The 276852-nt window shown below is 39.8% G+C and overlaps 13 protein-coding genes and 3 long non-coding RNA genes across 32 annotated transcripts in view; 8 read left to right on the top strand and 8 right to left on the bottom strand.

The window, feature by feature from the left end:
* Positions 1-3845: 3845 nt before the first annotated feature.
* LOC113019236 (cell surface A33 antigen-like) lies at positions 3846-5877 on the bottom strand. Its single transcript, XM_026162835.1, has 5 exons — positions 5682-5877; positions 5367-5583; positions 5009-5173; positions 4627-4743; positions 3846-4530 (listed from the first exon to the last, which is right to left on the bottom strand). The coding sequence occupies exons 1-5, from the start codon at positions 5865-5867 to the stop codon at positions 4424-4426; spliced, it is 792 nt and encodes a 263-aa protein (XP_026018620.1). The 5' UTR covers positions 5868-5877; the 3' UTR covers positions 3846-4423.
* A 4813-nt stretch (positions 5878-10690) lies between these two features.
* On the bottom strand, positions 10691-17159 carry LOC113020450 (cell surface A33 antigen-like). The gene is made up of 7 exons (XM_026164436.1): positions 16927-17159; positions 16283-16455; positions 15967-16183; positions 15610-15774; positions 12617-12733; positions 12334-12466; positions 10691-11858 (listed from the first exon to the last, which is right to left on the bottom strand). Exons 1-7 carry the CDS (start codon positions 16964-16966, stop codon positions 11420-11422), a joined length of 1284 nt encoding a protein of 427 aa, XP_026020221.1. The 5' UTR covers positions 16967-17159; the 3' UTR covers positions 10691-11419.
* A 22725-nt stretch (positions 17160-39884) lies between these two features.
* Positions 39885-43191, top strand: grpr (gastrin-releasing peptide receptor). The gene is made up of 4 exons (XM_026162724.1): positions 39885-40255; positions 41245-41596; positions 41910-42023; positions 42697-43191. The coding sequence occupies exons 1-4, from the start codon at positions 39885-39887 to the stop codon at positions 42964-42966; spliced, it is 1107 nt and encodes a 368-aa protein (XP_026018509.1). The 3' UTR covers positions 42967-43191.
* Positions 43192-51741: 8550 nt separating this feature from the next.
* vegfd (vascular endothelial growth factor D) lies at positions 51742-60026 on the bottom strand. The gene is made up of 8 exons (XM_026164423.1): positions 59000-60026; positions 55888-56092; positions 55688-55808; positions 54178-54247; positions 53918-54045; positions 53717-53829; positions 52691-52856; positions 51742-51962 (listed from the first exon to the last, which is right to left on the bottom strand). The coding sequence occupies exons 1-8, from the start codon at positions 59111-59113 to the stop codon at positions 51944-51946; spliced, it is 936 nt and encodes a 311-aa protein (XP_026020208.1). The 5' UTR covers positions 59114-60026; the 3' UTR covers positions 51742-51943.
* A 397-nt stretch (positions 60027-60423) lies between these two features.
* pir (pirin) lies at positions 60424-76338 on the bottom strand. 3 transcript variants are annotated; one of them, XM_026164395.1, is made up of 10 exons: positions 76135-76338; positions 74983-75101; positions 74807-74899; positions 73244-73324; positions 67683-67889; positions 64769-64853; positions 63996-64040; positions 62536-62618; positions 62029-62095; positions 60424-61895 (listed from the first exon to the last, which is right to left on the bottom strand). In XM_026164395.1, exons 1-10 carry the CDS (start codon positions 76253-76255, stop codon positions 61777-61779), a joined length of 1020 nt encoding a protein of 339 aa, XP_026020180.1. In that variant the 5' UTR covers positions 76256-76338; the 3' UTR covers positions 60424-61776. The 3 variants fall into 3 exon arrangements, with proteins under 3 accessions (XP_026020180.1, XP_026020186.1, XP_026020195.1); XM_026164401.1 differs by having other exon boundaries at positions 74983-75079; positions 76135-76198; XM_026164410.1 differs by lacking the exon at positions 76135-76338 and adding an exon at positions 75749-75944 and having other exon boundaries at positions 74983-75079.
* A 1523-nt stretch (positions 76339-77861) lies between these two features.
* LOC113019080 (uncharacterized) lies at positions 77862-83263 on the bottom strand. The gene is made up of 10 exons (XM_026162623.1): positions 83156-83263; positions 82612-82822; positions 81805-81989; positions 81506-81721; positions 79935-80349; positions 79570-79691; positions 79235-79474; positions 78838-78999; positions 78560-78649; positions 77862-78470 (listed from the first exon to the last, which is right to left on the bottom strand). Exons 1-10 carry the CDS (start codon positions 83171-83173, stop codon positions 78300-78302), a joined length of 1830 nt encoding a protein of 609 aa, XP_026018408.1. The 5' UTR covers positions 83174-83263; the 3' UTR covers positions 77862-78299.
* A 4099-nt stretch (positions 83264-87362) lies between these two features.
* Positions 87363-93224, top strand: LOC113019000 (uncharacterized). Its single transcript, XM_026162513.1, has 7 exons — positions 87363-87431; positions 87562-87680; positions 88627-88723; positions 88979-89321; positions 89802-89927; positions 90095-90234; positions 91859-93224. The coding sequence occupies exons 1-7, from the start codon at positions 87420-87422 to the stop codon at positions 92075-92077; spliced, it is 1056 nt and encodes a 351-aa protein (XP_026018298.1). The 5' UTR covers positions 87363-87419; the 3' UTR covers positions 92078-93224.
* A 117-nt stretch (positions 93225-93341) lies between these two features.
* ace2 (angiotensin I converting enzyme 2) lies at positions 93342-104562 on the bottom strand. The gene is made up of 18 exons (XM_026164370.1): positions 104307-104562; positions 104069-104227; positions 103848-103941; positions 103074-103217; positions 102613-102728; positions 102344-102449; positions 101487-101584; positions 101150-101322; positions 98765-98991; positions 97930-98074; positions 96703-96801; positions 96351-96473; positions 96028-96200; positions 95385-95443; positions 95171-95268; positions 94973-95089; positions 94279-94473; positions 93342-93820 (listed from the first exon to the last, which is right to left on the bottom strand). The coding sequence occupies exons 1-18, from the start codon at positions 104493-104495 to the stop codon at positions 93724-93726; spliced, it is 2412 nt and encodes an 803-aa protein (XP_026020155.1). The 5' UTR covers positions 104496-104562; the 3' UTR covers positions 93342-93723.
* A 6757-nt stretch (positions 104563-111319) lies between these two features.
* On the top strand, positions 111320-114476 carry LOC113020418 (uncharacterized). 2 transcript variants are annotated; one of them, XR_003272196.1, is made up of 5 exons: positions 111320-111636; positions 113060-113211; positions 113461-113569; positions 113675-113796; positions 113939-114476. It is a non-coding gene; the product is annotated as an uncharacterized LOC113020418 (long non-coding RNA). The 2 variants fall into 2 exon arrangements; XR_003272195.1 differs by having other exon boundaries at positions 113055-113211.
* Positions 114477-120680: 6204 nt separating this feature from the next.
* On the top strand, positions 120681-177388 carry nhsb (Nance-Horan syndrome b (congenital cataracts and dental anomalies)). Of its 5 annotated transcripts, XM_026164349.1 has the most exons (14): positions 120681-121295; positions 166584-166736; positions 166822-166958; positions 168888-168935; positions 169166-169210; positions 169335-169376; positions 169738-169800; positions 170618-170810; positions 171872-172003; positions 172356-172508; positions 172788-174437; positions 174531-175976; positions 176190-176331; positions 176489-177388. In XM_026164349.1, exons 1-14 carry the CDS (start codon positions 121016-121018, stop codon positions 177120-177122), a joined length of 5118 nt encoding a protein of 1705 aa, XP_026020134.1. In that variant the 5' UTR covers positions 120681-121015; the 3' UTR covers positions 177123-177388. The 5 variants fall into 5 exon arrangements, with proteins under 5 accessions (XP_026020134.1, XP_026020116.1, XP_026020108.1 ...); XM_026164331.1 differs by having other exon boundaries at positions 172788-175976; positions 176208-176331; XM_026164323.1 differs by having other exon boundaries at positions 172788-175976.
* A 6209-nt stretch (positions 177389-183597) lies between these two features.
* Positions 183598-210574, bottom strand: scml2 (Scm polycomb group protein like 2). Of its 3 annotated transcripts, none has more exons than XM_026164292.1 (14): positions 210495-210574; positions 206809-206882; positions 206475-206543; positions 205982-206052; positions 203830-204064; positions 203193-203281; positions 202655-202898; positions 189443-189747; positions 189041-189173; positions 187768-187974; positions 186823-186996; positions 186333-186548; positions 185910-186064; positions 183598-185632 (listed from the first exon to the last, which is right to left on the bottom strand). In XM_026164292.1, exons 2-14 carry the CDS (start codon positions 206828-206830, stop codon positions 185507-185509), a joined length of 2046 nt encoding a protein of 681 aa, XP_026020077.1. In that variant the 5' UTR covers positions 206831-206882; positions 210495-210574; the 3' UTR covers positions 183598-185506. The 3 variants fall into 3 exon arrangements, with proteins under 3 accessions (XP_026020077.1, XP_026020066.1, XP_026020086.1); XM_026164281.1 differs by having other exon boundaries at positions 210499-210574; XM_026164301.1 differs by having other exon boundaries at positions 185910-186061; positions 210499-210574.
* Positions 185600-185991, top strand: LOC113020385 (uncharacterized). Its single transcript, XR_003272191.1, has 3 exons — positions 185600-185662; positions 185771-185809; positions 185925-185991. It is a non-coding gene; the product is annotated as an uncharacterized LOC113020385 (long non-coding RNA).
* A 2364-nt stretch (positions 210575-212938) lies between the features above and the next one.
* cdkl5 (cyclin dependent kinase like 5) lies at positions 212939-257144 on the top strand. Of its 6 annotated transcripts, none has more exons than XM_026164203.1 (21): positions 212939-213475; positions 216197-216566; positions 221315-221349; positions 232556-232601; positions 232680-232816; positions 233203-233323; positions 233605-233664; positions 234566-234656; positions 237053-237155; positions 241100-241186; positions 241651-241731; positions 241869-242044; positions 244421-245277; positions 245500-245840; positions 247134-247235; positions 247562-247667; positions 247817-247949; positions 249624-249729; positions 250120-250242; positions 251714-251971; positions 253418-257144. In XM_026164203.1, exons 2-21 carry the CDS (start codon positions 216530-216532, stop codon positions 253826-253828), a joined length of 3411 nt encoding a protein of 1136 aa, XP_026019988.1. In that variant the 5' UTR covers positions 212939-213475; positions 216197-216529; the 3' UTR covers positions 253829-257144. The 6 variants fall into 6 exon arrangements, with proteins under 6 accessions (XP_026019988.1, XP_026019979.1, XP_026019961.1 ...); XM_026164194.1 differs by having other exon boundaries at positions 212940-213295; positions 250120-250281; XM_026164176.1 differs by having other exon boundaries at positions 212940-213475; positions 250120-250281.
* A 1010-nt stretch (positions 257145-258154) lies between these two features.
* Positions 258155-262614, bottom strand: rs1a (retinoschisin 1a). The gene is made up of 6 exons (XM_026164260.1): positions 262487-262614; positions 262241-262266; positions 261896-262016; positions 259730-259871; positions 259055-259250; positions 258155-258347 (listed from the first exon to the last, which is right to left on the bottom strand). The coding sequence occupies exons 1-6, from the start codon at positions 262575-262577 to the stop codon at positions 258195-258197; spliced, it is 729 nt and encodes a 242-aa protein (XP_026020045.1). The 5' UTR covers positions 262578-262614; the 3' UTR covers positions 258155-258194.
* An 899-nt stretch (positions 262615-263513) lies between these two features.
* Positions 263514-264104, top strand: LOC113020368 (uncharacterized). Its single transcript, XR_003272189.1, has 2 exons — positions 263514-263757; positions 263853-264104. It is a non-coding gene; the product is annotated as an uncharacterized LOC113020368 (long non-coding RNA).
* Positions 264105-264916: 812 nt separating this feature from the next.
* ppef1 (protein phosphatase, EF-hand calcium binding domain 1) overlaps positions 264917-276852 on the top strand; it is a 15700-nt gene continuing 3764 nt past the window's right edge. Inside the window, exons 1-12 of one of the 3 annotated variants that reach the window (XM_026164233.1) lie at positions 264917-265219; positions 265483-265637; positions 266957-266989; positions 271410-271537; positions 271620-271680; positions 273074-273237; positions 273328-273442; positions 273883-273929; positions 274253-274419; positions 274530-274566; positions 274687-274836; positions 276764-276852. The exon at positions 276764-276852 is cut by the window's right edge and continues 63 nt beyond it. In XM_026164233.1, the coding sequence (XP_026020018.1) occupies positions 265583-265637; positions 266957-266989; positions 271410-271537; positions 271620-271680; positions 273074-273237; positions 273328-273442; positions 273883-273929; positions 274253-274419; positions 274530-274566; positions 274687-274836; positions 276764-276852 (1046 nt within the window). In that variant the 5' untranslated portion in view covers positions 264917-265219; positions 265483-265582. The remainder of the gene's footprint in view (positions 265220-265482; positions 265638-266956; positions 266990-271409; positions 271538-271619; positions 271681-273073; positions 273238-273327; positions 273443-273882; positions 273930-274252; positions 274420-274529; positions 274567-274686; positions 274837-276763) is intronic. The other 2 variants (XM_026164241.1, XM_026164248.1) reach the window with 2 other exon arrangements.

The following is a 276852-nucleotide window of genomic DNA, read 5'->3' as shown; positions in this document are numbered from 1 at the left end:
TGAGATTTTGAAGTAAAACGTGTTGAGATAAAAAAGCAGATCACCTCCATGGCTTCTCAGATGTTACTGAGGGAAGATTTTCACCACTGACCGATTGTAATTTTATTCTGAAGTTCAAATGTTGCCATATTCACTATCAGCTGTGCAGCTTTACACAGGCTCCCAGTTCCTTCCAGCGTCTGCAACAATGGATGGCGGCAGTGAAGTCTTAACCACGGTGAGTAAAATAAAATTAAAGTTGCTGTTGAAAATATGTCACCCTTTCCCACCCTTAGTTAAAAGCTCAGTAATCACTTTAATGATAACAACGGAAGTGCAGGTTATTTTGGTTATCAGCTGATGAACACAGCTTTTTGGGAGGTTCTACGTTGCCATCTAGTGTTTAGAAATCAAAGGTATTGTTTTATTCATTAATGTATTCATTCTACTACAGCGCTCCATGTGTGTTTCTCTCGGCCATGATTCCTTAATCAACCCCCTTTCACCCTTCAAACTCCCCAACTTTGTTATCGCTGATATATTTTAATTATTGTTAGCACTACATAGGGAGATAAACTACTTAGCTGGTTTATATTGTACTTTTAAATCCCTTAATTAATTAACAGATTAATTAAAATGAATTAAAAACAAGAAATTCATTAACGCCTCCCTTGGTACAGGTGTGTCCTGTCATGTTTTAAGTAGGCTGTATTTCTCTTCTTAAAAACACAGCCTGGACCCAACTGTTCTGGCTAATTACAGGCCAGTTTCGAAACCCCCCTTTCTCTCAAAAGTTCTGGAGAAAGTGATCGATTTACAGTTGCAGGCACCTTGATCTTAATCAAGATTGATTAATCACCTTCTTGCATCTTCAAAAAATAAAAATAAAATAACTGAGCCTTACAATGGAGTATGGTTGCAACTTGTTTACTGAACCGTCTTGTCAGTACATGTTCAGAACATCAGTGTCCATTTTTACTGCCTCCTACACGCTCTTCTCCCACTTTCTTACAACATAAATGTAACACAGAACTTCTACTGCCTCTCCTGGCATTACCATTGTAACGACACACTCTTTCTCTCTGTTTCTTTCAGATGAATAACAGGAACTTAGGATGTAGGTATCTATGAATAATAACTATTATGCATACTCATATATTTATATAACCAACTAATTTCTTGCGATACCACACACCTTGATCTCTGAAAAGCTTCAGTCTGGTTTTAAATCACTACACAGCACTGAGACAGCACTTTTAAGGGTTTTCAATTATTTTCTCTTAACTCTGGATTCTGGCAGCTCTGCTGCCCTCTTGTTGTTGGACCTGACAGCAGCCTCTGTCATGGTCGACCATGATATGCTGCTATCATGGCTGGAGTATGCTAGGCTAAAAGGGTCTGCTCTCCAGGGGTTTCGGCCCTACTTATCTGGAAGGACTTTTTATGACAGCATGGGCCTCCACAGCTCCAAAATAACCCCTCTTAATCATGGTCCTGCCCTGTTTGCACTGTATATGTTGCCTCTGGGCTCTATTTTTTTATGGTACAACCTTTCATTTCACTGTTTTGCAGATGACTTGCAGATCTATCTGACTTTAAAAGCAGGGACAGACCCACTTTAGCTGTCATTACGTTGCCTTGATGACTTTAAACATTGGATGGCTTTACATTTTTTTAAATGAATTAAAAACAAAACAGAAGTTGTCATTTTTGGCAACATTGTTAATAAACACAGTGACAGTGCCCTGGGCCCCTTATCTTCCTACTGTAAGTCAAATGTAAAAAACCTCAGTGCGTACCTCGAAGGTTCCTTTAAACTGTGTAGGCAGCTGAACGTAGTAATCCAATCCAGCTTTTTTCATGTGAGATAGCTAGCCAAGGTTAAGCCATACCTTCCAGCAAATGTCTTTGAACATGTTATTCATCTTTTTATTACTTGCAGACTGGACTACTGCAATTCTCTATATTTTTGGTTTGAACCAGGCTTCTATCTATCGTCTCCAGTTGGTCCAAAATGCAACTGTTTATCTGCTAGCTGGTACAAAACAGAAGGAGCATATTATCCCAGTTTTGGCCTGTCTACACTGGCTGCCTGTTTCTTACGGGATCCTATTTAAAAATTTTCATTTTGTTTTTAAATCACTAAACAGTCTGAGCTCCTTTTTATTTACGCTCCAGATAGAACCACGAGGTTCTGGTTAAAACTAACCTTATCTATTCCACAGACTAAACTTAAATCTCGTGGCGACAGAGCCTTCTCTGTGGCAAGTCCCAGATTCTGGAATAGTCTGCCTCTTAATATTAGATCTGCACAAATGCTCGAACATTTTAAATTGTTACTAAAGACACATTTTTATGGTGTGCCTTTTAGCACACATCAACCTAAATATTTCGGTATTAACAACCTTAGTTTTTGTTGCTGTTTTAATACTTGTTTCTTGACTTGTTGTATTTTTTCTTTTATATTTTACTACAACATTGTTGTGCATTTTATTTGTTAAGCACATCACTCCATGTGCTCACAGTGGGACGTCTTCATGTCAAACACAGGATCACCAGCAGATTGTGCTACGAGTGCACCAGGCATAGGTCACTGCTCTGTCACCAAGGGAAAGTTAGCTTACTGTATTTATAAGTGATCAGTAGATGCTGAAGTGCATGCTTATCTTTTATGAGTCCGTATATAGTTTTATATAAGATACAGCCATGTGTTTTTATTCATGTGTGATTAGAAATGTATTTCAGTTCAGTTTCACTTTTATTTGTCATATGCAAGTTAGGGTCAACACTGCAATGAAGACAGTCACTCAGCAGTATAGTGCAGTAAAAAGAAAAGTAAAAGAGCAAAATATTTATAAAATATAGTACAACCCCCCCCCCCCCCCCCAAAAAAAAAAACTAAACTAAAAAACATACAGTAACAGTAACATACAGATTAAGCATAACTGCAAAACAGGATTTTGATGCCTTAGTGCTGACCATAATCAGATTCTTAAATCAATGCGATTGCACAAATTTACATGGACTTACAGATAATGTGCAAATGTGTGTTAGAAAAGCATAATTAGAAACCCAGGAGCTCTGGACAGACAGGAGGAAAAAGAGGAGACACTATCAGGGACTTCAATAGCCATTGGCTGCTGCAACATGTCTATCCAGCAGTTACACAGCTGCAGATGTGAAGACCTGCATATAGAAGGTGGGTACCGCTAACAGTCACTTCTTACAGTGCAAAGTACTATAACAAGAGTGTGATACTCCAGAGTAAAAATGTCACACAGGAGATCTCAATCACTTGATTTTACATTTTAAAGCCATATTAGTCCCACACTGTGGTATTAAAGCAGTAAACAAGTAAGTAAAGGAATAAATGTAAATAAAAAAGCTAGCTCAGCATCAGCAAGTAGACCAGCTTCTCACCAGCATGCAAACACACCGATTTGAAATGCATAAGTCTAGGTGAGGTCCATCTGTCAATCGATCCATCTTCCTTTTGAACAGCCACCCTCACACTTTCCAATTCTTTAAATTTATTTCATAAAAAACGAAAACCACACAGATGTTGCAAACACTTCACTGGAAAGCATAATGCAATTGCAGTCAGACAGTTGTTTTACTACTATACACTGCTTCCCCAACTTGTGCATAAATAATTCAGGGGATAAATTGTTAGTGAGAGTACTTTGGCTGACAGTAATAACCATTTTGTGTATCTGGTCACTCTCCTGATGCTCTTGGGATTAAGTAATCGGAAAACGAAATCCATGCAGTTAGCAGCAGCTAACCGCGACTGAGTCCTGAAATTCATACAGTCAAAGAAAAGTGGAAGTTCTAATTTTTGTTTCCCTAATACTGTGGTTTTTAAAAAATACAGAAACAGAAAGCACTTGATAGAAAACTGAAGGTAGTCGATGTTTCTGCCTTTACGCAATCGAGCAATGACTCACATCAGAATGTGACCAACCCAGAGTGAACGGCAGCGAAGTCACAGTTGTACACAGTTCACAAATAAACCTAATGCATGTACAGAAAGATCACACAGAAAGAATTAAATAGGCTAGTGGTAAAATTGTGTGATAGTAATAAATTCCTTAATTACAAGAAAAGAACAAACCTCATATATAGAGAAATGACACAGTGTTGGTCGCATTGTCCTCTTTCTGTACAGCTTGGAAAAGAAATATTCATCAAATATGTGTGTAGACTCTGGTCTGGTTGCAGTAAAGGCATCATAAGACAAATACGTGACTTTTTAAAAAATATATATATTTTTTGGGGGTGGGGGTAAGAAAGAACAGGGGGGAGAAATGCACCGAATGTCCCTGCTCCTCTGAAAAGGATCCTGAAGTGTCTTCTTTCTCCCAGTCATCTCATAAAAAATGATTTAATAAATGCTTGAATCTTCCAGAACGAGGAACATTACCCGACGGTGTAATTCTCATTGCTATTTATTTTGGCAAAAGAAGAAGATGATGATGATGATAATGAGAAAGATCAGGTAAGCAAGAACTCTGCCTATTATTCCTCCAGTGGTAATAGCATTCACGGATGCTGCAAGACAGACAAGTTAACAGGGGGAACAACAGGGGTATGTATCATAATAATTTTCTGTAGAATTTTCTCTATGAAAAAAAATGTTTCTCTTACGTGGCATGAGCGAGAGGGTGAGGTTGCAGGTAGCAGCGCGGAGCTTGTTCTGTGAGGTGCAGATGTAGAATCCTGATGTATCTTTGGAGATATTATACAGTGACAGGATGCCGTCCTCTGAAACACAAAAAATGTGGTTTGATATACAACAAATTTGATACAATAAATTAATACAGGCTGTGATAGAGAAGAGTGACATTGCACATCTGACTGCTCACTTTCTTTCACTTTCATCATGTTTAATATGTTTTGATATTAAATACCAAACAGTGGCTGTGAAACAAAAGTAAAGCTCACTTTTACACCAAGCGTAGCGTCGCTCTGATCATGTCCACATTTGTTCTTGTTAGCAAAGATTTTAAAGGATCAAAGTGTCACTTACTGTCAGTGATTTGGGGGTCTTGAGGAACAGGCTGATTATGCTCACAATAACGTTTCCAGCTATAAGTGGGCATTGGAGATCCTCCTGCAGATGCACAGGTTAAGGTGATATCCTGGCCGTACTGTGCTGTTCTCTGGATCTTACAGACGGGCGTAGAGGGAGCCACTAAAAAAAAGAGAAATATAAATATAGTGTGATTTCTCTTTGACTGAATTGCTATAAAACTCCTAAGTAGTAATGGATAAAAAGGCAAGTCACACCCTGCGCAGGGCTGACATGTAGCAGATAGACTTTCCAGTTAACTTAACAGTCATATCTCTGAACAGTAGGGGGAAGCCCACAACATGTGATATATTACCTAGAACCACCAAGCGTGCGGAGGCAGCTTGGTTGCCGTCTTCGTCATCTGGGATCTGCACATGACACTCAAACTCTTTGTTGTCAGCTAGTGAGATGGAGGAAAGCTTTAGGTTAGCCTTTCCATTCAGGACATCCACGTCCAGGGACACCCGACCTTTATAGGGGGGTGTGATGCTAGTTTTCTTTATAGGATAGTAGTAAGTGATGATCGGGGTCTGTTAGAAAATTACAGGATTAGAAGAGTAATAAAAACACAAAGACATGTTCTTATGATTTTTGATCACAAATACAAAGATTAAAGGTAGATACCAACATCTTTGACATTTGCTTCCAGAGCCAAAGCCGTCCATGTGATGACAACTGCTTCGGCAGTGTTTATGTTAATTGCAGATTTAAAGGAGCAGGGCAGTGTGATGTTGTCACCTCTGGCAAACTCATACTGACTTTGGGGCATGGTAACGTCAATGGCACCGACACCTGTCAGCACTGTCATGGACATAAAAACAAAATCAAAGAGATCAGTATTATTCATGAATAAAATAAAATAAAAATTCAGAATGACTTCTGAAGTCTTGATTCTGAAGTCTTGATTCAGCTCAAGACGCTGTAGATTCCCGTCAGTAACACTTTCGGTCCGCTAGTAAAACGTAGTTCTATTAATCTGCGCTTGAACCGGAACCGGATGTAAGTTCCAAAAAACTGAATTTTGGAACTGAAATTGAATTGTAGAACTGAAACTGAATGGTGAGAAGTGAAACTGAAATTATTCGAGAGCTGAATTTTTAAAGGATAAAATGCAGTTTCAAAGCAAATCAATTCATTTTCATAATATAAAATTCAATTTCAATTTAGTGATGATCATTTTCAAACCATAAATTCAATTTCAAATTAGACTAATTCAAATTCAGTTTTCAAAAGCATTTATTCAAGTTACAATTCAGATTCAATCTGAGCAATTCAAATTCAAATTGAACTTATTCAAATTCAGTTTCTGGTGGCACAGATTTCTGCCCATAAATACCAAACACCTTAACTATTTTGACCAACAGGCTGACACTGGTGTTAATCTACAGCCTGATGTGGCAGTTAAAGAAGTTAGAACTACAGGGGAGGTGATGTCAACTAATGTAGAAGAAACACCCACAACATCTGAAAAGGTCAAATACTGTAAGAGCACTTTGGATATGGTAAATGGCCTGTATTTATATAGCGCTTTTCCTAGTCCCTAAGGACCCCAAAGCGCTTTACATATCCAGTCATCCACCCATTCACACACACATTCACACACTGGTGATGGCAAGCTACATTGTGTACATATGTGTGCCTCTGCTGTTGCACAGCTCAGGGCAGCTGGATTACGCCAATCTACTGTGAACAGTTTTGTCTCCTCAATGGAGGAAGTGTTTTTTGAGATTCATCCTCAGGCTAAAGATGCAGCCTTAAAGAGCGTACCTTTACAGGACACCACAAGTAAAAATAAATATAAATATAATAGTAATAAAATAAAGCATTGGGAGTACTTTAGCCTTGAAAGATTAGCTTTAGGACCAGGAAAGATGGTGACACTTGGAGAGCTGGAAGAAGGTCCAGAAATTGCTTGGAGCTGTGTTGTCTACCAGTTTGTTTTCAGCTAAGTGGATAATAACACATGGTGCAGAGTACCGCCCTGACTTTATCATCTGTACAGATGTAGTGTCTGAGATTCCGTTTTTTTGTAAGATCAAAAGTATTGTTGTGAAAGATGGCATTGTATTGCTCTGTGGAAAACTGATGGAAACCCTGTGTTTTCATGACCATCATCATACATTTAGGAACAGACTGCATCCCAATATGGTGCTGAAGGTGTTGAAGATAAATGAGCTGTGTTGCTTCTTCAAATCAAGTATGGCATTTCAGATTCCTCCCTGTATGTCGTTCCATATTGCCGTTTTATGCCAAACTAAATTCATTGTTTTAAAGTGTTTTATACACTGCATGAGATGTTTTTATATTTTGAGCCTGACATGAAAATAAAGCTGTTAAATGTATTATCTAGTTGTGGTTTTTGCTTACTTGTTTTATATGTAAAAGCATTATTAAAAACCAGGTTTTCGTGCTGCAAAACAGTGAATTGTGTGTAAAGTAGACTTGTAGTCAAGACCGCCTAATCCAAGACCAAGACAAGACCAAGACCAGAGGGTATCGAGACCAAGACAAGACCAAGACCAAGTTGAGACGAGACCAAGACCGAGACCGAGACTGAGACAAAAAAAAGTCTTTAAACTGCAGCCAGATGCTATTCTATATACATATGCAGGACACCTTAAACTAGTTTTTTAATTAAGCAGCAAGGCAGAACAAAGTCGGGCCTGTATCAAGACACAGGGACTAAACCCCAATTCAACCAGACCCAGAACTGATCCGGAATTAAAACAGGACTACAACAGTAACCAAGACAGAACCAGAATCAGAACTAGATGATAGTAGCACTAAAAATCATCATAGACCTGCACTACACTTATTTTTTAATTCTACCAAAGTACAATATTTAGATTGAGAAAAGTTTATATAATTATTTAGCCTTGTTGTGCAAACAAGCCTGCATAACTTAATAAATATAGAATTTGAAAAGTAACAAATGGTATCTAAAAAGAAACACTAGGTACTAGATACATGTTCTGATGAGTTTTGGCAAACAACCATTTGACTAACATGTGTGTCTCACCTGCTCTTGTTCCATCTCTGTTCTGTTGTCAGTCTCTCTCTCCCTCTCTGTTCCTCTCTCTCCCTCTTTGTGCTGACAATCAAGCCAAACACCAACATCATCAAATATACAGTTGAAACCAGATATTTATGTACTCTTCAGATAAAAACACAAACACTTTTTTAATTGTAACATCAAATCAGACTAAATGTTTATTTTTTTAGATTGATAAATATTAAAAAAAACATATTTTTAACTTTAAGAGTAAAGAGAGAAACTATCTGTATTTCTTAATTGCAAATGGCACCAAATTGTATTCAAAATTGAGCCACACTTATGGAGCTCGACAATTCTTTTCCTGGTGTTTTGGTTGACATCTCTTGATTTTTCCCATGTCAAAGAAACAGGCTCTGTGTTTTGCCTTATATGCATCCACAGCTGTGCCACCAATTTACTCACATGGACTCTACTAACCTATCAGAAGCTTCTTCAGCTCAGAATGGAATCGTCTGTAGTTTTCTTATTAATTAACAATAAACTTAGTGTATATGTAGTCCTAAATTTGATGAAAGTGATTAAAATAGACAGCTCCCTCTTTTTATTCTGACATTTAACTAATTCAAAAGATATTTCAACATTTATTTATCTAAAACAAAAGTTTACTCTAAATTCATGTTTAACGGTAAAAAAAAGTTTTTATGTTTTCTCCATAAAGTGTATGTAAATATCTGGTTTCAACTGTGAATATACTGCTGTGTATTGAAATTTCTCTTGTTTTGCATAGATATACTGAACAACATCCAAAGCATAATATATAAAATAACATCTACCTGAGTTTTTTCTTTGAAAGAAGCTCCTTATGTCCATTGTTGTGTTCATCGGTACACAACTGAAACCGATTTAGAGAGTTTGTTTAGCCGTGGAGGGTAACAACTGAAAATATGAAATGTAAGCTAAGACTCTCTAAAAAATCAGCATTGCTGTTCGGCTTTTTATTTATCCATTTGTTGATTCACTCGAAGAGCAAGTAACGCAACCAAGTGATCAGTTTGATATCAATCTTTTGTGATACACCGTCATATTTACATTATTAGTTCAGTACGAATGATTTGCTTTGGTACCTGGTCAAACTTAAGCTCTCCTCTGTCTGCAGCAAACTCGCAGGCAGCAGCTTCTCCCCCCTCGCTCACATGGGTGCTGCGCTCAGTCGCCTAGTGCCTGAGCTCGGATCATACCAAAATTAGGGGGAATTTACGACGGTGCGCTCTGTGCTTCGTGTGTTGTTTTTGTTTTATACAGTTGTCAGTCAGGCCTCTAACTAACAAATTACACTCCAAAAGACCCCATGCTTCTGAAAAGATGACCCGGGCTTAAGCCCAGTAAGCCACCCCCCGCTCCGCTGATGGTTGACTCCAAATCTCCCGAACACTATGTCGATTTGAGAACGTAGGACCGAAACAGCGAGACCAAGACCGAGACCAAGACAAGTCCGTCGAGACCAAGACAAGACCAAGACCACGTAAAAGTGGTCTCGAGACATCCAACTCTAGTGTAAAGGTAACACTACAGGAAGAGTTTTAGTAACACTACTTGGTGTAAAATTAATTACAAATTTTACTCTATGAGAGCTAATTTTTCACTAGAGATTAGTGTATGAATAACACAGTATAGAGTAACATCAACTCCCATCAGAGTTCTTTGAACCCCCAGTGTTAATTTCAAATAACTCAATTCAGTGTTAAAAATCAGTGGGATTTTACTCAAAGAGTTAATTTATCACTATGATAGAGTAAATAATATGACACTACCACTACTAGTAGTGTTAAGTTGATTTAACACTATGCGGTGTTACTCAGTGTTAAATATTTACTCTATTTAGAGTTAAATTTACTCTAAAGTTTTAACACTCTAGAAAGAGTTGATTTAACACCAATTCCGAATGGGACCAAATAGACTCGGAAGCAGTGTTAAATTTAACTCTTTAAGTGTTAGTTTGACACTGCAAATTTTACTGTGTACTTCAAGCGTGCAGACCCTGAATTGGGACACAGCCATAGACTGCCACTCAGCCATACTTGTTTTACACCGCTGCCTTATGAATACTCCACCTTTTATGTTTCTGTGTCCTGCTTTCTAAGTTATCATCTTATGTTTTCTCCCAATCCTTGCCACTGTATTTGATCCGGGCTGTGACACTGTCTTAACTATGTGTTGAAAAGCACCATTTATATATGCTATTAAAAGAGTCATCAAACAATCAAAAACTATAAACTTCTGTAAAATGTAACGCACTAAAAATTCAACCTACAAAAGCAATGTGGCCACGTCATTGGAAAACCTGCTCAGCAATGCAGTTTCCTAATCAACTGATTATGTAATGACCACACAGACATATTAAGAGGTTTAGTTGTTGAGAGCAAATATGGAACTGAACATAAAGCAACAGAGCTCTGGTGTCACATGCCGAAAACTAAGCCCAGTCAACTTCATCTTTTTTAAGAGCATTTTTCACACAACAGGTTTAAAAAGATTTTGATGATTCTCATTTATAGTCATAACATTGCCAATGCAAAATATGTACCAAACAGCATGTAATTATACAGCATAACAAAAAGAATGTTTGAATTTGATAAAAAGTAGAAGTTCCACATTTTGTGATTTTATTTTATTTTTTTAAAGATACAGAAACTGAAAGCACTCAATAGAAAATTAAAAGTAAATGTTTGGAGTCTCTACAACTGTATACAAAAACATTTGAGTAATTGCTAATAACTCTTTGGGTTGGAAAAAGAAAACTACCCCCAGCGATGCTAATAAAGAAGTTACATTAAATTGTATTGTGAACAGCAAGAGAGACAAAATGTATTTGATTAACTGAAAACTTAAGCAACAATAACACTTTTGACAGCATGTTTTGCCTGTGTTTGTGTGTCAAGCCATGACACATCAGTATATTACCAGACCATTCAAACTCCCACAATTCACAGGAAACATGACGCATGCACGGAAATATTACAGACAAAAACTTAAAACATGTCACACAGTAGAAATAAATTCTTTATTTACACATAAAACTGGCAGTACACAGAGAGACAAGCGTTTCACTGTTCCCTGACTGTACGACACACAAAAAGTAACATAGGACAAATATATCAGATATATAAAATCTGAAAAATTACTTTAAAAGACCTAAAAATCTAAGACATAAAACTATTCCTCCCAAACAAATTATTACATATTATTCTTTCAGCTCTAATTTTGAAGTTTCCTGGCGATCCATTATGTAACAGCTAGGCCACCATTTGATAATCTGGTTGTATGTAAGAAAAAACCAACAACAACAGAAACTGGTTTACAGGTTGGAGGCTTTAGTCATGGTAGTCCCTCCTTGTGGGCTTACTGTTGGGCACCGGTGGTCTATCACGGTCCCGATCATCGTAGCGGTTGTCATCACGACGACGGTCTTGGTAGCGGCGATCATCATCGTAGCGCTCACGACGGTCGTCGTAGTCGCTGCGGCGGTCGTCGTAGTCGCGGCGGCGGTCATCGTAGTCGCTACGGCGGTCATCGTAGTCGCTGCGGCGGTCGTCGTAGTCGCGGCGGCGGTCGTCGTAGTCGCTGCGGCGGTCGTCGTAGTCGCTGCGGCGACCGTCGTAGTCGCGGCGATCCGGATCACTTCTTTCCTCATTGCGTTCAGTCCTCTTTACACTCGAGTCCTCATAACTGTCCTTCCCCTGGACTTCAACACGTCGACCCTCACCGTTTCTATCCGGCTCCTTGTCGTGGTACTCCTCCCCCTCATGAACTCTAGAAAGTGGAAACAACACCCGCACACAATCAGTGCAGTCAAAAGCATCCAATGAACAGAAAATACTCACTCACAGAAAAAATAGAATAAAAATCACAAAAGTTCTGTGAATGTGCTTGCCTAACGAACGGAAGTTGTTTTTTTCTGACGCTCAGATGAAGAAATCATATGGACGTTGAATTCAAAATTCATATGGCACAGTGCAAAAAAAAAAATCATCATTAATTTACTATGAAGTTAATTTAAAAACACAACGGGAGTTTTTTGTCCCTTGCATGCTCAGGAATAATGGCAACTTCCTTTGATTACAGCCATACGAATAGGTCCCTTTACACCACAGACATGGTATGTGCAAATTTTGTTTTTTATTCATGAAAAAAGATTCTATTCTTAAAATCCCACAAAATATTCAGTTCTGTCAGCATGAGTGCCTCTGTGTTGATTGCTTGTATTAATAAGAGGATGGAACCTTACCCCATTTCATATTCCTCATCTTTGTTCTTCTTCCTGCAACAGCAGCAACAGATGATGATGATGAGGATGAGTAGAACCAAGCCACCGACAACTCCACCAATTAGTGCTGGAGTGGAAGCAATGTTCATGGATGCTGCAGGGTTGAAGACAGACATGTTAGGAGGGGGAACAACACCGAGGTGTGCGTCATAATTTGAGTAAAGATTTATTTACTTAAAAAAGACAAATAACAAGAACAACAACAAAAAAGAAAAGCCTTTTCTCTATTAAATGTTTCTCTTACGTGGCATGACCGCAAGGGTGAGGTTGCAGGTAGCAAAGCGGATCTTGTTCCGTGAAGTGCAGATGTAGTATCCTGATGTATCTTTGGAGATATTATAGAGAGAAAGGATGCCGTCCTCTGAAACACAAAGAATTAGTCACATATACTGAAGGTACATATAACCGCTCCATGCTTCTTCTTTTTTTTTTTAAATTTCATATGCAGAAAAAATTAAATCCTGAGTTTTCTGAATAGTATGTTCAACTAGAAAGCGAAAATTTCTGAAGAAATTTTAAGTATGCCTATGCCGCCGCTAATCGGTGTAGTTTGCCATTCAAACGGCTACAGAGAGCAAAACTCAGCAGAGCAGCCATTCTCCACCATGAACTATGGTTAAACCAAACACCGCTCGCGCCTCACAGATGACAGCTTACAGTTTTGTGTAAAGATGGGGTGACTTCTTACAGCCCCGATTTGCAGACGCTGTGCGCAGAGGTTCATAAGCAGACCCGACAATGTTTGCATGAACACGCTTTGAAGCATTACGTTATGGACCACTTTTCACACATAGTTGCTGTACCCACACAGCCGGCTGTAGCTTTTCATCTTACAGCCCGACACATACCCAAAAAAACAAAAACAAAACAAACAAAAAAAACGGAAGAGAGAGCACAGACTTTACGCCTGAGAGGCGTGATTGCAGATGCCGCTGAGGTGGGTCCACCTCCCCTGCAGCTGCACTGCAGACCACGCCCTGCCACACACATCAAACACGTAAAATAAATATTTATGCACTTTTGCATTCACTTTTTGTTTTTTGTTATTTTTACACAGCGTTCTGAATAAATCCAGCTTTGTGTCTTCTTCCATTCTACCTGAAGTACGGGACAAACTGCGTTCCTTTTCAGCTCAATACGAAACGTGTAATATTTTCTCTGAATGCGGGACGATTCCGTTTGCACGGGGCGGTTGGCAACCCAATAACTAACCTTATGAATACAATAAAGTTCACCATCAGTAACACAGCACCCACCCAGCTGTACGACTTATTGGTCATGTCCAAATTCATGGGCTGCATCCTCCTGAGGCCACATTTGTAGACCGATTACGTCACAGCAACGCGCCGAAGGCTGTTCAAATTCGTAGACTGCTCCGAATGCAGCCGACAAATGCGTCCTCCTTTTCCCCGAATTTGAAGGATGGGTCGGGTGTGTCCTTCGTGGCCCACCATATCCCAGAACTCATAGCGCGGCCCAGCCAAATCAGAATCAGAAAGGGTTTTATTGCCAAATGTTGGGCAGGTTTACAACATAAGGAAATTGCTGCGGTGCTTCAGTGCAGACATACTGTCATAAATTATGCTTAAATAGACATGAAAACAAGAATAAGAATTAAAAGTTAAAAATTAAAAGTGCTAAATAGATAGGTATATACATGATATATACACATGAGTGCAGGTGGTGATCAGTGCCAAACATGGAATGATGCAGTCAACACAGCGTAGGGTCATGTGTTAGGGGTGGGAACAGTCATAAGGTTATTGTTCATGTGTCCAACAGCAGAGGGGAAGAAACTGTTCTTATGGCGAGAGGTTCTGGTGCAAATGGACCGGAGCCTCCTGCCTCCAGTTTCAAACTCCAGTTTCCAGCAATGGCGGCCGCTACTAAGTTTTAAAATTACTCATACTAATATTTCTGGGTCACAAAATAAACTTTTAACATATTTTCAGGCGAGAAAGTAGCTGTGTAAACATCAAATATCTGCTCGGTTTATCAAGATATCGCATATTTGCCAAAGTGCTTCGATGTTTTCGGAGACGTCTGCTACCAACCAGCTCGACAGCTAGCCGGGAGCTCGAGGGTTACTGATGCGGCCGAGAACGGCACAACTCCCGGCACATCATTTTCAGATCATCGCGGACTTTCGCTACTCGGGTTAAATGTAATATATAATTCACTTAGACAACCTACAAATGTTATTGTTGGGCTTTTTTCAGTGTTTTGTTTGTTCGTGAGTAAATCGGTTTGGCTGAGATTAAAGCTATTAGATTAGATTAGATAAAATAAAACTTTATTAATCCCCCTCCTCCTTGGTTTTTACACAGCTGACTAAACGTCAAACAGAACGCGCAACCTTAAGAATTCCAATGGTTCCTGAAAGCACCGACGCTGTGCGCGCCGTTGATATTGTCATCATTATGGTAATCCAAATACAGGGACATACCAGAGTGAGCCAACACACCACAAATTAAGTTTCACTTACATTTGAAGTTAAGTTTCACTTTGCTTCCCATTCATTTCAATGGGCAAAAACTTGCATTAAAATATTCATATTTAAAAAACTATAGAAGTAATAAACACCAAAAGTCATAGCAACTCATTCCAGCTCAAAACTGTGGGGCGAGTTACGGTCCAAAAATTTCAGGCGGAAAAAGGAAAATAATAATAATAATAATAATAATAATAATAAATCCGAGCAATAGTAATAAGTGTGCCTTTTGGCATAGGCACACTTAATAATCAATAATTGCAGGGTGTGACATCAGATGTGCAGTTTGTCTGCTAGTATCATTGTGTAACTGCCTTTCCTCTCTGTCACTTCCTAAAAACAAAAATAGTCCCTAGCAAGTCTTGCTTTATAAATGAGACCAGACTGCGGCAGAGAGTAAATATTTATGAAACAATTCTGAAACTGTGGTGGCTTGTGCTGCTATTGCAAAAAGAAAGAAAGAAAACTTAAAAAGTTACAATGAATGAAAATATTCAAATGTTCTACTATGAAACACAGCTGCCACTGTTGTTGTAGTTCAAGTAAAAGTCCTGATTTGGGAGCATCAAACAGCACCATGTGGTTCAATATTAAACCCCTAGCAGTGGCTATGTGACACAAGGTAAGGCCACTTGCACCGTTAAGTGTGGAGCATCACTATGATAGCCACAGTGGTTCTTGCAATGATTAGTAAAACTTTATGTACTCATGTGACATTAATTTTCCAGGATCAATGTGTCGCTTACTGTCAGTGGTTTTGGGGGGTTGAGGAACAGGCTGATTTTGCACGTTACGACGTTCCCAGCTATAGGTAGGTGGTGGAGATCCTTCTGCTGACAAACAGCTTAGGGTGATATCCTGGCCGTACTGTGCTGTTCCCTGGATCTTACAGACGGGCGTAGAGGGAGCCACTAAAAAAAGAGAAATATAAATATAGTGTGATTTCTCTTTGACTGAATTGCTATAAAACTCCTAAGTAGTAATGGATAAAAAGGCAAGTCACACCCTGCGCAGGGCTGACATGTAGCAGATAGACTTTCCAGTTAATTTAACAGTCATATCTCTGAACAGTAGGGGGAAGCCCACAACATGTGATATATTACCTAGAACCACCAAGCGTGCGGAGGCAGCTTGGTTGCCGTCTTCGTCATCTGGGATCTGCACATGACACTCAAAATCTTTGTTGTCAGCTAGTGAGATGGAGGAAAGCTTTAGGTTAGCCTTTCCATTCAGGACATCCACGTCCAGGGACACCCGACCTTTATAGGGGGGTGTGATGCCAGTTTTCTTTATAGGATAGTAGTAAGTGAGGATCGTAGCCTGTTAGAAAATTACAGGATTAGAAGAGTAATAAAAACACAAAGACATGTTCTTATGATTTTTGATCACAAATACAAAGATTAAAAGGTAGATACCGACATCTTTGACATTTGCTTCCAGAGCCAAAGCCGTCCATGTGATGACAACTGCTTCGGCAGTGTTTATGTTAATTGCAGATTTAAAGGAGCAGGGCAGTGTGATGTTGTCACCTCTGGCAAACTCATACTGACTTTGGGGCATGGTAACGTCAATGGCACCGACACCTGTCAGCACTGTCATGGACATAAAAACAAAATCAAAGAGATCAGTATTATTCACTTGCAGTTATAAACACAGTAAGTTCTGATATTTAACCATTTGTATTCTTTGGGTCCAACCCACTCCCCTGCTGACTGTAGGAAATTGTCTTGAGCATTTGTGTTTAAAAAAAAAAAACATAGGATATGTTACAACTACTTCCTGAGTGTCAGCTCAACTTTGGAGCCAGTTTCATATGCAAATGAGAAACGAAAAAGACAGAGAAAGAGATATATTCTGTGTGGTTTCCGAATCCCATTTCTACTTTATTTGCTCGCACTGAAATATAGTACTTTAAAAAACATTCAGCAATAATAATGGTGACTCCGGGCTTCTTGGGCCCGCTCCTCTTTTTTAATACGCGACCCTGACGGTGCACAAACAGGTGTGGCAGGTCGGTGAGGCCCAGAGGAAAGAAATGTTTATTAAAAGAAAAACATACTCACCCATACACAGAATCGTCCAGTACAAAATCCTCTTCTCCATGGCAAACACTTAGTGTTCAAACTAACCCCCACCGACGGCTCAGTATCTACTTATTTCCTTTATAAGAAAAATGAGAAACCAACACACACGCATCGAAACCCGACAGCCCCGTAAAGAATGATCCGCCAGCTGCCCAACCTTGACTGGTAGCGCTCCCTGCCAATCGCGTCGCCTTTGGAGGTTCAGGTGACGTTTCTGTTCCGCCCACCTAACGAGTTTTAGCTTGTCCTTTGCTCCAGCATACCTGCCTTTTCGGGGATACTTCATTAATTAGATTCGGCTTTTCAGGATTTGAGTTTATTCCCACCACAGGTCTCATTTTAAAATTAAACATGCCAAATTTTGACATTTGGACCTCGAAATCTTTAGTTCATCTTGTGGAGAGCACAAAAAATGAAAAGAATCACATTTTACTTAAGTATTTAAGTATCGCTTTTATTTATCTTGGTTTCTTTTGGAACATTCGGTTTTATTTTATAAGAATGAGAAGAACGAGGTACGTTTAAAACGACAGAGAATAGCAAACACAAGACAGTCTGACTAGGCGGGGTGGGTGTGTGTTCCCAAGGAAAAAGCCACCATCAACACCACCAGTGGTTGTTTCCTTGTCAGACTGGTTTGACGAGGTACTATCACCTAAACACACACGCAAAGGCGCAACGCAGAAACTGAAGCAAAGGGTGTTGTCATCTTAAAATGTCCAATTTTGAGATATTAATGCCCATACGGTAAAAAAAAACAAAAAAAACAAAACATTTTTCCTGGCCAAAATATATTTCAAATATATGGTAAATATATGTTGTATTTGTGATGGTCAAAAAATATTTTGGAATTTGAAAATATATTTTTTTCAAACCAAAATGCATTTCAAAAGATATTTCAGAGTGAAGAAAATACATTTCCAACCTTACAGAAGAATGTATATCAAAGTATCCTTTATTTAAAATGTATTTAGTGCAATAATGATAATAATAATAATAATAATAAAAGTAACAACATGTTTTATGTACATCTGCAAAAAACAGTTGGATTCAAACAAAACAGAGTCAAAGGTTTAGCAAAAATTAAGCTGTTTATTCATTTGCTTACAGTATTTCATATTACACCATAATGTAGCGTTCATTGACTTTGAAATTATCTGTCAGTGATACAGTAAACAAGATACAACAACTGCTATGTACACTTTAGTTTTTGACAATATATACAATATAGTACTTAAAGGAACACACTCCATTTTTTTTGAAATAGGCTCATTCTCCATCTCCCTCAGAGTTAAAAATGCAACGTCTTCTTTCTAGATCTGTACGATAATAAGGCTCTGGAGCGTGATCTTACTGGATGGGGTGTAGCCATGATTTTTCATTGAGGCGCCATATTAGCAGGCCAAACAAATGCTTGCTGTGTGGTCGGTTGTAATGTTAGATTGCACTACCGGCAAAGGAATAAGATTGAAAATGGGCTCTCTTTTCATCGTTTCCTCACCTGGAAGCATCATGAGGGAGCTTATGGATGTTACCAAAAGAAGCCTGGGTAGCAGCTGTGAGACGAGCTGATATTCAGTTCTCTACCATCCACAGATATCTGTTGGTGTGCTGCTGTTTCCTAAGGAGGTATAGCCATTGGTGGCACCTCCTGAGAATCTCCTCCGTGTTGGCAGAGAATTTCAGGAGGTTGTCAAAGATAGTTCCCAGGTATTTGTACTCCTCACTGGATTCCTGTGGATGGTGGTGATGACTGAAGCAGCCAGATCCCTCTGCCTACTGGAGAAGGTCACCACCATCTCTTTGGTTTTGCTCATGTTCAGTTGGAGCTGTCACACCACTCTACAAACTCCTGAAGAGTGGGCCCGTGGTGTTGTGAGGGGCCTGACAGCAGTGACAGGAGAACTCTGTCGTCAGCATATTTCACCAGGTGACAGTTGGGCTGTGTGGATCTGCAGTCATCCATGTAGAGGATGAAGAGCAGGGGGGAGAGCACACAGCCCTGGGGGGAGCCAGTGGAGGTGGAACGGAGACCGGAAAGAGAGTTGTTGACCAAAACTTTCTGAGTCCTGTTGGTCAAAAAGTCCAATATCCACAGGATTAGCTGATCATCCAGGTGAAATCAGGTGGAAAGTTTAGTGGCCAGGATATGAGGCTGCAGAGTGTTGAACGCTGATGAGAAATTAGCAAACAGAAGTCTGGCAGAGGAGTCAGGGAGTTGGATGACTTTTTGTCAGCCTGGCTACAGTGCTGAAGAGAAACCTGGGGTTTTTCTTGTTTTCTTCAATCAGTGATGAACAGTAAGATATTCTGGCTTTGCGGAGGGCTTTCTCACAAAGCAGCAAAATGTTTCTCCAGGCTAAATTATGATCTTCTAAATTTGTGACATGCCATTTCCAGCTTACGAGTTATCTGCTTTAGGCTGCGTGTTTGAGAATTATACCACAGAGTCAGGTACTTCTGATTTGAGGCCTTATTTTTCACAGGAGCTACAGTATCCAGTGTCATATGTGGTGAAGAGGCTAAATCAATTCACCTATATATTGTGTATTGTGCCTTAATTAAGTGTTCCCTGGTGTTTCCCAGTTGCAGTGTGTGTTACTATCAGTAAGTTTGGTAGTTCATGAAATAGAAGAGCTTCTGTTCCTGTAATATTGAATGTTGTTTTAAAAGGTGTCCAAAACAGAAAATAAAGTATTTCAAAAGACAAGGAATATATCACAATGAATACATAATTTGAATTTATACAATTTAATTAATTCCAGTGTTAGCAGTTAAATGTTATGTATTTAGTACCAAATCACAACAGCAGTCGCCTAAAGACACTTCATGTTGCTGGGTAAAAACACAACAATAATACAAAGAAAACCCCAACAATTTAATTACCCCATATGAGCTAACAATTAGTGAGAGTGGGAAGGAAAAACTCCATTTGAAAAAGTAGAAACATCTGGCAGAAACAGGCTCAAGGAGAGACAGCCATCTACTGTGACTGGCTGAGGTTGATGAAAAGGAGACAGGACAACATATACACTGTGCAAGAGATACATACTAACTAATGATTAAATGCAGAGAGATGTATAAACACAGAACGAGCAAAGAAGGAAATAATTCATACATCATGGGAAGCCCGCAAGAGCCTAGGCTTATTGCAGCACAAATAAGGGAAGATTCAGGGTCACCTGATCCACTATAACTGTATTATTTGTCAAAACTGAGGGTTTTAAGGCTAATCTCAAAAGCTGAGATGTGAGCTGCATCCACAGAAGAGAGGCCTGAGAGATGAAGACTCTGATTCCCGTTCAACCTTAAAATTCTGTAGGAACCACATACACCTAATATTCTAAAATTAAAATCTGGATTTCAAAGCAAGTCAGTGAAGACAAGCAAATATGGCTGAAATATGCTGTCTCTTTATAGTCCCTGTCATGACTTTCTCAGCAGCACTTTTGATCCATTATTATTAAACAATTATTGATGCAGCAGATTGAGATGAAACTTAGCCCAGAGGTACAGTAGGTGTCCCAGAGGAGGAATGTGTTGAAAGTTGGACCTCAACTATTCAAGATGATCTTTAATGAATTTTTGAAAATGTCATAATTCTATTGACTGTATTACATTGAATACAAGTTTCCTGTAATTTCATAGGAATATTACAGTGAATCTGGATGAAACTTGGCCCAGAGGCACAGTAGGTGTCCCAGAGTAAGAATGTGTTGAAAGTTGGACCTCAACTATTCAGGATGATTTTTAATGAATTTTTGAATATGCGACCAGACTTTGGGCTGTCCCAAAGCAGTGTATGCGTGCATGTCTGAGTCCGCGCGCGTGAATATGTGAGTGCGTGTGCGCGTGTACTTGTGCGCGGGTCTATGCTTTCGATCGGGAAAGAAGGAGAAAAGGTGCTGCCGTAAATGCCGGTGTAGAAGCGCAAGAAAATTAATGCGACTGAAAAGAGGCGGATGGCTTGACTGCGGCTCACAACTGACGGCTCACTTGACCGCGGTGACAACAGGGGATGAACTTGCTACGTTGTCTTTTGTCTTCCCCATACCACCAGACGGTTGCAGCAGATGCCTGAGCCTGGAACTTCCAGCGGTTTTCCTTTCTGCTGTCACTAAATGCTTACTCACAAGGAATCATCTGACCTGATCTCTATATTATAGGGTCTTTACATTGCAACATAAAGCATCTCGAGGTGACTGTTTTTGTATTTTGGTGCTATATAAAGAAAACTGAATTGAACTGAATTGACTTTGATAACTACAAATGCATAGTAGTCGAAAAAGGAGGTGTTTGCCACTCAGTGTAATGTAGCAAAACCAAACCTGAAGGAGCTCAAGAGGTAACTGGGAAAGAAAATATTGAGGGTCCAGACTAAGGGTGAAACCTGCAGGCTGTGGAAATAAAGGGGTGGAGAAGGCCTCAGATGAACATTCAGATAGAACCCCCCACCCCACCCCAAAACAAACAAACAAACAAACAAAAAACCCAAAGAACAAAACAAAAAACACTCCCTACAGCAAGCAAGCACTCTGGGAAGCAAAGGAATTAAGGAGCCAGATAGGGGTGCAAAACATTAGGCAAGGTGTTCAACGACTTAAGTAAATCAGAGTGTAGAAAAGAAAGGTTCTTGCACATTAGTGATGGGGTCATTTTCTTCACTCTTAAAATATTGGTGTTCTTTATTTACTATTCCATTAAACTCAGTGTCAGTGCTCACATGCCAATCACATATATTACAGAATTAAAACTCAGCATTTTGATTTGACATTTTATTTCTTTCACAGTATCATTTCTGAGATTTTCTAAGTCGTATTTAAAAATGTTCACGGTATTTGTTATTCCTTCCCTGGTACTTGGTGACTTCCTGCCTTTCACTTGTGCTTGACTTTTTTTTTTTTTTTTGCTGCCCGACCATCTACTATCCTAAAAATTGCAATTAAGAGTCGGTAAATAAAAACAAGCCTCAGTCAGCAACACTGCACAGAAAACCTGCACAGCTGATAAATACAGAAAATCTAAACACGACTGAGGAAGTAGAGCAGATAAAAGTGTATGCCTATGTTTAACTGATGTGTAACACATAGTGTGAGAATACTTTCATTATTATCGTCTGCATGTGGTAAAACCAAAGGCACCGTTGCCACTTCCTCTTGATGATGAGTGTCTTTTTTTAACCTTGGTAGGGAGCAACAACAGTTAGGTCAGCACATTAAAAAAGACAAACATTTTTCTCACACTGCTCAGCAAAATACATATTTTTAACTTTCAAAAAGACTGGGAATGTCAGATTGAATTTCTGTAAATATTGTAGAATTATTTCCTGAAGTTTTCATAAAGTTGGCATTTTATGCTGTATCACATAACAGGCAAGGAGGTGTGGTAAAGAGCAGTGTGTATTTTCACTACACTGAATGTCTGCAAAAGCATCACCACATTGTATACTTGCTACTCTGTGGTATCGCAAGAAATAAGTGGTTATATAAATATGAGTATACATAATAGTTATTATTCATAGATACCTACATCCTAAGTTCCTGTTAATCTTCTGAAAGAAACAGAATGAATGTGTTGTTACAATGGTAATGCCAGGAGAGGCAGTATTAGTTCTGTGTTACATTAATGTGTAAGGAAGTGGAAGAAGAGTGTGTCCTGTAGGAGGCAGTAGAAAATGGATGCTCATGTTCTGTACATGCCCTGAAAGTAAGGTTCAGTGAACCAGTGCAACGATACCCCGGTGTAAGGCTCAGTTATTGTATTTTTATTTTTTGAAGATGCAACATACTCTATTCCCCAAACTTTTCCCTTCTCTGGCTTCACACACATGTAAACTTGAGTGACTTCCCATTCTTAATTTGTAGGGTTTCATTACAGAAATTCAATCTGCACATTTCACGAGTCACAGAAAACCTAACTGGCATACAACGACATGGGTGACTTAACAAAACCTTCAAACCGACAACACTGACTGTACCCGGATTCAGTGTTTCATCTTCATAACCACACAGTGAGTGACAGCGCATAAAGAAGCTGATACAGAAACACTCACGGCATTCCCAGTCTTTTTAAAAGTTTTTTAAATTTCATCTGGGAATGTCATGAGTGTAAGAGTTATTTTGCTGTTTGTCTGTTTTAATGTGCTGAGACCTGACTGTTGTTGCTCCCTAGCAAAGTAAAAAAAAGACAAAGACACTCCTCATCAAGAGGAAGTGGCAACAGTATCTGTGTTTTTACCACATGCAGATGATAATCATGAAAGTATTCTCACATGATGTTTTACAAATCAGTTAAATATGGACATACACTTTTATCTCACACAGTTTCACCTACAGTTTCACCAGTAGTCAGCCTGAAAATCCAGAGCCACACCATTGTGTCTCCTTCTTTCTCCACATAACACTCCACATAGCCACCTATCACTTTCACTCATGACTAGGTTCAGAGGCAAATGAGAAGACTCTACTCATGTAAGTCTGCTGGATCAGATAGGCTGAGTCCCTGCGTCCTCGAGGCCTGTGCCCCCCAGCTTTGTGGAGTCTTTCATAAACTGTTCATGCTGAGTCTGTGTCTCCAGAGGGTCCCAGTGCTGTGGAAGACATCATGCCTTGTCCCTGTACCAAAGATGCCACGTCTCAGTGGCCCCCAGGATTCCCGGTCATCACGAAGACTCTGTAAAGACTCATCCTGGACCAGCTCTGACCCATAGTCAGACCACATCAGGATCCCCTTCAGTTTGCTTATCAGCAACAGCTCAACATGGCAAAGACTAACAAATTGATTGTGGACTTTAGGAAGACCAGGAAAACCTTGACCCCTGTTTCAATCCAGGAGGTTTAATGTGGAAACTGTGGAGGACTATAAATACCTTGGAGTACACATAGACAATAAACTGGACTGGGTTAAAACCACCACTGCACATTACAGGAGGAGCCAGAGTCGTCTCTATTTTCTGAGGCGGCTGAGGTCCTTTAACATCTGTTGGGCAATGCTCAGGATTTTCTATGAGTCTGTTGTGGCCAGTGCTATCCTCTATGCTGTTGCATGCTGGGGCAGCAGGTTGAGGGTCGCAGATGCCAACAGGCTAAATAAATTGATCTGCAAGGCCACTAATGTTGGGGGGATGGAGCTGGACTCCCTTAGAGTCGTGTCGGAGGGGCAGATGTTGTCCAAGATAAAGACAATGTTAGATAACACCTCCCACTCACTCCATGACATGCTGGCTAGCCACAGGAGCACATTTAGTGAGAGACTGAGATTCCCAAAAAGCACCACTGAACAACACAGGAAATCATTCCTGCCTGTGGCCATCTCCCCATATAACTCATCCATCTAATACATTGTAAACACTGCAATAGATACACCCTTTTTCACACTCTCTTTTCTACTCAGTAATATTCCTGTCAATATTCTCGATATTTATTTATAATCACCTCTGTCAGTCCTTGATATTTATTATTGAGTGATTTGTATACATTGTGCTATTTCTTAACTTTGTAAATCTGTAACGTATTGTATCGGATGATTCATATGATGTCGGTCCACACTTTGCAGCTATAACAGCTTCAATTCTTCTGGGAAGTTGTTCCACAAGGTTTAGAAGTGTTTATGGGAATTTTTGACCATTCTTCCTGAACTGGACATGTGTGTGCTTAATAAACTGGCAAATTACAGCAGGATTTTCCTATCCTTGGTCAGAAGGCACAGGTGACTTATATGATGAAAGAGAGGGTCCACAGCAATGATAATTAGGGTTCCTTTAATCCAAAACATCTCCAGAAGTGAACTCACACGGACAGAACCACACACATACATATATGTAGGGGAGACCGGGGATAGTTGTAACATTTTTGACATTTCTGTCTGTAAATTGGAGCTCGTTGAAGGTAGTGGATTCAAAATGTAATGCAAAGTATTTACATGTCTCTGTTATTAAATAGTGCAGCTATTTTCTCTGCAGCACAATTACCCATTGCATGGTATGGTCTCAAACACGAAGAGTGAAATGTTACAATTAACCCCATAGTCTGGGTTAGTTGTAACATATCCTGGGGTAAAATGTAACACAATGAAATAAGGGTACTAACAAAATATTAACATGTAATCTTTTTTATTCAACACATGAATGCACTTAGAGCCATTTATGTAGCTGTGTGTGTGTGACAGAATGCAGAAATCTAGCTTTTGAACATATTCCAACCCCCCAAAAAAGACAAATTATGGAATTTTCTGCAACTGAATATTTCATTAATTTTGGTTGGTCTTCCTTGAGTTTGGCCTCATTGGCTCAGTGGGCATTATAACCTACAACTCTTGCACCAATTTTAAACATAACAATGAAGCTGAAAAAATGTAGTTGTTCACCAGCATCGCAATTCCATTACTTTTTATCATGGCTTACCTTGGTGTGGTTTGCAAAGTGCTTCAGAAAGATGAGGAAATCTGTTTCTTGCACCCATCCTGATTTAGTTCCACTACCAGTACTTCCTACTGGTCCATCTCTGACACAGTGGTCTGCATAATGTATGTGTGGGAACACAAACAGTGGAGGAATTGTGTTGCCAATGGCATTAACCGCATATACAAAAGCGACCAGTGAACCTCTCTCTGCTGATGTCGTTGCCCCAACTTGTTTAATATAAGTTAAAGTAATACTGTGGTAAGTTGTAACATCTGCATTATTGTTACAACTGACCCAGACTGTTGCTGTTACAACTGACCCAGACTCCTATAGCCATGAACTAGCTAACATTACAGCCAATGGCTAAAACATTAGCACTAAAGACCTACACAGAATATATCCCCATAGACATACAAATAACATAATTTAAGTTTGATGAGTTTAACTGCAAAGCAGATAATGCTATTAGAAATTGAAATAAAGTAGAAAAACTTACTTTTTGGCATACAAATTACTTTTTTTCATGTTAAATTGTCTGTGTTTGACGAAATGTGCTGATTTTTCACATGTGATAGCAGAACTGAATTGGGCATGCACAGGATGAGTCACATCATTTGAAACTTAGCCCTGATTGGAGAAATTGGAAGTGTTACAACTGACCCACGTTACAACTATCCCCGGTCTCCCCTATGTGTGTGGTTCTGTAAAATAACAGAAATTACAATTAGCAAACATTTAAAGTCAACCAAACTGGTCTAAATAATACAGAAAGGGTTGAACAGAAAGTCTAATTCGAAAATGACTAAACCCCACCCCCTGGTGGACACAAATGGGCTGCTGCACAGGGATAGAGTCCATCTTTACTTTGGGCAGGTCAGTTCACAAGGGTAGCGCCATTTTGGTCAAATCAGCGTGAATATACAGTGTCTCGTGGCTACACAAACCGCTGGAAAACTCTATAAAAGCATCACACAATGTACATAGGCAAGTATATGATACGTTACAACCACAGAACAAACAAATACAAGGCACTTACTTATCATTCACACTCACGCACACACACGACACATGTTCAGTACAACAGCCCAGCTCCACCAGCGCTATCACGGTGAACCAGCGTAAACACAAACAAAGGATGGGAGGAATGTACCATCTTAGCAGTGGTTAGAGGGGGTCCGTGGAACAGTCTATATACGCAAATCACAGGGGTTTTATACACTTCCAGAAGCACATTTGTGAGGTTAGACACAGTTGTTACACTGAAAGGCCTGACTTGGAGTCTCCACTCTAATTCATCAGGACTCTGTGACCAATCACGTTCTTCCACACCAATTTCACTCATCTATGTCTTTATGGACCTTGCTTTGTGCACTGGTGCAAGGCACTGATGTAAGGCTGTGATGCAGCTGCTCGGCCATGGAAACCCTTTCCTTGGAGCTCTCCGTGCACTGTTCTTGAGCCAATCTGAAGGCCAGTTTGGAGATCGGATTCTGCTGGTTGGCGAACTCTGTGATTTTACATGGTCTTTTGGAATATTTAGCAGTGAGAAAATTTCACAACTGTATCTGTTGCACAGGTTACGTCTATACCGTTCCAGAGTTCACTGTGCTCCTGAGAGTAACCTACTCTTTCAGAAATGTTTGTAGAAGCGTCATGACTACATGCTTCATTTTATACACGTGTGGGCATGGCAGTGACATGCAGAGATGGGCAGTAACGCGTTACTTGTAACACGTTACTGTAATCTGATTACTTTTCCAGGTAACGAGTAAAGTAAGGGATTACTATTGCAAAAACGGTAATTAGATTACAGTTACTTTCTCGTAGGAACCCTGCGTTACTAAAACCGTGATTTTTTTGCGAGAATGTCTCATGACAGTGACGTAAGCGAGTGCGACGTTCGTGACAACAGCTGTGTGCAGATCAACAGTGGATAATATATGGAGTGCGGGAGAGAGTATGAGCGTGCAGCGTTTAAAGTGTGGAAGTACTGACCTTACTTTGAGTTTGATTCCATAAAAAGTGACAAAAACATTAGCGTCCGTTGTGCGTGGGAAGAAAACATCTTTTTACAGCGAAAAACCCCCCCCACCCCCTAAACTTCCAAGCAAGCACCGAGTGCGCTACGACGTAATGGGAAATTCACAGAGAAACTCGCGGATTCTTCCACTGACCGCTGCCGCACACCTGCACCAGGGTAAACCTCCGCCTACCCTGCTCCTGCTTTACAGGTGAAAATAGAGCGACAGGACCGCTAGTCTTTGATGTTATTTATTTTCTGCTGTGTTTCACTTGCATCTATTTGAAAGACTGAGTGTAAACACAAAAAAAATATTTTATTTTATGTGCTGGAATGTGCAGAAAATGAGTTTAAATGATAAACAAATTTCTTCCAGTAAGAGAATGTTGCATATAATTAAATTTTTGCATGATGCATAAAGTTAAAAGATTAAAACTAATAAAACAAGTTTTAAAAAGAGACTTTTCCATTTGATTACATTTTGTATGATGGATTGTAGAAAAAGTAGAATTAGGCTGAAAGATCTATCGCTTTATCACCTCTTCAGGTTGTAAATCGTGTTTTTAAAAAGTAACTAAGTAACTAAGTAATTAATTACTTTTGAAAATAAGTAATAAGTAAAGTAACGGGATTACTTTTTGGGGGAAGTAATCGGTTCATTAGTTACTGATTACTTTTTTCAAGTAACTTGACCAACACTGGTGACATGAGCACCTGAATTCAATGATTTGGATGGGTGCGTGAATACTTTTGGCAATGTTGTGTATTTGCATGACATTTGAGATTTAATAAGTAACATTTTCCTTATAAAATGCTTGGCACAAGAACAGAGGTTTTATAAAGGATAAAAAAAATAGTGAAAATATGAGCTTTTGTTTGCATGAAGTCTGCTTTTTGCACTTGTGCATACGTGTATATGTGTGTTTTTGAAATTTGGCTAGTGCATGCCCTCAGCTCCTTCTCCTAATATCCATTTTTCTTGTTTTCTTGACTTTTTTTTCTCACCTCCACATAATGGCTTCAGACCTCGCTGACATCATTTGCTATGTGAGACAATTACAGCATATTGCAGGAATGAGATTAGAAATGTTCATTATCCATGACACATCCAACCTTGCTGGTGTTTTGGTTGCTTTTTTGGGGGGGTGGGGGGTGGTGTTAGTGTTTTTACCTGTGAAATCTGTGTAGAACAAATGTTACTGTGGATCAACCATAATTGGTCTCTCACAGCTAAACTTTCTGGCTGACTGCTTGCATCCATTGGCTCTTTTTTCTCCCTGATGTCCGTGAACTTCCTTTATGGTGTGGCAGCTCAGAGTTCATTGAGACATCACTTTCTGCAGGAACCTGCTGGGAAACTGGCAGATTTGAGGCCTCAGGGAAAATCATCTGGTTAGTCGATGAGTGCACAAGATCTCATGTACTTCACAGGAGCATAACGTGGCTCACTCTGATTGTTGTATCTCAACAACTTCTGGACCACACTGGTCATGGTTTAAAATAACTGACTGAAATTTTCTGCAGGTTTAAAAGACATTAGACCGCAGTCTGCAGTGACAAAGGTAATCACCCACACAGCCACTCGGTAGTGCAGATTTAATGACTTTATTAATTATTAATTTTGCATTGCAACATTTGGCACAGTATATGCATTCCTATCACCCTCTGAATGAACCTTAGAAATGTTCCTTATCCATTATGTTTCTGCTATCATCTGCTCTTCACTTACCACTGGAACTGTTCCTGCTTCCCTCAAAATTGCCGCCATCACCCCAATATTGAAAAAAAACTGGTCTAGATCCTGATAATTCTGAGAATTTTTGGCCTATTTCCAATCTACCATTCCTTTCAAAAATTCTTGAGAAAATAGTTGCCACACAACTCCACTCACATTTAACTAATAATAATCTGTATGAAAAGTTCCAGTCTGGTTTTCGCCCCTCCCATAGCACTGAAACAGCACTTATAAAAATAACCAAAGATCTTCTTATGGCAGCTGACTCCGGTTTACTTTCCATTCTTATTCTCCTCGATCTGAGTGCTGCTTTCGACACTATTTCTCACTCTATACTTCTCAGTAGGCTAGCCTCTATCGGTCTCTCCCATACTCCACTAGCCTGGTTTAAATCATATCTGTCTGATCGCACTCAGTTCATTCAACTCAATCCTTTACTTCTCAGCCCTTCCCTCTGACCACTGGTGTGCCCCAGGGATCTGTCCTGGGGCCCCTTCTTTTCATTATCTACCTTCTACCGCTTGGACATATTTTCCGTCCATCCATCCATCTTCATCCGCTTTATCCGGGGCCGGGTCGCGGGGGCAGCAGCCTAAGCAAAGAGGCCCAGACCTCCCTCTCCCCAGCCACCTCCTCCAGCTTATCCGGGGGAATACCAAGGCGTTCCCAGGCCAGCCGAGAGATATAATCTCTCCAGCGTGTCCTGGGTCTGCCCCGGGGCCTCCTCCCGGTGGGACATGCCTGGAACACCTCACCCAGGAGGCGCCCAGGGGGCATCCTTGTCAGATGCCCGAACCACCTCAGCTGGCTCCTTTCGATGTGGAGCAGCAGCTGCTCTACTCTGAGCCCCTCCCGGATGGCCGAACTTCTCACCCTATCTCTAAGGGAGAGGCCAGCCACCCTTCGGAGGAAGCTCATTTCCGCCGCTTGTATCCGCGATCTCGTTCTTTCGGTCACTACCCACAGCTCGTGGCCATAGGTGAGGGTAGGGACGTAGATCAACCGGTAAATTGAGAGCTTCGCTTTTACACTCAGCTCCCTCTTCACCACGACGGACCGGTGCAGCGTCCGCATTACTGCAGCTGCAGCCCCAATCCGTCTGTCGATCTCCGGCTCCCTTCTCCCATCACTCGCGAACAAGACCCCGAGATACTTGAACTCCTCCACTTGGGGCAGGAACTCATCCCCGACCCGGAGTGGGCACTCCACCCTTTTCCGGCTGAGAACCATGGCCTCAGATTTGGAGGTGCTGATCCTCATTCCCGCTGCTTCACACTCGGCTGCGAACCGTTCCAGTGCGAGCTGGAGGCCCTCACCCGATGAAGCCAACAGAACCACATCATCTGCAAAAATCAGAGATGAGATTCTGAGGCCACCAAAGCGAAAGCCCTCCGCCACTTGGCTGCGCCTAGAAATTCTGTCCGTAAAAATTATGAACAGAACCGGAGACAAAGGGCAGCCCTGGCGGAGCCCATCACCCACCGGGAACGAGTCCGACTTATTGCCGGCAATGCGAACCAAGCTCTTGCAACGGTTGTATAGGGATCGAATGGCCCGTAGCAATGGGCCAGACACCCCATATTCCCGCAACACCTCCCACAGGACACCCCGAGGGACACGGTCCAATGCCTTCTCCAAGTCCACAAAACACATGTAGACTGGTTGGGCAAACTCCCATGCACCCTCAAGTATCCTGGAGAGGATAAAGAGCTGGTCCAGTGTTCCGCGACCAGGACGAAAACCGCATTGTTCCTCCTGTATCCGAGGTTCGACTAACGGACGAACTCTCCTTTCCAGCCCCCTGGCATAGACTTTCCCAGGGAGGCTGAGGAGTGTGATCCCCCTGTAGTTGGAACACACCCTCCGGTCCCCCTTCTTAAAGATGGGGACCACCACCCCGGTCTGCCAGTCCACAGGTACTGCCCCTGATCTCCACGCAACATTGCAGAGGCGTGTCAACCAGGACAGCCCTACAACGTCCAGAGCCTTCAGGAACTCGGGACGGACCTCATCAACACCAGGGGCTCTGCCACCAAGGAGTTGTTTAACTGCCTCAGTGACCTCGCCCCTGGAAATTGGCGGGTCATTCCCCTCATCCCCAGACTCTGCTTCCTCCTCGGAAGACGTGTCAGTGGGATTAAGGAGGTCCTCGAAGTATTCCTTCCACCGCCTGACAATTTTCTCAGTCGACGTCAGCAGCGCTCCGCCAGCACTATACACAGTGCAGGTAGAGCACCGCTTTCCCTTCCTGAGACGTCTGACGGTTTGCCAGAATCTCTTCGAGGCAGTCCGAAAGTCTTTTTCCATGGCCTCTCCGAACTCCTCCCACACCCGAGTTTTTGCTTCAGCCACTGCCCGAGCCGCATTCCGCTTGGCCTGTTGATACCTGTCGGCTGCCTCCGGAGTCCCACAGGCTAACCAAGCCCGATAGGACTCCTTCTTCAGCCTGGTGGCTCCCTTCACCTCTGGTGTCCACCATTTGGTTCGGGGATTACCACCACGGCAGGCACCAACCACCTTGCGGCCGCAGCTCAATGCAGCAGCTTCGGCAATGGAGACGCTGAACATGGTCCATTCGGACTCAATGTCCCCAGTCTCCCTCGGAATGCTGTTGAAGCTCTGCCGGAGGTGTGCGTTGAAGATCTCGCGGACTGGGGCCTCTGCTAGACGTTCCCAGCACACCCTCACTACGCGTTTAGGTGCACCAGGTCTGTCCAGCGTCCTCCCCCGCCACCTGATCCAACTCACCACCAGGTGGTGATCAGTTGACAGCTCAGCCCCTCTCTTTACCCGAGTGTCCAGAACATATGGTCGCAGGTCTGCTGATACGATTACAAAATCGATCATCGACCTACGGCCTAGAGCGTCCTGGTGCCACGTGCACTTATGGACACTCTTATGTTCGAATAGGGTGTTCATTATGGCCAAACTGTGATTAGCACAGAAGTCCAATAACAAAGCACCACTCGGGTTCAGATCAGGGAGGCCGTTCATCCCAATCACGCCCCTCCAGGTCTCGCTGTCGTTACCCACGTGAGCATTGAAGTCTCCCAGCAGGACAACAGAGTCTCCAGGTGGAGCACCCTCCAGCACCCCCCCCCCCCCCCCCCCCCCCCCCCCCCCCCAGGGACTCTAAGAAGGCTGGGTACTCTGAACTGCCACTCGGCGCATAAGCGCAGATGACAGTCAGGACCCGTTACCCGACCCTAAGGCGCAGGGAACAAACCCTCTCGTCCACCGGGCAAGCCGAGGGGATATTAGGATACCCACCCCAGCCCGCCGCCTCTCACCAGGGGCAACTCCAGACTGAGACAGAGTCCAGCCCCTCTCCAGGAGACTGGTTCCAGAGCCCAAGCCATGCGTAGAGGTGAGCCCGACTATATCTAGCCGGTACCTCTCAACCTCACGCACTAACTCAGGCTCCTTCCCCACCAGAGAGGTGACATTCCATGTCCCTATTGCCAGTCTTGGCAGCCGGGGGTCAGTCCGCCAGGGCCTCCGCTCCTGGCCGCCACCCGGCACACAATGCACCCGACCCCTATGGCGCCTCCTGTGGGTGGTGGGCCTGCGGGAGGATGGGCCCATGTCTCCTCTTCAGGCTGTGCCCGGCCGGGCCCCATGGACTAAGGCCCGGCCACCAGACGCTCGCCCTCGGGCACCCTCCCCGGGCCTGGCTCCAGGGCGGGGCCCCGGTAACCCTATCCCGGGCAGGGTAAACTGTTCCCTCGGTGTCCTTTTCATAAGGGTCTTATGAATCGCTCTTTGTCTGGTCCCTCGCCCAGGGCCAGTTTGCCATGGGAGACCCTACCAGGGGGCAAAAGCCCCCAGACAACATAGCCCCTGGGATCCCTGGGACACACAAACCCCTCCACCACGATAAGGTAGCGATTCAAGGAGGGGCATATTTTCCGTAAATACAATATCCATTTTCACTGTTATGCCGATGACACCCAGCTTTATCTGCCCACTAAACCTGATTCTGCTCTTCCCCCATCCTCCCTTACCCTCTGTTTAGCTGAACTAAATTCATGGGTCTAATTTTCTAAAACTCAATAGTAATAAATCCGAGCTCCTCTTGGTAGGCACTAAATCAACATTATCCGGAACCAACAGTTTCTCTATTACTATCGATAACTCACCAGTCTTCATTTCTTCCTCTGTGAAAAGTTTGGGTGTCATCCTCGACAGTACTCTATCTTTCAATTCACACAATAATGTTACTCGGTGTGCATATTTTCAATTGCTCAACATTAATCGTCTCTGTCCTTTTCTCACCCCACATTATGCCACTGCCATTCTTGTCCATAGCCTTGTTACTTCCCGACTATTGTAATTCACTTCTTTTTGGTCTTACTCAAAAATCCATCCACAAGCTCCAACGCATCCAGAACTCTGCTACCCGTATCATCACCAGGACCCCTTCCGTCCACCACATCACTCCTGCCTTGCAGCAGCTTAATTGGCTCCCTGTCAAATATCGCATCAATTTCAAAATACTCTTGTACACATTTAAGGCTATTCATCATCTCTCTCCTCCATATCTCTCTGATCTGGTTAAGATCACTGCCCCATCTCGTTGTCTCAGATCTTCTTCTTCCCTTTCACTCTCCGTCCCTTCCCCTCGTCTTGCAACCAAGGGGAGCAGGGCTTTCAGCTGCTCCTGATTTAAGAAATATCTCTTCCTTCTCACTCTTTACAGGGAGTGCAGAATTATTAGGCAAGTTGTATTTTTGAGGAATAATTTTATTATTGAACAACAACCATGTTCTCAATGAACCCAAAAAACTCATTAATATCAAAGCTGAATGTTTTTGGAAGTAGTTTTCAGTTTGTTTTTAGTTTGTTTTTAGTTTTAGCTATTTTAGGGGGATATCTGTGTGTGCAGGTGACTATTACTGTGCATGATTATTAGGCAACTTAACAAAAAACAAATATATACCCATTTCAATTATTTATTTTTACCAGTGAAACCAATATAACATCTCCACATTCACAAATATACATTTCTGACATTCAAAAACAAAACAAAAACAAATCAGCGACCAATATAGCCACCTTTCTTTGCAAGGACACTCAAAAGCCTGCCATCCATGGATTCTGTCAGTGTTTTGATCTGTTCACCATCAACATTGCGTGCAGCAGCAACCACAGCCTCCCAGACACTGTTCAGAGAGGTGTACTGTTTTCCCTCCTTGTAAATCTCACATTTGATGATGGACCACAGGTTCTCAATGGGGTTCAGATCAGGTGAACAAGGAGGCCATGTCATTGGTTTTTCTTCTTTTATACCCTTTCTTGCCAGCCATGCTGTGGAGTACTTGGACGCGTGTGATGGAGCATTGTCCTGCATGAAAATCATGTTTTTCTTGAAGGATGCAGACTTCTTCCTGTACCACTGCTTGAAGAAGGTGTCTTCCAGAAACTGGCAGTAGGACTGGGAGTTGAGCTTGACTCCATCCTCAACCCGAAAAGGCCCCACAAGCTCATCTTTGATGATACCAGCCCAAACCAGTACTCCACCTCCACCTTGCTGGCGTCTGAGTCGGACTGGAGCTCTCTGCCCTTTACCAATCCAGCCACGGGCCCATCCATCTGGCCCATCAAGACTCACTCTCATTTCATCAGTCCATAAAACCTTAGAAAAATCAGTCTTGAGATATTTCTTGGCCCAGTCTTGACGTTTCAGCTTGTGTGTCTTGTTCAGTGGTGGTCGTCTTTCAGCCTTTCTTACCTTGGCCATGTCTCTGAGTATTGCACACCTTGTGCTTTTGGGCACTCCAGTGATGTTGCAGCTCTGAAATATGGCCAAACTGGTGGCAAGTGGCATCTTGGCAGCTGCACGCTTGACTTTTCTCAGTTCATGGGCAGTTATTTTGCGCCTTGGTTTTTCCACACGCTTCTTGTGACCCTGTTGACTATTTTGAATGAAACGCTTGATTGTTCGATCACGCTTCAGAAGCTTTGCAATTTTGAGACTGCTGCATCCCTCTGCAAGATATCTCACTATTTTTGACTTTTTTGAGCCTGTCAAGTCCTTCTTTTGACCCATTTTGCCAAAGGAAAGGACGTTGCCTAATAATTATGCACACCTGATATAGGGTGTTGATGTCATTAGACCACACCCCTTCTCATTACAGAGATGCACATCACCTAATATGCTTAATTGGTAGTAGGCTTTCGAGCCTATACAGCTTGGAGTAAGACAACATGCATGGAGAGGATGATGTGGACAAAATACTCATTTGCCTAATAATTCTGCACTCCCTGTAAGTCCAAACTCAAAACCCACTTCTACAAAATAGTTTATCCCACATAACCTCTCCACTCTGCTATTTTATTTGTTTATGTCTTATGCTTTTATGATTCTGTAAACTGCTTGCTTTTATGTTGCTTTTATTCTACTATGTAGAGTGACCTTGAGTGTTTTGAAAGGCGCTTTTAAATAAAATGTATTATTATGTTGTCATGTAACGCCACCTTCTGACTGAAATTAAAATTTATGACTAATATCCCACAGGGTCATTCCATCTTAAATCAACACCGGTCTTCTGTCTGAATGTATACAGCTGCATTTTATGAAAATGCAGAAATAAAACACGTGGATTACTTTTAAATCAAGAAAATGCCATATTTTCATCCAACTTCTATGCACATCACAAGTAACGCCATCCATCCATTCGCTTCCACTTCCACTTACAACCGCCACACCACCATGCTGACCAAGTAGCACCAGAAAAACAAAAACATCAGTAGATAGTGTAATCCGAATAGAACAAAACTCTGGAGCGTCCAGATGGTCCGATTATATCTGTGTATTGTGATCCATCATAGATCACAATACACGCATGCAGTTTGAAATACACAAGTGCAAATAGTTTTGCTACATTAATAGTCCCATATACTGTAGGCCAAAAGCACAGCATTTGAAGAACCTCCTCACTTTGTGTTTTTAGTGACTGTTATTAATGTAGCCTTCCATTTGGTGTCGCATTACTATCAAGACATACACAATAAGGTGGAACTGCAAATCAGGCAACACTTAAAAACTTGCACAATATTTTCAAAATAAACTCAGCAAATGACTACATGTGTTCAGTAGAAGATATATGGAGATGAAACAGAGAAGAGATAGAAGAGATAAATTAATTTCTGTAATTCTGACTGATTTTCAAGATTTCCACTTATATGAAAACAACAAGACCAAATGTTTAATTTTTATATAGTGCCCTCTTGAAATGGATGAATCTTGTAATGTAAGAGTACCTTCCATATAAAGCATCAGTATCTGTATGTGTCATCACTCAATGAGGGGTTTTGATTTCAGTCTGATAGATAGACACAGACTTCATAAATCCCACACTGGGGAAATTCATTTCCCAAGTAAATAAGAAAAACATTTTGTAAATACTATACAGATACTATACACACTGTTGTGGTTTTAAAGGTTTTTGTCCGTCAGTTAGATTTCCCATGACTCTTGTGAAACCTGTAGACCAAATTTCTGTAAATCCTGCAGAATTATGTGCAGTTTCATAAAGTTCAGCACAGCGTTTCATGCTGTATCACATAACTGGCAGGCAGCTGTGGTAAAAGGTTATTGAACTGTCTACCTCCACTGTAAAATTACACACAGTAAATGTCTGTAAGAGCATCACAATATTGCTTCCTTGATATTTACATGACATTTAAGGCTTTGTGTAACCTTTTCCTCGTGAAATGATTAATGATTTTACAAGGTCAGAGTCATTTTTATAAAGAGTGAAAAGTAATCAAACCGTTTTGGGTTGCATAAATGTGTTTTCTGTTGTGAAGTGTAAATGTCTCTGTGCTTTCAAATGTGGACCAGATCATCCTTTCAGCTCCAGGTTTTCTCTCCAGGTTCTAATCCCCCTTTGTCCTTGTTCTCTTGACTTTATCTCGCCTTCACATAATGGCTTAAGACCTCACTACCATCATTTGCTATTACAGTTGAACCATATTAACTTACACTTCTCGACACACACACACACACACACACACACACACACACACACACACACACACACACACACACACACACACAAAGATTAGATATGTTCTTTATCAGTGACACATCGGATGCTGGCTGGGTTCTTTGTTATTGTTCTGTGAAATCGGTGTTGAATAAATGTTTCAGTGGATCAGCAGTAATCAGTCTCTCACAGACCATTTTTTCTACTTGAGTGTGTGCCTTGGTTTTTCTCTCTGATGCCCGTGAAGTTCCATTATGTTGTGGCAGCTGAGAGTCCATTGAGATATCACTTTCTACAGAAACCTGCTGGGTAATTGTCAGATTTAAGGCCTCCAGGAGATCAGGAAAAATCACCCAAGCAGCTAATCTGTGAGCACACGGCATCTGCTTAAAGAAGCAGAAGAAAGCCTGCCTAATAGAGTTCAGGCTACAATGAAGGATAGTGGTGGTCATACCATACATTGACTTTCAAGCTTGTTAGAACTGTACAAACTCTATTTTTGCCTTATTTCTATGTATGTATGCATATGATTCAACTGATTTTCAGTCCCTCCCTTAAGGTTCTGATTTCCAAGCTCCTTAGATTACCATGACCTGAATGACTGAGAGATTTCTGATGAGGCTTCCGTGAACAGTGGATGAATCAACTGAACAGCCTGATGCAGCTCGATGCTGGATTTTCTTTTTTTAGACCTGCCACCTTTCTCCTCCACTTGTCCAGTTTCTTCATTCTTTTTAAGCACAGACTGCACACCATGTCAAGTTGTCAGATTTTTCAGCCGATCTTTTGTTGGTACCAAAATACATTTTTATGCCTGTCAAACAGTTTGGCTGTATGACATTTCTCCCTCTCTCCCGATCTATATGCACACAGTGGTGGGAAAATGTGTTTGCCCACTTCCTGATTTCCTTTTTTTCTATATTTGTCACACTTAAATGTTTCTGATTATCAAGAAACATGTAAATATTAGACAAAGATAACACAAGTAAACACAATATGCAGTTTCTAAATGAAAATGTTTAGGGAGAAAAAAAATCCAAACCTAAATATCCCTGTGTGAAAAAATGATTTCCCCATAAACCTAATAAATGGTTGAGCCACCTTTGGCAGCAAGACCTGCAATCAAGTGTTTGCAATATCTGGCAGTGTTCTGGCAGTGTTTTATAGTGCTGTGGAGGAATTTTGGCCCACTCATCTTTATAGAATTGTTGTAATTCAGCCACATTGGAGGGTTTTCAAGCATGAGCCACCTTTTTAAGGCGGTGCTAAAGCATCTTAATCTGATTCAGTGCAGGACTTTAGCTAGGCCACTCCAACATCTTCATTTTGTTTTTCTTAAGCTATTCAGAGGTGGCCTTGCTGGTGTGTTTGGGATCATTGTCCCTCTGCAGAACCCAAGTGCGCTTCAGCTTGAGGTCAAAAACCTCTTGGATGAGTAGTTGATGGAGCAATTTTGGTTGGCCATCCAGTCATGGGAAGGTCCACCGCTGTTCCAGGTTTTCTCCATGTGTGGATAATGGCCCTCACTGTGGTTCGCTGGAGTCCCAGCTTTAGAAATGGCTTTATAACCTTTTCAAGAGGGAAAGATCTGAGTTACTTTGTTTCTCACTTGTTCCTGACAAGTGTCTGGCTTTTGAGGATCTTTTGGTCAACTCTACTTTCCAGGCAGGTCCTATTTAATGTTTTCTTGTTTGAACAGGTGTGGCAGTTATCAGGCCTGGGTGTGGCTAAAGAAATTAAACTCAGCTTTCCAAAGATGTGATACACAAAAGTTAATTCATGTCGTAATAAGGGAGGAGGTGGGGTGTGGGTGGGATAGCATTTTGGTTGATCTGATATCCTCCTGTTGGTGTTGTTCCCAGATCATCATACTAAATGTTGTTCCAGGATCAACATTGCAAGTGACCAATCAGAATGTTGTGACGTCATACTTTTGCGACTTCGGGGAAAACCGGCGTAAAACAAAAAACTGTACTTAAACTGCGTGAAACCGCCTCTGTCCGCCGATCAACGGACCCTGACCCTAACCGTAACCCTTTAATAAACAGTAAGCAGAATTGATATTGTCCTTGCAACATTGGAATTTCATAAATGCACGAATGGCAAAGGAATAACGTCACAACAATGTGATTGGTCACTTGCAACGTTGAACCTGGAACAACATTTTCATGATGGTCTGGGAACAACACCAATTTTGTGTCTACTTGTGTTTTCTTTGTTAATATCAAAATGTAATTGAAGATCATTTTAGTGTGACAAACATACAAAAACATTTTCTATCTATCTATCTATCTATCTATCTATCTATCTATCTATCTATCTATAGTGTAAAAACAGACTTAATATGACCCTTGTTTACATGTTTTCTACAGTACATACCCTCCGTGCTTCATAAAGTAAATACATAGACAAGACTATTTTAGTGATACTTAAAGTTATACAATTATAAAACGTCTTTCTAGTTTGATCCACCTTTAGAGAAAAATGTAACTGTGAAATAATAGATTTTTTTTTTTTTTGCTTCTTTTGTGTGTTTCATTTTCAGGCTTTCTCTCTAAAATCAAATACCACTGACACACTTATTGATTGCTCTTTATTGGTGCACTTTGAGTTCCGCTAAGCGCACCGGGTGGCCGCTTGAGACCTGCACACGTCATCAAAATATCACGATAACTTCTCCAGTTGTTTTATTTTTTGGAAACCCTGAAAGGACGTGTTGTCATATCTCAGAGTTTAAACATTTATCCCAAATTATCTCTGGAACAGTCCGTTGGCTTGACGGTGGGGGAGATGGAGCATCAGCATACAAACGCGTCGCGCAGCCTCATTTCTCCTCCAACCCCGGCGCAGACGATGTTGTACACCGGTGTAGCCATCGCTTCTGTTTACGGTGTAATCATTGTGTTGGGGCTAATCGGCAACATCACACTCATCAAGACGTTTTGCTCTGCCAAATCCGTCCGAAATGTGCCGAATCTCTTCATGTCGAGTCTTGCGCTCGGGGATGTTTTACTGCTGGTGACCTGCGCTCCGGTGGATGCCAGCCGCTACCTGTCAGAGGAGTGGCTGTTCGGCAGACTGGGCTGTAAAGTCATCCCCTTCATCCAGCTCACCTCGGTTGGGGTTTCTGTGTTCACTCTCACAGCCCTGTCCGCTGACAGGTAGGTTTTTACCAGTGTAACTCATCATAACTAAGGATAACTTAAAGCAGCATCCATAAAGAAGTTAAACGACTGTATGTCTTCTATTGAAACCACAGGACGTAAAAACTTAATGTCTAAGTAGATATTTACCTGTGTATCGATCCTCGGAAAATTACGCATGACAGAGCTTCTGCTCTGGTCTGTTGCCACGTGTAAGGCTATAAATGCAATCAATAGCTACACAATCATAATTATTTGTTATAAATGTATTAGTTAGAATTAGGAAACTATTGCTATTATATATAACAGTCACTGGTACAGCTTCGTAAAGCAATTAAAAGATGTTCTAAGTTTCGGCTTTTGGTGAAAAACATAAATGCTGCACCTATAATGTTCCTGTGCATCCTGTGCTTCAAGAGTTTGTTATCTGAATAGCCTATAATGCAATCCTAAACCTGATAGAGGAAAAAAATACCTTAAACATATCTTTGACAAGAAACACGATTGTTTACATGTTTGAATGTAAGTATGCGAGGACAATCAATTCATTTTGCTGCACATTTCCTAGACCTCTTTTCTCCACTCCTCTCTAAATAAACAATGTTAAAGGATTTTACATAGAAAGTTTGTTCACAAAAAGCTGCTGACCTCTGAGTTTTCCCAGCTCCAGACTGTTAATGGGACAGGAACACACCTTTGAAAACAACAGAAGCTGTAGATTCCAAACTGGTCTGAGTCAGTCACTATTAAGGAACACTGGTCAATAAGATGGAAATAACGTGAAACGTACTTTGATGGAAACAGGCAATGGGAGATCCTTTATGGGACAAAACCCTGTTTTAGATGCAAGGATGTGGTAGGTTTAATTAATGTCTACTTTTAGATTTCACTTAGAAAGCACTGACTGCCTTGCATGCCTCTACAGAACACACAAGGTCTCTTTGTCTCCTTGTCTAACTGCGCATGCATGTGTGTGTGTTTAATTTACCTCTGTCTGTGTCTTTTAGGTACAGGGCCATTGTAAGACCCTTGGATGTTCAAACATCAACCTCCACTACCAGCATTGTCCTGCAAGCATTGCTTATCTGGGTCTTGTCCCTGATCCTGGCAATACCTGAGGCTGTGTTCTCTGACCTCCACACCTTCAACATCACCTCCACTAATGAGAGTTTTGTTACCTGTGCTCCTTATCCCCATGGAGTTGAACTGCACCCTCAGATTCACTCCATGGCCTCTTTCCTCATTTTCTACATAATACCACTGCTGGTCATATCTGTGTACTACAGTTTCATCGCTCAGAGCCTGATGAGGAGCACCTGCAACCTGCCAGTGGAGGGAAATGTGCATGCAAGACGACAGGCTAGTGTTAAATTTGTTACTTGGCAAGCTATAGATCAGTTTAGGTTATTCTTATGACATGAATCCCCACTAGAAATTTACTGTCAACTTAAAAATGATCGTTGCTTGTCTCTTGTCTTTATTATGCTACCAAGGAAACAAAAACAGTCAAAACAAAAAATTAGGGGAATAATTCTCCATACTGGAAAAAAATGTATTTCCACCATGTTTGTAGTCTTTTAAAATGTACCATATATTTCCCCTGTAAATGTTTGTTATGGTCCTCAAAATCTGAATTAATCTAAACATTTTGTTTTTTGTATGTGAACAGCAGATTGAATCAAGAAAACGCTTGGCCAAGACAGTGCTGGTGTTTGTTGGTCTGTTTGCACTATGCTGGCTACCCAGTCACGTTATATACTTATACCGCTCCTATCACTACTCCCAGGTAGGCAAATATTATTATTATTATTTTTTTATCAGAATCAGAATACTTTATTGATCCCTAGGAGAAATATTGTTGGTTACAGTGCTCCAGTACAAACAGTAACAAAAATAGACAATACAAGAAGTAAGATCTATCTATCTATCTATCTATCTATCTATCTATCTATCTATCTATCTATCTATCTATCTATCTATCTATCTATCTATCTATCTATCTATCTATCTATCTATCTATCTATCTATCTATCGTGCAAAACGAGTGTAGCTATTGCAGTATTTGCACTGTTACAACTCATCCATCTAACACACAGTGTGTTAGATGGATGAGTTGTAACAGTGCAAATCAGTTTATTTGTTTCTGTCTTTTTGTGTATTGTAAGTGGAACATATCTCAACTTTAAAAAAAATCTATTCTGCACAAAGTTATCTGATATATCCATTGATTTATTAATTTTGGTTCCATCCCTGATCTGAAAATGCCGTCAGCGCTTTTTGATTTAAAATATGCTATTTAAATAGAAATTGTTGTTTTGGGGTGTATGAGAAATCTGTTCCTGTTGGCTCACATAAAGTAGATCTTTTTAAAAAGAGTCAAGTCAGATGAATTTAGGTTTTTAAAAAAATATTTTTAGATACCTCAAATCTAATCTTTTAATCTCTTTCTCGCCTGCCAGGTGGACACCTCGTTGCTTCATTTCGTCTGCAGCGTTGTAGCTCGTATCCTGGCCTTCACCAACTCCTGCCTGAACCCCTTTGCCCTCTATCTGCTGAGCAAGTCCTTCAAGAAGCAGTTCAACCAGCACCTGTGCTGTTGCTGTCGCATCATCATCAAACACTCACAGAGCCCGATACATTACAGTACACGTGTGACTTCTGTCCGCAGCTCAAATCACTCTATGACTGTCATTAATGGTAGGCAGCTCGGACAGGAGGACTGTGTGTGAGCGTGAAAGTGAACTGCATCATGCATGTAGCATATGTTTGTGTGGTTTTCTTGTGGTTTCAGTTCTCCACATGATACAATAAGCCCAAAGAGTGATGTCTTCTCGAAAAACATTACACATCTACACAGTCAATTCAATCAATCTTTTGTTGATGTCCTTGAATCTTTTGCGGTGTGTAATATTTGTCTTTGTTAACTGTTAACTGTCACAAAAAACACAACAGAAATAGAAAAAAACACAAGGAAAGTGTTTCTGGGGAGACAATAAACCGACGGACCAGTTGCAGGAACCCAAAACATGGTAGGTGTGTTTTATCATGATTCATATAATACTGATGACGGATTTTTAGGCTAATAGTTAGGCTAACACACTTACCTCTCATATTTTCTTTCCTCACAAAACTGATAAATCCTTCACTTCTTTTAAGTGTCTCCCAGTGCAATTCTTAGCATATTTTGGTTCCTGCAACTGGTCTGTTGGGTTATTGTCTCCCCAGAAACACTTCCCTTGTGCTTTTGGAAATCTGTTTTTTTCCTATTTCCGTTGTGTTTTGTGTGCTTTTGCAGCGTTTTTCTTATTGCTGGTGTTTTCGTAAGTTGCAGTCCGTTTGGCCTCTCAGGGCCACCGTAGGATAATAATTTTCCTTAAATAAGAAATTTACACAATATATTAATGTTTTCTATAACTGTTATAGGAAGCGAACAGTTATTCAGTGCAAGTCAGTTTGAATTTTACAGGGCCAATTCACAACAGTACAACATCTCAAAGCGGTTTGCATTGCTGGGTAACGACCCTGCAATACTAGAAGGAAAACCCCAACAATCAGTTTAGCTCCTGTGAGCAAACACTTGGTGACAGTGGAAATGAAAACCTGAAAAGGAGAATACGTGGGCAAATTTAGCTTAAAGACACCAGAATTCAACAAAAGCAAATCTTGAACTAATAATTCAAAATGTGACCTTTTCATTTCCTACAGACTTAGTGGACTTGCTTTTTTATATAGAGGAGAGGAACAAAAGAGTTTTTTCCTCTCTCTCTTATTTCCCTTGTTTCATGTTGCTGTGTCATCAGCAACATGACTGATTAGTTGGCCAATCATTTTAATTAATATGATGAATTAGAAACAACACCAGCACTGTGTAATTGGATATATCTGGTACTTTTGTCTTCTGCCTTATTTCCCAAAGGAAACAAGAAGGTGAGAAAAACCTCAAGCCTGGATAAATGTTCTGCTTCTTGAGAAATATCTCAAGCTTTAATTCCCAAAGGGAATGAAGCAGACCATTTATCCAGGCTTGAGTCTGGTAGTAGAAGTATACTAGCTTGTGACTCCCCGAGGTTGTTTGCGTCTCCTCCTGGTTTGAACCGGGGATCTTTTGTGTGTTAGCTACCGTACATGTTTTAACCACTGTACCACAAACGGGAAAACAGCTATTGAAACGTTGACACATTCAACAGTATTGTATGCATTTGCTATTATTTTGTTTTTAAAAATAAGCTTATCCTATGTAATCCGTATGCAGCCCCACTGATTTATATGTAAAACTTTGACCAAAACCAAATACAGCTGTGATGCTCACCCTCAGAAATGTATTTTAAATATTAACTGCCTCAGTTGGCATCGTGAGTAGTAAACAGTGAATGTAAATCCACACCTGTGGTATTTGGCAGCACAATCCACAGCGATATTTTTGTTATGTAATTTTGCATTTAAATGCATTTCTTGGGCAAGTTAAATTTCGAAAACTTCATATAATTTGTCAGACTATCATGTATTGATCACTTTTCTCTTACAACAGGATAAAACTCATTCAAAACCAGAGCCCTTAGTCCTGTTGACCCTGTATATGCTACATATTTTCTACGCCAGCATGCTCACTGGCCATGATTATTCTGTACTGTCACATAACTAGATTTACCATCAGCATGTCACATCCCAATGTCCTAATTTGGTGTTTCACAGTGGGAGAAGATGTTGCCTGTAGTTGTAATACGTGTGTGCATAATTCAGTTTGGGTAGTGTTTGTTTAGTTGTGGTTTGAGCACTTTGCCAAATTTCTGTCCTGCATGGTCTTAACCCCCTACTTAACATGTCATCTGTACAGACAGGCTCATTCGATGAAGAGTCTCAAATGTAAATAGGTTATTAACTTTAACAGTTAAATAAAGTCAGATACAGACCAAATCCGGACACACACTTTCATTTACGATCTGGAGGCTCCCCTAAAAAGCTCTCGGGTTATTTGTCGTATGTTAAATGTTCTGCCAAATGGTGAGATGTCTTCCCAGCATCTCCTCCTGTTCCTCTGTTGCTGTTTGACTTGCTGCTTCTGTAAGCAGTGAAATTATCAATAAATTCCAGCGTGTCTGTTCCATTTGCAGCTGTATACAATGTGTCCAAAGTGTAAATAGACCACCATGTTTGGCAGATAAGGAGGCATGGTCTGGGCCATGAGCTGTTCCTGTTCCTGTTTTTTTCCCTGCGGTTTTTACTCTGTTAGCTTTGTTTCTGTTGATTGTTCATCTGGAAATGTACATCTAAATCCTGCAGAACAGCCTGCATCTTAATGAGCTGTGCAGTCTTACAAGGGGTTTTCTTCACCATCAAAATGATTTCTGTTCATTTTTTAGTTACTGCTGCGCTCTGGTTAAGTTTAAGTAATGCAATTCAATTAACTTGGTACAAATTTTAACTGTAATTCAACCACTGGCTCTCACTCCTGTTCTCACTGAATGTAGAAAAACTGGGTTTACAAGCTTAAAAAAAATCTAACTGCAGTTAAATTTTCACATGGTTTTTTCAAGCCTGAAAATATGAATCTTGGTGTTTTAGTGTGCATGGCTCTCCCAAGATGCTGACCACATCGAGACATGCTTTAATAAACAGTTTATAATAGTTTAGTGAAAAGTTTATTTTGGCAAATGAACCACCTCTGAAAGCTCTTTTCGTCATCTGCACGGTCACGTCTGTCCTCCTCATACATGCCTGTGCAAAAAGTATGTCTCATTGCCTTATATTTTGCTTTCAAAGAGTCACACTTTCTTGCAGCTTTTTAAAAAATGATCTCGAGCAATCGTTCTCTAGGCTTTCGGAAAGTCTTTCAAAGTTTTGGCTGATTTTTCACTCATTTTAATTCTCGTCCTTGTATATGACCGAAGGTTTTGTTGTTTGTTTCTTAAGCCACTTAACACCGACCTATGAATTATTCAAGCATAAAAAGGCATCAAAGTGCTATTATCTGAAGACTTGGCATATCCCATCATAGCTTGCAGCATGTTCATAAAAACTTTAAGGAAATAGGCAAATGGAGGGGAAAAGAAGAATGGTAAGGCCTGAAAAACTATCTGCAGCAGATGAACAGTATCTGAAAGTCATGTCCTTAAGAAATAGGAAGAGACAAAGGAGAGATGCATCTGCTTATTCATCTACTCTTTACTGAAGTCTCATCACAGTATCAGTGGTAACAGGTCTGATGTAGTGTTTGCGCACTACTACTGTGATCTAGTGACAACTCATTCTCAAGCTAACTTATATTTTTTCTTTTCATTTTTCCATCTTTCTCTTCTTCTTTTGTTTTAAGAGTGTCGATTTATGAACAGAGCCTGAAGAACACTTTGAGTTCTCCTGAACTCGTCACACTTTTCACTCAGCTTGAAGGTCTGCGTTTGTGTAGGTGTGACATCCGTTTACTGAAATCTGTATCGATCTATGTGGCTGGCCACCTTGTTATAGTTAAGTGTTAGAAGACAAGCATTTGACATGTGAAAACTGTCAAATGTCATCATGTTTCCTTTTTGTCTGACTTGATGTCAGTATCCTTTAACATGAACTGTGTCTGATGAACTCACTCCTTTAGTCCTCCTGTAACAAAAGAGTGACACATTTTCAAATTCCATGTACATTTTTACCTGATAGTTGACTGATCGATCAGTGACACAAATCCAGTAACCAATCTTTAAAATGTGACTTAACTTTTAAAATATCACAATGTCTACTGCTCACCTCTGTACTGTATCGGACCCAGTAAATTAATGAAAAGGTTAAAGAAATGAAGAAATACTGTGAAGCTCCGACTCTCTGAAAGAAAGATCATTCATGCAGAAGCAAAAACCTTTCTCTGTTCAACAATGTGCTACACTGTAACAAAATTACAGATTATTTCCACTTAATGCACCATATCTTGAATCTTTTAAACAACAGCGCTTTATTTAGTCATTTTCACTTTGTTCACCTCAGGGAGTCAATGATGTAGCACCAATCCCTTCTTTTGGCCGGTGATGTGAGTCTTATATATGGCTGAACACCTTGAGCTTCAGGTAAGATAAGAGATTGAATAAACTGACATCCCTAAAATGAATAAATTGATCTAACTTAGTCACCTTAGGCAAATTGTACTTAGTTTTTCAAATAGATTTTGCAGTGCACCTGTTTCTGACCAGCTAACTCGTTTTTTTCTCCTTAGACCCTAAATGTAGTTTTTTTTTTTTAAAATAAATTTTATTTGAGTTTAAAAGTTAATTTTAGGTATAATTGAAATGAGTATGTTTAAAGAATACTGTAGTTCAGCATTGCTACAATGAATACTTACACATTCAATCTTTTACATAAGTGGTTGTTGTGCCCAAAATGTTGGACAGGATTGGAAGAACAGAAGATAGAAGTTTGAATTAGTTCAAGAAATCTGCTCAAATTTCAGATAAAATAATGCATAATAATGTCACACAAAATATTCACATCATTTTAGTCAAAATGAAATCATCACTGTCATTTTTTCAGTGTTGTAGCTTTAAGTTCTTCATGATATGAAATTTCTACACTTCTCTCATATCCATTTAATATTTTCGAGAAGTAAGAATTAATGGATTTTAATGGATTCAGTTAGCAGAAAATTGGTGAATTAATGCTTGCTTGTAAAAGTGCAAAAATAGCTGTTTCCAATTATGTTTCTCTGCAATTCAAACAGATGAGTGAGGAAAAAGTCATCGCTCAAATTCTGCAGCAAGGGGGAGACAAAACTCTGTGTAGCTGAACTGACCTTTATGAATTTGTTTCCCTGAACTGTGAGACGCGATGACATTCAAACATCGTGGCATTTTGACTCTTTGTGATGAGTGCAAAATCAATTCTGAGGCTGCCTAAAACATGTAGGAGACAAAACTGGTGTGCACGACTGAAAATCAATACATCCGCTGAACAACAACAGTAACACATAAATAACCACATTTACAAATGAGAAGTTGTGTTTGTTTTCTGTCTGATTAATTTAAACACTGTTAGAGATGATGGAGGTTATCTGGATGCACATATATAGGACGTCAGATAACAGACAGTATGTCAAATATCACACAAATGGAGATGTTTATTTATATGACAGTCATCAACAATGGAAAAATGGATGTCACGGGTAAATTTCTACAAGGTTATCTAAATTAAAGACACAAATACAATACACAATTATTATTATTTTTTGCAGTTAAATTCACTTTCCCCAAACCAGCATTCAGTAGATGCAGCAGTTTCAGTCTCGAGTGAGGACAGGCCTCTAACACATAGCACATGAGCAATCACCTCATTCTTTGCAAAATTGATTAAGCTGTCAGTTTGCATTGGGGTTGTGAATGAACAACCTTTTTTCAAGTGCAGTTATTGAGCTGTTGTCTCAGCAGCTGCTCAAGGACACAAAAAAGCTGTTTTGAAGTGAAGTTCTTGTTCTTGCTTCGTTAGAAAACAAGCTTCAGGTTTCCTGGAGACAGCATTGGGTTTTCTTTCCAGAAACGCCCTTTAATACATTCATTTTATCCTCTAAGTCAGTGTATCCCAACTACTGTGCCCTGGAACATAGGTGCGCTGTGGAAGATTATCTGGATCCACCTGGTTAGTACTCTAAGCAATCAGCGTAACGGGTAGAACAATTACATTCTTTTCCACTAGAGGGCAGTACAACTACCTGCTTTAATTAAATGGGTTGCCAGCTTCCAGTAAAAAAAAAGAAGATAAAGAAGAAATTACATAATAGTCATACTGTGTTACAAAACCTATTAGCAATAGATAAACATTTGAAAAGAAAGAGTAGTCAGTCTGAGCTGGATCCTGGAGAAAACTCAGACCCATATGAAGGCCCTAGCATAGTGGTCAGAAGAAAGCAAAAAAGGTATACTGGGGACAAACCGAGCCAACTCCACTATGTCTGGTGCGTGGGGAAAAATTATCAATTCGTTTTTTGTGACATTTTGGTTTGGTGGTGTGCTGTGTGATTTTTCTTATGTGAAATATGTGCTGTGGCTCCAAATGGTCTTACTGCTCTAAGCAGTGGCACAGCATGTCAGCAGGGTAAGAGTGCCTTGGCAGTCTCTACTTATAAGCAAAGATTCCAAGGCTTGCTTTTGAATCAATCTTCCACTGATATGCAGATTCTGATTATGTCATGTTTCATCCGTGCAAATGCTTCCGATGTACGCTGTAGAGCAGGGGTGTCAAACTCAAATACACAGTGGGCCAAAATTCAAAACTGGAACAAAGTCGCGGGCTAACAGTAATATTTATTGAAAAACTTCTCCAGATATAAGAATGAATCTTTTCTTATGGACTCAAATAAGTTTTGCTGGAAAACTGAATATGGAACAAGCAAAGCTTAATACTAAACAATATATAGTAGGCCAGCTGCGGGCCAAATTTGGCCCGCGGGCCAGAGTTTGACACCTATGCTGTAGAGTAATTTAACATGTTCGCCAGGTACCAAGAAGAACCAGGACCAGGAAGTCTTCATTCAGTGGGTATTATCATGTTAAATTCTCCTGCTTGGGACATTTTTATGCTGAAGTCAAATATTTTGTTCATCACTTCATGCAGATAGGGTACTTTCTCACCTTTTGCCCACAGCTCAGCTTATTGAAATCTCCATAGCTGACAATGCAAGAGTACTCTTTCCAGTAGAAAAGGGGAGATCTTATCTTTAAAATCAGTATGACTCACTTACCTCCTTAAAACATGCCGCATCTTTCACAGTTAATCGCACTAATTAAAGAATAAATTCACCATCAATGGCTCTGTGCACCAAAGTGTTCCTTGAATTTTCTCTATCTGATGGGATTAAATACAATGTAATATGAGCAGCAGATCATAAAACCTCAAAAGATCTGCAAACAGCCAAACAGGGCACAGCACTGCTTAAATGAAATGACTACTGGATTACACGCTGTTGCTCTGTGCTTGACAGAATCTGCAGATTTTAATAAGGAGGGAAACACCTGCTTTTTATCAGGGCTGGGTGAAGCACAGCTCCCAGTTTTAGCACTAGCAGGTGTCTTTGAATCTGTACGTCTGCTGCCACTGACGTTCCTGGGAATATTGCTTTCTTTTTTTCAGTTGCAGTTTTCTTTTTTAAGCCTGACCTTTGTGTTTATATTCAACTACTGCTCAGAAGCTTGTCTTTCTTATGAATGTGCATTTTGCTGTTGGTGGCAGGTCCATATACATCCAGCATTCTGCTTTGATGTCTTGAATTTAATCGATATATTTACACGAGTTATTGGCAAATGAATAGCATCAAGGACTTGAACTCATGGAGCAGCAGACTTGGCTGTCAGAGGAGTATAACCAAGGGCTCATTCAAAAATGCATTTGCAAAAACATAAACTCCTGATATAATCCTCACTGTATGATGTCAAACTGGCAAGCTATGTTATAGCAGTAGTTCCCAAACCTTTTTTGCTAGGCCCCCCACGTCCTCCAACCACACACACCCATATTTTGTTTTCAAACTCCATTGCAGTTCATTCCACGCCTCAGATCCTCAGACCTTTTGTAAACAGTTAAACAAATAAAAGTTAACTGTAATAGATTACAGGTTGTAATTAAATAAATCACTGCCTCTTTTGAAAAAGCAGAAAAACAAACATCTTTAATTATTTTACATATAGTTGTTTTTGTTTTGTTTTGACTGTGTAAGAATATTCAACATTGTTATCAATATATTTTTCAAAAAATGTCTCTCTGTGCAAAATGGGTTTAAAAACAACTGTGGGATACAGTTTGTCTGTGATTTGAACCGAGCGAACAAATATTGGCAGGATCAGTGTTTTGCCAAGGTGGATCCGGTTTACTCCACCTCCATTACAGACAATTAGACGTGGAAGTAGTGATGCTTTTGGGAACCACTGTGTTATAGCAGTTAAGAGAAGGGCTTTTGAACTCACAGGCCAAACATATTCATGTGCGTTTAAGTTTGAAACTTCTTGGGTCATCATGCAGGGGCCCTGCATTTCACTAATTACAGGGTTCAGCAGTCACAATTTACATTTCCCACACTATATGACAAATGCTTTCTGTTTTATTTTACAGATTAATACATGGCTATGCTGACATTAAAACAAAAAATTAACACAAAATATTTTTTTAATTAATTATTTTTGACTGAATATTTAAAAATATTTAAAAACATGAACTAAAGTCAAAGGAACAAGATAGTCGGGATTTAAACATGCATCTGAAATAACAACCCTTGACTCAGTGGGTGTTGCTGACTGTATGACTGCATTTTTTAAGAGTGACATGTTTAAAAAACATTTCAAATAGATATCTAAGACAAGCTGAGGTTGTCTTATTTCGCTGGGGCAACTTGTAATTCCTGGTTATATCAGTCTTTATTTTCAATAGGGAAAATTAACCAGTACCTAAAAGGAACAAAACACTTTTTAGTTACTTATGAAACAGTCCAAACATTAAGTTCAAATTATAAAAATAGTCTTTTAATATAAACTATTCAGTGCATAAAACAAATGTACAAATCTTCAATTTTACACATTGATTAAAACAAAATTAAGCATGTTAAACATCAATTAACATGGTCATGTGAGCTAATATAATTAGTTAAAGTGATCTGCATAAATAGGACTGTAAATAAATTATAAGTCTTTTTTCTCTGCCTCCAAACATCCTTGGAGGGAAGGTCGTTGTAGTTTATTCCACAGTGGACGTCTACTTGGGCCATCTGCATCTGTGAAGACAAGAGGAGTCGTTTAGTTCACGCCTCCTTCACCCTGCATGAACCTGCACTCAGCAGGAGTGGATGTTGACATTCATCCTGCATAAATAGCTGCTAGGAATAACATTTTACTTTATACAGCATCTCTCTTGTGTTTTAGTCATCTTCATCTCAAAATTTCTGTATTTTCTGTTTGGAGACTGGCTTGTTATATGTGTAATGATACTTTCCATTGCAGATTAGTATATCTGAAAAACCCATCATTAGTCAGACAAGCCTTGGAGACATGTGCCATTTGCTGTGGCACATCATTTCAGCTCAAACAAACTCTCACCCATCTTTGCCCATACTGGGCTAATCACTGTGGCAGTGATAAAGATGGCTGCTGCCGATGTGAATCTGCTCGCTTGCTGGAAAATGGGGGGATACTTTTTGCTGAACAGAAGCATTTTGGTTAGCGGTAAGTACATTCGCCCTCAAGGTTTTCTGTAAGCAATTCCCAATAAGATCTAATCAAACGGGCCATTTTAAACCAAACCATAATCATTCCCCAAACCAATTATTTTTATTGCCTGAACCCAAGGAAACTGTGACTGAAATGTAAAATTATTATCCAATGAAGCTTTCTGGGAGGCTAAATTCTCCCATGAGTGCCTGTTGATAACTTCCCTTATAGATAAAACCTGAACAGAGATGTCCCAGACTAATTTGCATACTGTTAAGGTCCCTCCCTGGTCTACCTGCATGATGCCTCGTCAAAGCGTTGATGCTTGTGGGCACAGATAGAGGAGTTCACTTGACAGCGATGGGAGGTTCTTGACTGGAGTGTTGGCTCAGTTCTAGGAAGACAGTCACAGCGTTCCACGTCTATCTCACAATCTGGCATCCACGAACTGAGCGGAAGCTCTAAGAAAGACAAAATAATGAGGTAATTTTAGAGCACAAGCAAAGTACGACACAATTAGCTGAATCACTGTATTGTCACAGGGTTATACTTTGATAATCACCTTGCTGAAAAATGAATTTACAACTTTGATTTAAAAAACTGGAATTATGTGTAAAATGTAAATAAAATCTTAATAATAAATAACCCAGATTTTACTCACAAAAGAGCACAGAAAATATATCAAATATTTAAACTGAGTTTAAAAATGAGTTATTTTAAGAAAATATTAGCTAATCCATCCGGATTGTTATCAGTGCTCATTTCAAAAGCCTCCATCTCTGCTGGTGTATCTGTGCATTAGTGCCTCAGGAATTGTCAGTTTGCACATCTGAAATGTACTTTTAAGATCCACATATGCTCCCATTGACATCATTCCTCTCCCAAATATCCATCAGCTGAACTCATCACTTTAATGACCTTTGCAGATTGTTGTTAAAAGAAGAGTGGACGCTAAACAGACATGGTTGCGTTCCCATTTTTTTGTGATGTGCTACTGCATCAATTTCAAAATAATTTAAACTTTTTATGTATTTATGTATTTTATGTATGTTTAAAAGTTGTTCTCAGTTTAAACATTTGATAGGTTGTCTGTGCTGTGAAAATATGGGTTTGGAAAATTTGCAAATCATCACATTCTGCCTTTATTTGCATTTTACAGTGTCCCAAGTTTTTTAGATTCGATGTTGAAGTACTAGTTCACACAAACAGAGAATCAGACCTTGTAAGGTGGGATCTCATGCCAGTCCCGTCTGTTGCTCACAGCCACACATTTGATCCTAACAATGGAACTATTTGAAACGACAGGAACATGTTTGCATACCCGGTGTACTGGAAGGGTAAGGTATGCATCTTTCAGACGAACAGTCCCAAATGAATCCACTGGCACACAGTCTCTTGGAGTCCTCTGCCTGTGACAGCTGGCCCAAAGCACAGCTGCAAACAAACAAAATCACTTGAAAAAGAGGAAAACAAAAGATCAAACAGATTCAGCTGAGAGACACGAGTGGGGTTTGAGACTCACCCATTGCCCCTGTGAGGTTGAGCGTTCCGTCGTATTATTGCAGGCTCCAAACACTTGCACTCTGTATGGTTCGCAACTTTTACTAGCACAGGTTCTGGTACAAACTTGAATGGGATTACACTGAGGACCTAATAATATAAAAATACACACACATAATCACAAATATGCAGGTTTCACTGACTGACTGATGACAAATCGTGGTGTAATTAAAGGATAACTGAAAAGAAAATCTCTTAGTCTTCTGAGATGTGATCACTTACAGTTTTATTGACATATTCAGTAGTTGTGTTTCTGCAGGTGACGCCCTCTTGATTGCAGCAGCCACTACATCTGTCAGCAGCAGCAAAACAAGTAAAGTGAAATGTATGCACCTCCAAGTACGCGGACTGAGCACCTATCATTTTTCTTGTTTGAAGATAGTTCTTCATGTCTAAATGATCATAAAATATAACAGGTATGGAGGACCAAAACTGCCAAAATGAAATGGATGTGCTAGTAAATGCATCAGAACATCAGCAATGTTCTTGGAGAAACAACTGTTGGTGTCCATCAGTCTGGGAAAGTTTATATAGCCATTTCCAAACAATCTGACGTCTGCCATTCTACAGCTAGAAAGATTATTCGCAAGTGGAAAACATTCAAGATTGTTGCCAATCCTTCCAGGAGTGGATGTCTCAGGACACTGAGTCCGAGGTCAGTTACTGTAAGGCACGGAGGCATTTTTGCAGAACTGGAGTCTAATTAACTCCTCTCTATACAGTGTTGGGGAGTAACAGAATACGTATTTAAAATACAAAATATGTACAAAAAAATACAAAATAAAAACTGTATTCCTTTACAGTTACCATTTAAAAAGGTGGTATTCAGAATACAGTTAATTGTTGAAATAAATGGATTACATGGTGGTCTTTTCCTGTTTCATAAGGCTATGCTGTTGAGGTAGGTTAGCAGGGCATAGCCTTATGAATTGTTTTTCCTCCAAAACAATAAGTTCAGTTAGAGCAGTCTTTCAACGCCTCTCTCTCTGTCTCTTGCTAGCAAAGCTGACCCAGATAACAAAGTAAAGCTAGTTGTCAGCTACGAGCCCGACACAGTACCCAACGTATTAGCCAGAGGTGCCTTTACTATGGTTCGGAGCCGCGGACCTGTTTTATATACGCGCGGAATAGTTTTCTATACGAGATCGCTGCAAACAGTGCAGGCTTACCTAATGTCCACCTACTGTTACTCATTTTATATTAAGATTTAAAAATGTAGTTGGTATTGTTAAGGCGAATAACCTTCAGTAATAGTAATAAATCACACAGCAAGAGTACATTCATGTAGTTGTAAAATACTAATATAATGATAATATATTAAGTAATCCAAAGTATTCAGAATACGTTACTCTCATTAAGTAACGTACCAGAATACGTTACAAAATACATTTTGGGCCATGTATTCTGTAATCTGTAGTGGAATACATTTTAAAAGTAACTTTCCCAACACTGTCTCTGTATAGAGATTTGAATGTGAAGCGATCTGTCCAACATCTAAAAGTTGGATCAAAAAGGGTTATGCAACAGGACAATGATCGCAAGCACAACTCTATAACAGAAAGGATGAAAAAGAAAAGTGTTGCAGTCAAAGACCTGGCCTTAACCTGATTGAAATGCTATGATGAGAACTACACAAGTCCTGTGAAAACCTTTCAGTTTTTTCAGTGTATACGGTGATGATCCCTTTTGTTATTGGTGTCATTTCTGGATTCATGCTCCATCTTAAACAAACCTGTGGACAGACACACAAGGTGGCTTGAAGAACACTGAGTGGTCGGTGCCCAGCTCCTTAGCCACGTCAACACAGGTTTCCCTGGGCATGCACTGTGTACGCTGCCACTCTTCGTCTATGGCTTAATAGGAAAAATGCAATGTTTCAATGCAAATAAAACATAAAGCCTTGCACATTACACGAAATATGTAGATATCAACCTGTAAGAATCTCCAAGCTGTAGGATTCAGCAGCAAAGCGCGTGGAACGGTGTGACCCCACTGAGAGAGGAGAAGTGAGGGTCTCTGGCTGCTGTAGTCTAAGTCGACACTTCCACAGTTTCCAGTCAGGAAAGTCTGCGAGTCGTAGCAGCTCATCCAGGCTCGAGGACGACCGCACCTTCCTTTCCCACTGTTGGATTACTTGCTGCAATGACAGACATTCTATTTGAGATCTTTGGTTGTTTTGGGATGGAGGTTTTAAATCGATCCAATACTGGGCATTTATATAGCTTAAATAGGTACACTAGATCTATTAGGAGGAGCGCACAAGTATGATTAGAGCCACCTCAGTGATAAATGGAATTTCTTATTCAGCAAGTTTAATTAAGACACCATGCTTTAAAAGATAAAATACAGGTAGCTCCTTAATTTTGTTTTTATTTATTTATTTATTTAATTTTTCTCATTTTTGCCTCACTAGTGTTTGAAGTGCAGACCTGGAGCATCAGTTTAAGGGGTTTGACAAAAGTTTTGGAGTAACTGCTTGAGGCTTACAACCATTTTTAGAGGCTCAAAACGAAAGTACTAGAATTTAAGGATTGAGTTTAATACTTGGATGAAAATCCTTTGCAGTCAATGAATGCTTTAAGACTGGACCCTGTGAACATCATCATGTGCTGCATTAGGTCTTTACTGAAGCCACCTTCAGTTTCTCCCTGTTTTGGGGTCTTTCTGCCTTCAGTTTTGACTTTCCTAACTGCCAACCAGATGGTTGACTAGGCCACTGAAGAAAATCCAATTTTCCCATTATCCTTAGTTAATCTTGGTTTCATCTGTCTAAAGAATTTTGTTTCTACCAGAACTGATCAGGCTCTTGTAGATGTTTTAAGGCAAATTGTGTATTTAATGTTCTTGAATGTGACCAGTGGTTTGCATCACATTGTATTCACACTGCAGTTACATTTATGAGTCTATTGATTGTGGACTTTTTTCCTATTCAAGTAACTTCAAGGTAAACTTCAAGGTTAACCTTGGGTTTTTTGTACTACAAAGGTAGCTCAGTGTTAGACACCATGGTAATGTATGCTGCAAATCTAGATTAGAGATCAACAGGTATGGATTATTCAGTCACCAGATACTGATTCGGTTTTTCAGAGAATGCTGATACTACAGCTGATCTCTGTGCATGAATAGTAGGAGGGTCTACAGTAATTCATTAGTGTCAAATGTCTGTGTTTCCCTGGTGATCGGTAAGAAACATATATTAGATGAAAGTTACCAACTTGGTTTTTTCCCTCTGTTTGCAAACAATTTTACAACAACTAATGTTGTTCTACTAGAAGAAATCTATTATCTTAAACAGAGCACCTATTTGCAACCTACTTGCTGAATTTATACGAAATGCATATGTAGACTAAGCCGACATTTGAATTTTATTTTTATAATTTATTCTGTACTCCAACACTAAGCCTGCCGCGGAAAAAAAATGGATCTGTCTTTCAATTTCATTTAATGAAATACTTTCTTTTAATCCACTAGACAAAGTCAGTCAATTATTCAGTTATGTTTTAGCCTCTTAAAATTGGGAACTATTCATAAAAATGTCTGTTAATTAGGAAAGTTTTGTAAAATTCCTTGAATTAAAGGTGACAGTCTGCACATCTTGATTCTTTGATGTAAAATCCCCTGTAGTGGTATACGGGTGCAAAACTGCAACAAAAATGAATCTTTGCCAATAAATTATAGGAGTAACTTAATTCTTTTCACTTCATGTTTGGCAAAGTTTCATACTTTCAACTTCCGACATCTTGACAGTCACATGGGGGTATAAGCAACTTTTAGTGAACAATGAAGGATTTCCTGGGAAAATCCCATATGCTGATCATTAGCATGTTAGCCGTTTCACCTTTAGCATTCTACAAAAACACTGCCTATCCTGTATGCACATCCTTCGAGAGCTGCTAGTGTGGCGTCAGACGCACTGGGTTAAAAAACAACCAAATGGAGCATAAAACTAAATTCAGTAACAGCTGCCACAGAATACTTGCTTGTTACATTTTCCTGCCTCTGAAGACTGCTTAAAGTTTCCTAACTGTGCTTCCTGTAAGCGGTTTCCTTGTTAACCATTTAAGCCCATGTTGGCCAACATGCATATGCCAGACTTACATTAACACTTTTTTTGTTTGGAACTCCATAAACAGCTGTGACTCAAAACCAAAACGCTGTACGTCATGCCACCGCAGAAGTGATGATGTTGACAGAATAAATTGAAAATACAATGAATAAGACATGTGAGTAACCTTTTATGAAACACAACCAAGTTTTTTTCTCACTCCTCGTAAATCCTGTAAAGGATTACAATTTTTAGCGCTCTGTTGTTGTGTTGACATGCTAAAATAGAGTAAAACACTAAAGAGCAGAGGATGTGAACTACCCAAGCAGGAGAAAGGAGAGAGTTGAGTTAAAATTTTGGAATTCCCCAGTCCCATTTTTTGTGGGGTGTAAGTCAAAGTGTGACACCAGATGGTAGGTCTATAACAGGGGTGGCGGCACGGCAGGATGGATGGTCACGGGCTCCACAGTGCTCGGTTTATTTCCTCTGGACGGCTATATGGATCGAAACCCTCTGATGGGATCAGAGTGTTACAAAAGAGGAGGGTGGGGCAGGTTTGCTTCTACTTAAATGTGAAAGACGTCAACAAAAAAACGGGAAGGGACAGAGAAGGAAGATGGGAACCTAAAAGAGGCTGAATTTTTTGGTGTGGAAATGACTAGTGATGAAGGAAATTATGTAAAAAAAAGAAAGAGTTAAATTATTTTTAAAAAATCCCTCAAATGTAACTACCATGTTAGCTGCACATTTACAATTGTGGTTTCAGCTGCAAATAAACATGTTCACATGTGAATTTAATGGGATCGCAGTAACTGTGGCAGTATAAGTTTGTAAGGCAAAAACAAGGACGAAAGAAGGAAAGAAGCAGCAAAAAAAAAAAATGAAATGGCTCACTTCAATCAGCTGAAGTTACAGATCAACTTGCACCTTTTCTCACAGACGTTTTACATGTTTTCATAGTTTAGACAGAACATAAACGTACAAACGAGCCGCACTCACCCTGTTTGCTTCCTCCCTGTGTGCGCTGTGGCCCACATGTATCCAGCTGAGCTCCACCACTAGAGTCACCAAGCAAGAAATTCTCCACAGAGTCCGTTTCATCTTCATCATCATCCTTTGACGTTCTTTCTGAGGAAGCAATATGATCTTGGTTCCTTATGCTGCTGGCAGAGAGCACTTAGAGCTGGCTGCCTCTCTGACTCGGTTTCCCAGACCAGCTGAGTCCTTCAGACCACACACAAACACAAAGTCCTCTCAGACCAGGTATGTCCAAAACAAACTCTTGGTCTTACAGACAAAAACTAGTGTGCGTGAGCCAGGCGTAACCTGTCACGGCCACCCAGACACCCTCAAGCCAAATGGAGAAAGGGGGTGTTTAAAACAAGCACCTCTTCCTGTTGAAGCTTTAATAAGAAGTTGAGACGTCCAGTTAAGTGCTGAGGCTATTACAAGTTAAACCTTGCAAATTACCTCAGACAAAAAGAAAATGAAGGTTATCCTGAAGACTTCTTATCAACACACTCTGTTTTAGATTCAAGGCCGATGATATGCTTAAAGGCCTGTGGCTGGATAAACTAAACAAAAACCTCTGTGTTCAGACTTCTAGGTTCCTTGTAACTGCTATGTTACAGTATCCGTATTGAAAATTCTCCACTATCTGTCTTCATTTCTTCCTGCTGTGGTGTTTCGATGCCTCTTGAGTTCCAGTAGGCTTGAATGCCTGTCTTTCCTTCACTGCTGCTGGTCTTGCAGCCTCAAAGTGCAGCTTTTTATGTTCCTCGTGTTCCCGTTTTCCCTTTTTTAATGTCCGTCTGTCAAGTGATCAAGTCCCCTGCCTGTTAAATCCCCCTACCAATGTCCTTTCTTCTGAAGCTGCCAAACCACACACAGCCAAAGAGCAACACCATGTGTTTTAAATGTGATCCAGACCACTATAACATGTAAGGGGAAACAAGATGCCGGCACCACCCCTGTCTCACAGACACCACACCCACACACCCCTCCAAGCCCATTTGTCTTTGAATGTAATCCACTAGCAACATGTGTGCTGTGAGGACATATAAATAAAATCAATTATTTGTATGACTATGGATTGCTTTGAAGACTTTCATGTGGTTTATTAGGTTTTAACTGGGCACAAACCAGTACATTTAAAGAATCTCACTTTACTTTTGTTAAATTATTCCCTTATAAAAGCAGTGATCCTAAGACAAGAGCACATGCTAAGCGTCCCCCAAATTATCATGTTATATTATGCTAAAACTTTTATTTGTGATGTTGAGAGAGATGAGAAGGCAGAGCAAACTGGGAATTGAAATTGTGTTTAGATGTTTGTGGAAAATGAACCTCAGACGCTGGCTGAGAAGAGACAGCAAGAAGGGGAGAGAAGTAGGAGCACAAGGCTTGCAATAATGTACATTTTATTTAGCATAGAAACTTTTATTGTGGTTAAATTTGGACAGAAATGCTGACAAACCAGTAAAATAACACGGATGATTCTTATAGTGGTCATTGATCAAACCTTAAATCTTTCACTTTCATTTCCGGCACCAAAGAAAGCACGAGTACATCTGAGAAGAGCATTTACACATGGCATCTAGTCTATTAATCTGCTATGACTATGCAGAAGTCACCACTCATGTCTTTATATTTTGCCAGGAAAATGGGAAATAGGTGCAACAATTTACTGAAACATATTTATACATACATGGAAATACAGTATAAGGCAAATCTAACAAGTTTGAAGGTCAATTTGTGCTTTAAAGCTTTCCAAAGATGGATCAAATGAAAGGTCAGATACATCTCTAAGCTCCTGTGTCAGGTTTTTCTCCTATTTCTTAAGAACATGACTTTCTGATACCACTCATTTCCTGTAGATAATTTGCCCAGTTTCTGCAGTTTGTTTCAAGGACACACTGCACATCATGCTGATACCTCTTCGGAAATCACCTTGCTGGTACATAATTACTAATTTCTGTCTGTCAAACTATGTTTTCTTTGGCATTTTTCAGAGATTCAGCTACAAAAATGGGAATAAATTGTGTGTTTTTGTGAGAGGCTGCTAGTAACAAAGTGCCAATTTAAAATAGGTTCTTTGTTAAGTTGCCTGTTATGTGTAACAACAACACTGGCTTATCTCTTGAATGATTAATTGGTCAGTATTAAATGGCTTTACAAAAAATAAAACAGTCAAGGAAGTCTGGAGAATTGTTGGTTCAGACTTTGGAAGCAAAATATAAAGAAATGAGGTGTGGCTCAAGACTTTTGCACAGTGCTGTAACTCTCACATAAATGATAATGATTGCCCCCCGATTGAAACAGCTCCACAGGTTGTTTGTGCAAACAGCAACCCTTTGAAACACTTGACAGTGACCTGTAGTGGCCATAATAACTCTGGGAGTGTTATAGAGTTACTCTCAGTTGAGTGAGGAGGTCAGGGTAGTCTATCCATTTCCTGTTTCAAACTGATAGCCAGTGTCTCTTCTTACCATGGCCACTGCATTACTGTAACCTTAACTTCATGTTAAATGATTCAAACCCTGCTACTTTGTACCAAAACACAACGAAGTTCTTACAAGCATATTTCCTGCTGTGGTCATTTCATGTAACAAGTTTAATTTAATCACACATAAATCAAAGATTAATAAATAAAAACAAGTTCTCAAAAACTAAACTTTTCCCATCTTTATATGATTATCCCAAACTAAAACCACCTTATGTTTTTTCTGTAGTAACAAATGTTTTCTGAGGGGTAAAAGAGTGTCAGGATATGGTGGTCAAACAGAATCCCTGATCTTGGATCTCCAGTTTGGAGCCCTCTCAAAGCCATTTCTGCCATTCTGGTAGTCTCTGAAAGCTTCTCTGATCTCGTCCTCTGTGGTCATGACAAATGGACCTGAACAGCAGACACAACACGAGTGTTATATCACAGCTGTGTTACATCAACTATACCCTAAAAACACAAAGCATCTTTTTTTGTCTGTCAGTGACTTTGTGCCGGCATGGAGGAAAGGACACCAATGACTAACCGTGTTGTACCACAGGCTCGTTGATTGGTTGTCCAGCGATCAGCACAAAATGGGAAACCTCGGAGCCCTAAGGAAAAAAACACAAGAAGAAATGAAGTAATATTTGTTTGAATTTAAAGTGGACAGACTAACGTTTTTCACAATTCAAAGTCAGTAGCTCCCCGCTTAGAGATAGGGACTAAAGACATGTTCACCATTTGGTAAATGGACTGGTGCTTTAATAGCACTTTTACTACAAGTCTCATTTACAAGGCACTTTATTCTAAAGCTTTAAGTGCTTTCTACCAATCACACTGCATGAGGAAAGATCTAGGGTTCAGCACCTTGCATCTTGACAGTTCACACTAAAAACACCTCACAAAGGCAGAAAAATCACCACTAGAGCTTCTTCGCAAGCTCCTTTGACTACGATGACCTGGATGACTGAGAACCTTCACAGACACCACTAGATGACATGGGGGTGGAAAATTCCCATAGCATACTACTGGTGAAAGACATTTTTCTAACCTTGTTTTCAAATTTGACACAGTCTCCATCCCCAAACACCACAGTGTGATGAGGCTCCACCTGCTGCTGCTCCTCATCTGGGCCTTGAAAAGAAAGGGAAGTCCAATATTCCAGGCATGATATTTGTGAGCGAGTAAAAGCAAAGCACAAGTTCAGCTGCGTGATATTTGTATCTTTTACCGTGCTGCAAAACAATTCAATGTGATGATCTCACGTTTTATACTGACATCAGTTTATATATTTTTGCTTTGAGTAAAGGTATTCATACTTGTTTTAAGATGCCATAAATGATCTCAAACATATTATAAGTTTGACATATTGATAATGATAATAATAATATTTGTTAAATTCTTCATTTATATTTCTAAATGTGACAGTTTCCCAGCATTTTGCCACATTAATCCCATTTTTTCTTATGACGAATGAAACTGAGTACACATTTCATCCATAGAATTGTACTTCGCCATAAATCATGTACAGAGCAACACAAAATACAAATATAAGTGATTAAGTTTGTGGCTTGTGAGTCGAAATAAGCATCATTAGCAACAAAGAGTAAATTTGCCACCTCCATGTTTCAGCCATTTACACTTTCAACCTGCTTGAGCAGTTTGTTCGCAACACCAACACTAAATGCTGAGAAACACAGCCAATCCCACTTGTGTTGGATTCATTCATCAAAGCCAGCTGGTGCTGATTTGGGAGGACTGCCTGTAGAGTTAGAGACTTTAAAATCAAATAACTTCTTTAATCTTAGAACTCATTTTCATCCTCTCGTGTCATCAAACATCTGCTCGAAATTACAGCCAGTCTGAGAGACCCTGCAGTGTAACAATGGAGCAACTGAATCATAATGAAGGATATTAAAAGGGAAATTCTGACAGAACACAACAGGTTTCAACAAACTAACAAAGCCTCTGAAAATGAGTTCATTCTCTGAGAGAGTTTGTTCGCATGTGAGGGGAATTCCCTGATCACACCATGCTGTTCAATAAGCATGAAACAATATAGTTCACAGACCAAACAGGAATACTGACGCAGCATAAGAAGCCAAGCAGTGAGATGGTGGTATTTTACACACAGGTGCACTATTATATTTCCAGAGATGCTGGATCACCTGCAGTGATCTAGTCTAAAGAGATCATAGCTGAGTGACAGTCGATATCCATCAAGCTGAAAGGAAGATGCAGCTGGACTGAGATCACACACATTTTTGTAACGTTGATAAGGCCCCAGGACGAGCGAGGAGGGAAACCAGTGCACAAATCCAAACAGAGCACTACCCTCGAAAGGCTGTCTGCCTGCCAGCAAGCTCACACAAAAATGACCAGATCAACTTTCAGAAGAATTCAGGTGGAGCACAACCAATCTCCTTACATTAATCTGAGCTGTTAAACAATAAGAAACAATAAAATAGGTATTAGGAAAGTAATAATTAGTCAAATAAAGAAGAAACTTACCAACATGAGTGGATCCTGATAGTGTGTAGATGAACGTGGTCCAACCTGTCAAGCACAGAAACATCATATCTTAAGTACAGGCGTAATAACAAAATAGGTCAATTGTTTTAAAAGACAATTCACCTCCACCTGAATTTATTGTGTTTTTGGACATTTGTAGGCATCGGAAAAAAGGTTGTTGACACTGACATAAATTTAATTTAATTCACAACTTCTCAGTTTTAACATTTGACAGGTCATTTATGTTTTAATGAAATAAAGCCTTATAATTATTTGCAGATGCATTTTGCCATTTACATTTTGTGCTGTGATCTAGGATTTGTATTTATTTATTTATTGGAAAAAGGAACATATGAAAATTTGAAGATTATAGAATACCAAGTCTCAAAGTGGTATCATGGATAGAAACAAGAGGCTTTATTAATCATGGATTCAACCTAATTTTTATTCTAAAAAGTCTTATTTTAAAAGCCAAACATTTGTTTGGAGTTTGTTTTACTGTTGCTTTAGAAAAAAGTAGTTTGAAACACTTCTTATATCCAGAAGCATTAGTCATTGTTCTGTCTCTTTTACAAATATGCCAATATTCAACACAGCCTGTGGAGAACACAGTCCCCTCCTGGCAACAACACTGGAGAACCAATAGTTCAGTAACAGACGGCGTCATTCCCAGAGTGACCACAAGATGTTTATGTAAGCATCATCAAAGACATGATTAAGAATTTTATTATTATCAACTCATGTTAGAGAAACTAGTTTCTAATTTTTCCTACCTTGAGGGACAGGCTGCACATGCGTGGCCTCTGCCTGCAATTTGAAGTCCAGGTATAACGTCGGAGTTCTCGTGTAGATCTTGGACTAAACAAAAGAAAAAGGAAACAGAAAAAGAAAACAAGAGAGAGCAAGACAGCAACAAGGAGAGTTACACAGTTATTCTTTTGTTTGAAGATATAAAATATTTGAGTATATTTGAGTAATTGTTAAACAGTTATTATATTTGAATAGAATAGAATAGAATAGAATAGCCTTTATTGTCATTGTACAGAGTACAACGAAATTGGAGTGCCACTCCCTTGGTGCAAGTTTCAATAATAAATATAAATGTCAAATATAAAAAGTACAAAAAAAACAATCGTAAGTACTCAAACAGTAGTATGTACAATATATACAGGATAGCAGCATTAATATAATGACAGTATGAATAGCAGCATAATATAATGACAGTGACGGTATGGAATAGGTTCAATTGTTTTTGTGCTTATTTACTACGGTGATAGCTCTGGGAAAGAAGCTATCCCTGAATCTGTTTGTCCTGGTTTTATGTGACCTGTACCGTCGGCCTGACGGTAATAGTTCAAACAGTTGGTTGCTGGGGTGAGAGTGGTCCTTGATGATATTGCCAGCTCTGCTGAGGTACCGAGAGTTTGCAGTGACCTCCAGGCTGGGCAGAGAGCAGCCAGTGATCTTCTGGGCTGTGTTGATGACCCTCTGCAGTACTTTCCTGTCTGCAGCTGAGCACCCTGCATACCATGTTGTTATGCCGTACATTAGGATGCTCTCTATGGTGGCTCTGTAAAATGTCACCAGCAGCCTCTCCTCCAGGTTGTTCCTCCTGAGCACTCTCAGAAAGTGGAGACGCTGCTGGGCCTTTTTAACCACCGCTGTAGTATTTGCAGTCCAGGAGAGGTCATCAGATATCTGCACGCCCAGAAACCTCATGGAGTGTACCCTCTCCACACAGCTCCCGTGAATGTAAAGTGGGGCCGGGTCTGCTCTGCCCTTCCTGAAGTCCAAGATAAGTTCTTTAGTTTTCGTGGTGTTCAGTTGGAGGTTGTTAACTGAACACCACTCAGTCAGTCTGTTGACCTCATCTCTGTAGTCCGACTCATCCCCCCTTGAGATGAGTCCAACCACTGTGGTGGTGTGGTGTAGTGCGATGTGGAGTCAGCTATGGTAAATTAAGACTAGTCTTAGTCTTAATTTACCATAGCTGACTCCACATCGCACTCCACCAGGCACCTATGTAACACGTACCGGTGCAATACTCGCAAATACAATTTCTTACAGCACATGACTGAAAACACAGTTTTTATGAGTTTTGTATTGCAGTTTATCAGCTGCATAGCTAACTGCTGCATATTCTCTTTCTCCATTGTTGTTATCTGTAACAGGCAGTTGTTTTCAACAGAAAAGAGCGCTACACCTCCTGCTCAACATCAAACAGCAAGCAGACATTTTTAACAAATAGCTGGTGAAGCATGTGAGGATATAAGATTCACGCATTTCCCTCAGACGTTAGTAGAGACCCAGAATATTGCCAAAAGCAAGCAAATACTGGTCAGTTAACCAGAAAAACAATTCCACTGTAATAATTATGTTAGTCTATAGTTCAGACACATGATTAGTGCTTTGACATAAATGCATTAAGATAAGGAAAAAGTCTCCTTCAAATGTGAATGTCATCACATTCATGTAGTACTTTGTTTATTTATGTCTTACTTTGAGGGACTCAGTAACAGTCATAGGCTACATTTTTTCCACTTTGGTCTCTTTATTTTTGTTCCAGATGTGTATTGTGACATGGTTGCTGTCCCAAGAAGGCTGTACTGTAAACAGCTATTAAAAGTGTATTGTGAAAACATTTACAAAGTGTGGGAATAAAACTGGGCACAATTAAATTTAAACTAACTTGCCGGTTTAAAAAAATAGATACGATGGCAGGAGACCAAAGTGATGAGCTTAACCAATAAATGTAATGTTGGTGTCATCTGAGGCTTTTAATGCTTTCTTTGAACTGTTCTTTTTACACAGCACACATCAGAGGATTTAATGTTACCAGCAGTAACCTTGTTCATCACACACACACACACACACACACACACACACACACACACACACACACACACACACACACACACACACTCACACACACACACACACACACACACACACACACACACACACACACACACACACACAGTTTCCAAGTCCTTTTACTATGGCCTTGGGAACTTTGATCATTTCTCACTATACAATCCCTCACTGTACAAGTGTGTAATATATTGTATTATTTAATTTCGTTTGTTTAGTTACTTTTCTTACTGTCGTGAGGAACACTGACAACATAATGTCTTCTGGTATTAATAAAACATTCTGATTGTCGGTATATTAGAGTCCACATACATGAATGAACACAAACACATACTTCAAACAACTAGTTGGATCAATTTCCTTCACTTTCAGTCTTACATTTAACCTAAAATGTGTCAATAGTGCCCACTTCCTTAAACAACCTCCACATCAACTTCCACCGATGTTCACAAAAGTATTAGAACAAGCACAAAGGCAAACCACAACTAACTAACAAGTCAACCCTCACAGCGCCGAACAATCTGCTTCTTATTTGTAGTTTCCTCTTTTCAGACACTCACTCTGGTCAAACAGTGCAGTAACAGGCTCCTTCCCCTATCCTAGATGCACACACACACCCACATACTGTTTGTAGGCTTTTCCTTTTTGCCTCAAGCATCCAGCAAATGAGCAATAATCATGAGATCAGCAGCTAACAGGAAACTAAACACCATGCCCAGTTTTAGGGTGGTAGTCTGATAGACTTGGTAGGACAAAGGTTTTAGTGACATCAGATCCCTGCAGATGAATTACAAAAACAAACACACATGCACACACCTTTGCTCCTAAAGCTTCTCCAGATATCACAGTGACTGCAACTCCTCCCTGGCTGGGTTTGGGGATATCTGAGCCTTTAAGCTCCTGGTACGCAGGTTCCACCATCTTTTCTTGCCTTGACAGGTTAACCCACAACTGTAAGCCCACTACCGGCTCCTCTGACATGGGCATCTCAGCATGGACCACCCCCCGTCCTGCAGTCATCCACTGGTGGACAAGGAGAAATAATTCACATGTACAAAAGACACACTCACAAATGATGTGCAAGCATGTGTATGATAGGACTAATGAAAAGAATTACAGTTTATTATTGTCTGTTTGAATTTTGTGTTTGGATTAGAGGTGGGCTGGATACTATTTGCATTTCAATGGTTTGGTGTAGGGCCTAACACGTGTGGATGGTGGTGATCAGCGACTGATTCATCACTTTGGAAAAAACAGCTTTGAAAAGCTGACAGTGGATGTTGAAATTTTGTACAGACATAAATCTCCCTGAGAGGATGTGTTGAAACCTTGGTGATCCCCTCATTTTTGGTCTGGTGTCACCAGTATGCCAATGTGTGTTTTTTAGATAGAAGAGTGTGTATGTACACAAATAATGAAATATAACTTAAACTAAGTGCAACTATATTTATTGGGTTCTTCTAGGCGGGTGTCCTGTAATACTGTTTGACAGCCACCTAAACAAAAAAAAAACCCCAAAAAAACACCCACACAGCACAGCCCAGAAGGAACTAGAACCACTGATAGACTTTGAAAAAAATTGCAAATTTAGATTGGGAGTCTCTCCTCATCTCCTTTAGAAATTTGAGCTCACAACCTTGTTTAACTATATCTGCCCACTTATCATTTATCTAAGAGTGTTCATCATGCAGGTTTTTATTTATCAGTTACTTGATGTAAACTGGAAAATTAAAAATGTATAAATGTAGCAGAAAATTAGTACAAACCCTTAGGAAATCCCAGAGAATAAAATTTGAAAATTAATAATAATAATATCTGTTATCATTAAATAGGTATGAAATATCTGTAACTTAGAACAAAGCTTCTGGTTTGGATTTAAAAAATGAGTCACCATCTAAAATCATTACGACGCTCCATCGTATCTGAACTTAACCCAAGAACATTCTCAAACATTTTCTTTGCTGATCGCTTCTTCACCTCTTCCTCTAATGAAAACCTGCTTTCATCTACATAGTCTAGATTTTCAGTTAGGACAGGCAGGCGTCTGTTTGAGCATCTGCAGCTCCCACAAGAGCCAACTGAGGGTGCACGGGGTGGGTTAGAACAAATCCAGCTGAACGGACTAAACCTCTGCTGCACACTGAAGCTGAGTCAGTGGGCTGTGTTTGTGTGAATATTGCTTTACTACTTTAAAACAGAGGAAACATCCCAGAGGCCACAATATCCAATTAGTGTGAGTGCACAACATTGTAATGCATATGTAATGAGTTTTGTGAGGATTCATATGCTCTCATAAACTTAAGTCTTGTTCTACTGTTGAAGCCTTACTGCATAGGTGTCAAACTCTGGCCCGCGGGCCAAATTTGGCCCGCAGCCTAATTACATTTGGCCCGCGAAGCCATACCAAATTACTATTAGAGCTGGCCTACTGGTATTATACAGCTAATATATATATTGTTTAGTATTAAGCTTTGCTTGTTCCATATTCAGTTTTACAGCAAAACTTATTTGAGTCCATAAGAAAAGAGTCATTCTTATATCTGGAGGAAGTTTTTTTTTCAATAAATATTATTGTTAGCCCGCGACTTTGTTCCAGTTTTGAATTTTGGCCCACTGTGTATTTGAGTTTGACACCCCTGCCTTACTGAATCCAAATATGAGGCTATAGTCAATAGAGGCTTAGCGCAAACACTGGATATACTGGGAAACAGCTGTGCTTGGTTCAAAATCCACATATCAGTGCCAACTGGCAGCCTCTGGGACTGGAAAATTAAGCCACTGTGGGAGTGAAAAAAAAAAGAACAGCTACCTGAATGACCACTTGAGGCTGTCTTGAAGAGTGAATGAATCCATAAAATCTCCAGATTTATAAGGGCTATATCCAAGTTTGGTTTTGGTCTCTAAAACTAATTTCCCTTTTTATGACAACTATAGAGTGTTGATTTGTTAGCACTCTTGTTTAAATTGTGATAAAAATATTGAACTTACCAAATGGAGTCAGCTAAAGTCTTAGTTGTCTCTCAAAACTTCGGCATTGCTAATTCAAATGGCTGAAATATACCACGTTTGGCATTGGTGGAACATTTTAGTTGAATCATCGGAATTTTAGTATTTTCTTTGACTGTTGCACTAATTAGCTGGTATGTACGGTGGCTGGGAAGTGCAAAGCGCAAGAAATTAAAAATCCGTAACAAATTAAAAATCCACAACAAATTTAAAAAAAACGCAACAAATTAAAAAACGGCAACAAATTAAAAAACCGCAACAAATTAAAAATCCACAACAAATTAAAAAACCACAACAAATTAAAAATCCTTGACGGAAAGGGATTGTCTGAAATACCGGAAGTGACACAACGATTAGCCTAATAGGGCTTTTGGAGAGTGATGTCACGAGAGGGGGTGTGGCCAGGATTTTTGGTTGAGGCGCCATGTTTCTGGGCCGAACAAAGCGCTAGTGAAAGAGGAGCAAAAGTACACGGATAACCCCAGCTATGGTTCGTACTTGCTGTGCGGTCGGTTGTAAAGTTAGATCGCACGACCGGCAAGGGAATAAGGTTGAAAATGGTTTATCTTTTCATTCTTTCCCCACCTGGAAGCAACATGAGGCAGCTCATGTATCGGATGTTACCAAAAGAAGGCGTCTAGTCTGGATAGCAGCTGTGAGACGAGCTGATATCCAGTTCTCTTCCATCTCCAAATATCTGTTGGTGTGCTCCAGACATTTTCATTCCGGTAAGTTATGGATATGTTCATATCACTCTTTATCCGGTCTTTTAAGTCTGACATCACTAGCCGTGTCTTGGTCAAACTCCGCTGCAGGTCCATAAATCACACGATCACTGTGGCATCACTGAGTGTTGAAAAACTGTCTAAAGTCTTTCATCTGTAATAAAATGATCAGCGTTCTGCTCTACCATGTGTAACAATTGAGTTTATCACCCAGGCATCCATGAAAACGAAATTAGCAGGAAGTTAGCTCGCTAGATTCCATCTAAATACAATATAGCATGTCCTAACTGAGGGATTTTGGAAACAAATTCTATACAGCACAAGACTTAAGAATATTTAACAGGAGCAAGTTTCATTTTTCCCTGGTTTTACTACCACACTGTTCACCAAAACGGCAGCAAACCTTTACTGTCTTATCCAGAAGGGTCACCTCTTCACCCTCACATGGAAGAAGTAATCTGATTGGCATGGTGGTATGTTTGAAGCAGGTCCCTTGTGTAGCGCTGGAACCCAGTCACGATGTTTCATCTATTTCATTGGCTGGTTTGCTGCAATAATGCCAAATTAGCAAGTCTATAAATAGAACGTAGTTCTGCAAAATCACTCATTAGGATGTTTTTTTTTTCTAATTTGCTATGACCTCAGAGTGCATCGAAAAGAAAACTAATAGGCTATCTGGTCTTTAAGTGATGGTGTGACAAATCCTGCTTCCAGGCCTAAAGTAGTCTGCGTTTAATATGGGTTTTGTGTTGTTAACATGTTTAAAGTTTTGTATTGTCTTCTATTTAATCTCAAAAAACTCCTAAAAACAGTAAGTGATCACTGTTGGCCTCCCTCTGCTTCTATCACCACTAATCATTTGAAAGCTCAGTTTTTAAAACCTTACGATGTAGCTACAGCCCAGCCCATGCAGCAGTATATGAATGACTAATCCTATTCATCCTTGTGGATGGATTATCTCAGTTGTTCTCCTGGCTGAAGTTTGGTCCGTTTACAGCATCCTGCCATGAGATTACATTTGTTCCTGACCACCGAGAATCCTCACGATAACTTTTATCAAGTGGAAAAAGTTAGAGTGTTTATATATTGCTCACATAGCTGTGTCGCTAGCCGTCACGTAGCACATCATTATACGCCAGCTAGCCAAACTTCAGTAACCCTACAAACGTCACTGCTGTTTAGTTTTCTGTCTTCATTTATGTTGGAAGTGATAACAGAGCTGTACGTTTGAATTTGTTTCCAAAATCCCTCAGTTAGGACATGCTATATTGTATTTAGATGGAATCTAGCGAGCTAACTTCCAGCTAATTTCGTTTTCATGGATGCCTGGATGATAAACTCAATTGTTACACATGGTAGAGCAGAACGCTGATCATTTTATTACAGATGAAAGACTTTAGACAGTTTTTCAACACTCAGTGATGCCACAGTGATCGTGTGATTTATGGACCTGCAGCGGAGTTTGACCAAGACACGGCTAGTGATGTCAGACTTAAAAGACCGGATAAAGAGTGATATGAACATATCCATAACTTACCGGAATGAAAATGTCTGGAGCACACCAACAGATATTTGGAGATGGAAGAGAACTGGATATCAGCTCGTCTCACAGCTGCTATCCAGACTAGACGCCTTCTTTTGGTAACATCCGATACATGAGCTGCCTCATGTTGCTTCCAGGTGGGGAAAGAATGAAAAGATAAACCATTTTCAACCTTATTCCCTTGCCGGTCGTGCGATCTAACTTTACAACCGACCGCACAGCAAGTACGAACCATAGCTGGGGTTATCCGTGTACTTTCGCTCCTCTTTCGCTAGCGCTTTGTTCGGCCCAGAAACATGGCGCCTCAACCAAAAATCCTGGCCACACCCCCTCTCGCGACATCACTCTCCAAAAGCCCTATTAGGCTAATCGTTGTGTCGCTTCCGGTATTTCAGACAATCCCTTTCCGTCAAGGATTTTTAATTTGTTGCGGATTTTTAATTTGTTGCGTTTTTTTAATTTGTTGCGGTTTTTTAAGTTGTTGTGGATTTTTAATTTGTTGCGTTTTTTTAATTTGTTGCGTTTTTTTTAAATTTTTTGTGGATTTTTAATTTGTTGCGGATTTTTAATTTGTTGCGTTTTTTTTAATTTGTTGTGGATTTTTAATTTGTTGTGGATTTTTATTTGTTGTGGATTTTTAATTTGTTGCCGTTTTTTAAATTTGTTGTGGATTTTTAATTTGTTGTGGTTTTTTAATTTGTTGCGGATTTTTAATTTGTTGCCGTTTTTTAATTTGTTGCCGTTTTTTAATTTGTTGCGCTTTGCACTTCCCAGCCACCGTAGGTATGTCATATATGGAGGTACCTTGCTAGCCAAGCTTAGCTGGTAACTTATGAACTCTGGCTAACTTTCTAGTCGAAGTCAGTTACAAAAACGCGGCATAAAAATTAAAGGGTGACATCATGATGGCTCTTTCCATCTTTTATGTACAGTGTATGATTTGTTGAACAAGGTCTGAGTTTTTAGCTCACAGGGAATACTCCTGCCAGTGCAGAACTCCTTATTTGAAACTTTGACCTTGTTTAATATGAGCATCCACCACTTTAACAGTATACTGTATACATATGAAAAATCATTAGAGGTCCCCTTGTAGAAAGCCATACTTGCAGATCTCCAGATTTCAGTCGTCCTGAATGGCCGCAAAAGTCTTCATGCGCTATGCTCCCCTCTAAAAGATATGTTACCTGAAAGACACATATAAACAGCATAATCACCCATTATCAGTATTTAGTCACAGTTAAAATTGAAAAAAGGCATGATTAGAGTTTTTCCCTTTTATGGCACCTTTACTAAACAGGTTTTGGCAAAATCCTTTATAAAACATAAAAAAATTTTTCATTAACTCTACCATTGTTTTATTTGCTTCATTAACACAAAAAGGCTTGTTTTCACTTATTTTTAAGCAGGAACTTTTAAAAATATGGACTTTTTTTCAGAGTGGTCAGAGTAGACAGGAAGAGAAGTACTGACAGTAAGGTCAAAAGCTCAAAGGTGAACATCTGTGTAAGAGAGGAACGCTTGGGCTCCCGCAGTGAACTGCATGCGATCTGTCTCCACAGCTGTGTGATTTCAAAAGTCATGTAAGTGTGTACAAACACACCTGCTGAAAGGCATGCTGGGAGTGAAGCCTAGTCCTGTCCACCCACACCAGGAGATTTAAGTCGCATCTGCCAAATCAAATAAAGTTGGGGGAAGTCCGGCAATCTAAGGACAACGTCTGGGTTTTCAAGACTATGAAGACACAAGTCAAGCCTGCCACACTTCATTGATTCATAGCTATGGTAGCAGCTTTGCTGATGTTTTGTGTAAATTGTGATATCCATTCTAGAAAGAGCTTTGGCTACTTCATATTTAATTTGTGTGATCCATAAAACGATTAATGAGTAAAATGCAAAAGGTGAAGACAACATCACCTTTTAGAAAATAATTTGCTTTAAAAAAAATCACATTTAGACCTTCAAGCTTCTAAATGTGGATCACAAATTCAGTAAAAAAATATGCACAAATATTTGGCATTTATTTTAAAATAACCTCTCCCACAAAAGTAAAGTTGCTCCACTAATAGCTGGGGCATTTGGTCATTTCAAAATAGGGGATTTTTTTTTTCTTCATTTGATTCTTTGCACGTTTCCTTGCAAAGCATTCTGGGTAAAAGGTGAGTTTATGCAAACTTTACAGTGGCATGAAATATTAGTGTTTTTTCTACCTTGGACTTTATCTATGTTTTAAAAAGGTCAATCAACCTGAAATAATGTTTGTATAAATGAAGGTGGTACATTTATCTCCTGGGCCTTGTCCTAATGTCACCATCTAGTGACAAAAAGGAGGAATTTCACCTGCTGGTGATGTACTAGTTAAACTGTGTGACAACGTTTAGTTGAAAGGTTGACAACTGCAGTACTTTCACGTTGTACATTCATACGCTGCTTTGCAACCTGTTGCAGATTTTGATTTTAAAAATGCAAATTTTAAATCTTTTCTTTTTTTGTCTATTAAGTGTTGTAAAACACTGAAAGAATTCTCATAATTTTCTAAAGGAAAAATACAAAACTGATTGCTCCCCCCCCCAAACAGAAAGACCAAACGCAGGAAGGAAGAGCAGCAAATTCCCAAACTTGAGAATCTGGAACTTGTAAATCTTTGGTCACACACTCACACAGCCTCACCGTCTCAAATCCTCTGTGAGGATGGTCTGGAAATCCCGCTGGCTTGCTCACTCTAAACTCATCCAGCATCAAAAAAGGATCCAGGTTCCTCAGCTGGAAATAAAATATGCAGCATATGTTTGAGGAGTGCTGTTGAGTGCATTTTCAGCAAGCAGCATGACAGCTGAAGAGCGTACCTCCTTTCTCCCAATGCTCCTGCGGACCCGAGCGCCGAGCCCCTCTTCCTGTTCCACACTCAGAACTGTCTTTTGCACTCTCCTCACATTCATCGTTCTGGGGAAGATTTCGGTAGTCACTACAACGTATACAACATATACATAAACATTCAAAACAATGATATAAAACAATACATAACATACCTCAGCATTCACTAAAAAAAGGATAATAATAAGAAGAAAATCTTTATTTTACCCGTGACATGCCTTTTTTATTTGTTGATTTGCTACTTGTAATAACTTTTGTGAATAATTTTCATTTTATATCTATTACTCAGATTTCAACTCTCCATCTTTATTAAAGCACTTCCTTACTCTTAAAATGCACCAGTGTAAGTTTCAGTTCACCTTTCTTTTCTAAAAAAAAAATATCTGTATTTATTGACTGTAGTGTCTCAAATGACTTAGAAGTCTCAAAGTAAAAAAACGTTTTTAATAGATTATTAATTATTTCATCCTGAAGAAAAAACCTCAACTCTGCTGTAGGCGACTATTCTGAAATAAAATACTGTAAAATAGCAAGATATGACAAAATAGCCCCTATTTCATTCCCCGATTTTTAAACACTTGATTGGGCGAACTGGAGGATCTCAGCTGATCTGGCGCCACTGCGAAAAGCTCATAGAGTCTGACGGCAGTGATCAGCTGATCGGTCAGCTGATCATCAGTTCTCGCTGTCGGCTCGGTCCTGTAACTTTCGCTGTATTCATTTGATACTTCTTCAGACCTTGTTAGGCCTACGCCGTCTCTTTTCGCTCCCGGCTCTGTTGTGTGATCACTTCCTGAAACGATGTCCGTTGATGATTTGAAGCCGATTTGCAGGCTGGTCTGGTGATCACGTGACCAGCAGTCCCTTGTTTTCTGTTCAGTGAACAACTTTAACAACACTGCGTCATTTTCTAGGAAATAAAGGCGCACCGTACTGCATTACCTGCCATGAAAACCCCTTTCGGCAATGTTTAAATGCGACTGGAGAATGACGTTTACAGAAAAAAAGCATACCACGGTAAAGAACAAGCCCGTTCTCACTCTGTGTAGAAGCACTAGCCGTCTACTTCTTTTTAGAGGCTATATCCAGCTCATACAAGCTTGTTAGCTTGTAGTTACACTCACCTGCCGGACAGGAGCGAGTTTTTTTCTGGAACTTCACCTGCTCAGATTGCAGCCTACTATAACAAGCCAGGGGCGGAAGCGGGTGTATGTTTGTGTTTTGGGCGGAGGGATGACTAATCATTTTTCAGCCTTATGATTAAATGCCGCAACGGTTGTGTCCCTAGGCGCAGGTATTTGCCCACTGCGGGCACACGGGGCGCGGTTTTCAACCTCTTTAAACCGTTTCTATCGCCCCCTGCCATCTGGCTGCAGTATAGGTCACAAGCCACAATCATTGCTTCAAACCTGCTCTCCTGCAGTCCTCAAAAATCCCAACAGCAGGTGGTTGAGCAGTTTCGTGAAATATACTGAAGTATCGACTCCTCCCATAGCAGATATTTATGTTCAAGAATCGATTCTCATATTAACATATCAATATTTTAGTAATCTGGGCAAATTTGGATTTTATCAGTAACGTGAACAAAATAGAAAGTAATTAGGAATGGTAGGAACTACTTCTTTCCCCCCCTGTCGTCGTGATACGCAAAATACGGCTGTATAAATGGAGCCGTATAAATTTATACAGACTCACGCGTGTTCGCTTATTTAGTTAGTCTTAAGTGGAGTCGTGTAAACAGCCAATATACAGTCTGTGACATGTGCGGCAACACCACAAACCTTATCAAACACAAAAAAGTAAATTATAATACAGAATATGATGATAAATTTATGATGGACAGGCGCTGCTAGCGCGAGACAGACATCGCTCGCGCTCGCTTTGTTGCAGGCAGGCACGAGTACAGAGCTGTTGGCGGACGTGTAGCAGGTGACGATTTGTCACCTAGTGTAAAATGTTACGCTTTGGGAGTGAGAACGGGTTGGCTCTGCCACCTGGGCTACAGCCAGGGAGCATTTTGAGTTGGTTTTTGGTCAGTTGGGTGGGTTTGCCAGCTTTCAGTTCTTGTTTGTTTTTGTTTTGTGTGTTTATTTTTTTATCTTAAAATGTGAAAAACTTAAAATGTCAGAAATCTGCTTTTCATAATATAAATATCCTTATATAACTTAAGAAACACTTCCATTTGACTTTAATTTAATATTAAAAAAATATGCATTTTTAAAATAATCTTAAAATGTTATTCTACAAAATGCGCAACAATTTAATTTTTTTTTTTTAATCGTTTTAGCTGTCTGTGGGACCCAGGAAGACGGTATACCTGTATATCTACACTTTCTGCACTCCAGCGTCTTCTGTTCCATGTGAGAGGATTTTCTCTGAGGCAGGAGAAACTATCTCCAAGAAAAGAAACTCGGCCATCACACAGTGGAACAAATTCTCGTCTTAAATAAAAACCAAACGGGATGACCTTAAATGCATCCATCCATCCATCCATTCGCTTCCGCTTATCGTTTTCAGGGTCGCGGGGGGCGCTGGAGCCTATCCCAGCTGTCATAGGGCGAATGCATCACGTTTTTAATTTGCAAGTTCATAAGCATTTTCTCTTTCCGGTTCACAATCAATTCTACCCTCAGGTCAAAAAGTATGGATAAGAAAATTGGCCTAATTTAATATTATTTATAAACACACCTGTCCAGCTGTCCTGTGATTAATTGCATAAGTACATGGAGGCAGGACCTCAGAGCAGAAGCATAATGTGTTGAACATTATTATGTATATTATATATATTTTTTCCACTTACTGTATTTATCAACATCAAGAAGTCACAAGTAAAGAAAGACCACACCGTGGGGCATGATTAGACAAGGAAAGTTTGTTGATCAAAATTTATTAAACAAATAAACAACAATTTTTTCACTCAGTGCTGGTGAAATTTTTTAGGTCTTCCACTTGACGTTTTTGTTCCATGATCCTCAGGATCATTTAAGAAATTCCAAATGACTATCTTACTGCGCCCCATCTCAGTAGTGATGGCGTGCTGCGAGAGACCCTGTTTATGCAGTTCAACATCAGGACTGTATGTCTGACAGCCCATAAATAAAGTACCCATAAAAATCAACGTTTTATTAAAACCACATTTGTTGAAGTTCCCAAACTTGATCATATATTCAGTCATCCACATTTATTATTCTCCAAGTACACCTTGACCAAGATAAACAGGAAGAGATGACTTCTATTTTTGAGCAATGGCTAGCAGCTATTTTTGACTTTCTCAGGCTAAGTGGTCATTTTACAGCCAAAACAGACCTCGCATCTGTTGAATGTATTCTTCAGTTTTTGGTTTTTGTCCACTTAGTTCAACAGCCTGCCCACCCTTCTGCTGATGACGGCCTATAATGTCCTTGGCAATCCTCATGCTGGCAGCCTGTCCTCCAGCGAGGTTTACTGCATGAGGTCCAACCTATGTGAGAAATTGGGGGGAAAGGCACGGCCAGCCTGTAATATAACTAAAAAAAAAACATCACTACAAATACAATTTGTAAAACTTACCTGAAGAGCTGCGTACTGCCCCATCAGGTAGAGTGGGCATTCTTCTGTCCACTGTAAGCTTTCCGTTATGCACGGCCATCCGTCTATCACCTAAAGAACACAAAACACATGTCATCAATAATTTATTTTTATATCCTGAGACTGATTGCAGAAAAAAACTACATGAAAACATAAAAAAATTCCTCATCATCCAAGTAATTTCCAAAACCTTTGTGCATGTACAATACACTTCTGTGTTGTACATGCACAAACACTACACATTTCTCTACATAACACACCTGAATTGGGAATTCCTTCATCACTTCAGAAAGTAATGGGTCCTGTTTCACATCAAGTTTGCAGCCAGTGGCAATCCAAATCTTATCTCCAGTCCAGTGCTCCCCGGTGGTGAGGGAAAGGCTCCAGACCTGGTTTCTGTAGCACCAGCTGGCTTCACTCACCTAGACGGTGTGAGATTCTTTATCTCCCTGTTCATTATAGGCCTTATTTGACATACAATGCACACAATGCAGTTATCACACTGTCAAGCCAGTGAGGTAACTGCATTGTGCAACTCCAACATGGGTGACTTGTCCACATTAGGATGCTGGAAAGGTAGTAGAACTCGGAAGTTTGTCATTACTTGGTGGGTCATATCTCATTTTACTCTTGGGACCTTCTACACTGAATACAAACCTGACAGTACGTCTTCACATCCACCTGTCCGTTCACTATGAATGGCTGCAGATGGATGTAGGCCTCCGGGGTGACGGCCCCTCCCTTCCTTGCCTGATGAATCATTGCAAGGCGTTTGTGGAGACTCCTCTCATTGTAGAACTGCCGTAGGTAGGCTTGGCCATCCATCTTGATGCCGTGCTCCACATGAGAGTAACGACCCACCAAACTCTCAACGTCACCCACGTCAAACTGTTTCAGCTGTGGAAGAAAACAACACGAGCTAAAATGTGTACTCGAGTTGGACAGAATTATTATAAATTTTTGGTTCATGTGCCGTTTTACAGTCTCTAAACCTGGAGGTGTTTTCTCATAACCCATGTCACATGGCTGGCACCTTGTTGCAGTGCAACTGAGATGACGTGAGCGCTGGTCAGACCTCCACCAATGACCATTACTCTCTGGCCGGGCTCACAGACTACATACAATGACAGAAACACACAAGCACACAGTATTTGCACAGGGAGGAGCAGGTGTGAGGATAGGTGCCAAATGGCCAACGAAGTCTGCAGAAGCAAAGACATTTATCAGAAAGCAAAGGTTATAACATTCTAGGAAACGTGCAAACAACTCACAAAGCGGAGTTTTACTTTATGATACTGGGTCACTAAAGCTTTAATGTTTATGTAATCAAATTATTTCTAAAAGAAATCTCACATACCTTGAGGAGCGAAAGTATCTTTGTCTCTCACACAATTTGTTTCTCGAGGTTTTTGCTTAGAATTCGGCAGATGATGCATGAGATGAACTGTATGCAGTAAACGCTCCTCTGGGTAGCTTTCACCAATGCTTTTCACCCACGATGGGATGTTTGCCATCTGGGCACGGGTTGGACCTGTTGCCATGACGACCTGGTAGGCTCTTAGGATGGTGCCATCTTCAAGTTGGACTTGAAAATATTTAGCTGGCTTCCCCGCCCCATTTCTCTTTGCATCAGACACCTTGAAGACGTCACTCTGATTTTCCTCCTCCTGTTTCAAGTTCTCGTCTTTCATCTCTGTCTCGTCTTCCTTCACAGGGGTGATGTGCTCCACTGTTCCCTTCAGCAGCACTTTGTCCAACTTGTATCTCTCCACCTGTGTTTTAACTGAAATAGCTAAGGAAACAGCAATTCTCAAATTTTGGTGCTCATGCTGCTTAAATTTGGTAGGATAAGTGGTAGCAATTAGCAATTTATTGTTGCCGTTGGTGTTTTGGTGAGTTTCTCGAAGCAGCACAAGATGTCATCCAACATTAGTTACATTATTGCAAAGTTTTTTTTAATAGTGAACTAAACTCAAACCTAAAAGTAGGTGTGAAAAAAATATTTGAGTTGACCAAAATAAAAGATAAAAACTACAACTGTTAAAAACAAATTTAACATTGAAACTAACTAAACTAATTTTGTGAAGTTGTAAAACCAACTAAAATAAAATATGGAGGATATAAAATTAGTTGGGTTATTTCTTAAATTATAAGAATAAGGTTTGATGAGTCTTTGATGGATGTCTATAAGACCACGAGTCAGTTGTTTTCAAATATTGATGTTCTTATTGTATTAGCTTCAAGTCAAGTCAAGTTGGCTTTATTGTCATTTCAACCATATACAGTTTAACAGTACACAGTGAGACGAAACAATGTTCCTCCAGGAACCAAGGTGCTACATGCAACATAAATTTACAACATAAATTAACAGAAAACACTAAACTAGCTAACTAAGAGGCCTAGTTAGCTGGCTAGCAGAGACAAGACAGACTGACCTAACATAAATTACAACATAAATTAACAAAAAAAAAAAAAAAGCTTGCTGGTTTTCTTACATTCTTAAATGTTGCCTCTGGCATATGTCCTCCATACATTAAAAATTAAAAAGACTTAACTATGAAGCTAATAAAAACTAAACTAAAACTAGACATCTTCAAAATAATAAAAGCTGACAAGAAATCCCACTGTTTGAACAAGCTGAATCTAAAAACAAAATAAAATCCTAAAGCACAGCTCTGTTCCAAACTTTGATGCTCCCCCAACAGCAACAGGTAGAGAAGAAATCACATTGTCTAAAAGAAATGTCTCATTTTAGGATTCAAAGTTTCAAAGTTTATATTCTGTTTTGCATGCAAACTTCTCTTATTCAGTAACACAAATGTGGTGTTAAAAGAGCAGCAATCAAAGCTTACAAAGTGTACCAATCAATGCAGTGTAACTTCAAACAAGACAAGCACACATGCTATTTACACGCACAGCTGCTCTCACCTGCTCCTTGAAGAAATCCACACTTAGTTTTGTTCCTGGCAGACTGAAGGACAAACTCTTCTTTAGCCCAGAGCTGATGTTTAGACGTTTCCTCTCTTTCTTGCCGAGCCTCATGTCGTTAAAGAACGCATTTTCATCCAGAATATAAACCTGCTCTGGGAGGCTATGAAGCTCTGCCGAGCGCTCGCACCTTAAAGCAAATTCCTGCAGCGCTTTCTGTCAGGACAAATATTCACACGTTAACACCGTTCTTATTCGTACCTCATTTCCACAGTAGGGGAAGTCGATTGTGCTTCTACCTTATTAAGAGGGTCTGTGTGCACCAGCGAGTGTGAGCGCAGATGAGGGATGTTCAGAGCTGTGAACTGGCTCTCCCACAGAGCAGTCCACTCTCCATAGGTGTCCACCACTCTGAGACTGAGTGGGGAACAAACTGTCCTCTCCGATGTGGTTAACTTTGCATGTTGCACCTCCATCGCCTGGCCTGCAGAATATTTAATTTGTCAACAAAGAGAACAGAGAGAACTGTTCATTCTTATTTACAGCATCAGTGGATATCAAAATAAGTGCGTCTTCAGTCTCATTATCATGTTCACATAAAACTCAGTTATGTCTGAAAAATTGGCGAATTACAAAAGCCGGCTTTTTTTTTTTAAACAGTCAATTTAAAAACTATCCAGAAAAAGTCTAAATGACTAAAAAAAATCAAAATTATCTGGTTCAGTTTGTGTGGATACTTGAATTTTATTTTTTTGTAATAAGATACTTTCGATTTTTATCATTTGTAGTTTAGTTAACAAAATATTACAAAACTATGAAAAACTCCCAGTTTCTCATCACTCATGTTCTTCAATCTACTTGTTTTGTCTGACCAACAGCCCAATAATATTCTCTGCTTTTTAAAATAAAGTGCAAACCCTTTATAAACAGATCTACATTACGTCTGGTATTTCTGCTTAAAACGGTTCAAACAATCTGTCTTCAGTTCATTTTGCCTGGACGGTTTGGTTAATTGCCTGAAAATGTTTCCCTGTGAACACTCAGATTCTCAGTAACAATCCTAACATCTTCCCAGTTTTGAGAAAGTAAAGATAAGCACACCATACCATCTGTTACCCTCTTCTTCCTCTTCATCTTGCTAGTATTGGGCTTGTTGCTGGATGTTTCTGTGCTTGGCTGAGACTTGGTGGTGGAGGTGGAGAACAGCGAGTCATGTCTAACATCTGATTTTGGGTCCCAGTCATTGCTACATAGCAAGCTAGCCAGGGTTAGGGCATGAGGGCCACTTCCTATTATTAACACATCGTGTATCACCATCTGAAACACACATACAGTAATGATGTCAAACAGTACAACTCTTATATTGCTGATTTTATTAAAGACAACACCGAGAAAGTTGGTATGAGTTTCTGAAAAGCAATTTAGGAAACTTCAAACAACACAGTTTGTCAAAGTTCACTCGTACATGCAAATACAGACTTAAGCTGTCTTGTTTTCTTGCCAAGATTTAAGCAGATAAAATGCTACATACTTATCAATACTGTAAGAGTCTTTAAAACTCTCCCAGGTAGAGTTTTAAAAAACTTCTCAGGAGGCAGACACACACTTTCATGCACAATTTCTCATTGTATGTTTAGTATGTCACAGTACCTGTTTGGATTTATTCATCAGCTTATTTTGGCTTCTGAGATGGTGAAAAACTGGCCAGTACACTGGATTGAGGGTCCACCGTGTGCCGCTGTTACCAATGTTGCAACAGTGGAGTGGGCTTCTCATGTAATTCAATCCACCTGAACATCTACGGATTTAGCTGGATGTCAGTGGCTCCACAGGGCACGCTGGAAATAACTGCAGAATGTGTGGTTGCTTGTTTGTGTGTGCGCCCTTGTATAAATTTAGTAACAACTCATCATAGCAGCAAAGCATCAAAGTCCCTGCATAACAGATATGTTTGCAGTCATACAGTTATGTGAAAAAGAAAGTTTTTACAGGCTTCTAGCTGTGGACAGCGCTGATATTCTCTGGAGGCTTTAAAACAGGTGTGTCAAACATAAAGCCCAGGGGCCAGAATTGTCCCAACAAAGACTAATAATAAGTGAAGGAGGGTATACATTTTCATGAGTTTTACAGACTGTCTTATTGATGAAGACCTCCCCCAAGGCTATTTATACAGCACTAAAGTAATTAAGTAACAGATAAATAACTAAATGAGAAAAAAAATTCTTTTTTCACTGCCTAAGGAAATTTGTTTGTGTGGGGTTTTTTTTTTTTCTTTGGAGAAAAACAATAAATGAAGACAAAAAGAAGGACATTTTCTGTGAATTAACAAAACATTCTGTTTCATAATTACAGGACAGTCTGCACAATGAGCCGCCATGACCTTCTTGTCACAAACTGTCTCACTGACCATTATTTTTGTTGAATTACTAGGTTTGGGTCCAGGTGACCTTCATCTTTACAATAAAGCAATGTTCACACAGTCGCTTACAGACAGTAATATATATTTACTCCCATCCGCACAATGAAATCAACCAGTTAGAAAATACTAACTCACTCCTGGTGGCCGATTGGCGGGACCTGGTGCCTGTGGCCCGGCTGGGCCCCTTCCGGGGGGTGGGGTGCCCTCAAGCCTCTGGCCTCTGGGCCTGAGGCCTGGTCCTCTCTGGCACAGATGGCTGCCGGAAGAGCCCGCGGGCACGTCACAGCAACCCCCTCTGGCCTCTGCTCCGCGGCTGCTGGGTGACCTCTCGTTTGGGGCTCTCCTCAGCTCTTCCCAGGAGGGTGGCACAGTTGCCCCTGTGGTGGTCCTCCTTGGGTCCTCGTACTCTGGGGCCTCTGGATGTCTGGGGCCTGGATCTCCTCAATACCTGCTTCATGCCCTGGGGCACGGGGCTATGGCTCCCCACACTCCCTAGCAGATCGTTACATGGAGAAACCTTTTGAATAGAAGTCAAAGGAGCTTGCAAAGAAAAGCGTCTGGACTTCTTTAAGTTGTTTGAAGACGTTTCACCTCTCATCCGAGAAGCTTCTTCAGTTCTGAATAGAAGCGTGCTGATCCACACAGGTGTGCACACGGGTGTTCACAGACACAAACTACACCTTTCTTGGGTGCTACCTCAAAGCACATTGTGCGCTGTCGATCTTGTGTACTGCACAATAACATTTAGTATTTAGTATCTACTGTTATCTACTGTTAGCTAGTTTATTGTGATGGTGTTGTATTTATTATGTTACTCTTTTTGGTTTGTTTTCTCTTCTGTTTTTTCTTATACAGTTGATCCAGGTGTTGTATTTGTTTTTTCTTTTTTTTCTTCCCCCCTTTCTCACCGTCTCTTCTCCCCTCTATTTTTCTTTCTCTCCCTCTCTTTCTTTCATTCTTTCTCCCTGTCCTATCCCCCAGTCATGTCTGTCCCGTCTGTAACAACCGAAAATCAAAGCAAATAAATAGATAATTATAATTAAATACATAATTAAATGGACCAATATGGCAAGGCCATGATGATCCAATTGGTAAAGTAAATTCGCTTGGCATCTTTCTTGGCCTTCAGACAACAATTCTGATGGCTAAAGATCCAAAAGGGACAGGCAAATCAAATAAATAAATAAAAATAAAAACAAAAAAATGCCCAAAAAAAAGAAAAAAAGAGAGAAAAGAAAACTAACTCTTACAGACACATCACACATGTGTGACTGGATAATTAGATTCAAAAACAACATTGGTTTTGTTATTGGGTCTCTAGAAGGCAAAAGGAAAGACAAGCAAACTGCCATTTATCAATAACATCAAGATCCAAAGAGGGATAAAAAAAAATCTATTAAATATTCTAAAACCATCATTTAAAATGAGTTCATATCAATTGTTAATACTTTCTTTCATCCATTTGGTGATGATGTGCAGTGTTAAAAGAATGAAAAACAGCTTTATGATTTATTCAAATAATAAATCAAACAATGATCCACATAAACAGGCTCTTGTGGAAAATTTCAAAATTACTTTAAATAGGAGTTCAGCATTCAATGCTGTAAAGTAAATATCCAGAAACCCTCTCTTCTCTTCTCTAATAAATCATGGTGTCCTCCACTAGGTGGTGCTGAGGACAAAAATTGTGAGGACACTGAGCTTGTTCTCACTCCCGAGGCGGAACATCCCAACGTTTTTGTTGCGACACTATATCACGTTTCATGTCATTAAAGTGGGCTAAAACACTGTAATTCAACACAAATAATGATAAGCAATACACTGTGTGGAGGTCAAATTATAAACATGTATATACATTATAAGCTCAGAGATTTGTGCTGACTTCTTTTTTTTTATAATAAGATAGTAATTAAATGTGTATTAAAATGACAACCCTGCTTTAAATCCATCTCTCTCAGTTGGGTAGCCATGGCTGCTGGTAGCATGGAGGCATCACCAAAATTTCCTTCTTAAAATAAACTTAAGAAAAATTGTTTTTCTGAACTCATGATAGGTTGACCTTTTTTGAGCAAGAATATGAAATATGTACTGTACAGCAAGGGGTGCATCCAGAATTTTTTCATAGGGGTGGCCTTATAGGGGCCACTAAAAATATGGGGGGGGGCACACCAAAAACTGAATTTCCAGTTTTAATATGCTGTCATCAAATATAGGTTACTTGAAAAACATGCCCTATATGAGACTGAAGAAGTTACTTGGATGAGTGACATAATGTTTCTCCCACTGAAAAAAGTCCAGATGAACAGAATCCACTTTTTGGGAGTTGTATGCCTGGTTAATTTCCCGCTATTAAAGTTGATGTGACATAAAATAGGTACATATGAAAATCAAAAAACATTTGGAAATCCATGTTAATCTGTTTTAATTGACTGGAAGTCCCAACCATCACTTTAATGATTGTCAGCAGAAGCAGCTTAAGATTCACTTTCTCAGAGTGGAGTTAACTTTAAGAGCAAACTTGTTCAGGAAAGAAAAATAAGCATTCGATCATGTTGCCTGTCTCTGTGTTGTCCCTGAGATGCACCAGCGATCTGTCCAGGGATTGGCACCAACTTTTCTGCAACATTTTTACATTATTAGGACAGTTTTGCCAGGGGGTTGGCCAGGGCCCCCCGGCCCCCCGTTGGTAGCGTCTCTGTTTAAAGCAGTGAAATGTACAAATTAAGAAGTGGCATCTTTTTACTTTTTAAGCGTTAAATTAATAGTGAACGTTGTACTTACGGTTTTGAATGGAGGAATTTTACTTGCATTAGACGTTCACAATCTGGTACTGTGTTTTTTCTAATGTACCGGCAGACACGGGTAAAAATGAACTGATATTTAGTTACATTATATATTTCCATCATAACTGTCACAGGGGAAGAGATTTTTTTTTCCAACAGCTTACATGTGATCTGTGATACACTGTAAATCTGACTGTTGGGATTTATATTTGAAGCTTTTCAGGTTTTCATGCTAATTTTTTAATCCTTATTATTGGTGTTTTTAAGGAAGTTTAAACGCAGTGAAAGAAAAAAAGGGATGTTATATGAGTAATATTATATAGTAATACTATGTGATAATATTTTAGTCTCTATCAGTTTTGAAAAGGGGAAGTGTGTGACTTATCAAAGCACTGTATTTGTTGCTATTGAAAAGATATTTTACAGTTAAATCATAACCTTCTTCTTCCACATGCTTCACAAGTTCTGCTTTCAAACAAACCATATACTGTGTCCACTTTTCATCAAAAATGTTCTAATCTTCTCTTACTTCCTTTTTTGACAGCAGTTCCCCATCCACGACAGTGTCAGTGTTTTCTCACTCACAGTTCCCCTTTTTGTTCTATAATAAGTTGAAGCACAGACACACTGGAAGACTTATAAACTGCCACTTTCACCGGAGTCTGTTTCAGTCAGTGGTATAACGCTATCTAGAGCGGACATTGGTGCCACCATGGACATGAAGGTAGGTGACAACGCTTAACTGTCCCCTAACAATAAGTACAACATGTAGTGAGATACACTTAAAAGATAATCCTGGCATGATTGTCTTTGTTGAGAAAAGTTAAAGTTTGTGTTCTTTTTGTACATTTTAGGATTCTCTGGTTAAGGGCGGTGTGCTGATTGCACACAAGATCCATGAGGGAAAGCATCAATATGTAGTGGAGAATGTGGTGAAGTACAAAATGGAGAATGAAGGAAAACTTTATGTCAGGTATAATTTGCTCTCTGTTTAGCGGATTCTTTCTCTTCAACTATTTTCCAGGTACTGCTATGAAAGAAGCTAAGACAGTTTTACTGTAGAGCCTCAAAAGTTGTAGTCATATAACGTTGCACAGACATCCAACTTCATGTTATGGATTTTTAAAATTTTTTTTTTAGCAAGACCATGTTTTTGGTAAAAACATATAACTCTCTTAGTTTTTATTTATATTTACATTGAGGTTTTCTCTCCAGTTTACATGTTGAGCCTTCTATTTTTCACCCTCATTAAACATGAAGCAGTGATGAAAGATGTTTATTTATTGCAATAATTAATTCTTAAGGAATAAACTGAAATAAACTTGGTATAAAATGAACATATACCAGTCAAGTACATTGACATTCGACCAGATCCCATTAAATGGAACATTTTACATCGTAAAATGTAACAAAATTACAAAATTTAAATGTGATAAAATTACTTAAAGTCAGCATTTTGTGCAGAATTTCTTTTTCTTTTCTTTCTTTCTTTGAGCATGAGTTCAGTTTGGAGTATCTCAGTTTGTTGCATACCTAATTATGTAATCCTGTTTTTTCTCTTATTTTCACTGTTTTCAAATTCTACCACTTAATCGTTTCAACATGATGCCAGAAAAGTTTGAAACTGTGAAATATTATAGGTGAATTGAGCAAATGAACTAAGATGTATTATATAATTCTGTTGCCTTATTTTGTAATTTTATTCCAATTTTGGGTGGATTTTTTTTGTGTTCATCTCTAGCTCAGTGTACTCACGAGACCTTCTGTAGTGGAAAAAATAACCCCTTTAAAGAGTAAAACTAGTAAATTATTATTTATGAACACACTCTAACTCCTTTTATTACATCTGCCAAACACAAAAGGGCTCAGTAAAGCACATTGTACATTTATTTTATTTATTTACTGTTTATTTTTATCAGAAAAGGAGACAAGCTTCTGCAGATAAATGGCATGGACCTGAATGATCTTACACCTGAGGAGCTGGCAAAGATGATAGCTGAGGGGAGTCCAATGCTGGTGAGTTGACGACTTCTAGTTTAGAGATATTATTTCAGATACAGTCTTAGAAGATTAAAAATAAAATAAAAATAAAATAAACAATTCATTGTGTTTCACTTTATATATGTAAACATTATGAAATTGTGTAATGTGATTCAAATTTCTGTGCTTATGTTCTTCATAATCTTGGTAAATGCTACCTGCGAACATCTTTTTTCTGTGTTTATTTTGGTTTTGGGGGGTATTTATCCTGTTTCTCTTCGTTCTCTTCAGACAGTGTGCAAACCAGCCAAGGAAGAGGACCACACTGAGCAGACATCCCTGACTGAAGACACTTTACAACCAGTCTCTAAAGAGCCCACACTCATCAGCTTTAGCTGGGAGATGACAAGGGAGGATGACCTGGAGGGAACTGTAGTGGAGCCGCAGGAAAAAGAAAAGGAGACGGGGAATATTGAAGAGGATCTTTGCCAAGCGAAAACTGAGGAGAATGAGATGTTTGTTGTTGAGATGACAAAAACTAGCATCTCTCTGGTGAGAGGCAGGGGCTGTGATAAGACAGGATGTACATTTAATGACATCATCATGGTGGCAGAATCCAGCACGGTGACGCTCGGTGAGTAAAAGCAGTTTTACTCTCCTGCCTTTTCTCCCAGCTTTTCTTCTTTTCCCATAATTAACTTTGCTAACAGCAATATTTACAGTATTTAATGCATTAAAGTGTTTGAGTGTTGTGAGGCAACTGGGTATTTCTTTTGCTTCTGTATATTTGTGGTTATCTAAAGAGGAAGCTACTGAGAATGGTCGCATGTTTACACCCATGAACCAAAATGTGTTCTGGCAGCTGTTATGACCTTGACTAGGCAGTTTTTCTGCAGACCCCTATAGATAACTTATGTGTTGTACAACTGCCTTCAACTGGCAAAATTAAATCTCATAAAGGAAAAATGAAACCTGTGAAAGTCGAGATCGATGTAAAGAACACAAGACCACTGCTGTGAAATCACAGTTTGAAAACGGTCAGTGCAGTCAGCTTTGTTTTTAAAAAGGGATATGACTTATAAACAGGGGCCCTTGTTCCCATTCTTACTTTCAGTTCCGAGAGGAGGCGGCAGTTTCCGGCAGGAAAAGTTGTCGAATGTTTTAATTGAAAATCTGGCCACTCGCCAATACCTCCGAGGTATCTGTTCTGAGAAGATCGTCTATGCTTCTCCAAATCCAGGTTTGTCTTTCAGAGCAGGACACATCAACGTGGCACTCGTGGTTTTCAGATGAGTTTTTACTGAAGCTGTCATCATTCACATTTACTCCAGTGTTAGGTAGAGTAAGAAAATACTCTGTTCTGATAGAGAAACTGCTCTCATTATTTTGGTTTCCTTTTGTGCTCAGAGAAAATTACTATCTACTACTACAAGTCAAGCGGTTTCAGAAGGGGTTCCAGTGGGATGCCAGTGGTGCTAAACCTCACCGATTCCAACTGCTTCCTCATGTGCTGCAAGCAAGCGGACAGGGTGTTCCTTAAAGTGGAGGTAATAAGTGTACGCTATTGATTTTGACTGAATCATGGCAGTGAAAAAAAAGGCTTGATAAACATTTGTTTCTCTGGACTCAGCCATCATTGTTCAGGGGATGAAAGCATTGCATGCCTGTTTCTGTCCTTTGTTCTATGTAGATACACTTCTCACTTTAAAAGATTTGCTTAGACAGAGTTATGTTACAAAAAGTATATAATAGCAGAATAATTAGCATCTCAAATTAGTAGTAATATCAAAAATTTAAATACACACAGATTAGGCATAACATTACGACCACCTGCCTAATATTGTGTTGGTCCCAAAATTAGCCTTCCCCACTGAGGCATGGACTGTGGTATCAGGCACCAAGATGTTAGCAACAGATCCCTTTAGTTATGAGGTGAGACCTTCATGGGTCAGACTTTTTGTCCAGCACATCCTAGAGATGCTCAATTGGATTTAGATCTGGGGCAATTTGGAGACCAAGTCAATACCTCAAACTGAAGATATGCTCCTCAAACCATTCCTGATACACTTTTGCTTTGTGGAAGAGCATTTTAGCCTGTTGAAAGAGGCCACAGTCTTCAGAAAGTACCATTTCTATTAAAGGGTGTACATGGTCTGCAACAAAACTTAGGTATGTGGTACTTGTCAAAAATTACATCCACATGAATGGCAGGACCCAATGTTTCCCAGAAGAATATATATAAAAGCATCACACTGCCTCACTGGCGTGCCTTCTTCCCATAGAACATCCTGGTGCCAGGTGTTTCCAGGTACGTAATGTAAAACAAAACCAGACCATCATCTGTAGCTGCTCCACAGTCTAATTCTGATGCTCACATGCCCATTGCTGGTGTTTTCAGTGGTGAACAGCAGGGGCTGTGGCTATGCAGTCCCTTACACAACAAACTGCGATGCACTCTGCATTCTCACGCCTTTCTAGTTCTTTCACTTTGTTTAGGACCAGCATCGACTTTTTCAGCAGTCTGATGCATGTAGGGTCAGCTTTCGCTCCCTACGTTCATCAGTGAGCCTTGGCTGCCCATGAGCCTGTCACTGGGTCACTGGTGTTCCTTCTTTAGACCATGTTTGATACTGACCACTGCAGCCCAGGAACACAAGAGCTGCAGTTGTGGAGCTGTGCTGACCCACTCATCTAGCCATCACAATTTGGCCCTTGTCACACTCACTGAAATACTTACTGTTTCCCGTTTTTCCCGCTTTTAACCCATCAACTTTGAGGACAAAATGTTCACTTGCTGGTGAATATATCCCACCCACTAACAGGTGCCACAATGAAGAGATCATCTTCATCAGAATTGAAATCATTTGCAAAATGAAATAATTAGGAGATTGAGTTAGAGTTAAGTATTAGTCAAAGGAGCTTGCAAAGAAAAGCGTCTGGACTTCTTTAAGTTACTTGAAGACCTCTCATCCGAGAAGCTTCTTCAGTTCTAACTAACTAGAACTGAAGAAGCTTCTCGGATGAGAGGTGAAACGTCTTGTTGTCTCAGTTCGTTGTCTCAGTTCGACAATCGTTGTTGTCTCAGTTGTACTTCATTTCATTGTGACTTGAAGATGTTTATAAGGAAATTGCCATTTTCAAGCAAACTAATCCATGCTTTCATCCCTTTAGACATGTGAGAAGCAGAGGCTGAAGCAGATCTCCAAGAGCGATGAGAGTACCCTCTCCTTTGTGTTTTACATGAAGGGTGACTCAGCGAGACGACGGAGATTTGAGTCAGCATTGTATAGCGGTTGGTTCATCAACGTTTGCAACACAGACACAGTGGGCGTGGCAACCCTGGATGGACATACAGTGGATCAGTCCTTCCTCTTCATCATTCAAAAGTGACGGAGAGTCATTTTCCTCTGCATTTTCAGGACTCAGAAAAGTCAGTTACATTTTTAAAAAAAATTCTTGTAAATATTTCGTGTGACCTGGTTCAACAACACAAACCAACATCCATGTTTCAAATTCTGCTGCTGCAGAAATCCATAGTTCTCTAACTCTTTAAGGCTATGCCTTTACACAGCTGTCATTCCACATGTCCCTACCTGAGAGATGACGTGGAAAATGATCTCAGACACCAACTGTAGTGTTACGCTTTCATTTTTTACTTGCCTCAGTGACCTTACCCCAAGTGATGAATGGGTCATCCTTCTTGTACCCAGGCTCTGCTTCCTCTACAGAAGGTAAGTCTGTGGGATTGAGGAGATCCTCAAAGTATTCCTTCCGCCATCTGACTTACATCCTCAGTTGAAACTGGCAGCACCCGTACCACAAACCGCAAGTTTCTGAGTTGCCTGAAGATTTGCTAGAATCACTTTGAGGCTGACTGAAAGTCTTAATGCATGCTCTCACCAAACACATTCAAGTTTTTGCTTCAGAGCCACACTTCTTTTTTGAATTCATATTGTATAATCTATATGTTTGATACAACAATACTGTTTCCAATATATTATAAGACATTGTAAGGAAAAATGACACATTACATGAACGATAAATAATGGCCCAATGCATTAACACAACCAAACATATTTAGAATTCTTTTTTAATAACACATCTCAGACGTCCTGGAAATCACACCTTTAGGCTTTGATTGTATAATATCAACTCATGCAAATGTACTACTCTCCTTTTCGCTTAATGGTCACTCACTGCTTGCGAAAGAAATGTCTTCTTTTTTTGTACACATGCGCAGCTGACAAGTAAAAAAAAGTTCCATTGGTAAACTGTGTAGCAGAATTTTTTTAATGCAACATTCATGTTTTTATTTGATCATTTTTCTTTAGCATCTAGGTGTATAATGACAAGATTTGATACTTTAGGAAATCTCTCAGGTTTGATATGAAAACACAGTAAACTAGACTAAAACGAAATGTGTGCTGTGATTGAAGTGTGCATTTTGACACGTAGGTGGCATCATCATAAATGTGACTTGAATTTGCCTAACTTTTTCAATTATGAACTTTATTTTTAAAATGATACTTTAAACCGGTTATTATTATTATTATTATTATTATTATTATTATTATTATTGTTATTATTATTATTATTATTATTATTGTTATTATTATTATTATTATTATTATTATTATTATTATTACCAAAACAGTTAAATATACATAATTGCACAGGTAAGTAAAAAGGGTTTCAAAAAGGGAGGTAAGGCAGTGTGTTAAACTTGTTACTTATTGTATCACAAAATACTGTATAATAACACTTTAATGACACTCACATGGAAGTATACTATGTAAATGTCAATTAAGGATACTGTTCATTAACAGGGTTATTCACTGTTGCCAATTAACAACCTTCAGCATAATGCTTCACATTTAGCACTGTTAATGTTCTGTTATTGTTGATTGGAGGCCATTCAGCACTGATGAAAGAAGAAGAGAACTTTTAAAGCTTTACTTTCCCATTTCTGGGAAGGCTATGAGATCACTGGACACAAGTACTGATCTTCCCTCTGATCTACTACGACAGCGGTAGACTCAGAATCCAGTTTGCTCATTGTCACTGTCATCATAGGCTTTGTTGTTTTGTCCATCAGTGGATGACTCATAGGGGTTCTCCACACCAGGTTTTTTCCTATAAACACAGAAAACAATATTCCTTAACATTATGCACATAATTAATTTAATTGGAATATTTTTATTTTACTCATTTAGTCACCAAGTCTATGTGAAGTCAAGATATCATTTGTGAAAACGGGCAGACTAAAGCTCTGATGGTAAAAACATACAACTGCATAGACAGACTTGTAATATCTACATATAATTAAAACACACATACACAACTCATCCTGTTAAACCTGCAGCTCGAAGTCTTCTCTTCACAGTTGAAACTGAGACTTGCAGAACAGCTTTAAATTTTAACCCATTTTATGTTCCCTGAAAAAGGCCTTTTTGTATAATTCTGAAATGTACATTATTTTTCAGTTATCAAGCTATTCATTGGACTTGAATGACTTGAATTGCAGTAAATAACTGGAAAAATTGAGCAGTTCTAAAACTTTTAACCGGTAGTGTATATTTGGGTCTACTCACTTCCTGCGCTCCTTGACACCAGAGACGACAAGGTAGACGCCGGCTACCACCACAATGCCCATAACCACACCAAATACCACCAGCCACACCTGCACAGGTTGCTCAGTGGGTGAGGCCAGTGTTGGTAGGATACCGGCAAACTCCAGAGTATTATCACCTAAATTGAAGGCGTCGTTGATCCGGCCTCGAGCTAACCTGGAATAGATTTTAAATGACTTTACTATTGCTTTACAACTCATAAACAGGCACAGGCGACATGACTGCCAGGTTGGTTATTTCAGGTGTAGCAGGAGGCAGTTAAATTACAACTCTTATAATAAAAAATAAAAAAAATAATATGTTATAAATTTATGCTGTTGTTATAGCTGTGCCAAGACATTTTTAAAAATATTTTAAAGAGTTTACAATTCATTTCATAAGAAAAAGGTTTGAGCCATAGTATGGATGAAAAGTCAGATGATCACCAAAGACACCCGCGACTAATCCTGTAAAGACCATGGATGTGTGAATAAATGAGCAATTTGATGGCAATTTGTGCCATGTTACTGAAGTTCAACATTTCCATCCAGCTAAAAACTGCAACTAAAAAGATTTTAAATAAATGAATTAGCTTGGCTACTGCAGCTACCTTAGGATGCTGAGCTCAGTGCTTTTGGATATTCTGTATTTAGCCACTCACGCACTTGATCCTCACCTGATGGCTTCCTTCAGCTCATTCTTTGGGATGAATTCAGTGGGTGTATTTGGGTTTTTGGCGACAACGTAGAAAGAGATTCTGGGAGTCTCCTTATAGGTGATGACATTAGTTGTTCTGCATGTGCAAACAGAGAAAACTCAAACCAAACAATTTTTTTGTTTTGCTTAAAGCACAAAATATCGACCTCATACTGACGTGAAAGGAAGAGTCTTGTTCTTCTGGCTGTAGTACTGCCTCAAGGCATAAGCAATGTTGGCCTGGAACAGGTAAAGCTCATTGGCATTCCAGGGGTACTGAAACACATAAAAAAAGCAAAACAATGGGCATGACGTTAAACAGACAGTATTTAACTTCATAAGTGCAGAATTCCTGCAAAATTTCTAGCTCAATGACAATTTTTAGTACTCACAGCATCATCGCCCATTGCAGAATTTAAACTTAGTCTCACTTTAATTGAATATTCTGGATCTGTAATGGGAACAACAATCAGTTAAAGACATTTTAAAGATGTATACCTGTATGATAAATGTGCTCCAGCATATTACATTAACTAGCTTAAAGTCTAGAAATAAGGAAGAACAGATAGCTGTAGGGGTGAGGACCCAAAAGCTGACTTTTGATTTTAAGATTTTAAGAATCGATGAAAGCTTAAAGGCTAACAGGACCAGGAAAAGTGTGAGAAGTTAGGTGATAAATTAAGGACATATGGTTGGGAACAGAAGACTGTGACACTAATTAAAATGTTGTCTTATTTGAGTATAAAAAGCAAATTGTAAAAAAAAAACCCGGCATTTTGAAAGCTGTATTATGCTGGACGATGACAACTAGATTCAAGTAAATTACTGTCAGTTCTAAAGTTTGTGTACAAATAATTCAATGCACTTTACACGTGCAAGTACAGACTACAGAGAGTTTCCTTCCCACATCCAGTCTTTTATCAAGTAGTGGCATCAGGAAGAGCGGTATCAATCTCAAGAAACACTAAATACTATTACTCCAGATAGATGATTTTAGTGCTAATAACTTTCATTTTGGGTATCTTTTGTACTTACATGGATCTTCACTCCAGCCTACCACCCTGTTGCGTTTCTTGTTATCTGCCTGCAACCACTCATAAAGTTTATGGAAATAGTCCAGCAGAGGTTGGGCATCCATCTTTGTGTCACCAGATATTGCTTGCAAAGCCCTGGTCCAAGACTTAGACCTTCCAAGTTCTAACATATTCCTAGAAGAAAACAATGAGGATGATGATGATGATAAATTATTCCACCACTTTTAGATGTGAAGAACAAAAAAGTAATACAATGTGCTAGAGCAAAATTGAAATCCTGAAGAAATGAAGAATGAAGAATGAAGAAAGGGAAGTTGTATGCACCTTAGCTTGGTTCCTGCTTCGATAGAATTAGTGATGTCACATGCAGACAGGTCGCCTGTGTGACCGGCCGCATCACAGAGCGCTTTTTGGAACTGAAACTGGTAGATGGTTCGTGTGAAGTACCTGGATCGAAAGCAGTAACAAATGGACACACACACACACACACACACACACACACACACACACACACACACACACACACACACACACACACACACACACACACAGGTTCAGTTTAAAGTGAACTGGGAACTGCACCAAATGGTCATAACTGCTATAATTTAAGAATTAAGTCAATCCACAATCTGAAGTGTTACTGACACAAAATGCAGCTTTAGATTGGGATTGTTACCTGATGAATGAATAGTCTCCAGACACATGGAACAGAGCGGGTGGGTCACAGTAAGTCTCATCTCTTGGCACTGGCTCCATCACCCCAACCATCTCTCTCCTATTAAAACAACACAGAATCAATAATACAAGCTGTCAGGCCTGCAGTGAAGCAGCTGCTAAACTGCACAAAATGAAGACCTTCTTTTATTTCTCTAGTTTTCAAGTCACTTCCCTACAGTTATGCCTGCTTTGTAATAACATTTCTGTTGTGTTTTTGTTGTAATTTTGCCCAGCTGCCAGCAGAACCAATCCACAATGGATTTTAACTTGAACAATTAAGATGTGGTTGAAGTGCTGACTTTAATTCGAAGGATTAACTACGGTTTTGCATTTACAGTTTAGGAGTTAGAGACAAAGGCAGAGGCAAACTTTTACATTTAAGGACTGTTATTAAAACTTGGATTAAAAACTCCTTTGTTCTTGGTGGCTGCTTGAAGTCTAAAACCCATGGAAATCAAAAACCGTGTCTTCACTTAAAATGTTCTCACAGGTCTTTATTGCATCAATATTCAGTTGCTGCATTGCATTTAATAACTACAAAGAAGGCTCTGTTGTGTTGAGATTAGGTGACTGGTTTGCACCTTGTTGTAAACTCTTTGCATTTCCAGTAAAGAAGGCACATCTACGTTATAGACTTCCATAATGGTACAATGACCTTCTTGAGAGTGTTGTGATGTTGTGGAGGAAACATTTTTGCCATGATCTCCTTTAGTTGTCTTCTGTGCTCTTTTAAGCCTTTTGGTGTTATCGAGCTGGCCTGTGCATTAATTCTTTTTAATAACTTTGATTTGGTCACTCCTATTCTTTTTAACAGGTTTATGTTGGTTTATTCAGCATAATTTGGCCTACTTTACTTTAAGTCTTTGAACATCAAATTGAGATTCTAGTGAAAAGCAGACAAATTTAAATTCAACACTTCAAATGAACTCTAAATCTTTGGATTCATTTTTCATGAAATTGAATTCTTTCTTTTTTTAAAAATGGCTGTAATTCCTAAGTTTGCATGAACAGTTTGCATTAAGTGCAAGAAATTCTGCACCTCATTTGCATATTGTTTGATTTTAAAATCTCTATAGGGATTTTAAAATCAGATGCAAAAAAAATAGTTTTAAAAAAGTATGAACCTAACTGTAATCTGATGACATTGAAGTAAACTTTATACTAAATATTGCATAACTCTGCTCACTTCATCTGCCACCAGCGTTGCATCCATTCATCCTTGGTGATGTTCCCTGCAAACACCTGCCACCTCCATTCCTCCAGCATGTAGGTGAAAGGCAGGGTGGCCACAATAGTGAGTGCCTGTTTCAGCAGAAAGTTGATCTCTGTGTCTGTAAAGCATTAAACACAAAGACAGTTTATGATTCAGAGTGAGAACGTAATTACATTTTACAAATGCTTTATTTTTATGTTTATGGCCTCTTTATCAGAGACTGTAAATCGATGACAGTTTGAATACCAGTTAGCATAAGGCTGCAGGTCATCTTATCCTGATATCGCATGTAGTGCTTAAGTTATCTTAACCCTACATTTAATAATCCAGACACATTGCAAAATTAAATCTGCAATAAATTATTTTTTTTTTTGCTACGCAGAGGCAATAAAAACAAGGTCAACGTGTTCATAATATCTAAGTTCATGTTGACAACTTGGTTACTGGCCAACAGCTTATTATGCAACAAGGGGCAAGCATCAGGACAGAAAAATCAAGCCAGTGCCCAAATGCCAGAAACGGCAGTTCCTCAGGTTGTCCTTTGAGGTTGTCTGTAGAAGTGAGACACCAGCAATTGCGACTACCTGAGTTCTAATGTTGGGTATATATTGAATGCTCCTGTAAAATTGAGGGGACAGAAAACTAAAACAATGAGCTGAAAGAAGTTAAAATGCTGCATACAAAAACTGCAGAGTTAGGTGATTGCTCTCTGTAGCTTACTCGTTCACCTGTTTCTTGTTATTATAAATCTATTGGTTAAAGCAGCTTTAATGTTTTGAAGCACCAGTGCTGCCCGCAACGGCTGTACCTTGATCATAAACAAAGTCAGCAGGCAGGAGATTCAGGCTCTGTAGGTGTTTGGGTGTTGCAGCAGAGAGGGACATGATTTCTCCAACAGCCTCGTGGAAACCCTCATTGGCTCCGTCCCTCAGAAGGTAGGACAGGTTGCGGTAAGCCATCTGGTACTGGTTGTGTCCCATTTCATGGTGTGCTGTGAGGTAGTTGTCCATGTTAACCTGGGTGCACATCTTGATCCTGAAGATATCACGGGAGAAATGCTGATATCAGCAATTACATTGTGTGACAGAGACACTTCATACTACTGTGATCAGCGACCAGTAAGAGAGCAATAGTGAACTAAGTGAACTCCAATCACTAAAAGCAGAATAACTAATTAAAAAGAGGTAGAGGACTTCAGTTTTACACGCAAATTCTTTTCCTGTAATTTTAAACCAAACTGACACACGAGTAACTATAAAATTATTTTGCTTATTTTGCATTTTGAGAAACGTTATTCTAGGCAGTGTTGGGGAAATTATATGAACATTTTACAACCTAGACTTTGGTTATCTTTATCAGCAGAAAAGGATGATTCAGCGATTAAATAGCATCACAACATCAGTGTTCCAATAGGTTTATTTTTATGGCTATCATAATTCCCAGCTGCCAACTTGCTTTAACAAAAGTCGAACCTAGATAAATAGACAGATGGATAGATAAAGCAAAGGTTCTGAGCCACCTCTTGTTCTTCATGTCTTGCTAAGTTTTGCTAAGACAATGAGCATCAAATAACTGAAGTATGCAGGCTTGGAAATACAGTATAAATGGCAAACACAGAGTTTGTACAATTCGAAGGAGCTTGAAAGTCGACATCTTGTATATACACCTTTTTTCCTCTTGCCTAGGACAGCTTGAACTCTCTTAACAAGCTTTCTGTCATTTCTGTCAAGGACCCTTTGCCGCCTTTCTTTCTGGCACTGTTAGCAACTTAGGTGTTCTCTTTGCCAGCTCCTTTAAGTTTGACAAGCAAGTATCCACTATAGTTAAATCTAGTTTCTACCAATTGCGTCAAATCTCCAAGGCCAAGCACTACATACCACACAAGGACCTTGAGAAACAAATCCATGCTTTTGTGACCTCTAGATTAGACTACTGTAATTCCCTTTACTTTGGTCTCCACTCCACCCTTCTTCATAGCCTTCTGACAAGGTTTGCCTCTATCACTCCAGTCTTTGCTGACCTGCACTGGCTCCCTGTCAAATACCGAATTGAGTTTAAAATTCTGTTGCTTACCTTTAAAATCATAAACAATACTGCACCGTGCTACTTCACTGAACTCCTTCGTCCATATACCCCTAGGAGAGCCCTAAGATCATCAGGACAATTACTCTTAGTGCAGCCTAGATCCCGGCTAAAGACCAGAGGTGACCGTGCTTTTGCCCTGGCAGCCCCGAGCCTCTGGAACAATCTTCCTGCTGCTATTTGCGCTTCTAAAATCTCAGATTTAAATCTTGGCATTTAAATCTCAGTTAAAAACGTACTTGTTTGACCGAGCATTTTCAGTTAGCTGGTGCACTTCCCCTATATTTTACCCTTATGTTACTTATCTTCCTACTAATGTCCCACTGCATAAATACCCCCACCTTATATTTATGAATACCCTGTAATTTTATCTTCTAAACCATGCTCTAATGTTTTACTTCTTACTCTGTCTGTACCTTTGGGGTTTTTTGTACTCTGTTATAGCCTTTCATAGCTATAACTGTTATAGCCTATCTTTCATCTTATGTTTTAACCTTGTTGTGAAGCACTTTGGTGTACCTTTGGTTTTAAATGTGCTATATAAATAAAGTTGTATTGCATTGTATTTCTTTGTGAAGTCTTCAGGAATAGTTCTCCAGGCATCTTGGAGGACATTCAAAGCTCTTCTTTGGATGTTGGCTGTTTTTTGTTCTGTTCTCTAAGGTGATCTCACACTGCTTCAATAATGTTAAGGTCCGGGCTCTGGGGAGACCAACCCATCACTGATAGTGTTCCATTGCATGCTTTTCAATCAATAAAGATTGATCCGGTACACTTTTACTTTATCCGAAGTGTGTTTGGGATCATTGTTGTTGCCAACCAGACAAATACCACATCCCACTGTGGATCAAAATCAGAGTCTCACTGTATCTCTCTACCGATCTCCTCTTTATATTTTGACACTGATTTGAACCAGAAAATTCACATATGGATTCATCGCTGCGTGAGATCTGCTAACACTGAGTTTCAATTTTACAAGGTGCCTTAAGAAATGTAAGTTTTGTTCTTTGCTAAGTTGTTAGTTGTCTGTAGATACAAAACTGGTTAACTCATAAAGAAATGACAGGTGTCTTAAGACTGTTGCACAGTAGTGTAGCTGTGTATACTCTACCTAAAGTCCTTTCTGTTTCCCATGTCCCAGGCTGTGGGGTGACAGACCACATTGCGTCCATCATCGGGATGTACAAACATAGAGTCAGTCCAGAAGTTGTCAAACATCTTGTAAAGGCCCACAGACATGAAGAACTTCTCAGCTTCTTGGAAAAGCTGAAGCTCGGTCCAACCCTGAAATTTAAGATGACAGGTAGGGAATTTCTGAGTATACATATTTATTTTCCATCCATCCACTCTATCTACCATAGGACAAGACACAGGGTACACCCTGGACAGATAACCCCAAGTCACAGGGCTGTCTTTTTTTTTTATATAAATAAAAGGTTCTGCAATACCTTGTCCACCATAGACTGACTGACATCGATATCTGGTTTGTCAGGATAGGGCACTGTTAGAGAATAAAGGTTGGTCCAGAATCTTCCCCACATGTCACCTGAACAACCAACAAATAAGAAAATTATTTTTTCATAAATTTTCTCCTTCTACAGCAGACTGTAGCTTTTTATATGTGCACAATGCATGTGGGTGGATCAGTTATCTCCAGCTAAAAGCCACATGTACAATATAATACGTGTGTTGGCATTATTTTTCTGTAGCACAGAGAGGTAGTGATAATACATGAACAGCAGAGGGAGACACACTTTCAGTTCTGAAATTATGAGACCTTGCATGAACTATCTGCTCTGTCAACAACATTTTTGTTGTTACAGTTTACAGATTACAGTTATATGTTGTCAATTACTCTTTTCTTGTCGTCAGGTATCCCACAAGCCCCATGAACAAAGACTCTACACTTAAACCAAGGATCAAATAAGAAAATATTACAGAAAGTGCAGACATGAGGGAGCAATGATAATAGGGGGAATCAAATGTAATACCCCGCCCCCACACACACACTCAAACGTTTTCTTTAAAAGTTATTTGTAGCCTGATAATCAGAGAGGACAGGAAGTGAAGATCTTAATTTTCTGTATATGACGAAACAGATTTGAATCTTGACTCTTTCATGATAATGATAAGCTCCTGATGCCGCTCTCAAATTTGTTTCGCAACTGTGCTGAATTTATGCCAAAAACACCAACTCTGTAAAATTAAAGCATATAAAAAATGTAATTATGAGAGTAGTAGGTGGATATTTAATGTCAGTGTCTTTGGTTTCATTATTAGCTTTGAAACCAGAAACAAAACATACCCAGCAAGTGGGCTGGGAGAAATCCATCTGAATCAATATGCCCTGGATAGACCTCCATAAGCTTGGCTCTCACATAGGCATGCAGCTCCTTGTATAAAGGCAGGATCTGTGGGGGGGGGGAAAAACCCCAGTGTATTATTCTTGTTACAATTATTATAAATAATTTATGTTAATTACGTCACACAGTCAATAACCAACTGCACATTCTAACTGTCTTTAACACAGAGGCACTGAAGCGTGAAGCATGCGTCACACAGACATGGACGTACCTGTTTGTATATTACACGGACATCTTCCATTAACTCATCGCCTGTGTAATGGTACATGATGTCGTCCTCAAGAGTCTCATAGTTGTATCTCCAGTAAGCGCCATAGTCTTCAAAACCTGCACACAATAAGCGTTTGTGTCAGAGATCGAGAAAAAACACCAAATTAATTGCTTTTTTACATTTTTTGGTGTTTTTAGCATTGATGGTAATCACACTTATAAAGCATAATGTAAGATATGACACTACTAGTGTTACATGAGCGAGATGCTGCCAAAGCAAAATTAGACCTCAGTGGGGGAGGAGTGGTCATGATCGCTGAACACTATCAGCTCTTGTCTCACTATCTTCACTGAGAATCAGTTTATATCTCTACAGGTCCCTGATAAAGTTAGAGTCTGCATCAGGACACACCGCAATGAAGCTTGTCTGTTATTCATTATTTTTTCATATTAGTTCCTCACCATTTAGCTTGGCAGCTTCATTCTTCAGATCCACGTAGTCTTCGTAGAGAGGTCTCATCCTCTTTCCTACTTCTTTCCTCCAGCCCTCCCACACATGGAGACGTTCGTCATAGTTTCGACTAGTGGCCATTATTTCGTCCAGTCCTGTAAACAAGTAAAGACACAGAGCGGTGTCAGGGCAGGCTCACACTGAAGTGAGAAAACAGAAAAATGCCCATATTCTCCCCCCAAAAAACTAAACTAAACAAAAAGAAAAAAAAGTAAAGTTGGGTTTGTTCCTGTATCCATTCTGACACTGATCAAGAACAGGTGTGCGCCTTGGGCAAGTAGGCAGTCCATTACAGGCTTAAAAAAGACAGACAACCATCCACACTCACATTTACACCTACGTCAAATTTAAAATCGCAAATGCATCTAACAGGGAATTCTATTGGATCACGGGAAGAAAGTCAAGAACCCGGATAAAAGCTGTGCAGGGCAAACAGAAAGGCCCTCACCAGGCCACAACATTCAAACCCAGAGCCTTCTGACTGTGAGGAGATAGCGATGAATTAGTGCTATTTTATTATTTTATGATGATTTCATTTACTAATCACACGTGGAGCTGCCCGCTGCTGCGGTCCCTTGTGACGAAAGTAGCTTTACTGCAACAAATACAAACTTTTGTCCCAAACAGACACATTTTCATCTTCTTAGCGAATAAACTGCTCTGCCTGTCTTTGACAGCAGCAGGCAGCCACTTCACTACAACAGGTCCTAATAAGGAGAGCTTACCTGGCTCCAAAGTCAGACAGTTAAGCGGGTTGTCAAGCATACACACTGTGGCTGTGCTGTAGATTGTACTCATCTCACTCATGACTTTATTCAGCTACAGGAAGATATGAAAGAATACACAGCGATAAAATGTTTCATTTGGTGTGGAAGACTACTATATCTGTGCAGTTTGTCCAAATGAAAATTTGCCAAAGTTGAATTTAATATTTAAATAGTCTTACATGTGCAGCTTTATCTGCGGACAAAGCACCAGAGCCTTTGTCTTGTAGGGAAATGAGCTGTAATTTGATTTCCAGGTCGTTGACCTGGTCGATGGGGTATTTCTGGGACTCTTCAGACATTCTGTTGTAAAACGTGCCCCAGATCGCTCCCTGTTCTGCCTGTGGAGAATAACTTCAGGTTTTATTACTCAGTAACAAAATAACCACATTTTAAAGTAAGTGTTTTCCAAGTGCTGACCTCTTTGTCTGCGTTCTCCTGTGTGATGTTGGTGTTGTAGGCCCATGATGCCAGCGAGTACTGGTACATAAGGTCACTCGCCTCCTTGTCAAACCTGTCCAGGAACTCCCTCGCCTGGCTCTCCACGTCTGACTGAGCAGAAACAGCACAGGACACGGCCAGGAGCGTTACAAGGATCCTCGGAGACATGCTGGCTGCTTCAGCTCCACGCAGACAAACTCTCACTGAGAGGGAAGGACTCTGTTATACAGTTTCATTAACCTTCTGTGCTGCCTTGGCCTTTGGACAGTAGAGCCATAACGGAGGGTGTATCTGAGTTTTCATTTACAGATACAATGTTTCAGAGAAGCAGCAAACATCAGTGGGCCGTCTTCACAAGAGGGGAAGTCTTAGTTTTGCTTTGATAATTATCAAGATCTTTTGTAAGCTGTACAATTAGTTACATGTGCACAAAATGTGCTGTTTTGATGGGGCCACTTCCTCAAAGGTTTTATATACTTTGGCTGGAAGTGAAAGGGTTGTTGTTATGAACAAGACATCAGTCTTATCTTAATTTTGTATACTTCATTTTGTTTTACTTCATTATTTATTATTACTTCACTTTATTACTTCTCCTTTTTGGCTTTTTTCTTGTGTCTTTAATAAGTTTATTAAGTTCATGTTGTTTATTTTACTTCCCATTTGGAAAAGAAATAGAAAAAACTTATAAAAGACTTGCATCAGCTTTAGCTTGCTTCATATATAAATCATATAAGGCTTATATGAATTACTCATGAAAGTGGCCACTTTCTCATTACTTTCATATATTGTTGTAGGAAGTATCCAAAACATACAAGTTTCATTTATATAATTTTTCAAGGGATCTTATATCTGCTTTCACTCTTGTATGCTTTTCATACAAGTTCAACACAAGAGAGATACAAACTTTATAAGATTTATATATATCTTTTCCGTATGGGATTCTTGTTGCTTTATGTGCTCTTTTAATCTCAGAACCCCAAAATGCAATTATTTTCTGAGGTAATTTTACATGTAAAGCAGAAAAACAGAACACAGTAGCTTTAGATGAGCCTGAAACCACTTTATCAGTTGGTGACGAATTTCCGAGCACTAGATAAAATTGCAAGTCATGCGCTGTTAGGTCTTAAATACAGATAAGTAATCAGCCATAAGGACAAAGTTTATGCCATATTTATGTTTATTACTAACTCCAAAGATTATTTAATACTTTCTGCCTTTCTCTGCTACAAACCAATCAATAATTGACTAAAACATCGGTAAAATAACAAGATAAAAGCCGTCTGAATTGTTACTGCATCGACAGCAGCAAATTCGACTTTCGAAAGACTTTCTGGTTGAGACTTGGGCTATTCTGAGGAAAGCTTGATTTTGAATGTTACATTTGTTATTTACTTCTGCTATTAAAGTGGCAGTTTCCAAATAAATGTTTCTTCCTTAGCAGTAATTTGAAACACTGGTGCAACAGTGCCCTCCTATGGAAACTAGCGGCATTACAGCACTTTCAGCACTTCTTTCCGTCTCGCGGTTAAAAAATATTTAGATCCTCATGAACCCTAAAAATCGGAGGCTTTATTGGTACTTCCTCCTGTCTACACTCGGAGGGAATCTATTCTATCAACAATTTAGACATAAAAATGTTTTGTTCCGTGTAAAAAGCACAGCCAGGACGATGTGAACCGTTTGTTTCATTGTTACGCCACCAAACCTTATTTATTTATTTAGGACACGCAGTCTGTGCAAGTACAAAATGGGAATTTGGGACAATAAAGCTACAAACCAATGCTGTGCAGGATGTAAAGATTTGCAGTTCCCTTTGACAATGTTTTCACACACACACACACACACAAAGAAAAAAAACGATATTTATGTTTAAAACCAGGAACTTTTTTTAATGACGGGGAAAAAATACTTGTGGAAACCTGTAAATTTCTGTAACTGTATCTCGGGTAGCTGCAAAACCATCATGTGGACAAACCTGCCAAAGTTCTTGAACATGCTTTTTGTGCTAGTTCTCAACATTTTAGATATCTCCAGGAAAGCATTTCTCCGTGATGACACAAAAATTCAGACCATGGACTGTGCATAGGGTTTATGTTCGGACACAGTAAAACTACCCTATTCCAGGTGATAATCAAATCATAAGAAAGACTTGTTATGGTCAGATATCATCTGATCGAGTTATCAATTTTATGACAGAGTTAAGTGACTTCAACTGATAAACTAGCTGACTGCAGATGTGTGAGTTCACTCTCACACCAACACGTTCTCACTCCCAACTCGTCAAATGTGTGATGCATGGTCAGGCTCCCTCTGCTTCACTTATCGACGCTTACTAGTTAATAAAGTTTTCAGTAAAGTGTTTAATCGCAGCCACAGACTGACAGCAAATATCTCGATTAGCTTCAGCGCATCTGTAATAAATATGTGCAAGTTTCAGTGCTTCGTTTAAACTGTATGATACTTATACTGACCCAGGGTCAGTGTAAAATACAATCCTACCTGTGTGAACAAAGCCTGGCTCCTTAAATCCTGCATGACAAACCTCAGGATGCAGGTTATTATTACTCTTTCCTGCTGGCACACCTGTCACACCTGAGAGTCAGCTAGAAACTTACAGTGACGTGGACATCGTGCAAAGACTGCCAGACTCTGTAATACTGCAAATGATCAGTGACTCATGTTAACACTAAACTCTAAACGGTACCTCTGTGTCTCTGTGTGCTGAACATCTAGGATTGGGTCAGGCTGCATCAGCTGAAGCTGTTATTTGTATATATCAGTATTTTTTTATTCAGGTGTGGGGAAAATACGTAAGACTGCAGTGAAGCGATGCACCAGATTAATCCCTGGCCAAAGGTATCGTACTTAAATCAGACTACTGATCCAGCCACATCAGCCTTTTGTGAGGTCTGTTTAAAGTAGACTAAAAATGAACTGCAGGTTCCTGAGAGGTGGACTGTGAGCACAGAAACACATGTTCATACATACAGCTGCAGCAAACTTACATTAATTTTAAATAGATTTGTTACTCTGATGTCTGTCTCTGTGTTAGTCCTCTGACAGACTGGTGACCTGTCCAGGTGTGCTCTACCTATGACTACTGGGACAGGCTCTAGCCTCTGTAAAAGAAATTTTCTGTTATTCTCATTTAAAGTATTTAAGTGCTTATGCATATGCTTAGTTGTGACACTGTTATAGACTGTTCAGTGAAAGTTTCTAATGAACTTACTTCAGCGTCAGCAGTTTGAGAAAACAACTCCTTTTACAGGTGCTGATAAGGCCAAGGGCACAAAACAGCATGACCATTGATCTGTTAGGTTTCATAGCGAGACACGTGAAGTGTGGTAGGATCAGTTTGTAACTTCCTCCCTCTTCCTTGGAATGCATAAAGGAGTAGGAGCACAACTTCTGTGGCAGAGCTGACATGACTGAACTGTGATGTTTGATGTGTGTTGGCGCAGTAATAAATAGCTTGATCACAGCTCTTTCTGTGTTGCAGACTTTATTTTAAAAATTCCACGACACCCCCCACCCTCCCACTGTGAACATGAATTGAATATTCAGAAGACATTTGTTTAAATAGTTCTACAAATCTGAGCTGTTGGTGTGTCCTTGGATTGTGTGGTAATAATATTACAGGGAGTGCAGAATTATTAGGCAAATGAGTATTTTGTCCACATCATCCTCTTCATGCATGTTGTCTTACTCCAAGCTGTATAGGCTCGAAAGCCTACTACCAATTAAGCATATTAGGTGATGTGCATCCCTGTAATGAGAAGGGGTGTGGTCTAATGACATCAACACCCTATATCAGGTGTGCATAATTATTAGGCAACTTCCTTTCCTTTGGCAAAATGGGTCATAAGAAGGACTTGACAGGCTCAGAAAAGTCAAAAATAGTGAGATATCTTGCAGAGGGATGCAGCAGTCTCAAAATTGCAAAGCTTCTGAAGCGTGATCATCGAACAATCAAGCGTTTCATTCAAAATAGTCAACAGGGTCGCAAGAAGCGTGTGGAAAAACCAAGGCGCCAAATAACTGCCCATGAACTGAGAAAAGTCAAGCGTGCAGCTGCCAAGATGCCACTTGCCACCAGTTTGGCCATATTTCAGAGCTGCAACATCACTGGAGTGCCCAAAAGCACAAGGTGTGCAATACTCAGAGACATGGCCAAGGTAAGAAAGGCTGAAAGACGACCACCACTGAACAAGACACACAAGCTGAAACGTCAAGACTGGGCCAAGAAATATCTCAAGACTGGTTTTTCTAAGGTTTTATGGACTGATGAAATGAGAGTGAGTCTTGATGGGCCCGTGGCTGGATTGGTAAAGGGCAGAGAGCTCCAGTCCGACTCAGACGCCAGCAAGGTGGAGGTGGAGTACTGGTTTGGGCTGGTATCATTAAAGATGAGCTTGTGGGGCCTTTTCGGGTTGAGGATGGAGTCAAGCTCAACTCCCAGTCCTACTGCCAGTTTCTGGAAGACACCTTCTTCAAGCAGTGGTACAGGAAGAAGTCTGCATCCTTCAAGAAAAACATGATTTTCATGCAGGACAATGCTCCATCACACGCGTCCAAGTACTCCACAGCATGGCTGGCAAGAAAGGGTATAAAAGAAGAAAAACTAATGACATGGCCTCCTTGTTCACCTGATCTGAACCCCATTGAGAACCTGTGGTCCATCATCAAATGTGAGATTTACAAGGAGGGAAAACAGTATGTCACACAGCGGAAATTTGTGTTTTTGTTTTATTAATCTGTGTGTTGGTACATAGTGTTTTTATTTGCATGATTTTATTGTGATATTTATATTGCATGTCTGTTTATTGATATTTATACTGCATGGTTTTATCCTCATATTTATATTTGTGTTAATGTTGTACCATGTTCCTTTAACCCACTGTGGACTAAACAGACAATTGTAGGCACCTGTGAGGTGGGGGCGTTCCCCAAGGTGGCCTATCAGCCGCCAGGTTGACCTGTTAAAGGGGATGGTGAGCGCAGAGACAAAAGAAGAAAGAAGCGACGCACGAAGGGTGAGCAGGAGAAAAAGGAACGCGTGCGAGCCCGCACGTGTGTGGAACGAACTGCTGCCTGACTGTGGGGCGCCCCGAGTCGTTCGGCGATCCAGTCCTAACGGCAGGAACGGCAACAGTGGGTGGCGATGGCCGCAATGCACAACAGGGCAGGGATGCCCTTCTGCCTGCATCTGACGGTGAGACGAGGGAGGCCGTGTTCAGGTGTGGAGTGGGGCGGGACTGTGCGGCGACGCGCTGTCCGGAGGAGACAGGTCTGCGATAGGAGCCTCCTCCCTGGTCTGTTGCTGGCGAGTTTCCCCATCCCGGAAGAGAAGTTCCTCTCCTGTCCTCGCCCATTTGTGGCTGGACTGTGGGATTATGGGACTGTGGGAGGGTAATTTTAGCATATGGAAAACATGTTTTAGTCTTGTTTTAATAGTGAATAGTTATTTCTGCCGGCAGGGTTTTTAGCGGGTTGCAAACACTATTTTTATTGTATACGGGGATTTTAGCTTGTATTTGTGACTGTGGCTGTGTTTTTGTATGGAAAATGAATGGTGTGTTTGAAGCCAGCTAAGTTCTGTGCCCTGAGCGCTGACCCACCCACTCCCCTTTTTCTGCTTGTATGTATACAGACGTGGTGGTGAAGATTTAGGTCCACCAGTCTTAGCGGCTACAAGTACACCTCTCTGAACAGTGTCTGGGAGGCTGTGGTTGCTGCTGCACGCAATGTTGATGGTGAACAGATCAAAACACTGACAGAATCCATGGATGGCAGGCTTTTGAGTGTCCTTGCAAAGAAAGGTGGCTATATTGGTCGCTGATTTGTTTTTGTTTTGTTTTTGAATGTCAGAAATATATATTTGTGAATGTGGAGATGTTATATTGGTTTCACTGGTAAAAAGAAATAATTGAAATGGGTATATATTTGTTTTTTGTTCAGTTGCCTAATAATTATGCACAGTAATAGTCACCTGCACACACAGATATCCCCCTAAAATAGCTAAAACTAAAAACTACTTCCAAAAACATTCAGCTTTGATATTAATGAGTTTTTTGGGTTCATTGAGAACATGGTTGTTGTTCAATAATAAAATTATTCCTCAAAAATACAACTTGCCTAATAATTCTGCACTCCCTGTAGAGCTAGCAATCTTTCTTACTGAATCTCTACTATGAGTCATGTTACCTGAGATTAATTCTATGTTTACCTGTCAGCCTGGACAAATGTGCTGTGTGAAGGAAATTAAATTAAATCAGATCTGAACTGCGTACATTTAAGGAACCTGTTCATATTTAATTGAAATATGAACCAGTGATTTTTTTGATTGCTGATTCCAAGAGAGTCTTTGTGGAAATCCTGTTTGGCTTTTTGTTATTTTAATTCTCTTTTCTGTTTTCCAGAACAGTTCTCCACAGTCGCTGTCCACATGGGTCAGTGGGACAAAGAAGCGCTCTGCTAATGTGTGGACTCTGACCAGCAACATCCAGCAAGACCCAGACAGCGTTTTCTATCTCCCAGCTGGAGTTTTTTGTTTGTCTGTGACTGGAGAGTCAGATTTTTGTTGAGCTTCACACTTGCAGAGGTAAGTCAGTTTGTAGAGATCCCTCCCACCCTGGCTTTTATGTCCTAGATTTCTTATCGGAAACAGTAATATTTCAGTGACTGCTGCTTATAGCACAGGTTAATACACGCTACTGATCCCTGATAGGAGAATCATCAGTTTTGGCAACAAAGAAGCCTGGTGGATGGTTTTTTTTTTTTTTTTTTTTACAGTCTGATGATGGGACATCGTGCTCTGCATCTTCAAAGTTTGCCTCCTCGTTATTATTCATACCCAGTAATGTGAAGTATGCTTATATCTACCGTAGCTGCCTCCACCAGTGTGTGAATGTGAGAGTGAATGAATAGTGGCATTGTAAAGCGCTTTGGGTGCCTTGAAAAGCGCTATATAAATCCAATCCATTATTATCTACTATAACTGAACCAACCTGGTGCTCTTCATTTATGGAGGCTGTTGAGTCTGAATGTTGGATATTGTGTATCTCGTGTTCTCTGGGCTTTGTTGTCCTCAGTTTTTTTGCAGGATCAGAAAACAAAACCAGGAGGCGTGTAAATGTTTCTTCTCCATGATGTTTCTTCAAATGTTTCTTCTGGATGATGATAAGACTGTGACACGGGATGCCACCTTTGGTCACCTTTGATGAAGCAAAGCTCAGGAAGAAGTCTGATTAAATGGTACCCACATGTTGAGGGATGTACAGGGGCACCTGCAGCCAAATCCAAGCTTCAGGTTAGTTGTAGTTGCAGAACGCTATAGACTGAGACAGCTGAGGCATCAAATGTTTGATTAAACGGATGAAAAAGAGAAGTTTCTTCCCTATAATTATCACTTCTTAAAATCTGTAGCAACTTCAAGTCTGTCAGCATGCTGAGCATGCTCAGAATGTGACAATATATTTTTGTTCAATATTTAATTTCTTTCAGTTGCAATTGTTAAATGGGAAAAAAATAAAAATTTATTCTTATAATTTAGCAAACTAACTTATCAAAAAAAATATACATGTATTTGTATTAGTTTTAATAAATTAATTTGACACCTGTATTGAAAATACCATATTGTGGCATTCTTATTACTAACCAAATCTGAAGCGCAAAGTAATATTATTTCTAAATTACATAACAGCATCCTGCGGTGTAAAAACGACAGCACTCTGTATATTAAAGCGAAGTGGGAAAAGGAGGGTAATTTGTCAATTACAGACAAGTGTTGGGCTCACGCATGCAAGATACAGTGGGCTCCCACTGGGTCTAATGTTTGGTGTGAATTTTGCTGGAAAAGCATTGAGATTTTTCATTATCCTTGCTCAACAAAGATATTGAGGAATTGGTGATAAATGTTGAAGATGTGGGGGAGACGGAGCTAACCATTTCCACATCTTTTGGGACTGTAAAGTTATTCGCCAGTATTGGTCTCTAATCCAAAATCATTTACAAAATGTTTTTTCATTTGTTTTTCCTTCAACTTTTGAAACCATATTTTTGTGCAATGTACCAGTGGATAAACTGAATTCCAACGACAGAAGACTCCTGTATATCCTTCTGGCCGCAAGAAAAAAGCCTCTTACGAGAAGATAGCTTAAGCCTGAACCACCAACGATAGAAGACTGGATACATTCTGTACAAGAGATCTATACGATGGAAAAAGTGTCATTTTCTCTTAAACTTCAGAGGGATACCTTCTATGGAATATGGTCTAAATGGACAGACTATGTTAAGCATATGAGGTGTGATTTTTGTATATGATGTTACAACCCTGAGTACTACGTAAACCTACCTGCCCTGCTGCCTCCTAACCCTAGTTTGGTGTTTTTTGTTTTTGTTTTTTTTTGTTTTTTTGTTTTTTTTGTTTGTTTTTTTTTCTTTTCTTTTTCTGTCTTTATTTTTCAATTATAAGTTAAAATGTGACAGCAAAGAAAGTGTAAAAAGGCATACTATTATGTTCAACAGCTGTCCCAATAAAAGAGATAATAATAATAAAAAAGAAAATACCATATTGTATTCATACAGAAACAGTATGGTAACATTGTTTGTCTGCTCACTGATTGCTGAAACTAAGAGCTACTTTGATCTGTTTAGATCTAAAGTAGCCAAAGTTGAATGTTTCTTCACCCCTGTGTGTGTGATATCTGATTTCCTACATGCTGGCAGAGCAGCAGTTTGTGCTCACAGATGGTGACAGTGTGGAGAGACGGTGGTGTTTCCTCAGAAGAACCAGCAGAGTCACAAAGGACACCAGTCCATCTCACCACCTTGACTTGCTGACTGATGTTCGTCTGCACTGCACAGAGGAAATCAACTGACCGAGGTTTGTCCAGTGACGTGTTATGAAATGTATATTTGTTTTATGCTTACAGTTATGTTTTTCTTGACGGAGGCTCTGCAGAGGTTAGACAAAGCAGAGAAAACATGTGCTTTACATTTTACTGTGATTTATTGAGATATTTGTTGCCTGATGTTCAGCAGGAATGGAGAAATAGAATCAAAGGGAGATGTTTTTGCCGTTTTTGTAATGAAAGTAAATCTTCAATATTATTTATTTGCTTGGTTATATTAGGAGTGTTTCTGAGTGAGGGAGAGAGGAGTCATCATCCAGTTTAAGTGACGTAGATCAGTGGATACACTTGTCTCCCCTTTAATGGAGACGATCCAAGTCATCCTTAAATGTTAGTGCTTTCAAATACACAAACATTTTTAAAGGACAAAAATGAACATCCAACTTTGACTGTAATACAAAATAAATCTTTGCATGTGTGTTTTCAAACTCTCAGATGGGCAGGATATCAGTCTTGGACTGTCTAACCTGCCGGAACAGCACTGAATGATCACCACACATGAGCATGTTCCTGCAACATGCAGCATCTGATCCTTCATCTGTGTGCTTCTGCTTTTGGTAAGTAGAGTTACCCAACTCCAGTAACTCTAAACACATGCCATCCATTTCTAACGGCCTGGTTACTTCCTGTCAGTTACTTTAGAAACCATGTGGTCACCTGACCTAACACTGTTTCTTCTCCTTCTCCTTAATGTTCAAGTGTCACATGTCAAACAGCTGGAGAGGAAACTACACCAGTGTACTGGGATGTTTCAGCAACACGTGCCAGATGCTGTTCCTTCATGGTGACATCACCAGAGACAGCCCCACCCACCTCAGGACCTCGCCATTGATCATGATGATTATAATGATGACAGCGAGCGGAACTAAGACTGTAAAAATCCACGACCAGAATTTTTCTTTCTAATTATTAATGAATACTGAGAGCCTCTTTCTGTGTTTTGTCTGTTTTTTGTTTTGTTTTTAAAACCTCATTTGTTACTAACAAAGTTCACCAAACTCACACAGTTTACATTCTGTATGTTTCCATCTTTACCAGCCACACTCTAACTGCATTTAAGAAAATAATCCTTAGAAATCGTCGTTTTTCTCTTTTGCAATTGATGATAATTCAGTGAATAAACTGCTGTTTGAATTCTCTGTATGTTTGACCCTGTAGACTGTTTGATGGACTGCTTGTCTTCCTGTTTGTTACCGCCGCCTGTTTTTTGACTAAAGATTTGGATTTCTGACTTCAACACTATGATTTAACTCCATACAACACAGCCTCTGGGTGTCCTCCCTTTGTGTCCTCTTCCTCTGTGAATGTGTTGCATGTGTCACAGATTCATTTTATTAACAGCTTTCCCACAGTGAGTTGCATCAGCATTCATTCACAGCACATTTCAGAAGGATTCAGATTAATACAGTGATCTTACAGTCAGAATTATCCTGACAGAGTGCCACTGTAAATGATCTTTCATCAGGTAAATTTTAAAGTTCAGTATTTCAAAGCAGGAGTTATGAAGAATCATACTGGCATTAGGACTAATAATATGTACTTACAAAGTCAAAGTTTTTTAATTATGCTAGAATATTGGAAGACAATCAACTTTTGGTGTTTTCCGCATATTAATTATTCTGAAATAGAGACGGTGACCCTAACTGTACAGAAGCACACTAAACAACTGACAATCTAACAGACATCATTGGCCTGAGCTGTCATGCACAGTGAGTCTGATCCTTTGCTGTGAGAGTCTGACAAGCATGTTTCTGGTCAGTTTGGAAGAAATAATATCACAATGTTGATCTTTCTTTCCAATATTCCTTCTCTTTTACAACATAAACTGTGATCAAAGCTACTTATGTTCACAGCATGTAATAATACTGACAGTCCAGGGCATTGTGGTCTGTTGAGCTAGGGTTAGGGTTAGCAATTCAGACATATGTAATCAATATTAAACGTCTCTGACGTGGGCCACTGTCCGCAGTGTTGGGAAATCCATACCAGGCTGGAACGAGTCAAGGTAGGTGAGCATCCACGAGAAGACACAGCAGATGCATCCTACTAATACTGACAGGACCAGGAGACTCCAGAAACCGAGCAACAAATGGCGAAATGAAAAGCCGAACAACAACAATGCTGTTTCTTTAGAGAGTCTTAGCTTACATGTGTGTTTATTTCATATTTTCAGTTGTTGCCCTCCACGGCTAAATAAACCGGTTTCAGTAATGCACTGATATACAAGAATGGACATAAGGGGCTTTCAAAGAAAAAACTCAGGTAGTATTTTATATATTATGCTTTGTATGTTGTTCAGTATATTTCTATGCAAAACAAGAGGAACTTCAATACACAGCAGTATATTCACAGTTGAAACCAGATATTTACATACACTTCATGGAAAACACAAGAACATTTTTTTTACTGTACAACATCAATTTAGAGTGAACTTGTTTTGTTTTGGATAAATAAATATTGCAATATCTTTTGAATTCGTTAAATCTCAGAATAAAGAGAGACAGAGCTTTCTATTTTTTATCACAGGCATAAACACACAAACATTTATTAACATGTTCCACCGTCTTCCAGTTTGATTTTCTCATCCTGTGGACAACAACGTACATGGATGCAGGTTTATTGTTAACTTTTGTAAGGTTTATTTAGTGAACACATCCAGCTGCAGCTCCACTGTGATCCTGAACTGGATAAGCACTTAAGAAAATGTGTCAATAAATGGACATACATCAACTTACTATATTTATCCAAACAGACGGGACCAATAATGCTTCATTGAGTTAGAGACTTTAACAGTCTCTTCTATGTAAGACTGTCTCGTGCTGATATACCTGCAAACTTGACAACAAAGGTGTTGCGACTTTCGTCCGTAAATAAAGCCGCGGCCGGCTGAGTTGGTTGTGTCCATGTGACGCGCCTCCAATAATCCATAATGGGTCGTACTTGTACTTTGCGCATTTATTTTAAGAACAAAACAAAAACAAACATTTGCGCTTTCAATCAATTTACAACTAGCGCATGGATTAACTGGTGTGCCAAAAAAGGACGCTCAACAGAAAAGTTTGCCCACAAACCACTCACCCAACACACCTGCTGCGAACACCGACATCAGGTAAATAGACTGTGACCACACCCACATACCATCACCTGAGATGCAGGTAAAGCTATACACCTGTGCCACCAAAACAAAAAGGAAAAACATAAACATTGACTTTGGCTCTTACAAAAGGTTTTTCAGACAACATGTAGCTGTCCTCTATGTCAGCTCACACATTTACATTTATGTCACACTTATTTCTGCTTTCCCATTTTATAATTATTACTTACATTTTGATTAGATACCTTGAGTTTGTAAATGATCAGATTACATAATTGGAATACAATGTATCCAATTCAGGGTTGCGGGAGGATGAAGCCTATCCCAGCTGATACAGGACAAAGACAGGCTGCCAGTTTATTGCAGGGCTAATACAACATGTGTAACAGAAAATCCACTTAAATGTTTGATATTTCTTATAATAATCATAATTATGACTATTATTTAAAGGTTTCTTCATAAATACATTTTGATTTTTTATAACCCCTAAAATATAAACCTGAGCTGTTTCAGATTCTGACCTCTGACCTCAGTGACCTGGCTGTGTCCTCACTGCAGCTCCCTCTTTGGAAGTACGTCTGCTTCTTGTCTTCCCCCAGTGTTGACCGCCTGCCCTTGATATCATGTACTGTACCTGAGGAACAAAAAAGGATAAACACTTGCCTTCATTTAAGAAGTACATTCATACAGAGGTAATCTATGGAAACACACTAGTTCACCATTTGGGAGGAATCAGTTCCTGTGAAACATTTCTGTATATGAACATCATGTGGAGAATGAATGAAATGAGTTCTTCAGGTGACTCAGCAGTCCCACACTGACAAATGAAATCTAGTTAAACTATTAAGCATATTTGCTCTTCTGAAATCTGTTAAACAATAACAAACATAAATTAGTAACAAAAATACAGCTGAGTAGAGGCTTTACAAACCACCAGCAGCCATAATGCTAAATTTTAATCTTCAAATGTTTCTGAGCCGTCTTCAACCTGCTTTTAACACATTAAAGTCCCACAGTCAATGCAGCCTGACTCAATCCTAGATGTTCAGCACACAGAGGTACCGTTTAAAGTTTAGTGATAACATGAGTCACTGATCATTTGCAGTATTACAGAGTCTGGCAGTCTTTGCATGATGTCCACGTCACTCTAAGTTTCTAGCTGACTCTCAGGTGTGACAGCAGGAAAGAGTAATAATAACCTGCATTGTGAGGTTTGTCATGCAGGATTAAAGGAGCCAAGCTTTGTTCACACAGCTAGAATTGTATTTTACACTGACCCTGGGTCAGTATAAGTATCATACAGTTTAAACGAAGCACTGAAACTTGCACATATTTATTACAGATGCACTGAAGCTAATCGAGATATTTGCTGTCAGTCTGTGGCTGCGATTAAACACTTTACTGAAAACTTTATTAACTAGTAACTTCATCAGTCATGACAGAAGCTAATATTTCTGTGCTAACATCGTTTAAACAGTAACAGCTTTACTACAATATAAGCTAACGTTTACACCGTAACTTTAAGCTAGCACCATAAAGACGGTAAAACACGTAATAATATCTACAAATGCATCTTAAAGCTGTTATATTAGCACTCGGTGTATTACTAACATAACCACATTAACATTACTGACACTCGCTGACTTTTAATAGTCATTCTATAAATGCTGTCCGTTTAAATGGTCTTACCTGTACACACTGCTGTATCCACCGGATTCCAGCCAGAGTGGATTCTGGAGTCTTCCCACGCTCCTGTTAGTGATCCTCCATCTGGATGGATGAGAACAACCTTCTGAACAATCTAGCAGGAGATGGCCCAAATCTATGGGACTGATTTGTGCTAATAACGCCCATTGTATGGACTGATAACAGCTGAAGCGGGTGAATAAAGTCACCCAGTAGCTAGCTGTGCCATTACCCAGCATACATCACTCCCTCCATAAATGCAATAAACGATACAAAAGTATCGTTCTACCTGTTTTTCAGGTAGTCGTTTACATTATATAATTTATTGTGTTCAGTATACGTCACTACAATGTGATTTCGGAAATATATAAATATACAGACAACAGGCTCTTCCGCGGCAATCTCTTGTCGTCAATAAGCAACGTTAAGGGAGCTCTATAGTATTCAATGAGAGGACCCTGCGCGTCGATAAGTGAAGCAGAGGGAGCCTGACCATGCGTCACACATTTGACAAGTTGGGAGTGAGAACGTGTTGCTCACACATATCCCTGTCTTAATACTTCTCAAATGTCTAATTGATTGAATTGGTCGCCATGACAAATCCTGTCTCATTATAAATAATAATAAAGGATATAATGCATAACTATATAGGGAACAATTGTAGCATTCTTGTCTTCTTGGCAGTTCGGAGAGAGAGGCCCGTGACAGGTTCCTGTTAATCTGCACTGCCTCAAATTTGCAGCAACAGCAAGTTTACTGCACACGTCCATATACAGACTGAGCCTAGAGGCTATAGGCTAATCACTGTGAATGAAACAGACAACGGGCAGGCTTAGCATCCTGGAAACAGAAATTCAGCAAAAAAAGAAAAAAGGAAAAAGAAATAGGTTGACAGAGGATCTGCTGTAGTTAAACTTTTTGGTGAGGTGTACAGGGTTAACAGTTTATGAATTTGGAGCCTCAGTGCATCATGAGAAGATACTGTGCAGTGACGTGTGCATTGCAAACATGGTCACACAATTTAATTTTGTAGTTTGTGAGTTTATATTCATTACCTACTATGTCCACATCATCTATAATTGTGGTTTTCAGTCTTTGCATGCATTTTTTTCTTGGGGGGCGGGTATCAGAAAAACAAAGCTTAACTGTAACTTAACAACAACTCCAGATTACAATGACATAACAAAACACCATGTTCTTTGTTTAATGGGAAATATAGTTTGATACTAATTTAAGACACAAGCTAGCAGTGTACAAAGAGACACCCAGACCTCTCTAGGTGCACCCACCTCCTTTGGCTATTCTGGGGGGACACGAAGCTGGTCCCACACTAGCTGAGAGGTATAACCTCTGCACAGAGGTCTTCTTGTGATAGGATATCCCAAAACACCTCAATTCAGAGGCGCATGCACCACGTCTGCCGGCTCCGCAGGAATAGCAGCTCTAGCGCCTCTTCACAAACAGGAAGCTCATTTCCGCAGCTTGCATCCACAATCTTATTCTTTCTGCCAACATCTAACACCAGTGGCCACAGGCAAACGTGGCAGAGCCTCAGAACTGGTGCTAATTCTCCCCCCAGCCGCTCCACACTCAGCTGCCAACTGCCCCAGTGTGAGCTGGAGTTCACTACCTAATGGCACCAAGAGACAATTATATTCCAGCTATATTTGGGGTTTAGAGAGTTGTGAGAAACATTGTGTTAAAAATCAAACGCAGCTAAAGTGCTGAACACACCTCAGTCAGAGGAGCTCCATCCAAGCTTCAATTTTACCACCACCTCCAGTGTCAGATCCTAAATCCTATCACCACTGAGATTCTTCTCTGCCATGATGGGTCATCTGAGTCTAATTGCCAAATACATTAATTTCTCTATCTCAATAAATCGAGTTCAATTCTTCCAAGTGATCTCTCCTTATTGAATTGCTTTTGGCCCGTTTAATGACACTGTATGTAAATGAAACTGTTTGCTCAGTACAGTATAGATACTTAATTAGTTATTTAAGTTTGTAAGATGTTCTCATAAAATTAGAAAAAGCTGTTTTCATGAATAATTAGAATTGTGTCAGTACACCGGAAATTCTATTAATTAAAATGAGTTTAGAAATTATATCAACTTGTGTCCCCAGCTCCGAACATCCCCTTCAAGAAGTTTTGGATGCTGAAAACGATCTGTTTTCCCCAGACTTACCTGATCACCTGCATTTAGGCCAAGTAAGACATTAATATTTTTCAGAATTATCCTCTTTCAGTGTCTGCTGACAGGCACGACTGTCACGACCATTCCCCATCTACTCATATCTGTATCTCCGGGTTTTACCTCAGTCTTCTCCCTCATCTTCTCTGCCTGCACATACTTCAGGCCACGGAGCCAGGTTGCATCAAATACCAGAAGAATTACCGCAATATGGGCGGAAAAACAAGGGAAGGCCTAAAAAATAAAAGCTCCAAACGCGGAGATCGGTTATGAAGTAACCTTTGTGTATTTAAATACAGGGCTTTGCAAGACATGTTTTCACTTTTTGTCGTATCCACCTCTGTATCCTGTGTAATTACCATCAATTTTGACGACACCTCTTCAGTGATTTTCTATTACCGTCGTTGTCCCAGATTCTTATTTTGAAACCTTTCAGCGGCATTTCCTTTTCGCTCTGGCTGATTTGACGCTGGACGGAGGCAACCCATGATCGCAGACTCAACACGCATCCTCACACCACTGACCTGGGCTTAGCTGTGTCCTGCATGTGTGTGCATGTGTGTGCGTGTGTGAGCGGGAGTGTGAATGATCCCCAGAAACCAGCAGCAGGATGGAGGATCTCAAGGAGAATCTGGGAACTTTGGATTGACGCCCGGGGATAACGCGCAGACGGCCTGAACCTCATCGGGCTTCTCGTGGATTTATATATTTGGATGTTGTCCGTTTTACCCTTTTACCTTTTACTTCTAGGCAGCGGGATTTTACGCTTGGCTTACAACCCTTATCGTCTTTGGCGTGCAAAATGCCATTCGCCAAAAGGATTGTGGAGCCGCAGCTTCTGTGCAGACACCCGATCCCCAATGATGATGGTCTGCTTTTCGAGGACCTGTGTGCCATCAGTAATGTGGTTCTTTCCCGGACCTTGCGACAGCTCTCCGACCTGGCCCGACACGCCTGCTCCTTATTTCAGGAGCTGGAAAACGACATCATTAGCACCAACCAACGGGTCTGGGTCCTTCAGAATAAAATAGGCCAGATACAGCAGACTGCCAGTGCCCTAGACCCCAAAAAGGAGGCTGTGCGTAAGTAGACGAACACATGTGCATACCCCCATATTATGGGGAGAAATCGCTCCATGATTTAAACCTGAGCGTTTTGGCTTTGGTTTCCATACATTAACATCCCTCATGTGCCCCCTAATGCTTCTTAGTGTCCCTTCCTCAAAAAAATAAAAAAAATAAAAAATATATATATATATATATATAAATTTTTTAACACAGCTGCACGCGCGCCCGTCGTAGACTCGGCCGCGCTCGCACCCCCACCTTCATTGAAATGTGTCACACGAGTGCGTTTGCACATTTGCCCATCCAGATGCATGTTTCACAACGCAAGATGTGTTGACTGCACATTTATGTGGCGTTGGAGACTCGGATGCGCGCGTATGTGTGTGTGTGTGTGTGTGTCCTTCGACGTAGAGGGGAATCTGTGTGTGTGTCTGTTGACAAGCAGGCAGCGAGAAGCGGAGCGGAGGGGCGTGTGTTGCCGCTGCATTGGCTCAGCATCGCAGTCTCGCTACTGCGGGAAGCGCACACCTGAAGCATGTTCAGGCCGTGTTTCCCGGTCCCCCAACAAGGCCTCCTTCTCTTAGAGAGGGTGTGAACAGGCCAGTCTGCATGAAGTTAAGGTTCGAGTATCTGTTTTAAAAAAAAAGGGGGGGGGGGGATACGTGTGTGTTTGTCTGTGCTTTTCTATCTGTGTGTGTGTGTTAGAAAGAGAGAGAGATGGGTTTTTCGTAGACGACTCCCCGTGCGCCAAACCCACCCTTTCCACATGCAGCAGCACCAACACAGCATCAATAATGAATCCAGATGTCCATGTTGCAGGGTAAATGTGGAGCGATCGCGCCTATATGTTTAGGCGTCGCATTCATTTCCAGCTCCCGCGGATCTCACAAGAAAAAAAAACAGAAAACAGAAAGAAAACCCGCCTGATTGGCAGCGATGAGAGAGCCTGCAATTGACTGTAACAGAGCGTTCTGTGCAGCAGCTACATATTATTTATGTTCTCTGCAGTGCCGTCAGTATACGTCTTGAGATTTTAGAGGTTCGTTTCAGAGATTTTAGGGCAGTTCTGTACGCTGGGACTCATCACTGCTGCATGTTATCATAGTGTGGGGACAATAAGAGCTTCTTGGGGGTGGGTGGGGGTCTGATTGTAGGTACATAAGCACCCCTCTTCAGATATAACCCCCTCAACACACATCTCTGAGCGTGTGGTACGGCGGCCATGTCTGTATTACATGGGAATCTGTTCTGCTGTGTTGTTTTTGTTAATAAGGGTTGGTTGTCTCACATTCAGCAAGACAGAAAATATGTTCAGTTGTGCCACATGCAGTAAACAGTAAACTCATCTCTCCATAATGGAAACTCTTCAGACCTGACACAAGCAGCACTAAACCCAGAAACCTGTCACATACTTGTTGGGCACAGAAGACTGATTTGTTTAGTGGATTGGGCTTTTTTAAAAATCCCCCTATCCAGTCAAGACATCAAACACAAGTTGTTGTTTTTTAAACATGCACCACCGTCAGAGTTTTGAAAAGTCTTTGCACTCATGCTGTCAACTAGAAATTCTCTATTGTGAAATGCTGTTTTACCCTTTCTGGCCCTTTAATGTTCTTTAAATCTGACAACCTGAGATGTTGACATCAACTTTTTACATGCTGCAATTTTAGGCGTCCAAGAGAAAAAACTAAATTGCTGCTCATATGTGCATACACTATAATAAAAATATAACTTGAGCTCCTCTTCCCCATTTGAATTGTTGTTGTTTGAGAATTCCAGTGCAATGTGGACAACTTTGGCAAAACAGGAGAATGATGCCATGCCGTATTCTATTTTTTCTTTAACTGTCCTTCGTACAGTGTTACATGCCTACAAATCTATCACACAATTAAAATGTTAAAGATATCTTTCCCAGTTATATACACTATAAAACATTTTCCCCTTTCTGATCCTTAGATATTTAATTTCCCACAAGAGTATTGTTTTGAATTTACCTTTCACTGGCATCATTTATGATCATATTCTTGTTATGGAGAGAGTATGCAAAGAAGTGGCTCCATGGTCTGAAAACTCCCCCCGGTTCAGAACTGGGAGGAGACACAAATCTACCCTCTGGGTGTCAAGCTACTCTTAGTGCTGGTCCTAAGCCTGGATAAATGGGAGGATTGGATCAGGAAGGGGCCCTGCGACAGACTGGCGACCTGTCCAGGGTGTACCCTGCCTCTCGCCCTATGACAGCTGGGATAGGCTCCAGCGCCCCCCGCAACCCTGAAAAGGATAAGCGGAAGCGAATGGATGGATGGGTGGATGGATCAGGAAGGGCAAAATATGCGCCAAATTAAACGTGCAGACTCATTTGCTGTGGTTAACCCTTGGGAAATAAGGGAGCAGCTGAAAGCACCTTCTAATATGGATACAGAAAGAAAACTTTGCTTTTTACGGTGTCTTTTAATGCAAAAACACTTAGTGCTGGAATATCCTGTGAGTGGTGGGGATAGAGTTAATGTGGCACATTTTGAAGACAACTGACAAAATGCTCTTTGACTTCAGATTGGTTGCAGGGAGAGTCTGACTTCTCTTTGGTGAATGCTCATTGGATGAACACCAAAAATGTTGCTATTTTTTATTCAGCTATCAAAAGGGCTATTATCTTCCTGTGTGCTGATAAACAGAAGCAATAACCCCGAGGATGTAAAAGTCACTGTTTAAACACAGATGGAGATTCAGTGTCGCTGACAACAGTTTCCCCACCTGATGGTGGAGCGTATCAAGATTCCAGGGAGTCAATATGGTGCTAACTTGGATTGATCCTGAACATAGCAGTGGGCAGTCTTCAGACGGCGTTCAGACCACCTGCGTTGTGTGAGACACTGATCAAAACATAATTAAACAGTCTGTACTTGTTGTCATCTGTTGGCACTAGCACATGGTGTTAATGTACAACTTTCTTTTGTTTGATAATGCGTAACGAAAAGCAGGTGACCTACAGCTCAGTGCTGCTTTTCCGCACTGATAGAGGACTGAAAGTCCCGCTGCTCTGATAATGCGCTTATGATACTCCTTCTCTGTACATATGGACTGAGGGATAAGCCAATCATGCAGGGGAACCTCATGGCAAATGTATGAATATCATAGAGGAGGAAATCAGTGGAGATGTGACAACCAGAGATAACAGATTGTTGTGAAATTTGAGGATTTGTAGCAATAACAGGACAAACAATAGCTAGTGATGGGAAATGGGCACTTATCACTTATTTAACTTTGAGGTGAGCAAAACTAGGCGTGAGAACTACTGTTGACTGACATGTGACAGGCTGCGAAATATACCAGAGGGTTACGTAAGCACCCACGCCTGGAATATCCAGTAGCAACTAGATGTCAGCAGCAAAAGGGATATCACTTTATATGGGAACACGGTTTAAGGCTGAGGGATATTTTTACTGTTGGCCATCAGGATGTCAGATTGGAGTAACGGCTGTCTGTACTTTCCTGGGACTCAGGGTGCCAGATTTAAGTATCTCACTGGCAGCCCAAGGCTCAGTGATACTCAGTGAAACTCAGATACAAACAAATAAACACACACACACACACCTCTTTGTGACTGCTTTCGTCAGTAGCAGATTGATGTAGTCACTTGTAGTTTGTATGGAAGACACTGCAATCACTTGGCAGATAATTTCCAAGTCTGAGTGAAACTGAAAACTCCAACACAAACAAGAGATGGAACGCACTGGTTGCAGCGCTAACACACAACTTTTACTTTGAAGGCAAATTCTCTTATTTCTGGGTTGTGTCTCATTTTTTAAAGCTTTAATAATCTTTGGCTGGTAGTTACTAAGTGTTTGCAGACAAATTGGTGTCTTCCATAGGAATTTATAGGTGACTACAGCAATCTGCTACAAAGGACAAGGCAATTCATGGTGCAGCACCCTCTTTGCAATTGATTTCACCTAGTGACAGCCAGCAGCCTCCAGGAACCCCATTTTGCCCCCATGATCAGTGGTTGTATCTGATCTAATATGCCAGACAGCTTTTGAAAAATGTGCACATGATGTCATGTGAGAAGCCAATATAAATTAAGTCCCCTTTCCTATACATTTTTATTCTATACATCTTACACTTGTCACACATTTTTTTAATACACCTTTTTGGGGGGTGGCAGGGTAAGGGTCTTTAGTGGCATGATCGTTCAGCAACTATATTCTGTTGACAGAATATAGACTACCTTTAATTACCAGTTAGCAATAGCATAGTAATTATACAACAAGGGTCATCGAAATATCAAAAATATACTGGTCGAGTAGCTGAAGAAGTATTGCCTGTCTTAGTCCAAAAAACACTAACACATTGTTTGTATATTGCCTTTTACAAATCAGTTATCATTCCTTGGTAACCCCCCAAGCAAAACACACTTCCATATCCAGATTCTTACTCTGGATGGCATTACCTTGGCCTCCAGTAACGCTGTGAGGAACCTTGGAGTCATTTTTGACCAGGACATGTCCTTCAATGCACATATTAAACAAATATGTAAGACTGTGTTCTTCCATTTGTGCAACATCTCTAAAATTAGAAATATCCTGTCTCAGAGTGACGCTGAAAAACTAGTTCATGCATTTATTACTTCCAGGCTGGACTACTGTAATTCATTATTATCAGGATGTCCAAAAAACTCACTGAAAAGCCTTCAGCTAATCCAAAATGCTGCAGCAAGAGTCCTGACAGGGACTAGAAAGAGAGAGCAGATTTCTCCTGTTTTGGCTTCCCTTCATTGGTTTCCTGTTAAATCCAGAATTGAATTCAAAAATCCTGCTCCTCACATACAAGGTCTTAAATAATCAGGCCCCATCTTATCTTAATGACCTTGTAGTACCATATCACCCTATTAGAGCACTTCGCTCTCACTCTGCAGGCCTACTTGCTGTTCCCAGAGTATTTAAAAGTAGAATGGGAGGGAGAGCCTTCAGTTTTCAGGCCCCTCTTCTGTGGAACCAGCTTCCAGTTTGGATTCAGGAGACAGACACTATCTCTACTTTCAAGATTAAGCTTAAAACTTTCCTTTTTGCTGAAGCATATAGTTAGGGCTGGACCAGGTGACCCTGAATCCTCCCTTAGTTATGCTGCAATAGACGTAGGCTGCCGGGGGATTCCCATGATGCATTGAGTTTTTCCTTTCCAGTCACCTTTCTCACTCACTATGTATTAACAGACCTCTCTGCATTGAATCATATCTGTTATTAACCTCTGTCTCTCTTCCACAGCATGTCTTTTATCCTGTCTTCCTTCTCTCACCCCAACCGGTCGCAGCAGATGGCCGCCCCTCCCTGAGCCTGGTTCTGCCGGAGGTTTCTTCCTGTTAAAAGGGAGTTTTTCCTTCCCACTGTCGCCAAAGTGCTTGCTCATAGGGGGTCATATGATTGTTGGGTTTTTCTCTGTACCTATGAAGCGCCTTGAGGTGACTTTTGTTGTGATTTGGCGCTATATAAATAAAATTGAATTGAATTGAATTGAATATCCCATATCTAACTCTGCCTTTCTGCAGTAGTTGTCTTCTACTTTCTTTGGTACTTGTGGGCTTTAATCTTTTTCTTCTTCAGTATGTAAGGATAGAACACTCTTTTAGTACTGGAAGAACTGCTGCCTTGATACATATGCTGCCTGATATAAAAAAATACAGTTACTGTTGCATTTTTCTATTAAACTGTACTGTAAGCATTGGCTATGGTGACATCTCTATATACAGCAGGTTGATTATTTCCCTCAGTGATCACCTTCGTCTACATTTTGATGCCAAACGGTGTTATCAGCCAACCAATGACGCTCTCTGTGGATATATATCACAATAAACAAGATGTGATTGGCTGATGCCTGCAATGGTGCTTCAACAGTTTTCAACAGTTTCAAGCAAAGCGACGGATCCTTAATTCACTTCAGCATTGTGAGACACCCCCCCCCCCCCCCCTTTTAAAGTGAATGAGAAGCAAAAAAAGTCAAAGCCCAAAATGCTTTTGTGTGAATCCTCCCTGAGACAGTATTATCTTTCTAGCATAATGATAGTGTACTTCAGGTATATTGTTTATCACTCATCAAAGCTTCCCCAATCAAATTTTCACATTAAAAAAATAACTCAAATGTCCGTGTGAAATCTCTCACAGCTTCCACAGCCAGCTGAGCAGCTTCTGGACCTCTTGTATCTAATTTTTCAGATATTGCTGTTAAATAATTCTGTATGGTACAACAGTCTTACTCTGATTAGCCCCATTTACAGTACAGCAGGTGAAGCAAAAGGCACTGAAACTCTTTAATACTGTCAATGTAAATCACCTGCCCAGCACACAACATCAGACTTAATCAGTTATTAAGAACTAATATAACTGGTCAGAAAAGTGATATTAAGAACAGACAACATCTATACAGTATTTTCAGTTAATGGACTATTTAACAAAATCTGTTTAAAAAAATAACAAATTCCAAATTAATATTTACATATTTGATACAAGTACAAGCATTCGGGGTAAATAATGGAATAATGTGTGAATGCTGGCAGACCAGACTTATTAAATAATGCTATGAGAATTGCAGTTAAGTGCAGTTCACCTCTGTAAGGCTCACATACCCTGACTGGTTTGGATTCAGGATCTTCTGTTAAGTAGTAATCTACACCATACACTCTCCACTGAACACACACACACACACACACACACACACACACACACACACACACACACACACACACACACACACACACACACACACACACACACACTTACACACAAGGTGGAAGGGATTTTAATGTGAACATATTGGACTGTGGGGACTGTGGCAAATATATTGTACTGCTCTGGCAACACTAGTTTCTTTGTGGTATGCCATTAAAGCAAATTTGACTTTGAGTTTCAGAGCGTATGGCCTGTGGCAGCGGGAGGCTGCTCTATCTCTCGCTAGTCTGCATAGTAACAGAGGACAGAGAGGGAGGCCTGCTTTAACCTTTCAGCTGAGTCAGTCCCTTTCTCTTTAATGCGTGTCGTACATTTTAAGTCGCTAGTCGTTCTAACAACTAAAACTAGGATCGCTTCTGAAGCAAACAGCATCTCTTTGTCTGAGATAAATTGAGGAGAGCGATTGACAGAGAGAGAGACTGAGAGCCTGGCAGTACACAGTAATTCTCAGTGGTTTGAATGTGTATTTATTATTAACCAACTCATAAACAAACTAGCAGAATGAACTATTATCTGTGGAGAAAAACATAACCAGTCTAGGAGAGGTATGTCTTAGTACGATTGGATGAGTTCTCAGCAGGGCTCAACATTGATTGGTTCAACTTGGAAAAAGTGCCATTTTTGAAAACAAGCAATCTATCAGAAGCTAGATGATAAAAACTGCCATCAATGACTGAAAACTTGGCTCCATTGTCTTGTTTGCTGATGTTGTTGTGGTCTAACAGATCTATGGTTACAATCATGCACTGTTTTGAGATGCATCATGGTTGAAACCTTTCTTAAAGCTATCGTCACCCCACAAGTCCGGTGGCCTGAATTCCTACAATGGAAAATCACCTACTTAGAGATATTGACCAACGTCATAGGGTGCTACTGGTTTACAGGCTTAATCCATTCAGTGTGTGGTTCTCGGAGCTGTGCAGGTATTTGGTTTCAAACACGCATTGCACATCAGAATACTCTGCGTCTAGGCACCGTTTGTCTGCCTCACACCTTACCACAAACAACCCAAGTCAGATGCATCAATTCAGATGTTCCCAGTTCAATATGTGTGATGATTTGTGTGCAAAGCTTTTAGAGACTGTCTCCTTGCCTCTCTCATTCCTTTTTTTTCTGTCCTCCATCTTTTCTTGTCTGTATCCATTCTCATCCCCCTTCTTCTCCTTTGCTTTCTCCACTCCATCTATACCTCTTTCCTCACTGCCCTACTTTCACCATCATCGGCAGCATGGAGAGTCTTCTGCCTCTTGACAGCATATTTAATGTTTAATGCACTTTGATTTTCACGCAGACACTTACAAGCCGGAGAGGAGAGGAGAGGAGAGGAGAGGAGAGAGTTTGATAGCTAAAAGGAGAGATGAGGAGAAATCAAAGAAAATGATGACAAATTCTTAATAGTATTAATTAAGAGTGTCCACAAAAATGGGAGACATGAGTGGTGTAAAGTTATTAAAGTCACACTTTTATTATGGAAGTATGCTTGTATTGACAATGCCGGCATGTTTATGAGCGTAATTTTTAGCATATTCATATGGTGGTTAAGTCAGAGATAAGCTACAGTTGGAAGCTGGCACATTGTAAGAAAAGGGTACTAAAGATGCTGTCCAGTTGCTTGAATGAAAATTGTTTTCCTGTTCCTTGGTTTGCATCTATGTTGCAAGATCCACTACAAGTGTGCTTTAGCGTGTCGGCCTTCTACCCCAACCAGTCCTGCTAGGGTCCAAATATTTTTCATACAAAATTCAAGTTCTTAGAAGCAGAGTTTATTTATGGGGCAGGCGTAGTGTAGCATTAACTGTTTAAACTAAGATTGTGACATTAAAAAATGTCATTTTCACAGTCAAACCAATTATTGCCAATATGCATTCAAAAGAGATTATTCTGGGAGAGCATCCAATCAGTGCAGCAGAAAGACAATGATCTGTATGTGTGTTGGGTAAGCAGCTTCAGCTGAAACAAACAGGCCTACTTCTGTAATGTTTAAGAGTTGCATTTGAGCATGCATATGAAAATAGTTCATCCCTCTCGTTTAATGCACATTAAACGAGAATCACTGTGCTCGTTTAATGTGAATCAGTGACACGGAACCTACAGAAAGCTCATTTTTTTTACACATGGACACGTTCATTTCAATCATCAGTGCGAGGACAGGTAGAAACATAAAAGATCTTAAGTGAAAAGGAGGCTTCAGAGAGGGAGGATTTCATAAAATTACTAATACTGTTAGATAAAGACCTTACAGTACCTTACAGAAAACCCCAACAGTTATGTGACCTATGAGCAAGTGCTTTGACCTCAGTGGGAAAGAGAAATTCAGTTTTGACAGGAAGAATCCTCCAGCTGGCCATCAGCCACGACCTCTTGGGACTGAGGGGAGGAAGACAGGATACACACACGCTGTGGAAGAGAGCCAGAGATTAATATTAACTAATGATTAAATACAGAGTAGTATATAAACACATGGTGCGTGAGAATAAAAGGTGAGTGAGATAGGAAGAACTAAGAAAGAGAGTCAGAGATACACACGAGCTACAACAAGTAAACCAAAGCATATGGTCAGCATATGTCCACTTATGTTGCCACAGAAACATGTGGACACGACATGTGGGGAAAGCACGAGAAAGGGATGTGACGCCATACTGTGTTGTTATTACTATCTGCACAAGACAACAGAGCGCCCGGCTGTCCTCGACTTACACACGCACACACAGACACACACACATACAAACACAATGTATTTTATTCAACTCCTCAGAGTCTCTTATGTCATGGAGAGTAAAATCACCACTGCACATTTTCTGTTCTCGTGGCCCAATTACCTCTATGCTAATTTTGGCTGGAGTGATTCCGTTGCCTCGCGCACAGTAGCACACAAACACACACAGACATCTGTCACAGTTTTGGATCAGCCTTCCTATGCTAGCTGGTAAACACGCACATACAGCTGCATACAAAAATAAGCACAATTAAACATGAAAATACATGCACACTCTCTCTCACATGCACACACACTGGCATAACATACACACCTGACCTGCTGAACTCTGAAAGCCTCATCGTCTTCCCCTCATGTTATCATTTAAAATTCTGCTTTAAGTGCCTGTGGCTCTGCTGCCATTGCAGCCGGCGATAAAACATGTATGTAGGACTTCTAGGTCTATACAACCCAGGAGTCAGCCAAGTGGATTCCTGGCATGCCGACTTCATGAAGGTGATTCTTCACATGTGCACACTGATCTCTGGCGTATTCATGTTATCACAGTTATGCCTGAATGTGGACATGAATGGTTGTTTATCTTCATGTGTTATCCCTGCAACAGACTAGCAACCTGTCTAGGATATACCCCACCTCTCACTGGGATAGGTTAGGGTTGGATGGCTGGATGGATGGATGGATAGATGGAAGGATGGATGGACTTATTCACAGATATTGCACATAGAGATTGGACTGTAGGGTAGAATGTAGAGTAAAAATGTGACCCAAGCTAAAATATTTTTTGCAGAAAATAGAACTATTTCCACAAGTGAGCAGACACTATACTAACTTGATGCCATTAGTTATCAGTCAAAGTAAATGTTAATATTGTCCCAGCATTATTTAAATCAGATCAGATTAACCAGTTTCCTTCAACAAATGACAACTGAAACCTCAAAGGACTGTTTTCTTTTTTAAAAAATGTTAAAGCGATCATTACAGGGAGTGCAGAATTATTAGGCAAATGAGTATTTTGTCCACATCATCCTCTTCATGCATGTTGTCTAACTCCAAGCTGTACAGGCTCGAAAGCCTACTACCAATTAAGCATATTAGGTGATGTGCAACTCTGTAATGAGAAGGGGTGTGGTCTAATGACATCAACACCCTATATCAGGTGTGCATAATTATTAGGCAACGTCCTTTCCTTTGGCAAAATGGGTCAAAAGAAGGACTTGACAGGCTCAGAAAAGTCAAAAATAGTGAGATATCTTGCAGAGGGATGCAGCAGTCTCAAAATTGCAAAGCTTCTGAAGCGTGATCATCGAACAATCAAGCGTTTCATTCAAAATAGTCAACAGGGTCGCAAGAAGCGTGTGGAAAAACCAAGTCGTAAAATAACTGCCCATGAACTGAGAAAAGTCAAGTGTGCAGCTGCCAAGATGCCACTTGCCACCAGTTTGGCCATATTTCAGAGCTGCAACATCACTGGAGTGCCCAAAAGCACAAGGTGTGCAATACTCAGAGACATGGCCAAGGTAAGAAGGGCTGAAAGACGACCACCACTGAACAAGACACACAAGCTGAAACGTCAAGACTGGACCAAGAAATATCTCAAGACTGGTTTTTCTAAGGTTTTATGGACTGATGAAATGAGAGGGAGTCTTGATGGGCCAGATGGATGGGCCCATGGCTGGATTGGTAAAGGGCAGAGAGCTCCAGTCCGACTCAGACGCCAGCAAGGTGGAGGTGGAGTACTGGTTTGGGCTAGTATCATCAAAGATGAGCTTGTGGGGCCTTTTCGGGTTGAGGATGGAGTCAAGCTCAACTCCCAGTCCTACTGCCAGTTTCTGGAAGACACCTTCTTCAAGCAGTGGTACAGGAAGAAGTCTGCATCCTTCAAGAAAAACATGATTTTCATGCAGGACAATGCTCCATCACACGCGTCCAAGTACTCCACAGCATGGCTGGCAAGAAAGGGTATAAAAGAAGAGAAACTAATGACATGGCCACCTTGTTCACCTGATCTGAACCCCATTGAGAACCTGTGGTCCATCATCAAATGTGAGATATACAAGGAGGGAAAACAGTACACCTCTCTGAACAGTGTCTGGGAGGCTGTGGTTGCTGCTGCACGCAATGTTGATGGTGAACAGATCAAAACACTGACAGAATCCATGGATGGCAGGCTTTTGAGTGTCCTTGCAAAGAAAGGTGGCTATATTGGTCGCTGATTTGTTTTTGTTTTGTTTTGTTCTTGAATGTCAGAAATGTATATTTGTGAATGTGGAGATGTTATATTGGTTTCACTGGTAAAAATAAATAATTGAAATGGGTATATATTTGTTTTTTGTTAAGTTGTCTAATAATTATGCACAGTAATAGTCACCTGCACACACAGATATCCCCTTAAAATAGCTCAAACTAAAAACAAACTAAAAACTACTTCCAAAAACATTCAGCTTTGATATTAATGAGTTTTTTGGGTTCATTGAGAACATGGTTGTTGTTCAATAATAAAATTATTCCTCAAAAATACAACTTGCCTAATAATTCTGCACTCCCTGTATACCCAAATAATAAAACTGCATTCTCCTTCATTCTTTTAGCACTATGCTCTAACCGTGCTGGCACCTGCCATTGTTTTCATTGCTTTGCATTATGTGTGTGAGTTCATTATGATAGCAGCCACATTTGTCCAGCAGAGACCTGCCATAGCAAAAGCTGCCACGGCAGCTGTTTTGATTGTGTTGTATCTAAAAGTCTATTTACGACAGAGGCGGTCAGCATGGCAGCGTCACGCTCTGCAAGGTGGATTCACAAAACTATACAGCAGATTGATATGAAAATGAAGGATTACTTTAAAGATCGGTACTCACGAGTACTGAGTACTAGTATAATAATGTAGTAATGACAGCATCATTAATGGATGAGCATTACAGCTGATGTGCCACGTTGCAAAATCTGCTAAACTGAACCTCTTTGCATGATTATTTTGTCATAAAGTATAGTGATGGCAAATGCTGTCGTAGAGACAGCCCATGTGTAACAGACAGCAATTGTAGCAATCTCATGTCATTGCAGCTCAGTCAAGAAAAACTCGCCTGTGTGTATCCAGTAGCTCTGCCCATGCATAACTCTGTCCCTGATGTGTGTATGTGTGCCAGCCTCCTGTGACATGCTAAACTGAACTGTGCTGACCTGTTGTCATCTCTGTCTTGAGACCCCATCATCACCACCATTCACCCAAAATCTTCGAAAGATGGCCGGGGACCAAAAAAACAAACAAACAAAAAAACAACATAGTCAGCAATCACTCTCTGCTCTGTGTGTGTGTGTGTGTGTGTGTTATTTTAGCTTTGTCAACAAAGCTAAAATAAGTGGACAGGCATATCTACCAATGACAAACCTTTATTTTTGTGTAACATATAAAACTGAAGACAGAGAAAGTTTCAGAATGATCAGATTTATAAAGTGTTAAATTATCAGTTTCAGTAGTTTTTTGCTACAGAAGGCAGGAAAATTTTATAGGAAATATATTATTTTCTTATAAACACTGTAAATAGACCTGTGATAATCACTGGGTTTCTTTTCTGAATTTAAATATTTTCTGGCATCCTTGCTCTTATACCACTGCGAACAGAATTTCTTGACACTCGACAAATTTCAGTGGGTGCTTGTTGACATCCTACCAACCAATGAGCCATCATAATGGTAATATGTAAAATGATATTGAAATAATTTGTGATCAAATTAATCAGCAAGAATGTGAAAAGGAAAAAGTCTCTGTTTAAAACGTATCAAATTAGGTTTTGTTTTTTGTTTTACACCACAGAGAATTTTGTCTTTGGTGTTATTAGTATTCAATGGGAAGAGAAAAGTATTTCCATAGATATAACATCAGCAACATAATGTTTAATATTTTATCTGCTTTTAAAATAAAATAACAGTGATCGTTTCATTGTAATGGCTCTAATCCAACAGAGGAAAAATAGGACAGCAATCTCCTTGCGACTAGCAAGCAACCAGGTGGTCACCCAGAAGTTAAGCATGCAGTACCTTTAACCTCTAAGCAACCACTTTCAGTTGCAAGGCAACAGGCCCGATCGCCTTCCAGGAAGACTGACTGACTAACTGACTGACTCTCTGGTGTAGGTTTGCAAACGATCACCATCTGATTTATAAATTCAGACAGACTGTCAATGTAGCAATCAATCTGAATGAGTCTGCACCAGTGAGTGAAACTCCTCTGCGTTATATCTCGTTGCAATAGACCATTTGACTCATCTGGATGCCAACTGGTTGTATTCTGGTTTTATTCCTGTTTAAAAGAAATGTTGCTGGGACGTTCGCCATTTTGATGTTATGCAGCATCTTTTTCACTTTTTGTGAAGAAATTTCTGTTTCAGATGTATGAGATTCTGGGTAAGTTCATAGCACACGATTTTCCCTGGTGTCACTGTTACATTAAAGATTTCTCTACATGCTGTTGCAGATCATTTGTTCAATTAACGTCAGTAAAGGTGTTTGAATTTGGAGATCTTTTTAGTGTTTTAGAGATAGAGTCAGTTATTGCAGAGCTTGTGAAACTCTTTCATTGTCTGCACCACGCTTTTCTATGCCGGGGCTCTTACAAACAGGTGTGGTATTGGGTTGGGGTGTTACTGGAGGAGCTGCCATGTTACAACACAGAAATAAAAAGATAGCTGGTGAAGAGATTGGGGAATATGAGACTATGTGGGGAAAATTTGTTAATAATGAATGAGCAGAGTTGAGGGTTGTTCAATTATCCAGAATGCTCTTATGATGAGAATTGTTAAACTGAGCTTGTTTCATGTATACTGCTACTTTCACCTACAAGTTTTGGAGAGTCCCCAAAAGAGACTTGGTTATTCCTTCCTTGGCTCAGCGGGGCTGTTAATACTACTATACAGCTCCAGTGATCAGAGCTGTTAGTTGTTGTAGTCTTGTATTATCAGATGGCAAAAATAGGATGGGAAGCCAATTATATCAATAATGTTGTGACCATGTGCTTTACTCATGCTCAGAATATGGACAACAGAGATTATGGGTATCAACTTGGGATTTAGGGGCAAAGCATGGCAGATGATTTTCAAAGGAAAAACTTCTGGAGAGACTTAGTTGAATATCAGCATAAAAATAGAAACAGATGGAGTCAGAAAAAGCTTAGTAAAGGTTGCCTGGTGCTTGTTTTAAGGACTGATCTGCTCTTAAGGAGCTCCCTAGAAACAGATTGTCTCTGTAAGAACCTTAGCACACCGTAAAGACGAACCAGCCTAATTGGACTATAAGGAACCCCTGCCTTGAAGTCAACATGCTTAGCTTCCTGTGTGCATGCTCATGTATGTGTGTGAGATGTGGAGCAAGCATTAGCACGACAGGTAACGTCACTGAAATATGCAGAGAAAATTTTAAAACGCGTCTATAAAGAAATCTGTGCTCTGTGAAACAAACTTGCTTTTGGTCAAATTCCACAGCCAATGCGGTGCAATCGGGTAAGTTAAATTAATCCAATTTCACAGCGGGCTGGTGAGAGGTGAGGACAGCCCAGCCATAGCTGCACTAATTAGCCGTGTATCTGTCACTATCAATTGTATCAGAGAGCATACCAAAGTCTACCGTTTTGCAAACACATGCATATCTGTATGCAAAAAAGTGCAGTCCCTCACAAAGTGCTACTTGTCTTCCTTCACAGATGAGTTCTCATATTCTTTAATTTTTAAGGAGTCTGTGATATTTCATATAAGATTGAAAGAAAAAGTCACCCTATAAGCATAAGAAGTTCTTGTAGGTTTTGCATGCACGTTGTGTGTTCTGTGGCTTGCTCGATGAGTGTGCTAATGTACCTCTGGATGACAGGCCAGAGATGCGTTAGCTCAACGCTGCAGGCAAGCACAGCTGTTACAAGGGAGAGGAGAGCAGAGGAGACGAGAGTAGAGGAGATACGGGAGAAGGAAGATGGACTGCTGCTGAGCATTGAGTAATGTAATAAGATAAAGAGACTGCGCACACAATACCTTCTCTGTAACGTCCTACTCTACTTTTATCGTCTTTTGTAGCTTAACAAAAAGTAGAGCTAAAGAAAACATGTCAAATCAGGTTAATTGTTGCGGTTACATAAAAAGTTGAACACTGACCAAAATTGTTACAGTTAATCCTGAGTGAAACTCTAATCTTTGAAGTAACAGTTGTAGTGTATCCAAAACATGTCACCCAATTATCCATGTTTTAATATCCTGAGAGGAGACATTAAGTCACCAAAGCCAATGGGATCCATCTTTAGGGAATCATTAATGCCCGTACCAAATTTCACAACGATCGATCCAGCAGTTGTTGAGCTATTTCAGTCTGGGCCAAGTGTTGGACCACCTATCAGACAGAAGCACTGTCACAGGGAGAAATATACAATAGGAAGGAAAATTGATGTTGTTTCTCCTTTTTTTTTCAGTAATAATACTCCACATACAATATGTGAAAAATAATTACAGTACGCTGACAGAATCTGCTCCCTGTAATTATCACCACACAGTCAAATAATTACAGTGGCAAGAAATTACAATTAACCAATTGTTTGACTTACAGGGGACTCCTCACGACGACTAGTGTGTGTGTGTGTGTGTGTGTGTGTGTGTGTGTGTGTGTGTGTGTGTGTGTGTGTGTGTGTGTGTGTGTGTGTTAGAGAGAGAGAGAGCCAGAGAGAGTGATTGAGCCTTACCCAGAAGATTACTCCAGTGAGGCCAAGTCCCTACAGATGAATTGTGATAGCAGATTAATAGCCTGTTAACATGTTAAAGCCACATTTCTTATTATTTTCCTTTGTATCAGCACCTAATCAATTATGCTACACTAACACTATGGAACACAGACATTGGAGACTTTGGCATGAATACAATTATTCTGAGCAATTAAGGTCCAGTGAACTTGTGTGTTGTTGCCTTAGAAATGGTTCCTTCGAGCACGGGGACCAGGCCTGTGACCACTCGCAGTCAGACGCCGTCTTCGAGTATGAGCATCATCTAGCTAGCCATAAAGCATAAAGGTAGAATGTTTTTTAAGTGTCAGGTAATTTCAAATCCAAACTGTTTGTGTGCAGTTTGTCGCACAGTGTGTTGCTAGCTAAAGATCCAGCTGCTGTATTTCACAAGTAGAGAAAGGAAAGAGAGCTAACTTCACTCACTCAATCCTGTACACTAAGGAAATCTATCTGATTCTTTTCCCCACACTGAGCCACTACAGCTGATTTTTAGGGTTCCCCACCTGCTGAATCCCACTTTAACCGTTCATTCATTTTCCTGTTTAGACACAAAGTCACCCTCTACAATGTAGGCAACAGAAACAAGCTATTTTTTCTCTGCTTATGTTCTACTTAACTGATTCAAGCTGAGTAATTTTATCAGAATTAAAATATTTAGACTAAAATAAATTTGAACTTCTGTCTACTAATATTATTTTATTATTACATTAAACACAAGGTTCGGTTAGCTTTGCATAAAAGTAGGTGGTAGAAATGTTCTTAGTTACTTTTCCTTCCTGTACTTTTTCATTTTTACTTGAGTAAAGAAGTTGAATCAGTACTTTAACTTTTACTGGAATATTTAATATCTGTACTTGAACTTAAGAACAGAATGTCTGTACTTTTGCCACCTCTGCATTTAATCCATGCGTGTCATCCAAGCAGAGCCATATGGTTTGCAGTGGATCACAATCACAGTGATCCTGAGGATGAGACTGACCCAGCTGAACCTTTGTAGAGATCATTTACACAATCAGTGTTTATGATTGCCACATGGTCCCTGATGAACAGCTCTGATGTCACACAATCACACTGCTTGTTACTACGAGCAGGAAGCATGTCATGCATGTAGCTGAGGCTCTGTCAAAGATTTCACCAGCAAGAAAACATGAGACTAGTAATGTGCTTTTTCCTTGTTTACTAGTTTTAGAGTTAGTCTCTTTTTCTTTCTGCTGCATAGACTCTCTTCTTAAAAAATACCAGATGCTTTCTTCTCAGTCACAAGCATGCAGATAAAACATTAAAATGCAAATACACTTTAAATTAACACATCCACATACGGAGAAATGCTTGTATAAAACATTAGACAAGCACACGTGCACGAATCCATGACCAACACTTGGATGTCCCACAGAAACTGTCCCTCCTCTCATCATCAGGATGAAAAGGGAGATAATGCATTATACATTTTCTCCTCTTTTTAACAGCTCATTACGGTACTCATTTAGAGCCTTTGCCTAAAAACAGGCCGTTCCTAACGAGACAAGGTTTGCTATGTAAACCATTTTTATTCAAGTGTCGTGCTTGTTCTGGCATCAAACTGTTTCTGTTCAGCTGCAATGACCAAATAGTTTATTGTATTATTCGTATTTGTAAACCATTCACAACAGTGAGCACATTATTTGTTAACACATTAAGCTAAGTCTATGGACTTCCTTCTTGTTCGTTAAAATCCACTGGTGAGGTGAATCTAGGTGAATGCTAATAACTCGCAGTAAATCCATAGACATCAGCAAAGTCGCTGAATGAGGGATGGATTTTTTTTTTTGCTTTAAGATTATGTTAATGTAGATTATGCAAAAGCACAGACGATTAATTTTTTGTAACAATCTTGTGCTTTAAATTTGAATTTTTTTATAAGAGAACTGCAATCTGGACTGAGTTCTCAAAGTTGTTTAATGTCTGATATCTCTAAATCCAGCTAATCTGAAACCCTGGAGTTCAAAGTTTTAGGTCTATAGATAAATGACAGAGATTTATTAGAGGTTTGTTTAGTACTAAAAATATTTTAGGTGTTTTTGGGGGGGGTTTTCAAGTTCATTCATCTGTGAAATTGTCTGAACAAAATCTCCTTGGTAGCATGGTCAGGATATGTTAAAGGGGTATTTTTTTAATGAACATGGAAAAATAGCACCTTAAACAATTAAAGTGGTTGCCTGTAAATTATTCTGTAATTGCTGCCGCCAAGCTGGAATTTTCCCACGCAAAATCAGATTTGCTTTACAGCAAAAAGGAAAGGAAACTGCACAAACAAGTGCTTAGCAGCTAGCTAGTGCTAACGATTAAGATAAGATAAGATAAGATAATCTTTATTAGTCCCACGCGTGGGAGATTTGTTTTGTCACAGCAGTGCACAGTGCAAAGTTGCATAGAAAATACTTTACATGAACAGTTATTGAAACGCGTCCTCCCCCCAAAAAAGAGCTGCTTTATGGAAGGAAGTGAAGCAAAAAAAAAAGAAGATATTTTCACTTTTTCTTAGTGTTTGTTTCTATTAGCATTAGATATGCCAGCTAATGCGACCATGGGGTTAGCGTTTTACTGATCCCTCTATGTGGTGAACATAGATAATTCCTGTGTGCTAATCATTCAGTGTGCTCTGTTGATAGTTGTGGCTAGGTTAATACACACACACACACACACACACACACACACACACACACACACACACACACACACAAACAAAACAGGAAAGTGAAGTGTTATGGTGCAACACTACATGCCGTAACATCAGTTAGAGGGCCAAAGATGATCTATTATAGGTCATAGCTTCTTTTTTCTATGATAAACTAAAAAACACGTGAAAGGTCATATTAAGGTTTCTCATCGCATTGCGATTTCCTCAAGAGTGGTTAACATCACATGATTAGTGGTCATTTTCCATTTGATAATGAAATGCTTTTAATTTAAGCTGCACAGAAGCAGGTTATTACCGAATATGACCGAGTATTCTTTCTAACAAAATACCCAGTTTTGCACTACAATATCTACGTGCAGTGACTTCAACAATATCAGACTTTTTATGATTAGGTTTCAGCAATCGCCGTTCTTAAACACAAACAAATGCATTGTGATGTTTTCCTGATGTCATCCAAGTTGTTTAAAAATAACCTTTGATGGGACTTTATATGTGAACCTGTCTGCCCTTTGTATACCTGCTATCCATCCCAAACATGCATTCAAAAAGTTGCCTCTAAATGCAAAATGTATATGCCATCAGTTACCCTCTAAATATACCCTGCAACTTGGAAAAACTATGCAAAAATAAAGACACGGTGAAGTACTGGTTCTTAAAGGTACAGTAATGTATAACGAGGCTATAGCTTCAAAGCCTTTAAACAGATTTAGACAGTAAATACCTCTCTTAACCCCATGGTAAAGAGATAGATTGGATACGACTAAAACTGATCTTGTTATCTCGTGTCCTGCTGTAGCAGATGAAGCTCCATGAAAGTCTATTGTGGGAAGTCTAGATTTTTAATTTCGAGAAAGAGCAGTCAAAATGTTTTGGGGTTTTTTTCATATATTTTCTTATTTAAACTCTTAGAACAAAGGAACACGAATTCTAATTTATACATGTCAGCACAGTAAGCACTATGTTTAATTCCTGTGCAACAAATGGTACCTATTTTAATATATAACTCCACCATTCTATAATAATGATTTTTTAAATGATGTAATTTGTGCTATATGTTTTACTAAATGATGCCCAAAAACCTGAAATGCATTCCATCAGATTATGGACAGAAAATTATTTAGGAGTTTCTCTCTCACAGGTCTGTGTTTACACACCAATATGCTCACTCTTGAGTCCAACACTGACATGATCTCTCACTTGCTGCTTGTAGCAGCTTGCTGGCCGTCACTAGGTAAAATCAATCACAGAACCTCTTTGCTTTGGTTTCCATTTTTATCAGTTTGCATTAAAGTTGCTGACTCGTCTGCAAAAACTCACCATTAACTCTCCAAGCGATAGTGAAACTTGAAATGGAAAAACAGAGTGCTCACCTTCAAAATAGAGATTGCGCCTTATTTTCCACTGCAGCCAACATATTTCAAAAGGCACACCATGTGCTTTGAAGGTCTCAGTCTCCATTTGTGATTTCTGTAGCACTTTTCACTGTTTCACTACAGCTAGCCAAGTCATTTGGAAGTGTTTGCAGACAAGTCAACATCTTCCTTGCAAACTGCTGGTGACCGTAGAAATTTATTATTAACCAAAGCAATCGCAAGAAGGTTTGCTGTACTGCACCATGTACCTTTTTACATACAGAATACAAAGATTTCCCTAGCAACCTGTTGTTTCTCGATGGTCACAGACTGGTCTCTAGTCCTACATGACTGGCGCCTAACATGCTACTGATCAAAATTTAAGCATAAAAGCCTTACACAACGTCAGACCTCGTAAAGTCTTTGGGCACAGGAGATGAACAAATAATCCTTAAGCGGGCCATGATAAAGAAATTCTAAACTATGGCATGTATGGCAGGTGAGAACACTATGAAGACAATGCCTGAGACTTTTAGGCGAATTCTAAATGTATGCATTTAAGCAGTTTAATAGCATCAAATGTTTTATCAAAACATTTCAAGCAGACAGCAGATGAAGACAGTTATAAAAATAAGTATTTCACTATAAATACACAACACAAATTAACTGATAAAATAAGAGACGCCTGCCCTGTGATGCCCGTGTGCTTTCTTTTTTATTTATATGAATCACCGTGGATATTGACATATACACCTAACCTGGGAAATACTTATTTATAAAGCAGTTTCACCACTGAGTCTGTTTAGTAGCTGTACAAAGCTTTTAGTTGTATGTTCTTCAGCAGATTGATTTTGCTCAGAAGTCCTGAAAGTTGTTGGAAAAAAAGTTAAGTGAAAAATTCGGGTGATATTTTGGATTGTTCCTAGGCAGAAAAAAACTGTTTTGTTTTTGTGAGTGGTGTATGTCTGAGTCAAGCATGTGCTCCTCATCGTAACACCCCGACAGTTTGAGAATTCTGTGAGGAGCTTTGCTGAGCCTTGGCTGAGATTGGCTGTTTCAAACACGAACAGTAAGAGCCACAGAGTTTATTTGTTATAGATTATATTTGTTATATATTGTTATATTTGTTTTATGTTCAGTTTATTTTAAGAGTTGGGAGCTGCAGACAGTGTAAATTGGCAGAAGTTTTCGGTAAAGCCAACATACTCATTAGAAAGTCAAAATCTTAAATTTAGTGACAGCATGCTAAAAAAAATAATAGCATTTTAAATAGAAGCTCCACCACAGTCTGCTTAAACTCTGAGGGGATTAAATGCAAGCAAAATCCCCCACTGGGGGGTTAAAATCTGTGTGAGTATCTCCTCAATCCGCTGCCATCTCTTCCCAGGCTCAAACTGCTTTATTTTCTTTTTAGCTCAGAAAAGTTGTGTTCTCTGCATAAAACAGCGAAACCTTTTAAACACTTGCCAAATAAGATCTGGCACAGATGAGGTATTAATGTTTAGTACATTGAAATTATTACTAAAAATTGATAATAGATTTTTTTAGGGATTATGCACTTTTTACTGAATTTGTCATTATATTATTGCGCTTGCTCTTTTTTTCTGCTTCACTTGTTTTTAATAGCCACAGAGATATATTTGCTAAAAAGCCTGTTAGCCCAGTAACTTGCAGAACACATCTGCTAAGCTTATGCTTCTAATAACTTTCTGTACACCTTAATCTTTATTAACAAGCACACATGGCTATGTATGTGATCACTTCATCAGTCGTGATGTGTGTTCTGACTTGACACACACCTCCTTAAGACTAGAAATTTGCATCAGGCCTAGAGCAACTGCAGAGATACTGCATGGACACCATGAGACATCCATTGTTGTTTGCATTGCTAACACCAGGATCTCCACTGCAAACAATGATTCTCTGTCACAACAAGTGATGAAAGAAAGCTCAAATATAATTACAAAGACGTCACTGTAGTAGTATCTCATTCATAGGAAAGAAATAAAATACAGTCATGCAAACAATTTTCACAGAACTCTACACGCCATGATTCAATACCCCCTTTTAACAGCAATAACTTGAACTAATCGTTTTCTGTATGGCTTTATCTGTCTCTCGCAGTCCACTCTTCTTTGCCACATTGCTTCAGTTTATTGAGGTCTGAGGGCTTCTGTTTGTCTGCACAGCTCTCGTGAGGTCCCCAGCATTTCAATCAGGATAAGGTCTAGACTTGGTTTTCGCAAAATCGTAATTGTTTTCTTTTTCGGAAATTCTGTACATAAGCAGATGGCTTCACACTTGAGTCTAGAATATTTTGGTATACAGAGGAGTTCATGAGCGAATCAGTGACTACATGGTGCCCAAGTCCTGTGTCTGCAAAACAAGCCATGAGTTGTACAGTTGTTTTCTTATTGTACTGTCCTGAATTTGAGCTAACTGAGATCTGTAAACTCTGGCATGTAACGCTGGTATTTTTTTAAAAAATTATTTGCAGTTCCTGCAAATAAAATCACAGGATTGTGCAGGGTCTTGTGAAAAAACTATGGAAAACGTCCAGAAATACTTTCCCTGGAAGAAACAGTCACTGTGGTCAGTGGTCATGAGGTCAAAAGGACTGTTTTTGAGATTCCGTGTTTAATTATTTTCATATTATTCTAAAATCCTGCAAGATCTCCAGATGCTTTTCACCTTTACCTAGATGAAAGAGGAAATCTCCAAGACAGATCTCTCATAAGAAGTCAGCTGAAAAATCCACAGAGGTAGCATCAGCATCATCATCATCGTTTATTTGTATAGCACTTTAAAAACACACCAGGCAGACCAAAGTGCTGAACAACACAGATTATGCTAGTAAAGACATAAGGAAAAGCCAGACAGTAGCTCCTGGTATTTCTGGTACTGTTCTGTAGTTTACTTGTGCCGGCCGACATTTATTCTAGACATTGCTCCAATCAAATTTTCCATTTTTTTATTTCTTTCATAATAATTATGACTCAAATGGCAACATAATTTTCACCTTAGACTTCAGCTTCTCATGGCTTTACAGAGCTATACAGTTGCAGATTTCCCTATTTGCAGATTACAACGTAACTCCAAATTATTCGTGAAACATTTGCTTATGCACTGATTTTTTTCATAGACCATATCTAAAATATTTGCAAATTACTTTCATCAGGATGATAGTATGAGATATATTTGGTGTTTTTAGCATTTTTAGAGGGGGTCTCAGGTATTTCAGCTAATACCAAGGGTCATCTGTATTGTGAACTTAACCTGATTGTTAAACTACCAGTGTCTGTTTGGCTGCTGCAAGCAGCTGTTTTCAAAGGAAAAATCCCCAAAAGACACTACCTGCACAGCAGCAAACATCAGACACACAGTCTTCCACTAATGCATATGGCTGAGTCGAGCCTTCCACAAACAGCTGTTAATAAAGACTAAAGTAGAGTTGTCAGATTGCCGAATGATTTGATTTCCATTCATTAGGTGGACAAACTCAAATTCCATATGAATGCTTATTCAATAAAGACATCCTTATGGTGCAAATAATCATGTAACCAGTGATTTAATCTGCGATTCTGAGACCACTGGGTGCTTTGTGTCTTTTAACATAAACGCTAGTTGTTCTCTGTAAGCCCTGGATCATTGCCCTGAAGTGCACAAAAATGGATTAAAAGGTTTCTATAGAGCTTTCTTAATCTGTTAATCATTTTTGTTTTTGCTTGCCTAGTGATCAATGTGTGAATGAAGAACAATCTCTGTCATTACATGATCACATATTTTTATAAAACCAGAGCTAGTGCCATTCCCCGACAACTCACAGCTTCAGAAACTGGACTTATAATATCAATACTGTAACAATTTCTGCATTTCTACATGGAGTGCTCCTCCTGTTTGAATTTGAAGTAAAAGGTGTGATAGTTTAGATGCTGAATGGCTGATAGTGACCAGTATGTAGTCAGCGGAGAACATAGAGCTGTGAGCCCGTGATAACTAAAGCTAGCTTCCAAGATTCAACTGTGGTGGAATAATGGGGGGGAAAAGACGACAGATGGAGGGAGAAGGAAAGAAATCTGTAGTCATTGTACAATGTTGTATATGCGTGTGTGTGTGTTTGACAGTGAGAGACAGAGTATGTCATGTGTGTGAAGGGACAGCGTGGAAGAGAAGAGCAATAAGGCCAAGCTTCTTCGAGGAGACTCACTCTCACTGTCACATCGATCAGACTACGGCATCGTACACACTCATGCAGCCGACACCCTGCTCTTCTTGCACTCTCATTGGTGGAAATACAACATGGAAGTAAGGACAGGATTTTCTTATTTATGTAGATGTACTAGTCTAGTGAATAATAGCTATAAATCATTTATATACCTATAAATTATAGGTATAAAAGCTGCAGATTTTATTTACTAAACATCAAAACTATAACCTTGCAGCTAGTTGGTTTGAAGCAGGGTAAAAAAAAGGTAGCCTCGTGTCAGCAGGAAGCAGGATCTGTAACATATCTGCCTGGTGGACTTCATGTGGCTGCAGAGATGTAATCAGCTGTGGAAAGTTTTCATCCAGTACAACAACACTTACTCTAGGAAATATATCTACATAGATGTAGTGCAGTCTGCCTCCTCAACGAACTGCTGTAATCACATAAAATTTTAATTTAATTATGCCAACTTATATTAATATTTGATTCATTTATGAATATTTTAAGCATTATTCTGTACATAGTGATGCATTTCCACGATGTACTTAGGTCCTGTTGACAAAAGTACACATATTGGCCACAGACACCAGACACTGAAGGGATAGTTAAAACAAAAATCCTTCACAAATAAATTGCATTAGCAAAAATAACGTCCTCATGTCACCTTCGCCATGATGTGTGGGTATATGATTTTATTTTTTTGACTCTACTCTCAGTGTAAAAAATAATGTAAAACCACAAATTCATTTGGTACAGATCGAACCCGTTATTAATTAGTCAGCTTGCTGGTGAGATGTGCTGGCAAGCAGATTTTGTTACTTTTGCACAGAGCCAGGCTTTTTGTTTCCCACCGTTTACAGAGAAAAGTTGAGCTATGCAGCTCCTGGCGGTATCATTATTCTCAACTACCTCGCATCAAGGTAGTAAATAAGTGTACATATACAAAATGACCCTGGAAGGCAAAGTAATCTGGCAGGCTAAAGTCAACAGAATTAGAGCAAGTAAATGAAGAAATAAGTGCATCAAATTTAAAGGCGCACACAGGTACACGGGCTTATAGAAAAGCTGCAGAGGTGCAGCGGTTATTTATAATGCAATGACAATATGGATGCGGAATGTATTGTTGTTGTTGTCTTTGTTCTCCATCGGCTCCCGGGAGCAGATTTAAAACGGGGGCAGGGTAGATGTAAAATAATGGAGGCAAGAATTTTTAGTTAAAAATGCACTAAATATATAAATAATCATAAACTTTGTATACACATTAATTTTATAGGCACTGGCAGGGACATGCACGCACACGCGCGCACACACACACACACACACACACACACACACACACACACACACACACACACACACACACACACACACACACACACACACACACACACACACACACACACAGGGCTACAGGGTGTGCCCAGCGTCAGCGAGAGTACTCTCTGTGTGCCTGCTCTCTTACTCCCGGTGCCCTTATTGGTTCTTGCCCAATCTGGCCATCCAATCGCAACAAGCGGAGCGATTCTGTGCACAGACTTGCAAATAATCTGCAGTTTTACACACAGCTCTCCACAAGCACCACAATTATCTTTGTTTTTTCCAATATTCATGGCTCATTCTGTTACCCTGCAGAAAGTCATGAACGTCACGTGATGAATGCAAATTACCTGCCAAGTTCCACTTCTCACAGCGACAAGTTACTTACATCTTTTGCCAATCCCTTTCCAAACTATTTACACTTCCTTTAATAGAGTAGTTCCTATACTACACACGTTATTCTATTTATGTGGCTTTCCAAAACACATCTGTGAAAACTGCTTTTTTTTCCCTGAGTCTGTTGTTTAGTTGAGTAGAGGCTTATGAAGCTGTAGTGAATTATTAAGCAGGGTGAATTATGGGGCTGGAGTGAGTGAACAAGAGAGAGAGAAAGGGAGAGAGAGAGCGAGGTCTGGACAAAAATAGGTCAACCTAGCAGTGGCAACCCAGGGAAGTAGAAATGATTCGTTCTCTGAGGAGGAGCTTTGTGTGTATGTGTGTGTGTGTGTGTGTGTGTGTGTGTGCAAGTGTGTGTGTCAGAGATGCTGTATATTTGTCAGCCGCTCGTGGTGTGATTCTAATTCATATTCTACAACAAAGCAGCTTAAAAGAAAAGGTTCACCCCTTGAGCCATGAAAGGGAGCCAAATGTCAATTCACATGTGAATCTGGAAAGAAATAGTGGGAAGTATCAGTTGACACAAATAATTTAAGGTGGGATACAATTATATAGTTTTTTTTTCTTTTTTTTTTGGGGGGGGGGGGGGGGGGGTGTCTGTGATGGAAAATAAGCAGTCAGAGCATTTCTATAGCTGCCTGACAGGATTTAGTTTCAGATTTTTAAAAGTAAATGAGGCTGATTGTTAAAATTTCACCAGCTCCCTCCGCCTATCACCACCAGCACCACCTCTTTGCTACCTTATTCAACAGCACTGTCTTGCTGTGGCTCTTTGTCTCATGTCAGATGAGTAACTTCCCCTCTAGACATAGCTCTTCATTCAACAACTGACAACTTGTAAATCAAATCCTCTGCTGAGATGTGAAAACAAAAGTCAAAAATATGAATACACTTCTTTGTAGCACAGCTTTTTTCTTCTTTTCCTCATGTTTTTTTCTTTAATGTCTTTTTAATCATTACACAGTCCATCACATTCATCTTCTGAACCTTGAAAGAAATCCAATCCCAGGGTCGTGAACCGCTTGCTCTGACAGTCTGTGCATAAACGTATTCATTCATTAGCAGATGCTACAAACATTTTAATAATACCTATTGATATGTGATATGTGATTTGCACATGTCATTACTCTTTCATCCATTTTTGGCTTATATGTCCCTCCATCTGTATGACTCATGCACATCCATATGTATTTGTGTCCATCTACCTATCTCTTGAGGGAAATTCCTTCAAATACATCTCAGACTTTCAGTTGAAACGATGGACTAATCAGATCTTGAAAGTCAAAGGTCAGTGATGAAGGTCACTGTGCGTGCTTGTAAATGCCATATCTCAAACACACCTGTTGTTCAAAGGTCACAATTACCCCTGAAATTAACTTTTGGCCATTACTCTAAAAATTCACGTGTCAGTTATTGCAAGATTTCACACACATTTTTGCTAAGTGGGATGAAATAATGACAATGATAAATGATGAGATTTTAGTGCAAAAGGTCAAGAACATAAAATTGTGCTGCAGAAACACATTTCTTGCCATTTTGCAGCAGCTTAGCTCGGGAAACGAATGGGAGATGTGGCCATGTTATTATTAGTCTAAACAACAAACACAAGTCTGGACAGGCAATGCAAGGCATGCAGCTTCAAGTTGGTCGATATGTTCATGACTACTTTACATTACAGATTCATTCTTTTAAAAGGTTTTGTTTTTTGTTGCTAAGGTGGGTGATGTTGCACTCTGGGGATGCAACAGCAATGCACATCCCTCTTCCGGGATTTAAACAATTTGATTTCTTTAATATGACACACAGCTATTGCATTATTTCCTAAATCCATTCAGACTGCTCAGTTTAGGGCTCTGATTAGTGCCTGGTATAATCTGCGGACTCCTACCGCTGCTCTTGACTTTAAAATCCTGCTTGTGTTATACAGACAGAAGCAGTTCAGCAAGAGTTCAGGATAATGTAAGTTTAATCATTTAGGTTTAGATGGATCTGGGCATCTTATGAAGTGTTCATCCTGTAGGGAAGAAACCCACCAGTTATTAACAGACAACCAAGAGCATTACCACCGAGCACAGCGTCACCCTGCCTCCAGTGAAAACCCACGAGAGTGTTGGGATGAATTCTGCATGTTTGCATTAGTGAATGTACGAGTATGAACACCTTTGCGTGTCGCTGTGTGCGTGTCTACTTATGTGATGAAAATACACATTTATCTATTTCCCGTGTATGTGTTCATCGTGTATGTGTTCATGTGTGAAGGGGTGAAGAGGTTTATGTGTGTGGAAAGGTAAGAGAGAGAGAGAGAGAGAGACAGAGAAAGAGAGAAGCATGACCTACATTTGGCAAAGCTCATCGTATGAAACTGCCTAACATCACCCCAGAGCTCCTCAACGCAGAGCCACACGATTGGCTGCTTTTAGCTCCAGCCTGACAACAGCACTGGCATCACCCAGGGGGAGGGGGAAGGGAGAGAGAGGGTAAGAGAGGGAGAGGAGGACATGGGGAGGATTCACATACATTAAATCCAAAAGAAGAATCAAATTGATGTAGTAATAGAAAGAGACAGAGAGTGAGGAAAACACTCTAATTACAGACAGCGATATTATTAAAGTTTGTGTGTGTGTGTGTGTGTGTGTGTGTGTGTGTGTGTGTGTGTGTGTGTGTGTGTGTGTGTGTGTGTGTGTGTGTGTGTGTGTGTGTGCGCGTGTGTTTTCTTCTTTTATTTAAGAGTATATTTGACATGGTTAGTGACAGTGTGATGGTCTATTTCATCGACGGCCAAATATTTTTTTCCGAAAAACTCGATAAATAGGGTTAGTAATTTGGTTGTAGTGGCCCTTTAAATAGCCCAGGAAGCCCCAAATCCCTCAACACAATAACACTTTAATAATTTTCTGCCATAAACTGATATATCTATGTAGGTTTTCATTCGGTCAGGTCATGGTAGCTTTAAGCACTTGAGCTAAAGGCAATTGGACTTCTTTTGTTTGGTTTACTTATCCTCGAGGCCTTGGTCTTTGATGCTGACAAAAATGTATCATTTTATGTTCAATTTCTCAATTTCAGAAATACTAACATTTCTGCCAATATAATGACAATTTATGTAACTATATTGTTTTCAAAAATTCCTGCAAAAATACTCCAGCAATAAAATAAAGTAGAGTAATAAAGTAAATTACCTACCAGTATGACCAAATACTTCAGTAATACAAATAAGCGGCTTAAATTTAAAGGAAGATTCAAGCATTATTTGGGTTTTTTGATCCAATTTTATGCAAAAAATCTTACATTTAATCCATTTTTAATGTTATAAAATGATATACGACCTATAAAAAAGTTCAAACATTATAAGACTCAATGGCTCAATCTATTATAATATACCTAAGTGTTGACACATAACTCTCCATAAAAAATGTTGTAAAAATTTGTGATTATTATTAATTGTTACTGTTTAAAATGTACATTTACGTATACATATAACGGATTACCCTTTTAGTTTAAAAGGTGATTTTGTTTTACAATTACAATAATTAGGACACAAAAAATTACATCTAGTAGTTAAGTGAAGGATACCTAAAACTTTAGAATGACACTAAACATGAAAGACGTCATGATCCAGGCTCAGAATGTAAATGTTTTTATCATTTAGAATTCGGTTTCCATGCATCTCTTGATTTGTGTTTGATTTGTGTTTGTTTTTATAAGAATCTCAGGGTTCTGTGTTTACGGTTAGTATTCTTCTTTATGTTATGTTTTTTAGTTTTTTATTCTTCGTGGTTAGAGTGTGATTTCTGTTTATTTGATAAATCGCTATGGTTCTTGGTTTCATTCTTGTTTTTCATTCACATGTACTCAACAGTATGTGTGCTCAGTTCCTATCTGGTGTTAATTACTTTAGTTTTCTGTTGAATTTACTGGATTCTTCCTTTTTTCTTCTCCTGTTTTTCTGCTGTTAAGTTCACCTGTCTGCAGTGTTTCGGATTTGATTGTCAGTCGCTACTTTGTTAGTCACTGACTCTAGTGTCTGGTATCTACTTTGTACTTTCTGTCTCTTGATTGAGTCCGACTGTCTGTAGCACCCCTGACGTCTCTACTTCAGGTGTCTCCTTTTCCCTCATTACTTCCTTTGTATTTAAAGTTTGTGTTCTTTGTCAGTGTCTGTTTCCTTGTCTACTTTCATGACTTGAATCCTGCTGGGTAACCCTGTGAAGCTGGAGGTAGTTAATGAACTTAGAAGTAAGATTTTTACAGCTAGTACCAACAATTACACTTCAGTAAACGTTAGTGTTTTCTCTGTTCTTATAAGTATTAGACTGCAACTCAGACAAGTTAATTAAATAAACTGTATTTTGTATTTCATTGGGATTTTTTATCGGTTAGTGTTGATGCTGAAAGAAAATGCCTCATGTTCAGACTCTGTGCAGGTTTAAAAAAGGTCCATGGACACACATATTCTTTTATATGTTGCCAGATTTGCTGGCAATATTGGAGAGTGGCAGAATAATGAGAGCTTGAAACCAACAATTTTTAAATCTTGTATGATTAAAGGGGCTATAAGTAACAAAGTCTACAGTGAAACACAAGTCTCTTTGTGTTTGTGAAATTTCAATGCCAGACAGGCATTTTAAAACATTAGGAAACGATGACAAAACACTGGAAAAGTGATCTCTAAAAGCACTCCAGGTGGAATATCTCAGAGCTTATCAGTTTAACTGGGTAGCAATGAATTAGTATAAATAGGAACTCTTGTCATTCTTCCATAAAACTGGACTAAGAGCGATGTTACGAGGTTACTGGGTTGGACTTATAATATTTACATAGTACTTTCACTTACAGCACCGCTAGCTCTAAAAGTGAGTCACTCTCTTCCTTCCCTTTCTCTTTTCCTTTCCTTGAGATCCCCAGGCACAAGGCATTATGGGAATCACTCTGGCACAGCTCTCACTCTTCGCAGCTTTAATCTTTAAGTTGTTTCCATAGAAACAACTAAATTCACTCAGCTGATAACTGTTGGATCATTTCTAAAGCCATAAATGAATGTCTTCATCTAACATAAAGCGCCTCTACAGCCCAATAGCACAAGATTGTCTTAGTCACTGTTATTCACTGATTATAAGGAACGGAGAGTCAGTGCTGATGACGGTGTGTAGGACAAAAAGAAGTCCAGTTGTTAAGGGTTTTTTGTTTTGTTTTCTTGTGTCTTTTGGGGAGATTTTTTTCAACATTTCCCAGTATGACCACTGCCATATTTTTGTAATTGGTGAACCCACTTCCTTAGATTTGGTTATTTCAGGTTAACATAGCTGCAGCAGAATCCCACCTGTCGTCTTCTACAGCATGTTGGTGTTTCTTCAGTCACCTCAGAAGCCCTCTCCTCTCTCCCTCAGTATCTGCCTGTCTCTCTTTGGTCTCTTCTTCTGTCACACTCTTAGACTTGGCATGTCATTAGAATTACAGACAGACAGAACACTAAAAAGAAAAAGAAAAACATAGCCCATTAGTGTGATTGGAATAAAGACCAGTTGAAAACAGACTCAGACAGACACACACACTTGCGCATGCATGCACACAGACACATACCCATTCACGCTGTGACCAGGGTAGGAGTCTTCCTCGGCACGTGCACAGCAGGAGATCACCCACTCCTTGCAAATGTGCCGGTTTCCATGGAGACACACAGTTAAAAATAACATGGGCGATGGCTTGTCTTGTGCCATTCCACTAACATGGCTGAAGCGCTCTCTCACACACACACACACACACACACACACACACACACACACACACACACACACACACACACACACACACACAGAGAGAAATGTTGGCAGCAGTGTGTCTGACAAGCACACAGAGAACAATATGAAATCACACACACATACGGCCACAGTTCTTACAGTATGATAGTGGCATTTATTCCCACCCTCCTGCCGCTGGCCTAAACAGAGGTGATCTCTGATATTTTTGGAGAGAAACAAAGACACACTTAACTATGGTTACTGTATAAAGCAGATGGTATGAGTACACCATTATAGTATATAAATCTACCTTTACATTAACAGTTAACTTTAATTCTTTGGGGAAAAGTCATTCCGTTACTCATCCAGCAGATACACACCAACATAAGTGTTTATTGTTTTCTTATTACTTGAGGAATCTCCAGTATTTGATCACTTTTTAGAGAAATGTGACTTTGTACCTGATGACACACGGTGCTAACAGTGTGTGTCTCCCACTTGGTAATGTGCAGGTACTTTATTAAACATTTATAAGAACTTTTCTCAAGTTAAGCAGTTGCCTGCTTTGCCAAAAAAACAAAAACAAATTATCTATGCATAATTTTCTCTTGATAATTCTCTATTCATGTCACATCAGGTAATTTCTCCTAAAATTAAACTACCTGTAAGTGAAGCTTTACAATTGTTTTTTACAGTTATAACGAACGTTTTTGTCCCTAGTCTGGTTAGGGATGCATTAAGGTATCATGGATCACTAGACACAGTGATGGAAGATGGAACAACAGACAGCATTAAGACAGGAATATGAAACTAGGATACTAAACAGCATCAGTAAATTTAAAAAAAAAAACAGTCAGATGACACAATTTGTAAGAGAAGTTCAGAGAGTCTTGAAACAGAGTCACTGAATACAAATTATTCTAAATGACTAACATCAGTTAAAAAGACCACTTTCCTTTCCTAGTTGCTGTCTCTTACACAAGTTCACCTATCTCCAGTCTGCACAAAGGACTCAGCCAATACTTTTGATATTATAAAATGACCATCTTTATTCATAAAGGTCTTTATAAAAAACATGCAGATAACATTTTAAGCATGTCAGGTGTTTGGTAGAAAAAATACAAAACATGTATTTACTTATATATTTACTGAGGCACCGTGTAGACTGCCATGTGATAATTGCCAACATTAAGAAACAAAGCGTACTTGGCGTCTGGTATAGAAATCCTTTGATGACATATAGCTTTTTTATGCCTTTATAACAATTGTGCATGAAGTGAATGTTTGTACAATGCACCCCAGTAATAAACTCACCATAATTACAAATACACAACATTGGCTCTCACTCTATGTAGTGTTCATGCAGTACCACTAAGGGGCAGCACAGGAGCTTTCCACTGGTGTCTGTTAATGCTGAGCAAACAGCAAGTACAGAGCCAGGAAATAATCCCTTGAACATTTAACCTGCTGTTATATTGTTGATATTTTCTCTGGCTCGTCTGACCCATTGTGACGTAGTGGATGCTATAAATAAGCCTACGCCTGTATTGACAGATGCTCTGCCTCATCTCTGTTTGCCATTACGGCCAAGTCCCACAGCCTTATAGAAATGGGCATGTAGCTATGATAACATGAATGTTGTGCAGGAGGGAAAGAACAGAGGGATTGAGGAGGAGGGAGACTGAACAATGGCGCAGGTGTGCAGCTTTTGAAATAGGAACAGAAGCAGAGAACAGCAGTAAATGTAATGATTTGAGAAGATACACACTGGAAGCAAGTCACATTATATGCCAGCGCATTGAGATAAATTACACTACAATTCCATCAAAATTTTTTAAAATCTAGCTTTGGAAATCTTATCAGGGACTCATAATTCAATTTCAAAGCATTTTGTGAAGTCCAATAAATTCTAAACTAGCGACCTTTACTATTTTGTTATAAATTCAGTGAAAGGATCTTAAAAAGTCTACCGAGCAAGATGGTTCTTCGAACATAGCTGTTCAGCACTTTTGCCTTTGCAAATGACTTTGGACATGGAAGAATTATGACATACAAAGTGGTTTATTCTTAACCTCCTAGGACTTGGCGTCCACATGTGGACATCACATTTTGGGTTGTCTAGACCAAAATATAAAATTTTGCTCTACAAGGGCCCGATTTCCACTTACGAGGATGTTATACTGCCACTGTTCTATCGAAATTTAAAATGAATGTCCTCATATGTGAATAGATCTTTTCTCAGAAACAAAAATCTGGTAAAAAAAAATAATCTGTTTTTACATTCATCAGGTCCCAATCAGCCCAAATAGCAAAGAGAAATTAAAAATACATGCATGTCTTAGGAGGTTAAAGGTAGCAAGTACATTAGCGAAAGGTCGGTAGTGCTTACTGTTTTATTTTAAATTTCAGCTTTAAAGAACTTTTAGCAACATGACGTTGCTGCTGTTGATCATACATTATATTAGCAAGTCAGTCTCAAAAACAGTGTGTATCTTTTGACAAAAATATATACAGAAGTAGTCATTTATATGGTATCAGAGTTACAATCATAATCATCAAGCTAAGAAAATGCAAGAGAAAAATACCGAGCGTGATCACTCCATTAAAACAAGTCTGTAAAAGCTTGTTTTATGTGACTTAAAAGATGAGACTGATAAAAGTGATTTGGTTAAGCTTCTCAGGCAGAGCAACCCATTAGGGTCCTATCTGAGAAGCTCAGGTTACGAAGCAGTTAATATGTGGTTGAAAGGTCTCTGATCTTGCACTGATGTTTCATAGATCACTCAGTACCACAGCCCCTGACAAACAACCCCAGGGACGCCAAGCTATTAAGGACTTCCCAGCAGTCCTGTTTAGGAAATGTGCTGTAAATAACTGAGGCAACCCACGAGCAATGTCTGTACATTTAATATTCGGAGCCATGTGCTCTCTTTGTCTGCATATTGACCACTGCGGGGAAGCGTGCAGGGACACGTGGTGGCTTTAGATGTGTGTTCAAATATTGCTGGTGTGTCTCCCGGGCATGGCAGGAGGCTGAAAGCTCCTTGATCAGACTGCCAGCTCCACCAGCTCTTCTCCAAAGTCAGAGCTCCAGATTACAGCAGATTACCAGGCGGGGTGCGCTTACACTCTCTCTTTCTGTGAGTGCGTGCTGTTTATTTTACACCCACATGGGGATCATGACCCTGATAGTCAGTTCAGACAAAGACAAAGTTTCTCTAAAGAGGACACTGCATTATTGAAAAAAAGCAACAAAAGAAAAACCACCATTGAGCTCAGATTTTCAAACTGTAGACTCAATTTTTTCCCCTCTTCTTCAGTGTTGCAAAGTTCTTCAAATATTTGACTGCATCAATGAGAGATGTTATAACCGCACAGCATGTCTTTTAGATCACGGCCATACATATTCCCAGCATGTGGTGGATTAATACATTAATACGTTGACGCTGAAGCCTCCTTCCACATATTACCGCATCATAAAGAGATTATGGTCAGGGACAGCCCATGCCCAGGCAGGAATCTACCATCTGATACAGGCACATGGGGGTGAATCACAGGGACAACAGGGATGGCATACAGACGTGTAGTCCTGTCACTCTTTGTTAGTGTCATGAGGCTGTCAGTAAAGCAGTGGAACATCCACATATTCTGTGGACAAGAAAGAAATAGTCCTTTATAGTGATATGTTGGGTCAGCTGAAGGGAGGAGAAAGCAGGGATAGCAGGCAGGTGGGTGATGATGAGGAGGAGGAGGAGGGAGAGGTCTGTGTATGCAGATGTTGTTAGTTGTTGTTAGATGTTGGGCTTGCACAGGAATGGTTTATAAAGGTCTGTAGCTTTAAATAAGATGTTATTACTGAGAAACAGATGATAAGGAGTCTAAAAGAGAAAGGAGGACCAACAGACGAAGACACAGAGGGAGAAAAGAAAAAGAGGAACTATACAGCTGCTGACTATGGCTTTGGCTTGTCTTGGTCTAGGGTGCGTCCCTGTGCGATCCAGAGGTACTGTCTCCAACGTCAAGTGTATCTTAAACTTCTTTCTTCCTGTTTAGTTCTTATTTTGATTGTCTAAAATATTCATTGGATTTTTATTAGGACAGGACCATTCTCCTGTGTTGATTTTATATCATTTGTAGAGTGCTCAAACACAGATATCCATTTAGTGTTAATAATGCATAACTTTAAACCTTTGTGTATACTGTATTCGCAAATTAATTTATCTGCCTTCAAATTCATATAAATTTGAGTGACATCCCATTCTTAATTCAAAGGGTTTAATAGGATGTCGGCCCAACCTTTGCAGCTATATCAGCTGCAACTCTTCTAGGAAGGTTAATTCAAAAGTTTTAGGAGTGAGCTTAAGGGAATTCTTGACCATTCTTTCAGACACTGATGTTGGATGAGAAGTCCTGGCTTGCAGTCTCCACTCTAATTCATCCCAAAGGTGTTCTATCAGTTTGAGATCAGGGCTCTGTGCATGCCAGTCAAGTTCTTCCACACCAAACTTATTCATCCATGTCTTTATGGACTTTGCTTTGTGCAAAGTCTATGTTGCACAGTCATGTTGGAACAGGAAGGGGCCGTCCCCAGAATGTTCCCATAAAGTTTGGAGCATGAAATTGTCCAACATGTCTTGGTATTCTGAAGCATTAAGAGTTCCATTTCTTCTGGAACTAAAGGACCCACCCCAACTCCTGAAAGAGAAACCCACACCATAATTCCCCCTCCATCAAACTTTACACTTGACACAATACATTCAGACAAGTACTGTTCTCCTGGCAACTGCCAAACCGAGACTCGTCCATCGGATTGCCAGATGGAGAAGTGTGATTCGTTCCTCCAGTGCTCTAGAGTCCAGTGGCGGCGTGCTTTACAATGCTTTCCATTGCACTTTCATATAATGTGATGTAAGGCTTGGATGCAACTGCTCGAACATGGAAACCCATTCCATGAAACTCTTTATGCACTATTCTTGAGCTAATATGAAGGTCACATAAGGTTTGGAAGTCTGCAGCAACTGACTCTGCAGAAAGTTGGCAATTTCGATGCGCTATGCACCTCAGCATCTGCTGACCATGCGCTGCGATTTTACGTGGCCAACCACTTTGTGGCTCATTTGCTGTCACTCGCAAACGCTTCCACTTTGTTATATACTATTAACAGCTGACTGTGGAATATTTAATAGTGAGGAAATTTCACAACTGGACTTATTGCACAGGTGGCATTGTTTCACGGTACTACGCTGGAATTCACTAAGTTCCTGAAAGTGATTCATTCTTTTACTCGTGTTTGTAGAAGCGGTCTGCATGCTTGATTTTATAAACCTGTATTGTCTACCAAGCATTTTGTCACATAGTGATGCAGTGGTAGTACTGTTGTTTTACAGCAAGAAGGCCCTGGATTCAAATCCATCAACTGGTTGGGGACTTCCTACATAGAGTTTGCATGTTCTCCTTGTGGGATAAATGGAAGAAAATCTATGCATGTGGTTAGAAAAGAAAAGAATTAAGTCCTTTTCAGTTGTCAAGATCAGGGAAACTAGCGATTAGAGAACCAGGAAGAGATAAAAGCAATTTTTTTGTGCCAAGGTATAAACATGTTTATTTCTGCCATGAATTTTTTGGCATAGAAGTCAAAGGGACTGGCTTTTAAGCACTTCCATGTTGGAATCTAAGTTGCCACTTTGTATAAACGTTTAGTTGATTGAGTTTTGTACTGTTGGTCACAAGTTTAAAAATATATATTGTATGCCATTGTATATTGTTTAGATTAATAGACATTAATCAATAAGTCAACCTAAAGATTAACTGATTCAATTAATTAGTTTTTATAACAATAAGCCTTGTACAGCAAACGATTATACTGCCATTTTATAGGGGTTGGAAAAAAATTGATACAGCATATATAAGTATATTTTGTCTGGCAATATTGTATTGATACAGTCACACAAAATATTGATATTTTATTCTAGTAAATTAAAATATTCCAGGAATACTACAAACAAAAGGGCCCATCTTGCCAATCTCTCAGAGAGATTGGCAAAGGTTGGCAAATAATTGGTACCTCATTTATAAATGTAGACAGACTGCCAACATGTTGACTAAGTATTTGTAAAATGAGCGCAACTTGAGGGAACAGGGAGGTTGCTTTGAGTAAATGTTAAAATTAAATGTGAATTTTTGTCTATGTAGACAGCAACAGATATGTGATTTTTGATGATTAATCACTGATATTTGCTGTATTATCAGAAGCTGATTTAATTTAACTGCAAACTTGATCCCATTCAATCGCAGACTGGTGGCAGTCTTATGACAACATTTACGGAACCTTTTAGTGACAAAGAGATATGGAAAGTTTAAATTGAAGGACATCATTTTCCCAAAAAAACTTTGATTAAAAAAAGTTTGATAAATTGCAATAAATGATGATGCAATACTCATATAGAAAATTGCAAAATGTTAATATTAATTAATTGCAATAATATTGTATCGGGAGCAGTACTGGGGTAAAGACTCAAGAAAAATAATGTATTATACAATACTCGTTATTTAAGTAATACATTTAAGTTAAGCAGTATGTTACTTGGTTACTCACCGCAGAAAGTGATTCATTACACTACTTATTATTGTATCATTACTCTATAAAATTACCTGAAATTATTACATCATTACCAGTTAACAATATAAACCTATAGGCTACAGTCCCACACACCAACACAAATCCCTACCCTAATGGTGACACACGTAGGATCTTTCTTTAGTATTTGCACATGAAAACACAGCCGGCAACACAAAGCAAAGATGAAAAGCAGCCCAAAGAGACTTTAAAGCAATCGCCACAGTGATTCTACTTTAGAAACATGAAAAGGTAGAAAGAGACTACAAGTCTGAGTTCTCATTCAATTCAATTCCACTTTATTTACATACAGCGCAAAATCACAACAACGTTCAACTCAAGGCACTTTATACTGTAAGGCAGAGAGCCTTCAATAATAGAAATCACTCCCTTTGCTACCTGGTGAAGATCAGGGTCTGGCTGCTGGGCAGGAGACAGCAAACACAGCGATAAAGTCACTCTGGATTCTTTGCTAGCTTTGTGTTAGCATGCTGTCTGTGCAGCTGCTTGCAAAGGGCTAAAGTTGTATGAGCAGCATAATGTAGCTGGATGCCACTTCAACTTTACCATCGCACTCTCACCCTATTGTGCAATAAAAATTAAAGTAATTTCCGTATCTCCACTCCTCAAAAGCTCTATTGCTGTACCACTGTGCCATTTTTCTCTTTCCACACATGAAATAAAATCAGCTGATCGTAGCTTGTAATTGTAACTGTAATGTAAATACAGTAACTCTTTACATTACTGTGCTACTGAAAAATATCATGTAATCACAGTAACGTGTTACACCCAGCAAAGATCCTGAGTGAAGTATTGTGATAATATCATATCGTGGGGTGTCTGACGATTCACACCATTTACATCTTTATAGTCATTTGTACTTACACTGACCACTCAAAATACTTTAATACAGTACACTATTCCATGCATGAGCATATTATCTACCTCACATTCTCAGCCGGCTCAGAATCACCAGTTACCCACAGAGACACAAGGAGACCATGCAGATTCCACAGAAAAAGGCCACAGTGGACCAGGAGGAGATACAAAACCAGAATCTCAGAAAATATGAGATGTTGCACCGTTTGAGTTGCCATACGCTCACAGTGCAATTTTCCTAAGCAGAACTGGCTGGCTTGTGTTTCTTATATAACAGCTGTCTACTATGACAAGATTCTGCAGCTACTGCCTAGGGTGTATACTGCCTGACCCAGATACACCCTAATACATTCTACTAATGACTTACATTCACTCACATCTGCACAAGAGAGATTGAAAGAGATTAAAAAAAAGAGAGAGATACAAAATCTGTATATATATATATATATATAGATTACGTGAAGTTCCCTCAGAAGGTCTGCTAGATGATGTTAATGCAGCACTACGGGCATATGGTTCACGCCTACTGGCTGAAGAAGCTGACTGCACTCCACGAGCGTCTGGCAGCACAAATGAACCAGCTGCTAGTTAACGAGAGACACCCGGATTGGCTAACTGAAGGCCGGACGGTCCTGATCCCCAAGGACCCCAAGAAGGGACCGGTCCCCTCCAACTACCGACCAATAACCTGCCTCAGTACTACATGGAAGCTCCTGTCAGGCATCATATCGGCTAAGATGAACAGGCACATGGATCAATACATGAGCGGGACACAGAAAGGAATTGGCAAGAATACCAGAGGCGCAAAACACCAGCTACTGGTAGACAGAACAATCAGCCGAGACTGCAAGACCAGACTGACCAACCTGTGCACTGCCTGGATTGATTACAAGAAGGCCTATGACTCAATGCCCCACAGCTGGATACTGGAATGCCTAGAATTGTACAAGATCAATGGGACCCTAAGACCCTTCATCAGGAACTCAATGGGGATGTGGCGTACAACACTAGAGGCCAACTCCAAGCCCATAGCACAAGTCACCATCAAGTGCGGGATCTACCAAGGAGATGCTCTGTCCCCACTGCTGTTCTGCATAGGCCTGAACCCCCTCAGTGAGATCATTAACAAGACTGGCTACAGATACCGACTACAGAACGGAGCAGTTGTCAGCCACCTCCTGTACATGGATGACATCAAGCTGTATGCCAAGAGTGAACGAGACATCGATTCACTGATCCACACTACCAGGCTATACAGCAATGACATTGGAATGTCGTTCGGACTGGAGAAGTGTAGTCGGATGGTAGCAAAGAGAGGGAAGGTAGTCAGAACTGAGGGGATTGAACTACCAGAAGGCAACATTGCAGAAATAGAGGACAGTTACAAGTACTTGGGGATCCCACAGGCGAATGGGAACCATGAAGAGGCTGCTAGAAAAGCTGCAACCACCAAGTACCTGCAGAGGGTCAGGCAAGTCCTGAGGAGTCAGCTGAATGGTAAGAACAAGATCTGGGCCATCAACACGTACGCCCTGCCCGTGATCAGGTACCCTGCTGGGGTAATAGGCTGGCCAAAGGAGGAGATAGAAGCCACTGACATAAAGACAAGAAAGCTCCTTACCATGCATGGAGGGTTTCACCCCAAATCCAGCACCCTGAGGCTGTACGCTAAGCGGAAGGAAGGGGGCCGGGGACTGGTGAGTGTCAGCACCACAGTCCAGGATGAGACAACGAACATCCAAGAATACATTAGGAAGATGGCCCCAACTGACCGAGTGCTCAGTGAATACCTCAGGCAGCAGAAACCCAAGAAAGAGGAGGGAGACGAGGAACCATCATGGAAGGACAGGCCCCTGCACGGTATGTACCACCGGCAGATAGAGGAGGTGGCTGATATCCAGAAATCCTACCAGTGGCTGGACAAAGCTGGACTGAAAGACAGCACAGAGGCACTAATCATGGCAGCACAAGAACAAGCTCTGAGCACAAGATCCATAGAGGCTGGGGTCTATCACACCAGGCAAGACCCCAGGTGCAGGCTGTGTAAAGATGCCCCAGAGACAATCCAGCACATAACAGCAGGGTGCAAGATGCTAGCAGGCAAGGCATACATGGAACGCCATAACCAAGTGGCCGGCATAGTGTACAGGAACATCTGTGCCGAGTATAACCTGGAAGTCCCGAGGTCAAAATGGGAGATGCCCCCAAGGGTGGTGGAGAATGACCGAGCTAAGATCCTGTGGGACTTCCAGATACAGACGGACAAAATGGTGGTGGCTAACCAACCGGACATAGTGGTGGTAGACAAACAGAAGAAGATGGCCGTAGTGATCGATGTAGCGGTTCCGAATGACAGCAATATCAGGAAGAAGGAACACGAGAAGCTGGAGAAATACCAAGGGCTCAGAGAAGAGCTCGAGAGGATGTGGAGGGTGAAGGTAACGGTGGTCCCCGTGGTAATCGGAGCACTAGGTGCGGTGACTCCCAAGCTAGGCGAGTGGCTCCAGCAGATCCCGGGAACAACATCGGAGATCTCTGTCCAGAAGAGCGCAGTCCTGGGAACAGCTAAGATACTGCGCAGGACCCTCAAGCTCCCAGGCCTCTGGTAGAGGACCCGAGCTTGAAGGATAAACCGCCCGCAGGGGCGTGCTGGGTGTTTTTATACATATATATATATACATATATATATATATATATATATATATATATATATATATATATATATATATATATATATATATATATATATATATATATATATATATATATATATATATATATATATATATATATATATATATATATATATATAGCTGGACCAGTAATAGAAAAGTTAATGCTAAATCTGGGACATGTGTAGTTGTCACAGATGATTATGTCTGGTTGTAGTCCTGCTTCATACAACCTTGATACAAGTATAGTTGTGACACTGTGTAAAATGGTAATAAAAACACATTTTTAGATCATTTAGCACATATTGAATCAAAAGTAGCACAAAAAACAACTTAAAAAATGTTGATTATTTTTGACAGATATGTTGAATTTGCTGGTAAAAACTCTTAAATGAAACAGTGATATAAAGGCAACAAACAGTTTTGCAGTTCTTAAAAAAAACACCTGGTGAGACATCTCACAACTAGTTCATTAATAAAGCTCTATTAATAACATGACTGAGTCTAAAAAGAGCATCCCAGATAGGCATGGCATCCTCTTTCCATCCCTTTTGTTTCACAGATTACGAATACTATTGCCAAATCTTTGATCAAATCTATCAGAAGTGGGAATAATTTATGCTGAAGTTAAACATCTGAAGTTTACATCAAGCAAAACTGGGAAGAAAGAAAAGATCTTTTTCAACTACTGTAAAGCAGCTCTGAAACAGAGTGCTGTTAAAAAAATGATGCAACACTGAGGTAAACATGACTTGAATGAAACATGTTGCCAGTATCAGATTTAAAAGCATGTATTTCAAAGAGTTAAGTTTCATGATTTCTAGATTAATAAGCTCTGTTTGTTCGATTTTCTTTTGAATTCAATTCATTTTTAATTTACTAGGATTATTTATATTTAGAGTTTTTTTTTTTTTAGTTTTTTTTTGGAGTGTGCCCAAGCTCTCAAGCTGTTATAAGTGCCACCAGACCTCCTGCAGATATTCAGCACACCCAACATGGCGAGAGAAAGGAAACTGCATGTGGCAAAACTGTGTTCATCCAACACTGTCAGTGTAATAAAAGCAGCTGTTTGACATATAGGTGCTTCAATTTGCTGTTTGGTTAATTGCAGTGTTACAGCATTGCAACTGGGTTGCCAATTTTGGGGTTGTAACATCTGAACACACAATAATTGTCCAGTTGAAACAAACTGACATTTTTCTGCCTTTAAACTTAGATACTGTTGATCTAAGAGTTGATACAACATAAAATGCTATCTTTTTCTCATCTGTTTGTTTTCTCTGTTTCTCATCAATACTTTTTTTTTGGGGGGGGGGGGGGGGTATTGAAGTTGTTCAGCAAATCGTTTTGAGATCTCTCTTTACCGTCTGCATGCATTTATCACAAAATTTTGTTTGATATTCTCAGGCATTTACTCTCTTTTGTACTCTACTTTTTTCTTTCATACTTCCCCCTCTGCAAGTTGCTGACACTGCATCTGCAAATGTCACAGTTTGGGGAAACAGAGACTTAAACGTAGAGTAAAAAAGAGAGCAATGATGGATAAAGAGAGAAAGTTGGCAAGATACGGGACTTTAAGTCAGCATTCATGCTTTCAGTTTGTTCAGTTTAATCTGACTTGATTAAGATCATACCACACTTTATGAGTACTCATATAGAAATGCTGGTTGTACTAAACAGCAACAATGTACCAATTTAATGGACATAATGTGGTCAGCAATGTACAGACACTCAACTTTTCTTCCAGCTTTGGTCAATATATTTTGCTTGTCTGTCCTACTTGTAATGAAACTAAAATATATTTTCGTTTCTCTTAAAAAAGTTCAAGTTCTTTTCTTCGGCTGTGTGAAGTCTTGTTATATCTTCAAAAACATTATCTTTATGAATTATACAGATGTGAAATCTAAAAAAGTGACTTTGTCTGTAACTGTAATTTGTAATGGTTTGCTTGATGTCACTGAACGGACTCTGTGTTTTTTAACCTTGTAGTTTACATGAGCCAAATGCTGTCTGATTATAATTGGATGCAGGCACATATAAGGAAGGTTGCGTGGCTACTGACATACAGTGTGGCTTCCAAGGATGCAAGTGCATTTTGAATTATGAGTTATAAGACAATTGATTGCATAAGTTAAAGAGCTTAACAGCCCGTATCGGTCATTCTTTCACTTCTTGTGTGAACATCAACTTTGAGAATTATATACAAATTATATATATATATATATATATATATAATTTATGATGGGAGAAATTTTTCTTTAGTGAAATCTTTGTTGCAATAAATACATGAAGGACTGCAAAATTTACAGTGGTCTGTTGGTATGTTCAGAGTTTAAGGTGTGGGTTTAGCTGCCACCTGCTGGTGTGTCAGGGCTTTGTCTCGTGTTTTCATCCACAAGACATACAGACTAGAGACTGGCAAATTCTGTCTGTAAACAGATTTGAAGAAGGTTCTGGCTGAAGTCTTTCAGTGTGGAGCCTGCATGTTCTCCCTGTGCCTGCGTAGGATCTCTTCGGGCACGCCAGCTTCCCCCTGCAAGCATGTCTAAAGACTTACTTGTTAGGTTAACTGGTGATTTTAAATTGGCCAAAGGTGTGAAGGTGGGAGTGAATGATCGTCTTTTTGTCTGTGTTAGTCCTGTGAGGGCTGGAATAGGCTCGAGCCTCCTAATGACCCTGAACTGAACAAATAGTTAAGAATATGGATCGAAGGGTATACTTGTATGTGTGTGCGCAAAGCACTCTGCAAAAGCCCTTTCTTCTAAAAGTAAATAGATATTGCCTTCAAAACTATTTAAAATTCCAAAAGTGAAGTTATTTATGAATTAATGTCATATTGATTGAATGAAGACTACATTATATCTACATTTATTGTGCTGGCCTTCAGCACAACAGCAGCTTTCCTAATTTTATGCTAAAGTATTTTATGGGCAGGTTTTTCAAGCATCTTGGGGAGCTTGTCATAGTCTTTCTGTGAATTTAGTGCATCTCTCTCCTGTTTCTTCACATGGTCCTCGATGATGTTGATCGCTTTTCCTTCTTCTCCTCATCATCAATTCATAGAATTGTTGTTTTGCTTCAATTTTTTTGGAGACAATTTTGATTTCTGCGCGTCCTGTTTATTTATGATGTAGAAACCATATTTTAGTTTGTGACTGTACATGCAAATTCAAGAGTCCCAAGTTAAAACTTAAACATGGATAGTCATATCAAAGATTCTATTTAAGAGAATTAATTCTGTCTCTCTCCTCTCATCTTAGCGGTGTCAAACCTCGACATAGAGAGCAAGCTGTCGGTTCACTATCAGGCTCCATGGCACCAGCAGCACAATGTATTTCATCCTTGCACCCGACCGCCGTGTCTGGAGGAGCTGCACAGAAACGCTCAGCTCAGTCTCAGAGCTCTGCACCGAGGTGAGAGAGGCAAAATCAGGGGCAAAGTTGCATTATGTACAAAGTATGGATTGGAAATTTGTACTCGTGTGTTCGGTTTTCACAGACGAACAACAGCGGCAGCGGTCCACGAGTCGGGAGAGAAACAGGGTGACCATCTCTATCTCAGTGGCGCCCCCCATGCCCACCTTCCCTTCGCCCCACACCATCCGGCGGCAACAGAGGAGTCGCCTGGCAAGAGCGGTAAGGACTCACTGAGAGTAACATGAACTAAGAGTATGTTACGTTTAACAAACAGGGTGGAGTTAAGATGCGGTTCACCGTAAATGACAGCAACTACGCCAGGGACTTCCCTTGCTTCATAAATCCTCGTTTAGGACTGTGCATCTTATCAGTGGTCAGTTAATATCTGTAGCAAAAGTTGTGATAAAATTTGGTATTTGGCATCAGTATCTCCAAGATTCTTCTTCAGTCAAATGCATGTATTTTGATATTGCACCTTAACACTTATTGTTGACTCCTGTAAAACAAAATAAAAGGGGATAATATTTTCATATACTTACAGTGTCAGAGTTCCACCTCCCTCCACCCATATTTTGATTGCGATTCCTATGCAACACAAGTAATCAAACACACAATAAAGGAAGTTAGAGATTAATTAGATTGATATAATTTTTGCTGCAATCACATATTTTTATAGCGTGATAAAATTATCATTGTGAGTTATTTTGGCCATGATAGTTGTGTAAACCAGTCTTAAAACAATTCTGCCGTGTGGCTCCAAGTAGGAGAAACTACTCCATGCTCTGAACCAATATAATGTTTGCATTTGTGAATGTTGTGTGTGGAGCTCAGATGCAACAGATCCACTTGTCAAATCAGTAACAGTTTTGACAATTTTGAAAACATAGCTTTTAAGGGAACTAAAAAAAACTCCTAATAGAACTCTCAGGTCAGCTGATAAGTCTAGTTGTCCCTAGAAGCAGGCTAAAAACCAGAGGAGATCGGGCCTTTGCGATTGCTGCACCCAAACTTTGGAAAAATCTGCCTCTTGAAACTAGGATCTCTTCATCACTTGACATTTTTGAAAACCCGTTTAAAAACACATAATTTAATTGTGACTGAGTTTTGTTCTTTGTGTGTGTTTGATCTACTTTTTACTTTTTTGTCATGAACCGGGCCTTACAGTCATGACAACAACAACAAAAAAAATCCAGACATGGTTAGGAATGTATTCCAAGCTGCTTTATTCTTTTAAATAAATAAAACAGAAAAGAAACCCTACTGTCAAAAACAAACAGTGGTAAGTGTAATCAGTACCATCAGTAGTGTGTGAAGGGATGTATGAGTGGAAGATGATGCATCTAATAGTGTCAAAAGTAAAACACCAAACCTAACGCAGCCAAAGTCCAACCTGGTGTCTCAGAGCCAACCAAAACTATGCCCTAAAGGCTTTTTATATAGAGTCCTGGCACACTGGCCCAGGTGTTGCCAGTGTCACTGATTGTAAACGGGAACTCTGCCTCTCCAGTGCCTGCAAACAAGACACACATGAGCCAAAAGGAAGGCAGGGTGCAGTGGGTCATCACAACTATGTACAGCACTTTGGTCAACCTTTGTTGTTTTTAAATGTGCTCGTAAATGGCCTGTATTTGTATAGCGCTTTACTAGTCCCTAAGGACCCCAAAGCGCTTTACACTACATTCAGTCATTCACACACTGGTGATGGCAAGCTACATTGTAGCCACAGCCACCCTGGGGCGCACTGACAGAGGCGAGGCTGCCGGACACTGGTGCCACCGGGCCCTCTGACCACCACCAGTAGGCAACGGGTGAAGTGTCTTGCCCAAGGGCACAACGAGACTGTCCGAGCCGGGGCTCGAACCAGCAACCTTCCGATTATGAAGACGAACTGCCAGCTCTTGAGCCACGATCGCCAACATAAATATTTATAAATAAATTGATTGATTGATATGAAATCAGAAAATTGCTTACTTTGAATTCTGTGTACAGGTGACAATAAGCTGCTTAGATAAACTTAAAGTGTTTCCTTAACTGGTTCAAATTGTCGTGTGGTGCTGTTTGCACAACTTTTTGTTGGTTTTTATGAAATCTGTACTTCGTGTCTTCCAATAAAATGATAAAATATCTTATTCTAACTTTTGCATGCAGCAAGAGAGAGCAGAAAGGGAGCGAGACTTAGACTATCAACCCAGGAAGGTAAAACAGAAATTTGTTTGTGATTTTTCTATTGACACATGCTAATGTGAAATTTATGTTATATGCACATTTGTGCACAGTTAAGGCTGTGTGTCTGGAACTACATGTTATCATGCTACATCTTTTATACCACTTCTATTTTTTTAATTGCTTTGGAACTTTTTTGTGTAGAGGTTGTGTGTTTTTAATTACACTCGCTCTACTCTTTCTTGTTTTGAAAACTCTTGAAGGAGAGGCCTGTGAAAGAATCAGAAATCCAGACCATACAGAGAAAAGTAAGAAAGAACATTTACACTTGGCCAAAAATTGATCATTTTCAGTCCTGACAGACTTTACAACATTTGCCTGTGTGTGTAAAAAAAATGCTTGCTTTTATGTGCGTGTTTCTTTCTACTACAGGAGAGGCCAAGAGAAGCAGATGTTCAGACGATCCAAAGAAAGGTAAGAAAGATGTGTCAGAGTGACATACCTGACATCTGATGTCAAATATTTGTACACCGTTTTTTTTTCTTTTCTTTTTTTTTACAGCTTTTATGTTAGGAGATAAATGCAGGATTGTTACTATATAACATATGTTAAAAAAATTTCCTGGGTTTTGGGTTGAAGAACAGGAACATGTAGCAGCATCGATTAAATATCTGTTGGGGAGAAAAGGTTGAAAAGAGTGCACCGCCTTGTTCAGTTGTCACCTTTTGATTTTCCTTTAATCTTTTTTATGTGGAATTACTTTAAATCTTTTGGATTTCACATGTCACTTCATCGACTTAATTAATTTATTTTTTGTTATATTTTGTGTTCTTAGTTTGAGTGCTTTTACTCACTTCACCCTATTGAAAGTTGCATCTTCATTCCATGGAATAGAAAGGTACCAAGCTTTTTCGTTTTGATTTCTTTTTTTAATCTTCCTATCATATTACTTGTTTAGTAGTTTGAGTCATTCAGCTACAGCTTTCAGTGTGGAGTACTTTGAATTAGACTTAGCTATTGCATAGATTCATTGGACACATCATTACGTACGCCTTACTAGTACTGGATTGGACACTTTTCCCCTCAATTCTTCATATCATAGATTCAACATGGTGCTGGAAACATTGTTCAGAGGTTTTGGTCTGACAAGATAAACTCACAGTTGCTACAGATTTGTCAGCTACATATCCAGGATGTAAATCTTCTGTGCCACCACCACATCCCAAAGGTGATCTATTAGAATGAGATCTGATGACTGTGGAGGTCATTTGAGTACAGTGAACTCACTGTCATGTTCAAAAAGCCAGTTTGAGATGATTGGCGCTTTGTGACATGATATGTTATCATGCTCAAAGCAGCCACCAGAAGATGGGTACACTTCTGTGACCAACAACCAAACCACATTCAAAATCACTTCCCCATTCTGATTCTTGAATTTCATCTCTGTTGGGTAATTTTGACAATGTCTACAAACCTAAATATCTTGAGTTGCTGGCATGTGATTGGCCGAATAGATATTTGTGTCATTCATCATTTGAACAAAGTGTACCTAATGAAGTGTCCATGAGTGTATATGATATTGTTAGAAAAATTGTAAAAAAAAAAAAAAAAAAGATTCACCTCACCAATGTAAGTAGTTACTGTTAATCTGTAACTTTCTCAAATTAAATCCTAACGCACATTTAATGCTGCCAATATCTGCCTGTTTCTTACAGGCTACCTCTACAGGGGAAGGTGAAGGCGGTGAGGTCTTGGGAAGCAACAGAGCCCAGGCCTCAGCCCCCAGTGCACCTTCAACCCAGGATAAGCAGACAAACTGGTCAAAGGAAAACGTCCCACCATCAGATCACAAGTCATCTGGCGATTCTCATGCTATCTCTTCCTGTATCATCCCGATCAATGTCACAGGTAAGTTAAAGAAGAAAGAGAAAATAAAGTTGAAAAATAAACAGCATTTAAATCAGTTGATAATCTGAAACATATAATGCACAGGCCTTATTCGGTATGTGCTACAGCTCATTCATGGGCTGTTACTGTTAAACATATCTGTTCTGTTATTTGTAAATGTTGGGATCATAAGCTTTAATAGCTTAAGCTCTATTTAAGAACTACATACAAACTACATAGTTACTAGTAAATATGAATTTCAACACTGTTTTAAAGTACACGTTTGAACAGTCACTAAAAGAGGAAAGGGCAGTACTTTTACCATTTGCAATAGGTCAAACGCTTTAAACCGCACATTAATAGCAATAATAGGAACTTTTAATTGTAAGCACAGAAATTAAGATGCAACTGAAGTGGCAAAGAAATATATTGCCTCAAAGAAAAGAACAGCCAAACCTGCTGTTTGCAGCAACTACTTGCGGCCTTTTACAACTATCACGGTTCTTTGGCCATACCATGCACATGTCTGGAAAGATTCCCCTTACTCTGCAATCTGTTGTGACCATCGCTCACCCATAGTTAATGGTATAGAATCGTACCGGATAGAAAATAAAAACTTGACAATTCTTATGGCTTAAACTCTATGGTGACTATTAAAACGCAGGTGTAAGGAGCATATGAACGTGCAAATGTTAGATTCTATTTACATGCATAGAAAAGGTGTAACTGGCCTCGATTGTGCAGTTTCTATATACACATACACAGAAAAAGAAACAGTGCATTTTATTTGAAGTAAATATTCTAATCAATTGCCATATAGATGTTGTGAATCTTGGTACCCTAGGCAGTTTATAGGGTAAGTTTAATCAAGATTGAACCAGTCATCTTGGAGGACTTCAGGAACAAACATACAGCCTACGCTAAAATCATTATAGCACGATGATGATGACTTTTACTGGCCTTTGTCAGGACGCAAACAGAGACTTTCTCATCTAGATATTCCCGAACCTGGGATCATACCAGATAGTTTCTTTAAAAAGATTATTAAACAACATTTTATATATACATTGTTGTTATTACAGGAGTTGGGTTTGACAGGGAAGCAAGTGCTCGATGCTCTCTAGTCCATTCTCAGTCAGTTCTTCAGAGGAGAAGGAAGCTAAGGAGGAGGAAAACCATAACAGGAATACCCAAAAGAGTACAGCACGATATGGGTATGTTATAATAAAATCCTTCTCACATAGTATTTTACTATACTATGTATTTTTGTACTTTTGGCAATAAAAAAGATGACATGTATTTTTTGCAAACAGCTAATTTGGTTCTCCATTTTTAAAGAGGCTTAAATGTGAATTATTTTGATCATGAGTTAAAAAACTTCACAATTATGTGTAAAGTTTAAAGATGCGAGCCAAAAGGATATTAAAAAACAAAGTTGTTGTTTATTTAAGGGTTCGTCTTCCTGCGGGGTTGTTTGTGGATATCACATTCTGAAGAAAAACTCAGATGAAAAAGTTAGCGCAGGATATTTCCGAAAGTAAAGACACTTTGATTCTTTGCTTTCAGATTCCGATGAATCACCTGTGGCAAGAGAGCGCACAGTGATTATCCATGCCAATCCACATCAACTCTCGCTCTGTCAGGAAGAACTCTCAGTCAGTGGTCGCCTCCATCACACTCGTGACTCTGGCTGCCAGACAGATGATTTTCTTATAGCATGTAAGTTTCTGATACTGGAGGAGGTTCTTTAGGGTGAGCACTTTTACCACACATTACAGCACGGTTCCTCCTTGATTAATCTACTCTGTTTTCAAAGACCCTCTAGATCCCATTGCATGAAAATTATCTCAAAGCTGCTTATCTACTTTCATCCCTAAACTTGATTAATTGATCTGGAATTATAATTAATTCTTTTTTGCAGTTACAATCTACAGGCCACATGCATTAAGAAATATCTCCATCTGTTCCCCTCTCTCTTTTCTGTTTTTTCATTTTCAGGTACAGCTGCTCCCTCCAGAAGGCGTATTAGAGCTCAGCGAGGCCATCAGGGAATTCCTGCCTCTTTGTCCCATTCAACAGGAAATATTTCTTCTCTTGGTGACCAATCAGACTCAACATACACCACAGCCACATCCCATGGTGGGCGATTGCGCTCCCGTAGCCTTCCACGAGAGGGTGGACGTCTGATGGATAGTGATGAGGATGACGATGACAATTATGACGATGATGATGAGGATGAAGAATTGTCACCTTACGAAGCAGAGGACTTTATTCCAGCTGGCCCCAGTCCAAGAATGAAGATGATGATGATGAAGGATGAAGAGGAGAGCACAGATGACCAAGCAGCTCCAGAGCCGCTACAGCTTGGAAGCCTAAAAAGGCTGCAGCGAACTGGGGAGAGAGACAGAGGAGGTGGAGGAGGTGGAAGCCCAGAGCATAGCTGGATGGAGAGGGGTCGTTCACGGTTACCACGCAAGGCTGACATGGGCAGCTGCGAGATCTCGTCAAGCTCAGATACGTTTAGTAGCCCTATTCATTCAGTGTCTACAACAGGAGTCTTAGGCAGCCATGTGGATCACAAAGAAGACCACCAGTCATCCAGCGGGAACTGGAGTGGTTCTAGTTCTACCTGCCCCTCACAAACATCTGAAACCATCCCGCCACCCTCTTCTCCACCCTTGACAGGCTCATCCCACTGTGATTCAGAGCTGTCACTCAACACCGTGCCCAATGCTATTGATGAGGGATTCTCCCTCGATCCCTCATATCACTCTGACCTCAGACCCCAAGGCCAGGGTCACAGATCAAGCTCATTCACATCCTCAGCCACAGACCAGCTGGATGATGCAGGGGTCAGTACAGCCAGTGAAGGAGAGTGGACATACCCTCCAGACCAAGATCAGACTGACCAAGATCAAGACCCTGACCAGACCCAAAACCTGAGCCAGAGCCATGGGGTAACCCAAGAGTACAGCTCTAAACATAGCCTTGAAGACCAAGCTGGCTTCAGTGACAAAACGAGCAACACTGAAACAGAGCCTGGCTCTCATTACCCATCTGATACAGAAGGTTTCTATTCCTCCTCTGTGCATATCAGAGAGTGTAATCAGAGTTATAGAGGATACATGTATAACTATGCAGACCAAGGGCCTGACTGTGGTCAGTCCAACACTGTGGCAGCACCACTATCACATGGAGTTTACCCTGAGCCCTCAGCTGACTTCAGAGCAGGCACTCTAACCCTGGGGAGGACATCTCGTTCATTAAGGAAACCGAAAGTCAAACCTCCACCACCCAAACGAACCTCCTCACTAAAGGAACCCAGTGGTAGTGTTGATGTCGGAACGGACACACAGGCAGATCAGGATCAACCAAAGATGGTTATTGAGCAGGAGCTTACTTTGTCTTCCACAGATATGAAGCTGGAACTGGACCTAGAGCTTGGAGTTGCTCCAGAACCATTACAGACATCCTGTTTAGTGGCAGAGCCTTTGGGAACATGGGGAATGGGACTGGGGGAAACCGTGGACATAGTAGAGCCCATGTCTTTCAGCTCTGCAGATACACACTCATTTAAAGATGAAGGTGCTGTGCAATCTGACTATGCAGACCTTTGGCTTCATAACAGTGAACTGAAGTCCAACAATGGTGAGTACACATCCATGTCCAACTCAAGCACCGCCACAGGCACTACTGTCATGGAGTGTATCAAGTCACCAGACAGCTCTTCCTCTTCCACAGAAACCCAAACCCAGGCCCCTACCCAGGCTTCAGACACCGTGGCAACTAGTTCACCACTCCCACCTGAAGACTTCAAACTAGGGTCTCCTGAGAAACTGGCTGGTCTGGCTTCACCATCAAGTGGTTATTCCAGCCAATCAGAAACACCTACATCAACCCTGCCCACATCTTCGGCAGCATTTTTCCCAGGACCATTGTCTCCTTCAACTGGCAAGAGGAAGCCCAAAGTGCCAGAGAGGAAGTCTTCTCTCGCTTCCCTGCAGCATTTCCCCAGAGATGGAGCTTCCATTTCCTCTTGCTATAAGAGAGACCCAGACTTTCCACCTCCACCTTCTCAGCTGGATCTCAGTATCCTTCATGGTGGCTATGTCAGACACACGTTATCCCACCGGACTTACCACATGCACACATTGCACCATAGCAAACACAGAGCTGCAAATGTTTTAGCCACTGGCACAAAGTTGTTGGCTCCTGAAGCATCAAATACCAACCCACCACCAAGTTCAAACTCTACATTAACAATTCCTAGTTCAAATCTGTCAGCGATAACACCGTCTGCTCTTCGATCAGTGCAGCTTCATTCTGTTAGCCAATCTGCAGATCCACAAATTACTTACACTACAGACCAGGAAACACCAAGTGTAACAGAAACTGCTACAAGACCCAAATGTCCTCCTAGTGCTTCTACTCTGGCTCCGCCACCTCCTAACACTAGGCCTCTCCCTCCTCGCAGACCTCCTCCTAGACCACCAGGTCACGAGCACACCTCCTCCCCTGAGCATGCACAACCAACACCTCCTGGCCGTCATCCTGATGGGCCTCCATCTTATGAAAGCCTGCTACTTAGACAGGACCGCTATGGACCTGGAACTTTCTGGGCTATGACTGCCTTCCGAACCCGAATGGACCCATCATCAGACCTCTCTGAGGACAGCTCACCTGTGCATCGACCTGTCCCACGTGCTCCCCATCCATCTCCTGTGGATCTACACACACATATCCATTCTCATAGAGAGTTCAGAGGGCTCACCCACTCATCTCGTGCACATCCTGAGTTTAGAGTTTTAGGAGAACGCTCCTTCTCCCAGGATGATGATGATGATGAAGATGAAGAGGAGGAAGAGGAAGAGCACGTGAAAGAACCCCCTAGACCTGTATGTCCCAGAGGAGGTATGCGATCAGATCATCCTCCACCCCCAGCATATGAGTTTGCTGGGGGATCCCACTCAGACTCAGGGCCCTGGGCTAGTCCAATCAAAGTGCCTGGTACCACAATGGAGACATTGCATTCTTACCTAATCAGTGACCCAAGAAATAGAGGACACGAAGAACAGGAAGAAGAGGAGGAAGTGACATCAGGTGCTACCAGAAGTGCCCAGCAACAACAGCCACAGGAAAGCAAAGATGACTCCACGACTCCTGACACTGAGGATTACTTCAGTAAAGGTATGTTTCTAAGCAAAATACCACTTCCAGAAGAAGTAGGGTATTATTTTGTAAAAAATAAAGAAAATCTCACAAAATGCCATGATGTTTATTAATATTAAGCTGTTGTATCACAAAACAACATTAAAATTCTAAAAAAAAAAGGCAGTTTAAGGGATGGCTATTTCATCAACTGTATACTAAGTGATCAGACAGCCAGATGACATGTGTTAGGGATGTTGTGTGCTACAGATTCCACACCCAGTGATAATTCGCTCTCCCCTCTGATGGATGACACCAAAGTGGATGATGACATCATTCTCACGTCACCCAATAAGACCCGGACAACTGAGGACCTGTTTGCCATGATACACAGGTACTGGTCAATATACTTAATTACAATGTCTATGCAGTGTTTGTAATATATCTATTTTCTAGATTATTTTTTGTACTGACTCTGCTACATGTTTATGTTTTCTGTTTATTCCTTGTCTTTACTTTAATTGTGACTGTATTGTGATTTCCTTATTTAGATCCAAGAGAAAGGTCCTGGGTCGTAAAGATTCTGGCGACTTAAATGCTAAGTCTCGTCTCTGCCCTCCAGTACCAGTGACCCCCAGCAACGTGTCCACCGTCATTATCCCTCCAGCACCTCCTCTCAACATTCCAGCTACCTTAGCCACTGCTGTTGGGTCACAACGAGCCCCTGTACCAATCTATCGCAGCGCCAAGAAATCAAGTACGTCGAACGAGGAATTTAAACTCTTGTTGTTAAAAAAGGGAAGCAGAACTGATTCCAGCTATCGCATGTCAGCTACAGAGATTCTGAAAAGCCCTATTACCCCTAAAACACCAGGGGAGTCTGTCCAGGAAGGGCCCATTAGACAGGGAGAGGAGCCACCCTCTACGCTCCAGGAGAGCCCCATTTCTGGCCTCGACCCAATCCAGATACCAGGTCTTTTTCCCAGAGCCAACTCTGAGAGTTTTGCATCGAAAACCCTGCCTATGTCAGCTGCATCTCGACAAGGACGTTCTCGGATACCCCCTGTAGCCAACAGTAGTCGCTACAGTACACGCAGTCGCCTCTACACAGCCCCCATGCAAGCCATTTCTGAAGGGGAGACCGAGAACTCAGATGGGAGCCCCCATGATGACAGATCATCCTAAAGCCACCCGATGCGTGATGTCCTCTATTCTTAGCTGTGCCCTGCATTTCAAACGGTCCCTTCTACTTTTCTTGGATGGCTGTGTCATCGAGGCCAATGGTGTAATTCTTATGACACACAAAATCTGACTGTTGCAGAAATAAATCCGGTTGTGGATATTTTATTCTATACAAAGGTGTCAAACTGTTGTGAGGATTTGAACCATAAAGGTTATGAAAAACTATGAAAAAATAGTGTATTAAATAAATAATTCCCTCATCGAAAAAAAAATGCAAGACTTATTTTGATTGAACTATCTTTTTAAAAAAATAACGAAAGAAAGAAATAACGAGTTCAAAATGTTTGAAAAATTATAAAAAGAAATTTTGTGGAGTGTAGACAAGGTGCGTTTGTGTTTGCATGAGCAAGCACATGCAACATCCACTGATATTTCTACTTCTTGTGTTGTGAATGATGTGGGTGTGTGTATGTCATTGAGGAACTGCTTTCTTATTCAATTTAAAAATTCTTATGACAATTAATATTCTTTTAACTTGTGGTGCCCAAAGCATCAACTTCCTAGACTCCATATTCAATATTCCTGCCAACCAGCAAGGTTTGTCTCATTGTGGAAGTTATCTCTCAAAACAGCATTGACTTATTAGACTGGATTTCCATCTGCAGACCTGGCATAGAGAGTATATCACACAGAGCCAATCATATATTTCTTCACATAAATTATATCCAAAAAGATGACATGATGCATGTATTTTTGTAAAATTGCTTCTCAGAACATGATGATAAAGTTTCACCATGTTGCATGAACCTATATGGAAACATCCCCTGGATCCTGGTTTCTGTTGACATTTTTGTGGTTCTTTTGTATTATATGAATCTTTCTCTGCAGAAAGATTTGGTTGACATTTGTACCACATTGCCGGTGATCTAAACTGATTCGTCTTGGATTTGAGTGTTTAATAAGAAGGAGCAAGGGCTTGCGCCTATTTGTCTAAGATACATGCTAATTCTGGACAATCGCACAGTGGCCTTTCTCTACCAGAGGTGGTTTTAAGCAGGGAATTTGTAAATCTCTGCATGTATACATGGAGCTGTGCCATGTTTCACCAAAAGTCAACCATGAACCCAACCCTGAAATCTAGTATGCTTAGACTGATTAAAGATTTTCCAGCTGCTGGCCAGTCTTGCTGTGCTGACTTAAGTGGAAAAAAAGGTACATTTCAACCAGATTTAAATACACCACTGAGTGTAGATGGTGAAAATGCTTTAGATGGTTCTCAATCGGTTTGACTAGAGGTTCATTTGGAAAGGTATCAACTTCGCTTTTGCACTTCATGATTATTCAAGAATATTCCTTGAAAAGAAAATATATCTTATAGTGAAATGCATATGTATATTTGTACTGAATATAAAGAAAACTCATATCTATATAAAATGACAAACAGAAATTTTATAAGGAATCAATCTGAGTGTAGCAAAGAACAGGTCTCACTGAAAACATAACACATAAATCTTAGCAATGTACACTGTTCTCCTCTCCTTGTTGCCTCTCCTTCATTTGCACTGACCCAGTGTAGCATTAGACAGGTGAAAGCTCAACCCAGTGTCAGGTGTACACCATTTTGTCTTGCACTCCAAACCTCATATATTTCAAAATCTGAACATAAGGAGGCAAGAGGAGGAAAGGACTGCATACATCCAGTGTTCAACAGTCAGCAGGGTACCGATTGCCTCGCTGCAGCCTTTTCTCTCCCACACCCGGTTTCGAGTGTGCTGTGAACTCTCTCTCATCCTTCAAATAAACATTACACAGTGTTTTACAGAAGCAAACTATCATCAGTGGAAAGCTTGAACTCTCACCTGCCTACCACAGCAAACGCAACACATACACGTCTTACATTCAGAGACCGTACTTCAATTGAAACCACTCACTGTATTCTGTGAATACCTCAGCAAGCATATTACTGTTTTATTGTAAATGATAGATAGATAGATAGATAGATAGATAGATAGATAGATAGATAGATAGATAGATAGATAGATAGATAGATAGATAGATAGATAGATAGATAGATAGATAGATAGCAAACCACAACTGTTTGATACTCAGCGAATATCAATTGCAGAACTGACACTGTGTAAGATGGAGAGAGTAAAAAGCTGTGAACTGATTACTTTGACATTTATCATACTCATACTGCTGAAGCGCACCTGTTCCTGTTCACTGTTTTATTTGTTGTGTTTTCTGTCGCATGCAATAAGCAACAGTGGGGGGGGGGGGGGGGGGGGGAGAAAAGGACACCGCCAAATCATTATTTTTATCTGAGGGATGTCTCCATGAGAAGAGATTTTTGTATTTTCTGTTCAAACGTCAAGTTCAATAGTGTGTTCTATAGATGTACAAACTGTCTGGCTAATTCTGTTCTGTATAGTCGTGATCACAAACAGGGGTTTATCTTGTACTGTATATCTACTCACTGGACAATCATAGGTTATAAGAGACTGTAAAGAAAATTATCTAGAATCTGCTGGGAGGGAGAAATCTGAACACTTTCGGTGCTGGGTCCTAGTCCTGGTGGAGCTGTGGAAGTGAGAGAAATATTTTCCAGGAGAAACTGCTGATTATGTTTAAAGTGCATATGTGTACACGCCAGTTTCAATACAATGTACAAATAAAGAGTAAGCAAGGAAAAACATGAATTCGTAAATACAAAAAACTAGTTTGGATTTGATCAGAGTGTCACCATCTACTTTTGACTAATAGCTAAATATTTTGTTTCCCACTAATATTATTACTGAATAACTGAAATAAAGAAATAAAATCATTTGTAGGGCTGTAACAGTATTAAATGAAAAATGCAACGCGACTGTGAATTGCCATGTGAAATTCTCCAAACACTCAGTATTTGATCAGTTAAGTATTTGGCCTTTAGTTTAGTTTGTGATTTTTCCGTACTGTACCTGGCACTGATGCCTTAAAGGTATTCCAAGACTGTTTCTTTTATTTGTAAGGAGTGGACAGAGGGGTTGACACATTTTGTAAGAAAGAGAAACTCTTGAGGTTGCCATGCAGACTCTAGTTTAACACTCTTTTCGCCCTCTAAAACCTCAGCAGCTTGGGAATACAACAAAACAAGAATCTGTAACCTTTATGGATTTTTTTTTTCAATCTGTTTCCAATATCTGCACGCAAGGGGAAGTTTGATGACAACCACTTGATATTTTTATTCAGAAGTGTACAGTATGGAATAACACTAAACAGACTTTTAAAAAAAAGTGACATAGAGGAGAAAAAATAAACACTGAAAACAAACTGTAAGTATTTAAAAGATGCTCCATGCTTAAAACTAGCTAGGACTTATCAGATTTGAATCACTTTTGTATTTTTGTATAAAAATGTAAATACGTTTTTAAAGGAAAAAAAATGTTGCAAATTCTTTCTTTTGTAAAATAAACAAATAAAAAAATTAAAAACAAAGAAAGTTTTTTTTTTTCAAAGTTTACATGATTATTTCCAAGCCTTTGTATATTATGGAGCTGTGCAACACCTTCAGTCTTGTATTTATTTTGGGGGGACAACATTGTGAAAATTCCATTACTCTATATCTAATTCATTTTAACAGCTCATCGGGCTGCTTAGTAACTGTGCGTAGAAAAAAAGCCAATAAATGTGATTGCAATGAAATGAAAGGCCTATTGTGTGACACTTCATTTCAGCCCCGTCAGATCCAAAAGCACTGAGAGACTCTTCCCACTAGATGGTAGTGTTTTAACGTTCAGGCTCCTAGCTGCTATTCAGATTTTTCATGAGAAGGACCCAGCATTAACTAACTTTCCTTCACTATGGTTGGACCTCATGCTTGAATCCAGTCATACTAAATTAGGTACTGATACTTAGACAGTCTTCATTTTAAAATGTAAGGAGTAAAAAAAAGAAAAGAGAAAAGAAAGAAAAGAAACATTGCCATATCTGTTCTGACCAGTAAACCTGACCACACTTTCCATACAACAGACCTTGAATATTTAGTTACTAACCCAATGCAATAAACCGGCAGTCTCAGTCTCGAGTCTGCAAATGACTATTAACACAGCCGTGAAGAAAAATATTAAATTTTTAATAAGAATCTTAGACTAAAGGTGATGTACACAAGCTGAGATCATTTAATCAAAATTTGCACTTGTTCAAAAGATTTTGAAAGAGTAACTCAATACATTTACTGTATTTTTCGTTTGTTTGCTGGTTTGTTTTTCGGGGTATATAATTGTACATTGTCACGTCTCAAAATCTACCAGTTGTTGCCTACTGTCCATATTTACAGTGTCTCTGGTTATAAAGAAATACATGCATTATGTTATTTTATTTATCTGTTTAAAGAGCTTTTATTTTCTCCAGGGTTTTGTTTTGTTTTTTTTTGTCTTCTATCCCTGGTCCACAAATAGCCTGCTAATTATTGAATAAATAATTAATATCTTATCTCTCTCTCTCACTCAGACATCATATATTACCCATTTTCAGTCCCTCCAGCTGCTCCTTTCACATTTATGAAGCTGTTAATAACTAATCGTCATGTCTTTATGTAGCTATAGTTACGATAGCTTAGCTATCTGACAACTACAAAGAACGTTTGAAAAAACAAACTGTGGCCTTGGAAGGGGTATTACCACCATTTATATACCACCTTTATATACCACCTATTTACAATTACTGTTTCAAAGGTAAATATTATAGTTTTACTTTCACAACGAGTTATAGTTGCTTCTAAATCTCATACTACAGCACATTTTGTCAGTGAGTGCAGTGTGAACTGAACTTTCTCTTAGGGACCCAAGTCTCAAACAGCTCTTTGTTTACATATCTTGAAGCTAGCTGTTAGCCTCTGCAGTTAGCTAATGGTTAACTACCCATGTGCTCCTTCCTAACCAACCCCCGCCGTTACGTTATGTACTTAACAATTTTCCCTTTACACAAAAAAATAAATGAAATAAGATGATTTAAACTTTAAAAAAAATACCCGTATTGACGAGAACTATACACTGACACTGACTACTTCAGCCCAACTGAATTAGACGGTAACATAAAAAAAATAAATACATACATAAAAACACTCGATATCATTAATGTTCTCAGTGTGATTTATGAATGTTACGTGATTACTAACACGCAAAACAGACACATCACCTGTCGGGGCACTGTTTGGGTTCAATTTGAGTGTAGGAACACTCGACGTCGTCAGGACTTAAGCATTCCCATTTTAGCGACCATGTTTAGCATATGCGTGTATTTCTGTTTGCAGTTTCCAGCAGCAATGTGAATTGAATGTGACTAATTCAATTTGCACTAAATAAAGAAGAATTGAAGTGTTACTGAATATTTTGAAGTCAATTTATCTGAGTACACACTGTTCATATTTATGATCTCTGTAATTATGAGAAAACCTATTACATTTATCTTCAGTGAATTATTTGCTCCAAGCCAAGGGCATCTGTTTTGCTCCACAAATAGCCTGCATATCTGTTTGATTCACTTTAGGGAGCAAAGTGCTCTCTGAGGGCAGTAATTTATCTCTATTGCTAATTTTTAACTGTTACTTCATATTAAATATATTGACTGATTTCCCCAGATAGCCATGAGAAGAATATGATGTGTGTGTGTGTGTTTTTGTTTTTAAAGATTGTTTCTCACATAAATAACTGTGAATGTGAGACTGTAGCCTCCATAGGGGGTCATTGGACTCTGAGCACACAACCAGGAAGCAGCATGACTCCTCAAGAAAGAGTACTGCTGTTGAGCTATTTGAATTTCTTGATCTTTTTAACAATGACTCCTATTGAACTGTCACTTTGCCTAAACGAGACATCCATGACCATTTGACCCTTAAATCACACTGCTTGCTAGAAAGACACATAAACACAACCAACCAAATCTAAAAATGTTTCCATGCTGTTTGGTGTTTTCAGTTATGGATTATTTTTTCTGTCTCTTTATTCCCCACATTTTTATCGCAGGAAGCAGCTGAACTTACTTGGAGATTGGTTGAAAATATGAAGGCCAAAACACGCTGCAGTTTCACATGAGGAAAAGTGCAGGGCTGCAGGATGATTAACAAAATGGCAGCAGGAAAATGCTGATATCCTACACAACAATTAAAAAATGTTGCTTTTCCTGATGAATTATTGACAGTCTTCTATGCAAAGTGATTCAGAAAACAAAACTAAAGATCTCTTGGAACTGCTGGTCGGGAATCACCAAACTAGAAGATTTAACCCTCTCAAGGCAGGCGTTGCAGATTTGCAACAGTTAAACACTAACAACCTGATTACCCCACATACATATTTTATGAGTTTTTTTTACTCAGAAGTACCACTGCAGGACGTGGTTGTGCATTAGCAACTAAAACTTAATTTGAGCCTGAGAGGGTTAATAAACCTGTGCTTGTAGCTGCCCTGCAGGCCTTGTCCTCAGACCTCAAACACTAAGATGATGTAAACAAATGTTTAATCGTGTGAATACATATCAAACATATTTAACAAACATCTTTTGTTGAACATACAGTAAAAAGTCGTGTATATATCTATATATATATATATATACATATGAAATGCTGCAAAGCGAGATGACAAGGCATAGAAAATATACATGGTTGTTGTGCAGTCCCTCTATGCTTTAGCAATGAACACAAAATTCTAATGATGTAAAACATCTAAGAAGAAACAAACCTTACTAAAAACCTGAGTTTCACATTAAAGCAAGAACGGTTTCAAGTATCAACTTGTTACCACTACAGGAGAGCAACAGTGTGAAATGCAGCTACAAAAGACATGATTTGGTTCGAAAATTGTTCTGAAATGTTCAGAAAATGAGGATTTCTGCCATCAGTAACAGATAAATACTTTGAGACTTGTGAATAATTACTCAGACACAATATCTTCCCGTACGTAGTTATTTGACAGTGCACACACACACACACACAGGAAAAAATAAAAAACAACAACAAAAACTGTCAGGCAGAAAGAAATGATTACACTTACGCTTGATACACTTTGTTACAGTACAAAAAATCATATTTTAAAAATCAACTTTTTAGCTCAACTTTATACAAAACAGTTTCTCCATCTTGTGCTCCACCAGGAAAGAGCACTTTTGACTTCCTGTACAGCGCTCAAGCTTGACCTGCTTGCATTTCTATGCCAAAACACTTACAGCCTTCCAGTCATTGTATGTCTTCTGTGTATTTAATGGGTTTGACTGTCCAAGCATAATACAATCATATAAACACATCAGTGTTCAAGCTGAGACTAACTAGCTTGAATGTCCTGCCGCATACTGACAAACACAAATGAGAGAGAACTAACTCCTCGGTAACCGTTTCGTCTTGATCTACAGCCTGCGCTGTAAAAAATGAGAGTCATCATTTAAATAGAAAGTGTACCCGCTCTGCAAAAATGATATTGTTACCTAAAAGATTATAAATGAGGTGTTTAATAACTTCAGAAAACTGGGCTTCTCCAATATTTCCACGTTAATTTACATAAACTAACTAGGGCGCCCCTGTTGATCAGTACCCATCAATAATGCTCATGACTTCCTACATTCACTACTGGCATGCACAAAACTAAATCCGACAGTCTGTAAGAGATGCAGTCATTCAGAAGCTTTTATTGCCTTGTTAGAAATTATGCAGCGAGACGTTCACTGCCAGTACCTGAACTAACCTTCCACGTCTTTTGTGCAGAGCAGCCACCCTGAAAACCTGACCAGGGAAAGAAAAAAATAAGCCAGACAGTAAATAATAAAATAAAATAAAAACAAAACCTATAGTGTACATCCGTGTGTATCTGTAGAGGTAAGTTAATAAAGACTGACAAATTATGGCATCCAGTTATTCAAAATAAGGCAAAAAGGACATAAACATAAACACAATGATCTATGATCAGATATCTGACACTAATTACAGCTATGTAAATGTTGACTTCATGTACTAAGATTAACTTCATGTACTTTGTAAAGAAGACGCCGATTTCAGGTTAAAACAGTCCACTGGGGGAGTTTTACTACAATTCAGAATTGCTTCGTTTTTTTTTTTATCATTTTTCCTTTAAGTGTTTAGACTTTTGCTAAAATTTTCCCCCAAATTCACAGCCGCTCAAATGCTGCTTCAAAGTGTTTTCCACAAATCCTGAAGTTCTGACGGTGAAATCCTCGGCACTTCCATTTTTCAGGTTTCTAAAAACGCCTCAGAATTCACAAGACGTAAGGCTAACATGATCTCAGTGTCCTCGTTAGTAGCTACAACCGTGGCTCGTGTGGACTTCACTGCATCCTATCACTGCAGAATAATGCTTGTTTGTGTGTGTTTGGTTGACAGTGATCAAACAGACGTTCATCCTCTACTGCTTGGTCTGCTTCAGCTTCTCGATGTGATGACAGAGCTTTAGCGCAGGGCCCAGCTTCAGACCCATGTACTTCATAATGACGTCACTGCGCAGCAGCATCAGTGCCTTCCCATCAATCTCCTGTAGGGATAAGAGGATGTTTTCAGCTTGGTACGTACTTCATACTTTCTCTAAAACCGTCTAATAAAAATGTTAATGACTTTAACCAGACAACTTCCTTTAGCACAGCAAAGTAATGTATTGTGTATACTACTGTAGACCACAAGAGGAAGATCAGAGGTCGTCTTCGTCCATAATGTATGTTACTTAACATTTCAGTGCATGGCTGTTTGTTGAATTAAAATAAAACGAATTTTTATAAAAAAAAGAGTGAGGTTAATTTAAATGAAATACTCACGTGTTTCCTGAACAGTTCCACATGCGGCCCGAGAGTGTGGGGATCGGCTTCTTGGACAAACCGTATGACATCATCAACCGACCAGGAGGAAGCGCCGTTTCCGGAAGCATCTTTGTCCTGTTTCATGTGGTCTGGACCTGTTGTTGAGCTAGCTGCTGCGAAGAATGAGAGCAAAAGGAAGGAAAAATAAATGAAGAATTATCAGAAAGGAAAGAAATGATCCCTGCAATAGTTTGATGTTAGGGTGAGCTGTTAACACGGCCTTGATATTTGTCTCAAAATTTGTAAAAAAAAAAAAAAAAAAAAAAAATTGGGTTCACAATAAAAGTAAAAGGGAAAACAAAACCCACGAGGCGAATATTTGTCTGTGTAGTGGTTAAAGAAAAACCTGGTGTGTCTGTGACTGTGTGTAATTAATCCTACCCTCCACTCGTCTGTGTGCACACACTGGGCCAGGTTCAGTGGGGTTGGAGCTAACTCGTCGGAGAGGCGGCGGCGTCTGTGCGTGTCCGGGGTAATACGGACGCTCCCTCTTGGCTGCTCTGTAGTCTGGCGTGTTGTGAAGAGGGCGGGGGCTCGGAGTGGGATCCTTAGAGGGATCGTTGTTAGGCAGGCCGTTCTCAGCAACACACAGTGGTTCTGTTTCAATAAAGAAAGAGGAGGAGATTAAGACTTCATGAGTGCAAGAAGAAAACTGGGGGAAAAAGCACGATGTACACAATGACACGTTGACAGACTCATTAAACAGCAGCGTGTCAAAAACTTTACACTACAACACACCACACTCCATCAAAGCTCGTAATAAATTTGAAAGCTTAAAAGCTCACAACCTTTAATCTTTCTCTTTAAAAAAAAAAAAAAAAAATTAAAGCTCTTCACTTTTACAGTCAGTACATGCACACATTTCCCCCACCTGACTTGGCCCTATTGTAGAAGCGAGAGTTGTTGGTGTAGGGGCTGAAAGGCTGCGAGCTGAAGAGACTGTCACTCTCCAGATGTTGGCACATGTTCTCCAGGAACCGCAGCACAGAAGAAGCACTGGAGGCAGAGGGCAGCTTCACATAGCGGATACCATGCTCTGACCGCACTGGAGGCAAAACATGGCAGCTATTAGTTTGCATCTGAGTGTGCGTGCGCGCACACACAAACACACACACACACACACCACACAATATGCATTCACAGCTAAAGAAAACAGCAGATGGTTTTGGGTTAGCAGCACTCTCCATTTATAAACCTGCATATTTCACCCCATCCCACACGGCACAACACCCTCCCATCCAAGCCAAGCCTGCACAAATCCACAAATTAAAACCCCTCTCCCCACCCAACCTCTCCCATAGCCTTCCCGATCCGACCCCCCGAGGGAGACTCAATCCCAGAATCCCAAACCAGGTTAGACACACATGTCACTTCTTATTACAGACACAGTGCTCACATCAGCTGCTGCCACAGGCACCATCTTTTATTCCACCTCTCTCCTGCCTCTCTCTCACACACACACACACACACACACACACACACACACACACACACACACACACACACACACACACACACAGTACATTCACATGTGTTTAAACCAAGTTCACTGGGCTGATTGCCCATCTAGGACGCACAGTGTTGGAAACTCGAAATTAAAGGCGCTGTTTTATAAGATGTGATAATGATTGTGAAAATATGCTCTTGACAATTAAATACTTAACCATCATTTTTTTGTCACTTTTTGTAACAATTACAGAAAAAGGACAAAGCATTTTACTCAAATACATGTTAGATGTGTCATCGACCTTCATTGATATCGATTATTAGATATTATATTGTTCACATATTATTCCATGGTGTTCTCCTGATTTACCTCTAATGACTTCTCCTCCTGTATGGGACTGGCTCTGCAGAAATGACAGCAGTACAGAGGGCTGGTATGTGCAGTCGACGCAGGCCTGAACAGCCTGCTGAAGCACTGCGTTGACTGGAGCTGGACCGAAGTGGTCTGGGAGTTGCTGCACCAGTTTTCGATCAAGATGCGGGCCGTAGTCACCGTGCTTGTTCACATAGACACACACTGAGATGGCACAAATACAGGAAACATTTGCAAAGAACACAAAAGAATTAGACTTAAAAAAAAAAAAACAGATAGCAGAATACAAATTTTAATTGGAGTTTGATCGAGGCTGTTGTTACTAAAACTTAAATCGACAATTTATATATAGACTTTAATTTAAAACAGATACATTCGTTTCCACTCCGTAGCACATTATGATTGGCATGTTTCGACAATCTGCAGTCTCTCATGTACACAATCCTTGATTTAGTCATTTGTAGGAACCTATTTGAGTATTCTTGGTTAAAGCTCTACACGTACAAACTGCAGACAGACATGCCCCAAAGCTGCTTTAGCATTGCATTAGTTGAAGGCTCAAGGGCATTGTAATCCTGAAAAGTGAACCACTGATTCACTCTGTTTTTTCCAAGAATTTCTCTGTATTTGGTTGGATTTTCCTTCCCTTAGTTCCATAGTCCCCTCTTAGCATGCTGAAGCATGCTTCCTCTGAAGGGATGGTAACCAGATTAACCAGGTGATGAGTAATGGCTATGGTTTGTAGAAACAGAGAAGAGGTTTTTGGCAAAACTTCATAATATTCAAGGTGCATGGCAAAGGAGCATAAAGTCTGAAGTGGTTCTGTTGTATAAAGAACAACGTGACTACCTTCATCAGGGCCAAATAATTTTTCCATTGGTGGCTCATCAGAGAATACTCTTCCTCTTACTTACATCTTCCTCTTCTTTGTTATGTCCTTTTAGTGCCATTTGGTCCAATTTAAAAAAAAATCATGAGAATAGATAATTCATGCTACAATCCATCAAAACCCCAACATACTCTAATCTCTGTAAACAGAGTAAATGTAATCAGTTCTGCTCATTTCAAGCTTCTTCCATTTCGCACAAACCAGGTTAGACCCATTTCGGGTTTCTGTTAGAAGTATGATAGGGAAAGAAAAACAATCACAATTTCATCTAATTCATGTTAACGTCTACAAAAATAAAGCACACAAAATCATTTGATCAACCTTCCTATAAATATTTAGTGTTGAGGCATTAAAATCTGTTTTGGTTTAGGTTTTTTTTACCTGTGCAAACTACATTTGTGCTGTTGTTAAGGTTGTTGTTGTCCGCTGAGACGTGGCTGATACTCAATCTGGTCTCTGGAGGTGGAGCTGTAACTGATGACGCCCCCAGGGACTGTACCACCCGAGGCTTCTTCTGAACCAAAAAACAAACAAAGCCTTTCTCAGTAAATCTCAGTAACCTACCTACAAAGGCTGTTAGATAATCATTTATTAACTGTCTCTTTTAACTCTTCTTCACATGGATGGCACTGCATACAGTGGCTTTTAAAGTAAGGACATTTTTACTTATACTTTCTTTTTTTTTTATCAGTAATCAACTTTTGACTATTTTCTCTTTCTCTAAACCATTTCTGACATGGCAGAGTCACTGGCCAAGAGACTGTGGCTCTGGTGACATCTCACCTTGTTCTTAGGCTTAGGTCCTCTCTTCTTGTGTGGTCTGGGGGCCAGTTGAGTCTCAGTGCTAGTTCTGGCCGGGCTTTGTGACGCTCCATTTACCGCTGCTGCTGCTGCAGCTTCTGCCGCCGCTTTCAATAAAGCGATAGTCTGGGATTTGGGACGACGACCGCGGACACCCTTGCGTACAGGGAGGGGAGGCAAGGGGTTTGGCAGTCGGTACGAGGTCTGCATGGAGGAGGAGTTAAAAGACGAGCGACGTGTAGATGAGGTGGAAGAAACAGGGGCAAGCAGGGCACCAGGGAGGGTAACTGGAATAAAAGAGGATATGGAGAGACAGAATAAGTACATGGAAAAGATCTGAGAGATATAAGAAATCAAGATACTTCTCATTACTAAAAAGATGACATTCTAAAAGCTATTGGGCTGCAATTAGCTGCATCTCTTTCAGTTAACTTTTAACCCCGTAAAGCCTGAAACATGAAATAATTACTAGAATATCCTAACTTTTTAAAATTGTGTTTATTGAACCTTCTGACCTTTGAAAAAAATGAAGTGAAATATTAATCAGCATATGTGACTTTTTGTGCACATTTTTGTGCAATTCATTGCTTACAGTAGTTCATGTCTCTTATTGGATGCGTCAGGTTTTTTAAGGGGAAAGAAAAAAATCACACTGATGATGTAGAGGTGTCAAAAACTCATGTATCAGATGAGCTCCGTTTGGAATTACAAGGTTAACAAAGTCATCTTTATTCAGATTACTTATGAAAAAAAGGAAAAGCATCAAATAAGAAGCTAGAACCAGCAGATTTACGGATTTTGTTTGTTGCTTAATTAAAATGATTATTTAATTATCAAAATATTTGCAGATTGACTTTTATTCAGCTGGCCAGCTAATTATTCAATAACTGATGGTGCTTTACACACAGCAGCGCCCTAATCATATTTACTCTCCACCCATACAGAGGCTTTAAATTAAGATGTGCAGAGAATCCACTTTGCTGTAGGTCGTTGAGCCAAAGCGTGGAAAGCAAAAGTTAAAAGAAACACAAAAGCTGCGGGAAATGAATAACTGAGTCCTGCAGAGGAGATTTGTTTTGATTTTTCAGAGTCCCCTGGGATTGACAGGTCCTTTGTCTTCAGCTCCTCCCCGTTCTGAAATCAAAGTCAAAAGTCACGAGTCCCCAGAGAACCGCCTGAGTTTCCATTTTCATTTCAGTTTTACTTTTCAAACAAACAGAGAATTGTATGATTCTTTGTTATTTTGTGAGTTGGGACCATAATCTTTTGGCTACTTTCTCAAAAAAAAAGAAAAAAACAAACAAAAATAACAAACGCAACGATACATCTAACCTATATCTGAAATATTAACCTTAGGGGAAAAATAATTAGCAAAGAATACTATATTAATAAAAATAAGACATATATAAATATACAGTTGTAATGTTTAAGGTTTTCAATGGCTTTTCTTATTACTTAAGGATGTTGTCAGATGTTGTGTAAACTGTAAAAACTAGTCACTGACATCAGTATTGTGAAATGTTAGTACTGCACACAGGCTGACATCCAGCATGGGATAAGCTGGGGTCACGTATACGTGCTTCCCCAGAACAGAGACTCATGATCTGGCCTTCATCCCTTATGTCAAAATAAAAGACTCCACCTCCTCCAACCCAAAACAAATGAAAAAGAAATGTTGAAAAACAATCTTAACAACTCACATACAATTTCCAACTTAAAACGCTTTATTTGAATATACCTGAAAGAAATAACAGGTACTTTAAATTCCAATCAGCAGGTGTTAAAATAGTAATAAAGTGACAAGGAAGTGAGAGGAAAGGTAACAGCCCCTGGTACACAAAAATATGACTATGCAGTGGCACCAGCAGCCCTTTTTCATTTTTCATTAGCCTCAGCATGACACTGTGATAAAATCATATAATTATCAGAGTAAATGTGTGAAAGAAATGTAGCCAGATAACAGAAAAAGAAAGAAAGAAAGAAAGAAAGAAAGAAAGAAAGAAAGAAAGAAAGAAAGAAAGAAAGAAAGAAAGAAAGAACATCTCCTATTTCAATACAAATGTATAGCTTAGTGAGAGCAGGGGCTTGAGAGTGCATGTTAAAGCTCTCAAGGGGCGAAAGCTTTCATTAGAGCCCTTGACTGAAGCAATATGGAGCGACTATGGAAGGTCTACGGTATTCTCTGAGGGGCCAGTCTGGGCGCCCTGAAAGCTGCTTAATTGGGAAATGACTGAAAGTGGGCGTAGAAGAGAGCAGTGTCTTATTTCAGGGGGCGAAGGCTCACTTGCTCACCAGGAGCGGTCACACAAAGCGAGCTCAGAGAGCGGCGGCGATACCAACCTGCACGCACAGCGGTACGCTCATTCACGCTGAACTCAGAGTAGAAACCCTACAAAGGCAGATCAAAATATCTTTGCAGGGTACCAGTCAGTATCAGCGGGTTTAATTCACCGTAGGGAATCTCGGTTGGGGCTCTTCTCTGATCTTTCCCCGCTGCAAAAAAACATAATCCGGTCACATATGTGACAGCTACCGACGCCACACGTAACATTTCCACACTAGTGATTAATGTCATATCCTAACACATCCTGGTTTTGTTGTCACATAAAAAAAAAATGATTGAGCTTTTCAAAAAAATTTAAAATCTGCTTATGAAGTACTTTCATTTAATGCTGTCACTGTGGCAGTATCGCATCATATTGGCTGTCTCAGTCTGTTCCAGCTGCACGGTGAAGCTATATGTTTACACTGAGCAAAGCTAACCCGATACCCTCACACTGAAGGTCATTTCACACCCTGTGGATTTGAAGTTTCACTGCACAGACTTAATGATGCTTCAAATTTAGGAGGCTGCATGCAAAAAAGGCTTAAACAGTAACTGCTGTATGTCCACATGTGAAGACAATTCAGTGCTGTGCTGGGAAGCTGTGGGTCCTTGCCTTTATTCGGATTTAACTTTGACTCGAGCAACTCGCGTAAAATCAGGAAGGAGTCAACAGATTACGATAATTAGCCCAAGTTATTCACCTAGCCCCAAAATCTCCCAGCTCAAAAGCCTAACCCACAAAACTCAGACGACTCAATGAGCCAAACTACAAACACTACAGGACACCACCAGAGGTCAGAGCTGTTTGGGTGATCCACACAATATTAGACACGTGATCTTGAGGCTAATCTGTGCTGTTAATGCATCACAAATAAACAATCTATCAGATGTGTCTGTAACAAAGCACTGTTCCTAGATCCAGCAATCACATTACAGCCACTAATCGCACATAATCACATCTCCTGCATTACACCAATTCTTTAAATATCTGCATAGCAATTAAAAAAAAAATCAGTGTACCTTTTCATGTGCAATCAAAATGCCTTTATCTGGGTTTGTGTACATTTTGTAAGTGTGTAGATTTGTATATTTTCTCAAATTCATTCCAAAAAGAGACAAGAAGATTTTCATAATATAGTTCCCTATTTAGTGGTCTCATAGTGGGCATGTGCAAGAGTAAAATTATACTGTTAGTTGAGTTTTACACCTTAGCCAGTGATGCAAAGCAACACAAAGCGTAATACAAGAAGTAGTGTCACGGGTTAAATATGTAAAATAGCACTTTTTTCATTGGTTTTAATAAGTAATGTGTATGAATACATTAAAAAACCTGCGACTGGTAAAAGTCTGGCTATTCTAAGGTGACAAATCTTAATGAGACAAGGAAAAACCTTTTTTTAATTTGTTGTTTCGGTTTTTTTTTTTTTGTTGTTGTTTCTGTATCATATGAAAATCAGTAAATAATAAATACATAAAAAGGCAGGGACAAAAAAAGCAGCATGGCTTGCACAATGGCTAAAAGGGATTTAAAAATAAGACCAATAATAATTTTGGTTAAAAAACAAAGGCAAAACATCAATTTCAACAAACAGAAACAATAACAACAAGCAAAAATAAACAATCCCAAGTTTTCCAAAAAAAAAGCAACAATTCTTTTTAAAATGTCTGAGCAACACATGACTAGCATGTATACAATGTAACCAAACCGAGCCATATGGTACTGATCATGACTATATAAGTCCAGCTCGACCCACTGACCTGTGTAAGAAACCGCCTGAGGAAACACGCATGTTTGGCGAGAGTGTGTGTGTGTGTGTGTGCGTTCGTGCACGCATGAGAACGGCATCACGGAGCGAGAAGTGTGTCTGCTGTCTGGGGGGTGGGGGAAGGGGCCCCACAGAGTTCCCTCTCATCTAATTACACCACAGACACACACACACTTACATGTAGAGCACCCTCAAAGCAAACAGTCCATTCACACACGCACACACACACACACACTTACAGGCTGTTCCTTTGAGTGAATTTATTGCAGTGTAAAACTCATCGGCTGCAGATTTAACTGTGATACTGTGTGTAGAAAGCAGAAGGGGAAGTTGGTTGTGTGTGTGTGTGTGTGTGTGTGTGTGTGTGTGTGTGTGTGTGTGTGTGTGTGTGTGTGTAGTCCCAGAGTCTTTGTCCACACACACACACACACAAAGTCTTCATCACTGCATGATTACAAAAGTCAAAGACAAGTGCACATATAACAGATCTGATGTGCATTAATCGTTCCCGGAGCCTTCTGCAAACAAAATCCTGATGCCTTGCACACAGAAAGACATGATCAAAAACACATGGAGCTCTAAACTTAATTACAGCCAACAATACTGTTAAATCCTCAGACTCTTAGTCAGTCTGTCTGGCAGCAGTCACTGGTCTCTAACAATGAATGTGAATGAATGCAAAAAGACTCAAAAAGTCATCAAGCTAAACAAAGAAAGCAGCTTGAACCCCTCACACCAAACAAGTCCTCTACACTTGTGAAACAACTTTTCTGTGAAATGTAGGATCACTTTTCACTTCCTTTTTTTTTTTTTTAGCTTTCGATACAGCAACACCATAAAGGGAATCGGGAGTTTTCTAGTAAACTACACAATCATTTCAATTATATTAACAAGAAATTATATGAACGCACTTCTACTACCACTACTTCCTGTTTTGAGGAAATTCATGATTGTGTCCAGCATTGTTAATTTGTTAGATTCTCAGACATGTTTCAGTTAGAAAACAGCAGATTTGTAAAACACAGTGAAGCACAGCGCACTCAGAAACATGTTACTGCTCCAAAATCAGACAGCAGATCACTATGTGTGTGAAACTGTAGCTCACATCAACCTCACAAGAAGTTTTTCTTTCATTTGCACAAGCGCAAAAAGAATATTAACTTGATAAACAAAGGCGACTCACCAGGAAATCCTCGGCAGGGAAACGAAGAGCTTCACTTCTGCAGTTGTGGCTTTCGTAGTAGTAGCAGTATTAGTAATACTGGAAGTTAAGGCAGCCGCTAGCCGATAGTAACAGTAGTGTGTATAACAATACTAGTGAGTGAGAACAGTTGCTTCCTGGTTCTCTCTTTGAAGCAACTCTTTATTCTTTCAGCCTGTTGTTGATTTCTGTCCCAGCCTGTTATTTCCTCTTCTTAACTTTCTCTGATATCCTGTCTTCATCTGTACTTTGTTGTCTATTTTTTGCGCCTCTATCAGCTGCTTTCTCAGTTTGCCTCCGTGGGTCTTTCCTCTCTCCGTCTCTCTAGCTTTCTCCCGGCAGAAGCCCACAACAAAGCCCACGCTGCTCCTGCTTTTGCCATTGGTCGAAGCTGCTGCAAAGCTTCCCTCCCAATGAATGAGCAGGCGGGGTGAGGGGTGAGGGAGGGGTGGTAAGATTTGCATAGGGGTTTTGGGAGGAGTAAAGAAAAGGAGGGAGGGAAGGAAGAGTGGGTGTGTGGAGGGAACTGAGTTGAGCCCTTTATTAGTGTTATCTGTAGGCTATATCGACAGTCTACATCAGTCACCTGCTTCTAAGCAAGCCTCTCGGGGAGGGGGGAGATGAGGGAGGGGACAGGGGTTAATGGTGGGGCTCCGGAGCGGATGGGGGATGGGAAAGTAGGGGTTGTAGGGGGGGAAGAGAGGTTAACCTGGATCAGAAGAGTCCTGATTGAGACGGGTGAAAAGGGGCAAACTCTTGGAGTTGGCGCACACACAAGCAAGCTCACACTCAACATAGAAACACACACACACATACACTGTCGCAACCAAGGAGCACCCACACCCCCCACCAGTGTAACCCTAGCCTATTCAGACATTCCCTGATGAAAGATGGTCAGGTCCAGCATCAGGAAGCAGTGGCATAGTCGGATAGCACCCTCACTCTGGAACAATGCGGAACAGAGCAGCCAGAGGAAGCCAGCATGGGAAAAGTCCCTTCAGAGACAACTTAATCTGTTTCTAAAGGGAAAAAAGGAGTGCTGATGTTGCAGATTCAAGAAAAAAAATATTTTCTTAACTCTACAGCACTAATAGACCTATGTTCATTTGATAACATCATTGTTTTTTATGTCTGCTTTTGCAAGAATGCTTTCTTTCCTTTGCACTGATTGTTACTGAATGTCTAAGTCCAATATCTTCCTGCTTGTGTGCCCATTAAGCATACTGCGGGTATAAAGTGAGACTTAGAAATAATTAAAGATGTGTAAATCCTGTGCATAAGAATCTAAGACGACGAGAAGTATTAATTTGCCTCAAAACAAACAAAAGATGACTGCCGTGTGTCAACGTGTGTCAACGTGTGCTAACATGGCGACGAGCTCTACCCTTCATGCATTATTCAGAGAGAAGAGACAAATAAACTAACACAAAGACGCATCACACCAAAAGTTTAAAAAAAAACAGGCATAATGACAAATTTCTTACAGTACAAAAAGGAAAATAATTACACCCAATCTTGGCGTCCCCTGTAGCTTCTTTCAAAAGTATGTAGCAGGGTCGCAACAGGAGAATTTTGATGAAAGCTAATGAGAATTTTTAAACGTAGTAGTAATTACAGAGTCTCTCACTCCTGTTCGCACATGCACAGATAATTATCAGCTCATTAACACCTCAACCAAGCCCTACTTATTCACTTATTCGCATCCAAACATGGTAGCTGTCTAGTGGTTTACATTATTCTTTTTTCTCCCCCTCTTCAGAGTGCACACAAAGGGAAAAAACCTCACGCACACACAGACTTGGAGATAGTTTCACAAAGAAAGGCTGAGACTCTGGTTTTGATCACACTAAAAACAGATGTTCAAAGCAGACGTTTTCTCTCTAAATACCTTTTTTTTTTGTTGTTTTTTAGTTTTTGTTCTTACCTTCTGTTTTCATTCATTTTTCTAGCATATCCTGTTCTATTTTAGTCGCTGGTTTAGATTGTTTGTGTGGGCTTGTTAGTGTCACTGTTTGCGTAGCAGCGTTTTACCATTAAAAAAGCAGCACTAATTCACTACAAACCGTGAGTAAATCAGGAGCTTAAACAATGGCTGGCGGAGCAGCACTGTTAAATCACTCAGCTGTATTCATTTCAGATGGAAAAAAGAAAAAGTCATCTGGAAGAATTCAGGAGTTACAATGACATTTCACTGGAAGAATGCACAAAGTCTGCAGATGAGGCTTTCTCTGTCCTTCTGTTAACCCGTCTGTCACACTCAAAATTGCTTCCAAATGGAATAACTAACAATGGCCTCATTGCTGTAAAACTGAAGGGGACTGCTGGATGTTCACTCACTTGCTTAAACACACTAAACCACATAATAAAAAGCCAGGTTTTGTCAGTTCGGGAGGGGGGGGGGGGGGGGGGTGGTCACTTTTTTGTCACTTTCTGCAACTTGTCAGAGTTCATATGAATCAAGACGATTGCACACTGGCTGTTTGAATTCAGTTCAATTCAATTCAATTCAATTAGCATCATTGTCAATGCCACAAAAACGACGAGACAGCGCAGCATCTCCATAAATTACAGCAGCAGTTAGGTGCGATATTCACACCTAAGAGTTCACGTTATAGTTTCCAGTCTTCTGAAGGTCTTTTTAAGTCTTTGGACATTGGCCGCTTTTCACTCATTTTCCATCTAGTCCTTCTACCTGAACATTTTCACATTTATGTTTCTTTTGTCATTGTTTAGTCACTTAACTAACCAGTGAATCATTCAAGCACCTAACTCTAACCTAACCAGTTTATGTAATGTTTTTCTACACATAACATAAAACTTAATCGAATTTAACAAGTTTTCTGTTATGTGTAGACATAAGACAGGTGTGTTGTGGTTATTGTAGGTACTTTGTTACTAGCAAGCTTTTATTTAAAAAAAAAAAAAAAACATTTCTTTGGTTGAATTAATGAAAACTGCCAAAGATAACACAGTTTGACAGGAATAAAATAGCATTTTTGGGCCATCAAAGTGATTCCCGAAGAAATTTTGACTGAACATGTTGCATATCTAAGCATGGTGTGCAGTGTGTCCTTAAACAAATTGAGGAAACTGTTCAATTATAGGACAAAAGAAGATGTGGTAGGCCTAACAACTACCTACAGCAGATAAACAATATTTGAAAGTCATGTCATTAAGACATAGGAAACAATCCAGCAAAGACTTCTGGCCCTTCAGTTGATCCGTCCAGAAATGGTCTCAAGAGTGGCTGCCAAAGAAAGCATTATTAAAGAAAGGAAATGGGGAGAAAACGATGAGGTATCCAAATTACACAAGAACTGGACTGAAAATCATCGGCAGCAGATCTGAAATTTGATGGTAATTCCATGGTTCTGCCATGGTGTGGCTCTGTATTTCAGCCTGTGGTATTGGAAAGCTTAACAAAATTGACAGAATTACGCACACAGCCAAGCACCACCAGATTCTGATCCTCCACTCAATACCATCTGGAAAGCATCTGATTGGCAAAAGCAGCTGGCATCCAAGAGCATCAAAGGTCTGGAAATCTCCTTCAAGAAACCTGGAGAACTATTCCTGAAGACTAAGAAATGACAAGCTTACCTAAGAGAGTTGAACAATAAAGGTGATCATACCAAATATTAAATTTCAAGCAGATATAGAATTGTACAGACTCTGTTTTTGCCTCATATACTGTATTTTCATTAACGTCTACACACATTTCAATAAATTGCTGTGCCCATTTCACACTTTTGTAGCAAACTATGAAGAAATGAGGGGGTGGCTTTCCCCAGAAATAAAGACTGTGGAAAACTCACATGGAGAACGTTACGTAACGATGCCATTTCTCACCTTTGGTGATTAATATTTTGCCAGCTTGAGTGTAATTCACAGAGCTACAGTGAGATTTAATATCTTTTTAGTGGACAGAAACACAAACAAGCTGCAAACGTCCCTGCCCCAGGACTGCAAACATGCTCTGACATGGCACATAACTGTTGTCATCCATCAGTTATGTGGACGACCCACAAAAAGACAAAAAAGAAAAAGACACACACATGCACACACCTCCCTATTAATCAAGATTCTTGCTTTATTCAGTACCACAAGCTTCTTCAAACAGGGAACACCAGCAAGTGGCTAAAGGCGAGGAAACTGCTAGATGGGAGCTGATGACCTTAACAGCAAACATGGGGAGGATTGATATTTATTACACCTGCTAAACTTTGTTTAGAAACCCCAGTTTCAGAGTCAACAGACTACCTCAAGAGCCATTCGTCAACGTGATTTTGATGGATGGCAAGTGTCTAAATAGCAGCCAAAGAAACTAAACAGCTGAACTCTGAGCATTTTGCACTGGATAAAATCACATGGAAACATGCTACGTAACTGCTGAGTGTAATTAGCACGTAATGCACGCTGATTGATAGTTAATAGCTCAGTGCTGCCCTCACACTAATAATAGGAACGGAAGCTCGAATTCCCACAGACTCACACTAGGACTGTTTTGTCCCACATGCCTCCACAGAAAAACGACACAGTACTTAAAGAAGCAGCACAGTGTTTTTCTGTCTTTAGATGTTTCACACAAGCACGCGCATTTGACAGATCTTCACATAGTTGGCGAAGCATTTATAAATATTTTAAGTATTTTAACAGATGAATTTCTTGCCAAACTTTCCACATCATTAGAGCAGTCTGAAACTTTGGTCTATGCCTCTCACTATCTCGTGGCCATGTCTACTTTGCAAAATTGTCACAGGGACTTACAGTACCGGATTAAATGCAAATGTTTTCAGATTTAATCAAACAAGCTTTCTAAGAAGCTCCCAGCAATTGAAAAAGCATTTTTAATAAGAATAAAGACTACACAAGTACTGAAAACTCATTAACAATAAAAATAAAAAAAAGCTACAAATCCACAAGATAGATCTTTAGTTTAAGTGGACGATTAAAGACACATAATTATTCAAACAAAAAATAATTATAGGCTTTGATAAAGATCTTCAACATTAATGATCTTTATGTTGTCATCTCCTGTGATATTTTTCCTCTCCAGTGTCCAGAGACATAAGCTCAATTTTCTCCACATACGCTGCACTAACGTTTAAGGCATTAGGTCTCATTGTACATACTTAATTCAGCAAAACAGGACAAATAAGTTCCCCCACATACAAAACCTTTCAGAGGATTATAAACTGAAATGTGTTCTTTCCGAGCGTACGTGACCAAAAACTGTATCTCCGTGGAAAAAATCAATGATTGCCGTTTTGCTCTAGCTGCCACACAACTTTGTCACGTCTTCAAAAGGGCAAGAAGGAGGAAAGAGCAGACCGAGCTACCGCACATTAAAACAGCCTGCAGTTATGGAAAGCAGCGCTAATGTATGATAAAAAGATCAGAAACTGGAATCTGCTTAAGCTGAGTCTTCAGGGAACTCTGCAGACTCTGTGTGGAGGTCAAAGCGGTGGGTCATAACCCCCGCCAACCGAGCCAAGTCAACACACACAAAGAACAAATACAACTGAAGCCTTGACATTCCTAAACTGGTTAGCTTTACAGATTTTTTGCACTTTTGTTAAACAACCTTGACTACGGACCAAGACAGTCCATTGTCTGAAAAGCTTCTGGTGCTGCATAAACTATATTGATTACATTCTTATATTTATTTATTACAGTTTAATACATTATTTCCAACTCCTGCTGCTTGGAGCTGACTAAAATAATTATTGTGAAAAGGCTCTGCAAGCACCGCCTGCTATATGATTTCAGACAAAGAAACCATCTTGAAATATTTGACCTGTTATAAAAACGAAATGAGTAACACTTAAGAACAGGGAGCAGTGATTATGACATCTTTTACTGGTAATAACATCATCATAATAGTGATACTTAATCCGAGTATTTACATTTTATTTTATTTCAGTTATTTTTATAATCTCATTACACTTTAACTACAACTTAATCACACCATATGAGGCTAAAGCTTCACCTCAACTGGCTCATTAAAACTAATAATAGCTGATTAATAATGAATTAACTTAAAGCATTTTGCTCATAATGCTTGTGTAAAGTTACTAGATCAGGAATTATAAATATTGGACTGTTTTAAATTAGGTTTTGTTGTTTGTTTTTGTGAAGTATCTGAATATCCTTATCATTATATAAAACACTGTAACATCCTTAATGTAAATAATCAACCCACTGAAGGGAGAAGTTTTTTTTGTGATTGTTCTTAACTTCTGTTTTCAGCCATTGTGCTTCTCATATCCTGTCCTGTTTTAGTCACTGTTTCCGACTCTTTGCGTTGGTTCATTTGTCTGTGTTTATTTTACTGTTAGCCTCACTGTTTTACCATAAAAGCCTAACCGGGGGCAACATATACAAACTTGTGGCTACAAATCCTACGTAGCCTACATAGCACAGGTCCATTTATTTTCTTGCTGCTTATCCGACCAGGAGTGCAGCGGGACTGCAGTCTATCCATGCTGACACTGGGCAAAAGGCATAATTCTTAATTCCCTTATATGGTTTGCAGCATTTGAGCATTTGTGAGAATAAATAATAAGACACACACACAGAAATGCATATTAGCTGTAATACAATCAACACAAAATGCATCTATTCCTCACAGAGCTGAAGCTGACGGACCAGCTCACTCTCAACGTTCACACCACAACAAATTGAGTAACTGAATAAACGCAGTTAATTTCACTTAATCAAGTAAACGACTCGTTGCAAACTTAGCACCCTCACAGTTTGCCACAGATGATTTTTTATTCAAGATAATCCTGTTTGCGTCCCTCTGCACGTCTATGTAAATGCAGGGTACAGTTCCTGTTGTACACAGTGAATCTCTTACTAACCAATAAATAAAATGTCAGCAGAAATATGAAGAGAATATGACGCTAATCTGACTGAAAGAATTTCAAATGTTTTCTGATGCAAAGTAAAAACTGAAGCTCTGACAGAAAAATAAGGCACTCCTATTTTAAGACAAAGCCTGTCTGTCTTTAAAATGGCGAGAGCGAGACTCGCGCTTCTTCTCTCTATTTAAGCGAAGTAAAAACCTCAAGCCTATTTAAAGAGAAGTGAAAGCACACAACAACTAGGTCAATACTTTGGTTTTTACAACCATGTTTCACGCACACAGTTATCTCTGCCACTCTGATCTCAATGTAACGCCACAGCTCCGACACACGTCAGCATTTATGCTCTGCTGCTCTCTAGAGGCCAAAACGTGTAGTGCCCGAGATCTGACCAAGATTACCAACCAGGAATAAATAATAGAAGGCTTGGTAATTAATTCCGTAAATTTGAGCCAAACTTCTCACATAGGAACCTTCCGTTCCATAATAACATGAATCCCATTGCTAAGATAAAATTACTGAACACAACAAACCTCTGCCTGCGTTTGTTTTTGTTTTGTTTTTTAATTTCACAAAAAAAAAATATAATGACAGTGAGTGTTCAAAACATCTGGAAATTGTCCATCTGAGGACCATTCACAGAGAGCCAATTTATGGTGTGAAGTCAGTGGACACAAAGACACTGAAAGCTTCAGTGATCCAGTGGCTTTGAAACCAGGACCTTCTCGCTGTGAACTGTTAGCATCTCCCCCCCCCACCAGCCACCTAGTAGATACACCTATGGTATCAATTTCAAAATCCTACGTAGCCTTGTTCTAAAGTTATCGCATTCACAAGATTTTCAGGAAACTCAACCTCTGACCTAGAGGTCGAGGTCACTGGCATTCAAATAGATATACTTATGGTATCAGTTTGAATATCCCATGTCACCTCATTCTCGAGTTATTTATTTTAACTGTTTATTCACATAAACAGATTTTTTAAAAAGCCCTAAAAATGCATGAGAAAAAACATATGAACCAAAGCAGCACTCACAGAAGTTTCCGGGTGGCTGCAGGTTGTGTTTCGTCAGGGCACACCAGCCGACAGGGAAGATGTCTCTGGAGTCGAAGGGGCACCAGTAGTCAAAGGCGCCTCGCCAGCCGTCAAACATGACAAAAATCTCCTGACCTCTGACCTCACCCACTGTGGCGGGACAAATCAGGTAAGGGTTCTTCCTGTCCACTGCCTCTAGCTTCATACCAGGCTGAAAGTAGTTTTTGGCAGGGCTGGCAGGTTCCTAAAGAAACACGTAAATATACATGCAAATAAAATGAATCCTGCAAATCTAATGGAGCTTTATTTTAATGGCAGATAAACTGTGCAGAAGGTGAAAGTGAACCACGGAGCCCACATACGGAGTAAGATTTCATTGTGTGATTAAAATGGACAAAATTAACTTAGTAAAGGCCGTGCTGTTGTTTGAGCATATAAAAAAAAATCCCTAAAAAACTGTTTACTATTACAAATTTCTATCCAGTTTTTAAACATTATTTTCACTAAACATAGCTGCCCTCTTCTTTTTTGTCATTACCTTCTTAAAAGCCGAGGCTGGGGCCATCTCTGCACCGCTGAGCGTCCGTAAGAGGAACATGGGCCAGGAGGAGGCATTCATCCTGAAACCTGTACACAAGGCCAAAACAATTCAGTTTAACCTGATTGTTAATGCTGCAAATTACTGACCAGGACTTCTCTTCACGTTCACACTGGATTTCTACATGGTTCTTCCACAAATATGATGAAGCACCTTTAAGTGCAGGATATTTTTATTCTGTTTATTTTAAAATAGGACTCAATGTCACCAAACTGCACTTAAAGACGAAAACATTTTCAAGGAACACTTGTGCTTTTCCTACTATTACAAGTCGAAACACACATACAACATAACATACACCCTTTTCCAACATACAGTCACTGGGAGAGTTCAATTAGGCAAATTAAGTACAAAATTATTTTGTGTATGCTCTAAAACCAAATAATACCGATCATAATGTTATGTTTTCAATGCATTATGTACATGCTTCTCATATTTTGTTAAATATATTTGAGTAAGTTTTTAGTTTCTAGGAACTGTAATCATTCAGATATTTCAATTTACAAACAAACACTGAACGTTACATGGAAGTCTTAATAATCCAAATTGTTCCCGGTAACAGCAGGAAGGCACCCACCGAGCGGCGGCTGCAGCATGTCTCCGTTCCTCTCGCAGGTTCCTATTGGCTGGATGTCCAACGAGTCGACCAGCCGCCAGAAATCGTTGGTGTTGTCGCTACCATCCAGACGCAGGCGTAGCCGAGTGCCCATCATCCCCATCACCGTTGCGATGCACACCGAGTTAGAGTTGCGAGGGTCCCGTGCTTCAAGTTTCATACCTGCCTTGAAGTCATTGGTGGGGGGGACTCTGGACTGCAAAGGGATACCAACAGACCTTCAGTCATCGCTCCTTGAACATGAAAGATGAGTCTGCTAATATTCCTCGAATGTGTACTGGCAATAACAACTACAAGAAAAACAGTTGTTAGTAACCGTCTTAGTTTTTTGTGACTTTTGCAGCCTGTGTTATTTAGCCCATCTGATTATATATGACGCGGTGCCCGAGAACCACTTTATGTCGTTCAGTATACAGTACTGTGCAAAAGTCTTGAGCCACTTCCATTTCTTTTATTTTTCCTGGAAAACAGGAAAGAGGTGCAGCAATTTTTTGAAACATGTGCACACACACAAATGGAAACACAGTATATAAGACAAAAACGGAGCTTTTACAATTCTACCAAGCTGGAAAGCTAATAATTGGTATGACCACCTTTATTCTTCAGTACAGCCTGAACTCACTCAGGCAGCTTGTCATTTCTTTAAGTCGTCTTCAGGAATAGTTCTCCGGGTTTCTTGAAAGCTCTTCCTTGGATGTTGGCTGCCTTTTGTTCTGTTCTTTGGGGAAGGCAATCCATGACTGATGACTGAAACACTCATTGTTGTACCTCTCTGCTGAACTCGTCTGTACATGCTGTAAATGAGACCTCTTGCCACTGATTTTCAGTCCACTTCATGAGTAGTTTGGCATACCTTCTCCCTGTTTCCCTATATTAAGAATGGCTTAACAGCCATTGGATCTGAAGGCTCAAGTCCATCTCTCAGGCTCTATGTCAGGTCCAGAATACAAAGAAATGAGAGGCAGAGGGCTCAGGAACAATCCTGTTGCACACATCCAGGTGATATGGATTGTGTGTTGCATGTAGATTGTGGTGTTTTGATCCTCAGTGACGTTGCTGCTGCTGCCACAGCGCTCTTTGATATTAATGCATGTAATGTTTGTAACTGTGATGTCTTTTTAATTATGGATGTATTTACTGACAGCTGAGGAAAAACACAGAAAACTTTCAAAAAGGATAACAAATGTTACAAACTGAGGAAATATTTAAGGTAAAAAGCCAGAATTAACTATTAAGGTTCATATTACAAATTGTGCTCATATGTTTGGGAGCCAGTCAAGGTTTTTCTTACAGTTATGTCTGGAAGGTTACTTTCAAGATGTAATACTTTACCAGTTTTTCATTTTTCTCAGAATTTTACTTATTAGATTTTGATAACTTTTTATTTTTCTAACAATTTAAACCGATGACATAAAGCTGAAAAATCCTTAAACCAGTGGGGTAAAGCTCATAAAAATGGGAGTTGTGCAAAATTCAGCTCTTTACTGGAAACCAATTCACTTGTCATGCATACGGCACCTTAACATTACATTTCGAACAATTCTATACTTTTAACTTTGTGGGAACAGTCTGGAGAAGGCCCTTTTCTTTTCCAGCATGACAGAGCCCCATTTGCACAAACAAAGGCCTTTAAAGGCATCGGTTGAAGTTTGGTGTGGAAGAACTTGAATGACCCTGACCTTAACCGCATCAAACACCTTTGGGATGAACTAGAACAGCCAGGCCCTTTTGCCAAACATCAGTGTCTGACCTCAAAAATGCTCTTTTGGATGAATGGCACAAAGTTCCCACAAAACACTCCAAAATCTTGTAGAAAGCCAGAAGAGTGGAAACTCTGCAAATAGGGACCAACTCCATATTAATGCCTATGCTTACTTCATAACACTGTGGATCATTGCATATGAAACAAACTCCACTCACAACACCGTGTTGACTGAAATGTTTCTTGTAAACAAATACTATATGTGGGGGTTTTTTTTAAATACACTAATCAGGAAGTACCTCTTTTGTCTGAAATCATCACAGAAAGTTTTTGTGCCAGGAAAGAAGCAATATGCTGAAAAGGGAAATTAATGATATGGCATCTTAAAAAAGCTTCTTAATGATCAAGTACCTGTTTGAAGCAAGAGGGCGACGCTGCAGTGGAGGACGTTTCTCTCAGATATTCCTCCCAGCTGAACGGTTCTGGCACAGAGGACGGAAACAAAACGCAGATCAGTCAGATACAGAACAGGTCAAAAAAGTGTAAAAAAAATCACGTGTTAAAATAAAACCAATCAACAAAAAAACCCTTGTAATAACACTAAGGCTAATTTAAGTGAAAGGAAAAGAAGCAATCCCCACTTTATATTAATAAAAGCAAAGTAAAGCTTAGTCTGCGCAGGATGTCAGAAATACACAAAAGAACGTGAGTAATACTGTTAGAAAAGCAGGGGTGCTTTTGTTAACCTACCCCGGAAACTTACTAAAAAAAGACATAATGAGTTACTAACTGTGGAAGTGGTTACACTGCAGTGGCTGGATTAATTTAAAAAAAGGTTTAAATTAGACTGATAATGAGAGGGTTAACAAAGAGGAGTGACAAGGCAGAGATCTGCACAGCTAACCATTAGACTTGTCGAGAGCAGAGCCCGCTGTGATGCTGCTCCGTCTCTCCTTCTTCTCCTCCTTTTGATCTGAAATCAAAGCGGTGATTGAACGGCTCATCAGAATTATGGAGCTTCTGATATACAGACTTTAATTACTGTGAGAATGAAGGCATTGTAACAGTTCTCAAACTACCTCAAACATACCAAACATAAAAGACTCCAATCGGGTCTTTGTTAAAAAAACAAAAGAAAGAAAAAACAAAAGAAAATCAGCGAGGATTTTGTTTTGGGATGTACCTTCTAGTTTGGGGTTTTTGGATCAAATTGGCACAAAGGCACTGTGCAGGCTTACCTCTGTGTGGCGTTCGGCCCATGATGACTGTGCTTCTTCGGGTCAAGTCAGGCAGGCAGCTACCCAAACAGATGCTAGAAATAACACAGTCAAAAGAGTTCATCTCAGTAGAGATCAAATGTAACCACCTAATAGCCACAAGCAATTTCCGTTGAGGGTTTTCATGTAACATAAACTTATACTTACGACAACATTAGAAATTTGATTATTTCAGATAATTAAATGGAAAATACTCTGTACTAAGCCCACGTAACAACATTAACAGATTATAAACTTATTTTAAAAATGCATCCACTTTTTTTTCCACTTAGAAAGCTGACGTTCCTCTAGTTTCCAGAATATTGGAGAATTTACTTTGGAATACTACTGCAGCTTTATAAAGCACTAAATAGTTTAGAGCTAAATTACATTTCAGATCTGCTGCTACATTATGAAAAGTCCAGACCTCTCAGATTGTCTGGAACATGTCTGCTTGCTGTCCACAAGATTAAAACTATACACCGCAAGGCAACATTCAGTTTCTATGAATTACAAACTGGGGGGGAAAAAAGCTTTTTTTATAAAATTTTCTGTCCGTGTAGTAGTCCACTCTAATGTGTAATTTCCTGTTTAGTCTGTTTTATTTTATCTTGCACTCTGTTTCGTCTAAATCTTGTTGAAATGTCTTTTTAAGTCGTCTTTCGCCTTTTCTGTCATCTGTAAAGTACACCCATTTACCTCGTTGTTTAAAATTACTTCACAAATAAGCCTGCTTGACCTTTTTCAAAAATGCTGTGATATTTTGCTCACTCTCAACAAATCTCAGGGAAAAAGACCAAAAATGAAAAATGACTCTATCCAACTGTGTAGCCAAAGCCTACTAACTTACTCCTCTTATTGTGAATTACCTAAAAGCATAGTGAGCCGTGCTTTTGCACCAGGCGACCGTTTGTAACCATTACTTTGAGTCAAGTGCTTCTACAACCAATTGAATCCAAACATGGCTAAAAATAGTACCTACCAAACATAGCGTCCACACTTGTTTGAGTGCCAATTGTGGCACAATACAGACAAGTTAGGGAAGTACTGACAGAGCTGGATTAACATGTTTTAGTCATTTTATAGGATGAAAATCAGCCATTTCTCAAAGCCCTCTGTGTTATTTTTCTAACTGTAACCTATAATTTAACTAAACTTTCCACATTTAAATTTCAGGGGTCGTAGAGGATGCGCAAGAGCTGTTCATTGTGCAAAACAAACAATGAACTTCAAGCAGAGGCAAAGAGGTAAAACATGTCCAACAAATGCTCACTACCACTCATTTTAACTAGTTCAATTCCATGTGAACTCATCTGCTAGCAGCTTTTCAACCATTATTACTCCTTTTTCAAGAAAATCAAACTGTTACCACACTGCTTAAGCTCCGAATCTGGTCCAAAACCGAGGATCAATTTTAAGAGAAACTTCAGCACAGTGCCACTCCATGCAAATTCTGTACATAGCTACAGCTCAAACTGAAGAGAAGAAAAAAAAATAATCCACAGCACACAAAAGAGACAAAAATACAAATTAAATCCACAAATCCAAAGGTTTAGATGTCTTCAGAAGCCTCACAATGTCTCCTTTCTTTGTGCTTCAAAGTTTTAGCATCTGCAATGTATTGTGGCCGACCCTCCCTCTGAAACCCCCCTCTCTCTAACCCCCCCTGTGCAATGAATCCCACTGAGTCAGAAGAAGCCATAAAGATTCCAAGCTGCCATAAAAAGCCATTAAGACGTGTGGAAGTGGGACGTCTGCTGGCAGACATGAAAAGGATTCCAGCTCCAGACCAGTTCAGTGTTTGCATTGGTTTGTCCGCCTTCCTCAAGAGGGTCAGACAAAACTGCCCCGCAGACCAGGAAGCACTTAATTTTTACAATCTCCATTTCCACTCATGCAGCCACTGATCTGGGATTAGTGCGACGTTCACAAAACGGAACAGTGAGAAGACGTGAAAAAGCCGTAACTCTCACTCAACAGGAGCTGTCAAAGTGTTTGTCACTGATTTTATTTTTATTTTTTTATAAGGCACACATGTTTAAATAAAAAAAAAATCTTTCTTATACTACAAACTGATTTTTGACTGTGTTATGTTCACTGGTCACTAAATTATTGGGATTTCCAGTTGTGGAAGAAAGCTAGCAAAGCAATAACAGAGGAACACAGAAAGTTTGTTTTGTTTCTTGACCAAAGATAAAAGAGGCCAATAAAACAAATCTCAGTCATCTTCCCCCAAAAGCTTTTTCTGACTCTTAATTAAGAGTCAAAGATACCTTGTTTATTTCTATTAATAATTAATCTAACTTCTTTTTTTATTATTAATATTTTTGTTGTTCTTTTTAGTTTGGGAGTGAAAATGTGGGAAAAAATGCTAAAATAAAAAACAAAGAAATAAAAAGTTTAAAACCAAAGAGTAATGTGGCGTAAAGGTTTGGGTTCTTATTGTTATTTTACTTTTAATTTTGAAATAAAATTTAAAGCATCACAAAAGATAAAGAGGAAAAATAAACGTGAGAGCAAAAACATAGTGGATTACAGTGCAGTACAGTAACGCTACACGTTCTTAACTGTAAACTGAGCATCTGGTAGTTTTGATTATTTCAGTTTTAACTGCATTTCAGAGACAAACAGAAAAAAATAAAGTGAGAAATTATTTATCTGATGAAGAATGAAGACGGTTGCGTGGACTCTCAACGACCAAATGGGGGAAGGTGACTTGCTGATTATTAGATAACATAATAACACCTTTACTCAACTGTTGAATAATAACTTGGTTTTTTAATTATGAGGGATGTTTATTTACGCTGCATCACTGTCTTCGCTTTTTTTTTCTTCAATAAAATGTTACAAGAGTGAGACGAGCTTCCAAAACCGGGTTTGAAACCACGCTCTCGGCCTGGCCTGGTGTTTCCTCTGTGAGGCAGGACAGTTGGGAGACAGGACGGTGAAGGGATCACATTACTGCTGCTGGGAGGCTGAGGGGTGTGTGAGCCGCTGCAGGGCGTCACCTCCGCGATCATAACTTGGGATTCTTTCAGACCCCATAACTTTAACAGCAAAATATTTCTTTTCTTCTTTTTTTTCCAAGTCAAACTGTTTTCGCAGCACCAGCATTAAAGATGAGTCGCTTAAAAGCTTTGAAATGGAACAGCATGCAGGTTTAGAGGAAACAATAAATAAAAAAAATTAAACGTGCATTGCTCTTTTTTTAAATTTGCAGCCTGTGAGGAGGGAGGAAGTTAAATAAGCTGAAGGTAGAAATTTAAATGTGAAGAAAAGTCTGTGACGCATTTTCATTTGGGTTATGGTCACATTTAGTGGGCGGGACAGAGCTCCTCACACGGGCTAAACACTGCTAACGATACACTGTATCCACAGCGGTGTAACTACAAGGCTGCAGGATCGCGCTAAACGGGTGTTTTTCTTTTCCTCCTCAGTTGCAGAGCAATCCTCTGCATTAGTCCAGTAAACAGAAAGCAAAGGGAAAGCTGCAGAGTTCTATGTAGCTACTGTAGGCAGCACCGAGCTGCCCGTCTGCACAGACTACAGTATAAACACGCTCCGCTGTCCGACACTGCGTGCGCTAATAGTAGGAAAGCTGAGCGCTTTTGACCGCAGCACGGAAAACAAAACAACACACGAGACTAATAAAGAGGGATGAGCCGTACCAACCGTGTCAACTGGGTATTTTGATGCGAGACTCCTCACTTTCTATCAGATGCAAGCCGCCATATTCGCTGCAGCTTCGCGCATGTCCACCGCGCAGTGCTGTAATTCATTTTTTCTTTTTTTTCCCTTCTTGTTAAAAAAATAACCAGGTTAGAGCAGGGGAAATATTAATTAGGCCTTGTATTAAGTAAGTATTGATTCATGTTGGGTATTTATATTAAACAGCATGTCACGTGGAAACGAAAATCTTTTTCTTTATGTGTATTTTTGTTATTGTGGCATGCTAATTATCACACAGGGGGTGATGAGAATAGAGATGACATGAAATGTAAGTGACGGAAGGTAAGCTGTGTTAATAATTAAAAAATATTTTTAATCAATAAATTAAATTAGCTGAAAAAACAGACACGTAATCTGTGTTACAGTAACAACAGAGCAGTTACATTCAAAATTTACAATTTTGAATTTTGAATAATTTATTAATGTAAAACTATAAATGCGCTTTCGCGAAAATCATGCATTTTAAATAGTAAAATCAGCAAATGACAATGATGTGATTTGTGGTATATTATCAAAGCTGATATAATCATGGCTGGTTGAGAAGGAGTTCATTTTGTTTGCTTTGTTACTTCAGTTGTAACAACGTGTCTGTTTCAAACAGTTCAGTTTTCTAAAATTGCATTTTAATTGATTGTAACCAATATAATTAGGTAACATTTTGTATGTTGTATTTATTTGTGTAAAAAGTATTTCTAATAATGCTAATTGAACATTTGTCACTTTTTTGTTTTGCTTTTTTTAATTTCATGGGTATAAAAACGCCTTTTGGGTTAATTCTAGTATATTTCCCCCCCTTTTTTTTTCTTTCTCCATTTATTTATTCAGTGACTATAACAGCACCATACTATATAGGAGTAATGAATGAACTGTTTCTACCTGAAATGTAATGGAATAAACATCCAAAGTAGTATAGAGTAACAGAAATACTAAACTAAGGTTCCTCAAGTATGTTTTGTGTACAGTATTTCAGTTAAATGCATTAGTTATGTAACACAGCTACAGATTTAAAAGATAGCTACATAATAGTCTAGAAATATTGTCACGTGGCAGTAGTTTATAAGTGAAGATCCTCTTCCAGTTGTGACACTGTGGCAGAAAGCAAACTCTTTCAAATCTCAGTATATGAACAGTAATTACTTTTCTCTCTCATAGTAATTGTGGTATGAAATCCAAGTGGCAAAGTGTTTTTTTTTTTCCTTTGTAAAATGGTTATGCACATTCACCAACCAAATGACACCACACAACATGTAACATAATAGTCAGTTGGCTACTGTCCATTAAAACATTTATAAAACTGTACTGTTTGAAACTGACACTTTGTCACATATCAAGCAACAAAGTAATTCAAATGTCATCTTTCTCCACAGTAATAAAGCCCATGTTAATGACTGGGGTTACTAATCCAGTCATAATGTGCTAAAACAATGTAATGTGTTAAACCAACATATACGGTGCTGCTGCAGCAAACTGCAGGGCTGGCATTTAAAATTGATTTCATGTTTGCACTTTTACTTCTTTGTGTAGCAAAAGAAATGAGCTGGCCATTTATCTGGATGCTATTATGTATTCAGATTTAGTATAGACATAACAGTACAGAGAAACCTGTTTGTTTGTTTGTTTTAGTTTAATAGTTTATTGTAATATCTTTTTCTTTTACATAAATTTAGAAATAATCTCAAGCCTCGTGCTATAATTATTGTGGTATCTTGTTGCATTGGGAATTACTTTAATAGGTTTAGATTTTAATAAACAATCACCCCACACACTGTGATGCACTGGCAGACAAAATGATCCAATACAGGCACAGGTAGAGCTCTCAGTCTGAAAAAGGACAACTGGGGTTTGTAAGTCATTAACTTTTAGTATAACAAATGTTGCTCAGACAAAAAGGTAAGTAATTTTTTAAGGTACATTTAGCCTATATTTGCTGATATTTGCTACAGTTTACATAAATACACGCCTTAATGGCATTCCTCTTTCTCCATAAACTATTCTCCTAATGGCTACTGGACGGAAACTGAAAAAAACATTTATCTTATGAACACGTTAACCACATTTCCTCAGAAAAGATAAATCACACCTGCCAAAATGAACTCGAGAAGGTCAAACCGAGACCAGAAGGAGGTGTGTGTGTGTGTGTGTGGGGGGGGGGGGGGGGGGGGGGGGTCACACACAAACAAAATAATGCAGCATTTAATGTGCACCATCTTTCTAACACCTGCTCTCATTACGAAGCCGGTCGATGCAGTGTCCGTGAGTCCAGTGGATTCACACCGATTTCGCCAATTAGTGCATTGGTGGAGGGGAGGTGTAGGTGAGAGCGAGTGGAGAGGAGCTGCAGGAAGATTTTTAATCAGTGACACAACATGGGTTGACCAAAGGGGAGGGGAGGGAGGCAGCAGCAGTAATTAACAGTGTAAAAATCTGCGTGCTGCTGGAAGGAGACGATCACCGGGCTTATCAAACGCTCAACAAACAGTGCGCTGGACTGCATTTCCATCCCAAAGTTTTATTTTATCTCGACTCGCTGTGGATCTTAAACCACTGCTGGAACGCGCAGACGTCCGTGTTTCTATTGGCTGTGCGCAGCGTCGCTCAGAGGAATGACGATTTTGCTGCTATAACCAGCTGATGCTGAGGCTATGAACGCGGAGCCTCTGAAGAACTGTTGACGGTACATTGACACCCCGTCATCGGCGTTATGCCTGCGGATTCGGTCTACCGTCCGTCCAAAGACTGAGTGAGTAGGACATTTGATCGTGTCACGACGCACAGGCCCGGGTTTCCCCCCTCCTCCATCTCCTGTCGCTCCACATGATGTTTCTTCGTCTTCCCACATCATCATTTTCATGGGCATGATGCTCCGTGCTTCACAGATTGAGCTTTCTCACCTCGTACAGGCGTCACATCGCATCTGCAGGTAAACCTTCGCGTGGTTTAAACGGTGAGGTTTTTTACTCGTTATCTCGTCGGATTTGATTTGATTTGATTTTTGGTATGTGTTGGGAATGATGTCTTACCACGGGTTCATGAGTGAAGGCTTTTTTTCTTCTTGAATTGTGGATGTTGTTGTGCAACATTGTCGTGAACGTGGACCGTTATAATGTATGCACTGGTTGCTGTGTAGGCTGAGAATCGCGTGGACAGCGATGGAATGGTGGTGCGCTCTGCAACGCAGCGACGAAAGAGACGCAGTTTCGGTGCAGAGAGAGCAGCATTACTATCCTCCCCCCACCCCCTCTCTCACCTCACGCAAACACACATAGTCTCGTGCACGCGGACGCACGCACCTGCCTATTAAATTTACACTCCCAAACTCACTTATTGCCGAGGTTTCTTTGCATGCAGACTCCAACGAGCCTCAGTTGCAGTGTCGTGTTGCCGTCCATTCTATATTCATTCAGTATTTTCTGGACCTTCACGGTGATGTTTTCACCTTGTTTCCATTTCGTTTTGCAAGGAGAGGAAGCAGCTTATCAATAAACCGAATGCATGCTGTATCCATTTTATTTCCTCCCTAAAGTATGAGCTCTAATGTCTCATAGATCACTCTTGTCGCTGCCGTATACCTATTAAAATGTGCACTACGAATTAATTCACTACCCACTGTCCTTAAATGACAAGCCATGGGTGGCCTTAACGTCCACCTTATCTCTTCCCCTGGAAAGACTTAGCTGTGTGGAGCGTACACTGCATAGGAAAACGCCCACACAGGCACATGAGCCAAGTCAACATTAAAGTGTTTTTTTGCACTGCTGAATAAATCAAGTGTTATACAAATGAAGTTGGACTGATACCGTGAGAAGCTTTGATGGTTCCTGTCCAGCAGCATTCACATTACAAAAGAGGCATTTAATATTCGTGGTCAGTTTTTGGATGTGTGACAAGAGACAGTCTGCCTTTAGATGTAATTGTTCTGGGGCTTTTTTTTCTTTGCTTTGCTTAAACAAAATAATAACAATATTACTTGTACATAGATGTATAATAACCTCACAGAAAGATTGAGGGGTAACTATAAGCAAAGAGGGAGAATGTTAAATCTTTACATCAACCATCTCGGCTTGACAGATTCAGAGTTCTGCAGAGACAGCGGTCACTTCACAAAGTGTAACTGTTGCTGATGTGAGAGTGGTTTTGGAAAGTAAAACAACTGTTTTTGACCTAATGATCCTTTAGCTTAAAACCCAAGAGGTCACCGGGATTGTTCTAAATCCTCCTGACGCAGACGTGAATTTACACATCCGCTTTCCTTGATTGAATTTCACCCAATAATTCTACAGATGATCTGGGTGTTGTCACGCTGTGTGATCGAGTGCTCGGAGCTAAGTTCAAGTCTGACGCCACACCTGAGAGGGTATTGCTGAGGTGTAGGTTGTAATGATGACCCAATTCTTACCCTAATGCTATAGTTTGGAGAAAGACAAAGCAGACCTATTTGAGGAACTAATGAGAGTAGATTTTGATGTTTGTCATTTAGAATGATTATTTTCTTTGTTCTGTGATTGCTAAAACTGGGAGAACAACTCATTAAAAACCATAATTACATATTATTTTTGCTTGTTTGAGTTGTGATGACTTAGACCTCAGAGGGTTAACTTGCTAATACCAAGAATGTGTCATTTTTACTGTGTTCAACATCCAGTTTACCTTGTTAACACTTCCTTGTTAGCCCAAACACAAAAACTGTTAATAGTTTTGCAATATTTAGGTGTTATGTAAAATATCTTGATGCATGCATCCAGGTAAGGAAATCCCAGAAAGCTTGATCGTGTTCACCTGGATGTCGTGTTTACAGTGGGAGAAACGTTTAATCACTCATCCAAGTGACTTCTTCAGTCACTATCACTCAATTGGATGAGTGACGAAACATTTCTCCCACCAAGATGATGAACACAATCAGCTTTCTGGGATTACATAAAGTACTTGACAAATTTTTTTGGAGTTGACGACAGGAAACACGAATGACGACACAGAATGTGATGGTTAATCAAGTAGAGACCTTTCACTGAAAACCACAAACATCACTCAGCTGGCGTCTCCAGAGGGAAAGTCAGGCCGAAATCTGTGGGCTATATCATGCATCACTGTTTGTTACCAAAATTGTGCCAACCCATTTAGTAAGTGCGGAGATGTTTTATCGGATAAGTGAAAACTTTGACCTGCTGATGGTTGCCGAGTGCTGTAGGCAAATTAAAGAGGATTCATTCTCCTCGCACCATGGATATTAAAGCACTCCATCCAATGGCTGTCAATAACTTTATTAAATAGCAAAAATCCCTTTTTTTGTAGGGACGGTAGAGAAAAGGGTAGGGGATCACTCAGAAGAATCCTCTTCTGAGGATCTTCTGAGCACCTATGTTGTTGACATGCTTCCTGCAGCATCCTCCATGTTGATGTATAGCTAATTAGAATAGATGGGATCTGTGTGGAAGTCATGCTTAAGCCATGAGTTATTTAAACATGTCCTCAAGGAAATATTGTCTTTCTGTATATCTACATGTCCTACTTATTCACTGTCTGTGTCAGGAAGACTAAGAGCATGCAACTCCCTGTGCAAGGAATGATGGGATATTTGGACCTTCAGAGAGACCCTTTGACAACATATTTAATTGCATCTTTGTTTTTGTCTCTGGTCTTCCAGGTTTGCCGGCATGTAGTGTTGGGTGGAAGTAGAAGAAGGACATCAGCACATGGAATAAAGGGAGCGCAAAGGACATCTGAATACACTCGACTCAGATACCTAATAATTACAATAATAAGAGATATTTTTAAAAAGTCCAGAAAAGAGGCAGAGAGAGGGAAAGAGAGAAGCTATGGTGTAAAGGGAGTGAAGATGGGCTGTGGTCAGACGCTTGCAATGTTCCTCCTGGAGTCCACAGTTCACTCCACCGGCTGGTCAAAGCAGGAGTCTCCTCGCTAAACACCCGAGCAGCTCATTTCACCCGCTGGAGGAGCCCTCACTCTCGGTGATGTAATGAATAAGTTTGAAGTCCTTGGCATTGTGGGCGAAGGTGGGTGGATTTTACACGGCAGATTTCACTGCATGCTTTAAAACTTGAAGACTTTATGTACTGTTGCTGGTAACACTGGGGTCATAACCAGTGTACATTTTAATGGGATTCAGGTGTCTTACACTGCACAGCTGAAACCTACACACATAGCTGTTGACAGAGAGTATATATCCTACTTTAGCATTTTTGAGCACAGGCAGATTTTAAAGGGGCGCATGAGCCTCAGAGTGTGGTGAAGTCTCCCATGGAGTAATGTCTAATTCGTTATAATAATAGCTTTGGTCATTAGGTCGCCATATTTATCTTAAAACAAAATTGTTTTGGGTTTTTTTGTTTGCATGTATGCCTGTTTGATAAGAATGCCTTTAAAGGTTTTACTATGAAGCCTCGCTCTTTCCCGTTTTGCAAATTGAAAACATCCCCTGCATATACCTGTTGTTTGGATCCTTTCCACAGCACTAATTTAATCAGTATGTTAACAGTCAAGCATGCTCACCCCTCTGCTGCTCAGTTTATCTTCTCTAACAGTCTCTGTTTTTATTCCTTAATCACGTTCAGTTGCTTCTATTCTGTGTGATTATCATCATCATCAGTGCAGTCCAACCCTTCTTGGTCTTGGTGCAGCAAACAAAAATATGAGTATGAATATGCAGAATCTGCAGGCACGGGGACAAGATTTTTGTTTAGACCAAACATGTTTAAGAAGGTGTTGTTTGCATACAGGTAAACAGCCAGTCCAAAGAATTGCACATTTTTATTCAATTAGATTTTTTCTTTGAATTTGTCTGCATTGTTAAATGATAACTTTCATGTGGGATAGGAAGTCTGGCTACTCCGGAAGCCCCAAAATGTTATCAGATGATAGCCAATGGGTTCCCATGCCTAAAGCCTTTAGTTCAAAGGGTAGGATCAGCGCCTTCCTGGCCAGAAAGAAGTGCTGAGTTTGATAAGCACTGCTTAGAAAATCTAGTTTCAATTAAAATTACTTATTGAATTAAAAGACACTCCAAACTCAAGAGCAAGAACTGATTTGTAGTGCTGATGAAACTAATATTGCTTCAATCTATAAAACGCTGAATTTGCCATGTACAGGTAGTTCTAACTTTCAATGCTACTCTAGCCTTACTTTGTTCTTGGTTAGTATGAGATGATTTAATATAATCACTTGTTTTACTGCTTAGGATAAAATTAGCAGTGCCTGTCTGACAAAGACATCCTGTTTATAGATGAGAAAAGCACTGTATATGGTTTTGGTTGGAAGTGTTTAGCTTGGAGGATGTAAAATGCCTTATTAAGAAATCGTAGAAACCACACATTTTTCAGCACCATATGAGTATTGCTGAAATGTTGAATATGCATGTAAGTAATTCTTGCAAATCAACTTTGTGAAATTTTCAACAGCATAAATTAGTCTTGGTTTTTCGGAAAAGCTCATCCTTGATTCTGCTATTTTTATTCCTAATCGTACTTTTCTTTAAGGTTTATATAAATAAAATAAATAAAATTGCACTTTTAGCTGTGAGTGACTCTTAAGTGAGCCACACAAACACCCTTTAATTAGCAATCCGTGTAGCTTCTGCTTCTTGTAGCCAGCAGCGTGATTTGCAGCTGATTTGACTGAGCTGGATCGACATGTATTCCTGCCTTACTGTAATGTGAGAAGACAGAGTAGCCAAGTGTTTATTCTGCTGTTGGTAATTCTCGCAAACTGTGATCTACACCAGCACTCGTTACTACATCTATCAAAAAGTTATGTACACAACGAACCGCAATAACAGTTTTCATACAGTTTTCTGTTTGTTTGTTTTTCTCATGTTAAAAGCTCTGTGTGTACACATTTTTCATACTTTACACAGAGTATGTTTTATATATACAGTGTAACCCTGGCGGCATATATTAAAGTTAACTGTTGTCTCTGCCAACTCGCTTTTTTATTGTATTGCCATTTTTCTTCAGCGTTGACACAGATGGGTTTGCTGTATTTTAAATGTATGCTATCACTAAAAATTGTTTCATCTTTTTCTTCCAGTGAAATTGTGTCTTTTTTTCTCTAAATACATCCTAATACCAATGTATTAGGGGTGCGATGGTACTCGTGTCGATATTGAACCGTTCGATACAGTGCTTTCGGTTCGGTAAGCATATGTATCGAACAATACAAAATTTTTAATTTATTTTATCAACTTTCCTTCTGACGATGCTGTCTGTGTTGAGCGCTCGACAATGCAGCCTAGGCAGAGTAGTCGAACGCAGATTCACTGAGCGCAGGGCAAGCTAGCGAGACAGAAGTTAAGCTCTCCTTGCAAAATGGCAAATTGAACCTCCCCCACCCTCATTTAGATCTGGCGTTTGGAACTATTTTGGTTTTCATGTGACGTATGACCCTGAAGGTAAGCGTGTCATGGACTAAAGTAAAACAGTATGTCGGATGTGTCACGCAATGCTCAATTACATTTTTGGGAGCTAGTGTGTTAGCACAGTTTGCTGTTAAGGTGTTGGCCGTCCAGCCCCATGCACAGGGCGATCCACAGTAGCTCGTTAACGGAGATTTGCGGTGTTGTGGAGTTAAAGTCATTTCAACGAGATTAACGCTGACAGCACTAGTGGGGAACACAACGAATATGACTGCACATTTACTCTGACATCATCCTAGTGCAAAGACAAGTGGAAGCAGACAAAAACAACAAGCACTGCTACAAACTTTACCGCCGTTAGCACATGATTCTCCTTATGGGGACCTGATATGTTTAATATGCTGCTGAGAATATAGCCCAGAAGAAGCGTATAGTATAGCTTTTATTTTGGAAAGAGCCATTTCTCTGTAATAAACTCTCTTTTCCAAAGATGAGTGATTCCTCAATCAGATATATTTATATTTTATTACTTTTTTGTTTCAGCAACATTAAATTTAAAAACTGTACTTTTGAGTTAAAATATATATTTATAATTTTAATAAATGACAAATTAAAAAGGCATGAACATTTTTTTTTGTATCGAAAAAATATCGAACTGTGACACCAAAGTATCGAACCGAACCGTGAATTTTGTGTATCATTGCACCCCTACAATGTATGTAAACTTTAGTCAGCAAAACTATAAAGAAGATTTTTTGTCATACTCATGAATCAGAGGTAAAGCAACTTCAGAACATTTTGTTCTTTGTAGACAAAACTCCTTCACAGTTGCTACATGTTTTTCAAACGTGACAGAGAATTAAAAAAAAAAAGATCTGAATAAACAGCTGCTGCATTTTTAGCTTCTAATATTTTTTAAGTGTTTCCTTTTAGAATGCAGTTAGCTAAACAGGGAGTTTGAATGTTGTAAGGCTCTTTCTTAAGAATCTCCAAAAGTTGATTCTGTTCATCTGGACGTAGCGTTTTGTGGGAGAAACTGCAGGTTTCCCCGATCTTATAAACAGTACATTTGCATAATGACTGAAACCAGCCCAGTGAAGGAACAATGGGTTTAAGAATGTTATTTAGGAGTCACCATTCTCTCCTTACTGCTTATTTACACATTCATGTTCCTGTGATTTATCAAAGAAACACATTTGTACGTGTACTTGTAATACTGCTGGGACATTAAATACTCTAACTAGCACCACTCACCTATCGTTGTCCATGGAGAAAGTAAGAAAGGAATTATGAAACAACTTAAGTGGGTTTTTGAAATTCCCATAATCATGTAACTCATGCACACGCTTGTGAGAGGTCTGTGCCATTTATTGCCAGCAATTTATGTGTATTGATAAAATGTTTGTTTTACCATGTAAGTAAATCAACTTTGTAAAACTCTGGAACTGCATAAATGTTACCACAGAGACCATTTCTACAGTTTTTCTGTAAAGACAAACTATATTTCTACAGGCTTCTCTTCATATCTGCACCTCTTTCTGCCCCTATAGCAAACAGATAAATATTTGAATGAATAAAAAATCTTATGATAAGAAATATCATTATAAAAAAATAGGTTTTAATTGTTGTTGTTTTTAATTTCCTTTCACAAAAAAAAAAAGAAAAACAAGAAAAAAATAAACACTGAAAGTAACTCCGAAAGCAAGCTAAGTGACAGATGGTGTCAAGGCAAAAGGGCATCATTCTCCGTAAGACTGAAGCTATAAAAATCTCTAAAACTCTGCACAGAAATCAGGCCATTGCCACAAAAACAGACCGATTCTGGCAGAAAGACAAGCAGCATTACCTAACCCATTACGTTGCATATGTGATCTGAACAGCAAAAAGAGCAATTTGGAAAGACGTGGAAAACATTAACTTCAGCAAATGCGAGTCCAGCTGACATCCTTGCAGGACAGAGCCAGAGACTCGACTTCTGAAATATCAGCCATCATCCCAGTCTTGTTAAACTGACACAATCATCTGTCTTAGTAAAGACAGGAACAGGGACACGGTGTGTGTGTGTGTGTGTGTGTGTGTGTGTGTGTGTGTGTGTGTGTGTGTGTGTGTGTGTGTGTGTGTGTGTGTGTGTGTGTGTGTGTGTGTGTGTTACTTGTGAAAGGTATAGCTGTGAGTGTGTGTTGTGTGTGGGAGAGCGAGTATGCATGCCTCCGCCTCACCTATTAACGGCTGTTTCTCTGGTGGTTCTCACCTACTGTACTTCTTTTTCATGAACCTGTTTGTTTGAGGTTTGGAGGTCAAAGCATAATTAAGATGTCAAAACTTTAACACCACATCTGAGTCTCACTTTTTTATTGAGCGTTTGCATCTTTCTCTCCATTTCTTGTTGTCCAGGAGCATATGGAGTGGTGCTCAAGTGCAGGCATAAGGTAAGATAGTATTTCTGATTTCTCAGAGTCTTACAGTATGCCTGGTTTGTTTTATTGTGATGTAAAGTGTTTGGATGGTGGCAAACTTTCACTGAGAAGAATGGTACGGTGATGAAGACTGAAACAAATGTGACTGGTATGATGGTTAAAATACTCAGAAAACTACAATGTCAACAGTGATGTTTCATCCCTATTTCATCCCTGAAATGTTAGCTAGCGTGTTTTAACCCATTGTAAAAGCATACAGTAATGGAGGAAATCCTTTGCTTGGCTCTAAGTCGATATACTATGTAGACAGAAGTGCTGAGCCACCTACACATTATCAAGAGTAGCTGCTCAGTAATGGAAACGGATACCCTGAAGCTCCCAGCTCCCAGTTTTGTGCAGATGTTAATGCCGGAGAAGGTTTGGATGTCTGTAGAGCACTAGCAACTTTTACATACTATGCATCTCAGCATTCAGTGACCCCGCTCTGTAACTCCAGTGGTCTGACCCTTTGTCGCTGAGTTGTAGTGGTTCTTAGAAACTTCTCTTTTGCAATGTTATCATTTACAATTGAGGGAGGGAAGAAATTACAACCAGTGAGCTCTGTAGAACAAATCATTCTTTCACAAATGGTTGTAAAGCCAGACTGCATGGCTATGTGCTGGATTTTATACATCTGTGGCAATGGGACTGAAAACAGCTGAAAGATTACCACTACTTTTTTTTCCATATAAAGCGTCTGGTCTGTATTTTAACAACCATATTTCTGTAGCTTACAGTAGGGAGACAAGCTGTATAAGTACAGCTTAGACTTACAGGTCTAATTCATTTAATAAGGAACAGATCTGCTGTTTTCATAGAGAACATTTATTGATGGCTTAGTTTGGAAGATTCTGCTATTGCACAAAATCGACCAGCGAGCAATTATAATGCAAAACGAAATAAAGTTCATTTCGCTTTTCTAACACACCCACAGTTGGTCCATTTGTTTTGCAGACAATGTGCGTGGTCACAAATTTTGAGCTACAGACCACTGTGCTCATTGGCAGATGGCAAAATTTACCTCATGCACACCAACATTTGCAGCCTCACCAAAAGCACATCTCAAAGCTGTGAGGCTATTTGTGCTAGGGTACTTATACTTGCAATGCCAAGCAAGTGTTTATCATGCAAGTTATTATCATTTGCCAATTGTTATAAAACACAAGGTAAAGCTGAGGCAGATGGAACCGTTAGTATTGCATTTATGTCCTAAAAAATAGTGGAGAAAGTGGTTTATTTATCGGATGATGGGATGGATGAATAGACAGGGAATCCCTTTAGAGTGAAAGAATGGTTACAGCCACCTTAAAGGTAGATTAGAAACTTTAATGTCACCACTTGCACATGTGCACCCTCATATGAATCACTTACTTGGTGCTTACTCACTGTGTCACGCTGTAAGCATGAGTCTGAATGTTCTCTGACAGACATTGTTAGATCACGTTGGATTTTAGCGGTGACTCTTAAAACAAAGTTATTAAATGTGAGCCATTAATGTACTTTGTATGCATGAATGAAAGGGCTGAAGGTGTGACTCATCCAGCTGTGTCTTACTTAATATAACGGTGCGGTTTCAAGCTTATCTTTAGCTGTTATATGGTCCTATTACTTGTTTCTCTGCAGTCTGTTTATAAAGTAAATGAATTTTCTCAACATGTGAGAACTTTCCAAATCAAAATGATTACATTACATTGTTTGTCTTTTTGACTTGTAATGATTGGGAATTCTCAAACAAAGCTCAAAGACCTTTTTTACACTGTTGAAATTTTGGACTTTAGTCCAAATTTATTAAAACTGCTCTGCAAAACACTAGTGCACATGCAACCAAAGACCGCCTGCAGCTGAAGGACAAATTTTCACAGTGTGACTTCTAATAAGGCTTGCATGTGAATACCAACCAGTCAAAAGGAAATGAGGCAAAATACAAAGGGCCAGTTTTGTAATATTTGAATAAATTTTAGGAATGAAACATTTCCTTCCCAACCACGTCAAATCTCTCCTTTTTCTCTTACTGCCATCATGTGTTTAGACTCTCTGCATGGGCTTGTGGGCCAAACAGAAGAGTTGTGCAGTTGGATATGAGGGCAACTGGGTGACTGGGTATTTTGTCGCCATGTCAGGTGGGCGACATACACACCTAAGTTTGTGAATGTGATGACTCAAGAACAAGGCGACATGGGATTTTGAAAGTGATACCATAGGGGTGTCTGCTCGTAGGCTTGGGGGTAGCACTGGTGGTTGCCAGTATATTTTTTTAATTAATGCCACAATTCACTGGAATATACGACATGCCTCAGGAGGATGTTGTCTGATAGATTTTATTGGACCCATCCTACACAATGTAACATTAGGTAAACTTGCATGATGATTGCTGCTACGCTGTTGAAAGTTATCTGCAAAATAAGTTGTAAGCTAACACACTCATTCAGTTAGCACCTTTTATCTCTACTGGTCATGTTAAACGTGTGCAGTCAGTTATCTTTATTAGAGTTTTTATATTGTCAAATCTGAAAGGCCCCCACGTAGTTCTGTGGTTTGGCATCATGCATATCCATTCAGCATTGTTTCTGTTGTTTTCTATTAGCGCCAAGAACAAGTATAGCCTAATAGTCAAGAAGCGTGAGCAGGTCACAGTGACAGCACAGCACGCTGCTACCTGTGCATGTTGCTTATATGCTGTGAATTTTGAGGGTAAAAAAATGTAACAAATTTACCAAAGACATATTTAATACCTTATTAATTCAGTTAGTAGGAAGTAGGTTGTTATTTCATCTTTCAGAAATAACAAAGCTTTTTGCTACGTGATCATAATTAGCAGCTAAATGTGCTTAAACTTACAGAAGGTAGTTGTGTAGATTAACCCCCTTCTAATGAAATTCTGTCCATTTTTGCAAAGTAATATGTAGCTATAGCTTTCAAGTCAACGTACAGTTGTTGTCCGAAGTTTACACACATGGACATAGAAGTCATGGTAACTTTTAAATTTGAATGATTTCTTTAAATTGTTTTTTTTCCAGGGTGAATGATTGTTGTTGCTGTATGCTTAATGACTTTAAAAAACAATTTAAACTTTCTCTAATTGGCTGAAGGACAAAAGTATACATACAGGCTGAACTATAGGTTTCTGAGTCATTTCTAAACAACAACAGAGTCCAAGAAATTCAGTTCAAACAGTTTACATAAGTACAACTTATTTGGATGTGTCAACACTTCGCCAGGGTCTGAAAAAGGACCCAGACTTTTACCCTCCAATGAGAAGAAATGTGCAGATGTTCAAAAACAACCCAGGAACTGCTGAGTCTCAAGGCTGCTATGAACTGGAAACTGCTGAAACACCAGCGTCGCTGTCCACTGTAAAGCCAACGAAGAAAGAAGCTGCTCAAATGGACAAGCCAAATACCTTCTGAAGAAAATTTTATGGTCACACGAGACAAAGACTAAGATTTTTGGACACAGTGACAAGAGTAAAGGTGAGTATCTCAGGCCTAAGAAGACTATAGCAACTATCAAGCATGGTGGTGGTAGCATCATGCTTTGAGGGAACAGTGGATGGAATAATAAAGGCAGACTACCTCCAAATTTTTAAACTTCAGCCCAAATCAACAAAACTTGGACATAGTTGTATGTTCCAACAGGAGGACAATGATCCCAAACACATCAAAACGGGTTCTGGAATTAATAAATCATTCACGTTAACATAGGCTTCTGGAATGACTTTCCCAAAGCCCTGACCTCAGCTCTACTGAGAATTTTTAGAATATAACCAACTAACTGTGCCAAGAAGAGTGGTCAAATATCCAGCCTAAATATGCAGCGTTATTGAAGGTAGTTTATGGCTACCAAAGCGTCTGCTTGACTTACAACTTGCTAAAGGATATTTAACCAAATATTAATGTGAGTGTATCCATATATATGTGTGAGCCTGTATGTATACTTATAACCCTTTGTGGAGGAAATGCAAAAGAAATTCAAACTGCACTCAATTTCTTTTTTTTCCTTTTTTTGGTGAATGTGGTGACTGTGAATGTATGACTGCAGCTGTAGTTAACGAAAAAAGTTCAATATTTGCCTCTTAAATAAAGCAGTACTTAGTGTAAAAGCAAATTTTGTTACTGTTAATTCAAATGATTACGGTAATTTCTTATGAATGACAATTGTGTTACGTAGTACTTCGTTCACAACCACTAGTTATTCATTTATAAAAATGGCACCTAATGTCTAACCCAACTTTGTCTAAAGTGATGAGCTTGATGTTCAGAAAACATGATTTTCAGTCAGTGGTTTTAATTAGTTTTAGTTAGTGTGATTGTTTATTTACGATTTTTATTTATTAAACCTTTAAATTCACAATATAGTCTTCTCCAATAAATCTCACCTCTTTTTACATGGTGCAGTACAATAACCAGACAGCCCATGTGAAAGTACGATACAGACACAGTGGTTTGGATTGATAGTCAAGTATTTTCCATTCGTCTTTTCAGATTTTTGTATTTTATGTGTTCATTGATCAGGCTTATTTAGGGCTTTTGAATCAGTCTTAGGCAAGTTGACTGCCGGTATGCTGAGTGGAGCACTGATGTTTTAGAAAGCAGGAATAATGCTGTCAGCTACAAACAATGCAGCTATTCAAGCACATTAGTCAATAAACTTGGAAGCAATCTTGGAATATAAAAACATCTGTGGATGAATCAGCATGTTACAATTGAACACACACACACACACACACACACACACACACACATTGGTATCCTGGCTTGGTCAGAGAGGAATGGGGTTAATGGCGGATTACAGCAAATATGAGCACCTGTATTCAGACATTCATTAATAAATAGACCTTAACGAAGAGCTTAATTACACTGAAACTAACAAAGGGGGCCCTTTTTGATAAGCACTGATGTGGTTTACATGTGAAACAGATTGCTCCACGCTGTGCCTGTTGAAATAAATTTTCGGGGCTTTCTTCAATATAAACACTAAAGCAAATTTAAAGATTAAAGAAGCTAAATTGCACATTGTTTTTAAAGACACTTTACGCTTAGATGTGCAGAAACATTGAAATTGCCATCTGTTTAGTGACAGTTTAAAGTCACTTGACCTCCTTATGTGTTTGGATTCTATGTGTCTATAATTTGTACTTTTTTGATATTGTCAGTGCACACAGAATAGGTTTGTGGCTATTTTGTGATTTTTTTTTTTTTTTAATTGTCCTCAATGTTTCGGTTGTTTTTAACAGACAGATAATTGAATGTTTTTGATAACTGAATGTTTAAAGGCAGACTTAGCATTGAGTACTCAGGATTGGTTGGTGTTTTCCCTGTAGTCTATTTTACTACATACCATACAGTCTGAGCATGTTTCATCCAATATATCCTATCATTATGACGTCCTTACTTTGCTGTGCTTCATAAAACTTTCAAAAAAGCCATAAATTATACATATTGAGTGACATTCTGAATATGCATATACTTGCATTCTGAGAACATGAACAAAATGACACTGTAAGTAGAACACAGTGGTTAGGCAGGAAGTTGAAATTCAAAGAGGGACAGATAAAAGAGAAGCTAGAAGAAAAATCTGGGAACCAGATGTATTAACATGCAGGATGCAGCTGAATGTAAATTTGGACAGCGCCTCATCTCTTAAGCATATTGGCCTGTTGTGGAGGAAGGCTTAAGTTTTTTGGCTCTTTGTACTGTCTTTGTGCTCTAAAGATAAACCCTGCATTTGTGAGAGAAATGTTTGTCTACCCGTTATGGCAGAATCCTAATATGTCTAAGAGACACAGAGAAATGCCAAAGCATAGTAAATCCCAGTCAAATTAAAATAAATCTTTTTGGTGGCTGTAGCTAAAGAGGTAAGGCAGGTAATCTACTAATCAGAAGGTGACTGCTTCAGTCCGCATGCCAAATATTTTTGAGCAAGATACTAACCCCAAGTTGCTCTGATGCATCCATCAGAGTGTGAATGTTAGAAAGAAAGCACTTACGTATAGAAAAAAGCGGTTGGGTGAATGAGGCGAGTTGTATAAATGTGCTTTGAGTGCTTCAGTAGAGTAGAAAAGCACTGCATACAGTAAGAACCAGTCCATTTACCATTTACCAGTAAATTACTTTCCAGTGGTTATTGGTACTGTTTGTATTATTGTATGCACTTTAGTCAGACACAAAGTGAGAGACAGAGCAGGAGAGCAAAATACCACTAGAGCATAACCATTACTCTCCAAGGTTTATTGTACTGTATTGATTACTCCATAAAAACCATTCTGAGTCATTAACTTTTAATTAAATATGATGTGCATAAAATATCTGAGGGACTAGTGAGTGATAATAGTGACTTTTAAATTCCAAGCGTTCTATATGCATTTTTTGGGTGGTAGAAAACAAGATATGAGCTTAACAGTAAAGGTGACCCTAACTTAATGCACAGAGGTGAAAATACCACCTAACTTAGCTAATATTTTAGCTTTACCATCAGCGTACTCGTTCTGCTGTCGAGTCTCATTGGCAGGCTTGTTCAGTAACAGAGCTCACCTCACAGTATGCCTGCCTACATAGGCTATGACAATGTTCAGTCTTTATATTAATTTATTACAGCCATGATTTTAAAAGATGACCTTTCTTTACACTGTGGTGTGTGTGTGTGTGTGTGTGTGTGTGTGTGTGTGTGTGTGTGTGTGTGTGTGTGTGTGTGTGTGTGTGTGTGTGTGTCACAAAGTCCACTCTGGCACAAGAACAGTTAATATTTCCATGCTTGCATAGCACAAATGAAACAGCTAATAACATAGCATATCTTTAAAATTCAGTATTTTTCTGTCACAGACTTTTTTTTTCTTTCTCTGGACCACAGATTTGTTGTTTTCAGCAAATCTCCATTTCATAAGAAATTAAATACCAGCTGTCAAAGTGTGGGTATGTTAAACTGGGTATTGCTTCCCTTCCTCTGGGTTACTAAGAAGTGACATGTGACATGTTTCTCATTTATATGACAGTGTAGGGATTCATTTTCACACACACTTGGAGCCAAAGATTCAGACCATTGCAATAAAAGCTTTTTAGCTTTGCTGCAAGAGAGCAGTTATTTTTACTTTTCTCAGCTGGAAGCAGGGCAAAAGAGAAAAGGGTAGCTGAGGGAGAGAGACAGAGAAGCAATGTGTGAATGTGTGTGCGTGCACGATGGAGAGAAGGAGATGCAGAGGGATGTATCGAACAGGGAGACTACGCTGATGGTAAATGGGTCACCCTGTTAGGAGTCTTCAGCAGACCTGCGTGTAGTTAAGAGAATCATGCCTGCAGGCTGTATGTGCTGGGCTAAAACCTTACCCGGTGACACAGGAACTGTACAAGGAAGGAATTAAATGCATTTTAAATGTATGTTCATTTGTAAATTATATATGCTTCACCTCACAGTATGCATTTGATGGCACATATAATTAGTCTAGTGAACGTGCGCCAGCGTTTGTGCAATGTTCCGCCACTTTATGCAAGTGTTTTTATTAGCGTATGTGGGTGTGTGCATAGAAGCTTGTGTTATCTTGAATTTGTGTTTTTGGAGTGACAATAGCACAACCTACACAGCCAGTGTTTCCTGGTGCCTATACAGGATCTCAGTGCAGTGCTGGAGGGCTGAGAGGACTTGTTAATTAATTACTGGTAGGCGACCAGCAGAAAATTCATCAGTGACTCTTTGATAATTGATTACTTGTTTAAGTGGTTTGTCACATTACAGTCCCATTCATTTACTGGTTATAGATTCTCACGCAGGTTTTACTTGAATTTCTCCGTTTAAAATCTTTGTGATCAAAACCTGATGTGTTAATTTCACTTTTCAATCCAAAGCAATTTGAAAGCATAATAATAATTGTAAGAAAAAGAAAAAACTAGAAAACAAAAAGACGTACATTTCTCAGGAAATTTTGAGTGTCCCAATGCACCAGCTGGCCATGAAGATGTCACCACAAGTAAGAGCTAACCAAATAATAGCTTTGGGGAAGCTGTAAGACATTTTAAGGTCAAGATTTAGGTAGCCAAACATAAATAAATAAATGAATGAATAAATAACCGTGGATAAAAAGAAACAGGTGTGGAATGGTCTTTAGAATATGAAAGAAATTTTATTCTGAAAGTCTAAAGCTTTTGCAGGCATCCTGTTTTTACAGTAGTAGTCATAATTGAAAGAATAAAACCCACTATCCTTTTCAGCCCTGAAAAGAAGCTTTACTATTTGCAAGCTTTTATTTTGACAGTCTAGTACTATTTAGCTAGTCTTTTTAGAAATGAGAGACAAAGTGTAGACATTTGTCTCTCCCATGTCCAAGTGTGAAGGAGACAGGAAAGAAGCGTATTAAAATGGAATTTGGTTATTGAGTAGGTCTTATTTTGAAAGGCCAAATTTTTTAAACATATCCTGCTTAAACCACTATGGCATCCACACAATAGTCCATTATATTCATGCATTACTGTAGCGAGTTTACATCACAAAATGAAGTACCTTGAGCCAACTGTTGTTGTGATTTGGTGCTATATAAAAGAAAAAAAAGAATTGAATAGCTCATTATATACAGAAGAGCCAGCATCATTTATGAGCCCCAGCAATTGGCTGCAATATTTGTTGTTTGCAAGCTTTTATTATGAAGGACACACTTTGCTTAGAGTCTGATTTTGAAGGTGAATCAAAATTTAGACAGTCTGGATCATCTTCCCTCTCTTTGCCATCCTTACAGCAACACTTATTCAGTCCAAATGACATCCTGATGTCCTTGCTGTAGATCCTGATGAGATATGTCAGTGAGTCAATGTCTCACTTGCTCCTGGCATACAGCTTGATGCCATCCATGTACAGGAGGTGGCAGATGGTCATTCAACTCCCGAATGTGTGTCTATAACCACTTGCTGTGATGAGCTGGCTGAGGGTGTTGAGGCCTATACAGCACAGCAGCAGGAACAGTGTATCACCTTGATGTAATCTGAACTTTGATGGTGACTTGTGCAGTTAGCATGGAGTTGTTGTCTTCCAGAGATTCATTCAGTACCTGATGAAGGCTATTAGTACACCATTAATCTTTTATAGCACCAAACACTCCCGTAGTCCATGTAAGGCACAGGCTTTCTTGCAGTCAGTCCAGGCAGTGCTCAGGTTGGTCTGCCTGGTCTTAGAGTCTCTGACTCTATCGGTGAAAGGGTCTTTGGAGAGCAGGCCGTTTGTTCTTTTGAACTCTGCTTCTCTGCTTTATCTCTTCAGACTAGTAGCCAGAGGTGTGAGACTCTGTTTGGCAGTTTTGAGAGCCTCAGTTACGGAAATTTTGTACTTATCCATGGGCTGCTGGCAGTGGAGATAGTAACTATGGCGGTGTTAACATCGTCAGATAGGATTTTGTTAATGAGCCCCAGATATTGTACAACTGTCTTGAGTCTGGCTAGTCTCGACTACTGCTCGGTATTGTTCCTTTTGAGTTGTCTCCTCGGGATCCTCAGCTCACTAACTGCTTCCTTCTTTTGACGTTAAAGCACTGAGCTATCGGCTGCTTCTTGGTCAGCATGACCTTCTGCTGATCCATAGGTTGTACCTCTTGGGTCAGGGGGGCATTTAAGCTTTGCTTTTTTATGTACTTTGTGTGACTTGTTTAAATCAGCAGCAGCAAATTAGCAAAGGTGAGGCTATTTTGGAGTGTGCTGACATATCTGTGGTTTCAAAGGTAAATCAGTGCAGGTCAAAGAGCCCACACATGAGCACAAGTATCATCAGCGCTTTAGATATTGCTACCACAGAGCTCGAAATGTCCCATATGGTGCATGGCTGCTGGTGTGTGTGTTTTTGTCTGTCTAGTAAACACTGTAAAGCTCCCAGTTTGCTCTTCAGATTTTTCCCCCCTTGGCTAAAATCTCTAACTTTACTCTGAGGATTAAGTGCTGTCAGAGCTGTAAATCCTTGTTGTTTCATTTCATTTGCCTCTCATGTAAAAATCTCTAAACAGACAACTTTGTACTGAAAAAACGCACAGGCAGTCAAACGATTTGTTTGTGTGAGCAAAAGCACTACAAATGACGCGTAGCTCATCATCACGCTGGCTTTTCCCCACACTGAGGCCGATTCTGTTGCCTATTCCACAGAAAACAAAAGAACAATAGCGGGACACAAGAGCGGCCAAGGACACTGCCCAGTATGTTGTAATTCTCGTAGAGCCTCTGGGTATAGCATCAACACCAAATAGACAAACAATGTCATGTTGACTGCAACAAGACTTTTTGCTTTATGTTGTGACATGCACAACATTTGCTTTGTATCATTTTATATGAGGTAACACATGTTGAGAGACACTGTATCACTAGTAGCTTTAGCTTCAACACAGACGCTAAATAAAACAATTAATGCATGCAGCGAGAAGGACTGTGCTAGAGTCATGGAGATTCCACTTAGTCCTAAAATTGCTACTTTCTTTCAACAAAGTAGGCCTGGTGTTTGATTTTCAGTGAAAAAAGTCAGGCTGTTGCATTATATGACTGCAATATTATTGTATGTAGGGGAAATGTAATCACCTAGCATCAAACAAGCTGGCACACATGTAAATCACTGCGTTTACCTCTGAAAAATCATGCATTTTCCATCCAATAGCATGCTCCAGTCCATACAGTACAGAGTCAAGTTCCTATGGTATAGACTGAGGGTCCATCCTTTTGCAGTAGTTGCTAAGAGGCTTTTTAAAGTGTGCTTCTGCTGGGCCATGGCAGTCTAGCAGCAGCAAAAATTTGCGCTTGTGTTGTAAAAATTCAGCAAGGTCAATCAAGCAACCTGCAAGAAGCTGAAGGAGGCCTAAGAGCGTTTTAGCTATGCCAAAGAAGTGCTGTTTTGTCTGTCCGTGTGTATGTGCGGACTTGTGTGCATATGTGTGTGAGAGAGATAGCCCTGAGTAAAATAACTGAAATGAGAGCACCAGCATCGCTCTTGTTTTGGCACTGCCACGGCAACTTTTCCTTCTTAATGTTAGGAGTGGGCAGGAGTGGAATTTAAATGTCCTCTCTCTTTCTTTTTACCTTTTTTTGTCGTTGTTGTTCTGCAGATACTTTCTATTTCTTACTTCTTCTTTGATCTTAATGGTCTTGTGTCGTATAGGTCTGGTTGTTGAGGTGTTTGTCTTTGTCTTGGTAAGTGGCTTGATTTGACTTTTATCCTCATGTCTTCACAGGAAACCAATGAGCTGGTGGCGATTAAGAAGTTCAAAGACAGTGAAGGTGAGTGGAGTGAGCCAGGAAGTTAGGAGAGAAGAGAGGAGCTGCTGTCTAATTTCTGCTGCTTTAATTTCCGAACAGAAAATGAGGAGGTCAAAGAGACCACTCTTCGGGAGCTGAAGATGCTTCGGACACTGAAGCAGGACAACATCGTCGAGTTGAAGGAGGCTTTTCGGAGGCGGGGGAAGCTCTACCTCGTCTTCGAATATGTTGAGAGGGTCAGTTCAGCGACTGCGTCGTTATCATTTGACTTCGCACACGTTCCTCCTCTCTGCTCTGCCGTATCTAGATTCCTAGCCTACTTCTAAGTTTCAGGATTTTGAGACTGCTCACTTAAGCATTAAAAAGTGTCGCCATGGCAACATATGAACTATGCTGTTGGTGAGTAATGGTATTCCCCACTGTGTTGCCAGGGTACCCGGCCAAGTGTTTATTTTATGACAGGTTTTATTTTCATGCTGTACTCTAGTGATTTAGCATGGTGTCCCCTCTCACCCCCTGTCAGGGCTAAAATAAAAAAAAGAAACAAAAAAGAAATTAAAGGTTAACACCATTAATATTTTTAGAGCACACTTTCTAACAGGGAATTTCTTGCACCTTGCAGAATATGCTGGAGCTACTAGAGGAAATGCCCAACGGTGCTCCACCTGACAAAGTCCGCAGCTATATTTACCAGCTCATCAAAGCCATCAACTGGTGTCACAAGAATGAGATTGTGCACAGAGGTGAGGAAGTGTCACCCGGTCTAATGTCACATCTGGAAATCACACTTTTGTGATTCAATAAGGATTCAAAAAGGAGGAATTCAGTTCAAATTATGTGGTGTACATGAGCATGTTGGTTGAGCCTTTCCACACATCAAGAATAGTTTGCTAAGACAAAGTACTGTCATAGGAGGGAAACTGAAGCTGTAAAAAATGTATATTGTTGTCTTGTATTCATGTTACGTATTCATGTAGTAGGACAGCATTTGAAGCATATTGTTAATGCCTCGTTTTTCTTCCAGATATTAAACCAGAGAACCTCCTTATCAGCTCTGAGGATGTTCTCAAACTTTGTGACTTTGGTGAGTCTTCTTCGGTTTTTTACAGCAGCCAGCCATGTGTCACGGTGCTGTAAGGATTTAGAGTCTGTGTGCAAGGCAGTAAAAACTCCCAGACCATGCACATTTCGCTGCTCGAGTGATGATAACTGCTTTTAAAATCAAGCAAACTCTTTAACACAGTAAATCGCTTTCAGCTGCCGATTGATTGTGATTATTTGAGTTTTTGCAGTTATGTCTGTGATTGCATTGTGCCCATTTTGGTTTTTTGGGCTTAGTTCGGTGTGAAAAATCCCACCTTTAATTTGTCACCTTGTAAGTTGTATATCAGAAGGATCAATTCTGCCATTTGGGAAGCAGCCAAGCAGCATTTCAAAGTGCAGCCTGCTGGGTTTTAACACAATTAATCCGCCAAAGAAGTCCAATTAGTGAAGCACCTATTTTCTCTGTAAAACACTAATAAAGTGCATTGATATGACACGTCTTTGCCATTTTACTGTTTTCCAGGTGTGTGTTTTACATTAGCGTCAGTATCAGCAGGGTCACATGGTTAGTTAGCGTTGCATAATTGGCTAATGCAATGCTATTTAGTCAGCTGGGGTGAGATTTGTTTGTTATTCACTGTTGGAGCTGGCGTTCTGTTTATTGTGACTTTTTTATGATTAAAATGGACTCTCTGTACGACACTTTTCCAAAGCACAGTCTCCAACTGCCTGCAGTGACATAACTAATTAGTTTGATCACATGGGAAGACCGTGTTGTTACTAAGCTGTCCAAATTACTTGAACACTGAGAGTCCTTTTTTTGTTTTTAATTGATCTTTGAAAGAGTCTAAATTGTATATTATCACACTTCAACGTGATGGCTGTGTAACATACAGAATCAGGTGTACGTGATTTATTGAATATCTGTTACTCTGGCTCAGGTTTTGCTCGTAACCTGTCTGAAGGAACAGATGCCAACTACACTGAGTATGTCGCCACAAGGTGGTACCGCTCACCTGAGCTGCTGCTGGGGTGAGTTCCTGTGTGTGCATCTGCGTGTGCATGTCTGTGCATACATGTATATATGCAGGAGCTGAAGTGAGAAACATGAAGCGAAGGAAAGAGCACACAGCACAAGATATGTTTCTGTGTTTTTCCACAGAGGGTATCAGCTTTTCTCTTGTGATACCACCGTACCTTAAACAAAATAACACAGTACTGGTCTCATTTTCTCAGCTAATACTCATTCATTTTTGCATTATATGTTTAATGTATCCGCTCGTGCCTACAGCCTGACACGAATAAATGCAAGTTATAGCAGAAATCTTATTATATCAAAGCAGCTTTAAATAGAGATCTCATCTCATTACAAACTGAGGCCAAACTTTCCAAAGATCCCAAAAATGTCCAGCTGTATTTTCTGGAATAACACGAAGAAGAAGAAATGAACACGATTTTAATCTGTTTAAACAGGAGGCCAGTAAAAATAGACTTAAAGTGTCTGGGCTAATGTGAGACTTATTTTATTGCATATGTACCAGCATGCATTCATCAGTATAAATAAAATGTACCAAGAAAATATCCCCGACACCATTGACAGGTAGGAAGGATCCATGCTTTCATGATGTTTATGCCAAAATACTACAATCTGAATGTCACAAATCAATCTTCTGTTCTAGTGAGTTCATGTGAACTGTAGCCTAATTTTCTTGTTCTTAGAAGAATGACAACCAGTGTGGTCTTCTTCTTCAAGATTCAGCATATTGTGAGGTGTTCCTCTGCATACCTTGTTTGTGGTTATTTAAGTTACTATCAGCTCTAAGCAGCCTTGCCGTTCTCCTCTGGTATAAACAAGGGGTTTTTGGTGAGAGAGCTGCTGCTCAGCATTTTTGGACCACTCTGTAAACCCCAGAGATGGTTGTGTGGCAAAATCCCAGAAGATCAACAGTTCCTTAAACATTTTTCCCCCATTCTGATGCTCAGTTTGAAATTCTGCAGCTCGCCTTGACCATGTCGACGTGCATAATTGCATTGAGTTTCTGCCATGCGATTGGCTGATTAGATATTTACATTAACAAGCAGTTGAATAATTTTTTTTCCTAACAAAGTGGCTGATGAGTATGTGTAAAAGACACTGGAACTATAGATTTTTTTCCTTTTAGAGTGAATCTATTGTCCAAGCAGCAGGCAAATCAATAAATATGAAAATCTTGTAAAATTACTCTTAAAAGAAAACTATTAATGGATGTTCAGAAATGAAGTCTGTGCTTTCACTGTGTCTGCAAATAGGCTGTTTTTGTTTCCTTGTAAAAAGCGGGCTTTCTCTCAAACAGCTCAAAAACCGTACTGAACACGATTTCATCTTTTTAATTCGTCCTATATTCTTTTATAATTTAATGAAAATTGACAAACCAATTTCATTTTTAATTAGTTCACTACTGAAAGCGATGTATTCATTCCGTTCAGTCTAAGAGACCTCAGCTGTAAAAGCTAGTTAAATATGATTCGACATGCTCTATATCTGGACCTTTACATGACACAAACACTCCCAAATCCCCAGTAAGTCTAACTGGATTGTGTTTATTTGGGTTTTATTACATCTGGGCAAATATAATAAACATTACTGCATTATGCTGAATAAAAGTTGACAAAACACAAAAGTTGACTGATTATTGCCTGTATGATAACTGTCACCCACTTAGTGAGCTCTAACTGCATCTCTGTGTGTTTTTGAGCACGAAATTAAGCTAACAAACCTTTTTTTAATGTAATTTCACTGTAAAAATTTTCATTTCATTTCATTTCTTTAATTCAGATGGCTGGAAAAACAGTCAGTGATTCATCTGCTGCATTATGACATGAGCCACCATGCACACACCATACCCACAGATCAAATTTCACTTTCCTCGTGGACTTCTCTTGCCGATGTTGTTTTGGTGCTTTTGCTGCATTTAATGTCCATTCTAGCTTGGAGACAGCTGAACGTCATCTAGCCTCGGTTCTGTAGCCTGATTTAGTAAATGCCCTGGAACATTTATTGAGACAGCGTTTGAATGCCGCCCACTCAAATACTCTCTCCCTCCAACACCACCTCTCCTCTGCTTCTCTGCTGCCAGATCTCTCACCATTTCTCACCAGACTTCTCAGCTCTGTTCCCTCAGAAATGACCATCTTCTTTATGAGCTTCTCCATCAGAAACACAACATCGATCGTTTTATTTTAATTGCACCACCTCCGTGAATTCTATCACCCCCGCCTCGCTGTCACCCCTCTCATAATCGTCTCCTCTTCATTCGGGGACTTGGTTTTTACCCTTTTTCCTCGCCATTTTCATTTCCTCTCTCATTATTATCACCCTACCGTCTAATTAACGAGGTCTTTTTGCTGTATTTGATGATTACATATTTGTCTGTTTTTCTCCGTCTCAGGGCTCCTTATGGAAAGGCGGTGGACATGTGGTCGGTGGGGTGTATCCTCGGGGAGCTGAGTGATGGACAGCCCTTGTTTCCAGGGGAAAGCGAGATTGATCAGGTTGGTGAGCCGAAACAAGGGTGAAGCGTATAGCTAATTAAACAGGCTGACTGAAAAACAGAAATAGCTTTTGATGTAAATAAATCAAAACCTCACATTTCAAAGTCCTACTGTGTGATGTTTAAGGTGGGCTGACAGGTTTTATCTATTTATTTCAGATTGTTATAAAGGGAACAGGCATTCATAATATTTGACGCTTATGCACCTGACAGAACGCCCACTTTGGTTTCTTCTCTGATATAATAAAACAAAAGAAGAATTACTGAGAGTCCTCGTGTAAAAATCACAGTTACAGGGGCTTTTTTGGACTTCACACCTGGGCAAGAGAAATTTCAATTGTGTTGTCGGAAATAAAGCAACTGGGAGACAACAGAGCGAGCGGGGGGAGATCTCAGAGATGGTGATGAGTGCTAATTTTGGAAATTTAATAGCAAGTCAAATTAAATTTTATTCATCCCCAAATCACAAGTTTGTCCAACAGAGCTCTGAGATCTGAGATCTGTGCACCAGAAGAAACTGTCTCTCTGTTAGCTCGCACACAACCCATCGATATATCGAAGAAAGAAAATGTATTAACACAAATAATCTGTCTCAGGCCTGCCCTCAAACACTTTATGGATTATGTGCCGTTCCAACAAGTTTAGTAGGAAATTTATGGAAACAATGTGCATCACTTTCAGGTCAGTGCACCTGGGCTGGTGCTCTCATTTAAAGCACTTTCGTTGATTGGACAGCATGCTGTGTTTAACCATCCAACAACAGGTGTATCATTTATGACACTGTGGTTTTGAGTTTTTCTAACCTCTGATGAAGATCTAAATAATATATATATATATATATATATATTAGGGGTGCAACGATACACAAAATTCACGGTTCGGTTCGGTTCGATACTTTGGTGTCACGGTTCGATATTTTTTCGATACAAAAAAATGTTCAAGCATTTTTAATTTGTCATTTATTAAAATTATAAATATATATTTTAACTCAAAAGTACAGTTTTTAAATTTAACCCTAACCCTTGTGCGTGTTTTTTATTTTGACAGCGAATGCACACCTGCGGACCACTTATGTGCAGCCCTGGTTATTTAGCTCGTCATATTGCAGCCACAGAAATTCTTTTGTCCATGAAACCATAAAGCTGCACTTTCTTTTTGCCTTATAGTCTCATTTGTCATAACTTCTCCGTTTTGTGGTAAGCTTTTCTTTGGCTGTCACTTCTTCACCCTGACCTGTCTTATTTGGCTCAGCAGAACTGAAATGCTTTTACACACGCACTCACATAATTTCAGCGATTCTCTGCGCGATCAACCTCTCATATGTTTAAGCTTGCTGCGGGAGATTTCACTTGTCATGTTTGCATAGTAAGCTAACGATTGATAAGACGATGTCAGAGGAATTGGTGCACAAATTATCATCACTCACAGATCAGTGCTGTCGCTCTCTATACACAGTTCACGTGATTGCAAAGTGAAAGCAAAAAACAAGCGCAAATTCAAACGCGATTTCAATATGTCACATATTGACAGTGGCTCACCGATGCCAATGACATAATTACCCAGCTACATTTCTGAAAGAATGCAAAAGCATTGACATATATTTTTCCTACAATAGCCCGACGGGCAGGGAAGAGATAGATTTTGGTAGCCCGACTGAAAAAAATCGCTAGCTCCGGGACGTCGGGCTAGCGATATTGCAAGCCCTGTATCTGATTGAGGAATCACTCATCTTTGGAAAAGAGAGTTTATTACAGAGAAATGGCTCCTTCCAAAATAAAAGCTATACTATCCGCTTCTTCTGGGCTATATTCTCAGCAGCATAAGGAGAATCATGTGCTAACAGCTGTCTAAATGACTCGGCTAAAGTTAGTAGCATGCTTGTTGTTTTTGTCTTTGCACTAGGATGATGTCGGCATAAATGTGCAGTCATATTCGTTGTGTTCCCACTAGTGCTTTCAGGTTAATCTCGTTGAAATGACCTTAGCGCCACAACATGGCAAATCTCCGTTAACGAGCTACCGCCGATCGCTCCGTGCATGGGGCTAGACGGCCAACATTTTAACGAGCTAACTTCGCTAACACACTAGTTCCCACCCATGTAATTGAGCATCGCATGGCACATCCAACATACTGTTTTACTTTAGTCCATGACTCGCTTACCTTCAGGGTCATACGCCACATGAAAACCAAAATAATTCCAAACGCCAGATCTGAATGAGAGTGGGGGAGGTCCATGTTAAAAGGAGAGCTTAACTTCTGTCTCGCTAGCTTGCCCTGCGCTCTTCCTTCTGACTATGCTGTCTGTGTTGAGCACTCAGTGGATCTGCGCTGGACAGTGCAGCCTAGGCGGAGTAGTCGAACACAGATTCACTGAGCGCTCAACACAGACAGCATCGTCAGAAGGAAAATTGATAAAATAAATTACAAATGTTGTATTGTTCGATACATATGCGTACCGAACCGAAAGCACTGTATCGAACGGTTCAATATCGATACGAATATCGTTGCACCCCTAATATATATATATATATATATATATATATATATATATATATATATGAAGTGTTATACTGCGTGAAATTGAGACACATATAACACAACAGATGACCATGTCTTAATGATAAATTTCAATCACCAAAAATGAAACACGGACTTCTTGAACAGGTTGTTCCAGCCAGTGTGTTTTATAATTTATGCAATAGTTCCATTGCTCCGAAAGGCACCAACACCACAAACATGGCCAACAGGTCAAGTTCGGTGAGTTGAATTATCAAAGGTGAGGCTTAGCAGAACGCTGTCAGCTGCAGCTGTTGCATATGTTAGCAAAACAGCTATCATTTATAAAGTGGACGGTATTTTATCCAGCTCCTTTATTCACCGTAACCTGACACAACCATAAAGGGATTTGTCTCCTCCCAGGATTGAACTGGGAAACTGTGCTTATTAGACAAATGAGTATATTATTATACCACTAAATATTTACCACACACAGTTTTTAAGAAAAAGCATTTTTTTATATCAGGATGTCAACATGCTTTTTTAAAAATTGCTGTTAAATTGAGTTTTTACCCAGGACTGAAGAGAAACTAAGATGCACAACTTGTTTGCAGATAGGCAGGTAGGAGAGCAAGGGGCAGGAAGAAGAATCACCAGCACCATTATAGTCTGGGAACACGGGGCCCCGGGGGCCCAAAGTTTAATCAGGGCCCAGAGTGTCCCAGCAGATCATCATATGCGTCAAGATGATCAAAATGATTCAAATCACCTGTCAGCTGTATTGCAGTTGAGCAGTGTGTCATTTATATGTATGATACTGTAAAATATAAATCCATGATATCTGGCTTTACAGAGTGTTTCTCCTGTCGGTTTGATTTTACAATTCACATCTTTAATGTTTCGCTTTCACCACTCACGTGAACATTATTTTACTCGGCAGAAAGCAGCTGCTGAAGATTGTGCTGAATCAGGTTGACGAAGAGTGTGATTGGTTTAGCAGAAGTTCACCCCTCCAGTGAACGAAAACGTTCCTCCTTGTCTTAAATGTGCACATCGTCAGATTTGTTAGGTAATAAAACATCGCTGTTGGAAATGTGTAACAATAAAAAACTATAATGGAGAACAAAATGAGCTCATCATCTGTTCCCTAGTTGTTCTGCCACCTTCGATCGTGTTACATGATTTTCATCAGTTTGCCCGGCTGTCACAGAAATGTGCTGTAGATGCTCTGCACTTTTTCTTCTTTTTTTTTTTGAAGCTTTGGAAACTCCTTGTCCACAAATACATCTTGAAGTGAGATTATTTGAAGTGGGATTAACTGCTGTTTACAGAATCAAGAATGAACTTTGATGCTTGAGATCTGCATATATCTTTTACAAACTTGCGTAAATATTAAAAGAAAAATAAAAGGGTGTTTTTAATGATATTTCTCTCTTTTTTTGTCTCCAGCTTTTTACCATTCAGAAGGTTTTGGGGCCACTTCCTGCAGAACAGATGAAACTCTTCTACAACAACCCTCGATTTCATGGAATCAGGGTACAAAATATTAACTGTGCTTGAATTCTTCTCTACTTTTTCATCTCCTTTCTCCTCGCCCTCCTCTTCTGTTTTTTTTTTTTTACCTCCTTTCCTTCTATCTCAGCTTTGTGTCAAATCTCTCTCTCTTTTGTGGCAGTGTTCCCAGCACCATGACTGAGTGGATTGCTATGACTCATGAGATAGGTGGTTGGTGTTCAGTTTAGCAGCAAGAGAAAATGCCCCAGAGGGACGATCAGGACTTGTGTGTGTGCTTGTGTGCATGCGCACGCTTTGTAGTTTGTTCAGCGTGATCCGCTGATAGATTTCTGTGTGATTTGAAGTGAGAGCTCCTTTTATTTATTTATTTTACTGGCAGCTACATAAACTGTGCATTGGAAATCACAATAGTAGTCTTTGATGCACAGAAAGTTTGCGTTGGTTATGAATTTGATCCAGTGTTTGTGTCTTTGTGCTTCTGCCAGTTTCCATCAGTTACTCATCCTCAGACTTTGGAGAGACGTTACCAAGGCATCTTGAGTGGTTTGATGTTGGATTTGATGAAGGTAAAATGCCAAGAAACATTCCAACTCTCACACAAGAATAAGAATTATTGATTAGACTGCTATATCATATATGAAACCTGAGACAGGGGTCACTAAAATGCATCATTCCCTTTACGTGCATGCCTTTTTCCAATCAGAATCTGTTGCTGCTCAACCCTACTGAGCGTTACCTAACAGAGCAGAGTTTGAACCATCCAGCCTTCCAGCCTCTGAGGCAGGCAGAGAGAGAGAGGCCTCCGCCTGCTTCTCCCAACCCGCCACGCTCCTCCAAGAGAAAAACACACCATCATGGAGAGAACACGGTTCCTACAAGGTTAGAAAGCAATCCTTTATTTCAGGCTTCTGCCAGAGTGTCTACATGCGGTCGTCTTACAAAGCCCAGATTGGATGTCTCTGTGTTAACACTGGAACTAATGCTGTGTTATAGTGACGGACTTTTCATCACATCTAATGTCAGATACTGTTTGTATCTGATTACATCAAGATTTAGTGTTTCTTTATTTTTTTAAAACCAATGCCATTTTAGTGTTTGTTTTTGTTTGTTTTTTTTTTCATTTTAATATCCCAGCCCAAGTTGAAAGCTGCAAAGCCAGTTTAGCTCACTGAGTTGAGCAGGCAACCACATGCCATATGGATGAGAGTGACCAGCCTGGGTTCGAGTCTGACCTGTAGCACTTTGCTGCATGTTTTCCTCCTCTCTCTCTCTCCCTCTGCTTTCCTGTCATTTCTTCACTGTATCTGTCAATAAAGGCCAAAAATAAGAATTTGATCAGAACCACTGACAGCAAATGCAGTATTAATTTATGCACAACTCTCTTTAGTTCCTGCATTCTCTTTTCAGCCATTCTGCTGAAGATTTGCTGCTGTGCTTGTGGTCGTTGTCATGTTGGTTGACCAGGTTTGCATCGGGCTTTAGCTATCAGACCTCAGGTTTGACTCCTGATTACTTTAGTATACAGAGGAGTTCATGGTTGTTAAGACTGTAAAACAAGCTCAACAAGCTCAAATCATCACCACTACACCACCGTGCTTGACAGTTAGCATAAAGTGTGTTTGGTTTTCGTCAAATGTGGCGTTGTGCGTAACAACTAAACATCTCCACTTCGTTCTTCTCTGTCCAAAGGACATTGCTTCAGAGGTCTTTGTTTAGATGCGACTTTTCAAAGCAAAGCTGTGCTGCCGTGTTATTTTTCGAGACAGGAACCTCGATCTTGGCACCATTTCCTGTTCAGGCAACTATTCAGTCTGTCTAATTGTAGTGTCGTGAACTTTAACCTGCTCACAGAGGGCTGTAGAGTCTAAGATGCAGCTCTTGGGTTTTCTTGAAATTCTCTGAGAACTGCACAGTCTGACCTTAGAGTGAGTTTGCTGGGATGTCCACTCTTGGCAGCCATCTGAAATGTTTTACACTTGTGAGTAATCTTTCCCACTGTGTAGTGATGAAATTCAATTAGTTTGGAAATGGCCTATAAACTTTCCAATACTGATGGCCAGAAACTGTTGTTACTCTAAAATAACGCATACGCTTAAATGCTCGCACCTTCTGATGTTCAGTTAATCAAGTGCATGTCATTAGACCCCGGCTGCTACTTACCCTACGAATTCCTATGGAAGCAGTTCGAGTGTATTTGGCTTTTTGAACACTGTATCTGCATTTTGATTTAGTTTTTCTTAAACAGATAATGACACAGTGTCATAGGCCACATGCTCTAGTTCATCTGGGTTGTATTTATCTAATTTTAGCTATTTTTTGCTGTAATTTAATATGTTTGTCGAAAACGCGTCTCTCTCGTAAATGAGACATTGAGTCTCAACCTGTGTTCATAAAAGTTCAATTAAATAAGTAAATGAAAACCTGTCCTGATATAAAACACTTCACTGGCTTTCATTTTCACATGACTGTATTTTATAACTATATAAACAATGCTTTTGTGAGATAACAGAATATTTTCTTTCAACGCGTCTGCTCAGATTCTTTCCTCGTTGTTCTCTTCTGCTTCTTTTTTTTTCTTTTTTTCATTTGGGACTCAAAAAGATACATCAAAAATAAGTTATTATCATTATTTTGACTCACTTGTAGATGTGGAACTGAAAAATATTAAACAAACTGTTGGTCTCAAATTGTATATTTTAGATTAAAATGCTCATCTAAGGCTTGATAAGCTCGTAACATTTTAATGAAAGAAAGGGTAAAAAACAGAATCAGAGTTTGCAAGAATAGTTACACTTTACGTAAACTACTTTGGTTCTGACACCATGCTGACAGGAAAATCATATAGATTGATTTAATAAGATGCTTTCTCTGGTGCTTGAAAGTTACACTTTTAGTTCTCTGACCAAGATACAGCTCTCGATGATGGATCATCAAGGCTTGTAAAACTACATCAAACTAATAAGCCACGAATCAAGGTCTTAGAAACCGGACAGATCAGTGGTTTTTTTGGGTGGTGGGGTTATTAAAAAAAAAAATTTTAATATATTTTTAAAGTAAAATACTATAGCTATTTTAACTTTTTGTAATGTCATATAGGAAATGCTTCCACAAGCACTTTAATAAACGGTTGTAATATTTGTATAAGAGATTATTTTCAATTTAAAAACATAGACTGTCATATCCAGATGGTGTTTTTGGTTTACAGCAGTAAATATTAGAACACCATGCTAAACGGCCCTCCCTCTGCTCCTACAGGAGTCACACTAAGAGTTCAAGCCGTCGTTCCAATAGCAAAGAATGTTCCAGCCTCCCTCGCCACGGAGACCTCCATCACCTCGGGAATGAGAGTTTCCTCAACGGCAACAAACCGGCACCATCCAGTTTAAGTCCGACTCTGCACCCCAAGGGCCAGTACATGTCCCAGACTCTTAATCGTTCTATCTCCTCCAGCAAAGATCTGGTTAACAACAACCTGCCACACCTGCTCAGCCCCAAAGAATCCAAAAGCAAAACAGAGTTTGATTTCAACTTGGGACCCTCCCCGAAGTTGCCGGACCAGGGACATGGGGTAAAGTATGGCCACGGCAAACCCAGCTCCTCTCGCTCTCAGCAGCAACAGCAGCAGCAGCAGCAGCAGCAGCAGCAGCAGCAGGTCAGTCGGCACACTTTCCTGGAAAACAAAACTAACACCCTACAGTCTGGGGCAGAAAAACAACACAGTCGACACGCCCACAGTATGGCCGACTCTGCCCACGGATCCATGTCCTCATCCTCTAAGAGCTCAGCGTCTTATCTCAGTCTGTCCAAGAGCCACAGCGGACTGAGCGATGCCAAATCTGTGGGGAATCTCAGCGACGGTCGACTCCACCCGGATGACCCAAACTCTAACACGACAGCTGGGGTGGGACCCAGTGCCCGCTTCTTCCCTGCCAGCTGTTTAGACCTCAACACCCCTTCAGGTCCTTCTGGGCCTCCTGGCAGCCCCTCTACTCGACACAGTGATCGATCTGGACACAGCCCCGCCTCTCGTAGCAGCGGCAATGCCCGCATGGAGAGCAGCACGCTGGACTCTTCATCCAGGCACAAATCCAGACATAAATCTTTAGTGCCAGGTAGGTTTCATTCAAGTCTATTCATTTTACACTTTAAAAGCTTTATAAAAAAACAAAAAACAAAACACATCATCGCAGTGGATTCCAGCAAGAAGAACAAACAAGAAAATAAAAAAGATCGGCCTGATCACTTAAATTAGTTTGGACAGTTAAATAGTAGAACACTTGTAACTGTTCACTTCTTATCGCTCTGCTAACTTTGACTTCTTTTCCCGTCTCCAGAGGACGCTGGTGCGCCGGAGCTCTTGGACCCAGGAGGACCTGGGATGCCCTCTACTCACACTCTGCCTTCCCCTCACGAGTCTTATCATTACGGCCTCGGCTATACCTCGCCTTTCTCCTCTCAGCAGCGGCCACAGCGCCACTCCATGTACGTGAGAAGGGAACGCCACCGACCACACGGAGTGGAGACGGCGATGGCGGGCTTGCCTCCGCCGGGGCAGGCGATACCAACACGAGCCAGTAGCCTGCAGCTCCTCTCCCCACAGCTGCAGCACAGGACCACCCTCGCTGGACACTCAGTGAGTTCTTCGAGGGAGGACTGCACGGACGACATGACGAGGGTTAGTGGCAGAAAGTGCCTCGAACGTGGCGGGATTGAGTCTAAAATAGCAACAGACACACAATGAAAAGCTTAAATTAGGGTGCATTATGTTGAATGATGACAGCAGTTTTTGTAGTTCCCCACACACTTCCCCACCAATCTGAAAAACCAACACCAGTCATCGCTCATAAGGATTTCTAAACACATTGCCATTCTTTTTGCCAGAATTATCTGACCAGGATCTCTCCACATTTTAACGACCCAGTCCAGAGTCCTCCAAAATTAAAAAGAACTAAAATTGTTGTTTGCCCCACTTTTAAACCCATTTGTCCTCATGCTAGTACAATTAATTAAACAGCAAACCACAAACAAGGTCAAATGGTGCATTTCAATGACATGAATTAGTTCAGAAGTCCGATCCAAGTGGCCATTCGAGGAACTGTTTTTGGTGTTTCCAAACAGGCTGCCGCTTACTCATGCACAATAGAAATAAGTCATAAACACAAGTAAAATTGCTCAAAACACACAAAATTTCAACCTCCACAGCAATAGTGGCACAATAACGCATAAATGATGTGTCAAAAAGTCAAAGGAGCTTGCAAAGAAAAGCGTCTGGACTTCTTTAAGTTGCTCGAAGACGTCTTCAAGCAACTTAAAGAAGTCCAGACGCTTTTCTTTGCAAGCTCCTTTGACTACGATGACCTGGATGACTGAGAACCTTCACAGACGATGTGTCAAAAACGTTTTAAAAGGGATGTTGACGGTGATTGGAAAGCACTAAGGTCAACAGAAAAGGCAGGTGAGGTGTTGCTCATTCGTAAAAGACATTTTAACTGAATTTCTCGTGAGATAATGGGAGGTGGGTGCAGCGTCAATGTTTTAACTTTTCAGTAAGTGCTTGAAAACCTTTTTCTGTTTCCCAAACACGATCACTAAAGCTCTGCGTCTGCAGTTTAAAAGCCCGTCTGAAGGCAATAATAACTGGGGCTGTTTTCTTGGAATTGTTCTAAGTTACAGAAAGATGATGGAGGATGAGGCAGGTTGGTGAAAAATCACACAGAGACAAAATTACAGTTCCTGAAATGTATGAAAGCTCATCCGCGGAAGATATTAAACAATGGAAGCGGAACAAAGGGTGAAATGTTCCTTTGTTATGTGCACTGACTGTCTGTGTGTGTTTGTGAGTATGGGTGTTTCATGATTTGATGTGCGTGTGTGTGTAGGAAGTGTCACTGTCTCGCATTATCATTGCCACTGCTTCATGCTGCTTCTCCAGTCTGCTTTGACCTGCAGCTGTCCGTCTTCTCAACAGAGTGAGCAGTCCCCTAAAGACATGAGCCACCCTTGTGCCCCCATCAAAGACTCTACGCGGGACAACACTGCTGCTTTTCTTACACAGCGCTCTAAAAACGAGGTCCGACCCCCCGACTCCTCCCTGTCTCCAGCCAGTTCAGCAAACACAGAGAGTAGCTCTTCTGACTGCTTTTCTTTTTGTGTTCCTACTTAAGCCAACAGCTTCACTGCACGTTGTCGCTGGTATAAATGTAGCCTCACTGAAAAGCGCTAAGATGTCCTGAATGTTTGTGTTGTAAGCCAGAAAAGACTGCGATAGCTAATGATAAGGGATGAAGTGAGATTAAACAGGAATGTCGCTTAAAACGATAAAGGCTGAGAAAAAAATTGTATGTTCCTGTTTCCCTGTGTGTGTTCGTGGGTCTGCACGATGTGTGCACTCTTTAGGTTGGCATGTACCACGACCCTCACGTTGAGGACGGAGCTTCCTCCAAGGAGAACCGGATGATCTTCACTGAGTCCATGCCTCGGAGAGTAGGGAGCTTTTATCGAGGTAAGGAGCAAGAAATAACAGTAAAACCTGTATGGTTCCTCTTTCTTTTGTTTATTATTCCTTTGACACAAAGAAGATCAAAGATCACACATTCATCATATTTAAATGATCAAAAACAGTCATTTCCACCTCTCGTTGTTTCTCCTCAGTCCCTTCTCCCAGGCCAGATAACTCCTCTTTCCACGACGGCGTCGGCCAGGGTCGAGGGCCAGTCGTACCCATTGTACCCGGAGACCCTGTCGCCATGGCCAACCACTCCAAACGCCAGACAGCTTTTGACTGGTGAGAGTTCATTTGTAGTCTTTATGTGGCATGTTGAGGCAGCAGTGCAGTAAATGTAGGAACAACAGTGGATTAAAGAAACATGAACAACTTTTAAATTGTTAAGCCTGCTGTTAGAATTGTGCACGTCCAGTACAGAGTGTGTCAGACGTGCAGGACATTTATGGATGAAGACGTTTTGTTTTGGTTTTTTCTTCTTTATAGTTTCCTTCCCCGATCTGAACATCATCCCTGCTGTTAAAGTGTCTGACTTTTTTTTTTCTCGCTGTGTCATTAACACCAATTAAGATCTATTGTTCAGACTCTGTGCTGCTGCACTGAATACATATAAACTCTTTATATATATATATATGATGGGTTATTCCATAGATAATAAAATCAGCCAATCACATAGCACCTTAGTGAATTTAGGCATGTAGATATGATCTGCTTAAGTTCAAACTGAGCATCAAAGTGAGGAAAAAAGATGATTTAAGTAACGTTGAATGCTGTATGGTTGTTTTTTGAGCATTTCAGAAACTGCTGATCATCTCAAGGGTTTACATAGATCCAAAAAAGAGAAAATATCCAGTGAGCAGCAGCCTCTGGGTGAAAGAGCCTTATTTGTGTAAGAGGTCAAACAGCTTCAAGGTTACTGGAAAGCAACAGTAAATTAAAAAAAACACGCTTTACAACCAAGGCATGCAGAAGAGCATTTCTGAACCTTGAAGCAGATGGACTACAGAAGCAGAAGACCACACTGGGTGCCACTCCTCCCAGCTAAGAACAGGAAACTGATGTTTTCATAGCCTTACAGTTGAAGAGTGGAAAACGCTGCCTGGTTTGATGAGTCTTAGTTTCTGCTGCAACCTTTGAATTTTAGGGTCAAACTTTGGCATAAAAAGATGAAAGCGTGGCTCTATCCTGCCTGTCAATGGTTATGGCTGCTCATACTGGTGTAGAGATATACCAGATACTAGTATAGAGATATTTTCTTGGGACCCTTATTACCCTGAACTAAGCATTGTTCAAATGCCACAGCCTATCTGAGTAGACCATTTCCATCCCTTTATGACCACAGTGTACTCATCTTCTGATGGCTACTTCCAGCAGGGTAATGTGCCGTGTCACAAAGCTCAAAAAATCACAAACTGGTTTCTTAAATATGACACTGAGTTCATTGTACTTAAATGGCCTCCACAGTCACCAGATCTCAGTCCAATAGAGCATGTTTGGGATGTAGTGGAACCATAGATTCTTATAATGGATGTGCAACCAATGAACCTGTGATGCTATCATGTCAACATGGACCAAAATCACAAAACTGTGTTTTGCTTTGTTTATTCTTCAAGTGGACTGTATGTGGTGGCAGTGGCTGCAGAAGAAGCCTGAGTTCCTCAGAAAGAGTATATTGTTTTTTACGTAATGACTTTTTTATTCAGATTTTTTATTACAACATATTTTTTTAGATTTTCTGTTTCAAAGCATGAATAGTTTGATTAAGTGTTTCCATTTTCACATGCAGCTGGTTTGAAATTGTCAATCATGAGGATTATTAAGTTAGACTCCTTTACTGTGCTGCATGTGTTATTTCATAGTGTATGGTTTTTATGTATTACTGTATTATGTATTTTGTTTGCTCCCATGCACGTTATAATCCAAGTTAAATGAAACGTTTCCACATTTGCCATGCAGGACTACTGCAGAAGCAATGGTCATGAATCCTCCAGAGCCCGCCAAAGAGAAGGAAAAGCAAGGCTTCTTCAGAGCCATTAAAAAGAAAAAGAAGAAGTCACAAATAGTAAGATTATTAATGACTTTTTATTAATAAGATTATTCTTGTCACCTGGTTTTTCAAATCAACTATTTGTATTTTGGTTCCATGTGCTGTGCGCCTTTTGAGTTTAGCACGTACTGATTGTAAGGCAGGATCTGCAGTGTCAATATTTTCTTGCAAAAATGTTTCACATGAGCTTAACACTGACATCTAGTAAGATTAAAGGGAAATTCGATTTTATTTGAAAGCTCTTAAAATTGTCGAGTATATCTTAAAGCAAAAGTTGCTCTGAAGTTTCACCATCTCTTTTTTGCTTCCTGTTTATCACATATTCCTCCTCCTCTGCAGTTGTTCTTCTCTTAGATGTCAGAGATTTGTGTTTAGAGTTGTGGCTGTGCATCTTCTGCTCCACAGACCGACATGGAGGACGGGAGGAATCCCAGCATCAAGAAAAGCCTTTTCCCCCTCTTTAGCTCTAAAAATAGCTTAAAGCACAACTCAGCTGTCAAAGTCCTACCTGTAGTCGCCTCGCCTATGGTACAACACCAGCCTGCCGCGCCCTACCCTGCCTCACCAGTAATCTAACCCCGACGCTGTGGCTGCATGTTGACTTATTTTGCACTCACTGGAATGACCCAGTTTGAAATCCTCTCAGTTGACTGATTGATTGGCTAAAGAAAATTTTTTGCTGAAAGGATTTCAAACACAAACATATATATATTTATATATTTAATGCTGCACGCTGTTTTCACATCCATTTTGTCTTGCTATAACGTTTGTCAAATGCAGTCACGTTGCACTCACATTGCATCGTGAGACATTTCAACGTGCAGTGTGCTGTTTGTCAGGCCAGCGTAAGGCATCATTTCATCATGAGAGGGTCACGAACATGTTCAGCACATGAACACACACTCCTGCTGTAGAAATTACTGGTCTCTTTGCTATGTTGTGTAATAATGCTGAAATCATGAATAGTTATTTCATAAAATGTGCTCCTTTAGCTCCTTTCTGAGAGCTAGATTAGGCTAACTAGCTAGCTTAGCAAGGCTGGAAACAGGGAAAATGGCAGATAATTCAACTTATCAGCACTTCCTAAAGGAAGCTGATTATGCTTTTCCTTATTTTCTGTTTCTTTACTTGTAGTGCACCTGGTTACATTTTCTGATAATGATGCTGCTATGTGCAAATAATCCCTATGAGGTAAAAGCTTAGGCTAAACTTCTTTAAACAAATACTTATAGAATGTTTTTTTTAAATTGTTTGATCTGTTCTTCTTAGTATGGTCAACTCAGCTAGACAGATCTGGCGGTAAGCACAGTAGCCCCACCCATTTTTTTTTTTAAAGGATTTTTGTTTGTAAAGGGCGACCAATCAGATGAAAGTTGTATTAAACTGAGGCGGAGTTAAAGAAGGAGGAGCTAAAACAGATTGTTTCAGACAGTGGATGAATAGAAGGGCTGCACGAGTGTACAATATACAATGAAATACTTTGAAGTAACAGTGCAAAACTACTCCTTATATAGTCCAAAAAATACAGAACTGGAATAAGGAAAAGAAGTACACTTTAAGTAGTTCTTATGTAGCCAACTGGTACATGAAGCTGAGTAATTGTGTATGAAGCGAAAAGAAAAAAGGCCAAAGATTTACTAGTTACATTTTACCAACAGTAAGAATTTGCTGTTTGTCGCTGGTTTGTATCATTTTTCTTTTTGACCTTTTATGCAAACAAATGACCAACTATCAAACTGCCCAGTGATGATATTAATTATTAGTTGCATCTCTAGTTTATATTAAAGCTTATCTAAACACACTCAGACACCAGAGCAGAGAGTTAAGCATTTTTTAATAAGACAATCATCATCGCCACTTTCTTGTCTCATGTCTGTTTCTGCCAGAGCAGTGCATGAAGGGCTTCACCGGGATTTTAGTGAGATGTGCGATCATCATTTTTATGTATTTGTTTTGGATTAAAAATAACACTTCCATATTTCTATTTCTGAAACGTCAGGTTCCCGGGAACGGACAGGATCACTTGTCCCTGCAGAGGAGCTCCAAGTCGTCCTCTCACCACAGCAGCCGGCGGAAAAACCGCGAGCGATCCCGAGACAGAGATCGAGAACGGGAACAGAGCCGGGACAGAGACCGGGACAGGGAGAGGGAACGGGAGCGAGAACGAGAGAGAGAAAGGGAGAGAGAGAGGGAGAGAGGGAGGGAGAGAGAGAGAGTCACTGACTGGCCGGACAAACAAGTGGACTCACACTCTCAGGTATGTGCCTACTTTAATCTGCAGTTTCGATTTATCTGCAGATCACAACCCAGTTTGAGTCTTTCATCTGATTTTTTTATTAGATTTTTAAAAAGAACAATACTTTATCTTGTCATACATACTTAAGTTTTCCTATAAATTATATACTGAAGTCACGAAACTAGAATATATAGCGCCGTGCTCATAAAAAGTGTCACAATAAAGCTCCCAAGACTCAAGGCCCAAAGAAAGGGAAACTGTATAATCTATAAAAGGTCAAAGGTTTTTATTAAAACTGAACCTTAAGAAGAACCTTAAGAATGGGGGAAAAAAACAGGCCTTGTAGAAGCACATTTAGTATTAATGCCATTCTCGCATTATTCCTACATTTACTTTCATGCTTTTAGGAGTACGAAGGAGGAAGCTATTTTCACACATGCAGTGTAGACCTGAACTTTTCCAGACATTACCCAGCAGTAGGGCGCCCAGGTGTCCCACTTTATGTAGGACAGCACAGTGTTTTATCCTCCGTTCCCCCAACCCACATAGTGAGACAATGCCCCACATTCTGATTTAGTGGAGTCAACACGTGTTAGTCTCAAAGGAAGCAAGTGGTTTACTCAAACCCAAAGATGATTAGCAGGGAGAACAGCAGCTGGAATAACCATTAAGGTTTAAATGTTATTGGGACAGAAAGGGAATAAATGAGTGAAAGAAAAGTACTCAACAAAATCAAACCTTAAGCTTGAATTGAATTTTTATTGCATTTATTTATAATGGGACTTAAAATGTTGCAATTTGTTCTTCACAAACCACTAGTTAAAATCAAAGTAACCGAAACATTAGTAGCATTTCCTGCCTTGTCCCACATAAACATACAGTTTGACCCACAGTTAGCTTTTGGGATCTGGTCACCCTACCTAACAAAAGATATATTAAAACACAAATGTCTGATATTAAAATCAGTTTTATCCTGACAGCTAGTTACTATTAAAGCAATTGTTTAATTTAAGAATATAGCTGGTAATGTTGCTGGGAAAGACTATCTCCTGCTGTATAGTGCATGTGAGACTGACCTAGATTCTCCCAACAGTGTGTGAGACTGGCTTTAGTACTCGGCAGACAGAAAACATTGTTTTCACCCATCAACTCCAGACAATGTCAGGAGAATCAGGTCGGGGTTTTGTCTGAAGTTGACCTTTCTTTCATGTGTCACACAGCAGGAGATAGTCCTCCTCAGGTCCATGCTCACTAATCGAAATGCACATTTTAGGCAAGATAGCTACCTGGGGATAGCATCCTTGAGCCAATGTGAATTCAACAGACAGTTACCTGCAATACTGTCACATGGCCTCAGCACATGTGACACACTGTTGGGCTTGGTCATGGGATTTGTAAACAATAACAAAAATTTAGTTTTATTTTTTAAGATAATTCATCAGTGGTGTCTCTTTCCCCCCCTGCCAGAGCCAACCACTCAAGTCACTACGTAGGCTCCTTCACCTCTCCCCTTCTTCCTCAAATCAAGGACAGGCTCCCCCTCCTCCTCCTCCTCAAGACCTGCGCTTCCAAGCCCCCATGCCCAACCCTCCTCAGCCCTCCTCCAAAGCAGGCTACCCCGAGGGTCGAGGTCATGCCGACAGCAGGGGGCACACTGGGGTGAGCAGCTCCACCCAGGCTAAGAGCCGCAAGGCCAGCTACCCCCTGCCGGGACAGATAGAGTCCAGCTGGCACGTATCTGCTTTACAGCGGGCAGAGGGGGCTCAGTTCACCCCTGAACAGCTGGGCATCAAACCGGGTCAGAATGGACCCACTTTTACCCGAGCCTCCCGCACCAGGATGCCAAACCTCAACGACCTGAAGGAGACCGCCCTCTAAAACCTCTCAACCACACCACCTCCGATGCAGCTCCATCCCGGAAGCACCTGCCAGAATGCAGACATCGTGGTACTGCAGTAAGGGTCTACACAAGAGCCTTTTTCACTGGATCAAGTCCTAATTCAGAAATGTAGTAATCTGTTGATGCTCATGCCTCTGAAATCTAAAAGCCTAGACGTTGATCGGCCAAACACCTGGGACAGTGTGGTTTAGGGAAGCAAAGATAGGGAAGGGCCCATCCTTTCTTGAGATGCCAGTACTGTATCAGCTCTATATTATTGTCTGTCTCTACTTGCAAGGTTACATCAGAACAAGCTGATCATCCCTGTCAAGGAGACACTGCCCATGTGGCCTCTTTGCTGCCATCTTCTGTTCACAGGACGCTACTGCAACACATTAGACAGCCGCTGTCACAGCAGTGGCCAATAAACTCAAATGTTTTTCAAGCTCTGATATTTGATAAGAACATAAAAAATGATTTATATTAACATTATTTATGAAATATTTATTTGTTTTAAATTCAAGGATATAAGCTATAAATGACACAGTATGTAGGTTATATGGGAATATTATAAGGTAATATAGAATTAAATGTGTAATTGCAAGAGCTTTAGTTTCGACACAAAGAAATGCATAGATATTTATGTGTTGATAATACAATATGTCACAAGGAATATTTAATAATGGTGAATGTCTTTTTTTTGTTTGTTTGATTTGATATGTTATTAGCAGATTATCATGTTATGTTGTTTTTACCCTTTTTTCTGATTGTTTCATCAAAATGTAAAAAGAAATACTGACAAATATATAAAATATCTGATATTACAAATAGTGCAAATCTGCCCATCACCCTCATGACATCAGTTTTGACGTTTTGTGACAAGTTGGGCTATTTGTTAGCAGGGTTTGGTAGCAGAACAGCCAGAGTGAGACTGTTAGGCTCTGTGCTTCACATATTGTAATTGTCAGGTCATTTTATCTTACATTCCCATTGTCGCAGTTTTCAAATTTGCCCATTTTTCAGTCCCTCAGTTCGTTTAGTGACAAACAGCTTTCCAGCATCTTGTTGCTGCCATGTTGGTTTTGTCCACAGCCTTAAAAACCATTTAACGGGCATCTTCGCCCACATCACCACGCAGCTCTAGTGAGGGAGGTTTACCTAACATGACATTGAAAATTTAAAGTGTTTTGAGACGGCAGGGAAGCTCTCTGCAAAAAGGCATACCTCACCTGCAACCTTTAAGATCTTAAAGGATAAGTCTGGTAATACTTTATCTTTATCCATTTATTTATTTATTTATTTTGTCAGAAATTCCAAATGCATTGTCTGTGCAGCCAAAGTGGGGTGTATGTGCTCTAAAAATCTTTAGATTCATTTTAATTTGTTATTGAAATTTGTTATTAACTAAAGTAGAGAATATGCTCATTTTAATATAGTAAGTACAGTACTTGAGTGAATGTGGTTACTTACATTCCCCCACTGGCTGGGTGTGGGCTTTTCATAGGACTTTGCTGACGCCATGAATTATATGAAATAACACCAGACTTATCCTATAATATGTGTTTACATTTCCTGTGTGCATTTTAAAAGCTTGTGTTATCAAGAGTTTTGTAAAAGTCTTTTGTAAATCTGAATTTGATTTTCCAGTTTGCATTACTATTAACATTAACAGTCATAATCAGGGATGATTTTACTTAACTTGATTGTTCATTAAAGCATTTACTAATTGTCTTCTGATCTGTGGGCAATGTAAAGCTGAGGTGTGTAGAATGAAAAACATTTTGTGGCCTAGGGGAAGTATACAGCATTGTTTTCCCCCAGTTTTTCCATTATTCTTCATTCTGTCCTCCTTAATATAAAACAGTATTAAGGCCGCTGGGGGGGAACAAAAAACAAAATAAACAGTCTTGTTGCATTATTCTCAGAATTCTGATTTTAATTTGAGAATTCTGGCTTTTTCTCAAAAACCTGACTTCAGTTGCATAATTCTTTAATCTGACAATTCTGACTATTTTTCCAGACATTTTGCTCAAACATCTGACTTGTTCTCAAAAATCTGGCTTTAATCTAAGAATTCTAACATTCTCCACAAAAATCTGAATTCAATTGGGAAATTCTGACTTTTTTTGTTTTTCTCAAAATTCAGATTTTAGTAATTCAGGCTTTTTCCCAAAATTCTGGATGTAATCTAAGAACTGTGACATTTTCCTCAAAAATCTGACTTTAGTTGCAAATCTCTTTTTCTTCTTCTTCTTCTTCTTCTTCTTTTTTTTTCCTCAAAATTCTGATTTTAGCAATTCAGGCTTTTTCTCAAAAGTCTGTCTTTAATCTAAGAATTCTGACCTTTTCCTCAAAAATCTGATCAGTTTTCTCAATGTCTGTCTTTTCTTCAAAACTGAATTCTTCTCAAAATTATGATTAACTCTCAAACAAATCTCTCCCTCAGAGAATTCTTAGTTTAAAGTTAGACTTATGATTTTGTTTTCCTCAGGATTTTGAAGGGAAAAAAAGTCATGACCTCAAATTTCTTTCTTCAGTGGCCTTAATTCCCTTTCATACGTTTGTGATTTGAAAGCATAAAGCAAAAAAATGCATTCCAAATGCCATCACAGACAAAAGGAACAAAGAACAGAAGAATGGTCCATGAAAAGTTTGGATCCCCATTTGGTGAAAATAAGAATCAATCACAGTAACTTGATGGTTGACTGAAAGCAATAACACTCACTAAAAGACTCGGAGTGATGCAGATTGTATTAGCCAAATCGGCAGCTAGATGGATTTGAGCCAAATATAGCACAAAGAAGGATTTCCTGCAGGAGACTGTGATTACAGCGTTGGCAACTGTTGGTATGTGACATCACATCATTCTGCAATACATTTTTTACATTTTTCTTAAGTTTATCCCACAGAAGGTAAAACTGTCCCATGTTGTGGGCTTGTGTACAAAATCCTCATTGCTAATGATTGTAAATGACTGCTGACATGGGTTTGTTTATATCACTAATGGGACAAAGTGATGATGAAGTTTACCTTGCTAGTGACCCGAAGCCTTACGTTAGTTTATCGACTCAACGCGTCAGATGGAAATGAAGGCTTCAACCCTCAGCAGGTCGCACACGCTGAAAACTGAGATGAGAAGAAGACTTTTTGTTCAGAAATATGAATGTGTTTCCTATAACATCAATTCTCTTTTTTTGTCATTAAGCTGTTTCCCACTTCTGACAGGGTGTAAATAAAAAATAACAGAGTATCTATACTGACCGTTCTACTTTAAAAATGATAGGGTCTCATAATAAATGCCAACTGTACATTTTTGAATGTCTCAGAGTTTGTTTTGGAGCACAGACGCAACATAAAAACAGACACATATTTGTTTATTCAAGGACATGGTTTAAAAATACAATAAAGAGAACATCTTCAGAGCAATTCAGCTCTGCAATGTATTCCTAAGTGTAATGGGAAATTCAAATATAACATTAAAGAAAGCAATCAGGAATTTTTAACAACAGCACCAAACAACAACAAAAAAATCAAACAAGAAAACAGTAACTCAAATGAGGCAATAAGACCAAAATAAATAAATAAATCCATATTAACAAATTCATTGAAAAGACTAAAGACAGCAGTCTGTTACACCTATCCGATTATCTAACAGCTGTGCACAAAATCTGGTGGTAACTGGTGTTTAAGCTGCAGAATAATATGCATTTGTTCTAATTTGACCCACCAGATGATAAATTATGTATATATGACTGTTTACTATATATTATATTTGGACAAATAATTAATTAGAAATGTAAAAAAGCAAAACAAACATTCAAAATTAAATAAAGAAAATATGAATTTTAAAAAATGCTGTAAATGCAAACAGTAATTGTAATTAGGATGACCTTGTTGTTGTTTTCAGTCTTTTCATGGGATTTGCTGAAAATATGAAAACTGCAGACTACTACCACACCGATTCATTAAGGTAAATAAGGAGGGGAGACTTACTGTGTAAATTCCCAGCTACGCTCAGATTATCAGGAGAAGCAGACAGAATTTTATTGACCTATCACAGAACGATTTGGATTTCTAACATGAGCGCAGATTCAACCGCCATAGCAACGCTACCTCTCCCTCTCCATGCCTAATTACTGCTTTCAGTTTATGCCGTTTCATTGCAAATGGAGCAATCTATTGAGAACTCCCCAAATTGAAGTCCCCATAGTGAGACTGGTTTAATACAGACAATGCAGAGTGGAGTGAATGAGAGCTCATTGTACATATCAAACAAACCTGGTTTAATGCATTTATGTAAGTGTGTTTTAGCTGTTTTGTTTGTATTTTTTAAAGGGGTTGGGGGGAAGTGGGGGGGGGGGGGGTTTACATGCATTTGTTCATGCAGAGCAGCAGCTCCAGGCGCAGAGCGATGCGTGTGTGCCATCCCAGAGGGAGGATGCGAATGTAGCGAGCAACGATGGGCGGCCGCAGAAGGTTCTGCACAGACGAGGACCGGTCAGAGTTCCCATAAAACACCTGAGGAAAGACAGAAAGGCAAGATTAAGGTGTAGATTAGTTAAAACCGGCCATTGCATTAAAGCTACTATTTCTAGAACCACATGGTAGTTGACTTGCAAACAGTTAACGTTCAGTTGGTTTTCAATGACTGATTAACAGTTTAAATCACTTCTAAAATATGACTTCTCATGATGTCAGTATCAGGCAAATATAAAATGCCTAATGTTTCATGCAAAGAGGCATGGACAAAGAATTATGTAGCCTCATTCTTAGCCTAATCAAAAAGAAACCTCCGGTGTCTTGAGTATGAAGGGCATTAAATAAAAACAATTTCAATAAAAAGAATAATAAATGGCTCAAAAAATAAATTTAAAAACCATTGAATACATAGAAAAAATATATTTAAAAAATGTTGGCAGCAATTAAATTCGCTGACATAAATGTCTTTTGAATTAGGTTACTGTTATATTGATTCCTCTGTTTATTTGTGTTCCATTTAATTTAGTATTTTATTTATATGCAACTGTCAAATACTGCATAAATACATTTAAAAAAAAGATGAAAAAATAAAAGGAACTGTAGGTCAATTAATACACACTCCTTATTTTTATATATTATATTTTCATACATTTCATGTCATATTATTTATTGATTTAGGCACTTTCAGGCCTCCATACTTGAAGTGCTGAACATTATTCAGTGTATCCAAAGTGCACTTAACTGACCCTGTTGTTTCCAGTCTGGTCTTTGTAATAGATCCAGTTGAGCTTCTCATCTGTTCTGTACTGAACACTGTACTTGGTAATCCACTCATCGGCATCACAGCGGCCCTGAGTGAGAATCCCTGACACCACCGTCACTTCCCTTAAGTCAATCTGCAGCCACTGACTGCTGTCCTGGAACTTAGACAGCCAGGCGCAGCTGGAGGAGAAAGAAAAACATTTAATATCAGCACTGATTTATACAACAAATATCATAGTTGGTCACGACAGTTTAGCACAACGCAGGACAGAGAAATTTACTGCTGTTTTTACAATATCTTCTCTAAAGATAAAATCCTGTTGTTTTGTGTTCTGAGGAAACTGACAGTTTTTAACATCCGATATGATGTTTTGTTTTCGGAAAGAGAGAAAATGAAAGAAAGGATTCAACTTAATGCTTAAAAATTACAATATTTAGCATTTTTAAAAAGTCCTACTAGATTCTGTATGTTTTTTTCCCCATTTTGTCTCATCTATATGGTTTTTTAAGCAAGAGCATTTTGGTGTGTTTAAGTAACAAAATATACATAAGGAGTGTGTTTACTACACTTTTCCTCACAGATGATAAGAGCCATGATCTTTTTTTAAAAGAGACACAACAGTTGGCTGTGTGGTGCTGGCCTATATATATATACCTACCCAAAGCCCTGGCTGTTGAGTCGCGCCTTACTTGGTACCCATGAGGAGAACCAGCCAGTGTACTGGTCCTGGTTGGAGCAGGTAATCTGTTCTTGACTCACTGATCCAGCCTCAAAGCCAAGAGGTCTGTGGTAGGGACACTCTGCAAAGGAGATCGGAGACAACTTAACATGAGCGCTCTTAGTTTCAGGTAATATTTCTTTCGCTGAAAGTTCTCGTGGCCATGAGATTTTAATATCGTCACCCTGAGAGAAGAGAATACAAACGGCTAGCTTAAGCCAAGCAGTGCATCACAAAAATATATATATATATAAAAAGACCATCAAACCACTAAGCCTCTCCTTAATTCTCCATTTCGGCATCCTTTCCTCTCTCCTAACCCCTGCAGATTCCCATAATCACACCCTCTCGCTCCCATGGCCCCCACTGTTAGGAGCCTCTGTGTGACCCATATCCCATCCTAAAATCCTGCAGTTTAATTCTCCGTGGTGAGAGATCAGTGATGTCCATTAGGGCAGCAGACGGACAGATGGCCATGTTCTGCTCTCCGTGGCTTTGGCTCCGTGTTGTTCTCTCGCTTCCTTTAAAATCACACGAGAGCCACTCCTTTACTTGGTAAATAAAGCCTTTAAATATGTGAATGAGAGAGAGAGAGACAGTGGTACATGAGTGAGAAAAACATCAGCTGTGGACACATGGAACAGAAACTGTAGTAGAAGTAGCCTGCTGCTCTTTTGTTTACTACTGGCTTAAGCCTATCTGGCACAGGGTTGCATCCTGTCTAATCCCAGCATTACAACACACCCGGCAGAAACGTCTGTGTGAGTCAGGAGATAAGTGTTTACATAACAGTAATGCAAATGCCTCTGTAGTCCTCCCTAATGTGTTTCCTGACTAAAACAACACATATTCAGATGGCTGAATCAACAGGCAAACTGCGAGGTGAGACTCAGTGGATTGAGGAACTCTGCGAACCCTGACGCAGAGCGGGCAGGAAAGTCTTTCTCACTCATCAGTTCTCATCCACGTAGCGGTAATTGCTGGTTTCTGTAATTGTGAGATCAGCATGGTCTATTATGAGCCCCGTAATCTCCGAATCATGCTCTAATATAATGATAGTCGGCAGAACTTCTTCCTCCTATCTGTTTCTGGTTGCCATGTGATTTGCGGCTCAGCTCAAACACACTGATTCACTCGTTTGTCAGCTCCTCTCCTCATCGAGTCAGACGTGATTCAGATCTGATCTTTAGCTCTCAGGCTCAAGTGAGGCTGTCAGAAGACCTTTTTTATAGTTTCTTTGTAGGAGGTCCAAAAAAACAGGAAAACAAAACAGGTTTACAGATTTCACTGGGATTTAGTTTAAAAGCTAAATCCCAGGCTAAGTTGGCAAAGTGAGAGAGCGTTCAGTTTGAGGATGAATATGGTACGATTCAAAACTCAAGATCAGCTATTATTGGGCGCCGCAGTGAGATTATTTTTTGAGTGTTTCTGACAAACATCCAAATGCAGGTTTCCTGTTACTGAAACGGGAATTCTGGAGGACTGTGCAGTGTTATCACAGGTAGCTTCTGTTTCTTCACATGTCCCCCCCTCTTCTTCCCTTTCTCCAAGGATGTCCAGTGAAGCATGTCCATCCACCCTGCGGCGTCAAATCTGGAGCCTAATGCGCTCATTGCATGAACACAAACTATAGACACACAATTGTGCACACACTGAAACTGTCCATCTACTTGTATCAGCAGTGATAATCGTTTGAGCAATTTTCAAGCAAGAGTCCCAGAAAATTAAAGCGTTCAGCTCCTCAAATATGAAGATTTGCAGTCTTACTTTGTCTTCAGTTGAATTGGCTTCAATTCTCTGATTGTGCAGCAGATTAATCAGTAATAAAAATCACTGTTAAGTACAGACCTTTCAGTTTTGAGCAGGTTAAACAACAGTTAATTCTTGTCTATCTAACACACCCTTCCCTTCTCCTTTTAAGAACTATTATCACTTTAGTGGTGCAATTGTAGATCAGCAAAAGTCACGTAATAAATCTCATTAGTAAATAAGTCTTGACACAGGGGGTTAAAGCACACTGATGTTATGAATAAATTAAGTAGTGATTGAGATTTAAGCTACTTATATGATTCATGTCCACTCAGAGTGACGTTTAATGGCTCTCACCCGGCATGCAGTCCACTCCTCGCACCAAAGATGAGCCAGACCCAATGGAGTAAACCTCCGTCTGCGATTCGCCTCCATCACAATCACATTTGCAGGACTTGTTAGTCCACGCCCCAGGGTTCTTATACAGACACACATAAACAACATTTATTAGCTGAAAATTGACATAGAGCTCATTTACAAATGATAAAAGGAGAATAATTTAACATAATAACTCTGGTCTGGCTGTTATCTGTGTTTTGCTGTTGATGTTGTTTTTCTTTCTTTTTCTTTACAAGCAAATCCTGACACTGTGACAGTTAAATCATCTGTGACATTTTGCTGGGTTGCTGAGATTTTTCATACCTCCTGAGCATAAATACCGATGAACACTGTTCAGCCAGATGGACAGGAGGGGGAAAAAAGCCAGTTGATGAGGCACAGAAGAAGAAGAAAAAAACAGGACTGTTAGGGCATCATAGTCACCCTTTCTGGATACTAAAATCTGTGAATCAATCTGTTAGTTTAACCACATTAAGAAAAGGTAAATAAACACAACACACACTGGTAATAAAATATAATATCAGTGCAACTGTAAGAGTGAAACTGTACCGTTTGTTCCCAGGAGAAGGAGGCCCAGCAGGAAATGTTGTATGATGAGAGCCATCTTCCAACCCGCTCCAAACCAGACCAGACTGACCATAGACTGAGCATTCAAGCTAGTAGTGATAGGAAGGCTGGATTACAATAATCCACGGGACACTAATGGCCTTATCTAATGCCATCCTTATCTAACAAAGCTCCTCCTCCAGCTATTCACCCATCACCATTAATGCCATCATACCTGGAAAATCTCCATGCGGCCACAGAGGTCAAAAAATCCTGCATTAAAAAAAAAGAAGACACCAGCGCACCCAATTGCCACACTAGAGTTGTGTGTGTGTGTACAAGAGTGAAAGCAAGAGAGATGGTTGCTGGTGGTGGCTGATGCTGGGCCTAGTGATCCATATGATTGGACAGAAGGACCTGCAGTTGGATGTCATCCTCAAATGTTTGCAGTTCTCTTCTATACTATCACGTTAGGTTTGAAGGAAGGAATGAAGGAACCTGGTTTTTAATACTTGGTTCTTTGCTGTGATGTAGTGACATAAAATTGTATCATATATATTGTTTAATTTTATTTTTATTTAAAAAATGTTTAAAAAAATAAAAAACAAATTTAAATTAAGAAATTTTTTAAAAAAAAGAATTTGATTAAGAGTCTAAGTACATAGATGATATTACTATTTCACAAATGTATCAATGTACTATTGTTTAATCATAAACCATTTTTCTGTAGGCAAAAGTCTCTCATAAACATACTCTGTTTTATTAAAAATGAATGCATGCATTGTATATATTGCTTATAGATCTATTTTATTTCATGTTATTTAGTTATTTTGTTTTTGAGGGGATTTGAAATGCTGCAGGTGACAGGCACGTGGATAATTATCATCAGAAGCAACTTTTAAAAACAAAATAAGCGAGTGTCCTGTTCCTGTGTTTGTTTGAGCGTGGCATTTCTCCCGCCTCCCACTGAGGGTTTTAAAGCCAGGTGGGTAAAAATAATTAAGCCTAATCAAGCAAAGCTGTTGCCAATTTGTGCTGATTAGAGCACGAGTTTCACTCCCTGCGCGCCCTTTTGCTTTCACCAGTGGCCTTATAAAAGAGATTCTGCATGTTGCACTAGGTGATTTCGCTTCATGACAATTTTTTTTTCCCCCTTCTAGGAACTTGCCACAGCAAACATGAAGGCGGCTATTCATGCAACGCGTAGGATCCCTCCATGCACCAAAAAGAGGATTCGTGCTTACTCCACTCTCATCTACAGAGCTCATAAAGAGGTCAGAATGCACACTGTAATTGTCTGGCCTGTACATGTTCCTATGTGATGAGGGACTGGTTTCACATGCACTTTCTTGGTATTCTTCTTCTGCAGGTTAGTCCTGTTGGACTGAGAAATCCTGAGTTTCTGACCAGGAGGCATGGTGTCCCCAGACCGATCCTGCTCAGGCTTGTAGGCTTAGAGGCTTCTCGGCTGTCCAAGTCAAACAGGTTGAAAGTCATCACTCGGCGAGAGCTCAGTGCTGCTGTTGCACACGTACAACGGAGGATTCATGCAAGAGCCGCTGCATGAAGATATAGACTTTAAAACAAAATTTTATTTTTATTATTAAAGGGTTTATTTTAATCTTTGCCTCTTTATTAAAGTAAAACTATTAGGTAATTAACCCTAACAGCTGGTAGATGAAAGACTAGGACTGACAGAAAGTGTGTACGCTCAGATTTATGGTTGGAAATGTGGTATGTCAGGGGTGGGCAACTCCAGGCCTCAAGGGCCGGTGTCCTGCAGGTTTTAGGTGTGTCCTTGAGCCAACACAGCTGATTCAAATGGCTAAATGACCTCAACATGTCCTGAAGTTCTCCAGAGGCCTGGTAATGAACGCATCATTTGATTCAGGTGTGTTGACCCAGGGTGATATCTAAAACCTGCAGGACACAGGCCCTCGAGGCCTGGAGTTGCATACCCTGTGGTATGTGGCGAGATCACTATAACACTATCAGTGTTAACGGGCTTCAGGATCACTGACTACAAAAACAAAATGATACTGTTTTGTATGAACATCCTCACACTGAAGCGGCTTAGAAACCCTGAAGTAGGTTTTTACAGCTGCTTTCTCAGCCCAATCTGAAGTTTCAGGAGAGGCTGGATGATTCAACAATATGGTTCAAACATCAGTAAACTTAAAGGGAAAAATCCATCCTTTGAAATGGCGAAGTCATGACCTTAACCCTGGGGAAATGCTTTGGCATGACCTTAAGTGCAAATGTGTCTTGGTGGGGGGGGGATTTTTCCAGGCTGCCCCCAAATAAAGGCTCTCTTGTCATAACTAGGATGAAAACCAGACTATTTTGAGTAAATGCATGTTTGTTTTCAGGAGGACAGAAGTTAGAATACACACTGTTTTCTTATCATACTTGGTTAACAAGCTAATTAAACTGCATCTGAAAACTTAAAACGCTGTCAAAGGAAAAACGAGACTTCCCACTCGTCAAACACCGGCCCCTCCCGGGTTGAGGTTTCACTCCACCTGATGCCTCCGCCTCTTCTGTGAGCTCTCCTCCTGCACCAGTAGCTCCTGTTGCATGTAGAGCTGCTCCGGAAACGCTCCAGTCCTCATATCGACCTGTTTTTACGCTCGAATCGATTTCATAAGCTATTAAGGAAATTTAGAGCGCAACCGTATTTTATTATTATTGGTATGAATGAACTGCATGACCCTGTCGCGCGGATAAGAGCTACAGGTAGGTTTGAACTGATGATTTTTGCCAAACAAACACCTCGTTGGAATACGATGCTGTCCTAAAAGGTAACGCGCAGTAAGACAATGAGCAGCGTTTTTATTTTATTTTGGTATGATTTGACTCGATTAACTAGCAGGATAATTCCTACTGTCGCTTTTTTGTATTGTTTTATTTTTGTAAGTTGAAGCCAATCCTGCACTGTTTGAATACATTGAAGGCAACGTGATAATCGAGTACTGCTTTAACGATGTGTCTCTATAAAGGGAGCACGTTCTCATATCAATCAGTGTCACCAAATGCCACCAAACAGCTTTGGAAGAAGCGGCTAATGTGAGCCCTTCTGGACCCTCTCTGTTAGCCATCATGGGATGTGGCACCTCTGTCGCCACAGAAAAGCAAGGGGAAACACTGGAGCAGGGTAAGCATGTGTAGATGGTTTAATGCTGGAGTACACCGGACATTGGGATTTTTATTGCCCGCCCCCTCAAAAATATACTGTAAATGGACTGATTCTTATATAGCGCTTTTCTACTCTCCCGGAGTACTCAAAGCGCTCTATACAACATGCCTCATTCACCCATTCACACCCACTCATACAAGCACTTCTAAACTCAAGTGCTACATTCATACTAAACTAATCATCTAAACTATATTCATACTCCGATGAAGGCATCGGAGGGCAACTTGGGGTTAGTATCTTGCCCAAGGATATTTGGCATGCAGACTGGGGGAGCCAAGGATCGAACCACCAACCTTCTAATCAGTAGCTGATCTGCTCTACCACCTGAGCCACAGCCACCCAATACTATCCCCAGAGAGATTTGTTCCTCCTGTGAAAGGTGGGAAAAACCCACATGCAAAGACGTCACACACACACAAAACACCCCATAGGTGTTAAACACTAATTGGAAAGCAAAGCTCATGTGATGTTAAACAGCATATTTATTCGTGCTGTGTAATACTGCAAATTTTGGTATAGATCCAATACTAAGTAAACACTGCCAATGTTACCAATACTAATACTTTTAACTTATAAAGAGCTTATGTAGGGAAAAGCAGCGACTTAGCAAATGATTAACATAATTCAGTGAGCTACATACTGAACAAAGAAGATTGAAGCAAAGTATCGATCCCATCGTGCTTGTACCAATACCGATACCAGTGATGATATCGATTTTTTTTCTTTTAATGGATCCACCCACCTCTACTGTTTCTGGGCCCTTACAGAGACTTTTATTTCCCCTTACTCGAGTACAGGATAGTGTAATAAAGGATTACACATCAGGCACATACAGTTGCTCCTTATTAAAAATGACTGCAGTCAGTTCACCTAAATTGCAGGGTGTACTCCAGTTGTTACTGAGTGCTTGTGTTTATGCAAAGGCATTTTGTAATGCTAGTACTGCTACTACTATGCTTTAGTAAGTTGCTAACCTGTTCTGCTGCAGCAAGGTGATGATAGCTATTTTTTTGCTGCAGTAAATGTGCCTCTGATTTTGACAGATGATCCTTTCCCTCCTTTGCAGTCTGTCTTTTCTTCTCTTTAATGAGTGCTGCTGCTCCCAGAAGCTTGTTTAATTTGCTTAGTTTTCCCAATCCCACTGTTGCACACGACCTCCCTTGTGTCTTGTTATTTCTCATACCGTGAGTGTGTCTGTATATGCTCATTTGCACACAGTTTTATTCAATTACACGTTTCACGTTTTCTCGCTGAATTGTAGTTTTCCCTTCATGCAGATGAACCAGTTAAGACTCCCAGCCCGGCTCTGAGTAAGACCCCGCTCATCCTTAACTGCCAGGCTTTTACTTATGTGGCATCTGTGTTTGTGTGCTTGTCTGTCTGCATTTTTACATTTTGCAAGAGTAACGGAGGATTCCTGTGGCCTGTGGAGTTCTGTAGAACTAAAAAGAAAACAATGGGTAAATAACAGCTAAAGAGTCATAGGCATCTGAGGTATGAGTTGTTGAAGCAGTAGTATGGTTTCATGCTATGAGTGAGCGCTACAAATGGGATGTTTGCTTTGAGTGTGCTGGTGGAGATGTATGGGGAGGTCAGAAGGAGCTTCACTTTCTCTTTGTGGATCTAGAGAGGGACTGTATGAGGAAGTAAGGAGAGGCAGAGAAGTATGTTAGGGTGGTGTAGGAAGGACAGTGAGATGTGGAGTAGGAGTGGCACAAGGGTTCAAGGTAGGGGTAGGATTACAGTGGGGCAAAAAAGTATTTAGTCAGCCACCGATTGTGCAAGTTCCCCCACTTAAAATGATGACAGAGGTCAGTAATTTGCACCAGAGGTACACTTCAACTGTGAGAGACAGAATGTGAAAAAAAAAAATCCATGAATCCACATGGTAGGATTTGTAAAGAATTTATTCGTAAATTAGGGTGGAAAATAAGTATTTGGTCACCTCAAACAAGGAAAATCTCTGGCTCTCACAGACCTGTAACGTCTTCTGTAAGAAGCTTTTCTGTCCCCCCACTCGTTACCTGTATGAATGGCACCTGTTTGAACTCATCATCTGTATAAAAGACACCTGTCCACAGCCTCAAACAGTCAGACTCCAAACTCCGCCATGGCCAAGACCAAAGAGCTCTCGAAGGACACCAGGAAAAGTATTGTAGACCTGCACCAGACTGGGAAGAGTGAATCTACAATAGGCAAGCAGCTTGGTGTGAAGAAATCAACTGTGGGAGCTAGAGCAGGGCGATATGGCCAAAAATATTTATCACGATATATATTTGAAAATTTGCGATAACGATATAACCGACGATATAATTGATGCGAGACAAAATACAACTCCACAACATTACTAGCGCAAAAAGACAACCTTCCATTTATTTTCACTTAAACAAGAAACTGGTTTTTATGTACATTAAAGCTTTATAAAAATGTAACAGTGCAAATGCAAATTCCTTGCTGAAAGTTTAACCAAAAGGCATTTCCAGTAGAAATGGGCTGACATATCCTGAGCATAACCATGTATAATATCCACTGAAGTTAAAAAGAGGTGCTTTGCAACATTAAACTGCAGTGTGCAGTACGTATTTTTCGGACCATAAGGTGCACGGGATTATAAGGCACATTAAGCGAAACAAAGCAGTCAGATAAATCAAACTTTATTAAACTCATTCTTCTTGCTTCCTCCACTTCTGTACCATTGATTCATTAATGTTGAATTCTCTGGCAGCTGCTCTATTCCCATGTTGTTGCAGTATATTAATGACTAACCTCGTATTGTGGATGGATTATCTCAGTTGTTCTCCTGACTGAAGTTTGGTCCGTTTACAGCATCCTGCCATGCGATTGCATTTGTTTGTAACCATGAAGAACCTTCACGTTAACTTTTATAAGTGGAAAAGTGTTAGTGTTCGTCCTCCAGCTTCACTGTTTATGTTATGCTAACATAGCTGTGTCGCTAGCGATCACGTAGCACATCATTATATACCAGCTAGCCCAACTTCAGTAACCCTACAAACGTCAATGCTGTTTAGTTTCCTGTCTTCATTTATGTTGGAAGTGATAGCAGAGCTGCACGTTTGATTTTTTTCAGAAATCTCTCCGTCAGAACATGCTATATCATGCTTAGGTAACTAGCGAAACTAGCGAGCTAACTTCCGCTAGCTTCCTGCTAACTTCTAACTCCGTTAAATGTAATAACTTTTGTTTTCATGGATGCCTGGAAGTTAAACTTTATAGTTACACCTGGTAAAGCAGCAATGCTGATCGTTTTATTAAAGATGAAAGAATTTAGACAGTTTTTAACTCTAAGTGATGCTGCAGTGTTGTTTGACCTGAAACTTATGGAGTTTAGGACCCAGATTACTCCCAGATTTAAGAGCATCTTAGTCCGACAAATATGACAATAACAACGGCCGCTTGCATGTTCTGCAAAAAAATGTGCTTTGTCGTGTATCTGACGGACAAACACCAAACCAGTTCCACATCACTGAAGTTGCACCATTTTTACAAACCAATTCTGGTTCATCTGTTTCACTCAACAATCGGCCATGTGCGTATGAAAACAAAGGCACTGCGCATGCGCGTTTTACTCCCATTCTATCGCAATATTTCATTTTCCTATCGTTGCCTAACATTATACCGGTATTACCGTGAACGGTATAATATGGCCCAGCCCCCAGCGATATACAAATCGGTGAAGTCAGGCTGACATGGTGTTTAGACACGTGTTGCTTTCTTCACTGACACATGCACCCGTTACAATTTTAGACTGCAGCAGATGTTTTCTGGCATCTGAGTTGCGGCATGGCTACAACAGGTGAATGGATACCATGGCAAATATAGAGACTGTACTTCAACTGCTTAGAGGTTAGCGGGTCAGCAGTCAGTGTTTTTCCATTTGTGTGTGCTTTTTACATTTGCATGTAAATTATTTAGTGAACAAAGCTTTATTTGTAACTGGGGAATGAAACGAGTGAGTTGAGAGAGGCAGCGGTCTGCAACTATTTTATTTAAATCACTATCACAAAGTAGTGGAGGTCTTTTGCGTGGAGCTGAATATGCAATAAAGACTTTTGCAAATAGCTCAACCTGATTGCTGGTGTATGATAAATCCTTAACCAAACCTGATGTTAATAAGCTTTAGGATAATTAATCCTGGATAAATGGTAGTGTTGCATCAGGAAGGTCATCCTGTGTGAAATCTTTGCCGAATCAAAGGTGCAAATCCATCTTCTGTTGTGACCCTTTAAACATTAAGGGAACACATGAATGTCCCACACAGGTTATTGGAGTGTATTAAAAATGGTACGTTTGATTCACGCGACAATGTCGAAACTTTAAAACTCTGGGTTGACAAAGTGTTTGCTATTCAGCATCCTAAATTATAAATGTGGAAACCTTGTATGCCCTCTGGTTTAACAATAATCAAAGATTAGTACTCTTTAAGCTGTGAACACATAACTGCTATATATTTCAGAGACATGCTTATAAATCTGCTTTTTATATGATTTAAGCAAAGCAATGGACAGCGCACAATGTCAGGAGTGATTTGTGGCCTGCTATGATGTATGGTTTGGAGACGGTGGTGCTGACAAAATGACAGGAGGTGGAACTGGACATGGCAAAGTTGAAGATGCTAGAATTTTTATTAAGAGTGACAAGATTAGAAATGAGTACATCAGAGGGACAGCTCAGGTTGAGTAGAGACAAGGTTAGAGGTGAGGATGAGATAGTTCAGACATGTTCATAGGAGGGATGGTGGATATATTGGATAAAGTTGAGTATGGAGTTGCCAGGCAGTAGGAAAGAGGAAGACCACAGAAGGGTCATGTATGTAGTGAAGGAGGACATCCAGAGGGTTGGTGTGACGGAGGACGATGCTAGGGATGGGGTGAGATGGAGACAGCTAAAAAAGACGTTTTCATTTTCATCTGTTTTCATCTTTGTTTGCTACTACACACACTCACTGGGCACTTTATTAGGTACGCCTTTTGCCCTCAGAACTGCCTTAGTTCTTCATGCCATAGATTTAACAAGGTGCTGGAAACATTGCTCAGAGATTTGATCCATACTGAGATGATAGCATCACACAGTACCTGCAGATTCATCTGCTACACATCCATGATGTGACATTTCTGTTCCACCACATCCCAAGGGAGCTGGGATTTGAGCATTTTGGTATGGTGCGCTGTCTTCCTGGAAGCAGCCATCACAAGGGTACAAATTTTAGCCCTACAATTTGAATGTTTCAGCATGTAGCATGTTGCTATCATACAATTTTTGTGATCCTTGAATTGTAGCCTCAGTTTCCTGTTCCTAACTGACAGGAATGCCACCTGTAGCCTGTCTATTTCAGAGATGCTCTTCTCCATACTTCGATTGTAACCAGTGGTTATTTGAGTTACTGTTGCCATCCTATCAGCTCAAAGCAGTCTGGCCATTGTCCTCTGAGTTCTGGCATCACCCAGAGATCAGCAGTTTCTTAAATACTCAAACCAGCCCGTCTGTCACCAACAACCATAGGATGTTACTTACATCACCTTTCTTCTCTATTCTGATGCTCAGTTTGAACTTCATCAGGTCATCTTGACCTAAATGCACTAAGTTGCTGCTATTTGATTGGTTGATTAGATATTTGTGTTAATGAGCAGTTGAACAGGTGTACCTAATAGAGTGGCTGGTATTTTCTCACATGCTTAGCCTGTAAATAAAAAATACAACATTTTGTTGCAGCTATGAAGGCAGCTGTTTTGATCCAGCGATGGTACCGGCGCTACATGGCCCGTCTTGAGATGAGACGCAGGTACACTTGGAACATTTTTCAGTCTATTGAATACGCCGGGGAACAAGACCAGCTGCAGGTGTCTCTCACTACAGGCATCTATTTTGCAAATTTCAGAAGTATCATAAAGCTTAAACATGCGTTTCTTTTTGGTTTTTCAGCTCTCTAGTTTCTTCACTTTCATGCTGGACAACTTCACTCAGCTGAATGGGAATGGGCCAGGTTAGGGGAGAGAATTCTCATATCTACAGCGTAAAAGGGTGTATTATTATTATTATTATCATTATTATCATTATTATTATTATTTTGCATGTCTAAAACTTAGATTTTTGCCTATAATATTTGGAACTGCTGAAGTAATGTTTGCTTCCTTTTGAAATAAAATATAATTTCCTAGTCCTGCTATGTAGACAGGATCTCACTGGGTTTTAATGTATGCAGAAACGACAAACTTATCACACTGTAGCAGCTAAATAAATGTGCCTAATTTTAAGAAACATTCGTTTTCTTATCAGTTGGTGTTTAATGATTGTTCTTTTTAACTTTTCCAACACCCCTATTGTTTAAATTAACACCATTTTGTTTGTTATGCCACTGTACTTTAGATATTTTGATCTAGATGAGGAAACCCATTGCGTATACCCTGTTGCTTAGCAACTACTGTGAATGTGGAGGCCAATGTGTCGGTGTGGTGCACTGAAACAGCTGTGGCTTAAGTGTGTATTGACCCGCTCTTCCAGCTCAAAAGCATAATGTTTCATTGACAAGCTAATCCTCAGGGAAACCCTTTTTTTGCTCATCATCTCCTGAACATCCTCTTCATGGGTTTTACGTTAAGTCTACATAAGGGATGCAAAGAGGCCAGACTCTGCTGTCTCTGTTTACTACGTACAGGATCTGTGTTTTTATATTTGTTTGTCAGGGACACTATAGAGGAAATAACACAATAGGAGAGGGACATGGGCCTCTGGGTAGACATCTGTCCCAGCACTGCTTGTTTGCATAATTTAAAGGCTGTTGGGATTTGTTCTTATATTTGAAACTTCAGTGAGGTCTCAAATATGAGAAGAATATTTAGTATAGTATAGCACCTGTATATGAGATTTTTGTAGTTTAAGACTACAAGAGAGAGGGGGAAAAGCAACAATACACTCCCAGTACAGACAAAATAGAAATTATTGATGATAAGCTTATCATTGATTAAGTCAGAAAAAGAAGAGCTGTGTGGTGGGTGGGTTGCAAAGCAGCTTGCAGATGTGCTGCACCTATAGTCGTGTTAAAGCAGGTTAAAAAGCGCCACCTAGAAAACAGTTTGCACTGGGGTGCTTAGAAGGGCATCAGCTAAGCCATCATCTCTCGTGAGCTGGCATTAACAACAGTGGATTTACCAGGATTGATAGCTGAGGTTTTTTAAGCTGTTATATAATTTTTTCATATAACCAAATATTGTGCATTCCTGTTTTGGATTTAAAGGATGTAAAGGTGAGGATAGAGGAAAAGGTACAAGATATATACCATTTACTCATTTTTTTTCTTGACAAAGATAAGATTTCATGTTTGTGGACATCTAGCTTTCATTTTAAATAAATTATATGATATGTAAATTGCGTTTCAGACTTGATCTCCCAGCTGCTGGATCCAGTGGTGGACCCATGGTTAGACAGAGAAACCTGCTACAACCTGATCCATGTTCCAGAGTCCTACACCGGACCTAGACTATCATTTCCTCTCTCCGTCGCTGATACAAATGCGCTCCTGAGTGCGTTTAAGGATCAGCAGGTACCAAATATGAGCCTTTCACTTTGTCTCTTAAACATCTGATTGTCTGGTGGTTTAGATTTGGAGTGCTCACTGCTTTTTTCCACACAGACTCTCCATGCCAGATATGTTCTCCAGCTGCTGTATGAGACCAAAAAGCTCCTCAAACAGATGCCAAATATAGTTCACTTGTCGACATCCTACTACAAAGAGATCACTATATGTGGTGGGTCTCAGTGTCTCTTGTTAATTTAAGGTTCAAAATTTTCAGGACCATAAAAAAAATTAAAAAATATATATTTTAATCTCATTGTAGCATATGCTACACTGCGCAGACCAAATAAATGATCTCTGTAGTTTTTAAATGAGAGATGGTGCCTTGTGGTTGTTTAAAAACAGTTGATTGTATCTTACTGGCAGCAAGGTAAGTCCTACTTATTTGCACACTGATCAGCCACTTGACTCCTCTTGCACAGCTTTCCTCCTCCTACCTTTGCATGTCATTAAACTCAAGAATACTTGAGTAACAAAAATGAAAAAACACACACTCATAAGGCTGAGGTGGAGCAATCCTTATGATTAGGGAGTTTTAGTCCGCTTCTGTAAACCCATAAAGCAACAGGACTTCAGTTTCTTGATTGCAGTGACTTTTTTCTTTTGGTACAGGTGATCTGCACGGGCGACTTGATGACTTACTACTTATATTTTATAAGGTAAGGCTGCCCGTACAACAGCTTTCTTAGGCATCATTTGTGCATCATCTACCTCATAGCAATATCAGATTTCATGTAGATTTTTTTATAAATAAAAGACTGAACCCTCTGCAGTTAAATCCTAAGCAGTCACTATATGTAATTTTTATTTTTTAATAAATTCTTCTGCCCGTCAGAGAGCAAAGAACAACTAACTGACACGCATCAGTCATTTTTTAGACTGTAGGGTCATTGCAGGGGGGTTTTCTATGACAACAAACCTCAGATGGTTAAATAAGTAAAAGCTGAAGGTCTGACTGTTTTCATGTTTTGGTTTTTCTCAGAATGGCCTTCCCTCTGCAGAGACACTGTACGTGTTTAATGGGGACTTTGTGGACCGTGGAAAAAAGTCAGTTGAAGTGGTTATCCTGCTGTTTGCCTTCCTTTTGCTTTACCCAGACTACATGCACCTGAACCGAGGAAACCATGAAGACCACATAATGAACCTCAGGCAAGTTTAGAAAAGGGTGAAGTGAAAAATATTTACCTGTCTAGGTTCACCACGAACACCAGGAGAATAGCGTAATAGTGGTTTAAAGGTTTGTGGTTTTCTTTTTTCAGATACGGGTTCACAAAGGAAGTCATGCAGAAGTACAAGGTAAAGTCCAAATACATGCCGTCAGTCTGATTTTATGTCCACAACTCAGTAAGCACTTTGCAGCTTGGTGACTGTCACAGCTGATTGTTATTTTAAATTACTGTTCTCGCCTGTTTGCAGACTCATGGCCGTGAGATCCTTCAGCTGTTTCAGGATGTTTTCAGCCTCCTGCCCATCGCAACAGTTATAGACGGAAAGATTCTGATCGTTCACGGAGGGATTTCAGACCAGACTGACTTAGACTTCCTGAGCTCCATAGAGAGACACAAGGTCAGCGGAATCAATCAGCTTTGGCCACCAGGGGTCAGAAAAAACAACTTTTTACATGCTGACACACTCATACCCACCACACAACAATGTAGCTGTGTGCAGCGTGGAAAAAAGTGGTTTGTAGTTTTATCCGGCAACAGGAGTCAGATTCCTGAGACGCATATCGAGACATGTTGTAGAGTTGGTTCAGCAGCTTCTCGGTAACAGCTGCAAGGCTCAGTTATTGAAAAGTTATTAGAGTAGCTTCTTTCTAGGTCTGCTACTGTGTGAATAGGGGTTAAAATGGGATTTGGCAGGTGGGGAGACCCTAAGGTTGGGTGTCGGAGTGCGGTGTGGGGAAAGGCATCACTTTCCCTACTTCTCAGTAGGGGTGGCTGTGGCTCAGGTGGTGAAATGGGACTTTTACACACTGGAAAGGTAGCGGATCGATCCCGGACTCCTCCGGTCTGTGTGCCAAAGCATCCTTAAGCAAGATGCTAAACCCTGAGTAGTGTGATTCTGTGTGTGATATGTATGTTAGATATCAGTCACATAAGCTCTAGTTAAATTTTATTTGTATGCTACCTATAATCAGCTGGCCTCTGCTACTGTTCCAATATTCACTGCTCCATGTGGATTTAGCCAACTGAATTCATTAAGATCTAAGCAGATGTTTGTGAGCTGGTTGGCTGATTTCCAACCCCTAGACAACATAAAGCTGGTAAAAAGTAGAAGTTAAAAAAAGTGGAATTTGGTGAGTGAATCTAATCAGCACCATAAATCTGGTGTCCTTGATGAAACCAAACACTGAAAACAAAAGCAAAGTGTGCTTTGCAGTCCAACATACAGCATCATTGTGAAGTTCACCTGTTTGTGTGTTTGTTAAACTGTTTGAAAAGTTGCATTTGAAATTCCCTGCATGATTACTCTGTTTATGCTCACTCCTCCTCTATAGCGCTGATTCGATTCTGAATTAGGCCATCATGAACAAACTTTATTCACATCTGCACCTTAAACACATCACAGAGATGAGAGGTAAAACAGGTTGTGTTGATGGTGTAAGCAAGGCCATTTAATTGCTCATTAATCTAAAGTGCCTCAATGCCTTTCCAGACACTTCCAGCCCACTTTAACCCCAGTTTGTGGGCTTTTATTATGGTATCAATCTGCATTCAAGATTGCTACTCCAAGTCCGATTAATGGACTCCTGCTTTATAAAAAAACAAAATATTTATCCTGACAAATTTTGAAGGTTTCTGTGACATTGCAGTGTTTCACGGTAGGATTAGCTGAATAATGAAGCAGCAAACCGGAGGCCAGGTTTCCAGCAGAAGGGTTACAAAAGTAGGAAATTCATGCACAGGGATTAAGAGAAACAAATTGTGAGGGTTCACCTTATTTTGCAGGACCCATACAGAGTAGTTTGACTTTGCTTCACTGTTTGATGCTCAGGTGACGTTCACTAAGTTTCAGTTTCACAGAGCTTTTCTTCTGGCGTGTCTCAGACAAATGCTAAAAGATGTTTAAATGCTTTTAATATGGCAACCTTCAACACTCTGTCCTGTACCTATGCTATTTTATTGTTTTATTATTATTTATTTATTTATTTTTATTATTTTGAATGATGGACTCTTGGTTTTGAAAGAAAATGACACAAAAATAAAATTGTATTTGAATAAATTATTGCATTTATTCTCTTAAAATGCAGAAAGCACAGAGCATGAATGGTCATCACAGGTATTTCAGAGAATGCTTTAATATGTATGAAAGTTATCATTAAGGTGGATTTTATTGATTTATTTGTTTATTTTTTACATTAAAATACTCCTTTAGTACTTGCTAAGCACTGCACTAAAGATGTGTGTATACCTTTTCTGTCTTCACGTTTTGCTGTTTGTCAGCACGATGTTTCCACCTCACTGCTACCTCCCATTCCTTCCTCTTGTAGGTGAAATCAGCCCTGAGATTTCCCAGGTGCAGTTTGGAGCACCTGGACATCAGTCAGTCCTGCAGACAGACCAAAAGAACGAGATCCAC

Source organism: Astatotilapia calliptera, chromosome 1 (genome assembly GCF_900246225.1).
Source record: "Astatotilapia calliptera chromosome 1, fAstCal1.2, whole genome shotgun sequence".
NCBI classification, from domain to species: Eukaryota; Metazoa; Chordata; class Actinopteri; order Cichliformes; family Cichlidae; genus Astatotilapia; species Astatotilapia calliptera.
The sequence above is the reverse complement of the archived record's forward strand: the minus strand, read 5'-3'. Positions and strand labels throughout refer to the sequence as shown.

Coding starts and splice junctions, on each gene's coding strand:
- cdkl5 (XM_026164194.1), top strand. CDS start 216,530: ATGAATAAGTTTGAAGTCCTTGGCATTGTGGGCGAAG. Junction 232,817..233,202: donor TCTTCGAATATGTTGAGAGG/GTCAGTTCAGCG, acceptor TGCACCTTGCAG/AATATGCTGGAGCTACTAGA. Junction 247,668..247,816: donor AGTAGGGAGCTTTTATCGAG/GTAAGGAGCAAG, acceptor GTTTCTCCTCAG/TCCCTTCTCCCAGGCCAGAT.
- grpr (XM_026162724.1), top strand. CDS start 39,885: ATGGAGCATCAGCATACAAACGCGTCGCGCAGCCTCATTTCTCCTCCA. Junction 40,256..41,244: donor ACAGCCCTGTCCGCTGACAG/GTAGGTTTTTAC, acceptor TGTGTCTTTTAG/GTACAGGGCCATTGTAAGAC. Junction 41,597..41,909: donor ATGTGCATGCAAGACGACAG/GCTAGTGTTAAA, acceptor TGTGAACAGCAG/ATTGAATCAAGAAAACGCTT.
- scml2 (XM_026164292.1), bottom strand. CDS start 206,830: ATGGGCCGAACGCCACACAGAG. Junction 203,282..203,829: donor CATGCTGCAGCCGCCGCTCG/GTGGGTGCCTTC, acceptor CCTTGTGTACAG/GTTTCAGGATGAATGCCTCC. Junction 185,633..185,909: donor TGGAACTGTTCAGGAAACAC/GTGAGTATTTCA, acceptor TTATCCCTACAG/GAGATTGATGGGAAGGCACT.
- vegfd (XM_026164423.1), bottom strand. CDS start 59,113: ATGATGATGAAGATGAAACGGACTCTGTGGAGAATTTCTTGCTTGGTG. Junction 54,046..54,177: donor CTGAATATGTCAATAAAACT/GTAAGTGATCAC, acceptor TTATATTATTAG/GTCCTCAGTGTAATCCCATT. Junction 52,857..53,716: donor TTACCCTTCCAGTACACCGG/GTATGCAAACAT, acceptor TGTCTTTCTTAG/AGCTTCCGCTCAGTTCGTGG.
- rs1a (XM_026164260.1), bottom strand. CDS start 262,577: ATGGTCAGTCTGGTCTGGTTTGGAGCGGGTTGGAAGATGGCTCTCATC. Junction 262,267..262,486: donor CCTTCTCCTGGGAACAAACG/GTACAGTTTCAC, acceptor CTGGCTGAACAG/TGTTCATCGGTATTTATGCT. Junction 259,251..259,729: donor CTCAACAGCCAGGGCTTTGG/GTAGGTATATAT, acceptor TTTCTCCTCCAG/CTGCGCCTGGCTGTCTAAGT.
- LOC113019236 (XM_026162835.1), bottom strand. CDS start 5,867: ATGTCCATGACAGTGCTGACAGGTGTCGGTGCCATTGACGTTACCATG. Junction 5,174..5,366: donor CGCACGCTTGGTGGTTCTAG/GTAATATATCAC, acceptor TCTTTTTTTTAG/TGGCTCCCTCTACGCCCGTC. Junction 4,744..5,008: donor AGACCCCCAAATCACTGACA/GTAAGTGACACT, acceptor TTTGTGTTTCAG/AGGACGGCATCCTGTCACTG.
- LOC113019080 (XM_026162623.1), bottom strand. Junction 79,475..79,569: donor TTATGAGAAAACACCTCCAG/GTTTAGAGACTG, acceptor TTTCTTCCACAG/CTGAAACAGTTTGACGTGGG. Junction 78,471..78,559: donor GGCAGTACGCAGCTCTTCAG/GTAAGTTTTACA, acceptor TTTCTCACATAG/GTTGGACCTCATGCAGTAAA.
- ace2 (XM_026164370.1), bottom strand. CDS start 104,495: ATGTCTCCGAGGATCCTTGTAACGCTCCTGGCCGTGTCCTGTGCTGTT. Junction 95,269..95,384: donor CTGCAATGGGCGATGATGCT/GTGAGTACTAAA, acceptor TATGTGTTTCAG/TACCCCTGGAATGCCAATGA. Junction 95,090..95,170: donor AACAAGACTCTTCCTTTCAC/GTCAGTATGAGG, acceptor TTGCACATGCAG/AACAACTAATGTCATCACCT.
- nhsb (XM_026164323.1), top strand. CDS start 121,016: ATGCCATTCGCCAAAAGGATTGTGGAGCCGCAGCTTCTGTGCAGACAC. Junction 169,377..169,737: donor TTCAGACGATCCAAAGAAAG/GTAAGAAAGATG, acceptor TTGTGTTCTTAG/TTTGAGTGCTTTTACTCACT. Junction 170,811..171,871: donor CATCCCGATCAATGTCACAG/GTAAGTTAAAGA, acceptor TTGTTATTACAG/GAGTTGGGTTTGACAGGGAA.
- LOC113020450 (XM_026164436.1), bottom strand. CDS start 16,966: ATGGAGAAGAGGATTTTGTACTGGACGATTCTGTGTATGG. Junction 15,775..15,966: donor CGCACGCTTGGTGGTTCTAG/GTAATATATCAC, acceptor CTCTTTTTTTAG/TGGCTCCCTCTACGCCCGTC. Junction 11,859..12,333: donor GATGAGGAATATGAAATGGG/GTAAGGTTCCAT, acceptor TCCACTTTCTAG/AGTTCATGAGGGGGAGGAGT.
- pir (XM_026164395.1), bottom strand. CDS start 76,255: ATGATTAGTCATCCCTCCGCCCAAAACACAAACATACACCCGCTTCCG. Junction 74,900..74,982: donor GGAGCATTGGGAGAAAGGAG/GTACGCTCTTCA, acceptor TTTTATTTCCAG/CTGAGGAACCTGGATCCTTT. Junction 73,325..74,806: donor CTCACAGAGGATTTGAGACG/GTGAGGCTGTGT, acceptor TGTGTCTTTCAG/GTAACATATCTTTTAGAGGG.
- LOC113019000 (XM_026162513.1), top strand. Junction 89,928..90,094: donor CTATGCTTCTCCAAATCCAG/GTTTGTCTTTCA, acceptor TTTTGTGCTCAG/AGAAAATTACTATCTACTAC. Junction 90,235..91,858: donor GGGTGTTCCTTAAAGTGGAG/GTAATAAGTGTA, acceptor TCATCCCTTTAG/ACATGTGAGAAGCAGAGGCT.